This window comes from Poecilia mexicana, unplaced genomic scaffold, assembly GCF_051168715.1.
Source record: "Poecilia mexicana isolate PSO_F unplaced genomic scaffold, ASM5116871v1 scaffold_12, whole genome shotgun sequence".
Classification (NCBI taxonomy): Eukaryota; Metazoa; Chordata; class Actinopteri; order Cyprinodontiformes; family Poeciliidae; genus Poecilia; species Poecilia mexicana.
This window is the reverse complement of record NW_028263381.1, coordinates 3391065-3634857: the sequence shown is the minus strand read 5'-3', so window position 1 is coordinate 3634857 and position 243793 is coordinate 3391065. Positions and strand designations below refer to the sequence as shown.

At 38.8% G+C, this 243793-nt stretch overlaps 18 protein-coding genes across 32 annotated transcripts in view; 7 read left to right on the top strand and 11 right to left on the bottom strand.

The window, feature by feature from the left end:
• Window positions 1-217: 217 nt before the first annotated feature.
• Window positions 218-3201, bottom strand: cdk2ap1 (cyclin dependent kinase 2 associated protein 1). 2 transcript variants are annotated; one of them, XM_014999437.2, is made up of 4 exons: window positions 2996-3201; window positions 1435-1535; window positions 1046-1172; window positions 218-937 (listed from the first exon to the last, which is right to left on the bottom strand). In XM_014999437.2, exons 1-4 carry the CDS (start codon window positions 3021-3023, stop codon window positions 870-872), a joined length of 324 nt encoding a protein of 107 aa, XP_014854923.1. In that variant the 5' UTR covers window positions 3024-3201; the 3' UTR covers window positions 218-869. The 2 variants fall into 2 exon arrangements, with proteins under 2 accessions (XP_014854923.1, XP_014854922.1); XM_014999436.2 differs by lacking the exon at window positions 2996-3201 and adding an exon at window positions 2368-2539.
• A 780-nt stretch (window positions 3202-3981) lies between these two features.
• On the bottom strand, window positions 3982-25528 carry sbno1 (strawberry notch homolog 1 (Drosophila)). 2 transcript variants are annotated; one of them, XM_014999438.2, is made up of 33 exons: window positions 25202-25528; window positions 23034-23153; window positions 22823-22921; window positions 21957-22187; window positions 21723-21861; window positions 21387-21487; window positions 21216-21312; window positions 20766-20926; window positions 19756-19889; window positions 19476-19566; window positions 19217-19378; window positions 18953-19088; window positions 18749-18854; window positions 18512-18665; window positions 15547-15729; window positions 15311-15408; window positions 15062-15213; window positions 14060-14263; window positions 13674-13844; window positions 13418-13587; window positions 13195-13326; window positions 11327-11462; window positions 11107-11219; window positions 10947-11018; window positions 10772-10871; window positions 10585-10659; window positions 10349-10495; window positions 9561-9655; window positions 9387-9473; window positions 7791-7928; window positions 7630-7706; window positions 7339-7532; window positions 3982-6500 (listed from the first exon to the last, which is right to left on the bottom strand). In XM_014999438.2, the coding sequence occupies exons 2-33, from the start codon at window positions 23151-23153 to the stop codon at window positions 6358-6360; spliced, it is 4218 nt and encodes a 1405-aa protein (XP_014854924.2). In that variant the 5' UTR covers window positions 25202-25528; the 3' UTR covers window positions 3982-6357. The 2 variants fall into 2 exon arrangements, with proteins under 2 accessions (XP_014854924.2, XP_014854927.2); XM_014999441.2 differs by having other exon boundaries at window positions 21957-22184.
• Window positions 25529-27111: 1583 nt separating this feature from the next.
• kmt5aa (lysine methyltransferase 5Aa) lies at window positions 27112-35272 on the top strand. Its single transcript, XM_014999447.2, has 7 exons — window positions 27112-27135; window positions 29460-29613; window positions 30493-30775; window positions 31729-31816; window positions 32802-32861; window positions 33015-33205; window positions 33862-35272. Exons 1-7 carry the CDS (start codon window positions 27127-27129, stop codon window positions 34070-34072), a joined length of 996 nt encoding a protein of 331 aa, XP_014854933.1. The 5' UTR covers window positions 27112-27126; the 3' UTR covers window positions 34073-35272.
• A 4421-nt stretch (window positions 35273-39693) lies between these two features.
• rilpl1 (Rab interacting lysosomal protein-like 1) lies at window positions 39694-54748 on the bottom strand. 4 transcript variants are annotated; one of them, XM_014999442.2, is made up of 9 exons: window positions 54167-54490; window positions 50997-51144; window positions 49305-49423; window positions 48297-48545; window positions 47255-47425; window positions 45577-45627; window positions 45338-45492; window positions 44313-44417; window positions 39694-41853 (listed from the first exon to the last, which is right to left on the bottom strand). In XM_014999442.2, the coding sequence occupies exons 1-9, from the start codon at window positions 54455-54457 to the stop codon at window positions 41715-41717; spliced, it is 1428 nt and encodes a 475-aa protein (XP_014854928.2). In that variant the 5' UTR covers window positions 54458-54490; the 3' UTR covers window positions 39694-41714. The 4 variants fall into 4 exon arrangements, with proteins under 4 accessions (XP_014854928.2, XP_014854931.1, XP_087866886.1 ...); XM_088010760.1 differs by lacking the exons at window positions 45577-45627; window positions 47255-47425 and adding an exon at window positions 42936-43023 and having other exon boundaries at window positions 41726-41853; window positions 54167-54748; XM_014999445.2 differs by lacking the exons at window positions 45577-45627; window positions 47255-47425 and having other exon boundaries at window positions 54167-54745.
• A 2090-nt stretch (window positions 54749-56838) lies between these two features.
• LOC106925252 (uncharacterized) lies at window positions 56839-73069 on the top strand. 3 transcript variants are annotated; one of them, XM_088010758.1, is made up of 8 exons: window positions 56839-57002; window positions 58510-58695; window positions 62286-62318; window positions 65108-65197; window positions 66862-66942; window positions 68497-68577; window positions 70218-70299; window positions 70397-73069. In XM_088010758.1, exons 1-8 carry the CDS (start codon window positions 56933-56935, stop codon window positions 70452-70454), a joined length of 681 nt encoding a protein of 226 aa, XP_087866884.1. In that variant the 5' UTR covers window positions 56839-56932; the 3' UTR covers window positions 70455-73069. The 3 variants fall into 3 exon arrangements, with proteins under 3 accessions (XP_087866884.1, XP_014854937.2, XP_087866885.1); XM_014999451.2 differs by having other exon boundaries at window positions 56840-57002; window positions 70215-70299; XM_088010759.1 differs by lacking the exon at window positions 65108-65197 and having other exon boundaries at window positions 56841-57002; window positions 70215-70299.
• A 2819-nt stretch (window positions 73070-75888) lies between these two features.
• fbh1 (F-box DNA helicase 1) lies at window positions 75889-94389 on the bottom strand. The gene is made up of 21 exons (XM_014999448.2): window positions 94059-94389; window positions 92384-92542; window positions 90979-91556; window positions 90307-90443; window positions 90053-90200; window positions 89789-89970; window positions 89623-89697; window positions 89174-89265; window positions 87855-88023; window positions 87513-87732; window positions 87347-87434; window positions 87179-87274; window positions 86962-87098; window positions 85846-85942; window positions 84189-84355; window positions 84030-84111; window positions 83067-83261; window positions 82227-82352; window positions 81924-82030; window positions 76481-76615; window positions 75889-76349 (listed from the first exon to the last, which is right to left on the bottom strand). Exons 1-21 carry the CDS (start codon window positions 94075-94077, stop codon window positions 76185-76187), a joined length of 3174 nt encoding a protein of 1057 aa, XP_014854934.1. The 5' UTR covers window positions 94078-94389; the 3' UTR covers window positions 75889-76184.
• An 879-nt stretch (window positions 94390-95268) lies between these two features.
• hip1ra (huntingtin interacting protein 1 related a) lies at window positions 95269-113865 on the bottom strand. Its single transcript, XM_014999455.2, has 33 exons — window positions 113651-113865; window positions 112533-112596; window positions 111624-111766; window positions 111477-111533; window positions 111170-111250; window positions 110267-110343; window positions 109936-109997; window positions 109652-109792; window positions 109511-109568; window positions 109338-109413; window positions 108868-109005; window positions 108669-108794; window positions 108199-108382; window positions 108016-108104; window positions 107813-107929; window positions 107626-107727; window positions 106403-106597; window positions 105844-105954; window positions 105431-105625; window positions 105205-105352; window positions 104410-104496; window positions 104225-104332; window positions 104011-104147; window positions 102874-102984; window positions 102652-102710; window positions 102485-102515; window positions 102334-102396; window positions 99534-99634; window positions 99313-99418; window positions 98268-98391; window positions 98098-98159; window positions 96878-97441; window positions 95269-96066 (listed from the first exon to the last, which is right to left on the bottom strand). Exons 1-33 carry the CDS (start codon window positions 113729-113731, stop codon window positions 96031-96033), a joined length of 3834 nt encoding a protein of 1277 aa, XP_014854941.2. The 5' UTR covers window positions 113732-113865; the 3' UTR covers window positions 95269-96030.
• A 105-nt stretch (window positions 113866-113970) lies between these two features.
• Window positions 113971-124085, bottom strand: ccdc62 (coiled-coil domain containing 62). Of its 2 annotated transcripts, XM_014999457.2 has the most exons (13): window positions 123424-124085; window positions 123311-123351; window positions 123034-123165; window positions 121731-121923; window positions 120685-120851; window positions 119808-119909; window positions 119555-119726; window positions 117767-117868; window positions 117153-117241; window positions 116265-116365; window positions 115914-116049; window positions 114556-114735; window positions 113971-114466 (listed from the first exon to the last, which is right to left on the bottom strand). In XM_014999457.2, the coding sequence occupies exons 1-13, from the start codon at window positions 123479-123481 to the stop codon at window positions 114401-114403; spliced, it is 1539 nt and encodes a 512-aa protein (XP_014854943.2). In that variant the 5' UTR covers window positions 123482-124085; the 3' UTR covers window positions 113971-114400. The 2 variants fall into 2 exon arrangements, with proteins under 2 accessions (XP_014854943.2, XP_087866883.1); XM_088010757.1 differs by lacking the exon at window positions 123424-124085 and having other exon boundaries at window positions 123034-123161; window positions 123311-123416.
• A 1415-nt stretch (window positions 124086-125500) lies between these two features.
• Window positions 125501-160703, bottom strand: clip1b (CAP-GLY domain containing linker protein 1b). Of its 2 annotated transcripts, XM_014999460.2 has the most exons (22): window positions 160595-160703; window positions 157198-157390; window positions 156303-156683; window positions 155913-156046; window positions 155642-155766; window positions 154662-154863; window positions 153704-153901; window positions 152257-152360; window positions 151640-151700; window positions 150898-151002; window positions 149047-149304; window positions 147545-147602; window positions 147360-147442; window positions 144164-144238; window positions 138324-138430; window positions 132895-132940; window positions 132652-132695; window positions 131194-131290; window positions 130953-131118; window positions 130814-130866; window positions 130601-130713; window positions 125501-130338 (listed from the first exon to the last, which is right to left on the bottom strand). In XM_014999460.2, exons 2-22 carry the CDS (start codon window positions 157304-157306, stop codon window positions 130104-130106), a joined length of 2754 nt encoding a protein of 917 aa, XP_014854946.1. In that variant the 5' UTR covers window positions 157307-157390; window positions 160595-160703; the 3' UTR covers window positions 125501-130103. The 2 variants fall into 2 exon arrangements, with proteins under 2 accessions (XP_014854946.1, XP_087866882.1); XM_088010756.1 differs by lacking the exon at window positions 150898-151002.
• Window positions 160704-163212: 2509 nt separating this feature from the next.
• Window positions 163213-164597, bottom strand: LOC106925257 (hydroxycarboxylic acid receptor 3-like). Its single transcript, XM_014999463.2, has one exon. The coding sequence runs from the start codon at window positions 164301-164303 to the stop codon at window positions 163314-163316; it is 990 nt and encodes a 329-aa protein (XP_014854949.2). The 5' UTR covers window positions 164304-164597; the 3' UTR covers window positions 163213-163313.
• A 134-nt stretch (window positions 164598-164731) lies between these two features.
• Window positions 164732-169904, bottom strand: denr (density-regulated protein). 4 transcript variants are annotated; one of them, XM_088010754.1, is made up of 8 exons: window positions 169565-169904; window positions 168477-168589; window positions 168372-168391; window positions 168180-168263; window positions 166870-166969; window positions 166524-166640; window positions 166297-166436; window positions 164732-165067 (listed from the first exon to the last, which is right to left on the bottom strand). In XM_088010754.1, exons 2-8 carry the CDS (start codon window positions 168577-168579, stop codon window positions 165023-165025), a joined length of 609 nt encoding a protein of 202 aa, XP_087866880.1. In that variant the 5' UTR covers window positions 168580-168589; window positions 169565-169904; the 3' UTR covers window positions 164732-165022. The 4 variants fall into 4 exon arrangements, with proteins under 4 accessions (XP_087866880.1, XP_087866879.1, XP_014854953.1 ...); XM_088010753.1 differs by having other exon boundaries at window positions 169684-169903; XM_014999467.2 differs by having other exon boundaries at window positions 166870-166950; window positions 168179-168263; window positions 169684-169902.
• Window positions 169905-170426: 522 nt separating this feature from the next.
• bcl7a (BAF chromatin remodeling complex subunit BCL7A) lies at window positions 170427-179287 on the bottom strand. The gene is made up of 6 exons (XM_014999468.2): window positions 179124-179287; window positions 176849-176930; window positions 176661-176757; window positions 176429-176578; window positions 174186-174289; window positions 170427-172764 (listed from the first exon to the last, which is right to left on the bottom strand). Exons 1-6 carry the CDS (start codon window positions 179213-179215, stop codon window positions 172690-172692), a joined length of 600 nt encoding a protein of 199 aa, XP_014854954.1. The 5' UTR covers window positions 179216-179287; the 3' UTR covers window positions 170427-172689.
• A 1343-nt stretch (window positions 179288-180630) lies between these two features.
• eif2b1 (eukaryotic translation initiation factor 2B, subunit 1 alpha) lies at window positions 180631-187018 on the top strand. 2 transcript variants are annotated; one of them, XM_014999471.2, is made up of 9 exons: window positions 180640-180981; window positions 181069-181170; window positions 181990-182126; window positions 183581-183697; window positions 183773-183885; window positions 183968-184036; window positions 186407-186482; window positions 186606-186731; window positions 186822-187018. In XM_014999471.2, exons 1-9 carry the CDS (start codon window positions 180969-180971, stop codon window positions 186975-186977), a joined length of 909 nt encoding a protein of 302 aa, XP_014854957.1. In that variant the 5' UTR covers window positions 180640-180968; the 3' UTR covers window positions 186978-187018. The 2 variants fall into 2 exon arrangements, with proteins under 2 accessions (XP_014854956.1, XP_014854957.1); XM_014999470.2 differs by having other exon boundaries at window positions 180631-180981; window positions 186606-187018.
• On the bottom strand, window positions 184104-193922 carry ddx55 (DEAD (Asp-Glu-Ala-Asp) box polypeptide 55). Its single transcript, XM_014999469.2, has 14 exons — window positions 193684-193922; window positions 193543-193593; window positions 192161-192247; window positions 191941-192032; window positions 191735-191797; window positions 190792-190941; window positions 190022-190211; window positions 189857-189939; window positions 189094-189225; window positions 188924-189016; window positions 188634-188748; window positions 187915-188083; window positions 187541-187833; window positions 184104-187151 (listed from the first exon to the last, which is right to left on the bottom strand). Exons 1-14 carry the CDS (start codon window positions 193789-193791, stop codon window positions 187011-187013), a joined length of 1767 nt encoding a protein of 588 aa, XP_014854955.2. The 5' UTR covers window positions 193792-193922; the 3' UTR covers window positions 184104-187010.
• A 2832-nt stretch (window positions 193923-196754) lies between these two features.
• Window positions 196755-211199, top strand: LOC106912408 (cadherin-1-like). The gene is made up of 17 exons (XM_014979231.2): window positions 196755-196857; window positions 197274-197379; window positions 197726-197814; window positions 197996-198205; window positions 198867-199007; window positions 199330-199485; window positions 201104-201251; window positions 202680-202852; window positions 203263-203391; window positions 203660-203845; window positions 204009-204259; window positions 204488-204630; window positions 205763-205854; window positions 206058-206187; window positions 206500-206721; window positions 208212-208327; window positions 210176-211199. The coding sequence occupies exons 1-16, from the start codon at window positions 196807-196809 to the stop codon at window positions 208325-208327; spliced, it is 2343 nt and encodes a 780-aa protein (XP_014834717.2). The 5' UTR covers window positions 196755-196806; the 3' UTR covers window positions 210176-211199.
• Window positions 211200-216302: 5103 nt separating this feature from the next.
• Window positions 216303-219667, top strand: LOC148155948 (uncharacterized). Of its 2 annotated transcripts, XM_088010750.1 has the most exons (5): window positions 216303-216389; window positions 217043-217174; window positions 217328-217444; window positions 219018-219096; window positions 219256-219667. In XM_088010750.1, the coding sequence occupies exons 2-5, from the start codon at window positions 217086-217088 to the stop codon at window positions 219568-219570; spliced, it is 600 nt and encodes a 199-aa protein (XP_087866876.1). In that variant the 5' UTR covers window positions 216303-216389; window positions 217043-217085; the 3' UTR covers window positions 219571-219667. The 2 variants fall into 2 exon arrangements, with proteins under 2 accessions (XP_087866876.1, XP_087866877.1); XM_088010751.1 differs by lacking the exon at window positions 216303-216389 and having other exon boundaries at window positions 216849-217174.
• A 53-nt stretch (window positions 219668-219720) lies between these two features.
• LOC148155947 (NLR family CARD domain-containing protein 3-like) lies at window positions 219721-231236 on the top strand. Its single transcript, XM_088010749.1, has 6 exons — window positions 219721-221416; window positions 221878-222051; window positions 222248-222421; window positions 222661-222834; window positions 230081-230127; window positions 230273-231236. Exons 1-6 carry the CDS (start codon window positions 219819-219821, stop codon window positions 230797-230799), a joined length of 2694 nt encoding a protein of 897 aa, XP_087866875.1. The 5' UTR covers window positions 219721-219818; the 3' UTR covers window positions 230800-231236.
• An 8122-nt stretch (window positions 231237-239358) lies between these two features.
• LOC106913042 (cadherin-1-like) overlaps window positions 239359-243793 on the top strand; it is an 8727-nt gene continuing 4292 nt past the window's right edge. Inside the window, exons 1-6 of the mRNA XM_088010752.1 lie at window positions 239359-239546; window positions 240087-240192; window positions 240946-241034; window positions 241216-241425; window positions 242072-242212; window positions 242560-242715. Coding sequence (XP_087866878.1) covers window positions 239496-239546; window positions 240087-240192; window positions 240946-241034; window positions 241216-241425; window positions 242072-242212; window positions 242560-242715 — 753 coding nt within the window. The 5' untranslated portion in view covers window positions 239359-239495. The remainder of the gene's footprint in view (window positions 239547-240086; window positions 240193-240945; window positions 241035-241215; window positions 241426-242071; window positions 242213-242559; window positions 242716-243793) is intronic.

Below are 243793 nucleotides of genomic sequence, written 5' to 3'. Positions count from 1 at the left end.
GCATCCATGAAGGCCTCCCTTTCTACCCACTCTGGGATTTGGGGGACATAGTTCAGGTACTATTTAAGCTTCTGAGATGCCAGTCGGCTGGTCCCACTTGTAAAAACAATATTTTGTTGACAATGGTTACGCACCGTTACAACTGTTAGAAAGCAAAAACATAAAAAAAAAAAAATCAAAGCACAGTATCAAAATTGAAACACATTGAATCACAATATCCACTGTATTGAAAATACAATTTATTACACAGAGTAATAAATACATACAAAGATGCAAGTAGTAGCATTTTCCTTTTTGTTTTCGTCTTTTTAATACCAAAACCAATCTCATCACAGATGAACCAATGCGTCTGATAACATGTCCACCACTCAAGTCTTTTGTTACAAGGGTCTGAAACACAGACCCAATACTATAAAAAATAAAAACAAAGAAAGAGAGAAAAATCTATCTACTTCTGTACAAGCCATGCAGTGTCTACAGTTAACCCATGGGCCCGTTCGCATGCAAAAAACAAAAAGAAAACCTCCAAAAAACAATAAAAATATGAATGTATACCAATGTATTTATGTAACAAGTCAAAACTTAGATCCCCAACGGTGGAGCGTAAAAAAAAATCTTTTGATTCCCAAGAAAAAAAAAAAGGAAAGATAAAATCCCAATTGAAAGAATTCTTCAGAACTCCTTAGAGCCGTGAACTGCATTACTGTGTTTTTTTCTCTCTCTAAGAGCTTGCACTTCAATCCTTTGTTCATTTACTTCCTCCTTGCAACGTAAAGGCCATGCACGCTTCCCCCACCCCCAACTTCCCAAAAAAAAAAAAAAGAAAAAAAAAAGTAGTTCTTCTTGCAAGGAGGAATACGTGTTTATGGCTAGGACCTTGCGTTTCTTTCCGTCTCCGCCAGGCATTCACGTACCAGGCCTCTGGCGTGAATTATCCCTGTTACAGAGACAGAGTCGTATATTTCACATCAAACCGATGACACGACAGCACATATTAATGTAAATGCTCGCTTAAACTCTGCTTGTGAATCGTCCTCGACCATACCTCTTTTCAGTCTCTCCATTGCGCTCTTGCTCCCGGCGTATGTGGGCCTGATTTCCTTCCCTAGCTCTTCAATGATGGCCAGCAGCTCGGCATATTTGTTCTGAGGCACTTGGCTGCCGGTGGAGCCCTGGGCCGGAGCAGAAGCAGCAAGATTTAAACATTTCAACACAGAGATTTTTGTCCAGATGTTTTACCGCCGACTTCTATTTATTCAGATTAAAGTAGCTTTCATCAAGCCCAAATGACCATGACTCCTCCACCATGCCTGACAGTTTGAGGAATGTGTGCTGTTAGTTCATTAGATTTGTGTAAGACAAAACACAGACCACTTTTCTTCTAATCCCAAAACTGAATAAACTTTATAGAAATAGCGCTTCCCGAGAGCTCACCTGTGAGAATCCCAGAGATGGAGGTCCGTAGTCACTCAGAATGGGCCTGTAGGACTGCAATGTAGCCAGGTTAGCTGCTGAGGGGGAAGGAAGGTTTCCAGCTGTTGGTACAAAAAAAAAAAAAAAGAGAGAAAATGTCACAGCTCCTTACTGAGGTGCAACACTGATGTATGAGCTGTTTTTATGCTTTTTTATTTTCAATGTTGTTTGAATACAAGCATAATCAGTAGATTTTAAATGCAGGAAGTTCGGGTGTAACAACAGCGTCAGATTTGTAGGTTCATACAGAAAAAGTGTCCAAAAGTGTTGAAAATATGTATAAAAACAAGATTAATCATAAAAGTAAGATTAGTTGTAATTAATTAAATATATAATCAAATATTAACTGGCTATGTTGAGTGTATATATATAGAAGGTAACCCTACTAAAAAATGTGATCGCGAACCCTGTTAGCCCTTCACCCCGGTGCTTTGTCTGCTTGTAATATTCCCTCTCCACCACCAGATGTCCTCGAAGAGACATAAAATTTCTCAGAGGCAGATCAATCGGCAGCTCCGACCGAGGAGCATCATGGAGGAAACGGAACAAGGCTGGCTAAAGAAGACATAAGTGATACATTTTTGTCACCGTGGAACCGCAACCCCACGGCGGGACCGCGGCCCCGGACCACCGAGAACCACATTTTCGGAACCCCCGACGCCTCGTCTCGCCTCCCGACCGCGTTTTTCCGCCGTCTCGGCTCACGGATGGCGCTCTTTTACATTAGTAATAATGGCGGATATGAATTAGCCTAGCTCCCAGGATCTGACCCTATATATATAACTGGACAAAAACTACAGACACGGTCTTTCTCCAGGTATTCTCCGAGACCCCGAATTTAACACTCGATTTAACAAGCGGATACTTTGATTTTCTCCCACATTTTCTCCTTACCCTGGTTCCCAGAAGTTCCCGGAATGTGCTGATGGACATTGGGTTTGTAAGACATTCCCAAAGACATTGTAAATTAAAGAAATAAAAATGACCCGAAATTCAGTGAAGCGTCTGTCTCTCACTTTTTGTTTACAACAGCGGCACCGGCAAATATGGCCGTCACTTTATATTGACACCCACAGCGCTTTCTAACACTGCCGCCATCCAATGCGGCTTTATCAAGAAAACGACTTAAAAACGGGATTTCCACCATGAAGGCGAGAAATTCGCACGCAGCCGAGCACGCGTTTTTTTTTTTTTTCCTCCTTTCTGACATTTAACAACATTGATCAGAAAGTTAACTCCAGTCCCACACTTTTGGAGGACTTTAATCAGGATCTAGCTGTGGAGTAATTAAGACGGGAAAAATGTTTTTGAAACGTTACATTTGCATTTTTTACAACAGAAAAGCGCGCTTTCAACGCAAAACATGCGGCTTGATGTAAATATAACGAAATAGTTTAGACTTTAAATTCAAGCAACTATATATATATATATATATATATATATATATATATATATATATATATATATATATATATATACACACAAGTATGAAAGAAAAAAAAGGGAATGAAAGTAGTGATACCTGACTTTGTTTGTGGAGGAGTATCCATGGCTTCACCGATTCACTCATCAGTGGATTCAGGAGACATGTGGCCGTCTTCCATGTGAAATAATGGAGTCTTTACAGGGCTCTTTATTTCCCAGGAGTCCCTGGAGGCCACATGGTTGGTCACAATGTCTGACCCCTCGAGTCAGGACCCCAGAACCCAGACGGGATTCCTATTCTGCAAATCTATTTCAAACCAGTTTAAGAGTTTTTTTTTTTTTTGTTAAAGTATAGAAGTTGCCAAAAATAATAAACACCTAAATGTCACTGGAATTCATAAAGGAACTGAATGATATAAGCTTTGGCTTTCATTGTTCTCTATTAATTTAATTAATATGACATTCTGAGGTAAGACTAATTCACTAGTTCTGGAGTACATATAAAGATTTTAACTGAATGCAGCCATTCTCTACTTTGCAGGGCTTTGTTTATGTTTAGATTAAGTATTAAGATGATCCATTAAGTAATCTAGGACAGCAAATGCTCACAAAAATGCAACATTTGTAAAGGAAACTTAAGAAAACATACTTTTGTAAATTAAGCCTTAAACTATTCACACCCACAGATTTTTTCCCCCTGCTTTTTGCTTTGAGAAGGTCACAAAATTCAGATTCCTCTAGGATTTTATGTGGCAGACCAACACAAAGCAGTGAATGATAGAGGAGTAGGAGGACGGCGATGCAGGAGTTTAAGAACTTTTTGAAATTTGTTTTTAAATAGTACCTGATTAACCTTAAAATCAAAAGTAACCAATGACATTTATGGCTACTTGATCAACCTGTGTGATTTAATCTCCTAGCTAAATGCCAGCATACAGTAGAATTTTATTAAAATACAAATACTCTGGGGGGTTTTTAGTAAAAAAAAAAAACCCAGAGTGTGAATACTTTCATAGAACATTCAAACAAATGACAATAAAATATAAAAGCTAATATGTTGTGATCGTAAAAAATTAAACGAGATAGAAGTATACCAAGCTTTTATTGAAGATGCATGTACACGCAATGTTGAATTTCTGTATGTCAGTAGTGCAACTCGTGCAATGAACAGGAAGAAAAGAAAAAAAGTTCAAGGGTTTTAAAGTTAGAAGGATCTAGTGGCATTCAAACAAACAAATTACTCAGCCTCTTATATACACACACACACAACACCCCAGGAGTCAAAACATGGGGTGCTGGCTTACAAGGTGCACATTCAAGTTTAAACACAGAAGCAGTACCTTCCCTCGGTGTCCAAAGAGATGTGCTGCATGAAGGTTTCCAAACTGTACAAATAATACAAAGCATTTTCCGAACGTGTCGTCAGTCAGGAGAGGAGGCAGACTTTGTGAATGGAGCTGTGTCTAATCGAGAGGGTCAGGATGCATTCCTCCATTAACAAAAAAAACAAAAAAAACAAACACATCCTGGCTTTTTATTCTTCAGTTTCAGTAAAGCTCATGCACCCAGACAGTGTGTTCTGTCCCATTTAGTGCAGATAATGTAGAATATAATACAAAACCCAAAAGGTTCACAAGAGGCGCGCAAGTCCACAGAAACGGGATTAGATGTGAACCGGACTCGAGGGGATGGGTTTGGGAAGCGGAGAGGTGGGGGGGAAATATGCGCAACGAAAAGAGAAGCTTCAGATATTGTGACGCTGTGAGAGGGCCATTGTAGAAAAAAGAAGTACATTTCTGCAAAAAAAAAAAAAAAAAAACACTTAAATTTTGAGATTGATCTTAGAAATTTTCTAGGAAACCCCCCCAGAGATGTCTGAATTTCAAAGGTTGCAATTTTTCGACTTTTGAACATTTGCTGAGCTTCAAAAGTAAAAAAATTTGACTTCAAACTCAAATTTAAGGACTTTTTAAAACAGAAAAATTCTGAAAATCTAGCATTTTCTGAAATTTTCTATAAGAAACAAACCCCCAGTTTTTTTGTGGAAATGTATTTATTTTCATCTATAACAGTCCTAATACGGCGTCACAAAATCCAGTTAAAGATCACTGAAAAATGGTAAATAAAAAAATCTGGTCAGGCATTTCACATACACTATTTTTGAAACAGATAAACCCCTGAGCTGTTTATTTGCAAAAAGCAAAACAATGTTTAATGACTGGGTCTCTTCATATTTTTAAGAACCCCTTGGCTGACTATATTTACTTATTTCCTCACCTTTGCTTCACACAGCGTAGCAAAATATTTGGAACAGCAAATAAAGCAAAATAAATGACATTTAATAACTGATTAGAAGTAATGTAGAGATAGATGTTAAGTAACTTATTTGTCAAAGAATAGAAACTGCATTCTGGACCCCAGATATTACTATTATCTTTTAATAAATGAATGGCAATATTTAAAAAGAAAAATGCAGGGGAAGAAATGCCTTTTGAAAAAGTTACAAGTATACCACTTAACACTAAATGATATATATAGATCTGAAACCATTTATTTCACTTCTTCATACTGCTTACAAAAAATGAAGAATGAAACTCAGACACTGAATTCAACTAAAAACTCACTGAACTTCCTGTTTCAGTAACGACTTTATGATTTTCTCCCTTTGCTAAAGGAGGAAAAAGAACTAACACGAGGTTCATGTAAATACTAACGCTGTCCTTCCTAACGCAGTATGGATGTGTTCGACAGCTGACTTTGTTTTACTAAATGTGTTTTTTCTAGGAAAAAGTTATGAATTCCAAAATAAAAACAAATCTACAGAGCTTGCTGAAGTAGTTGAGACCCGTTTGCAGAAAACAGAAAAACAAATTGGTCTATGTGAAATGCAAGCTGACCCTCACCATAATGTAGTTTTGGTCTCCTTGTGATTGTGAGGATTATAGCAGGAAAGAAATGCGTCCCAATGAGATGACCTGAATCAAATGGCAAATAATGGTCAGAAATAATATCCCTCTACTTCTTTAAGGGGTTTTTGTTAACTATCCAGACGATGGTTGAGTATCAGGCGGCCGTAGAAACAAATCCTCTCACTTTCAGAGGTATAGTGGTTTGGTTTCATTCATCTTTAGCCTGGACCCAGGAAGTTTGGGTGTTTTTTGCCGAGTGCCCAATTTGAACAGAACAGACTGGAGTTTTCACGGCGTGTCTGGACCGGTTCACTAACCTCACTCTGAATATCAGAGTACAACACAACAGCGTCAACAGGTTGGGAGAACAACTGACTGCCGTTTTACGTCCCAACAGTCGGCACAGCCAGCCTCCGGGCCCTCAGGGGACAATGGTGGAGGAGTGAGAGGCGCAGCCCTGAAGCATGCAGCGCACCGAGACACGGCCGGAGCCGGAGGCCTCCTGAGTGGACCGTAGAGTCGGGGCGGAGTCTGGGCTCAAACCGCCTCATTATGTGTTGAGCACATGAGTAAGACTTTGAGGGTGGAGCAGCTGCCTCTTCTGCTGCTCCTGCACAGCCAGCTGCTGGCTCTGGTCTGAGGTCAAGAGCTTGTTGATCAATGGAGAGACGCAGTTCGCTGGAATGATCAACCCTAAGAGAGGAGGAGGAATTATTACTTATTAAAATAACTGACTAATCACAATTAATCAATTCTTAACATATCCAATGAATCGCAATTGATTCTTAATATAAAGATTACAAAAATGGTCAATTAATAGTGATTATTCGATTATTAAAATATCCGATTAATCGATTATTCAAACAATTGATTAATCGTTATTAATCAATGATTAAAATAAGAACAAAACAATTTAGTAATTGATTAATTGTTAACTGGAATACACAGACTAAAAAACACCATTGATTGAAAGAACAACATATTCAGAGCAGTAATTAATCAAAAACTGTACAAAAATATAAATTTTGTGTTTTAAAAAATAAACCCTTCCTTGTCTGTAAATGTTGAACCCAAATGTTGAACCCAAAACTCTTCAAGTGGCACTTTTAGCCTCCCCTGGTTTAAGTCCTGTAAAGAGTTATTAATCGGTTAATTAAGAAAATAAAACACTATACTGTATTGCTTTAAGCAGTGTAGTGTTGGTGTTTGCAGTATTTTTTTTTTTAAATCAAGCGTACACCAAGAGAATGCCATGTAATTAAATGTTTGTTTTCTTATTTAAAAAAGGAACTGAAGAATTTATTTCTAATGTTGTATAAAATAAGGTTACGTGGTTAAGTGTAAAATCTGCATGACGTGCCAATTTTTCTTTTATCCGATTAATTGGTTAATCGTCAGAATAATCGATTACTAAAATAATCGTTAGTTGCAGCTCTAAAATTTTTGTCATAATAAAAAACGTGGGTTTTCTGGGGAGAAAGCAAATTCTTCAGTCTTTCCCAATTGAAGTTGGGAAAGCAGGTCAGCTTACCAACTATCCTCTGACCGTCTTCGGTGCGCAGGCGGACAATCTGCACCTTCACGTTGCTTCCGCTGACTGGAGAAAGAACTTCTTCCAGTTCGTTCCACACGCTGAGCACAGAGCCACACAGAACGTAGTACGTTCTGCAGCGCAGCCCGATTTCACACAGCAGACCAACTGAGGCTTTCTTGCAGTTGCCACGCCTAAAGGCAGATTCAAACAGCAGATTAAGGAAGTCGTTTCTTAACTTGTGAGTTTGAGACGCTGCTAGTGAAAGATAAGTGTGTAAAGTGTACACACCAGTACGCATGAGAGCATATTTTTGCTGATGACTGGTACTGGTCAGTCCAGTGCTGTTTGGCATCTTCTGACAGAACCTAATAGAAGAGACAAAAATAAAAAACTGTTACCAGGATTCATAAAATATTTAATGTTTCCATGATTTCAAACAGAAGCCAAACCTTCTTAAACTTCTTTTTGATGTCGGCGTATGTTTCCAGTTTGACTTGTCTGCCAGTGTTTGGCCTGTAGACCAGGAACAGCCTCTTCTTAGTGTTCACTTCCTTCACCAGGATGGCTGTTTTCCTGTTATTTCTCATCTGAAATCATGCACAGAAAAAGAAGGGAATAATGGAATCCTGGCTTAGCAATATCACTCACAAATATGAAGAAAAAAAAAAGGTACAATCTTTGGGAGAAAATCTGGATTACATTATCATTGGACTTGAGTTAAACTGCAGGGGTTTTTTTTGTCATACCACACTGTCACTATGAATTTTATTCACCCAGTTGCCTTAAAGAGCTATAAGTGACTTAGGGTGGGAGTGTCTTGCCCAAGGGCACAATGATATTAATTAAGGAGGCTGGAATCTAACTCAACCCGTCAATTTCAAGTTGACTGATCTTCCCACTGAGCCACAGCTGAACTAAATGTGACAAAAGTACAACAAAAAAAGAATAATAAATGTGTCAAGCAAGCAATAAAAAAAACCCTAAAAGAATACCTCAGAAAAGTTGAAGTGACTCCAAAAAATGTCTTGATTCATATAAAGATTATTTTAGACTAGACAATGCTGATGTTTATTATTCACTTACGTAAAAAGTCCTTAAAACCAACCTCTAAATTCGAGCACAAACATGGAGCAGAATCAAGGATAAAATGTTTCAGATTATAAATGGAAAACTGTCAATAATTATGAAAAAGTCCAGTAATCCTGCAAGATTTCAAAAGCTGAATGTAAGCAAATCAGTTTATTCTTCATAAAAAAAAAAAAAAAAAACATTGGATTCATAATATAAGTAATGCAAAAAATAAATCTCATTTTCTACCATTCTCTATGTGAATTCTCATTTACGGTATTATTTACTCTACTTTATTTCAAGGACCTTTAGCACAGATTGTCTATTTACCAAACACACACTGTTGCTGCTGAGTGAGATACAGAGTTAGCTCTTCTGTCAGTATGCTGTGTGCGACAACTTTTGGCTCAAGAAAATACAAGTACACAACATAATCATCCTCCAGAAACAAAAAGTGCAAAACAGCTGAAACACCGAGTTCCTTTAAATCAAGGTAAAAACCCAGCCTGTTCAGAGCTGCTTTGGAACCATAATAAATGAACACTTACCAATATTTTGATGTCCATTAATGATGGCACTCATAACAATGTAATGATTGTTCCTGGTTTTCTTAGTTGTTCACCATGCCTTTTATGACTTTGTATTTTTGTGATGTACAGCAGTTTGAACTGATTGATAAAACAAGTGGAGTAGGCATGATGGAGTCTTCAAAACTTTGACAATTTCTAGATTAACTATGCATCATTTTTCCATTTTAACAATGCAATGTAGACTTTTAAATATTTCTGTAATCTTTAAAACATCTACAGTAAAAATAATTAGAAAGACTTGATAAATGTGACCCAAATGCAGTCAAGATAGTTTAATAATGCAGAAAAACTCACTTTCAAATCTTCCCTTTGAAACTTCTCATATAAGAGGATTCATATTTATAGCAATTTTTTTTTTAACTAACAGCCTGTCTCATAATTTCCTACCTGGACATAGAAGCCATCGTCTGGGCCGTTCTGCTCTGCCCAGGCGTGTGTCGCTTCTTCCCAAGACATTCCTCTTTCCACGCCGACCTGTGAGGTGAAACATGAACAGAACGTCAGCTGACGTTTCATCTCTCTGTGATCTGATTTTTATACCATAAATAGAGCAAGACTTACGGTGTAGAGTTCTACGTGTCCTGATGTAGTGTAGCCTGGCGTCAGAAACTTTCGACAGTCCGCCTTCTTCACCTTCTCGTCACCCGAGCCGAGATCTAACATACGCAGGGGAGAATGTTGGAGATATTTGAGATCAAACGGGTTGTGATCATCAAGGGAAAACATGCTATGTACACACACACACACACACGCGCGCACACACACGCACACACACACACACACACACACACAAGCCAAATGCAAGTAAAAATCCTCTGATTTGACATTTCTAATGCACTTCCTTGGGTTTGAACTTGGAGCAGATTTCTCCTAGTTTAAGATAATTGGACTTGGATTAGATGTTTTCATTTTAGAATGTTTTTAAAGTTGTTCATTTTGTTAATTAACTTAGAAAAAAAAAACTAACCTGTTCAAATTTGTGTCATTTAATTTGAATATTTTTTTTTCCACTGTTTGTTCAATGAAAGCATCAATAAATATCAATAAATTTTAAAATACAGTAACAGTGTGCAGCTTATTGATACAAATCATGCTTATTTATGCGACTAGTGTGCTTAAGAACCACATATCAAATGGGAATGTTTTTCAAAAGCAGCATTTCTGTTTATCTATAACATATAGTTACCTAAAGAAAATAAATTAAAAATGTGATAAATAGTTCCTACCACTTGTATTGTTATTGCGATACAAAACCCGTCATGATACAACTTAAATTCACTGTCCCACAGCAGCTTAGGGAACAAACTAGGTTGCCGTTACCAGGGTTACGAAACCATATGACCACTTACCCAGAATGCCCATGTCATATCTACCATTCTTCTTGGCTTCTTGGATCACTGCTGCCAGAGTGTCAGAGAAATACTGGAACAAGGCATTTTGCTGCTGGACCTCCATGCCCAATATCCGGTTCAGGAATTTCCCTATGTTGTTGTAGTCTGCAATGGAAAGTGTTTGTTTTCATTTTGCTCTTTTTTGTTGTTGGCATTGTTTTGGATGAGGGATTAATTTACAATTTCAAAATCACCTTTATCCAGTGTAAGCACTCCAGATCTGTCCTCCACATTTATGAGGCCCACACCTATCAACCCACTCTGAATCTCTACAGAACAGAGATGATATTATTATTGTTATTCAGTGAGGGAAGGGGAGGGGGAGGGAGACTAATGGTTTTTAAAGCGTGAAATAAAGAAAATCCAACTTGTGACTTGTACCTCTGAAGAAATCCCCTTTGAAGTCTGAGGGCGGCGGCACCAGCGGAGCGTCGAGCTTTACTATCGACTTCATCACGATTTCCAGAGCGTTTCTGCCGTACTGCAGCGAAAACGCGACGAGTCAGAGCGGCTCAAACAAAGCCCAAAACACCTCCTCTTATAACACCGCCGTTACCTTGTTGTCAAAGTTGAACCTGCTCAGATCTCTAGTTTCTGTCGCCCGTCGGTCTCCGTGAGTGAGAGCCCCCTGACAGAAAGAATCAAGTCATGTTGATTTTTATTTGCATACATTTTAACCACATTTATATAAGTTATAAACATATGAATGCGCCTACCAGGCTTTCCAGTCTTTTGGCAACAATGGATGCAAATCTTTGCTCTCCTGCCAGTTCTGATATGAGAAAGACATACTCTGGAGCCGTGACCTGGTTTGATCTGTGTGTTCGCCCTGCGGTAGAAAAACCATTTCAGTCAATTTTATGTATACCTTTTTTTATTAATGCAACAGAACTATCAGATGTTGTAGGTAAAAGAAAGGTTGAAATATGTAATCACCAAACTGCTGTATGGCTCTGTCTGCGCTCCACGGCAGCTCCAGGGTCATGTGGACTCTCCTCCTCTGGTTCTTCACACGCCGATCGGCTTGCAGGGAAATACCGGAGCTGGCCGCTTCTGAGATGATGGCTATGTTCTGGTGGACAACAAAATGGCCGACATGTTACTTCACTACTTTTACAACACATAATGAAGCCAAATGTTTTACATAACCTTCAAATAATGTCTTGAACTCATTTTCCCAAATGCCATGACCTTCTTCCAGTTGAAACTTTTTTTTTTTGTAACTTTATGCGTAGAAGACATTTGCAACTTTGTGTCGTTTTGTGAATCATGCATTTCTGTCAAGCTGTAAAAATGTTTTCTTCCATCTGTCACCAGAACCAATGTGGAGCAAGATGTTTTTTTAACACATATCTTCCACAAAGAAAAAAAAAAAAAACAAGGTACGAGGAATAGATTTGTATTACTGAAGACGTTTCTGCATTTGTCTCCGCTTTTACTCAAACGTTAAGCATCCAGACCAAATCAGAAAAACAGTCAACCCCAAAATGGCAGAAACTGTCGGCCTGGCTTATAAAGAAATGATGCAAAAAAATTTTTGTGTTTTTTTGTATCTACAATTATTTAAATTATTGCAGATGCGAAAATTATTTACAGTTTTGCTTTATTGTTGAGCAAATACAAAAGCTGCAAATTTGGTTTTTAAATATCTTTTGTGGCATCTCCAAATACTTTCAACTTAATGATTTTGGCCCTCATTACAAGAAGTTAGAAAATAAAAGTAACCAGAGCGGTGGTATTTATCTCAATTTGCTGAAGAATCTTGGTCATTATTAATCTCTTGGTCATTATTAACTGTATTAATATTGATTAAGGATAAAGTTCATAGCAGCTGGCATTTAACTGAGCTAGATGAACAGGTTTGTGAATCTTAAATTTGGCTATTTGGAACATAATACTTCAGACCTAAGTGCTATCGAAACAGAGCGCTGATATTTGTCTTTTCATCAATTCATCTGGTGAAAATGGAAACTCATTTTACTGTCCTGTTCTAATATATAACAACACAGAACAAAAGAGAACCAAGTTTGACCCAAAGTAACGGACCAGAGTCCTGTCCTCTACGTTTGTAAATGATCAGTCCAAGTAACAAACAGAGTTAATCCAAAACATCTCGTCTGGAGAGTGTTTGAATTAATGTCAAAAAATGTCATAAGTGGAAATTATTCAGTTGTTGAGACCACTGGTGTAAATGTACTTTCATCAGCTTTTTGGAAATAATGCTCTCTTGCAAAAGTGTATTCCTGTGAAAAGAAGATCCATAACATTTATATTCAAGATAATATAATGGATAATTATCCAGTTATGTGGAAAAAAAGTTCTTGTAAATTTCATAGAAACCTAGTAGGATTGAGATGAATTAAGAATATTTCATCCAGAAACATCTGGTAATCTGTTGCTCATTTAAAGCCTTTTTGGCCTCGTCTCTAAATAGATTAGCAATCGAGAATCATTTGGAACCGGAATCGAAATGGGGAATCAGAACTGGAATCGTTCAAATTCAAACGATTTGCAGCTCAAATGACTAAACATTATCCTTCCTAAGAAACAGCTTCACCCTGAAGCCAGTAGTTCAGTTTTAGTCATTTCCTTGAACAAAGAAAAGTTTACATCAATGCACAATGCTCAAATGAACCTCCAGCTTTAAGAGGAACAAAAAAGTCCTTAAATTGTTAGCATGTAAATATTGAGCAAATAAGACTCTTTGTTTGATAATTATATGAGCAGACAAGCTAAAAAATAATGTTTAAAAAGCCCACATCTGTAGGAAGCATCTGTAGGTTCCAGAATGACGACTGCCTCACCTTTTCTCCATCCATGAACCTCTGTTTCTCAGTCAGGTTGAGGATTTCTACGGGGACGTCCAGTTCAGAGCGGGACTCGTAGGTGATGCTGCCGTCGTCGTTACTGACCACGCGACCTTTCCGACCGGTCATCTGAAGCAGAGAACAATTATGTCGCTTTATGAACAACGGCTCAGTTAAAACAGCAGAACCAAAGCGGAGTGTGGCTGTAAAAGGCCGTTACCTCAGCCACGTTTTCCGGCCCTCCCAGCTCGTCGATCAGCTCATCCAGGGTGTTGGGAGGCAGATCTTCTGCCAACCCCTCCAGTTGTTCCAGCAGCTGTTTCTTCATTTTCTGGGCAAGTTCCACCGAGTCCTGACTCGTTAGGCAGCTTTCCTGGCTCTCTGTCTTGACTTGAAACGAATTCAGGAAAACGTTTATTTCCAGAAGACTTTTTCGCGGGATTAAGACTTTGCTGTGTATGAGGCAGCATGCTCACCGGCAGCAGGAGTGAGGGGGGGGTTCACTGAGGCGGTGAAACCGGGCCTGGTGGAGCCCAGCCCCGAGGCTAACAAGGCACTTTGAATCGAGTCCGGATCAATACTCTTCCTCCTTTTCTTCTTCTTCTCCTTCTTCCCTTTCTTTGGCTCTTTTCTGATTAGCCAAGGATCTGAAAAAATGGGGTGGCAGTCTTAGTTTAACTCAAGGTTTCATCAACTCAAATTTAAGACTTTTTAAGGCCATTATGAAAGGGATTTAAGACCCGTCTCACGACAAATATAAAGAAGAAAAGTAATCAAATAAATCGTATGGGCCGTCAGCAGAAGTAAGCCAACGCCGAAGACGATCGTCGTACTGATGTTCTTAAACTCTTCCTGAACTCACCGTCCTCCTCATCTTCATCAGACTCGTCTCTGAATGGATTGAAATCATCGTCTTCGTCTCCTGAGCTGACAGACTTGAAGCTGTCATCGCTGTCTTTCCCAGACTCTCGGTCCGATTCCTCGGACTCGCTCTCCTCTGAACTCGTACCGGACAGGCCCCCATGCTTGCGAGGCTTCTTTTTAGGCTGTTTTTTGGCCTCTGAACCTGGAGCGACAGTGAATGACAGTCAGTCATTCTGCAGTAATTCCCAAACAAGCAGCTTGCTGGTTTGGACACTTAGGACACGATCGGTACACAAAAAAACAAAGATGTACATCAAGGCTTTGTATTAGGGCCTATTTTGTTCATAATTTACATTACTGTGCTATGTAATAATCTGTCAACTGCTTTTACACAGATGATTGTATTATTTACTATGGTTCTCATTCAATTGTTCAGTTATGTAAATTTAAACAGGCTGTATTTGGTTCAGGTTCGTCTTGAGCAACAACCCGATTTTAAATGATGAAAAAATCAAAAAAAAAAAAAAAAAAATGCTTTTGTTCTCCAAATATTCCTGTTCCCTCTTAGACTACCCCTCTAGCCCTCTAGTAAGAACTGACTGCCCAAGGTAAAGTCTGAAAGGCTCACCAGTTACAAGTACCCGAGATTATTATTATTGATGAGCTTTCTTGTAAACTTCATGTGAAACATTTAATCTCCAAATTAAGGTTGAAGGTTGGTTTATACTACAGAAACAAATCATGTTTGTTTCTTTATGCATTTTTATATTTTTCTGACATCTACTTTTGTCATTCCTATGCATTTGTCACATCTCTTATGATGTGTGCTGCTGTCTTTCTTGGCCAGACCAAGTCGTGGACTCAAGAGTCTAAATGCTTGTCAAAGAGATCACAATGGATATTTATCTGGTTAAATAAAGGCTTTACAATAAATACAAATATGTAAGAATAAATTCTCATGTGTCCTATTCTTGGATTTATTGTATTTTATTTGTGCTACCTTTCCTCTTCTTTCCCTTTTGTTCCGGCTGTGCTGCATTCTCAGCAGGAGAGGGAGTTTTTTTTGCAGAGAGGTCGATGCCTAGCAGGCTGTAAAGCTTCTGTCTGTCTGGAGCTGGGAAGTGCTTCTCTATCAGGGACTGCAGCACACCTCTGCAATAATAATAATAATAATAATAAAGAAAAGTTAGGCATTGAAGCCACAATATTACATTAACATTTTTCTCAGAAAGTTTTCCTTTGTCCTCACTTTGCTGTTGACACAAAGTCGTTGAGCTCTCCTCCTCCCTCCTCCAAGGCTTCCAGTGTTCTCGCCTCACCAGTGGACTGCAGACCAATCACCACACACTGCAGAGAAAACAACAGCTCACATGCTTAAACACAGAGGATAACAATTCATTTTTAATGAAAACCAATTAATTTCTCCTATTTCCTTTAACGAAAAAAAATAACTGTCGAGGCTGCATGTTCCCCAGGTGATTTTACCTTTCCGTTCTGAACTTCCTCTCTGGCTAACTGGACCACCCGGCGGACTTTGGAGGCAATGCAGAGATATTTGAAGAACCTCTGATGGGCGGACCAGAACTGACCCCACATGGACTTCTTCATGCGCTGCTCTGCTTCCATCAGATTGGCGGCCTGTTGGAACTTCTCACGTGCGCTAACCCACTGTGATGCACGGAGAAAAGGATTCAGTTTGTACACCTTTGTTGCATGTGGCAAATTAATGCAAAGTGCTTCAAATTATGGATTCAAACAATTGGCTTAGTTAATTATAGATCAATGGTTTATTAAATTAAAATTAATTTCAATCGAAGGGTGAGTTTTTATTTGGATTCTTGTACTTAGACTCAAAAGTCTAAGTACAAAAAACACCAAAGCTTATTTGGTGTTTTAAGCTTAGCGGCCCGAATAGATAGCACAAATAAATGGTAAGGTATAAAGGTTCCATCTCTGGATGACTGGCACCAGATCATATGTGGTTTATATAGGATGGGAAGGATTACTTTATTAGGTAGATTGCACTTTGCAAAATTTGGAAAGATTTGGGTTAAATGGAAAAAAAAATTCTTGTGATACACTGTCCAGAATTTGGAACTCTGTAGAAATTTGTATTGTACTTTGAGTTATTTACATATTACGTCAACGCTCCTTTTTTATTTAATTGTAATTTTTGTTTATGTAAGTTTAGCTATGTTAAGGAAAACCAAATAAAAAAAAGGTAAAAAATTAGTTGCAAATGATTAATGATGTCTGCTTAGTCTGTCTTTTAGGGTTGTAGTTTGGCCTCCATCCAGTAGATGGGGTCACTGTTCGTGTTGGAGTGGAGCCAGTTGATATAGAAACAAAGGCCCGGCCCTGATGCTCAGTGCGCACCCTGCACCCCTCTGAAGTGTGGATTCAGTCAAAGTGCACATAGAGGTTTGAGTGCGTAGGGGTACAAGCGCGCAAAAATGTGAGAATTGGGACAGAACGCCCCCATGTCGTAACTTCGACATCCAAAATGGCGGCACTGGACACTGTTTAGTCAAGTACAACACAAAAATATTCTAAATGTATAGTTAAGGTATTTTTGCTTTCCTAAGTCATTGCTGGAGATATTTGGCTGAAATGTGTTTTATTATGACTTAATGGATACAGTAAATTCAATGTAATCACACATGTTCAGTAGAGTGAAACAAAAATTATTTCAATACTTTAATTTTGAAAACTGATTTTATTCTATTTTTTTGCAACAGCTTTTTCTGTGAACTTTGCCCTATTTCCAAGATGACAAAAAAATATACATTAAAATGTACTAACATTCAATTTAACAGTATGTGATTTGACATGATTCTTTTGCTCATAAAACCATCTCTTATGCAGTTATGCAGCTAAAGTTAGTTTGGCATAAAGGGGAACTAATAAAAAAAAGATCAAGTTAAGGACAAACGCATGTAAAAAAAAAAAAGAGTAAAAGGCCTGATGCTACACTGTGAAAAATAAAAAGGCTAACAGAATTAAAATGTCATTTTTAAAAGACACTATGAATGTTGTGACTTTATAGACCGAAAATGTTGCAAAAAAATTCATCAGGAACTTTGATATCAGTTTTCTTCCCCTCTAGTCTGAGAAGAAAACATTCGTTTAAAAATCATGATGACATCACTAAAGAAAATAAGGAATTCTATTCCACTCCCACAAAAACTTTAGATATTCATTTTGTAATTATATGTGAAGTTTTCCCTGTAATGACTTTCTGCAAAAGAAATTAAAAAATAAATATCAATTCCTGTGCGTTTTGTGACTGAGATTTTAAGACAATACATTTACAGTTTGTGACTATTTTTTATTTTTTTTTTTCTGCTCATTTTATCATATCAAACGTTTTATATTACTAAGGTGTGCCTTGTCATGCCATTTTCTTTGAATTTTCTACAAAGACGGGAAAAAAACAACAAAACATTGTCATAAATCGCCTTTTAACTCAAAACGTCACATGGAGCAATGAATTATGGGTAATACACTTGGCCAAAGTCCACCTGGATGCAGACTCGGTGTAAGGGTGGAAATAGGACCCAAAATAGTCGGGATGAAGGGCGCATGTGGAGAATGTGGGACACACTATGCACTCAAACCTGTCAACATGAACGCGCATATGAAGGACACGAGGGTGGAAATGAGGCCGGGAATACGAGTATTGGGACCGGGCCAAAGAAGGTGAAGCCATACCAGAAGGAGAAAGACAAACAAAACAGTCCAAACAGATATGCAAAATGCATTTTATCAGATTTTAATTTCAAATACAAACACTCTGCAAGCTCTTTAACTTAAAGAACTTAAGTTTCACCTAAATGGTGCTGATTCAGCAGAGCTACAAGATGAACGTCAACATCTCAGTAAAAGAACGACTGATTTGCTACGAAGGTGAGGATGTAATGACAGAAAAGTGGAGGAGATAACATGGAAAAATAAATAAAAATGATGATGAAAATAGGAACAGCTGATGGTTGTCATGAGTTAATGCACTTCATGGAGCCAAGTTTCAGCTGTCCTTCAAATGCAACTAGAGATGCTACTTAGGCATGAATATCTCCGTTTCACATATTTTATTCTTTTTATCTTTTATTTTTCTATTCAGCAACCAGATTCTTGTGTTACATTATTAAACTTAAACACATTTATAAATTATGAGAGCCGTGTTTTTCTGTTTATTTAATCAGTATTTGATACAGCTGACAAAATTATGTTAAAATCTAATTGTTTTATTTTTTTAATTCAACATATTATGAAAAATGTAGCCCTTTATGATATGGAAAGGCAGTCAATCTTCTTGATGGAAGAGAAAACAAAGGTTTTTATGGAAATGGAAGCTTGTTAATTGTTAGTCGATTGATTAGATCAATCAACTCTAGATTAACTCATTCATTGATAACTTGCATCCTCAATTCAAATGATTTGTTTTACTTACCAGCCTCACAGACTTGTTGTACATTTTGACGTACTGCTGAGTTAGAGGGACTTCTTCAATCTTGAAAGTCACGCCTGTAAAACTCAACTGTCTGGCAATGTACATCCCTCTGAGTTTCATGTCCATAGCAACTATTTCCATGGCACCAACACCTCTGGAAGTAAAGAAACAAAGTGCAGGTTTAGGCGTTTAGCAGACCTTTCAAATGGAAAACATCTTTAAATAAAAAACTCCTACCTGCGTTCAACTGCTTGGATAAAGTTGCCAAACTCTCTAAACGGCGTTTTATGACCCCATATTCCCAGCCGGTTCATGTACGCCATGTTTCGTGGCTCAGAGGCTCCTGGATGATGCGTGGAAATGAAAAATGGTGTGTTAGTATTTAATTTCTGCAGAAATTCACGAGTTTGGTTGGCAAACCATTTGATTTTGTCAACGAACCGGTAGCGCTGGCATACACAACCCGAGCTTTGGGAAGTTTGTTCTGCAGCTCCAAAACGGCGAGGCCGGTCTTAGTCGGCTTGGAGGAGCCGATGGGACAAACGTTTTTAGCTTTGTGACATTCATCAAACACAATCTACAGACAACCTGTTAAAGAAAGTCACCTTTTTTTAATGTTGATTTAAATACCCCAGTTATTCACATGGATATCCATATGTTTTAAACAGTATTTTCAAATGCTGTAATGAATGTGAGGAAGGATACGACTCCATCAAAGTCTTCCCCACACCAGTGGAGAAGTTGTTGGAATCTGGTCTTGTACTTCCCTCCTGACTGGCTCTCTCCTATCAAGGACGAGTAGGTGGCGAAGATCACCCCTTTCTTCACACTCCCATTGTGTTTGGAGGAGATTTTGCCGTATTTAAACTAAAAATTATAAAACCTTTAGTCTTTTTTTTATTTTTATTTATAAAAGTCAGCATTTCAAATTGCTACTGTTCAGGGTATAAATTTAAAATCTTACCTTGTTTAGTGAATGGACCTGGATATTCTTGGCGCCAATGTCCCTCAAATCCCTCTCAGCATCATATTTTAAATCATTAGAGACACTAAACCTAAACAGAGGACACAATATATGTTTAGGAAAGAAAATACACAAAATCATTAGGAGTTTTAAAATAAACTTTTTTTTTTCCAGGGAGGGAGTCCTTCAAGACAAAATTAAAATTCAATTCAAATCAAAAATACTTTATTGATCCCCCAAAGGGAAATTAATTAAAATAGGAATCTTTCAGGTTATTTACCAAAGTGATCTCTTTCTGCCCAGAAGGTAGTTCTCATAAATGATCCCTGCGATAGTCCGGCCTTTCCCCACACCGGCTCCGTCTCCAATCAAATAGGCAGCTCGGTCGCCGTTGGGTAGGAATGTTTCATGTTGCTGTAGCACAATCAGAAAACAAATGAGCAAATGAAAAAATGAGGAAGAGAAGTGGGAATTTTTCAGAATAGCAACAACCATTAGGAAGGGGATGATTTATGTAATAATTCTTATGAATGATTGCACAGTTTTATGAACTCTTTACATTTGCGTTGGGCGACTTTTCAGGAAGTGATTGATTATTAGTCAGACTTGAAATTGGGTCTGCAACTAAATCAATTGTTCTGGAGATTAATTGGATAAAAAAAACCTTCCACATTCTGCAGATTTTTCATTGAATTATGGCGCATCTCTCACATCAATGACATAAAAGTCGCTCTGACTGAAACGCTTTGAAAATAATCAGATTTAGTAGCACAGACTGGAATTTTTTTGAGTCAAAACATCGGAATCGGGCCGTCCAGACTGCGGTGAAAAAGTCAGATATAGGTCGCATATGGGGAGGGGGGGGAAAAAGAAGAAAAAACAAAAAAGCCAGGTTTGAGTCACATTTGCCTGCTGTGTGAAATCAAAGCTCTCTCCAACATCTGTGCAGTCTAAAAGTTGCACAGATGTTAGAGAGAGCTTTAACTGATTCAATATGCCTCATTGCCTATGATCCTTACTGTAGTGATAAGGACCGGATCTAATCTTTTGATCTAAATGTGCTATAGCATTGCTAGTTCCAGAGACAACAACATCGTAAGATCTATAAAATACAGGTTGGATCCAATGTTTGGTGTAACAGTCTCAGTAATGTATACATTGTCTGAGTTTGAGGAATTTAGAATATGGAAGCAGCTGTTGCTTTACATACTGTAAAATTTTTTATTATTATTTTTATAGGAGTCATAAACTCTTTTATGTGATCTGGCTGATGTAATGGACCCTGCTTACCTGAGCAGCATATGTGATCGCCTCTAGCTGCAGTGCCGACAAGCAGCCCCGATCAATGACTTCCTCTGGGATGGACAGTCTGTACCAAACATCTGGAGGGCTGACGCTGGACAAAGAGCTGGTTTCCACCACAGGATCCGGATGCCTCAGCCCGATCTTTACTGCGCGCACAAGGTCAAAGGGTCGTCAGTTCATGTTTCACAAAAAGTTAAATAAAATGTACCTTGACCTAAAATGTTTGGGAATTATGTTACATGATCTGGATATTTTGTCAAGTTTTTCTCATTAAAATTAGTGGCTGAGTCGTTCTGCTCATAGAGTTCAGGGTGCCTGGATAAATATGACAAGGCATTTTTTTATTAAATGATGGGACCATCTCATCTTTGTGTAACATGATGAATACTCATTTGAAGGGGAAGAAAAACATGACTTAACATTTTATATTCTTACATTTCATAGGCATGTACTCTGCATATGTCTCTGCGTGACCCAGCTCTTCTTCTTCTTCCTCCTCATGTTCATCCTCTTCTTTTAGGCCTGCAGCTTTCTGCACCACACACACACACGTTCAAATGCAAAAATCACTCTCGTTGAAATATTGAAGCACCTATTAAAACTTACCAGCGTATTTGAAAAGTTTTGCATTTTAATGTCATCTTTGATCCAGATCCTGGCAGCATCTTTGCCCAACACTTCTTTCTTGATTCCATTGTTTATTTCACCTGAAACACACAGAAAATACCTGAATATTACGACTGGATCAGTGAACCAGGGTAGAATTGATTCCTGTTATTTAATGATTCCTGTCATTCATTATGTGGCTTGAAATAAAGCAGCAATCAAATTATAGATTTTAGAAAGTATTGTCAACTTTTAACAATAAAAATGGCAATTTAAGACCCAGAAATTACAACTTAAATCCAGAGACTACTTCCCCTCCCCCTTCAAACAGAGTACCTGCGCCTGTTGCAGTAGCCGTTGCCACAGGTGGAGCAATGTCAGGTGGAGGTTTAAGTTTCATCAGCTCCATAAGACTGTTGCCCTTTAAAATGGTGGTTTTCACATTGTTGGGCCGAAGGAGGTCTTTCAGCTGAATCTGCTTGGACACAAAAACAAAGAAATACCTTATGAGCAACTTATTCAAATATGAAAATAGACATTGAAAACAAAGGTAGCATGTTGAAAACACACCTGATCTTTGTTGGAAGGCACTAGTGTGGACACTGAAGGAGGAACACTTGTGGGTGGGGGGGTTGCTGAAGCACGCAGTCCTGAACTGGCAACATGGACCACCTTGGTGACTGTTATGGTATGTTTGATTGGGTTGGTGACTGACTGCTTGGTAGCAGTGGCCCCTAGTGACGGCAACTGATTCAGTTGATTTAAGACAAATGTGGTTGTTGATGGCTGAGGTTTATGCTGCTTGGAAACAAAAAAAGCAGAGGGAATTATTTGTTATTTTTTTAGTGATTTGGCTACCACAGAACTTTGGAAAAAATGGCCGTGGAGTTTACAAAAAAATAAAAGAAAAAAAAAACAACAACAGAAAAATATTGTAAAGTGGGAAACAGAAATGTGGTATTTAATTCACAGAGACCTTTTGTCAAACAAAATGTCTACGTAGTTTTTACAGCAACAGTATGCAAGTATAATCAAATCTGTATAGTTAAAAAACAAAACAGAAAAATATTGTAATAATCATAACAAAATTATGTCAATATGACACCCAAATACTGGGAAAAATACAGTTTTTGTCAGTTGTTTTAGATAATACAAAACATAAAAGTCACTTTATGACTTCATGCTGTACTTTTTAAGTAGAACTCTGCTATGCAAAATTAACATTTCAGCTTTGTAGACCTAACCGATTGTTAATGTAATTCAGCTGCAATTTCAATCAGTGTATATTAATTTACATATTGTTTTTGCCGAGTTAATTACTTGACATATGTAATTTTTAAAGGAAAACTCTGGTAGCCACCACTGTCAGAGTTTTTCTGTAAAAACCCTTTTTTTAAATTTTCTAAGGTGAGAATTAAATGAGGAACTCAGCTTACTCTGATTGTAACAACTGGGACTGCAGTTTGAGGCTCAGATCGAACAACTTCCACCGATTCTGCTCCGACACCAACATCCAGAGCATTGATGGAAATGGACTGAAAGCAGATCAGAGGTTAAAACTGCCGTTCACTCCACAGAAATACCAGGAAACCAGGTATTTATTATCAAAAAACCAGTTTTTTGATAATAAACTGAGGGTCATCTCACCTGCTGGGCTGTAGAAGGCTGCATAACATCCTGAGAATCCACATCTAATAGCCCGAGATCATTTGGGCAAATTCCACTCTCACTTAAAGCAGCGAGGAGCAAATCCTGTCCAGGATCCATCTGCAAAGTAAAGTAGAACCTTAAACCAACGCTGACTTTTTCATTATCTAGAATAGAAACAAAAAATAAAGAAAATCCATAGAAATGAAAAATCTAACGTTTCCAATGATTGATCAGAAATATATAACAGATGCATGAAATCAACCAACGATGTGAATCAACCAAATTTCCCTTGACTGGCTCCGTTTGCTGCTACAGGTCAAACACTGAAGAAATATGCAACATGTCACAGTTCTCAATTTTCGGTGTACGAACACCACCAGAAACTAAATGTATGATGTACTTTGAGTTTAGTAAAAATCAAGAGGAAGGTCAAAGACATGAGGTGTCATTAGTGGGAACAAACTACTAGATTCAAACTACAACCAGAAAATAACTTGCAGGAAATTATGGCTATAAAAAAATCCCTGCAATATTACCAGCAATCAATGTTAAACAATAGACTAAGTAGGGTGGAATATAAACTTTGATTGCAACCTAGTCAGCATTTATTATAATATACACTGCAGATTCCTAAAGCACTGGGTTCACTTTTACTGTAAAACATTTGTTCAAAAATAAACATAAAAATAACCTGCTAATATCTACAACATTAATAATACAACCAAATTAGAATAAAATAAAAATTCAAACGTAATAATTAAATGTGTATTATTTATGGAAAAATTTAATAATTGGCTAATTATTGAATATAGTAAAATGAATGCATTTCATGATTAAACATCATAAAATGCCCACATATTTTTTAATGATTTATAGTGAACACCACAGACACACATGTGTAACATGTGGTGCCAAACAGGCAATAAATTTAATACAAAGTTATATTTATATCCGAAGATAGGGGCAGAATGCATTTAAAAGACACAAGTTAAAACAATGGTGCAGTTAATTACATATGTATTTACAGTGTGTAAGACTAATAACATGACTTTCTTAAAGGAGCCAGATCTCGGGCTGAAACAAAAATGAAGTGTTTAAACTGTAAACACAGCCCCCAGGATAGTTAAAATGTCCTGATTGGGATACAGTAAAGATATTTATAATCACAGTAATGTCTCGTTGGTCTGAGACACGAGTTGTTTCAAAGTGACCCAAAACAAGACACGTGTTTGCAATGCCCTGCCTACAACTTCCTGCACTCACCGACTCGACGTAGAATCTCCTTAACGCCTCTCCTGCTTGTACACTACCATACTGCAGTTTAAATCAATATATTCATATACTATGGGGTCTAACGATCAGTTTTAAGGACACAACTTAACATACTCTCGCGAACATTTCCCTTTCACTTTTGTATTGCCAGCTAACCTGGCCTGGGGAGAGTACGGTGACTTAGCTTTCCTATGCTAGGTTGCTTCTTATCCAGAAGCTAAATAAACATCCTCGATGCATTCATTCATTTTCACATCGATAAAACAGGCAACAGGGGGTCTAACTACCTGCCAGTAAAATAAGCGTACGTGATGCTTGGTCCTGCGCGGTTAAATGTTGACAGAGATCACACAATTACAGCTCAATGTTACTGACAGTGATCACCGATTCAGGTCCACATGTTAGAAACCCTTTATTTCCCCGTTTCTCAGTGTATATTAATTAGCAAACATTAGCATACTTGATGCAAGCTTACGTTGTAACAGAACAGCTCCTAAAGTTTACAGGTAGCTCGTTAAAGCGGCGCCGCTGAAGTTAATCAGTTGTTGATAAATGACGTTAGCAAAAATTAACAACCAGTCTGTTAAAAAGATAAACTCACTCAGTGGTCAGCCTTGTCCTTCCTAACCTGCTTCAGGAAAGCCAAGTGTGGAGGCTAAAGCAGCGAGCCGACGGCCCCTGTTGTTCTAGCGTTATTAACGGTTCTCGCACGCGCACTATACCTCTGTTAATGTTGCTTGCTAACGTTAGCAACCAGGATACGGAGACTAAAAGCCTGGAAACAAACCATGGTTAATCACTTGAATGTAAAAATGTGACAACAACTAAGACTTTGTTTTAAATTAACGTGTAGGTGAAAGAAACAGCAAATTCTCACGCTAAGACACACTTACGTTACTTTAATACGGGAGCTGCGGCTCACGGTCGGCAGCTCTCTGCAGCTCGGGTGCTTGTTTGTCCTCTCTGCTCGAGCTCACGCCATCTTTTTATCAAACGCTCCGTCGCATGCTGGTCACGTGACGTGCAGGCCAACGGCTGCTGTTTTCAGGGCAAAAGTGCTCGTCGGAGGTCGTTGAAAACGGGTGTTAAAGCGGCCGCGGGGCGTCCCTCGACGACAATACACCGATAAAAGCATGAAACGTCGCATATCTGAAACAGTGAAACAAACGAAAAACATAGCAGAGTCAGCGAGCTAATACCACGTCACGTGACCCTGACAGGTCCCGATAGGAAGTGACGATGGTGGATGCTTCTTCTTCGTTCTCTTCCTTTTTCGTTCCTTCCTTTTTTGATTTGCTGAATGTTAGGAGATATATATATATATATATATATATATATATATATATATATATATATATATATATATATATATATAAGATAGGTTGAAGATATAGTGAATGACTGAGTTCAAAGTTCATCAGTCAGTGTCATGTTTGCAGTGACTTCTTGAGAGATTTCCCCTTCTACAGTTAAGCTTTCAAGATGTGATGGTTAACTCTGTGGAGTGTTTTTTTTTCTGTAGCACAGTGGAAAAATTGCACAGGTCAAATTGCATTTTGTGCCCTTTGCCCCCCAAACCGTGAGTTTGGAAAAGAAGGTGTGGCGAGTTTTCCCCACTGACTTCAAAACAAAATTAAACATATTTTACATTGATTGAATTGCTATTATTGTACTGATTTATGAAATCACCACCAATGAACCTCTAGTCATGACTGAGGAATATATACATATATTCATGTTAATGTAACAATAAATAAATAAAAATCAATCTTAAAAGATTTACAGTCATATTATTTGTTACACTGGTACATTTCCAACATATTATACCACACAACGTAGAATATGTGAAATAAATTATCTAATTAAACAAGGAAATTGTTTTGTGATCTTAGAAAGCTGACTGCTGTAACTTAATTTGCCCCTAGATGGTGCTAAAGTACAGACCTGAGATTTCCCCTGTTAATTTAACAGGATTTCGCATTTCAGCATAATACACAAGAAATGAAAAGGTATTTTAGTCAAGTTTCACTTATTAATTATTGGTATTGCAGACAGAAAAACACATGAGATAGGATTAGAGTCACTGAAAAAAATTCTTACGTTATTTCTTAGAATTCAGATATAATCTCATCATAATTAGAACTGTTTTAAATGCCCGTTTTCTTAAAACAGGCATTGAGATTAAAGTCAGAATTCTTTTTTCTCCCATTGGCACTAATCATTTTCCATAATACTGGTGTGGTTGTGTGAATTGATATTTTTATTATATCTACATAGTAATTATAATACAGTATTAAATAAGTAACATTCCTCACATTATTTAATTTCACTTTAAATTTTTGTTTTTGTATTAATTATACTTTTCCAAATAACATACATTTTTAATTCCTGTATTTTATAGATGAATTAAAAAAATAAAATGTTAAAAAATATATATATATATTGTGTGCTTAAAAAAATAGCTATGACAAAAACTATGGTTCTGAAAATAGAACCACAGTTTTTGCACGTAGAAATGTAGTGTTTAGGTTGTAAACAAACTGTTTTCCAAGCACAAGGGCACTGGCACTGAAGACCGACAGGGGGCGCCAGCGTTCCAACTCTTCTCATTCATTTCCACACAAGAGGAACATGGCGGAGTGGGGCTGTGGAGGCTGCAGCGGTTGAGCTGTTGGCGATTCCCCGTCCAACAGAAGTGCAATAGGACATCGTGGATTTGTGTGGCCGTGTCAGGAGGACACGGCCTGTGGGAGTGGGCCGAGGCTAGCTTCTGAGTGGGTATCTTTTGGGAGCAGGGAGTCACAAAAACAACTCGGACATGAACGGGGTAAGTTTGCTTGTTTGGGCATCGCATAAAAGAGGTTACACAAAGCTAGCCAAAGTGGGGAAATATTGGTGAAAATATACCCAGAGTCGGGACAATAACCTGTTTGTATTCTAGAAGTGATACCAGATTGTGATCTTGTAGTTAACCGTCTTTTCTTATAATAAGTTTATGTAGTTGCTGTAGCTGCAGATGGGATCTTTTTTGTTAACTGTGCTAATGGCTAGTTAGTCAGCTAGTGAGTTACGACCGCTACATGCATGTCAGCTGGTGACAACCGCAATTTATTGCGTTTAACAGAACCAACATGACACGTATTTTCCTTTTCTCGGTGTTTCTCAGTTTAACGTCAAAGCACGCTTCAGTTTGAGTTGACTGAAGCATGAGTTAGGGATAAAGCAGGCCTGTTTGTAGCTGTGCTACTGATTTAAAGGGACTGGTCGGCTGAGAGGAGCAAGTGGGTAAGGATCCAGCGTGGTCCCGTCTTCGGGGCCCCTCCCACATCAGCTATTCAAACAGTACAGCCTTACAATAGAGGTATTGAAGAGATTTGTTTTAATATACACTTTATTTATTTATTAATAAATAAAATAAGCTCGCTCTCTCTTAAGATAGCAGTGACAATTCAGTGACATCTTAGACTCGGGTCTCGGCTGCTTGGCATCAGCTCACCAGTTGTGCCACTCATCTGTTGATAAAGCTCACAATATTTTTATCCTAAATCCCCCCAAAACGTGTTTCTTATAATCAATAACATTTTTAAGCCAAGGAAAAGAGTGCAGTCAAATATAGTAATACCTAAATCTACAACTAATATTTTTTTCATTCACAAAACTTTTTTTCTGTCTTTCGTTTGAGCAACTTTGCCTTTAAGTTTAACCCTTTAACTGCCTCAAAACATTTAAATGCAAGTCACTGGGTAAATGAAGACACTAGTGTCCTCATGACACTTAATGGGTTATAAACTATGTTTGCTCTTGTCAGTGATTATATTTTTTAACTGAAAACATTACACAAGTAAAATTAATATTTTTTGTTGTTGTCATTATTTATTATACTGTGAATTTGCTAATTTAGTCTTAAGAATCCCTGATATGGGTTAGGAACATATCCACTCATGAATTAAAGGAGATTGGGGAATAAATGGGAAATTATTCCTTCATTATCTGTTTGTGTAGACATCTCCAATAGCTGTGTTTGTAGTTGGTAGGATAAAAACAATAGATCTGTAGGTCAAATAAAATCTGGAATTGGCCTAGAAAAGCATGATTTTATTTTGATGAATAGCAATTTATCATCAGACGAAACATCCTCATATTGGATTTGCTACGCAGGACAAATAATAAAATGCTAACACTTGGCGCATGTCAATTTCTGACTTTATATTATAAAGTAGCCCAATGATTTTCTTGAATAGTGCTGAATAAAAAGTGACTCATTCCGTCAGGATTGTTACCTCAGTTTTGTTTTCACTTGAGGCCGTTTGCATTTTAGTTTCATTTTGACAGTAGATCCGACTGTAAACAGAAAGTTAAGACTATTCAGTGAACGTCGCCTCTCGGTTTAAGAATCTTGACTTCCTTGTTCGAGCTTCACTGTCTTGATTGTTTGTGGATCTTTCTGTCTGTGTTTTTTTGTTTTGTTTTGGCAGATTGAAATGCAGGCCGACAGGGTTCAGATGGGGTGATTGTTTCTTAACATGTCTTTGCTTTAGTGGTTTCTCTGTCGCTATGGCGCCCCCTGGGTAGTAGAGCTGTATCCAGGCAGATTTGTAGCTCGCATTCAAATCCTCCATTTACCACTACTTTTTTTTTTTTTTCCTTTTGGACAAAATTAAGAAATTTACTAAACACATACGTAAATCTCAATAGACCAAATAAACAACATTTTCTTATTTTCTGAAGTTAAATCAGACCAAACTTTTTTTTGGTCTGATTTTTTTCTTCCACAAGATTTTTTACAACAGTTTGCTGTAGTTTTGGTTGCCTCGTTCGCACTCACATATTCAGATCTGCTGATAAATTCTCCGTAGATTTGAGATCAGGGTTTTGTGACTGCCACAACAAAACATTTACTTTGTTTAAGCCACTCTGGAAACACTTTGGCTGTATGTTCAGGGGTTATATTCCATTTGGAAGACCAACTTGTGCTTAAATCTCAACTTCCTGACTGACATCTTTGGATTTTGCCACAAAATTTCCACATAATATTCTTTCCTACTTTGTGAAGTGCACCAGTTGCTCCTGCAGCAATACAGCCCCATACTTTACAGCTGGGATTCTTTAGAGAGGACAGTTACTAATTGTTTTTTTTTCTTTTCTTTACAGGAAGTAGTGTGCAGTCCTCACCCAGTGATGGCGTTAGCCTGCGCCAAGTCCAAGCCAGCAGCTCACGACGAGAAGACGAGCATCAGGTTGACGCAGGAGGGGCGGGGCTCTCCCGTCTGCGTCCCGCAGCTCGACGTTCCCAGTCAGCCTGAGGGTCGGCATCTTCCTCTCTGTAGTCTTACGGGTCACTACATGTTTGAACTTTCCACATACAGAACCCATAAAGTTAATTGTAAAGAAACTAATGCTTCTTATAATTAGATATTTTTGACAGGAATGGAAAAAAAGTGGAAAACATATCAACAAAAATTATTAAAAGTAAATAACTGCATAAATATTCACCCACCTTTGAAAGGACCGACCTAATTCAACAGAGGTCCAGCTGAGTGGCGCCATGAAACGGAGATTACCCAAGAGCTTTTGATGTGTGACCTGTTGTTTTGAAGGTCTGGTCTCTGGATCATCAGTAGCTTTGTTGTCAAATTACGGAGCAAAATTTGACATTTTGAAAATAAATTTGCTTAATGGAATCACGCTAATTTATTTTTGGAAAGAAATTTGCATCATTTCCAAAAATAACTTTTATCAAAATAAATACGAAAAAAATCAATTTTTGAAGAACCTCACTAAGAAAAAGTCAGGAGATGGTTGCCAAAGATTTCACCGTACTGCATACCTCGTTGATTTTACATTTATCCCATCATTAATAAGTGGAAGAAATATGGCACACGTCAAATTTGGGAGTTGAAGGGAAGTGGCAAAAGCAAAGGAGGCGGATTAGCAGTGTTTACTAGCAACAGACTGTCACCAGCTGCATTTCCATTAGAAATGTGTGCAAAACTTTGTCAGTATCGCTAATTTCAAAATTATGTTGTTCTTATTCTTAACCTAAGAATGGCAACTAAGATTATGTCAATAAATGTGCTACTTTTTACATTTATTCGAGTAAAAATATGTTGAAGTAGCGCAACTTTTACTTGAGTCCATTTTTTGGCTACTCTGCCCACCTCTAATATTTCTCTCTCTCTCCCAGCCAGAACAACAGACCCCATCGGTGCCACGCTCAGAGACCCAAAGCCAGATCTGACGGCGACCGGTAGCGCCTACGGCCAGCGTCCGCCCTGCTGGCCCACCGACCAGCCAACCCTCCCGCAGCTCTTGTGTCATCGCCCCCCTCACGAACTCCCTATGCCCCTTGGCAACAGCTTATCTCACGCTTCTCTCCACGGCAATCACAACAATGGCGGCGCACTCCACGGAAACCAGAGGAGAGGGACCCGGGCCAAAGTCATGGGGAAGAAATCCACCAGGAGAACGTATGCATGCCCTGATTATGATGCAGTGGAATGGGACATCATTATAGTATTAATAAAATATCTTAGTAATACTGGTGCCAGTGGGTGCCTTGGGGGGGATTAGTGGGAAATTCAGAGTTGCAGTGACTGGAGAATGAGCTGAAGTGAAAATGGAAATGTTCAATAGCTATTCCCTGAACTAAAGATACATTTTTTGACAATAACGTTGCGGATAAAAAATACAAAAAAAAAAAAAAACTTAAAATACAATTTAATTTTAACTATAAATATATAATTGCATGCAACAGGGTCCTCCCAAAATCAAATACTGGGCTAAAAGTAAAAATCACCTATTATCAAATAAGTACAACAGTTGCATGTAGTAAATGTAGCGGGTTTGATATTGGCTGAATATGGCTCACCGCCCAGGGGGTTATTTTATTAGGGGTTGGCATGAGAAGTTAAGCGAAGTAAAATTTGTCATTCAGGCTCAAGTTGGATATTTTTGCTTATTTTAAAATTAGATTCTGAATTGTAAGAAAATATGGATGTGCAATATGGCTTTTCCCCCCCAAATAAATCAAACGAAATAATCAAACCTCACAATAAATGGACAAAAAGAGTTCAGGAAAACCTTTTTTTCTTTTGAAAAATGATCAATACGTCACTAATCTGAAAAGGTGTTAAAAGTCAATACTGTAGATTGATTGACTCAAATACACGCCCCGTTAATCAGTTGGAGGTCCTTAATCCCATCATGGTTGTGTACTTAAGTTCTCCAGTTGTGAGCTGACGTTTTCAGCTGCTCTGTTCAGTTCAGTTTTATGTCCATGTCAGGAATAATGAGGTGCGAGCAAAGGTAATGTCTTTTCTCATGCCAACAATGAGTATAAATTGTAAACAGTGTGATAGTGGATGTTAAATTATTTACCATTTTGTAATTTTTTTTCTCTTCCCCCCCCCCCCCCCTTAAGGGAAGGAGGCAAAAACTCTCAGAACCGAAAAGTTACCGACTTCTATCCAATCAGACGGAGCTCAAGAAAAAGTAAAACAGAACTCAAGGTAAGAAGATGTTGCTTTGACTCTAAACTAAAACAGGGATTTAATCAACTCCTGAGCAGCTTGGTAGGAGAAACTTAGCTCAGGTTGTTTTGAAAGTGAGTCATTCCAGTGTGTGTAAAATGTTTGTGTGTGAGCGAAAAGTCTTGTCCTGGTCAGTGATGTTGTGTGCCTTTTAGTCACCAGTTTAGATCTTATTCAACAGCTGATAGACCGAATCGGTCTATCAGCTTTAAAAAGCATTGACAGCATAAAGTGCTTTCTATCTAAACAGGTAAAATGTCTCCATCCTTTCATTTTCAGTAGATTTGATTATTGTAATGTTGGACCTCCAAGTCTCAAAACCACCACAAAAAAATCAGGCAGCTTTTAGTTTATCCATGGTTATACTCTCCAATAGAAGGAAAACTGATCACATTCTAGTTTTCCTTGGAAACTGACAGAATATCAGTTGCTGTTTGTAGAGGAGTAGATTTTGTGGCGCTACTTTACAAATATTTGCAAGGAGTTTTGTGATATTTCAGCCTGATTAAAGCTACGTTTATAGTTGACACATTGTATTAGGCGCGAGGAGGCTAGCGCTAAACGCGCCCTGCTAACTGCTGCATGTTGGCCTCGCGTGCTGTCGTGGCGTTTGGTCTTGCTAATCGCGCTCGCTACCTTTTACTCAAACCAAGCGTTTTGGAAGGTGTTGAAACTTTGTAGTAAATTCACAATTATACTTTAATGCGAAACCTGCGTGGACTTGTTAATTTTTTTTTTTTTTTTTTTTTGGCGTGAATCTCCTCAATTGCGGATTCCTGTAAAACTGGTGGTACTGATAGGTCAACAGTTCAATTAGCATTTTAATATTTCTTCCTTTGATGTGGTACTTTACTTCCCATTATTGTTCTTTTGATGTACTTTATGTTTTTAATGTTATATCTCTGAATTTGTCCGACCCTGTGTCTGAATGTTCACATGAAATAAAGTTGTTTTGCCTCACCAGTGGGAACAAAAGAAGCTCATCGATGATCTCATCACCAAAGGAATCGAGGAGGGAATGGAGGTAATGTGGGTCTTTCTGGACATTTCACTCACCTGTAATGCGGATAAACTCCTAATACTGGAGTATTCATTGCTGGCGGCTTGTTGAAACATAATTTGCTTGATGTTTGAATCAGCATGCCATGTGTCACCATAGACACCCTCCCGTTTGCAGGTTCAGCATATAGAAGGAAAGGGGAGGGCGGTGTTTGCCACTCGGTGTTTCCAGAAAGGTGATTACATCGTGGAGTACCACGGCGACCTGCTGCAGATCACCGACGCTAAGAAAAGGGAGGCGGAGTACGCTCAGAACCCTGCCACCGGCTGCTACATGTACTACTTTCAGTACCTCTGCAAAACGTACTGGTAGGAAAATGTTTCATCCATCCTCTTGTTTTGACTTGATATGGTATATTAAGAGGGTAAAAATACCAAAAATGTCCGCACTGCACTGAACAGATCACTCCAAGTGTGTAACATTCTACTACTTTACTAGCTTACCTTAAAAAAGTTATTTGGATTTTGAAATGCAGAGTGGTATTTAAGTGTGCCACATTATTTTAACTATTTGAAAGTAATATCAATAAACGGTTAACAAGTTTAACCAACAGAAACAACAGCAGCAGCAGGAAGAGATTAACCCATTATATGTACGCCAACTATAAAAATAATGTAGAAATTGTTTAATTGTTTTTCCATGTGTAATAGCATTTAGTTTTTACTATTCAATGTTGTTAAAAATTTATGTTGTATGTTTTTTTTTATCAACAGCTTTTTGCTCTTCGGGGCCCCCTAGTGGTGTTAGAGCCCTATCCTGCTGCTTAACACATATGACTTAAAAGTAGTCATATCTAATCAAAACTTTTAAATCAAAAATGTCAAGCCCAGTTAATCTCAAAATGCATTTGTTCTTTCTGGACGTAACTGAAACAATATCCAAACTAATCCAGGCCAGACTTGAAAACCAATGTCTTCTTATTTTTTTTTGCGTTCCCCACCACACCCCTCTCTGCCCCCCACAGTGTGGACGCCACCAAAGAGACGGATCGGATGGGCCGGCTGATAAACCACAGCAAAAACGGGAACTGCCAAACCAAACTCCACGACATCAACGGCGTGCCGCACCTCATCCTGGTCGCCTCCCGAGACATCGACAAGGGCGAGGAGCTGCTGTACGACTATGGGGATCGCAGCAAAGCCTCCATCGCCGCTCACCCCTGGCTCAAGTACTGACGGGAGGCGGTCAGCAACACTTGTGTTTCTCATAGCTAGCGGACATGTTGCCTTAGAAACAGAATGTGTACCCCTTTTGTTTCCGTTCAGAGAACGCTGGGTGGTAGATAACGGGGTGGGTTTGGAGTGGGGGGTTTAATGGGTACCTATTTACATTTCGATTGAGGTCCGTCTGCTCCGTCAGACGGACCTACGTACTTTTATTTATATGTGTCTCTGAAACATTCTGGTTGTTTTGCAGCACATTTCTTTTGTACATTTTGTACTTCCTGAAGACCAATGCCTCTACAGCATGCAGGTGGTAGTTAATGCTCAGCATTTTTTATACTGCTTTTTTTTTTTTTTTTTTTTGTAATTTATCCTTAGATACTTAGCAATACTTCCCCGAACGGCTTCTCAGCCTCCTCCTCCATTTTGGATCAACAAGCACTATGAGATCCAAGTTCAACGGGAAAAAAAAACACAAAAAAAACAAGGCTTTTTAGGAAAAATATTCTGCTCCAGTGAACTTCAGCTACGGATACGACAGCATATTAGGGCCATTGCAGATAGAAGAAAAAAGTTAAAAGGAGTAAATTTCCAAGAAAAAAAAAAATCTGGGATTGATGTCAGAAATTATATTGACATCAATTTTTAGGTTTGGAAAACCTAAAAATTCAGGGTTTGAAGAGTCAAAAAATTTGCAAGAAAATAAACTCACATTCTGAGTTCTTTCATGGAAATTCACTTTTCTTTTCTCTTTTTCTGCCTACGATGGCTCCAACACGCCGTCCCACATGGAAACCATCTGCCGCGGCTGGTGGCCATGTGACCGTTAGCTACACTCCAGACTCGGCTGCCATCTTGGAGGCTTTCGATCATGTTTTGACCCTTGGTGAAAAGTCGAAATGTGATGCAAGCTTGTGCAACTCTGAAATAACCAGTGTGATATACATATATATAGATATTATTTTTTTGTTGCTTTTTTGTTTTTAGATTATAATGTATTTTTTAATATTAAACACGACGGTTACATTTGAATTTAAAAAATGTTAAAATAATATAAAAGTTTCTGCGATTCCTTTGCAGAATTTTCTGCTGTAACTGCTTGAATGAAAGTGTATGTTAAGATTTGTTTGATTAAATGTCAACTGATCTTTAGCCGATAGGCTGTTCTCCCACTTCCTCCACCTGTCGGCCATTAAAGGAGTTATTACCAAATGCTGAGCCAGACAGTGGCAAAGTGTCTAAAGTTAAGGTATTCTAAACACACCTTTTCACATTAAAAAAACATTAAAGTATTTCAGAATACAACATAGAATAATACAATGACATTTAAAGGGAACTCCCTCCCTCCTTTTTTTAAATAAGTAAAATTCTGAAAAGTGTGGCATACATCCGTTTTCAGGTGCTTTGACTTCAGCAGCAAGTATTTGGGGGCAAGTCTCTAACAAACTTGCAAATATTCTTGTAAGATTATAATTTTAGTCTTGTTTAAAAAAAAATCCTAGCCTGACCTGAATTCAGTCCAAATAAACAGCAGCTGTAAAACACGCTTGTCAAACAAGATGGCCGCCCTTGATGTGTCACTTTGAATTATAGAAACTCAAGGAAATCACCCTCTTCCTCCCCGCAAAATTGATTAGCCAGCCCTAACTAGAGAACTTGTCTGCAAATATTTTTAAGTTTTTAACTTTCATATCTTTACTCAGAACAGCTCCTCTGGTTAATGAGCTGGAGTTTATTTAGGGGCAACAGAATTAAGGAAGCTAAAGACAAATCCACATCCTACTTTTCAGAATATATCTAAACAATTCATTCATTCAATATGAATCACATGAAATCCCAATGAAAGGTAATAAGTTTGGTCTTATAATGTGACAAGATGTGATCAGAGGTCCCTTGTTTGCATAAAGAGGGAGTCGTTAACTAGAAACTGGTTTTGATTTGGGCGACAGACACAATTGGGGTTAATGACCAGAAGTCATTGGCTCATCGGGTATTGAAGGTACTGATGGACACTTTGAGTAAATCTCTTCTTTGAAGAGAGGACTGGCGATATCGAAGCGTCTAAAGCCAAACTGAAAACACTCCCAGGTCATTCGATGCTTCTTCCACAAGAGCAGGAGGGTTTTATACGCTGCGTTTCCACTGACCATATAATTACGCAACTTGACATTTCGAAAATAAATTCGCTTAAGCGAAACACCAATTTTGAAGGAAAAAAGTATTTTTTTGGTGAAAAGTGCCACTTTTTTTCTTTCATTGTATCAAAATTGGTGTATTTGACAAAACTCCAATGGAAACACTTTTTTTTCTTGATCAACAACGGGACGTTGCTGCCGGCACAAATCATGAAGAAGACAACAGGACGATAGAGGACGATGACACAGCAGTATGTCTTTCAATGACTTATCATGTGAACAAACTTTGTTGTATGATTTTGTCTTATTTAATGGAAACGCCACAATTGCAAAATTGTGTTTTTGTTGTTTTTTTTTTTTTTACATTAGCAGAATATTAACAGCTCTGTGCACATCTGTAATGGAAACGAAGCTACTAATGACTTTACAAAAAGCATGTTGGAAAACCTCTCAGATCAAAAGAGGATTAGGAAATCTGTTGAGTTTATGTGAATAAAACCAGATCATTTTCAATTGTACCGCATTAGTATCAAAAAGTAAATAAGGCACAACAACATGACAGCATGAATTTATATGGAGAAAGGCGGGGCATCCTGATCTGACCATTCTAAACATAGATCTGACTTTTTTTCAAAAATTTTCCCATTATTTTAGCATTAATTTCAGACATACTGTACTGTGCCAGTGCACCATTTACCCCAACGGTTACCAACGTTACCGTTGGTCTTGATTTCACTTCTAGAAGGTAAATTCATTGATGAGCTATCAGCTTCTTTGCTAAATGTTGTTTTTAACTTCAGACATAGAATTGGTATTATGGTACATCGTTTGTTGGTATGCTAACTAAAAATAATATACTTTTCAGAATATGTGTGTGTGTGTGTTTCCCCCATAAATAAAGTTTGAATCATTGATATTTCAATCAATGATTTGTATTGGTTGATGGCTGACTGCGATAGGAAGTATTCATCTGAATAATAAGCAAGTTTTAAACTTTTAACTTTGTCTCCATCAACTCTAAGACAAAGACCAGAAACTAGTTTTTAACCAAACGGTCTTTATTTTATGGGCAAATTAAATCAGGGGGAAATGTTGCGTGTGTTGGAGTTCCAAGACATTTAGCAACAGATTAACTCATGTTCGTTGAGCGTACCAATACAGAAAACGGTGGGTTTATACATTACGTTCAGTTAGTTGGGCAACAAAGTAGTTTAGAAAGTTGCTGACAAGCTTATTGGTGAATAAAAATGAAAATTAGTTTTGTTTTTACAAGATTGCACAGTTTTCTTAGCTGTCCCTTCTAACTCGTTGATTACTGCCCTATTATTATTATTATTATTATTATTATTATATTGTGGATTTTTAATATGGGTAAACCTCTGGAATCCTTCTTAGAGGTGACTTTTGTAAAATTAAGTTATTCAGGGGTTTTTGTTCCCCCTCTATTAAGATAAGTAGTTCTTTTTAACCCAAGCTACTGCTGCAGGTACACAGCATAACCATAACACAGCTGAAATGGAGGGAAACTGATTTTAGAAGTTGCCTGCGTATGTTGTCTTTCGTTGCCAAATGAAAACAAAAGTTAACCTTTATGCAACATAATTCAACTATATAACTAGAAGAATCAGCTAGCCTCTGAAGCCACCAAAAGTAACCGAATTTTGGAGGAATTTTACCTAGTTAGCTTAAAAAATGAAATGAGCTTTACCATTATCTGAAACTAAGTAGGAAATATTTGGTCAGAGAGTTTCTGTTCTTTAACAAGTCAGGTTTCAAGGCTGTGTTTTCAATATGTAATTTAAGATTCAACTTTTGCATCATTGGTTATTTCTGTCACAAAAAGTTTAACTTTACATTTAAATTTTAGCTAAAGAGCCAGTTGGAAAAATACTCAAGTTTGGCATTTATCTACTCATCTTTAACTAACTAGTTGTAGTTTGTTGGCTTGTACAGGAAGCCATTTTTGTATTAACAATAACTTTATTCTAATATTTTCTCTGCCAAGACGCATTCATTTATTTTGTTAATGTATACTTATAAATATTTTAAGTCTTTTTCTGCTCAGTCGGCATTTCTTTTTTTGAATTCATGATTAATTTTCACAGAAGCAAGCGATGTCTACACGGAGAGGCCAGTCGAGAAATTTCAAGCTACTGTCATTTCCTGTCTTAACATAACTTCTATTTAGTAGGAATACTTGTGTAAAATGTTTTAATATAAATATTTCTAAGTACATTACATTGTAATTTCTAAAAAAAAAAAAAAACAATATGGAACAGATGCAATAAATATTTAAGTGGGTAAAACTGACTTTTTCCACAGTTTAGGACAGAAAATGCTTGTTGTAGCGCTGAAGAAATCTTAATGCTGGTGTTCAAGCATTCATGAATAAAGATTTAATATGCAAATAAAAGGATTGGTGCATCTGGTTTGTTTTTATGGGAAGATGAGCGTTTTCTGTAGGGGTTTTTAGCTTTGGGATTCAAGCATAAAGTTGTCTTAACCGAGAAAACTGAATTTAGTACAACTACAGGGCTTCACCAATCAGACATGCTCAAAATTTAAAGTTTTTGTCAAATGCTTCTCATCTTTTTGAGATTTCTGAAAAGGTTGATTCCCTCTATACCCAATTTTGATCCACTTGTACAGGAAGAACAAAGATGGGCTTCAAAGAGGTGCCGAGAGCAACTTTCTAGACCACGTAGCCATAATTTGGTGACATTATATCTGCGTTATTTCTGGCATAATGGAGCAAAACACCACAAGGGAAATATAGCTTCTTAAGAAAAAAAAAAACTTACACTGGCCTTTTTGATCGTTTTGCTGCGGCAAAATAAACGACAAAAACCACACCGCTAGTTCCCGCGTTAGTTAAATCCCTCGAGCAGGGATTTAACTTCTCGAGGGAGTTAAATCCCTCGAGCAGTAGTGTTTCCCCGATAGTAAGACACCCCCGATTGTAAGACGTATCGGGGGTTTCAGGGGGGGTCGGCTAATATAAGCCGTACCCCGAAAGTAAGACATATGTCTTACTTTTTGGGGAAACACCTCTCATCTAGCTGCGCGCCGCCTCCTGCCCATGTCCGCACCGTCCCCCTCTCCATACGTTCATTCGACATTCGACAATTTTTTTCCAATATAAGACATACCCCGAAAGTAAGACATAGTGGGGCTTTTGGGGATAAAAAGAAAGTAAGACACTGTCTTACTTTCGGGAAACACGGTATGTGGACACTCGCAGTACCGTGGTGTCGTGAATACTTCCTGGTAGTCCAGCGTCCCTTCCCATCAACCACACCTGCCGTCTCTCCAACGGCTGGGACGCCCCTTTGTCCACCTGCTTCGCTTTTCCCCGAGTGTCGAGCTAGAACTGTAAAGCTGTGATGAGTTGGATGTCCTGCCCTCTGGTGGCCAAAAAGGGTTTACTTTTTCACTTTACGTGGATGAAAAGAATTAAAAAAATCAGCATGAAGAATCAAATGAAGACACACAACACCCTTTTCATGTTAATGACTTTAATTACTAAAGAAACAGGTTTGAACTGGAGCCATGATGCTTTTGTTACATCTGCCTGTCAGAGTGCAGACATGATAGAAGAGAAATATTGAGCTGCTTTGTCTGGACTTCCCTTTAATTCTGTGTTATTGTCCTTCCAGGCTTAATTATGTGAGAGAAAAAGAGAGAAATTGCTTAATTGCACACACACACAAACACACTTGCCTTTATCATCGTATTCTTGCTATATATCATTCTTGTCCTTTTACAATAATTTATTCCGGCTCTCTGAGGAGCGTAAATAAGGATAAAGTGCTGTCACTATTAAAACACACAGCTTATCTCACTGCAGCGAATGAAGCACAAACTGTAAAAACATAAAAAGAAATATAAAACGAAATAAAAACTGCATCCTTCTCATCCAAAATATTTTCTCCTGTGTGACTTTCCTGATGTCTACACTGCCAAGCTGAAAATGATCCATTCAGAGGACAGCAACATGGTGTTTGCTCTGTATTACGTGGTCTACAACTTTGTAAATTTGAGCTTTCATTAAACACACCTTTCCATATATTTTTTCCCATGACTTGTATAAACGTAGTGTAACACGGAGAAACATCTGCATGAAATCATGAAATAAAGCGGATGTAAAACAAAATGTTTTGGTTAAGTCGGCGAAATTAAAGCCAACTTTAGTTTCGGTTTTCAAAGTTTGGAACCAAACACCGGGGCTGATTTGGCATCGTTAGAGTTGCAGAAGTATATAAGTGGAGGATTATTTTATACATTCAGATACAACTGGTAGAAAAGTATTGCTAATTGATGGAGAAAATGGTTAATTTCATAATGAGTCAAAACAAAAAGAACGAATAACATTTTCTATGGAATCCCATTTCTGCCAAGAAAATCCGACGTCACAAAATTTTTATGTTAAATATCGCATAGAAGCTACATAAGCGATCTCAAAATTATTTATTATTATACTGTAATTCTATGACGAAGCTACAGTGGTTGATTTGAAAGCTATATTTTTTAGGGAGAAACCCAAATCCACTCTTATTACTGAGAATAGACGAGAAAATAGAAATCACTCCCATAAAAGTGTCAACCTTATGTGTTTGTTTTTAATAGGGCACACAAACCCTATTAATGTTTTTGGCTCTACAATGATTTGAAAACCCTTGTCCTCTTTGTTTTACTAAAATATTATTACCATTATGTATAAATGACAAGATTTTAATGTAAAATATCTGCTGACTCAGGGATACGGCATGTATTTAGGCCTTATAATAAGAACTAGGGAGGTTGCTTAACGTAACTTAATGAGATAAGATCTCCTGAATTTAATTTCTTATGCTAAAAAAAAGTTGAAGACGTCCAAGGTATAATATTGTAATTATCTCAATCATGGCATAAAGCTAAAGTTAGCCATTTTTGTCATTTGTTTGAGTTTCAGTTTACTGTTTTGGCATGGCCTCAACTTTACTCATTCACGCTGTTTTCTTTGAAGAAATGGCCTCCAGTATTTAAATCATGATTAGACGCAGAGTTGATCCGTGGAGCCGCTCAGAAGTCCCTAAATGCTGGTGGTGATCACATGTCGGGACCAAAGTGGCTGGAAACGTTAAAATACTGTAAAACGAAACGTGTCAAATTTTCCCTCGCAGCTTCACCTTCTACTGATAAAAAATAAAAATGTGGAGAACTTCCTTTTTTCAGTCGAAATAAATTTGCTTGACGCTCCCGTCTCGTCTTCTCGTCAACATCCAGCCTCTCCATCCTTCAACGTGGGTCTACCACCTCCTGTGGAAACGATTCCTGGAAAACTAAAACACTTTCTGGCGTTTCAAAGCTGCACAGTCTCTAAACTGACAACGTATCGTCTCTTATTTAAATAAACCTTTTGATGCATTTCTCCGAAAAGATCCTCTTGTTTCTTGCGAGGCCCCTCAGGTTGAAGCACAGAATGAGTCCGTAGCGGTAGTTTGATGTGCGTGGGGAGGAGTGGAGTGTATTCTTGCATCCTACAGATGCTGCAGAGCCTCCTGGGCTTGTTCTGTGTACACGTCATCTTTTTGCATCCAGGACCTGAAGCCGCCTCCGGCGTCGATTGGCGCTCCCCGCTGCGCGCCGCGCTGCTTGTCACGTGAAAAGAAGCTAAACCTGAAGAGACGACACAGAGAGGTTTGAAACACAGTCATGTCTGTGAGGTCAGGAACTGAACAAAACATGAAAAGCGGTGTTAGGAGTTAGGGTAACAGTGCTGTTAATGTCGCCCCCTTCAGGGCTCTTTGGGGATAGAGTTTAGTTGTGGTTTTAGATCTTGTTTAAATTTCATAGCAAAAAAACAAAAAACTAGGAGAAAGAAAATATTGTGCTTAGGGGAAATTCATTAGGAAAAATGTTGCAAATGATGTAAAAGATCTGATATAAATGTTTTTATTGCTCTCCAACTACTGACAGACCCAGAAGCAGCTGCAGAATTTATACTTTATACTTCGTACATTTTGTCAGCAACTCTTAATATCAGTGATACTTCCAGTTTCCACACAACTGCTTTTGGGTTTCATCAGTCTAGCAGCCAGACTCTAGCTGCTGCTTCAAGATGTTTTTCCATTATTCCATCCACAATGGAGGATATCGTAGTGAAACAATCCCACGGCATTATGCTACCATCACCAGCATCATCATCATCATCATCTCTTGATTTAGAGACGATGGCTCCTCAGTCCCAGTGAAAGGAACTTTTGGACAATCCCAACCATGTTGGACCAGTTTCAACGTAACAGTGGATGAGGACATGAGTGAGAGAGTCCAACATCAGTGTCCGACCTCACAAATGCTCTTTTGCGAGATTCTTTGATTCATTGACACTTAAAACGATTTAATTTTAAATATCCTACAGTGATCTTGTCTGTTAGATCTCTCAGAGGTCTAAATGATTTGAAAGTTATAGAATTTATTTTAAATTAATCTCTGCAGATTTTACTGTGAACCCTATAAATTGATCAGTGCAAACATTAGAAAGTGATTCACTAAAGAACATAAAGGCCAAAGTGATTGAGTGAAACAAAACTAACGTCTATTCTGACTGGCTGATTTATTTAGTTTTTTAATGATCCACCACAACAATCAGACAGCCCCACAATCAGCCAATCAGAATACTACAAAGGTGAGGCACATGCAGCGGGGTGGAGGCTGTTAGCAGGAACCGTGACGGGCTGAAAGCCAAAATAAAGTCATACAAGCGACATGAGGCGTCTGATTGGCTGTAAAGTGGGGTCATCTGGGATCAAACCAGCCGCCACCATCGGCATTATGGCTGTGAAGATCCTGTTGCACAGAGAGGAAGAGGAGGAAGAGGAAGAGGAGGAGGAGGAGGAAGAGGAGGGTGGGGGCGGGGGATGTAACAAAAGTCATGTCAGAGTTCATTCACACACACACACAATGAAACACTAGCTGCGTTTCCATCCACCATAAAACTGTGAAATTTGGAATTATGAAAATAAATTTGCTGAATGGAAACAAGGCAATTCCGGAAAAAAACCCTCAAGTTTCTCGATAAAAATGTTTTTTCTGCCATATCGAAATTAGCGTTTTTCGCAAAACTACAACGGAAATACTTTTTTCGCAGTTCAAGAGTCAACAACTGGATGTTACTGCTAGCGGAAATGATGAAGAAGACGACAGGAAGTGGTAGGAGGATGTTTCGTAATGACTTACGACATGAACAAACTTATTCACGTGTGATTTTAATTGCGTTTCTAATTTAACGGAAACAGCGTAATTGTGAAATTGTAGTTTGTTTGCTTGTTTTTTTAACATTAGCGGAATATCAACAGTTTTGCGCACATTTGTAGTGGAAACGGAGCTACTGTATTCCTGACTTTAAATACATAGTGCTGTTCTTAAAACTTTTCGTAGTTATTATTAGTTCTCCTAAACTACAATAAAGCAAGCATGAAGAGACAATAATGGTCTCAAGCACCAAAAAAGCCAACATGTGAGGAGAAGCTGTTTTAAACTGCACATAAAGGCCTTCATTAACAACTATTTAAAAAGACAATCATGTTTGTAGAGTGTAGGTGGAGAGTGTTAGTGACAAACACAGAAAAGGCAACAACAAAAGCGGGAAAAGAATTTCCCGGATCGTCAGATTTCTACCTAGTGGCTACTTATGGTAGATCACTGGGTTTGTGTTTGGTAGCGAAAGTTTTCAGAGAACATACATTTTCCCATGCAGCCACAAAGAGCACATATTTAGAGTTCAGCAAGTTTCACTGTGTAACCTCTAGCTTATTTTCACAGCCAGACAAACGCAGGAAGAGACTGTCGCAATGTGCTGTTTTCCTCAGATGACCAATAACAGAATTTTTTTTGGATGTGTGTATGTGTGTGTGTAAGGTTGTGATGTGCTGCTACAAGCTTGAAATAAAGTTATGATCCTGCAGATCCGCTTCTCTGGGAGATAAACGGCTGAAGCAAGAAAGCAAAACGACACCCTTTGATTTGCACATGCAAACTAATCATTTCCCTTAACGCAGAGCAGGGAGGGAGACTGTGACAGGCTGCTGCCAACCCTACAGGTCAGGTGTGATTGTGGGCGTGAAGCTGTGACTTACAGTCGCTTGATTCCCGATTCGGGCTGGGCGGACGACCGAGAGCGGGTCCTCAGCTCAGGGGAGGGAGACGGAGAAGGAGTTGCGATGTCATCGTCTACTTCATCACTGTGAAAAGAAACGATTACAGTCGTCAAGCACATATGTGTGGAAAATGCAGGATGAAAGTGTTTCCTCTGAATATGCTAATAAATTAAGAAAAACACATTTTACACAAGAACATGTTGGCAATGAACAAAAGAATGTGGCAATATGTTTGTTTTATTGTGAAATGAGTGCAGAAAACTAAGTGAGAAAGAGCCATATTGTACCAAGTGGAGAATTGAATGAAACTTGGACTAGCACCATAGAAATACATTGAAGTATACATGAGTTGAGGCTCATGAAGAAAATATTTGGACAAATGCTTGTTTTTCCAAATATTGTTGGATTATAAAGCTTTACTAAATAAATAGTTTTTATTGAAGTCTTCAAGCAGGACTCTCATATTTTTCTTTTGTTGGGTTTATTTAGGCTCTTACAAGTATCTGAAAAATAAAGATCCTGGACGAGCCCCCAATTTATTTACAGCAACAACCATTCCAAGACGGACACAGACAATTTAATAGTAGATAGATTTTTGCACTCACTGTACACTTTCAGTAAAAAAAAATACCATTATGATTGGGTGACTGTATTGTACTCATTGTTATAACTTTTGACAATATTATCGATATCTATTCTTTTGTTTATTTATAACGTGGAATGTTTATATAATGAATATAATGGGTACAGATAGAAGAATGACACTGTGGAAAATTATCACTATTTGTTGTTTAAAAAGATATAGACAGATGAGGATGACTCAAAGGTACGATGCAACAAGAGAAACCACAGTATGCAAAGTGATCTTTTTTCGTTCCAAATAGCATCACATCAACAGGAAATCAGCCCAGCATGAAGGCCAGAAGAAGAACGATTGAAAGGAAGCAGCTCTGTTATTGTTAGTCCAGTCATAAGCTAGGAAGAATCCACTCCACTCCATCTACCTCTTGTAGTACGTCAGCTCTTCCTGCAGTAGGAACACTTTGGCCTTCAGCTCATTCCTCTCGTGCAAGACGTCCCTCAGCTCCTGCAGCGTGAAGCGGGGCCGGTTGGGGTCTTTCGGGTCCACTCCGCCCGACTCCTCCTCGCACATCGCCTCCTGCCGAGACAGTGGTGCATCACATAGAGTGAACTAAACCGGCCAGCATGGAAGGAGGAGGAAGCGGGTACGAGGTGAGGATACCTTGGTGAAATATTGGAACACACCAGGCATGTCCTCGTCACACATCGCCTCCTGGTGGCAGATGTTGGACTTCAAGTCAGATATGAGCGTTTTTTTTTTTTTGTTTAAAACATGTAATTAGTTTGTCTGTGTCTCTTTTGTCTTAAAGATGTGACGTGTTTCTCACTTTTAACTCAGCAAACCAGAAACAATCGCATTCGGTTAAAGAAAAACACCCCAAACACATGCAGCTCACTAAGCCACGCAGGGAATTTACTCTTATGGATACAAGTTTTAAAGGAACAACGTCTGACATCATACATTTAATTACAATTTTTTCCAAATTCAATCAGTTTTCCAATTTTTAAATGGACACCACTTTCTCATTTATGACAAAATAAGTGAACACTCAACTGAGGCCACAGAACAGAAGAAATAAGGAAAAATGTTTTCTGCTGAAGCTGCTGACCTCCGGGGTTCCCACAAACACCAAAAGAGTGACGCGCTTTTCAGCAGGCGGCCTCTGCGGATAATGACGCTGCAATTTACAGGAGTTATTAGCCATTTGACAGTATGGTTATTACTACAAAAGTTATTTATGTACAAATGTACATCATTTCTCACTGCATCAGATAAATGTTCTTAAAAAGGTATTCATGTCGCCTTCTGGTATGAACAGTAGAAGAGGGCTTGTTGGAGAGAAATATCAACAGAGCTGTCCGAGAGCATTTCTGCATAAAACACGGCGACAAACTTCTGATCAATCACATGACACTTCGACTGGGCCTGGCGTCAAGTTCGGGAGGCGGATGCTTCTCTGTGAACAAAATGATGTGATTTCTGTCGCGCGTCTACGTCAGTCAGAGTCGATCGCGGCTCTTCAGATGAAGTATGTGGGGAGTTCACAGAACTACACACCTGTCTTGTACTGGTCCGTTTTTACGTTCTTAATCATCAATATGTCCCAGAGAACCTGGAAAAGTGTTCAATTTTCTTATTTTAGGAACACTTCTGCTAACATTGTAGCAGTCATATAGTATAGTTTTAATGACTAATATGTTGAAAATGGCTGATTTTAAGTGTTGTGTATGTTTTGGTGGGTGGGCTTGTCGGTGTCTATTATTGTCTATTATTTTCAACAGGGAAACATGTTTTCATATTCAGACACTCAATATATAAATGATCTATTCCAACCAATTTCATTTGAGGTTCAGAGTTTCCACTGAATATTTTACTGATGTGACATTTCTATCTCCACATGAGATCCTTTGATCTTTTTGTTGCACGTTGGGAGTTTCCAACGGACACACAGATGATTAAATATAACCTCTAAAAATAAATCGTCTAATATTTCTAAGTCTATTGCTGCCTAAAACACCTGCTAAAAAATCCCCCACTTGTTTCATGTTGGTTGGAAGATGAACCAGCCTTTCAGGGTTTGTTGATCACTGAAACAACAACTTCAAGTGCCGCTTGAGGTTGAGTCGTCATGCTGATCTATATTTAGAGGCATCGTCAGTGCAGTCATCTAAAAGTTCTCACCCACTTGGCTGGAGAGGAAAAAACAAATCCCCCGCTGACACGTGTTAGTTTTCAGACTGCCATGCAGAGCCACTCCGCCCGCATCACGCCGTTAGACCGGCAGCTTTTTGAAGCCGTCGTCGTGGAGAAAACTAAACATCACGCCAGCCTGCATTACCCAAAGCCACGCAGCTTCGTCCTCTGCCTCCTCATCTTCATTTCCTTCTGAGCTGAGGAAGGAAGTATGGGTCTGCGGAGGCGGCTCGAAGCCCCCCGCCGTCAGCCGGCAGGCGCCCGGTCTGTCTGACCAACCCTCAGTGCTCAAAACCACTGCGGCGCTCTTATCCCGCTGGCGAAGTGAAAAACACTTTATTATTCCCCAAACAGTCTCTGAGGTAAATGTGACGGAAGATCTTCAGCAGAATGTTTCTGCGCAACAACTTGCAGGATTTCACTTTAATTTTTAAAAAACGTGTTTCATTTAAATTTTTTTAAACCATCACTGTGTCGAGACAATGCAGGATGAAGCACATAAACTGGGTCCCAATGCTTACTGCAGAAATCCATTGCTCAGTCAAAAACAACCAATTAGAGCCAAGAGGAGGGTCTTAGCACTGTCAATCACTTTCATGGATGCAACGCTCACACCCTTGCCGTTGCTCTTTGCTAGGCTACAGCTTGTTCTGCCATGAATGCTAAGGCTAGTTAGCCTGGTGGTGGATATAAAGTTTTCCTGGAATGATGTCTTGGTTTTCCGCCATTAGCACATTTAGCAGCGCGTATGCAAGCTTAACTGACAGCGCTAAGATCCTCCTCCTGGCTGTGACTGGTTGCTTTAGACCAGGAGCAATGCATTTATGGGAGGAGTTTTATTTTTTCACTATTTCACATACTAGCATGACATAGTGACAGTTTTAAGAAACATGTAAAAAAATAAAATGAAATAGTGTTTATAAAAATTGCATAAGGCAGCTTGAAAGAGAAATTGAGGTTATATTATGGAAACATAAAAAACAACAAAGCTACAGAGAAAAACCTTGAGGAGTCCATGGAGGAAACACATCTATCACAGCTGAATGAAGTCACTTCTTTTGTCTCGTTAAACCGCCGACATTTTGCTCGACCACGAGCAAATATTTAAATTCCAAGCGTCTCAGAGTTGTCCCTGATATATTTAAAAGCAGCTGTCAGCCTGAACTTGATCTCTGTGCGTCTCTCACCTCTGCCGGTGACGGCGGCTGAGGCACCAGGAGCTCCTCGGGCCTCTGCGCCGTCGGCTCTCCGTGGAGACGCTCCCGTAGGCGCGTCACTTCCTGCCGCAGGGCGCAGACTTCCTGCGCCTGTGCCTGGGCGCCGGCCTCCAGCTCCACCTTCTGCCCGATCAGCGCTTTGCCCTGAGCCTCCACCACGGAGATCTTGTGCCGCAGGTCGTGGTTGATTTTCATGAGGCGAGACTGCTGCTGCTGGAGCTGCAGGAGGAAAAGACGGAGTTGTTTTAAACATACAAAATAAACAAATAAAACAAGAGAAATAACAAGCAAAATGATTTATGAAGTTTCTGTAAATGCAATTGTCCTTCAAAAAAAGGGGATAGTTACAATCAGGAGGACAATCCAGAACAAATTCGCTGGTTAAGATCATCTACACTGCAGTGTTGAATGCATGAGGCCATAACAGAAGGTTAACTTTAACGGCCAATCAAACGTAAGGCAGATATGCAACAATGTGGAGGGAGTATTAAAAAAAAAAAAAAAAGAAATTTGATGCCAACATTGTAAAAACACAAAATCTTACCATGTATATCTGACGTAGTCTTTGGTGCAATTATCTTAATTCATTTGAAATAAGAAAATATAATTTACAAGTTATTTTTCAGTAAGATTTAGGAGCTTGTTTTAAATCAATAATTCCTTAATATTGATGAAGAAGTACTAGTTCAGCTGGCAGATTTTTCACTAATAATAGATTTTATTCCATGTTACAAGTGAAATAATCTGCTAGTGGAACTTGCACTTTTTCATCAATATTCAGGAATTATTAACTTAAAACAAGCTCCTGTATCTTTCTAAAAAAGTTACTTGTAAGTTATTTCAGTCTTTTACCCCAAGTATTCTAAGATATTCTCGCTAGAAACTAGACAAAACCACTTGGTAAGATGTTGTGTTTTTGCGGTGTAAGTTTCTCCTGCCATTCTCTTTGACGCCCCTTTGCAGAGGAAGTGGCCTTACTGCTTCTACGTCCTCGTTTTTCAACGTTAGCTCGCGGTCCTTCGCTCGAATCTCATCCCTCTGCTTGTCCACCACCTCCTTCAGCTTCATCATCACCTGCTTCTCCCTCTCCGTCATCCCTGGAAGAGAGCAGCTGAGTGTTGGACTGCAAACTGAGAAGATTTATTTCTGACATTTTTTTTTTAATCCCCAGTGTTTATTAGCAGAGAGAGAGGGGGGAGAAGCCACGGTGGCCGATTTGTGTGCGAGTCTGGCAGGTGTTGACCAGTACTGAGGCTGGTCTGTCCGGCGGGGCGGCGGGATCACTGCGGCCTCTGTGTGGGACGACACAGAGGCTGAGACGAGGCGGACACAGAGAAGGCTTTCTTTGTGTGCGCCTCTGTGCGAGGCCGTTGAGCGAAGAACTGAGAGACATGTAGCGGACTTTTTTCGTTTTGTTTTGTTTTTGAAGAGAAAATGTCAAATTCCACAACGTGAAAATACAAAATTGACCTTTCCGGGTCGTAACCTCAAGCAACAGAAGAACAAAGCATTTCTCCCAAATATGTTTAAAGCAACTTCTGCAGAGAAATGAAAGAGAATTGGGTTTATTCCTGGTATTAACTTTAAAACAGGAAACGACAACATCTGTATTCTCATTAACAAGATTAATATGCTATATTGGCATGGATTAGCTAACATTATAACCTTAGACGGTTTTGGTTAGAAGAAAATGCTGAAAAATCTTTCACCTTTTGTCTTTGGGTGACACTTCAGTCACTGAAGCTTTGAGTCCAATTTTCATCTCATTGTGTTTTAATAAATCATTAAAATGTTATTCATCTCCATTATGATGGAACGTGAACTATCGTTTCCCACTTGGATGAACAGGTGTAAACATTTCCACTGTCCAAAGGAAGAAAAAAAATCAATTACTTAGCGCATTGAAGTAGTGTGAAGTAATAATAAGATCAAGTAAGTAAATCAAACATGAGCTCCAAATGTCTCTACATATATTATGTCATAAAGAGGATTCTAATAGTTTTGGGTTTTTCATTGTAGTTTAGTTTTATTTCTTTGTGACGTTTTGTTTGTTAGTCTTAGTTTTTAGAATGCGTTTGTGAGTTTTTGTTAGTTCCTATTAGTTCAGTGTTGTTTAGTTTTAATTTAGTCGTCTCAGTTTTTTCAGACTTTGGTTCATTTTTTGGTTCAGAATTCAAAGTGTTGCATTGTGATTATGAACACATCAATTTGGTCAGTAAATACTCAGCAGAAGATCCCATTTTCTAAAAATGTATTCAGTTATTACAAAGCAAATGACAGATTCTGGTGTTTTCTCCCAACTTTTGCTGAAGCCATTTTGCGTCAAGCAGAATATTGAGCTTCGTAATTTGCAGGCGTCCGACATGAACTGTTTGTGTGTGGGAAATGAATCTAGTCGAAAGGCCAATAAATAGATTCACAAACACGAAAACAAAGAACATTTATGATTTCAGTATGTTTTAGTTTTATAAACGCATGATATAGTTCCAGTTTTTCTCCACTAATTACCGTTTCTATTTACTTTAGTTAACGAAAACGTTTCCTCAATTTCAGTTTTCGCCATTTCGTTACGTTTTAGTTTTAACCGTGACGACCTTTGGTGAGAAGAACACGTGACCTCCGGGTCTCTAAGGCGTGCAGGCGTCGGGTTGTCAGAAGCGCCGGCCTCACCCTCGTGCCTCTGCAGGTCCTCCTCGTTCACAGAGTCTTTGAGGGACATGTTGGACAGGAGGTTCTTGTTCTCCTCCTGCAGCTGAGCGATCTGGGACAGGAGGTCCTGGGCCTCTCCCCGCCACACGTCCTCCACCCGCTCCAACTCCTGAACACACACATTTTTAAACAACTCATTATTACACGACTTAAATCTCAAAGTGAAGCTCCATAATCTGCTGATCTGACCCAGATCCAGAGATGTAGCGGTGCTGTCTCACTTTAAATGAGAACTAATAACGAACGAGTTTTCATTTTACGACAGCGTGAACATCCTGGCTAACACAGGGTCTGTACCTGAGTCATGTCTTTACATTTTACACCACAGTAAAGTCTGATTCACAGCAAATCAGAATTCAGTTATTGTCACTGCGCAAGAAAGCACAACATTTCAAAAGATAGAACAAAAAACACAAACATCATAAGACATGGGTAGACAGGTGCCTGAAGCTGCAGTGAATAGCATTTTTTTTTGGAAAGTTGCTAAATATGGCGACAAAGTTGCTAAATTAACAACGGCAGAGACGTGACCTGGTGGGCGGTTTCACGTTAACATCGGCCGATCACTTATGTCCCAAAATAAAGGATTTCTGGGCCTACTTATCGGAGCAATCCCATTGTGGAGGGTAAAGTCAGAACAATGTGACGGCCCCTCTCCAACTTGTTGCTGTGCACTGCTTGTCAGCTGGCTGAAAGTATGCTAGTACATCTAGAAGCAATAGTCATGGGCTGTTATTAAGGTAACCAGCTAACCCCAAATAACTGTGATACACAGCAACACACCGTCTTCAGTCAGAGGCTTTTCATACTGCTGCTGTGACACAAACTGCTGCAGTATTCTGCTTGGCTCTACCTCTGAATGTAGGAAGGTTTCTATACATTTTTCAGAATTATATCAAAAATTCCAAGTAACGATGAATAAAGGCTTTTCATGAGCTGCATTAGAAACAGCTGGTTCTGGTTCTGCAGCTGAGGAAGAGCTACTATTAACTCTGTGTTTAGACCCGACTGACGTAAAGAAAGGATCTCTCAAATTTTCCACTTGGTTAAACTGCTCTGCTCAGGATAATCTCTCACTCTGAGAGATTTTGACTCATCTAAGCAAATGAACCCTTGAGATGCCATCCAGGTCAACTCCATCAACAAGACGGGAGATGAATCATCTGGAAGAACCGCTGAAATGAAACCGACCAGGATAATTAATGTATTGTTAGCAACTCTCTGTGCGCTGCAGCACCGAGACAGAAGGAAATGAGTCAGTTCATCTGTTTGTTTTTTAGGTTTGTCTGTTCATTTAGACAGCACACCTCTTTTTTTCTTTAATATTATAATATCTACTGACTGATCTGATATTATTGAAGCCAGAAGTTTACAGTCACCTCTCCTCTCACGTTAAATCAGACCAAGCTTTTCTTATTTTAGGCCGGTTATACGACATTAACAAATAAATCTCTGACATATTCACTCATCGTCGGGGCATTTAGCAAATAGAAATAATTGTTGTAATTTTAACTAACCTAAAACAAGAGAAGTTTGGTTTGTTTCAACTTCAGAGAGTGAGGGGAAAAAAACCATATGTATCTTTATATTTCTGGTTTCAAGTTTAAATAGTGTGTGAAATGTCCGTTTCAGTTGTGTTGCAGTTATTCTTATTTTCCAATAATGTTTAAAATAAACTAAAAAGAAAAAGAAAAAAGAAACTAAACCCAGAGAGTTTAAATCATCTGATGACCTTTGTTCAAAAGCAAGCGCACCTCAAGAGAAGGTCAGCTAATGTTCCTGGAGTTACAGAAAAAAACATTTCAGCTTCTTATTGTGTGTTAGAAAGAGAGAGAGAGAGAGAAAAAAAGCAAAGTGCCCTCATTAGTTTTGTAGGGATAAAACTACCACAAAAACCTTAACCTGCTATCTGTCCTACTCACATTTCTCCCACGAGAGCATTTGAGGTATTCTGCGCGTGAAACTCAACGCAGCTCGGTCGCACTTTACCCAGCCACGGCGTCCACTATCTCACAGTCATGAGACCCAGTTAATCAGTCTGCTACCGACTCAGTCACTGTCACGAGAAGCTGACCTGGAAACTGTTTTACGGCACGCAGCAGACCGACTGCTACCGCTAAATAAAAATCACAGCATGCCCATGTTTTCCTTTATCAGCTGCAGCTGTAAAATGTGAAGCAGAATGTTACGTTATGTTTACATATCGAGATTTTTACTCGTAGTTTTTGTTATTATACTGTTTAGCTGTTTATTTCAATGTATTCTCAGATTAAATCATTTCATTTTGTTCTCTAAAGTCTGGTTTCGTACTTTGCAACTGCATATATTTAGTAATTTTATTGAGAGTTTATGCAAAAAACTCAAAGAACTTAAGTTTGTATCATAATTTTTTTTTTTTTTTTGAAAAATTGAATGGGCATGAATATTTTTACAAGTTACTGTATATCAGGGGTGTCAAAGGTGAGGCTCGGGCTGTTTGCAGTCCTTTGAATAATTTTGTGCAGCCTTAGTTCAACAGCGGAGCTCAAGTCTAGTAAATGTGGGACACTTTATTTTATCTTTTAGGGTGATAATTTCAGATAAATAAAATATTCTTCAAATAAAAAGAAAATATTAGGTACTTGATTGACCCCTTTTCTGCTTCATCTTCATTTCAATGCAACTACAATACCCTGTAAATACAACTAAATTTTATTCTTTTGAATAAGATTTTAGAGCACAAAACAACCTATCACCTCAGGCATATTGTTAGCCCTTTATAACAATAAAGAAATATGAAAGCTGTCTGGAGGTTTCCTTGTAAGTGCTGCTGATACGCAGATTTAATGTCAGTATTTAGTAAAAATACTTTATTATTTTTAAACTACGTCCAGATTTATTGCATTTGAAATTTGCTCTTAATTCATTAGTCAAATATTTTCAGCCCTTTCATGACTTTAACTTGTATCCTTAAAAGATTCACTTACATATTTATTTTTATACTTCAATAATATTTTAATGAAGTAATTTCTCTTGGGTTAAATTTTCAGTAAGCACACTGTAGTGAGACCGGCGCAGTGAGTCGGTAGAACCAGACCAACATGGCTCTCCCTCGGTCAGTCAGTCTGCCGTGCTGCCCCGCTCTGTCACACCTGTCTGTGCTTCTTCTCCTTCTCCAGCCGGTCTATCCGCTCCAGCCGCAGCCTGTCCAGCTCCAGCCGCAGCTCCTCGATGTCCGGGCTCATGCTGCTGCGGCTCACCATCACCTCCAGGATCTCAAGCACCCGCACCACTTTGGGCATCAGCCGGGACAGAGCCTCGCAGCCGTACTGGTCTATGATCCGCTCGAACTCCTGGCCCACCACCGCCGCGATGTCGTAGACGTCCATCACCGTGAGGTCGGCGACGTTCTTCTCCAGAGCCGAGCCGAAGTCCTCCATCATGACGGGATGTTTCGGCCCTCCCGGTTTCCTACGCTTCCTTCGCCACAACAAACTTCCTTCCCCGAGACGAACAAGTCAGCCAAGTTCCACCCCGGACGATTTCGCTTCACAACCAGGGCCAAAATAAACCATAAAGGAATTTAAAACACTAAAACCACCAATTATTCAGCGTTTGACGCTCATTCCAAGCTTCGAATCGATTTGTTTGGAATGAAAATCGCAGTCGTCCCATTGCTGCCCGGCCGGAGCGGATGTCCCCTGGAAGCTAGCGGGTAACATTGTCAATGAGCACAATGATAGCAGCGGTGAAGGAGCAGAACTTCCGGCGAGGCGACTCAAAATAAAACTCAAAAAATTAAGTCTGCTTCTAATAAAAAAAATTCTTAATTTTATTTAGGAGTACGGTGTGCATGTGTTTTGTTTTTATGTGTTGATACGTACATTTTTATTTAAGTTTCTCCGCTGCTGTTATTTATCCCCTGTTAGTTAATTGTCCCACTGTTTAAACTAAATCTAGATGTTGGTGTAGCAATAAAAAAAGTTATTCTAATGGAAGTCAATTTTCGCCACTCTGATGAAAAAAACCCCTTAAATGTCATAAGTATGACTCAACTATTTTATGAGATAATAATGAGATAGGTACAAAAATCTCATTAGTATCATATAATAATGAGGTAGCTAGTCATTATTGAGAGTATCTCATTATGAAATAGCTAAGTCATAATTAGCATTAGATATCATGAGATGCTATCTCCTTGCAGCATTTCATAATAATGAGACGCTAGTAGGAGATAGGAGAAATTAGCTGATGAGCTAATTTCAGATTAGCATCTCATAATATTGAGATGTTTTTCTTCAACACATCTTTATCTTCTGAGATGCTATCTCCTTAGCATCTCAAACTATTGAGATGCTAAGGAGATAGCATCTTATTATACTATCAAGATCTCATTATTATGAGACGCTATCTCATAATAATTATGACACAAGTTTTCTTTCTCCTCATGTGTGGCGGAAATGGGCTTCCGTGATTCTACAAGTAGTTTTTCTGCACCATAATTTTTACTTGAATAATGTAATTTGAAGTAATCTTATTCTTACTTGATTACAATTACTGACTGCTCTACCCACCTTTAGTTACTTCACTAAATGAAAAAAAGCTTAGCTAAAATTACACCAGATGCAAATAGTTTAAACAAGTGAAATGTCTTGTTCGTACACAAACTGCTGAGCCCAGGTCACAATAAATATTGTTACCAGAAGCACTATGTTCTAAGTTATATGCAATACCTACTGTACGTGTTGGTTTCAAAGGTTTACCGTCCAGATAGATAAATATGGAATATTTTGGGATAAAATTTCGCATTTTAAACATGTTATTATTTCTGTTATTGCAACGTCTTGTCACAAGAGGGCGGTGTGACACAACTAATATCTGCAGTCATTCAATCGTGCTGAAATGGAGCTGATGAAGAAGGTGAGAAGTAAATATTTTTTGACTGTTTTTTGACGTTATGTAATAATGTGTGACGTAGTAATTGATTTGAACTGGATACTTATGTTTGGACAAAAAGAACTAAGCAGACTGTGCTGGATTGTCCTGCTTTTACTATCATCTTCCACCTGAATACTAATGAGAACCACTCCAATAACCTAGTCATTAGATAAAACAATTTTTCAGCTCTATCACTTTTTTGAGTTTCAAATTCTATTTTTAAGTGCATAAAGTAAGAAAAAAACAACAATAACAAAAAAAGAAAACTTGGCGGTGCTTTTCAACCTGCTGCTGCTTCTGCGCTGCTGCCTTTTGTGATAATTGATTGATTTTTTTTAAGACTGATGGTCCACATAAACACAATAAATCAAAGACACATAATACATAATGCACAACAATAAAAACATAAACGACATGCACAGCTATGCACATTTTTAGACTTGCTTTTTGCAAATTAGACACAAAATGCCAGTTTTAATGGCAACTTCAATTTTATGCCATTGCTCTTTTTGAGATTCCAGATTAAAAAAAAAAAAAAAGTACTTTCATCAGAAAAGCATGTTATCAGACCACTGTGCACTTTGGTCTTTTCTAGAGTGACTTAAAACAATAAAAGCAATAATTGTATATGTTTGTTTTTCTTCCACACAACCTTATCTTATGTTTACACCATATGCATATCATTATATATATATATATATATATATATATATATATATTATATATATATAGTATATATATATGGTGCCATATAATGGTATATGGCACCATATACCATTACCATTATATATGGTAATGGTAATCTCATTTACTGAGAAGCACTTCGAAAGCTTTTTGAACTACAAATATGGCAGAGTGGTTTTTAAAGGCGGGCCTTCGCAGCGAGTGAAAGTAAAAGTAATGCCTCCACAGCAGGCTGTCGTGGAGGCATGAAGATTGTTCACTGATCATGATCGTACAAGAATCATCCCAGCTGGAAGATGGATCCTCATCGAATTGTCTGGGCCGTGATGGTGTGTCTCCTCGGAGCAACGCGTCTCTCCAGCGGTGGTAAAAATTTAACCCTCATATTTACCTACCTTTTTTTTTTTGTTTGTTTAGAACAAAGGTCACCCATACAGAACATACATGCATACACATTTAAATATAATCAATTCTAAATGTTATATTTTTTATAATTAAGACTTACACTTTGTCAATTGCGTCATTAAAGGTAGTAATGGTTTCATCTGTCCATAATGTTGGCTTAATGTTAAGCCAAGATTACATGCTGGCTTAACATGTAATGTAAAAAGAAAGAAAAAACAAAAACATAGATGCCTAGATAACATTCCACGTACTCTGAAAACATTTAATCTTCAATATGAAACTAGATCACAGGTTTGATATGAACTATGGTATAGAGGAAGTTTAAAGGAAGAACTGCCAGTTTCAGTTGCAAAAAAAAAAAAAAAAAGGTCGATAAAGTTTCTGTGTCCAGATTGGTTTTTACTGAGTCATAAAATGTTTTATTTCTCATCTCAAGCGTACAACAACACATATGAACTTCTGCTGTCACACACACACACACACACACACACACACACACACACACACACACACACACACACACACACACACACACACACACACACACACACGCACACACACAAAACAAAAATGTGTACAAACTAAGAGCTTATGATTCGGCAGCTTGTAGAGGCACCTGCTTAAGATGAAGCTTGAAAACAGTTGGTTTCTCTTTTATTTTATCAGTCAGAGTCTGACTTTATTTGACTCTTTGTTGTTTCAAACATCCTGTAGTCTGGCATCATTTCGATGATTTTCAGGTCTGAAGTGTTACTTCATTCAGTCTTTGACACACTACATTTTCCCCTCAGACATTTTGTTATAGATTTTGCTGCTGTGTTTTGAGTCACTGTCCTGCCGATGGCCCAGATTGTGAGATAGATGGCATCAAATTCGATTTCAGGATATTTTTGGTTTCACTGATTGAGTAAACAAAAAATAAGCCAAAGATTTTCCAAAGATAACAACTATGACTTGCAAGATGTTTCAGTCTTGCCACTGTAAAACAATGCAACTTTATTTATGTTGCTTTTAACCTTCAGTTAAAAACAACTCAAAATACATATACAAAAAAAAGTTAGAAACGACATACATCAAGAAAAATCACATCAATAAAAGGGTAAGTTATGATCATTTCCACCGCTGCACACTGAAAAAAAAAGTTTCTTTCAACTTAAAAAATTGCTCTAATTTATTACAGCTAATAATTCTGTTTTTAATAAGTCTGAAATCAGAACTGTAGCTTGAGCAAAACTAATAGAAATAGCCATAAGAAATTTGAGTAATTTTTTAAAGTTGATTCAAAAAAACCTTTTTTTCAGTGAGCTTATCACTTCCTGTGAGTCGCTGTACTCACAGGAACAACGCCTCACTGGAATGTTGCTTAAGAACAACATTCCAGGAATTTCAGAGCTCCATTCATTAGCTTTGAGCACCTTTTAATAGTGTTTTTGTAGTGTTTTTAATGTGTTTTGTTTTTTTTTTTCAGCCAACTGCACATGTCTAAAGATTCCCCCAAAAATCTTTACTGTACAAGAAGACGGATGCTTCGAGGTCAAGTATCGCTACAAGTGTATTCCAGGCTATACGAGAAAATCCGGAATGTCAGCCCTCATCAAGTGTGAGGAGAAGAATGGTGTTTCACAGTGGGGCGAATCTAACTTTGAGTGTATAAGTAAGATCCTTTTATTTCTCTTTCATTTCTTTAAGAGAAACCTCTATCGTGTTATCCCCGAGAGCTTGATTTCCAAAGTCAGAGAGATGAGTTGATTCTGAAAGCTTTGGGTGGTAACTGAATGTCTGAGTCATTTTTTGTGAGAAGAAACCAAAATCAGCTGATGCGAAAAACAACAGAAACAAAATCAAGTGAGATGAAAAGCAAAAAAAACAAAAAAAAAAAAAAAACATTGTTATGGAAATTTCATTTATCAAAGAATGAGAATCTGTTTCAATAATAAAAGAAAGATTAATCTTTGTCTTTAAGTTTTTTGGGGGTTTTTTGTCTTTAAGTTTCTTTATTCAAAGGCAAAAGCGTTCGAAGACCCGTCTCACTGAACGTAGTCACTTCACATCGTTACATAGTCACAGAAAGGAAAAGACCCACGCAGAGCCTGATCTCTATTGCCAGATGGACCACAGAGACGATTCTTTCCCCCTCCTCATGAACTGTCCCTCACCTCTTGGAGGGAAATTTTATGGCAGGAAAGAGAGCCCATAAGGATTTCAGGACAAACATCTAATGCTTCTTTGTCAGAATGGGTTCAGGGTCAAATAACCCATGTCAGTCCTTTAAGACAATTGCCAAGTTAAGCAAGATGTCTTCAGGTCTCTTAAGTTATCACAGCTGTGGAAACATCTAAATATTATCTGGAAACTTCTTTAATAGAAAAACACATCTTGCAGAAATACAAAAACACAGCAGATATAATCAGTAAATAAATGGTAAGAAAAAAATAAATAAATAAAAGTATCACCAGTTCCATCAAAGATGAATTAAGGCTAAAAACGACATTTCTATTATACTTGCATTGGGGGTTTATTTACACAGAAGTTGATGTTTATCTATAAGGGAATCTTGAGTTGGTGCATCACAAATGATTTTAATGTGTGAAAAATATAATGAGGACAGAAACGGGCTGAAAGAAATATCAGAAATGTAGGGACATTGCTGCATCACTGTTTCATGACGCATGCAGGTTTTAGAAAGTAAGAGGCAACATTTTCACTAAGACCCTGCTGTTGACGTGGAAATTATTATTATTATTATTTTTTCTGTAGCTGGATAAATAACTGACTACTGGGGATCTGTTCTCTACAAACCCCAAAGCAAAAAAATAGAACAATTTTTTAACCATTTGTTGATGTATTATGCGCCATATTGCAACATTCACCAATATTATTCTATGTCGCTTGCTTTTCAAATAGCATGCTGCCCTCAGGAATGTCTTCTTCTTTTCCTTTCGGCTTTTTCCCTTTAGGGGTTGTCGAGAAAAGTCGAGCTCATCCCACTTCCCCATGCTGGAGATTTTAGTTTAATAATAACAATGAATAAAGTTACCTTTAAAATTGAGTACACAGGTGACATCAAGCCCCAACAGTAGAGTCAGACTGTAATCAAATTAATCTGGTTGTGTGTGTTGTTATTGTGTCCTGCAAACTTTGCCTTAATTTTACTTTTTCTATTTAATCATAAAAAATAATAGTCAGGCAGAAAGAGAGTCATGGAACAGGAAGAGCAGATTTCCTGAAGAAAGAGGAAGAAAGCTTCCAGCCTGCATGTGGATAAAAATAGTTCAGATTACTCATTTCAGAGCATTAAAGGTTTAAAGAATAAAATCTAAACATTTTGAGTAATTGGATAAAACCCAGAGTAAAATACTTAAATGAATAATGATAACTTATGATTAAACCAATAATTAATATTGGTTTAACCAATGGTTGATATTGGTTTGATTGTAAAAATATTTACACTTACTCTTATACTTATGGAAGTACTTACAGGTGGAAAAAGTAATGTCTGTGATAACTCACATCATGATTATAATAAGAGTAACTAATAACTAATGGTTATTATAAAATTATAAATGAATGCTAAATCAGATAAACTAAAAGGTTATAAATGTGATTTTGACATTGAACTTGAAATGCAGTAAAATGTGTAACTGTAATTAAAGGTCACTGATGATGTGTTGGAGGTAGATGGTAGGTGAAAGGTCAGGGGAAAAGAGGAACTGATAGGAGAGCAGAGGTGACCAAGGCCTTATTGCTGAACTGTAACTTTCCTAAGAAAAGGTTAGATGCAAGATGACTGTTGAGCAACCCTGGGACATTAGAACAGACATCAGGTCTCCAAAACGGTGATGGATATGAGATCATTGGTCCAAGTAGTCGGCCAATGAGACAGGTACAGCAACAAAGCTAGCCAATGGAAATGCACCAAAAGGGTGAGTGCAAAAGAGGAATCTTTGGTTGGATCCTTCAGGCAGCTTCGAGCCAAGATCGAGATGGACAAAGAACTCTGCAGCTGAAGAAGAGCTGGGGCTACAGAGCCGAAGACTGTTCTGCACATGGGGACCAACCTGTTAGCTCCGCAACATGTGGCTTCAAATTGCACTTCTCTCACCAGCTGGGTTCGAGACCCCAAAGACAAAGACCAAGGCAAAGATGATTCTGGGAGGAGAAAGTGGAAAATGTTTTATAGATTGCTTTTAGCCAAAACAACACCCTTGGGACTCGCCCGAGTCACTAAAACCTACCTGGTTCAGTAATAAGTGCAAGTTGTAATAAAGAGAAAGAGCGACCGTTAACAGGTGTGCTCTGTGAAACTAGCTGATTGCGGGCTGCTCAATCTGGCTAATTCACAGGGTGAAAAAGGAGGGACATCTGGAGGCAAAGGCCATTAGAAACCAGGCTAGTCTTTCTCGCGCCCAGCTTAAACAGAATGTCCTCTATGTTCTCATCTGTAGTAATACTCAGGAGTTAGAGGCTTCTCGGACCTGTTAGACGGAGAGCTGAAGAGCACATCTCCCTCCTCTCAGAAGGGGAAGTAGAGAGAAAGAGAAGAGGGGAGGGGGAGGTTGCGCAACAACAGGGTCGCCACAGCGAGTCATCCGTCTCCATGTAACCCTATCTTCTGCATCTTCTTCTCTCACACCAACTACCTTCATATCCTCTTTCACGCCATCCATAAATCTCCTCTTTGTTCTTACTAATACAGCCACAAAGGGGGCCATTTTGTGTCTTTTGTGCGGGTCCCAAGCCCGTCAGGAAGGGCATCCGGCGTAAAACATTTGACAAATCTGACATGCGAGTCAAGAATATGATCTCCTCAGGAATGTATATAGTGTTAAATTAAGAAACATTCACTTAAGCCACTAAAACATTTACTTTTTACATTTCTTCACTATCAGATCCAACAACTGGAAATGATTTACATGTATTTCACACAATATGTTTCATACAGAATGTTCCTTTTCGAAGTAATTGCAAATGTCTGCGTTAACGTGCATCATGTCAATAATTTATTCTTTAAAGGTCCTTAAAATGCTGTGATGGTTTTTTATGTAAATGAGAGTTGTTTCAGGGTCTCATTTGTCTTGGGCTAAGATTAGATTCACCTAATCTGGATTTATTCTAAGCAGAGAATCATTTTACTGAGGGCAAATTGTGAACTGCTTCTAATAAAGTCTTATTTTGAAAACTCAAAACCATCTCTTTTATTTTTTATATCGATTAACCCTATGTGCTCTTTTTTTTATCTTTCAGTTCACCCAAACTATTGGACAACCACCAACAGGGGTAGGAAACTGCTTTTCTTTAAGTCTGCATGATTTCTGTCTGTCGCTGTCAGTGTGCAAGAACTTTGATTTGAGGGCACAAACAAGCATACAGATTCCTAAATGGAGCCTAGTTCTGTTTGCTAAGTCACTGTAAATGAAGATATTCTCATTAGTCAAGAATGAAACTAGAAAGCATTCTGGATCCAAACACTGGTTGCTGCCTGTGCACACACTATTCACACAAAACTTTGGATATTTGGCTTCTGGGTGGAATTTCAGGATGAACCTAAAATCCGCTGTAGCCGTTCCAGATTGACTTAATGTGACCTTCTTTAAACTTGTTTTTTCCCTAAAGATTGTATTGGCGCTAATGGCCTTTATTTGAGAGTGGTTAGACAGGAAAGTATGTAATGAGAGAGGGGGGGAAGACATGCAGAAAAGGTCACCAGGCTGAAACTTTGACGTCTTCATTGATTACTATATCAGTTGCCTCTATATGTGGGTTATGTTTTGCCCCTTTGCCACCACAGCAGCCCAGACCTTCTTTAAACTTTTGACTCCACATGTCCAACTGTTTGGCGTTTCAGTACTTTTTACACAGCTTGATGTTATAACAAGGAGCTTTAACAGCAATATTCACCAACAGGTATCTCATCCACAAATTGACCAATGCATTTCCCGGTTCAATCAGAATTGGTATTTAAGCCATCGTCCTGATCATGTTGTTCTGATTTTGATATTATGTGACCAAGAGAACACCTAACAACTGATGAAGAACTGCCATCATGAGGTTTCAAACAGGATGTTCTTAGAGTGTCAGAGTGTTATCAGCAGGCTGAAACCGAGATACAGAGAGACCGGAGGAGTCAGAGAAACTCATAGAAGGTGTCGTCCTTTGGCCACATCCAACTCTGATGACCGCTTCACTGTGATGAGAGTCACCCGAGTGTCAAGTCGTAGAAAACCAGTTACATCTTCATGATCTGAGTGGTAGATGACCTGTGATTGTTTCTGACCACACCACCAGCTATCTGCGTCAGTCTTTCCACCAAAGGGTGGAACGTTTACGATAAACAAGGGAGGGGCTGGTGGATTTCAGGGCTGTTGTCTGGTAAAAGTCGGTTCACACTGAGTGGAAATGATGGCCGCCAATGATGTTGGGAGGCTTCAAGGAAAGCACTATGCGTCAGCCACTGTTGTCACCCAATGAGCCATTGGTGGTGGTGTTACAATCTGGGCTGGTGTGTTTAGTCCAGTGTTTCCCAACCTTGGTGCTCAAGGCACAAAGCCCTGCATGTTTTCAATGTCTCTCTGCTCTAACATACCTGAGTTACATGATTGTGGTTCAGTAAAAGGCTGTTAATCATAAATGAACTGAAACACTGTGGACACTGTGGCTTGAGGAATAGGGTGGGCCTAGTGAATATAGAACTGGTCTAAACTTTGTGAATGGTATAATGTCCAGCCTGTAATATCTGAATAACTCCATTAATTCAGTTGTTGTACTTCTGAATAAACAACACAGGCCTAATATCATCCTTGTGGACAACAGTATCCCAGCTCTTTGAGGTCGCATCATTAGGGAATGTTTGCTGGAGAGTGCGGTACTCCGGATGGAGTGATCTGAACTCTCTCCAGACCTGAATCCCTTAGAAAATCCCTCAGCTGCTTCACCATGTACTGTAGAGGGTTTGCACCAGCGAGCCTCTAAGACCTGAACGCCGACCTTCAAGAAGAGTAGGACGCCATGCCTCGGCAGATCAAAAGTCGACTTTTGAAAAGCATGAAACAGAGTCGTGAAGTTGGTATTGATTCTCAAGGCCAATGGAGACATTGAGGATTTTTATGTTTTCCATAAATTTCACTCAAATGCCAAATATTCCTAACTTTTTGTTCACAGTTTATGTTTCACACAGGAACATTGGTGGCCCAATCCCTCCTACCTCTTTTTGCTTTTGTAAATAACAGCAAATGTCTGAGTTAATGTGCAAAGATGCCAATTATTTAAGATTTAAAGTTGTTTTTTTTTTTTAAATAATATGAGCATAAACCACTTCAATGGTTTTGAGATTAGAGTTGTTGTTTTTTTATGGTATTTGTCTTGGGCCTTCTTAGACTAATCGTTCGCTTCTTGAACGTCACTTGGAACATTTAAAACTTTCAAGTTGATGAACACACTGCACTTCCTTCTGTTTCAACTCACCCAGAATATCAGCCGCACCCAACGATTAGCATGGATAAGAAACACATTTTCTTTTTTTATGTACTAAGGAAGCAACGTGATTTACTGAAGTTAGAATGAAGATTTATATCTAATAAGATGCGATCACTTTGCTTTGGGGACAAACAGCTTTATCCTATTTCTGGTTGCTAAGTTACCGTGAGTGAATTATATATTTGGAAAGTGTTCTGAATTGCCTACGCACAATACTCACAGAAAGTTAGGAATATCTGGCCTTATGGTAAAATTACAGGATGACTCTAAACTGTAATGTAACATTTTACAGACCAGCTTAATGTGACGTTCTTTAAATTTTTTAATGCTTGTGTCTAACTGTTCATTGTTTCACTACATTTTGGACACCTTGCTGCTGCTTCAGTACATTATTTGAGAATCGACATAGCATGCTTCCACTTTAATGCCCCACTATAATTGAATGTTATCATTGTAGTGAGCATAAATTTGCATAAACGTCACCCGAAAGCCAAATATCCATAACTTTTTGGGAGTAGTGTATATTTTATTGATAATACACACCTCTTAATAAGTATCCGTCTTAATTTTTTGGGCACACATGTTTCTTAAAGTCCCATCAGAACCTTCTTCCACCCTGCAGAGTGTCAGAACCTCCACCTATGAGTCTTCAGCATCTCCCAACACAGAGCAAAGCACTCTGGGTAAGAACAATGAAATGCAATCAGAAAAACCACAACAAAGGTCAAGCTGGCACATCAATTCCCTAAAGGCTCTAAGAAATAACATGAGCACTACTGAAGAAAAGAAAGAAAGTCATTTGAAGTCTGAGTGTCTGTGGTCTGAAGCAAACTTAGCTTATCTAAATAGCTAAGTTTCAGTTAATTTTTTAGATGTTTCTAAATGGAATATGTCTGGGATTTTATCATTAGCTGCGAGGAACAGAGAAAAAAAGTTGGTCTCAAAACCAAGATTGAAGCTTACAGCTACACAACATGTACCTTTTGCAACATTTCTTTAAAGCAAAGACATAAAAAAGACAAAGTAGTCACACAGTGACAAACACTAATTATGAAACTGAGCTTCTAATGAAAGAGGACTGAATGATTTCTCAATAGTTAGACTTTAATCTAAAAGAGGTTTTGATTGCCTGACATATTCACATAGCACCTCTATGTGAATATGTCAGGCAAATTCCTTTTCCTTTGCAGTTAAAAGGAAATAAAATTATTATTTCCTTTTAACTGCAAAATGTGTTTGTAACAGCCAAGCAGCTGAAGTTGCACATGAAAGAAATGTGACAAGAAGGTGGTCTGTGTTTTTTTTCTGTCTGTGACATCATATGTGAACAGAAAAAGGTGCTGAATGACTCATGAACCACTGGAACACAACAAAACGATCCGTTATCTCTGAAAAGAGTTTTTGTCTGGTTTTACCTGGCTAAGCAGAGTGTTGATGTGTTAAAAAGGCTTTTTGGTGTCTGTACTTTTTTTTTTACACACATAGCAATGGATGATCAGCATACAGTGAAATTTAGTACTTTGTGTTTATCCTGCTGTCGTCATTGGTTCTGCTGGTTTGTTTAGCTGATTTTCCATGACATTTGTTTGACCTGATAAGCTGTGAAGTTGATAGATGAAGTGTTTTTCTATTATTGCTTTTCATGTGGTCGAGATATAACAGCTCAGGCCCCAAATTGACCAAACCAGAATCTGCCTGCACAATGAAAAAAAAATAAAATGTCTCAAATTTTCTGCAACATATTCAAAGAGGAATGTTTTTCAAATGCAACATTTGTTTTAGTACTTATATAGAAAAAACAAATGTTTGAGAACTCTTCTAGAACTGAATTGTTTTTTAATGTAGTTCTAGAAACTGAAAGTTGTGTCCAGTGTGTGTTTAATGATGATCTGATCACCAGATGGTTGCTGTTGCTGTACAACGTGGCACAAGCCATGTTCTGGTGGGACAATTATTTTTTCACTGCTGGTTCCTTTGGATCGATTTTCACTTTTAATAAAAGGAAAATCAATTTGTTTTTGCAGCATTTACTCAGGTTAAATTGATCTGACATCAAAATTAGTCCGATGATCTGAATCTTAAAAAAAAAAAAAAAAAAAAAAAAAAGTGAAACACCCAAATGCTTTAAGAGGGCAGACACTTTTTTTAAAACGCCAATTTTCCATACTGTGTCAGGTTTTTATATGTTGCAATAATATGTGGAACAAATGAGTGAAGATGTTTTTACTAAAATGTACTTTAAGAATAAATAAGCAAAAGGCTGATGACAGAAATAATTATAGCAGATAAACAGATATAACAGCTAAAAACAGCAGCAACTGATGCTATCTTGTTTTCCTGTTTGCAGGACCTTCCTCCACCCTGCAGAGTGTCAGTACCTCCACCTCTGGGCCTTCAACATCTACCAACACGGAACGAAGCACTTTGGGTAAGAACAATGAAATGCAAAAGAAAAAGAAAGAAAGTCATTTGAAGTCTGAGTGTCTGTGGTCTGAAGCAAACTTAGCTTATCTAAATAGCTAAGTTTCAGTTAATTTTTTAGATGTTTCTAAATGGAATATGTCTGGGATTTTATCATTAGCTGCGAGGAACAGAGAAAAAAAGTTGGTCTCAAAACCAAGATTGAAGCTTACAGCTACACAACATGTACCTTTTGCAACATTTCTTTAAAGCAAAGACATAAAAAAGACAAAGTAGTCACACAGTGACAAACACTAATTATGAAACTGAGCTTCTAATGAAAGAGGACTGAATGATTTCTCAATAGTTAGACTTTAATCTAAAAGAGGTTTTGATTGCCTGACATATTCACATAGCACCTCTTTGGATTTCAGATGTTAAAATTATTATTTCCTTTTAACTGCAAAATGTGTTTGTAACAGCCAAGCAGCTGAAATTGCACATGAAAGAAATGTGACAAGAAGGTGGTCTGTGTTTTTTTTTCTGTCTGTGACATCATATGTGAACAGAAAAAGGTGCTGAATGACTCATGAACCACTGGACACAACAAAACGATCCGTTATCTCTGAAAAGAGTTTTTGTCTGGTTTTACCTGGCTAAGCAGAGTGTTGATGTGTTAAAAAGGCTTTTTGGTGTCTGTACTTTTTTATTTTTTTACACAAATAGCAATGGATGATCAGCATACAGTGAAATTTAGTACTTTGTGTTTATCCTGCTGTCGTCATTGGTTCTGCTGGTTTGTTTAGCTGATTTTCCATGACATTTGTTTGACCTGATAAGCTGTGAAGTTGATGGATGAAGTGTTTTTCTATTATTGCTTTTCATGTGGTCGAGATATAACAGCTCAGGCCCCAAATTGACCAAACCAGAATCTGCCTGCACAATGAAAAACAAATAAAATGTCTCAAATTTTCTGCAACATATTCAAAGAGGAATGTTTTTCAAATGCAACATTTGTTTTAGTACTTATATAGAAAAAACAAATGTTTGAGAACTCTTCTAGAACTGAATTGTTTTTTAATGTAGTTCTAGAAACTGAAAGTTGTGTCCAGTGTGTGTTTAATGATGATCTGATCACCAGATGGTTGCTGTTGCTGTACAACGTGGCACAAGCCATGTTCTGGTGGGACAATTATTTTTTCACTGCTGGTTCCTTTGGATCGATTTTCACTTTTAATAAAAGGAAAATCAATTTGTTTTTGCAGCATTTACTCAGGTTAAATTGATCTGACATCAAAATTAGTCCGATGATCTGAATCTTAAAAAAAAAAAGAAAAAAAAGTGAAACACCCAAATGCTTTAAGAGGGCAGACACTTTTTTTAAAACGCCAATTTTCCATACTGTGTCAGGTTTTTATATGTTGCAATAATATGTGGAACAAATGAGTGAAGATGTTTTTATTAAAATGTACTTTAAGAATAAATAAGCAAAAGGCTGATGACAGAAATAATTATAGCAGATAAACAGATATAACAGCTAAAAACAGCAGCAACTGATGCTATCTTGTTTTCCTGTTTGCAGGACCTTCCTCCACCCTGCAGAGTGTCAGTACCTCCACCTCTGGGCCTTCAACATCTACCAACACGGAACGAAGCACTTTGGGTAAGAACAATGAAATGCAAAAGAAAAAGAAAGAAAGTCATTTGAAGTCTGAGTGTCTGTGGTCTGAAGCAAACTTAGCTTATCTATAAAGCTAAGTTTTAGATGTTTCTAAATGAATATCTCTGGGATTTTATCATCAGCTGCAAGGAACAGAGAAAAAAAGTCGGTGTCAAAACCAAGATTAAAGCTTACAGCTAAACAGCGCGTACCTTTTGTAACGTTTCTTTAAAGTAAAAATAAATTAATAAAAAATAAGAAAGTCAAAGTAGTCACACAGTGACTAAAAATAATTATGAAACTTGTATTTGAAATAAATTGGTTAATGAATTAAATCTTGCATTTCTCTGTTGCTAAGGCAAATTGGGAAGTATTTAGGTAAATAAAATGGTTGCTTGGTTGTGTTATATACATATCCTGTTGAATCACTGGATATATTTAGCCATCTATTGATAGCACATGTGTTGCAAATAAAATAAAATGCAAACGATAGTGAGTTGCGGAAGGAGGTGTTATAAGGTCGACCCTCTTCATAACTCCTATTGCGAGATAGAAGGAATTGAAAACAACAACAAAGAACTGGTCAAATCAGCAAATGAAACCCAAAATTCAAACATTCAAAGACTGTAACATAATTCTATGCATGTATATAAATCTACTGGTGATTCCTGGTGGTGCAACTTTTAACAACCCTCTTTTAGCCAATAGGACAATAGAGGGCTCTCTGGACGTTCCTCTCTCTGTAATCTCCCTGTGTCGTCCAGACTCCTCTGTAATGCTTTCTTCTGTTCAGCTCACATCGAAGGTTTTCTATCAGATTAATGTCTGAAGAATGACAGAACCATGGAAGTAGATACATTTTGTGTCTGGTCATGTTTTGGATCAATAGCCTGCTGACGGATCCAATGATGAGCTCCAGGTTGAACTTTGACAGGTTCGTCATGGGAGTTTTAGAAAAGACAACAGGCCCACAGCGACGCGGATCACTTGCTGTGATAAACAATACGCATGTGTTCTTCCAACACACTTTGTTTTTGTTTTAAACCAAACCCGCATGGAGTGCTTGTCGTTGAAAAGTTTTCTCCCGTCACGGGGCTTCACCACTTGTGGCCAATCCTCGCCACAAATGCTGACCTTTTAAAGAACCTGTTTTAAGTTTGTCTGAGGGAATTTTCCAGGACACGGAGTCAAGCTGTGTCCTGGAAGAATGTAAGTCGCTTTTGATACACTCCCGATCTGAACAGAGTAATTATGCTGGGATTAAGGATGTGGAAAAAAGGACGTGTCCAAAAAATTTTTTGGCTTGTATTTAAATGATATACTGCATGTTACAGTGTTAAGTACTCATTAAGGCGATCCTGGAGCATCAAATCTAGTTTGCTGTTGAAATGAAAGGCGGGTCCACAATAGTGTCTTCTGACCAAAATACACAGTTCACCAGAGGCACCAATAAATCGAGCCCAGTCTGTAAAAATTGGCACAAAACGACAACATAGTCTTTGAGTGCACACTTTTTGAACTGCACTGCAGAATCCATTCCATCATTAGCAGATTTGTAATTTTACAGGACAATGTCTCATGGGGAGGGATTGATGCTAGAGAAATAGTTTTAGTTTATTGTGTTTTCATTTCCCCGTTAGGAGGAGGAGGCACAGCAGTTTGCATCAGTTTAATTGGACTGATTCTATTCCTCGCCGTGGGCAGTGTCATCTTCTTATATCGACGGTAAGTTGGTCAATAGAACTTTCTCGTCCTTTTTCGATAAAGTTTTAATGCTTGTACTCACCAAAAAAAAAAACTCATTTCTGATCTTATATCTTAGGAGGAAGAACTCGATTCCCCCAAGAGATCTACAGGAACTGGAAATTATGAAATGCTGACTGTGATCTAGAACGTTTGTCAGAGGAAGTGCAGGGTGGAAGGAAGTGATGATGAGTAACTTGTACTTAATATAAATGTACCCACTGTCATGCCATCATCTGGTATAAGAAATGTGGTTTTGAAGACTAGTTTGGAATTTGCCATCTTGTTTTTTTGTTTGCTTTCTTATGACTAACTTGAACAAAATGAATTTTCTGGATCAATTTCATGTATTTTTCATGCAGTATTACAATGCATGACAATTATGTTTTCATTGATTAATCTGCAGTTACAGTGTGCATGAAATTAGATTTCAGTACAAACACAGGCAGCTTCCCCTTCAGCATTATGCTGCCATCGCCTTTTTTTAACCATTAGCAAATAGAAAAACATTCACCAGAGTCTGATGATAGACTCTAATATGGCAAAATAACAGAAGATGACGACAACAGCCTTTTTGTAAAACGACAATTTTTTTTGCATTGACATTTTGCCTGACTTGTGCATTTTACTGTGGATGGATGGATGAATGGAATTTAAAAAAAAAGTTTTAAATTATTTAACCATTAAAAAGTAAGCACTTTTTTCATGAATGTAACTTTGCCTTAAAGATTTTAAGTGTGTATTCTGTATGGGAAGTTGAGAATTCTTGTGCGCCCCCTGCTGGTTGGGAGCAGCCGTTCTGTTTATTTATGTCTTGTCTGTGCCCAAAAAAGGTGCTACGTCACTTTTTTAAAATCTTATTTGATACTGTTTTGATTTCTAGATTTGTTATTGACCTAAATCCTAGTAGCTGAGTAAAATAAATTGAGAAACGTTAGAAAGGCAGGAGCAAGTACTCCTCTGTTAGCATATCTTAACTGGGATCTTCTGTTTATATTATGCTGATTGTTGCTTGTTTTAGAATTTGACCACTGATAAAAAAGAACAATCTGGACAAATCACTACTGCAGAATTACAGGCTGATCTCCAACCTCCCATTCATCAGCAAAGTTATTGAAAAAGCAGTTTTTAAACAGTTAAATAACTTCCTAACAATAATGAATCGCTTTGACTCCTTCCAGTCTGGTTTTCGTGCTCACCACAGCACGGAGACGGCCCTTGTAAAAGTGTTCAATGACATCCATATAAATACAGACAGTGGGAGAACCACAGTGCTGGTTCTGTTGGACCTCAGTGCAGCTTTTGACACTGTTGACCACGACATTTTACTGAATCGACTGGAGAGTTGGGTCGGACTCTCTGGTCCAGTGCTCCACTGGTTTGAATCTTACATAAAGAACAGGGATTTCTTTGTTTCAATCGGAAACTTCTCATCAGAGGTCAAAGGTCACATGTGGGGTATCCCAAGGCTCAATCCTAGGACCCCTTCTTTTCAATATTTATATGCTCCCGCTGGCTTAGGCTATAGCAGGATATAGGATTAGCTACCATAACTACGCGGATGATACACAGCTCTACATCACAATGTCACCAGGTGACTCTGAACCCATCCAATCACTGAATAGATGCTTAGAACAGATCAATGTGTGGATGTGCCAAAACTTTCTCCAGCTGAACAGAAACAAAACTGAAGTTATTATTTTTGGACCTAAAGAGGAGCGAACTAGAATCAATGCGCAGCTTCAGTTATTAGAACTGAAAACCAGCGATCAGCCCAAAACCTGGGAGTAGTGATGAACTCTGACCTGAACCTTCAGAGCCACATTAAGACAGTCACAAAGTCGGCCTTCTATCACCTGAAGAACATCTCCAGGATTAGAGGACTAATGTCTCAGCGAGATCTAGAGAAACTCATCCATGCGTTTATCTTTAGCCGCATTGATTACTGCAACAGCGTCTTCACAGGTCTGACTAATAAATCAATCAAACAGCTGCAGCTGATCCAGAACGCTGCTGCTCACGTTCTCACTAAAACCAGGAAGATAGAGCACATAACACCAGTTTTAAAGTCCCTACACTGGCTCCCTGTAGCTCAGAGAATAGACTTTAAAATACTGTTAGTTTATAAATCACTGAACGGTTTAGCACCACAATACATTAAAGATCTGTTATTGCTGTACCAACCGTCTAGACCCCTCAGATCTTCTGGTTCTGGTTCTGCTCTGCATCCCCAGAACCAGAACCAAACGAGGAGAAGCAGCTTTCAGTTTCTATGCACCACAGATTTGGAACAAACTTCTAGAAAACTGTAAAACAGCTGAAACACAGAGAGCCTTTAAATCTCAACTTAAAACCCACCTGTTTAGAGTTGCTTATGGCTAAATTAGGATTAGAGTGTGGGTTTTGATGTCTTCAATGTATTTGATGTTTTTAATGTTTTTATCTTTTCTTTTTATCACTTTCTTTTTATTTCTCTTTCTCACTGTTTCCGAGAGGTTAAAGTCCTTGTCAAACAACGTTTTGACTAAACTCAAAAGGGTTGGAGACAGCTTTCTTATTTCTCTTTCTCACTGTTTACATTTTACGTTTTAATGATGTTTTTTTAAATCTCTTTCTGTTTTTATTTTAATTATGTAAAGCACTTTGAAATGCCTTGCTGCTGAAATGTGCTATACAAATAAAATTTGATTGATTGACCATTGTATACTAGATTAACTGGAGTTAATAAATTGAATTAAAATATTCAAATTTATTCAACTGAGTCATTCGTTGTTATTGTATGTTCATGTCAGACAGCTAACAGCTCGCAGCTAGCTAGTCAAAGAGATACTTGCTGTTCAATGTTTAAACCAGTCAACAACTACTGTTCTTAACCCTTTAGCTCACTTTTGTACATATTGAAAGATTACAGCTACAAACTTTTAAATGAACATTACATATGAACACAAACATTTCTATGTTTATGGTTATAGTTTTTCTGGAAGGTTAATTTCTGCCCCCGTCTTTTGCGGTTTCTAATAGAATCTTCTAGAATCGCCCTGTATTTAACGCCATTCATCTTCTCTCTAACTCACAATAATGCACCAGTTTGTAACCTAAAATCTCAAATAAAACAATTTGCAGTCTGTCGTTTTAACATGACCGAATGTTAAAAGGTTCACGGGTAACGAATACTTTTTCAGCAAAGCATGGTACCAGCCTTTTTTCTGCCATCAGCACAATACTAAAATGTAATCATACCTTGTTATTTAACTCAATATAAGTGGCAGTAAATAGCCAAAAACTAAGTCATTTAAGACACCTGACTTCCTCAATAGCTCAGCCAGGTTAAGTTAAAAAAAGCATAAAAAAAAAATAAAAGGGAAGAATCTGAAGCCATCTCCAGAAATCATTTTCTATCTGAAATTAATCAGTGGTGTAAACAGACACTGTAAAAAAACGTTTGAAACACAAACCGATGCATTTGTGTTACGACCAGACCTGATTAGAAGGCACAGCAAGGAAATCAGCTCGCTTCCTCAGAGCATCTGATGTGTGGCATTGCTGTGGTTGGACCACTTTCAGCAGAGTTCATGCAGATGATGAGGCATGAGACAGAGCTTCAAAGTGGAAAAGAGATGCCTATTTCTTACAGTCATTTGCAACTTGTGTACTTCAGTTAGCGAAAGGCTCCACATAAATGCAACCGAGTGAGTTGACAGGTGTAGTGGAACGACTGGCTCTTTACAGAGACGAGCTCCAACCCCGTGGTGAACGTCTGCTCTAAATCAGCATCTGAAGGAATTTAAAAAGCAGCTGCAAACACATTCTGTGAATTAACCATGTATTCAATAACATCAGAGGTTGACACTTGGATGAAAGTTTTAATATCTTTTTCAGTCCATCGAAATGAAGATCCGACACAAAATCAGTAATGTTTCTATTGGATATTGTCAGTAAGAGTTATAAAAGCTTTTCCTGCATTAGTCATAAAAATCTTTGTTTAGCTAAAGCATTGTTCCATTTAGGTTCCTGTTGGTGTGAAATTCTAGTTCCTCTTCCTCTGACCCTTTCAACGCCTAAGTTGTAATTATGTTTTTACTCAGAAATCAGAACTAAAAACTTCTTTGTTTGGGAAAAAAAAATAAATCAACTAGAACCTCCCCTGAAGTTCAACATGGCTGTCATGCATAATAAATGTAGTGTTAGTTGCTGTAACAAAATTTTGTATGGCATTTGAATACATAAAATTCAAAAATGCTAAATGAAATCATATAATTTAGCTTTACTAAGCTAAAGCAAGGAGCATTTTTTGTCTATTTCCTCTGAGAAATTTGTCGCTGAAATTGAATTTGAACTTTCATGTACCAAGCTCACGCTTCAAAGATTAGCTTGGATTTTTTGAAGAGAGGTTCAGCAAAAGGCAACGTCGGTGACGGTTCACTTTGCTGTAGTAGAAAAATACATCGCTGTGAGCTTGTTGGGAAAGTAAATAAATAAGGTGGAGGAAGCTAACGAGGGAGCTTTGCTAGCTTCTATTGGCTAAAACAGCTCGGTAAACTAGAGCAGTAGCCTGCCACAACTGTTTTAGCTTTAACTAGATGAATCACCCTAATCTTTAGCTTTCTAAAAAGATTCTGTATCAGAATCAACATTTTTTTTGTCTGTTGAACTATTTCTAATTGAGCAACTGATATAAAATTCATTGCAGATGTTAGCAAGAAGCAAAAATAATACAAAGACATACAATTGGTCCATATAAAGTTATGGGTAAAAAAAAAAAAAAAGTATGACAACTAATAAAGATTAAACGAGAAAAAGATTTGCAAACAAACATCTATAGAAAGCCAAGAGAGCAACTGGAATCTTTCAGTATCTAGAAACTTTTCTGCTGTTATTTGCCAATCAGCATCAGCTGGTTTAATATTAACCGATTGGCTTTAAACATCTGAACATGCCAACGATGTTTATGGGATAGACTACAGCTGTTTTAAGTTTAGAATTTTCACTAGCTGCAAGACAAGAGGAACAAAACATTTTAAATAAATCACTGAGGGTGTACTGACGGGGCTGACTAATTCTACAGCTCTTCTCTTCTCTTCTTGCTGGCCAGTCAAAAAATATTTGCCATTTCCTGTATCATGGAATTTTCTTCCACATTGCGAGTCAAGCTGCCAGAACCTTTACAAAAAAACAAACACAGCCACAGAAACCAAAAGTCTTTAAATGACTTATGAGTTCTTGTGAATTTCAAACTTAGGATTTTCATCGAGTCCTGGAATATCCAAAACCTTTCCTGACACCCGTTAGTCATTATTGACATTATATTCCCATTTGTCCACCAATGTTAGAAGCCAAAATAAAATTGGCAGACTTTATCACTTGCGAAACCAACAACAGTCTCGCTATACTCCTGCGTGTCTCTTCTGCAGAATCGTAGTCACATATGGAACCAATTTGTGAGCTGGAAGACTTTTGTGCAACTTTGCCAAATTCGTGAGATTTACTGGAAGCAGGTTTTTCCTGTCAAAGATGAAGTAGTGGAAAAAATGTGCTTATTTAGGTGAAAAGAAACACAACCCACCCTGGAAATTGAGAGAAAATGAAAATTTAATTTTCAAGTATATGTTACAAAACACACAACACTATTAACTTGACAGAATTGTAGGAAGAAGGTAAAATCTCCTTTGCAGAAATGTGCAAATGTTAAAAAAAATTAAGTTTTTTTTTTTTCTTTTTTTGGGAAAGTTAAAACTTACCATTAGTTCTGTGTCTCTGGTGAAACAAACGTGAATCTTGCTCACACACTCATCACAGTCATCCAATTCTGGTTTTTCAAGCGTATTGCATAGAAGTTTGTTTTTAATATCTGCTCCTGGGAGACAAAATCAAAAAAATAGCTCCAGGAAAAACGGATGGTGGATGGGAACGTGGAGCTGCTGTGGGATTTCCGCCATGGAGAGGACGTCGTCGGTCATGAGGAAGGCCGTGGGCCCGATGCGGGTCCACACGCACCTCTCACACAGCGGGCCCTCGTTAGTCACGCATTCGGTCTGAATGAAAGTAAGAAGAAAAAAAAATTACAATAAAAAAAAACAAAAAAAAAAACTGTTTTTACGTTTTTACCCTGAATTTTCCTACCACAAAAATAAATAAATAAAAAAAGATTTTTAAGTCGTCTTACACACTGCATCTTTTGTCTGGCCATGACGAACGCTGAGCCAGGTGTGACGCAGTTGGGACATTCTGAGATAGAGCACGGCAGAGGACCGCCGCCCGCCGCCAGAGAGCTGGGCATCTTCGACTTGAGGAAGTATTCCTAACAATTAAAGAGATGATGGGGACACGGGTTATCGATTAATATAATGTAAGGTTGATTGATCTGATTGATCAACAAACAATTATAAACAGCCATTTCCCTGAAAACCAAAGTTTTCTCTTGTTCCAAGAGGCTCGACCGTCTTTCCATAACATGAAGGGTTACGTTTTTCATTTTGTGTCAGATGTATTACCGTATTTTCGGTAATGCATAATAAGGCGCACCTAAATACCTTACATTTCCTCAAAAGCCGCCTTATAATCCGGTGCGCCTTATACATGGACCAATATTGAGCCACAACAAGTCTAGCAACTACGGTAAACAGCCGCCGACTTCATTTTCGCCCGTAGAAGAAGAAGCGCGCAGTGCATGCTGGGATAGTTGTCAGAACGCTGGTTTGTAATCTATTAATAAAGTTTGACTGACCTATCCACCTACCGGCCGTCTAGAATCAGGTCGTCTGCAGCTCGTTTAGCACCACGTTCTCCACGAACATGCTGTGCGCAAACGGAGAAGGGTGAGCCTTCCAGCCCAGTCGCGGAAGGCTTTCCTCGCCAACCGGAGGTGACTGTTTTGTTGAAATTCGTTTTGTTGCAGCTCCATCTAGTGGATGCATAACGTAACTCCAGCCTCTACTGTAGCGTCTATTCTATGCGCCATATAATGCGGTGCGCCTTATATATGAAAAAAGTTTTGAAATAGGCCATTCATTGAAGGTGCGCCTTATAATTCGGTGCGCATTATAGTGCGGAAAATACGATAAATACGGACTAAATAAACAGGAACCTTTTAAATTGACACTTTGGGAGCTTGTCGAGTGTTTATATTTTATAAAAGAACAGCTTAAAGTGCACTTTGCATCCCAAACCCCGCCGTGGTTGGACCATTTCTCTTTTCTGTTCCAATACGGCTGCGCCATTTTGTATACCTATCAACTGGCTCTGCTTCAGGATGACTAGCGGGTCCCTCTGCTGGATGGCGGGCAAACTACAACACTGAAGGCGGTCTAAGCGGACGAAATTAGTTAATCGATTGGAACTAATTTTAATCTCATAAACTATTAATAGACAATTAATTGTAATAAGATTGTTTGCATCCACAACCTACTTTTCTTTTAAACAAAGTAAAGCCTGGACATTTCCCACTAGAAGAAGGAGTCTACTGATTAAAGACGGACATGAGGTAATCTCATGTGATTCTGCTCAAGTCATATTTCTACAGAAATCATTTATTGCCTCAGCTTCCAGTTATTCCGAACAACTCCAGTAAATACTCTCTCTTTTCCACAGGAAAAAAGTCTGACCCTCTTACTGACTGGAAAATTCCACTGGATGGATTTGGTGGGGATTCCTTCCTCCAAGTTTTCATTTCATCACCTTACAAACACAAAGTTCAGTTTCTTATTGGGATTTTAGAAGATTGATCAGCAAAAAGTGTTTAATTAGGAAGTGAAGAAACATTAGATATGGTTTTTAACTTTTTTTCTTTTCTTCTTTTAACCAACACCAATCTGAAAAGTGTGGTGGGCACCCTAAAACTGCAACTTTACCAATACCCAACCTTGTGCATCACCCTGCTCTTCATAATAAGAGGCAGAGATTCACCTCCCGGTGGAACAATAAACAGTCAGAGTTGGAGTGAAATATTTTAGATAAAAGCATACTGATGCTGGAGTGTCCTAGTCAAAGTCCAGAGGCAAATGCCACAAGACACTGTGGCTAAACTAACAAACTGGTGTCAACAGACTACCAAACAAGACTGTTTGGTGAACTTGAGTTATTTTGCAAAGAACAAGCAAAATGTCACACTCTACATGCACAAGACTGAGAGACATACCCCTAAAGGCCTGAGCTGGAATTGCTAAATAAGCATTGGAAACTATGAATCCATGAATTGTTTGATTTTCATTTCTCAATTATGGATTTTATGTCTTCCACAAATAAATCCCAACAAAATACAGTTTGTGGCTGTAAAATCAACTAAAAACACCATCCACACTGAAACAGGTTGACTCTGAAGGTTATAAGATCACAGTTGCACTTTACATTGCTGTCTTCCTGCACCAGTGCAGCAGGCCACCACCCACCCACGCACGCACAGCTGAGAGCATGAAGAGCTTAACCAATGAAAACATGGCACAGTTCCCACACCTGCAGTCGAGTTCATCAGAACAAGATGGAGGGTCGAAACTTCAGAAGCTTTCATGTTGTACTTCTGCTGTGGTCTGAGCCGTGTTTGTTCTTTTAAAAGGAACAAAGGTGTCCAGTTGCGTAGTGAGGTATTTTCCATACAGTTTTATAAGGAAGCAGTTGGTTTGAGGAGCTGAATTAAAAACAGATCTGGCTCCTGCTGACTCAGATGTTGTGGCCCAGAACCTGATATCATCTGTGATTTCCCTGTTTTTTACTGTTTAAAAGCACAGTAAGAAAAATCTCCAAACATTCTCTCCCTGTTATACTGCAACATGGTAAATACTAATCACAAAATCAATAGTTTGCTTTTAATTTCAGATAGCTAGCTGCATAGATAGGGAGGTAAATATATAGAGCTAGATAGATAGCTAGCTGGAGACATAGAGAGCTAAATAAATAGAGAGCTAAACAGAGTTAGATAGCTCGCTCGCCATATAGGCAGATACTCAGAGCTAGACAAATAGAGAGCTAGAAAGCTAGCTGGAATGTTAGAACTAGAAAGCTATCTACATAGAGAGCTAGATATTGAAGAGTGCTAGTTAGTTAGATAGAGAAGTAGATAAATAGATAGCTAGAGCGCTAGAAAGAAAGCTATATAGATAGACAGTGTTAGGAAAATAAAATTAAAATATGCTAGTTTTTAAACTTAACCACTTGTACAATATCATATAAAATCATCAGCGTTTTAAAATAAGGACATTGGGTTCCAAATTGCCTATATGTTACTTTAGGTTTAATGCAGGAATCTGTTTTTTGATGAATCGCTCAGAAAAGGAAACGGATGCTAGGCAGTTCAGATGAAACAGGATGGAAAAGACAAGTTCTGTCTGTTCACATAAGTCAAATTCTTTGGTGATTTTCTAGGGGAAAGGAAGACACTTAAAACCTGGAGAGAAACAAAACAAGGTCTAGGTGAAAAATAAATTTATTTCTGACAACTAGGATCTTTGTTCAAATGTTTAGAAAGGGAGAAACAGGACAGATTCCAGATGTAACCAACATGAGAAAATCCTGTTTGAGTATGACCTTCACTCTCTCTGACTTTTACTCACTCTGGACCTTTGCTCTCTCTCTCTCCATCTTTGGTTTTGAATAGGTCTCAAAGAAGGTGACAAAATCATTCAGACCATCCCATCTAGGTAATTTGAATCTGCTTAGAGGTTTAAAAGGAGAGAACACACCTTCAATGCATATATTAAAATGAGGAACACACCTCTCAAATAAAATGTCATTTTATAGCAGCAAGCCAAGTTGGTTTATTTTTCGGCCGCAGCTCCCAAAGGCACCTTTGTTTTCCTCCTGCCTTTGCTTTTCTCCTACTTGTGTTTGTCTCCTATTTTTACATGTTTGTTCATTTTTCTACTTTTCTCAGGTAATTAATGTCTGTTTGATGGTTTGGACTTCAAGATGGTTTGGGTGTGAGGCTGATCTGCTTTTCTATGCATTTAATTGTCTGAATAAAACTCTAGATATGTCTGAAGTTGACTGGCAACTGGTTGTTATCTGTGTGTTTTCCACCGTGTACATTACGGAACCCTGAATTCGGGACACTAGAGGAAAACAACGAGCAAAGAAGTTTAACATTTTATTCCTCTAATTAAACAACAGCAAGATAGAGAACTATCCAGCTAGCTGTATAGCTAAGTATCTAGTGAGCTAACTAGCTGGACAGCTAGCTAGCTAGATTTTTTTTTTCAACAAGATACTATGGATCATGTCCATCATACATCTGGGTTTCTTCTCAGCTATGTTCAGAGATCAAAACTCCTCATTATTTTTAAACTGAAACATTGATGGCTGCTTAGCAAAATGTCCAGAAGCAGATGCCTAATGATGCTTTGTGAAAACTTCATATTTTACTAGTTTAGAACCATCATGATATGATGAACGTTGAGTATCAGAGTAACAGGAAGAAATGAGGATGTAAAAGTGGATGTGTGAACCAGAGGTCGCGCTAGACTTTTTTTGTTCTCTGTCATCTTGACCGACATTTTTAAAAATCGGTCATGTTCTATTTTTACCTGTCAAATTGTAATCATATTGACATTGGCTATTTAGCCGCATTTTTATGCGGTTTATTTAATATTCACCCAGTTGAACCGTGAATCCAGATTTCATCACACATAAAGGAGATAAATGCATCTAAATTTTTCTCTGTAGTGACACAAATCACTGTCTGAGGCCCCAATAACTTAATGAATTAAATTCAACGACTCCACTTAAATTACAAGCATTTCACCTGCTGTGGTCTGAACACACAGCTTCACAAATTCCTCCTGGTCGCATCTGCAGAGAAATCTGCACTGGTTCATCAGTCAGCTGGATCGGTCTGATCCAAACTGATCAAGTGAACTCTACGAGTAAAGTGTGCGCTTTTACCGGGATTTTTTTTTTTGTGTGTGTAGTTTTGCTTCTCTGAAACGGACAGATGTTACATCTTCTGTGCTCCAGAACGCCGCTCTGCTGGGTGCGGGAGGGTAACATGCACCTAGAAGGCTCCATTTGTTAAAACCACAGGATTAGTTAAGTTTAATTCTTTGCAGCGGCGGAGCCGCATCCGAATTGATTGTGCAACGGACTGTGAATGCTACGGTCTAATTAACTTCTGCAACGTCATGCATTTCCTCAAGACAAACTCCCGGGTCCTCTGATGAGACTATAAATGGATTAACACAACTTTATATTCTCTTTAGTTTTATCTGGTCTGTAATAGAGACTTGAATTAAAGGCACCATTTCTACCAAAGGTTTGTAATGTGCTTCTTAACCAGATGCTCCAAAGCGCTGCCAGCTCCCGGTCAGAAAGACGCATTTAGTTCAGAGTCCATGAGATGATAGGCAGAAAGGATTTTTTTATTAATTGATTTTAGTTGCCTCTGCGATGAACTCTTTGCGTAAAGTCTGTACTATCTGTCCATGTGCACCAATCAGGGGTGTTAATTATAACCTGTCAAATGACAGATGGGATTTAAATTTTCCGGTCGTTTAACAAAATAATCGGTCAAATACGGAAAATATTCTGTTAACGCAACCTCTGGTTTGAACAGGCTGTGCTACTTTGCGAGGACTGTGAGCAGACAGTGGGTGTAATGAATGTGCTGTGTGATCATATCCCACCCCAGCCACAGTGAGAATCCGGAGGATGTTTTTAGTTATAACCAGGGAGGACATGGCACGAGTCACCGCCACATACAGCAGGTTCCACTCGTCATCTGGAATCTTAGCTGCGGAGATAAGTGACACGAGCGCAATCAGCAGGACAGCTCATAATCATCATAAAATGTTAATTTTTTCCGAAAGAGAGAGAGAGAGAGTGTGTGAGTGAGAGAGAGAGAAAGAGAGAGAGAGAGAGAGAGAGAGAGAGGGGGGGGGGGGAGGAAACGTACAAAGAGAGAGAGAGAGAGGGGGAAGGAAACGTACAAAAAGAGAAGTCTTGAATGCGGCACAAGTTGTGGCCAGAAGCGGGGACGGTGACGAAATCATCGGTGACGATCACAGTGTCGAACTCCAGACCTTTGGCCTTGTGGACAGTTCCAACAATAAAGTCTGAGTGCAGAGAAAATAAGGCTTAAGACAATTAATCAGATTAATCGATTATTGAAATAATCGTCAACTAATTTAGTAATCGATTAGTCGCTTACTGGAGTATACAGACTCTAAAACATGCCATTTGTTGAAAGAACACCACATACTATTACTGCATTCTAGACAATTAAATGTTTATTTTCTTACTTAAAGGAATCAAGTAATTTATTTTCTTAGATTTTCTTTTTTATTATTTTAATATTGTATAAAATAAGCTTAAGTGGTTAAAAGAAACATTTGCAGTGTACCTTTTAAAAAAAAACCTGATTAATCGTCAGAATAACCGATTACTAAAATAGTTGTTAGTTGCAGAATTAAAATATTTGCTAAAACAATGAAGGAAAAATGGACAGATGCAAGTTCTGCACATTTTCAATAGTTTGTTTTTAATTTCCATAAGGCTGAATGGAAAAACAGAAACAGCACGTCGTCCTTCAAATGATACGCCGTGACAATAAAAACCTCCTACAGGAGTTCCACATCACAAAAGACGCTTGGATCAGCCAACCATCTAAAACCCTCCGCTTCCTTCGTCCAGACCATGACCTTTTATCATCTGGCATCAGCTTTACTCTAATCACAACTTAAGTAAATCAAGCTGCAGGGTCGCAAAGTGGCTACTTTTCTGGAAAAAACAGCCGTCGCCGTCTTCTCCGGGTTGGAGTCGGCGTATACCTGCTTGGTGGAAGTCGGTCTCTGCGCACGCCTTCAGTCGGGCCACCAGCTCTGGGATGCGCTCTCTGTATTTCTCCACGATGCTGAGCTTCCCGTCCAGCTCCTTGTCTTCGGTTTGGATGATGTACTCCTTAAAGGTCAAGTATGGGTCCCTCTTGCTTGAGAAAAACGTCCGGATGAGGGGGTCTTTGATGGCTGACAGGACATCAGAAGGTAAACATTTACTCTCACATCGCCTTGTAAAAGCATTCATACCTACAAGTCATTTTTTTGTTTTCTTTTGTAAACCCACAAACTTCAAAGTATTTAACAGATATTGTCTGTAATCTAAAGTACTGAGAAAGAAACTGAGAAAGAAAACCATTTATGGTTTCCTTATCTGTCGTGTCAAGCAATGAGTCATTCAATTGTATCATAACTTAAAATTAGTTTGGTTATTTCCATTCTGATGAGTCATATTTATTAAAGGGCAATTTTGTTTTCAGAGACATCATTTATTTCATCTGTAGTTCAGGTTGTGTGTGGTTTCTAGTTCCATTTTATTTATGGTTTTTGACTGTTGTGTTTTATTTTAGATTTTTCAAAATGTCTTCCAGTTCCAGTGTTAAGTGTCAAAATTAAAGTTCACTTTCAGAGGGCAAACGTATCAATACGTTGCTTGAAAATGGTCTCAAAATGGCAATATTGTCATTTATCGCAATCATTAGTGGGACAATTTATCACCCGGCAAAAGTCTTCAGTCTGGTGCTTTAGTCTCAACAGGTCCTTTGTGTGAGGGATAATTTTAATGTTTGGATGCTGCGCCCTCCGGTTTATTTTCTCTCTACTACAGTACGAATCAGTGTTTTTGAAATGTTCTTCGACATTATTTGCTGTTTTTTAAAATTATAATACCCAAGTAAATCAAACTTATTCATCAGCTTGAAAAGATTTGTTCATTTTTTTGTAGGACTGGACACTCACCTCTTCTTTTGGATTCCTGCCCCCCATGAGTCATCAGATGGTAGATGTCCATGATCTTCTCCAGCCCAATGTTTTTCACTCCCTGTCAGACGGAAGTGAAAGTTTACACTGACCACTTTTCTTTTCGATTTTAAATCCTCTGTGGGTGTAAACACTCACGCCGATGAAGTGGATCCGGCACTGCTGGTTGGCGTCCGTAAGCTGGACGGCGCCCTTAAAGACGCCCAGGTTACACCGAGACAGGACGCCGATTTTCCCCCGGTTGCAGCTCTCGCCTTTCTTCATGGCCTCCAGGGCTTTTTCTGCCGTCTCATCACACACACCACCTGGAAAATTAACAGTAGAATCTGATCAAAACACCCATCTTTAAAGGTACACTGTGTAGACTAAGGGTGCGTTCACACTGCAGCCTGAAGTGACTCAATTCTGATTTTTTTGCCGGGGCCGTTCACACTGCCAGTAAATGCGACCTGTATGCGTTCTGCAGTGTGAACAGGCAAACGACCTGAAGTGTCCCGCATGCGCAGTAGAGGGCGCAATAGCGTCAGCGTTCTAAGTGTTCTGCCAACTGCCATAAAAAGAAGAAGTGCTCAGTGTTTGCGTAAGTAAACATGGAGGCTAACGGTGGAGCTTAGCTTACATATTTCAAGTTGTTGTCCGGCCGGAGCAACATATTAACAACTTAATCCTCATATAATCCCGTCATGGTTGTTTTTCTTCCCACTTGCGCTTATCAGGACGCATAATAGTGAGATTTGTTGAGAATCAGTGACGTTCAGTTCGGATGAAGACGACCTGAACGTTAGGTCGCATTTGAATCGGATACGTATCGGATATGGGTCAGATTCGAAAAAGAATCCGACCTGTGCTGTTCACACTGCCATGAAAAGATCGGATACAGGTCGCATTACGTCAAAAAAATCGGAATTGAGTCACTTCAGGCTGCAGTGTGAACGCACCCTAATTAATCCATCCATCCTTTTTATAATTGATAAAATGACAGATGAAAATTCTGGCAGAACCTTTGAATTTAAACAGCAAAATAGGCTGAATATGGACAAGAAAATGTGCTAATTTATGTCTGGAAAGTATGAAGTTTGGTAATAAAAAATGTAAACCGGTTGCCAACTAAAATCTGTTCAAATATAGAATAATGTTGGTTTTTGTAACCCTTTGCATTAAGAAAACCATAAAATATGCAAAAAACAAAAACAAAACAATATGATGCATTGAGGGATTTTTTTCTATTATAGTATGTATCACACATTTCCAAGTTTCCCTTTTAATGAAAAAATTAAAAAAATTGAAGGGTTTCAAACTATGTACAATACTGACCAAAAGTCTGTTTTCAGGAAAATTTAGTAAAAAATAAGGTTTGTAACGATTAATCGTGATTAATCATGTTGCAGCATAATTAATCATATTTAATCATGATGCAACGCGATTAATCATGATTAACATTTTTAAATCTCCTCTTAAGCACCTTTTGCTATCATATTATTAATCAGTAAGGCTGAAAAATAGTTAACAGATTAGTCCTATACTGTCAGTCATTTTAGGAAATAAAATGTTTATCTTCTTACTTCATAAAGGACTTGAAGTATTTGATTATTTTCGTCTCTTGACATATTTCTAATATTGCATCAACTAAGCATAAGTGATTATAAATGCAAAATCTGCAGAATGTGGCAATTTTCTTTATCCAATTAACAGATTAATCGTCAGAATCGTCGATCACTAAAATAACTGTTAGTTGCAGTTTTAAGTAAAAGCCTAAAACAAACTTCTGTTAAAGACGACCCTCTGCCGCTCTTACTTTTCTGCATTCCTCCAACCAGAATCTTCTTGACCCCCTTGCAGACTTTCAGGATGGCTGCGCCCACGAAGGCGATCTCTGCTCCGAACCGAAAGCTCTGGACCAAAAACACACAGCGTGATTTGACGCTTTTCAGCTGCAAAACGCTAAAGATGAGTAAACTTTTTTAAAAAGTGTGTGAGTTATCTTTAATTAGAAAACCAGTTAACATGGCCGCTCATCAGATTCACATGTTTTCTAAATAAACAAGTTAAAGTCAGTCTTATTAACACTTCATCCTCAGGGGTTGAAGATAAAACTTTCTAAATAGTCAGACTAATTTGTGATCTACACACTTATCCTACACCTGAATTTTTATATTAGGCAAAAAAAATCTGAGTAAATATAAAAGCAGTTTGTAAATATAATGGCCACCATTTTTATAAACTTGCTTTCGAGATATTCACACCCATTGAATCACAAACCTTGCAGCAATTATCATCATCATTGTTTAAAGAATAAAATTGTACACATGGGACTGGAATCAGAAAAGTTTTCATCCATTGGAATCAGTGCAAATCCTGCCAAACCCATAGGGGGCAGTGTAGCACAAAGATAAAATATAGGTCAGCCAATCAGATTGCTTCAAAAACAACAACTACTTCCTGTTAAGAATTAAAATGGCAACAAGGTTCAATTATATAAGCTGAGCTACTTTTAGATAGCACATTTGAATATAAAGCTAATAAAATACAAGGCGATGTCGACTGGGAATCGTGTAAGTATGTGAATTATATTGGGGCATTATTTGTCAGACTGTAATGCGTAGGACCTCAAATATCCATTTTGGTCAGAATTCTTCTAAATAACTTTTTATGTGGATGAATGACCAAATGTAGAAAAACGTTTTGTTTTCCCAGATATCCGGCTACAGCAGAGTACATCTAAATAAACAGATGATTTAGATAATTTCTGAAGACAACTGGTTGCAATCTAAAGTGAACAAAGTACTAGCTACACGATTAAAAGTTTTACTCTAAGAAAACAAAAAGAAGACACAGTTTCCCCTCCACCATTATGCTCTAGTCTGAGTCAATCTGAGTGTATGATCAGAAGAGCCAGACTGTTAGCTTGTACCTGAGTGAGGTAGAAGATGTGTGTGTGGTGAACCGCACGCAGGGCGTTGACTGCTCCTTTGAAGGTGTAGATCTGCTGGTGGGGGTCTCCCACCAGGATCTTCCCGCAGTGCTGGGCCAGCAGCACATCCATGATGGCTGACCGGAGGAACAGAGCTCTTAAAAACACGGGCCAAACCGGGCGACCATGAGGCCATGTGCCATTGAATCCACAGTACCTGGTGTGCAGTCCTGAGCCTCGTCGATAAAAATGGCGTCATATCGTTCCGTCAGGCAGGGCTTCGGGTCTCTGAGCTGCCACAGCTTCAGGTAACCTAGGCAACAAAGAGTCCAGTTTTAACCTGAGCTGTTTTAGCTTCCACACATTTCCGCTGTGGACGCCGTACCGTCGTGAGGCATGTAGTAGGCCTGCTTTGATTTCTCTCTGACGTCCTTCATTTTGTTCCAGATGCCCTTTGCCTCGGCGATAAAAAACTAGAAGTACAAAAGAAAATGTTAACACTTTGTCACGGATGTATTCACCAGGAGAGCGAAAGCGGTGGAAGCGTCTACCTGTTGCTCGTCGGGCTCTATGATCTTCCTGCGGCCCTTGCAGATTGCGTAGTCGTAGGGGACGTGCTGGGGCCCGATGGTTTGGTCCGCCGAGGCCATGAAGGTGTTCAGAATGGTGGCCACCACTTTGGCCCTGCTGTAGCCTCCAGCTCCAGGAGTCAGGGCGAGGTTGATGGAGAACGGCTTCACGTTGAAGGTAAGCTTCTCGTGATTTTTATATCTGCGACGAAGAGCGCGACAGTGGAGTCAGAAAGTGACGCCTTTCTACACAAGACCAAGACAACCGAATCCGGTTAACGAACGTGCAGCAGCAACCTGCCGCCTCCTGAACAGGTTCCTCACCTCCTCCCGACTTCGCTGTAGGCCAAGGAGTGGGCCGTCTTGCAGTCCACGTTGGGAGGGAAGCGCCGTCGGGCCTCGGAGGCCACCGAGTTGTTAAACGCCACGTAGAGGAAGCGGAGGTGCGGACGCTGAGCGGCGTATCTCACCAACGTGGTCGTCTTCCCCGTGCCTGTGTCACACAGAGAAAAGACAAAAACAGTATTGAGACTAGGAGAGGACTACAGACTGGGCTGAAAACTTTTTGTTTTTAAGTCTTGATTCTATTCTGATTTAGCAAACTTATTTTAAGAGTTAATATTTAGGTTTAGCTTGAACACTAGTGTGTAGGATGATATTTCAACAGTGAATCAAGCTTCATTATAATAGTTCTGCTGCTCTAAGGACAACATACTGTAGGACTGAACCAAAAGAGAAAGGTCGCCCCCTGGTGTCAAAGTGCCAAACAAATCAAAGGGCAAAAACTGCAGCAGTGTTGGAACAATGTTCTTAACTTGTGGTATTAAAAAGCCAAACCTTTTTAAATTATTATTTTCTTCTGGCTTATTTGTCACCAATTACTTTCCTGACTGGATTAACATAATATATGAACCAAATGGTCTAAACCAGGGGCGCCCAAAGTCAGTCCTCGAGGTCCGGCATCCTGCATGTTTTAGTTCTCTCCCTGGTGGTAGAAACACCCTGTTCAGTATGTCTATGTTCTTCTTAGGCCCTCTAACGAGCCATCATTTCAACCAGGTGTGTTAAACCTGGGAGAGAACTAAAACATGCAGGATGCCGACCCTGGAGGACCGACATCCCTGGTCTAAACTAACGCAACGCGCAATTCCATTGTAAATGTGTGGAAAAAACTTTGTCAATGGTCTCGCAAATGTCAAAAAGGCAAAATTTTGCACTCGCAGCGTTTCCATTAAATAAGAAATGAAATTAAAATCACATGTGAATAAGTTTGTTCAGGCTATAAGCCCAGTTTGTGCCAGTGGCAACATCCGGTTGTTGATCATGTGACTTGTGTGAGGCGAAAAAAATGTTTCCCTTGGAGTTTTATGAAATAAACCCCACCTCATCCTAGAACCAACATTTTTTTTTATTGGAAAATATATATATACTTTTTTCTAAACTGCCATGTTTCCATTAAGCAAATTTATTTTTGAAAATGTCAAATTGCATAGTCATATCATCAGGAAACTCAGCTACCAACCAACTGTTGAAAAGCGGTGCTCTGTCATGATTGTCACATTACTGACATCTTTACTTCAGATGCCTGCAGCTAAGATTGAAAAAGTCAAACAGCAGAGGTCTGCAACGCTCAGAAACGATACCTGCAAACGCTACTATCTTGACCACGTGGTCGTCCTGGATGTCGTGGCTCAGGATCTCCTGCTGTTCTCTCGTGAGATGAATCTGAGGGAGTCTATCGCCAACACACAAAGACAAGACGGAAACTCTTAAAACCCTCTTGAGATTTCACAGAAACAAGTTAGGACAGAGTTTGAATTTCATTAATAGGTTCCTTTGTGCATGTTTGGAGATTCTTTTGCAAATTTCACTGTAGTAAACATTAAAAAAGAGAAGACTGTCAGGGACTATTTATTGGTGCTGATTGGATAGGCAGTTTAACTTATTGGACCGATACTCATGCTAAAATAAATCACTAAAACCAGCCGACACAGATGTTGATGCCCATATATTGTGCAACAACAGTTAGAATTATTATTATTATATATTTCATATTTAAGTGCTAATTAAAGCCAGTGTCCTTTGGACTCACCCGTTCTGGTTAGAATTGGTAGAAAATGGACCGTTTTCCAGCAAGTAAAGAACGTAGTAGATGTTGTAGTGTAACCTGAGAAGGGGAGAGAAAAAAAACAAAAAAAACATTGTGAGGCTGAGCAGAACCACATCTGAACATCAACATCACCACCTGCTAGTCTCACCTGTAGCTAATCTTGATTTTGTTCCTCTCCAAAGCGAGCAGCATCATGGCCATGTGGCTCAGATACTCTGTGATGGTGGTCAGCGACATGCAGCGGGAGAGCAGAGACACCAAGGCCTGCACGTCGCCCACGCTCTCACTCAGGACCAATATGACCGCCATGGCTGCGTACGGGTTGGGACCCTGGAGGTCAGACAGAAACCCTGCCGTCGGGTTCACAGCGTAAAGATCTAAACCGGCTCCTGAACCTGCGACGGAGTCGTACCTCAATGCCAAGGGGGAGAAACTTCTGGATGTCAGGAATCCGAAGCCTGATGGTGGCTTCGGCCTGAGGGAAGAGCCTGTGTTTCTTCACGCAGCTCAGGACGTCGTCTGGCTTCACACGCTCGCCGACTTTATGCTGAGCCATTAGCCTGAACAACAACAACAAAAAAAAAAAAAAAAACATAAAAAATACTGGAACACCTGTGTAAGACCTGCCACAGTTGATCCCAAACGACACTGAAGGGGGAGACTTACACCACGAGGTTTCGGATGCTGTGCTCTGAAGGTGCAGGGCAGGTGATGTTGCTGTTTTTCAGAGTGGAGCAGACCTCCAGCACCGTCTCCTTCTCTTTCATCATGTAGCGGAAGTATTGCTTCTTGAAAGGCACAAACTGAGAAACGGAGCGGCGGAACGTTTAGAAAGTTTTTTGGGAGTAGAATCTATAAAACATGCTAGTAAGTTTAAAGGACGGCATTGGTGTGTTTTCCAGGCACATGGTGCCATTTTATAGCACAATAAAGTAAGAATGTTACGTTCAGTTGTAATAAAATGCTCTATATATCTAATATGACTTAAAAGAAATTTTGCTTTGTAATTTAACACTTTGAAATTGGGCCTCTGTCTCTTAAAGAAACTCGACCTTCAGGAAGTCATCACAACATGGCTCCTCATTTAACCCTGTAACGTTTTTACCAGCAGTTGATGAGCACAGCATGAGCTCAGTGCCACCAGGTGTTGCTAATTGCTGCTGGCTAGTCTGAAGGAGTTGAGTGGGGGAGTCATGGGGAAGGGCTGGTCTGTGAGGTGAAAGGTGAGAAGCTACAGCCCAGAGGAGGAGCTTAAACTGCCTTGCTGCTGAAATGTGACTTGACAATAAGAGAACCTGGTGCTGCCGGTTCAGGTTCGGGTCGGTCGGTCGGTCTCACCTTCGGGTCCAGAACGATGTTCCTCCAGCGATGGCACACCAGGCAGACGTTGCGATAAAGGTCGGCTGCGGGAACCAGACACAGCACCTCCCTCAGCACCTCCTCCGGGAGGTCGTCCACGCAGCCCTGCGGGCGCAGCAGAACCTTGTCGCTGCTCAGGAGTCCAAAGTGGACGTCAGGAAGAGGCTCCACCTCCCCTTCCTCCTCCTCAAAGTCGTCAAAGTCCTCGTCGTCTCCGAACATCTCCGCCGTCATTCCCTCCAGATAGTCCGCCTCTAGCAGTCGGGCCTCGGCGGAGGAAACCTTCTCTGGCAACATTTCAGCAGCTAAGAGACTGTCGTCGTCAATCTCGTCCTCGGCGATGACCTCGGCTGCAGTCGGGTTGGCCAACAAGCTAACGTCATCATCGTCCTCCTCCTCCTCGTCATCCTCGAATACGACCCCTGGCCCCGCTCTGTGCGTTGATGTGGAGGGCATGGCGGAGGATTTGTGCGGACTGGAGCTGATAACTTTTGTTACGGAGAAAAAGTCATGAATAGCCTTCTGCTGCCCAGATGGACTTCCTAAAACAAACGGACCTAAAAAATGATAGAAAAGAGTAGAGAACTTCAATTTTTTTATTTTTTTTGTGAGAGTCACATAATTAGGTGAAATAAAAATATACGGCTCAATACAAGGGTCAGTATTTATGTGTAGTTTTGCAAACAGTCTCTCTTAGAGGTGGGGCTGGGTGACAAATCTTAAAAAAAATAAAATCTCAAACGTTTCATGCTAGATCCAATTTTAATCTTTTATTTTCTCGTTTTCTTTTACTAAAAGTAAACGTTACACATGACCAAAATTATTTTGAAAAAGCAGCTTTTATTTCAATCACCTCTTGCTTTAGTTGTGCGACAGAGTATAAGGGCCAGGCTATGAGAATCTCTGGTTAATTACTAGAATATAGTCATAATGTTATCAGAACAAAGACACTGATTCACCAGAAACGTCTTGAAATTATATCAAAGGCCAGCAACAAAGAAACAAGATGGCCGTCCTGGCATCACTCTGAGCTATAGAAACACACTGGCAAAATAAATAAATAAAAAAATCCAAAAATTTTATTGTCCAAAACGCAAAAATTTGATTAATCCCAAAAATCAATTTATTGTCCCTCTTTACTTACTGGATATTTGTGCTATTTTGTCAATGTTTGAAACCTCAGCAGTTTATTTATACAGTTTGAAGACAATAAAGTTAAATTCACAAACAGGAAAGGCAAGAACAGATTTGGTTCAATCAAAAGATTTTCCTAAAAGGAACTTGACTGTAGCAATTCATTAATTTTTTTTCCCTTTTTTTTTTACCACCACTGTTTATTGATCCCCATATCTGTTCCACATGGTCATAGTTTGGAGTGCATTACCTTTCCGCCGTTGCTTTGTGGGGGTTCTGGGGTAAAGGCCCCAGTTGGGGTCTCGCCTGCCCCGCGCTGCGTTGTGTCTGGTCAGAGCGTCTGTGCCGTCTTCGCTGCGCTGCAGTTCGTCACATTCCTGCGCATTCAGGTGCTTCCTTTTGGCTCTCCCTGGAAACACAAATGCGGTAATTAAGAAGTAAACAGAACACTTTCCAACACAAAAGTTCAGATGTATTCTGTGACGTCTTACTGGTCAGTCAGGAATTTTATAAATTGGTTCAACAAGGGAGACAGTTTCCTTAGATACAACAGGGCATTAGGGACATTCTAGAGTAAATGGAGGAGTACATTTTTGACAAAAAAGCGAGAAATTCTGAGATTAATTTAAAATATTTACAAAAATAACATTATAGGAAAATGTATAATTTTGATACAGTCGTGTTGCGACTTCTTCCTCTCAGTCACAGGCGTTTATTCCGGATCCTTTACACAGTCAGATGTTGTTCTGACCCTGGATCTACACTTACTTTTCCAGATTCCTATTTCTTAAATTTATCCCTTCAGTCTAAGAGGATTTCCAAGATTTGGTTGCAAATGTCTGACTTTATAACCTCAGTAAATGTTAAAGTTGACTGTACAATGTCTGGAAATTTTGTTTCAAATGTATGCCTTTAATCATGGAAAACTAGTTTTATTGTCATAACTTTGCAGCTTTTAGACATCAGAGAGTATCCATGTTTTTTTTTTTTGTAAATATGTGATATTAATCTAAAAATTATTTTTCCACCTCCCACTCATGGTCAATTTTTGTTATTTAATTGTTTTCTCTTTTAATCTATAAAGGTCTTAATTACTCCATTCTACTTAAATATTCTTGTCAAGAGCTTCAGTTCTTTTTTTTATTATTTTACTTCCACAGAACAGGTTTAAACATCTCTATTGTTGCTCTCAAAAGTGTGCAAACTGCTGTTTTAAATTTGGGGACTTAAAAAAATGAAACCATGACGGATTATGTTGACAGTTGTTTTAACTTTAACAAAGCAAACCCTGTGTTTTTTTATCATTCAAAAACTGGTTTATTAAGGAGTAAATGTAACCTGGTTGCAACAGTGGGCATAGTATTAAATTAATTCTTTGTTGAAGCAACTTTTCCATCAGTTTCAGCATTCACCATACGCTCCCTCTGTTTCTGTCACTCATAGAAACCATCTTTTGATAACAGCATCTGCCTTCATTAAAAGCACCAGATCATAATGCTGCCATCACCATGTTTCAGAGTTACTACGGTTTTCTTTCTGCTTCTGTTCCAAACCTTTCATCCAGTTTTTGTCAGGATAACAGGTCCGAGAAAGGAAACCAGACAGATTTTTCCAAGTAAACTTTGCAGTGTATTCTGGTGGATCCCAAACCAGAAGAGACTCTAGAGAAAGTTCTGTCTGTCCCAGGGGTCTCATCAGAACCACCTCAACTGGGCCTTTGGATCCAGAGGGGTAGGTAACTTTTTCTCTCTCTAACCAGTCTGTGTCAGCGAAATGCTGAGACCAATGTTACTTGTAGCGCTTAAAACAAGAACATAGACTGTTGTCCAGCCCACAACAGATGGACAGAAAACTTTCCAGCCTTAAAGAAACATGTAAGACAATATTTTGAAACAATCTCTTTTAATTTTCTTAGTGAAACTCACCTTTAACAGCCACCTCCATCTTGATAGCCAATACATGCGTCGCTTCGTAACAAAAGCAACAACACTCAAACCGTCTGGTACTCGGTTAACTTCTACGGTTGCTAAATAAAAATGCTAGTTTATTTCTCTTCCTGCTGTGACATTTTCTCTCCCTGCTTTTATACTGCTTAGAGAAACCAGTTTTAAAAAGTAAAAAATGGCGTCTTCGTTGCTGTTGAAACGGAAAGCTAAAGATTTACATCTAGTTTTAAGAAGCGTCCTGCTTTCAAACATTCTGCAAAATCCAAGCAAACGTTCGGTGGCGTCACTGCCACATGATTGGTCAGTTTGTTCTTCCTTGAATTCTATTGTTATGTGGAAAAAGCGTCCCACTTGTTCAGAATCGCCACCTGCTGGAAGGTTGGGATTTGGAACTGGAGTGTCTTTTTTTTTTTAAACTGATGTAGTCTTTTAAGTATTCTGAAAACAATTACACGTAACCTCACTGAGGTGTTAAAAAACATTCTTATTTATTAGGCCATAAATACATTTATAAATACATAGAAAAGTGTTGTGTGAAAAACTCATTTGCCATGGAAATAGCTCAAAATAGTTGCTTTCTTTATGAATTTATTAGAGTTTTACATCGTAATTGAGTAATTTGGACTCACTCTTCTTTACAATGTGACTTTAATTCAGGTTTGCACGGACTCAGCATTTCAATCAGGTTGAGGTATAACTGCCTCCACCAAAACTAGCTTAGATAAAACACACTTCCACCACCACTCACCACTTTGATAGCTGGGATGCTGTGTTTGGTTTCTGGGAAAACATGGCGCTGTGCATAATATATGTGAGGGGTAATTTTCTACATTTACAAGGAAATATAGTCTTATGCTTTTATTCTGAAAACAAAAATGTTTACTTCCGCGTGTATCCTTTTGAACTTGACACGCCTTCTCGATGGTCCAAGAGTCTATTTCTATTTAAGTGATACTGTAGGCTGTACTGCGCATGATCGAGATAACAGGCGAATGAGGTCGCTGTCATAATATAGCACATGGAAAACTTGATATTTTTAGTGAACTGTTCCATAATAGAAAAAAAAATTTACGGTAGATAATAAGAGAGGCAAGATTATTTCTCTGACTTTTCCTTTCAAACTCTGGCAAAAGTAATACTACTGCGATGTTTTCATGCACACACATTACAATTAGGAATAATGAGACAATTTACACTCAATAGTCACTTTATTGGGTACACCTGTTCAATCGCTTAAACACTAATAGTGAATCAGCCAATCACATGACAGCAACCCAAATCATTTAAGATCTATCACAATCCACGTCTTCACCGTCAAGTACAAGGAAATTGCATCCCGGTATAAATGATCTACCCATGCTATGATTTAAAACAGTCACTAAATAACAAAATACACAAAAACTGATAAATATTATATAAATACAACTGATATATTTTGATTCATGATTGTTCATAGTGCAATTAATCACTATAATTAGAATTGCACAGATTAGTAAGAAAAGGCACTAAAGGCTCATAGATGGGTGATTATTGCAATGGCTTTTGGCATTCATGGCGTCTTTTCCCACTCTAGTTGTTTGCACTTTTTTAATATTAGGAAAAATATTTCTTATTTACAGGGGCTTTAAAAAAAATATTGACGTCATCCTGTAAGCAACTGTTAAAAGCAAACTGGACAAGATCAAAGAAAACTGTAAAAAGTAAACAGTCAGTCTTGACAGCAAAGTCCAACAAAAATGAGCTGAAGTTGTACTGAAGTGTTGAAACAAGACAAATCAAAACAGATTTTAAAGCATTTCTGCTTTTTAGGAAATCAAGAAATTAGCGCAAGTAGTCTCAAAATGTTTACAAAAATTTTCAATTATCATCCGTTTTCAAACTGTAACACGTGAATCCAAAATTCTCCAGCGAAGGCTAACGTCACAAAGTCTGAATCGTCGTCTTCAGTAGATTAAGACTCTCCAGTTCCAGTTTCACCTCGTTTAAACTGTAAATAACAGAGAAAAGCAGGTTTACATGTGCAGCATCAACTCACACAATTCTCTCTGTAAGCAATTACAGTAAGAACTTACATTACCAAGGAACTAAGCATCTGCCCCATTCCTGTTTTTGCTTTTTTTGTGATAACTTCAGTGATGACCAAGCAAATAAACAATAAATGTTCCTCAAAGTTCCGATGTTTTTGTTAAACGTGAACAGGGCCTTTGTGATCTCTCTGGCTGGAGGAGGTTTTCACCTTGGGGCTTTCTCATGGATGCCATTCCATTCAGTCGGTTTCGTTGCTGAATCATGAACTCTGACCTTAACTGAGACATGTAAGGTCTGAGGTGTTTTAGATGTTGTTCAGCATTTTGTTGGAACCTCCTGGATGAGTTGTTGACATGCTCCAGGAGTAATCTTTGGCTCCTGGGAAGGTTCACCACTGTTCCATGTTTTCTCCCTTAGCGGACGATGGCTCTCCCTACCTCTGTAATCCTTTTGAGATGATAGACTTTGTTTCTTATCTTTCTTTGGACTGGGGGCTTTTTAATGTCTTTGGATTTATTACATGTGGTCAGATGTATTCTTGATTCTAAAAAACCTAGTTGTGAAAGGTAGAAGAAGGTTCAACACAAGTCCAAGTTGAACCTTTAACCTCAATAAGTGAAATCATTATTTGAATTTTTTTTGTATTTCCTCAGTTAATTTTGATATTAAAATGTGTTTGATGACCTCAAACCCTGAAGAAACTTTTGAGGGCAGATACTTTTTTTTTTCACAACACTGTAAGACTTCAATCAAGAAGAGTTGGAACTTACCGCATTTTTCAGCAGGTTTCCGGATTTAACAAAGATGCTTGGTTTCTTGAAGGCCAGTTTGTGTGACTCGGTGTTGCTCTGCAGCTGAGACGCCGGTTTGGTCTGGGCGGCGGCCGATGGGAGCGACGACGGCTGTGACAGCGAATGGGACTGGGGCTGTAGGTTGCTCTGGCTTGGGGTGTAAGGCATTGATGAAGTGTAAGGCTGGGTTGGGATGTAGGGCTGTGAGGGTGTGTACGTTTGGGAGGGGGTGAAGCTTTGAGGTGGGGTGTAGGCTTGGGAGGGAGTGTAGGGTTGAGAAGATGTGAACGGCTGAGATGGAGTGTAAGTTTGAGACGGTGTGTAAGACTGAGGCAGTGAGAAGCTCGGCGTGCTTGTGAAGGGCTGCGTGTGTGAAAAAGACGAAGACGGTGAGGTGGGGTCCAGCAGGGTAGGCGGTGGAGGGGGAGGGAAGCTATCATCGTCGGGGGACCCCGGGCCTCCGAGCTCGTAGTGCCTCTTCCTGAGCTCCCCAAGGCGGACTCGCTCCTGATCCAGCTGGTTCTCAAGCTGCAGCACTTTGACCTGACAGGTTCAGACAGAACAAAGTTCTCAATCATCCACTTAAGCTCTGCAGCTCTGACAATTAATCCACAGGCTGCAAAAACACAAAATGTTACCAAGTGTTTTTGGTCTAGTTTCTAGTTCTTAGGATAGTTGAAATAAGACAAAACTAACTTACTTTTCAGCAAGTTATAATAAGTCACTTTAAGCAGATAATTCCTTAATATCGATAGAAAACGTACTACTTCCACTTGCAGATTATTTCACTTGTAACATGGGAACAATGTCTCATTATAAGTGAATAAATCTGCCATTAGTTTGGCTCGTATAAAAAGTTTTTATTTCTTTACAGCTATTCATCTGTTGCTGAATTTATTGTTTTTCAGTAAATGATTTTTGTCATTTAAGCTTCAGCTGTGAACTCTCAAACTTAAAGAAGGATTTTTAAAAAACATTCTTATATGTGTTTTCAGCCACTAAGGTCTGGTGTCCTTTATGTTTTAGATGAAGAACAATATAAGTCATCACTAAACCTCTTGACAACTTTAATGACAAGCATAGGAGCTTATTCCACTATTTCATTCAGGCATGTCAGGGACAGCACTATGTGTTGACAGAAGGTTCTCCTTCCATTAAGCATCTGCAAGAAAAACTGTATTTTTCCTCAGATGTCTAACCTGAGCTTCCATTTCCTCTTTCTTGAGTTTGATTACAGACATGCCAGAGAAGTCCATCACACCTGCAAAGACAAAAAAAGTTAAAGGTGAACGTGTCAGACTAAACTGGATCAACAAATAGACTGAGGTTACGAAGCCATTGTTTTTTTTCCCTAAGCTGTTTCTCTGACCGTGGTCAGAGATCTGCTGCTGTCCGTGCTTGGTGGAGGTGACGACTACGGCGGCCATGTCATTCACATGGCGAGAGGCCTGCTGCAGCGTGTACAGCTTCTTGTTGTTGCGATCAGCCTTCACCTGGAACGACAGCAACATTTAGTGCTAAATCCTCAGAAAACATGCTACGACTTTCATTTTAGTCCCTGCTGATGTGGTCTTCAACTACAGATGTGCACAAAGAACTAGGCTGATTGTCGGAACCTTGTGGGTCAAAAACGCAAAGATCCGATCTCTTTCTGATCAGTCAACGCAGCATATCCGAGTGCTGCCGGGCTGAGCTGACAACAATCTTCTGTGTGGAAGCTGTTACTGTGTGATGAAGACTGAAATGTAAGCTGGATTTTTTGGGTCTAGTGGTCTTTATTTGAAAGTTGCTCAGACAGGAAGATAGGTAACGAAAGGAGGGGGAAGACATGTGGCAAAGATCTCCAGGCCGGGAATTGAACCTGCAACGGCCGTGTCAAGGACTAAGGCCTCTCTGTGTGTGGGCTGTGCTTAACCCCTGTACCACCTCAGGACCCCAAATAAGCTGTTTTCAGTGTTTGTTAGGTTTGAAAATGAAGTTAGAGCCAGGCAAAGAAGTAAGACGCAAAGGAGTCTGCTTTGACGTCTATGCATCATGCAGGCTGCCAGGGAGCGAGAGAGAGCAAGACAGAAAACCTATCCAGAGTACACACTGGCTGCTCTCTTTTATTCCCTTCAGCTTTCAGCCTCTGTCTGTCATGGAATGAGCCGAGTTCAGAAAAGATGTTTTAGTTTCAGTAGCAACACTGAAGTTTCTGGAAACAGTTTGAGTCGTCTCACCTCCAAATATAAATAAATAATGACCGTTAATGGCAAATATACTGGAAAAAAGTGTTTAATGTGTGTTTTTAAATCTACATTTATCTTTATTTTATGTTATCTTACAGATCTCAGCGTCTCTATTTAAATTTAAAAGCGTATCTTTCAGAGATGGATGTTTTTTAAAATGTCAAAACTTTTAACTCGTGTTTGTACCTTGGACGCAGCAACCAGCTGTGCGGTGCTTGCGGCGATCTCATGGGACGAGGCAATGAGCTCCTCATAAAATCCTTTTTCTCCCACAACCCGGTCAGCCGAGTCTCTGGAAGCAAACAGGTGACCGCGGGAAACCGAGTCAGCAGAGAATTCTTCACACGTTTCTGTAACCTTTAATGCTCATTTCTGAATCGGCAGATTCAGGTTTAGCTCATCCTCACAGCAGCTGAGTGGCTCCCCAGCCCACAGCTTTGGACGCTGAGATGAGTCCTTCAGTCCACCGAGAGTTTTTGGCGTAGAACTCAGTGACAGTCGCCGCCCCCTGCAGGCGAAGTGAGAACATAGCCGTTTAAACGTTTCAGGTGGAAAAGCATCACTTTATATTTCATACAGCATCAAATTACATCAAATCAAATGTGAGAAATATTTAGTAAAAAAACTAAAATTAAAGATTTTTTGTTGTCATAAATTTATAAAAGAAGTTAAGATCTAAGGTTATTTGTAAGATTAGAAATCAGATGCCACAGATTAAACATTTTAAAGATTAAAGATTTTATTTGCCAATGATTTTCGTTATGAAGAACCAAAACAGACAGGAGATGTTTGAAGATAAGAAAACTTCATTTCATTTTCAAAAGTTACAACAAAATGAGAAAAATACATTAAAACAACAAAATAAAACAAACCTTAACTTTTGAAATACTAAAAATAATTAAATGCTAAACTTAAGGAGATCTGTTTCTCCGCAGAGAAATTGATTTATTGTAAAATTAAAAATTTTCAAATAAGTTGTGTAAATTTTATCTATTGTTTAATCTATTGTTTGCATTTATTGTGATTGTCACAATAAAATAAGATTTTATCGAGCTCTTTGGGGTAATGTACGGTCTTTTAACCTTGAGCAACTTTTTAGCTTAATTCAAGTTTTATATTTATTTAGTTTTTTCAACTTTTGTCTATATTAAGGAGTAAATTATTCTGAAGAAAGTTAATAAATGAAACAACAAATACACTTTTTTTTTTTTACCTTAAATAAGCTATCTTGAAAAAACTGATTAAAACAAAGAAGAAAATAAATGTAGAGTAAAGTTTTATATGAATCTTCTCACAAGTAACAGGTGAAATAAACTAATTACATTTATTTAGTCAGTACATTGTCGTGACACCTGGTTGGACTAGTTGAGATCTTTCCAGAACACACAGAAAACAGGTCACAAAAGCCTGGAGCTACTAGTAATCTTGTATTATGACTTAATGTTGATTGAAAAACATGTAATCTTTGTTTTTAAATGCAAAATGAATTTATTATGTTTTAAAGATGAGTAAAATACAGAAAATCATTTCTTTAACTACTGTATGAGGTTGAAGAGTGAAGAGTAAAAAGTGTCTGAAACTGTGTCACAAATATAGACTGCAGGGGTGAAAGAATTTTAAGCACAGAAGAAAGAGGAAGTGAGATTTTGAGACTATATCTTCACCAGAGGTTTTGAGTTGTTGATCTTTGAGTTTTAAAGAAAAAGGAAGGTTAAAAGTTGAGTGGAAGAAAGGTTAAGGCTAAATGAAGGCACTTGACGTCAAGGAAAGTACGCACCGGACGTGCAGAATATGCAGTATAAAAATATATGCAAACGCAGAATCGAGGTTCTTTGTTCCGCAGCGTTCGAGTTGAGCAAACGGAGATGCAGAATCAATGGAGGGCTGCGTGGTGATACCCCGGGACGACTGCTCGCTGCACAAGGATGGAACAAGATCCGTTTACCCACAACCCGGGATTCTGATCTGACTGCGGCCCCACACTCAACCCAAAGGATTACAACGATGCTGCAGTGGACATGGGGAATAGACAAAGATCTTTTGTGGATTAAGAACTGAGTTCGTTGAGGATTCTCACCAGTTCAACTTTGGATCTATTCTGAAAGGATTCTGCCAAGACAAAGACAGGACTCCATCCATGGACGTTAAAGTTTTCTGCTGCCAAGGAACGTCTCTGCATCTGGGTTCGAGTAATACTGCCTCCCCCAAAGCCTCTATTTAGATTAAGACACAGTGTGGGGTTAGAAGTAGGAGTAATTTCTAAAAATTCTTAAAAGTATTAATTTCTTAATTTTTATTGATAAGCTGTATGTCTTTTCCCCTGCTAAAGCTTGCTAATAAAATACTAAAGTCTAATTTGACGTTGTGGACAGTTAAATTAATTGAGTCAACTAGATTTAATTCTGCTGATTAATGTAAAATCAATGTTAATGGTCTTAGTAAATTAGGGTGGCTTCGTACGTTTTTTAGTTCAGATGAATAATGACCCTGGGACTTATTCCTAGTTGCTAAAATTATCTAAGCCGGTAACAAGTGCACGTTAATGACAGGGAAAGAGCTACCGTGAACAGACGTGGTTTATGAGCTCGGACATCGGCGGGGCTACTCCGATGTCTGAATCATGAACTGAAGTGGGTCATAACGTCTTGGATGAAGGTAGTTAGAGCTTAGACGAATCTTTCTCGCTCCCAGCTTAAACAAAAGTTCTCTATATTCTTATTTGCGGTAATACCCAGGAATTAGAGGCTTTTCGGACCCGTGAGACGGAGAGCTGGTCAGTAGTCAGTCCGCTGGAGTTTAGGAGGAGTTAGGGGCGTGGCTGAATACTGTGCATTAACAACATGAAATACTTTTTTTTTTCTTTAAGCTTTTCTATTCCAATCAGTGATGTTTGATTTAATCTGAATAATAATTATCTCCAGGTTACAATACAGAAAAATGAGGCAGTGAGGGGAGCTTGAAGAACCAGATTTGGTCTATTTGTTGAAAAAACGAAAAAGAAAAAAAACCCATCATATCTAGCCTGTTTTCTTACATTTCAGACCATTTCTTACTAAACTTTCATGAGGCGAGAAGCCTTTCTCATATTTTTCTCTCAAAATGAACCGGCCTCCTTTCAGTTAAAAAAATAAAGACATAAAAGAAGAGAGAAATGTGTTCAGTAGGTATCTATAGAAAGTCTGGCTTTAAGGTTTCTCTCCAACTCACCCTGCCTCCTTCCACGATGTCTTTCTGTAAGTCGGTAGCAGCCGTGACCAGGATGTGAACGGCCTGAACGTGATAAAAAAAACAACATCCTGTTGGCGTGTTTTCGTTAAACTGAGTTTCCAACGAGCAGCTGGAGTCAGAGACTCGTTACCTTCATCAGATCTGAACAGGATCCCAGGATGCTGGGAGAAAAACAGACAGGTGACATTTTTTTATACATTTACAACTTCAACTGATTTTATTCTTTCCTGATTGATTTTTTATTTGCTTAAAAATTATGATTATTATGAAGGAGGAAAACTTGTTTTTCTTTCTTACCTCTGGTTGACTTCCAGCTTCAGACCGGTGGTGTCTTTCTTTGCTTGGGACAGAATCTCCTAAAAGACACAAATGGAAACAGACGACTGATACATTTCCATAATCCATATTAAGATGTTGGAGTCCCATCAGATTCTACCAACTGATTTAACACTTAATCTTCTGATTAAATACTGAATACTCTGAATATGCTTTATTTCACGCTATAATCATTGTCCATACGTCCATCCGCAGCACAGCCTCCTCGATGGCGGTTGACGTAGCAACCATTTCTTTATCCACCATGCTTCCCAGCTCCTCCTTCAGCACATCCTGTCCTTTGGGCCGCAGCTCCTGAACAACAAATGTATGGGTAAAGCCTTCAGCAGAGCTGCAGCAGCTCAATAGGAAAACAACAGAGATAAAAAAAAGCTACGCTAATTTAATATGATGTTATATATTGAGTGCACAAGGATCGTCTTATCCATAAAAATCATCAATAATTTCATGCTTACAAGGTAGTTTTCTTTAAATTTTAGTTTCAACTGCAGTAAAAGTCCCTCCTTTCACCTGTTACATGATCTAGTTACAAAAATAAAAACTTATCAAACTGATTGGAACGTGATGTTTTCTGTCCTTTTTCTGGTCAAAATCTTAAATGTATCACCTCGACTAGTTTAGCTGTGTTATAGTTCGTCATGGTTCTGGTATGAAGGTGTAGCAAGGGTTTTAAAAAAAGTGACAGTTTTATATCTGCAATTCTGATCAGATTTTGTGATTTCATTTGGCAGAAAGTTTTAACGTTTCGTCAAATTCTCCGATTTTCTCATTCTAAAATGAATTATGTGTACAAATAAATAACCCAATTACAAAAATTACAGATTCAGACAGAAGAAACATTTAGAAATACATATATATTTTGCAATATAAAACTTGTGAGCCTAATTGTTGCAGTAAAAGTACCTCCAGTGACAATATGGAGGGTTTACTGCGCATTCAGCTGAACTCCACATGGTGCAACAGGCTCAGCAGATATAAAATAACATGAAAACAACAAAACTGGTGTTCTAACAAGAAGTCTCACTTTAAGTTAAACTGTATCTGTCTGTTTTTGGTAGATGTTTGGCTGAAGCTGGGTGAAGTTACTCACATCTGAAATATGATATCCAATGAAACGTTACATCCAAGCTGTCCTTCCTCATCGTGACTTAGAAAAAACTGATGTAGTGATAACAACTGCGATTCAATATATCGCGCATCTCCACTAAGACCAATAAGACCAATTCAGATTTGTCATTGTGTCTAACACTACAGTTGTTACCACAGCCTCATCAGAGCTGCACTAGTTTTGTTAATGTGATGAATCTCGTTGCCTCTCACCTGACCCATGGCGAGGATGCGCTGGACGGTGTAGCGGATGGCAGACGGGTTTGCTCGCTGTAAGTTGGCCTGAGATTTCAGGTCATTCAGGTACTGCAGGCAGTGGTTGGCACATTCCCGGCAGCTGTCCGTTAAACCTGGACGAGGGCAGAGAACGGCTGAGTGCACAGGAAGCAGCCTCAGAGAGGACCGCGGCGTCTGTAGAGCGTCTTACCGTTAGCGTGGTCGACGGGAGCCGAGTGCGACGTTGCCGAGCCGTTGACGATGGTGTCAGCGGCCAGGTGGGAAAACTGGGTGACGGCTCTCAGCAGGCCACTGGCGTCTGGAAAGCATCGGGAAAACGAGTCAGGCTCAACGTCCGAGGTCGACATGGAGGCTAACTGCGTGTGTCTGACTCACCGTTCCTGTTTCCCAGGTAGAACATGTGGCTCTGCTGCATTTTATCAATAGAACCCAGAGTGATTTCAGCTCGATTTATCAAATAATCTGGAAAGACAGGAGGGCAGGTGATTTATAGTGGTTCAAAAACACAAATGGACCTTTAAAGGTTTGAAGAAAGGGAGCATTTTATGTCTCTGTGATTTTAAATAGGGGTGTTACGATACCAATGCGATACAAATATGATGCAGATATGATACTGATACGATGCCGATAATGACCTGATACGATATCAGCAAGAATCATACACACTTTTATTACTTATTATTGCAGTGCAGAAAGTTAGAAAAGCTTGATCTAGTGATAATACTCAAACTGAATACAATAATTATGAGAACAACCAATGCATTTATTATTAATCAGTTGGTCTGCATGCCGGATGCAGGTGGATAAAAATGCTGGAGTGGATTAAATTCTGGTGTGAACTAAATAACAAAAAAGTGATTATGAGAAAGTTTTACAGTAAATATAGACCTCATTTCAATGGGGTTTACTCCTTTACTCTTGATTTTACCTGGTGAATCTGTTAATGCTGCATCAAACAACCAAACTCACCAAATATATTCCAGGCTGAGGCCTTGACTATGCAGTCAAGGCCTCAGCCTGTACATAAATAATTAGCCAGCATCTATTGCTACCAGGCAGCTCTTCACGATAAGCATATTGGATTTTGTGATTACGTGATATTGATAAGCTTGCAGCCCTATTATCGGATGTGTTTTAGTTTTTGTCCATGGTTATTTTTGTTTTTGCTACCTGGAGAACTGATGCAGCGGACATGTATGGGGTCGTCCAGTTTGGCCACGGCGTCCAGTATGATGCCCTCGGCCTCCACCACGGCACACTGCAGCAGACAGAACTGCTCGTCCTGCAGCTTCTGGGCCAGTTCGCCCTCCCGACAGGCCTGGGTCACAAAACACAAGCCTTACAGTCGCCAACCGAGTCAGAGCCACGGAGCGCAGCGAGGCGGACGCTGCGTCACCTGCTGCTGCATCTGAGAGCGTAGGCTTCCCAGCTCCATGCTGCTGCGCCGCCTCTCCTGCTCCAGGGTGCTTTGGTGGAGCAGAGCCTGCTGCCTCAGAGAGCTCAGCTCCGCCTCCTGGTCCCGGACCGAACGCAGCAGCGCATCCTTCTCCGCCTGCAGGCCGGCCAGCGTGCTGCTCAGCTGCGTGCCGCTCTAAAGACGGGAGGGAAGAAAAAAAAAACACACACACACGCACGCACGCACGCACGCACGCACGCACGCACGCACGCACGCACGCACGCACGCACGCACGCACGCACGCGCACACACACACACACACACACACACACACACACACACACACACACACACACACGTGTATAAACTGCAAACAAGAGATCATTTGAAGGAGTTTCCAGAAATCATCTCACCATCTCTTTGCTTTGCAGGAGAGTGTTGGCTCGAGTCAGCTCCGCTCTGGTGGAGTCCAGCTCTCGCTTCAGCCGGTCGATCTCCAGCTTCTGCTCTGCGTTGATGGCGAGCTAAACGGAGCAAAAACAGGAAATCTGACGCGAAAGAGTGGAGAAAAATAGTTTCTGATTTTTCTCTCTGCTGAAGCATCTGCAGAGCGTCAGATCAGACTTCATACTCAGAGTTTTCTCCGAGTTTCAGAAACAGCGGAGAGCACTGGCATGAATTTATGGAGCCGTTTCTAGAAACAGACAGGAAGGAAGGAATTAAAGATGGAAAGAAGGAAGGAAGGAAAGAAAAGAGTTCAAAAGAAAATTAGAAAGTTCAAAAGAATTTTTGAAAGAAGGTTCAAATTAATCAAAGTTTGAAAGAATTTTCAAAATAAAGTTCAAAATAAAGAAAGAAAAATAGAGGTAGGATATTTTTCATTTTCTTTTTCAACACTTTGGCGAACAAAAACAAACTCCGGCCGTTCTCAGAAGCTCCCGGATGCGTCTGTGTGACGCCGGCGGCTGGTACCTGCTGCTGCAGCTGGGCTCTCAGGGCCTCCAGCTCCCGTCTCAGCTGCTCCTTCTCCAGATCCACGGCGCTCTGCTGCTGCTGGGCCAGCTGCCTCAGAGACGACAGCTCTGCGTCTTTCTCCACGGCGGAGCGCAGCAGCAGGTCCCGCTCTGCCTGGAGCGCCGTCAGGCTGCTGCTCACCTGAGTCCCCTCCTGGAGAGAATTCATGAGGAAGATAAAAAGCCACGATTAAAGAAAATCACTCCTTAAGTGTTTGATTTCTTCCAAAACTCCCAGATCTAAACGATTAAACAGGAAACAGATTCACACATTTTACAAATTTGTTGCTTTTGACGAAAGATGTAGAGATGCAAGGAGATGCATCTCTACATCTCTGTCCTTTATTCTGCATTATTGTCACGAGAGAGAAACAGAAAATGCTTTATTATTTAGTGAATAATTGTAAAATATATATAAATGCACCAAAACTAAAATAAATATCTGTTGTTAATATCATCAGATCTGTTAAAAAATGACTGATATCATCTGATACTGATGTTAGTGCCGATAAATCTTTCATCACTAGTTGCTACATTTTGAGGAAGTTTCTGTGATTAAGAAATAAAAAAAAATGTCAAAAAGGCAAAACTTTATGCATGAAAATATAATGTTTCAATTATTTTTGAAGAATCATTTTCCCAAAAAAACTTTGGTTTGAGTGTGATACATACGACGGCATTTTAAGGCCATTATAGACGGAAAAAAACAACAACAAAAAAACAGTAAATTTCCTCCCCAAAAAACTTTTCTGGAAAAAAAAAATGAAAATTTTCTGAGTTCCTAAGTTGGAAATTTTCAAATTTTGAACATTTTCTGAGTTTCAAACATTGAAATCTTCTGACTTTTCGAGCTCAAAAGTTTCTTCTCAGACTGAACTCAATATGTTTGAGATTTTTCTCACAAATTTTCGACTTTTTGAGCTTTGAGAATCTCTACGTATTTCTAGAAAATGTCTAAGATTAATCTTAAAATTTCTCAGCTGTTTTTTCTCACGTTAGACTTTTGAAGCTCAGAGAATTTCCACATTTTTTTCCAAGAAAACTTCTGAGATTCAGCTCAAAATTTTTAAGATTTTTGGCAGAAATTTACTCCGTTTTATGGTTTTTTAATCTACTGTGGCTCTGGCACGCCGTCAGAGATGCAGGAAGGTTTCGTGAAAAAAGGAAACGTTTCGGTGTTACCTGCTCTTTACTCTCCAGAGTGCTGCGGAGCATGGCCATCTCCGCTCTCTGCTCCAGCAGCTCTTTATTCAGGCGGTCGACTTCCTGCTGCTGATGACTCGTCTGTTAGAGAATAAAGTCTTCAGTCCAAATCAACAGTTTTTTTGTGATCAATAATCTCAGCAGCAGCAGTCAGAGACGTTCTCACCGCGTTTCTTTTCTCCAGTCTCAGGTTCTCCACTTCGCTCTCCAGCTGCTGCTTTGCTCTCAGCAAGTCGTCCTGCACGACCTTTGTACTCGACAGCATCTTAACTGTTTCTGCGTTCTGCAGCAGGACATAAAGAGATCCTGGGTCAGAACCGAAACACCAACAGCTGTGAGAGTAAAACCAAACGACGCCTTCAGTTCGACCTTCTTCATTAGGTCGGCGTGGCTCGTAACCAGCTCTGCGTGTCTCTCTTTGAGCTGCGTGAAGCGAACCTCAGCAGCCTGAGCTCTGCCTGTTCACAGATAAAAAGAAAAAGAAGAATTTTACTGACGTCCGACTGATTCCGTTTACAGTCTCAACACTAAAAGAAAAATCCGTCCACTCACTGTCCGCCTCTTTGTATCCGATCTGAGCTCCAACGTTGGCCACGTTAGCGCTGCGCAGAGCCTCCACTTCCATCCGCAGGTGTTCGTTTTCGACCAGGGCGACCTGTCTGTGGGAGCGCTGCTCCTGAAGCTCCGCCTCCAGACGGTTCACCTGAGACTTTAACTCTATCATGGATTTCTGAGCCTGAAGAAAACGGGGAAAAAAAATCCTATTAAGCACCAGAAATGCATGTAAGGTGCAAAGTATTCACACACGTCATGCTACCGCCACACGTTTCTTTTTGTTTTACAAGAAGAGGAGGAGCAAGTTTGAGGAAATAAACATAGAAGTTTTGAAATTAATCTTAGATATTTTCTAGAAAAACACAAGGGACATTCAGACTTTGAAAAGTCATAAATTGGCTTGAAAAAAAAAGCTTGATTTTGACTCTGGGTTCTGGACTCCCAGTGCATGATGGGCCTCATCTCACCTCACTCTTGATGAGCTCTATCTCCGGTTTCAGCGCCTCCAGCTCCCTCTTGTAGCCGTTGCTGTCGGTGTCTCTGTAGTCCAGAGACGCCTCCGGTCCTCCCATCTGGCTGACCAAATAGTACTGCTGGAAAAAGAGACACATTTTAGCGCGGGTTACGGGAAAACGTGTTCTTTCAACTCGCACCGAAGCGTCAAACCTGTGACGTCTGAGGCGTTTCTCTGAGCTCTGGCTGCGTTTCCACTTCGTCCTCCTCTGGACGATCCTCGCCAGGCATCAGCACCACCGGCTTTTTGTACTCAGCCAGGGCAGCGGCTCGCAGGAAGTTTGGAGGACCCTGTAGAGAGGGGATCAACAGGTTACTGACCGAAAACCTGATAAATGAAACAGTTATGCACCGATGAATCAGCCCTGATTTCCTTAGTTTTGGATGTTGGCTATCGAACAAGACTCACCTGTGAAACCAGTCTTATCTACATATGCAAAGGTAAGACCACCAGGTCACTATTGCTCGGCTAGCAACAGTCACCCCATTGGTACCGACTTAGCAACTTTTCAGACAAAAATAGTTGGTACAGGCCAAAATTGGAACTAGGATGTCAGGTTTCTTAAATATCGGTGATCGTCCAGAAAACTTCAATCGGTGCAACGCTGTTCATCTCCACTTACATCTGGGAGGTCTGGGATCTGGATGATGCTCTTAAAGAACTCAATTTCTCTGGCTCTGTTGAAGAACTGGGTGAGGCTGCAAAATCAAACAAGAAAACAAGTAAATACAAAAAACAGTCCTGCCTGTTTCATTATATAATGATTAATGAACAGATGTAGCCGTCCTGACCGACCTCGTGAAAAGGTCACGGAATCTCTCTCTGTGTCCGAGGAGCACATCCGCAGAGATGCCTGGGAATATTTTTGGATACGGTTAGAGCTGAACGTGATTCTGCAGAGGTCGCCAAGGTAACAACGAAAGGCGGACCACTCACGGCTGTGCAGCTTGAACAGCAGCCGGACAGAGAAGTGGTAGAGGTAGCTGCAGTCCAGGATGAGCGGGATGAGGGGCGTCAGCCTGCACTGACCGGCCGGGGTCGTGGATTTGGCCCCGTTGGCGTCCATCTGACGGAGAACTTTAAACGCAACATGTCAGTTTCAGTGACATAAAGTGAACCTGTGTTTTAGGTTCTTATGGACACATGATAGATCCTTCGCTTTATCTAACCAATACGTGCCACGTTTTCTCATATGAACGGACTGAATGTGGAAATCTCACCCGTCTCGGCCATCTTCAGTCCAGCATCCAAGTAATCCAGCAGCTCCTGAGTCATATCCAGCCTACAACGCCATAAATACATAAAGACATGATGATGGCAGGAATTCAAAGTGCTTTTATAGAAATAAAAGAAGAACACATAACAAAATATTAGGCAGGCTCTATTGTCATTCAGTTGCACATATTGAGCAAAACTTTGTTGCAATAATGGCAAATAAATTAAATAAAAAAAAAACTATAAAGACTGAGGAAAAAAATATCCTCCAAAAACAATAAAATAGTTGTGACACAAGTTGACCCCACAGCAGAGGACAGGAAGAAGGAAACTTACACTTTGGTCATGTCGGTTCCTGCTTCTCTCTCCAGGGTGTCGTCAGAGGCCTCCAGGTTACCTGGAATCACCTTGTGCTGTTGAAGAACGTCACATGTCACACGGCATGCTTCGTAATCCGTTTTTAATTTGTTAAAGGGACGGTTCATATTCCAGGCACATAGTATACTTTTATACCAGAATCAAGTAACTATGTTGCTATAAAAATGATGTATATTTGTCAAATATGACTTAAAAGAAATTAGATTTTGTAATTTGACGCCTTGAAATTCTGTTTTTTTAAGAAACTCTTATTCTTTCCGACACTCGGCCTTCAGGAAGTCATCACAACATTCCCCCATTAAGCCTTTAACAACGTTCTTAGAAGCATTTCACTGAGACGGAGCTTGTACAATAAGCTCAGCAGACTCCCAGTTCCACCAGCTGCTGCAGCTAGTCTGAAGGAGCCGAGTGGCGGAGGAGCCTGGAAAGGGGCTTTCTCTGGACTTTTAATCTAGCAGAATAAGATCATTCACATTGTGGAGTAATATATGATCTATACTGACATGACATGTCATAAACATTACATTTGGAGACGGTGTAGCAATCTAAGGATCATCAGCTCCAGGATAAAATATTATTTCCGGCTCAGTTTACCGTCAGGATCCGATAAAGACATTGTGCTAAGTGTAAGGTGTTTATTCTTCTGCTCAATTGTGTAAAACACAAAACTCCAGACACATTTAATTTAATTTCCCTCTGTAATTAATAATAAAATATTTGATTTTGTCTTAAGAGTACTTTATGTTTAGGTTTTGTCCTTTCACACTGCTGTCTTCTCTTTTCAAGCATAAACACATGATAAGCACAAACAAACACTCTCACTGTGAATAGCAGATCGTCGACAGAATCAATATATATCACCTTTGCATGAAACTCCATTTTGAGGTGGAGATATTTAGCAGACAAGGCAACAATGTGACCATATCGATCGTGCAGGTTTCCCTGGGAAAACACAGACAGTGGGTTACAAGTTTAGCAGCTTATTTGAACCTGGTAGTTTTTCTTAAAAACAATCCACTGATTAACTTTTCATTAAGCGCATGTTGGGATTTTGTTAAACTTGCTGACTGCGCTGCATTTCAAAGGGTCTTTTGAATTTTCTGTCTGATTAAACGTGCAGATTAAATGCATCAGACTATAAGCTTGTATCTTATATCCACTGACTCACCCACAGGACTCCCATGTCTCTTATGCTGCGGCTGTGTCTGTGAGAATCTGTAATGACCTGCAGGTCGGGGAATAAAAAGACAAACGAGGTTAAATGTAATGAATGTAAACAGGAAGTTACGCTGAGCAAATGTAGAGATTAACTCACATTTCTGTGTCCCTCTCTGAGCACTTTGTGCAGCAGGTAGCAGACCTTCCAGCTGACCAGGGATTGGCTGGACAGAGGCAGGTTGGGGACATACGACCAGAAGGTGGTGGCTCCGCCCTCTTTGTGAGTTCCCAGAATTATATCTGTACAGATGTTAGGGAAACTCCCAGTGCACAAGATGCCTATGATATTCATATCAGAGCATATCTATTACTTTTAGATCTACGTAAACAAAGCCACATAGATCTGCAAACCTTTTACAGGCTTTCAAGGTTATAAGTCGTAATAATTTAGGTGATTTCCCTTTAAGTATCCCCACAAAGTGACATTTTTTTGTCATCACTTTGTACCGTCTCAGCAGCAGTGAAGCTTAGAATGTCTGATATTGCAAAACAGAGACGTGTTTTTAAAAACTGAACTGTTTTAGAAATATAATTTACAAGGAGTTTGTATTTATGAGTTTTAAATGCACAATATACTCAAATTTGCACATTCAGCTCTGATATTAGAAATTAAAGCTATTACTCCAATTGAACAAGTTTAAAAAGACTGATATTCATATTCACAATGACATTATGTAAGCATCTAATAAAAACTGTTTAAGCACTGTGCTGTAACAAAAAATATATTTTTCCTCCTAACAAACTGAAGGTTTTAACACCTTGCCAGACATAAAAAGAAAGTTTAAACTTTGACCGCAGAAAATCCTAGAATCCAGAAAGCAAAACTCAAATTTCTGCTTTCCAGCAAGAAGCCATCATTTTACACCAAAAAGCTGCTAGCTTTATGTTAGCATGCTAGAAGTACAGTGCTAAACTGTTTACAGCTTTCCTTATTAAAGAAATGTCCCATTTACTAGATTAAAAGTCAGCATATTATTATTTTTTTAAGTATAGTTTTAAAGGATACTGCGAACATATTTCTCTTTAGGTGGAACTTCAGCTGTGTTGGCAATTTTGCTGAGGCTCTGGAGCTGAAAGAAATGAAAACAGAGAAGCACTTAAAGCCTGAAAAGTTAAACTGATCAGAACAATATTACAAAAGATCTCAGTTATCTTCTGTTCTTTACTCAGTGTAACCTTTGAAAAATATTCTGAATTATTTTTACATGCTGAAGACTATTGGTGCATCAGTTCTGGATGACAGCTAGTTCTTTTTCACAGAGATGAAGCTAACGGCTAATCAAAGGGGGCTAAGATAAAAGTGGACATTAGGAAAACTAAGTTGTTATATTTCACAGTGGTCCATGAAAATGCTATTTTAGAAACCTTTAAAGCACCATCACATTTGTTTTTGTCATTTATTTTTTATTAAAGTTGTGGTTATTTAAATAGAAGGCTGTGTTAGTCCATGACTGGAAACAATAACCTTCCAATGTGAAACACCAATTGAAAAAACCCCAGCTATGTTATGTTTAACTGACTGGAATGACTGTGAGGGAAATGTATGTAAAAGAACAAAAACAATAAAATATGTTATTTTATATTAAGATTTAGTCAGTATAGCTTCATTCACTCAATTAGTTTTCAATGTGAAGGTCAATGATGGACACAATGGACCAACTTCGTTATCTAATCGAAATAATCACATTTCCATTTAAATTACAATCTAACACTTGATGGTTTATTTAAAAAGTACTGATATGAACAACTAAGACATTTTAAAAGCTGTACTTTTTAGCATGGCATAAGTTTGCTTTTATTCTGACTAGCTGTTAGCTTTAGCCTGCAAAAAAAACAAGTCTATTTTTATAAAATGTAAGATATGTAACATATTAAAGCTAAAATGTTAATAACCACTCAATAGAATCCAATTAAAAAATACCTGAACCAGCTTATAATGAATCAAAGTGAGACATTTCATGTTTGAAGTTATGTTAAAGTTTAGCTGTAGGACATACATTCTGATTGAACATTACTTTTCAACCAAAGAATATTGTGGCACCAGCTGAAGTCAAACCATATTTTGGGAAAATAAAATTAAACAAAGAGAAAATTCCTCTTTTGAGAAGCAATTTTAATTCTCACCTGCTGTTTGCCAAACTGTTGTTTCTCAGCAGCCAGGGCCTTCTCCGTTTTGTCGTCATTTTTGTTCTTCGTTTTACTCATTTTGTCAGATGAATAAACCCAAGGCGACTACACTTCTACGTCCAGAGATCCTCGCAGACAGAAAACAACTGAAGGTACGTCAGGTCACCAGATCATTCCTGTTGGACTTGATTTTTACTTGTTCCAAATGACATGGGAAGATTTCAAAATAAAACCTTAAAAGTGGAGAAAAAATTTCTTCAGAGCAAACAACCACACATTAAAAGTAGATAAGTTAAATAAGAACAGGGGACATGGAATGTAAAAGATAAATCTTTATATATATATATAAAAAGCAAAAAGCAGTGTGAGATCATCCAGGTAACGAGACGTAAAAGCAAGAAAGAGCGTTAGATATTTCCTGTGAGTCACCATGTGAAGGCAGTGGAACTGGAAAGACTCATCAGCCCTGCAGGACTGGTTTCAGTTCATCTCCACTTCACACAACACATTATGTAAAAACGACTCATGGTTAAAAGAAACGCTAAGTAAATCAGATTTACAATAGATTATAAAAATGTACAAAATACTCAATAAGATAACAAAAAAAACACTGAGGCCATTTAATTTATTTTTTCCTGAGGTAAAAACAGAGTCTGTTCTTTATCAGAAACAATAACACTGTTTTATTCGCTGCTCTGATTGCAGAGGTTGAAAGTTCATGATTTATAGAGGAAACCCAGTCTTTGGTCAAACCCAGCCATCTCGCTGGCTGACATTGTGCTTCAGGCAGGCTTTGGGTGAAGCGTCACTCGCCTGGAGGGGAAAACAAAGCGGCTTCATCTTTACACACCCAGACTTAGAGGAGCTTTTACGCCATCCAGGTTGCCACGCCCTCTCTGTACCTTGGGTATCGTGGTGTTCGGGTGGTGGTGGGCTGTGTGTGGCTGAGCGGTCTCACAGTTGGAATTACAACCTGTGGAGGCGTGACATCTCAAGCTGCTGCTGCTTTCAGGAGCTCCTGGAAGCAACCTGGAGATGCCCAGCGGCTGCTGTAGAGAACATGCCGACAGCTGATCAGCAACCTGATGAGGCGCGGACAGGAGACTCGGTCATTAGAACGCATAAAGCTCCAGAGAAGTGCTTTGTATGTTATATGTTCAGTTTAAATCCCCTGAACATTTTGATCTTTCACCAGCTTCTCAGTCCCTGTTGAAGAAAAGAATGATACTGCCACCACCATGTCTCTCAGTGAGGATGGTTTGGTTGCAATGATAGTTTCCCATAAGAAAGTATCGATATGATGATCTGATATAAATATCACCACTTTGGCCATTTACTGTTATTTACCAATATTATATATTTCCGTATATTTTTCACTATCCTTTTGACTAGTGGTGCACCGACTGCAGTTTTCTTGCAGATCGCTGATTACCAATCTTTAAAAAGCCTGACCTGCCGATACTGAAATGACAAATATTCCTGACAGAAGTATCAGTAATAATCGTTTTCCTCGTCGTTGCATTGGAAATTAACAGCTTTTTTTCTTTACATAGTTTTCCACAAATAAGCATCCCATAGATGAAAATGTATGTTTGATTTTTGTAAAAGTTTTGTTCTTCTCTATTAAAATCATTACTGTTTAAACTTTACCTTTAATAACATAAAGTTACCTCATTTTTAAAGTGCAATCAGTAATACTTTTATAACAAATTTATATCAGTAATGATTTCTTGGTTAATGTAAAGTTGTCATAACAACGACATCTTGAATAATGTCAACTTTGTATTAAAAGTGTCATAATTTACGCTTTATGACAACAGTCATAAATATTCATGAAGGCTTATTCATGTTCATGACAGGTGTTATGTCATGTTTATGACAGTGTCATGTCAGTCTTATTCAACCCCCTTCAAATAAAGTGTTACCAATTTTTTTTTTTAAACAAAGGTTATGTAAGTTTGCAATTCTAGACCAGCGTTTTGAAAGCAAAAACGGTTCTCTAGTTTTAAAAAAGTTAATGACCCCTGCGTCTTAAAGGTGGAGCTATGTCCACCCAGGCGTTTTTACCACCTGAATGGTTGCCATGGGAGATTAAGGGATTTATCAAACAGGCATGAAAGAATCAAAGCAACATTCCGGGTGTGTTTTTGATGAGGGAATAACATGAGATAATGCAAAACTGAAAAAATAAATAAATAAATAAATAAATAAATTTTACACCATGCTGTCCCTTTAAAACAGTTTTTATAAAATATCTTACATCCGTCATGTTTGCTAGAAAGCCTTCAGGTTTGGTGTCGGAGTCGTGAACACCAGCTACCGGTGAGGCTTCATGATCAGGTCTCAGGTTCTTCAGGGACTGAATGTCGGCATAGTTACAGGCCGATTCGTCCTGCCTGGGACACAAAGACGTTCAGCTCGTTAAGGCCGGTCACACCTGCAGGACTCAACGCTCCACCACATCCACTCTGATGTCTCTGACTTTGAGATACGTTCAGCAATGATTGTTGTCGTTTCCTAGCAGATCAAAACATTCTCTCAAAAAATTTCTAATTTCAGATTTTTTGTTGGTCCTGGGGGTATGAGGTAAGAAAAAAAATTTTCTTGTCACCTGCTAGGTAATCGCTGATGGTGTGTTTCCCTCTGAGCTCTCTGCGTGCTTTCTTGGTTCAGCCGCAGCAGCTGCAGGTCACTCCTCTGGTTCTCACACACCTGGAAAACACACACCAGCAGAAATACCATTGCTGCTGCTGCTGCTTGTTGTGGCGTTCACGATGAAAAGTGCAACACATTTCTCCAGTCAGAGTTAAACTTCTACACTTCTCCAGGCTCAAATTTGAGTTTTCAATGTATGCTTAGACACTGATGGAACATTCATATAAATATGTTAAATTAAATGTTAGGTGTTTCTTAAAGTATAAAATTTGCATCTGGCAGACAAACAGGTAGATGGATTGTTTTCAAAGGGATTCAGAATAAAGTTAAGAACTACAACTCTTGTCCATACTCTATTTTTTCCTACATATTCAGACCTGAAAATGACTCAAATCAAGAATTTGCAAATCAAGAATCAGGAATTTGAGGAAAAATCCCCAAAACAATCACAAACTCCTGGAGGGACTGAAAAGATGTTTAATATAATTTAATTTTAAGAATTTGTTTATATTTTAACAGATGGTTAAAGGGTTTTAGAAATGGATTCTGGCACAACTGGCCCTTTAAGAACATTCATGATCTTGATTTGGCCCAAAATGAAATGAGTTAAACACCCCTGATGTAGAGGACAAGACAGGATTTTATCTGTGTTTGTACATTTAACGTCATGCCTGCAGTCGCAGCTTTTATGTGAACCGGAACCACGTTGTGAGAGTGAGAGCGCTGCAGAAACACAGCGAGGCATGCAGACCAACAGGAAAATCACCTCCAGACGGAGCAGGAGGAACAAGGAAAAGACATGAGAGCGCTTCAGTAACGTTTAGCAGCAGCTGCTCTGTTGTACCTGCTGCAGGCAGAGCAGCTCCGACATGATGCGCTCCTGCTTGGAGCGAGACAGCTCCAGCAGCTCGTCCTTCCAGCTCTCGCCCTCTCCTGTTAACAGCAAAGATCAGCAGGTTGGACTTTATCTGACAATCGGAGGTTCCTGACACGCCTGCTAGAGATGGAAATCACACACCGATAAGACAGACCTGCTGAGAACTGAAGCGACAGAACAAGAGAGAGTTTTATTTTAGCTTTAAAAAGACTAAATTAGAGCATGCTGAACTTTTTCAACATTACAACTGCAAACCGCAACATATTTTTTGTGGATTTCATGCGATTGCCCAATGAAGAGTAGTGCAGAATTCTGAATTGGAAGAAAAATAATACATGGTTTTCAAAATGTTTGAAAATAAAACAAAGATTTTTAATACAATGTGAAATGGCTGTAAGAATCCAGCTACATGAGGAAGGTAACACATACAAGTACTTAGGATCGTACCCACTCCATCCAAAAAACAAACTCTGAGACCATTTTCAGGTAATATATTGATGAATTGAAATCTCTCAGATGAGAAATATTAATCTGCCTCAGCCTGAGGGTTTACAGAGAAAGAAGCTGATCATGTGACGTACCAGTCAGGGCCAGATCCGTGTGGAGCAGCTGCAGCTCCTGCTTCAGACGGATGATCTCCTCTCTCTGCCTGCTGCTCTGACTCACCTGCTGCTGCAGCTCCGCTACAAACACAGCGACACGCAGATTAAACACCAACGTCTCAGTCAAGAAAATACTGAGATACAACTGATCTGCCCAAACTTTTTGAGAGCAAGATCTACTTTTTCTCTCACCAGCTGCTTGAGATCTACCTCATGACACAAAGACAAAAAATTGCAAATTAAACTCTATTGACTTATTTTGTATGAGAATATGCATCAGTTATAGCAGAAATAATAAAGTGACAGAAAACCTAACGCAGTTTCTTCCTCAGTGAGATTCTGACACTGGGAGCAGCTTACTGGTTTCTCAGTCAGAAGCTGGTTGCAAACCAGCAGGTGTCGGTCAGTCATGGTAGATCTGAACTTTGGTTTGATGACCTCAATATGAGAAACTAACCAAAGGGTAAAGGCAAATCTTCGGAAGTCGGGATATAATTAATTTAATTTCACATAATTATCGATGTAGAATTAGTTAAAACTTAATGAAATATATTTGTCCTATTTGATGTTTGTTGTGACGTATGCTCACAAACGAACGAGGTAATTAGTCCAAGTTTGTCGTTTATTGAACTTTCAGAAACTACAGCAGGTGTGATGAGCCACAGCAACGTTAGACAAAGGTAAAACAACCCGAACAGGTGATCAACTGTTCGGGTTGATCACCACTCCTACCTTTTTACTCTCTGTCTCTTTGTCGTTTAGCACACCTGTTGCCGTGGTAAACGCCTGCGCCTCACAAGCCGAGCAGAGATTATGTTAAAAACACAACATTCAGTCCGTTACAATATCAGGTTTCCAGGCTTGATATTTATTCCTCGATTATTAATAAGCCTCTCATGAACACAGCGGTGGTTGAGTAGCTCATTTAAACTCCTGCTCTGCTCGTCAGTCGGTCTTTGAGTCGCCTTTTTTTTTCTTTTTTTTTTTGTTAATGGGACCGAAACGCACTGAATTGCGCAACACCTTGTTCAAACAATAATTACTGAGATTATTCATTTTAACACGTTTCGTAGATTTTTTTTTATAATTATTCTTTTTTAATGAAGCTACAAACATTTAGGATCTTTGTGAATATTTTTTATAAGCCCGTCAGAAGAGGACGTGCTGCTCTCAGCGTCCTGGTGGCGTTCATTGTCACCTGCTGACATCGACTCAAAACCTTCCGCGATCGACGTATTGGGCACCCTGCTCTAGATTCATCCTTCTAAAGACAAAGACTTTCAGTAACTCTTATACATGTTGGATAACAAGATCAAGAAACTAAAACTTGTTTTAAAAAAAGACATTTATCTGAATCAAAATTTTTAAAACCTTCTTGAACAATAGTTCAACTTTTCAAAAGGAAAATTTGTATTCATTAAATGCATTTCCACACATTTTTACTTAACTCAAAGAATAAAAACTATGTCCACACATATTTGATAATTTAGCCAAGAAACATTGTTTTCATGTTATTTTCTTCAACATGAGCCAGCTGCAAAGTTACAATTTGTTCTTTAATAATCAGAAAACTTCACGTCAGTAACGTCGCATCATCACAGATGAGGCTGTGAAAGTGTCCACACACTGACCAACATGCTTAAAATCCTTGTTTTCTTATTTTTTCTAAGTGGTGATCAGCTCGTCAAATACTGGAAAATCTGATTTATTTCTCCAATAAAAACTAGCAGCTTTCCCAGTTTTCTGAATGAAGCCGTAGTTTGTTACCTCTTAGCTGGGAGACCTCGTGCTTAGCTTCTCTGTAACGCCGCTTCGTTTCCTCCAAGTCTCTCAGCAGCTTGTTCTCCTGAGAGCGACTCTCTGCCAGCGACGTCTCCAGGTCCTGGAGCCTCGCCGACAGCTCCAGGTTACGACCCGAGGCTTCGACCACGTCTTTGTCCTGACAGAGACACACACGGAGCAGTAATAAGGTCACATGTGTGACGAATGTTGGATTAAGTTATGAGTCTGAGGGATTTACTTTTAGCTTGAGCATTGAACTCAGTTCTTCCTCTCGGACCTGCAGGGAACCAACTTGTGTGGACAGAGCCATGACAGCGGAGCTGAGGCTCTGGTTCTTTGCCTGGAAAATATCACAAACCACTTCATTTTTCCAGCCTCTCTTTTTCTTTGGCTGCCTTCAAAAAAATTTTAATATTAGTTTGACTGGGACTGAGGTTGGATCAGGGAGGGAACTGGAAGAAAAAAAAAATCGCAGCATAGGTCACAATTTTTCCAAACTCTTGTAAAATTGTGAAGGCAATTAATTGCATATAAATGTTTTCACATACAAACAGTCTGGCCAGAGTCTATGTATTTGAGCATTTCTACATTCGCTAATCTAACGCACAAGCAATATCCACAAACAGCAGCAATGGATGAAAAACCCGCTCCCATTGGCCCACAGAGGGTTAATTTTTTGCTTCAAAACACAATCTGATTGGATGTTGGAAAAGACTATTGTCATGTTCAAGCTCTGCTAAAAGGAGTTAGCCTATCAGAGAAATTATTCAATTACTCAATGCTACACATGTAGCAGTAGCACAGACACTTCTAATGCTAATGTTAGCTTCCACAGGCCACATTTCCAAATAAGTATAATACTCATTTTTCTGATGGTTGAATAACATGAATAACAAATTAAAATAACAAATATATTTGTTCTTGAGCTCATTTGTCTATTTATTCAACAGTTATGCAGAATAAAGGGGCTTCTGAATTGAACATGTTTATTATTTTGTAGATATACATTTTTCATTGAACCACAGACGTTGTAATTAACTCTATTAAAAGTTTTAATGGAGTCCCGCCACTACTGCGAATACAAGCAGCTGTACAAGTCGGCAGACAGTCGTTACCTCGTAGTCCTGACACTTTTGGCTGACTTGCTGCTGCTGCTTTTCCAGCTCACACAGCAGCTGCTTAGCGTTGCCTAGCTGCGTCTGCGCCTCTTTCTCTCTGCTTTCCACAACCCACACGTGTTTAGTCAGGACACTGATCACCTCGTTGGACCTCTGCAACTCATCTGTGAGAAAACACACACACACACACACACACACACACACACACACACACACACACACACACACACACACACACACACACACACACACACACACACACACACACACACACACACACACGCACACACACGCAAACACAAGAGGCATTTGCTAAATGGTATCAGGTGAGATGAAAAGCTTTGTATGAAAACAGATTATAATAGTGACTCGTCTCAGAAGATTAACACTTGCACAATTTCTCATTCTGCTGTGTGTTGGTGTAATTCAGTTCATGCATTTTTTGTCAATCCAGTAAAAAGACGGGACGGGTTGGTGCTACATCAGTTAAAGGGGCAGTCTTGTGTATTTTATAGCACAAACAAGTAACTATGTTGCCTTCAGTTCTTATAAAAATGTATATAAACCAAATAACTTATAAGAAACTGAACTTCGTAGTCTAATGCCTTGAAATTGGATCTCTGTCTTGTGAAGAAACTCCTGCTCTTTCCAAAACCGCCTTCAGGAAGTCATCCCAACATGGCTCCTTTATTAATCCTTTAGCAACATTTTTACCAGCATTGCACTGAGCAGTAGCTTGTATTATGAGTTCAGCAGATGCACAGTTCCATCAGGTGTTTGCTAATTGCTGCTGGCTAGTCTGAAGGAGCTCAGTGAGGAAGTTGTGGGAGAGAGCTGCTCTGTGTGGCGGAAGCTTGGAATCTGTTGAAGGAGGAGTCGCGTCTTGAAGGCGGAGCTAGGTCCACCCAGGCGTTTTGCACAGCTGAATGGTTGCAACACTCTGATCCTCCAATCAGATTGCTTCATAATAACATGATGTAAAGAAAGTATTATGTAAAAAGTCGATTTTTACATAATACTTTAACAGCATTCTGTGCTCTCACCATCCAAACGAGAACACCTCCGCTCCAGCACCAGCGCAGTCTGACGGTCTTGTTCCCAGGCCTGATGCTGTCTCTGATGGGAAGCCGACATGGCGTTCAGCTCTCGCTCCCTGTCCTTCAGCTCGGCCATCAGGAGCTGGAGCTCCCTCCTCTGCCTCTGGATGGTGGAGCTACTCAGGTCTTTCACAGGAAGCTTCATGGAAGCAGCACAAGAGGAAGGAAACAGTCAGGTTTATTAATTTATAAACCAACACCGTCTGGATTTCTGAGCAGTCTGGAAAAGAATTGAGCTTGGTTTACTGTATGTGTGTTAAAGGTACGGGTGAGTATGGAAATATATTTTTATTTCCAGATGTTGTACTCTACCCCATCGTCTGAAAGTTTATTAACCATCCATCTATTCATTCATCTGCCAATAATCCCACCTTCTGTCCATCCATCCATCCATCCATCCATCCATCCATCCATCCATCCATCCATCCATCCATCCATCCATCCTCTCTTCCTTCTCTACACTCTGTATAAAACTGTGTCAGATATTTACAGAAACAGATCATTGTCCCAGAAGTTATTGTGATAAATGATAATGTTGTTTTTAGATCATTTCGTAATGACATCACAAAGATTAAATAAACTTTAAATTCTAGTGAACTTTTAACACTGGAACTGGAGGACATTTAAATATCCAAAATAAATAAAACAACAGAAACAACAAACAAAATGAATTATGAAGTCTCTGTAAACAAAACTGTCCTTCAAAAAAAAAAAAAAGAAAAAGAAAAAAAAAGGCGCTAGTTGGGACCAAAGCACCAGACTGAAGACTTTTATCATCCAGAGAGGAACAATAAAACATTCAGATGGAAATTGTTGAGTTCAATTTAACTTATCACGCAATTAATTGATTTATTATTTATTGCAACAGGCCTAAAAAGGCCTAAAAATAGATATGTAAAATTATATAAAATATTCAATTTCTCTTTGTTGCCACTTATACATACTCCATTACTTTATTCGGAAGCTAAAATCTAAATGGAATACATTTGAAAATATAATTTTACAAACTGTGTGTAGCGTACTCACTACCATCATTCCCTATTGAACCTTATAACATTAGCTTTTAGCTCTCCATTATGTTTTTTTAAATTCCTCCCATATTTGGTAGAGATGCATCATTAACGTTTTAGTCTGAGTATATGTTCTATTTAAATAATCAAAAATGTAAAAACAAAACAAACAAACAAAAAAAATCTTTATTATTCACATCTTGCACATAGTCGTGGTGATAACTAAGTTTTGACCTCACCTCAGCACCTTGTACATTGTGACCACAGCAGGAATCTGTTGGGACTCCAGCAGAACTCTGGACCCACTGTGTTGGCGAACCTCTGTCTGGACCACATGGCTGTTTGCCATCAAGTGGAGAACCACTACCTTTCTGGAAAACAAAGACACTCCTTAAAGTTATCATTACGAAACACAACCCAAACATACAATTATTTGGACCTCTGAAGAAATTGTGTACAATTTGAATATGCAGACCGGAAATTGCACAAATTGACGGACAACAATAAAAGCCAGACCTCTTTAACTGGAGTGCTGTGCCACAGTGTAGCCGAGCCGTCTGAAACAAACAATGAAAGTTACATGGCTGAGAACTGACATGGACAGGGGCGGTGACGTGTCAGCTGGTTACCGTCTGCTCGCAGAAAGGAGCTGTGGCCGGAGGTAAACAGTTTTCTTCTGCCGTCCATGATGTCACAGCTGTTTCCCGCTCCTTACGTCACATCCACATTCAGCCCGTGTTTATTTTCCTGCGGCGTCATTTTCGTTGTTGAGCTTCAGCTGATGGCATAGCGGGGAGGAAAAGCTGACAGCTGGCTTTAAAATACTGCAGTTAACGTATCGCAGCCGCTACTGACGCAAAGTTAACTGTGAAATAGTCTAGATTAAACCAAGGCAGCAGCTTAACAGTAAGAAGGTGATTTAACATAAATATTGTAAATTAAAACTTAGTAGTAGAAATAATACGACAAATTATGTTGCTGCCATAAGTTTCACGAAGCTTCTCACCAACTTTTGAGAAAAATGACATACAGATGAGAAGACCCGACGTCATAAGCGCTCGTCCAGCCCGGCTTTTCAGATTAATACAGGATAAATTTCAAAATAAAAGAGAGAACATTTTCTCTTTGACTCGTCAATATATTCACTAAAAAAATGACCAAAAGCGATTTTGGCAAAAATAAATAAATAGAAAAATAATAATAATAAATAAATAAATAAAAATGTTGAGCATAATAACATTTTAACAACATACAAAGACGTAAATTCATAAATGTATCAAGTAATACGGGATATTTACGGGGAAATAATACGGGAGCATGGCGGAATAGACTTGACAGATATGAAAAGATAATATTTTTAAAAAGAAAACACTATAATGGATTTATTTTTTATTAATGTTTTGCTTTGAAAAACACATTGAGAATGATTTATGTGTGAAAACATGTTCATTGTCATTACAGCAATCAATTTTTCCAAATCAAAATTTTTTATGATTACTGACCAGTTTGTTGCATTTTTCCCGCTGGTATTTTAAACAATTACTACACCAAGCTAAGTACTGTAAATGAACTGCGTGTCTCAAATATTACTTTACGAAAGATTTGCTTAAGTCAAATTCGATTGTTTTTAAAATTATTTTGTCTGAGCTGTTTTCATTGAACAGAAGGGGGCGCCATTTAGAACAAAATCATCCATAGAAACTCTGGGGAGAGCTGATCTGTGTTTTGTAAATTCTACATTAAATAAATGTCTTCAAGTTTTATTCTTGGCTTTATTCTTTCTTTATTTATGTATAAGCATATGTTCACGTCACAATCTACATTTTGTACCTGCTTCACATTTTCATTCTAATTTCTGTTGGGAATTTGCTAAAACTCAGATGGGACCACAGAGCATGACGCTTTGGGATTATTGTTTCTGCCATGAAGTTCTCAATATATTTATTTGAGAAAAGAGCATCTATGAGTGCCTCCATACCATGCTGCACGCACTGTGAATTTTTAATGGAAAGGGTTACCATTTTAAATGCTAGTAAACATTGTAGTCCACAACTTTTATTGGCGAACATGGTCATTTAGTGTTTGGACACAAAATGGAGAGAAATACCCTATAAGCTGGAACTGCCACTCGCCTTTTAATGTGGGGGGTGGGGGGGAAACAAGCTCATTATTCGTATCCACTTAAAGTGTGAAAGTGTGTTTGATTCAAAATATCTTTTTTTTTTTTAATTCATTTGATCTAATGAGGTCAGGAAAAACAGTTTACAGACACGTCCAATGATAAGTGTGATCAAGAATCTAAAGATTAGAGTGACTACAAAGAATCACCAGAATAGCCATAGAAACATAAAAAAACAACAGTTCAGCAGGTATGAGAATTACTTTAACGTTAAAAGAAAAATAATTTTGATCTTTGAAAAAATGAGAGTGAAAGTTGTTGCTTGAAATACAAAAATAAACTGTGTTGCTACTTTTGTATTACATTTGTGTTGATTAAAAGGAAAATGCCAAACTAAACCGTTATTGGTGTATGCCAAATATTTAACTGTGTAGAATGTATATTATGTGAGACTTAAAAGAATTACCCATGTTTAAATTTTCTTTTTAATTCAGACTCTAGTTTAAAAGCTAATCTTGTTCCTGCCGACTAAAAGATGCTAATGGACACGGTCGGAAAAACTAAGAAGAAATCAGGACACCAGAAAACCCCGTCGTAGAATTTCTATTGGACCGTTCAGGAATATACAGTACATAGAAAACAGTGACATTTTACATCATATCCACGTCTGTAAAATACTTGTTTGTGCAGATGTTACATATATAAAACATTACACCAACAATTAGAGTCATCACTTGAAAAGTACACAACGCATAGTTTTCTACAAACCGTTTTTTCCCACTGGGAGTGTAAACCTCTATACTTTCAGTCTTCTTAACTGGCAGAAAAATAAAAATGCAGCACACGTTAAAAGCTATATTTCTGTTTTATGGCACCGTGTACACATGCGTCAGAAGGAAACCTCTGCTTAGTATTTACAGAGACTAGTGCCAACAGTTTGTTGCATCACTTTTACACGGGAAGATTCAATATGATCCAAAAATTGTGCTTTAGAACAAAACATGTCCAAAGGTGGTTGCTACAGGAGTTTAATTTAAGGAAATTAAATTCCACTTTAGAAAATCTGTGTATTCACGTTTAGCCTTCAACAAAAAGCTCAAGCTAGCATCTTGTTAGCTTAGCTCAGCTAGAGCACAGAGTGAATATTGAGCTCCAAAGCTAAAGCTTGTTTATGACACCAGAACTGCAAAATAAATAAAAACATGGCATAAAGCAAAATAAAAAAGACAAAAGTATGTTTAGAAAAAACAAAGGCTAACTGTTCCACTTTTGATACTTTCTTTTTCTTTTATGTTCATAAAAAGAAACTATTTTTGTCAATTTGAGATCTGTATGTTGAGCATTTGTGGTAAATATGACAGATTTCCACATTTCTGCTGTACTGGGAGCAACACACACTTTTATCTGGAATGTCAAAGTGAACAGAAGATGCTTTCTGGGTTTGTTTTAATGGAAGGAAAATACCCGCAGCTCCTCATCAACCTTCATCTCCAACCAGAACCACAAAGTCTCAAACAGCCCCTCTGCGATCAAGCTGCTCATAAACCTATCATGATTTGGATTTTTTTTTAAAAAAGGACATTTTACAGTGACGACAAAACTATGAGCAGTACACATAGACAATCGTACTATTTGCATTTGCGCATTTGTGTAGCTCATGTTTAAAAGTTTTTTTGCTTGTTAATCTAGGCTTAAACAAATTTACATTTAGACTCCTAATAAATATTGAAAAACCGAAATCAGACATAAAAAATGTTCAATTCTAGATCAAATACCGATTTTAGTCTACATATGTATGGGCCATTTAGACATTGCCTAGGTGCAATTTTAACTAAATAAATGCTTGTTGGGTATTAGTCCCACTATATATTAGCCAAATTATGTACTACTTCATTAAAAAACGTTACAATTTCAGTTCCAACATACACACACCGTCTCTAACCATCATGTTCATGGAGTATTATTTCAATTAAATCATCATAGGTGTCTGTGATTAACTGAGACAAGATAGAAAGCATTAAAGCTACAATATGTGAATTGTATAAAAAAATACACATTTTACATATTTGTTAAAACTATCACTATTTTGTGTCAGTATAGTATAAGACAGATAATCTGTAAAATAAAATAAAAAAATTGAACACTTCCGCCTTCTAGTATTAACTACAGAAACAACCAATCAGGGCTGGGGGGAGGGTTTTAGCGCTGTCAATCAGGCTCGCATATGCACCATGTACACTTCCTTCCTTACCCTTTGCTACACTACAGTGTCTGCCTGACAGTTGAGTCTGCCATGAATGCTAAGGCTAGTTAACATGGCCGCCGAAGACGGCCGTTAAAACGTTTTCCTGTAACGGTGAGCCGTTTCTCTACCATTGTGGTGCGTTCACATCAAACGCGTTTTGAGCATCAGGCTTGTCTGGTTCACATTCAAAGTCTACGTGAAGGTGTCATTTGAACAGCTTGGAGCGTTTGACACGTCGAGCGAGCCCTATACGTCCGACGCTCCACAGAGACTTTGAATGTAAACCAGACACACCTGACGCTCAAAACGCGTTTGATGTGAACGCACCAAAAGTGCACGTGTCAAACTTGAAGCATCAGATGTGTTTTTGACGCGCATAACTCATTGGGTTTGAATGCATCATTAGCGCATTTAGCAGCGAGCACATGAATATGATTGACAGCGCTAAGACACTCCTCCTGGCTCTGATTGGTTGTTTTTGACCGCAAGCTGTGCGTTTTTACAGATCGCTATAATAGCTTAGAAAGAAGTTGGAGGAGATCACAGATTATCTGTCTCATCCCATACAGTCAGGACATAGTGACAGTTTGACCAAACATGTAAAAAACTGATTTTAAATATAAATTTGCATACTGTAGCTTCAAGGACAAGGTCGAAATAAGGAAATGTACTAATCACAATAGGAAGAACAGAATGTCTTGAATTTTCTTCCAGTTCTGAAAGTGAATAAGCGTTACAACCAAAATGTCAACTCTTAGGCTTTGGAGAGCAGTATTCCCAAAAGCAAAAACAAAAAAAGTTACAACTGCAGACCACAAGGCCTGCTTAAACACCAAATCTTTAAAGTGGAGAGTGCAATACCAGGCTGGACGCCACGTCAGTCTCCTGTACTACAGTAGTCCTATTCCAGGCGTTAAACTTCATCAGTGCTAGCTTATTTCCCTGTAAGATCGGTCGCTGGCTTTTAAAACATCAAGAGACAAATAACAAAATGTAACTTCATCAAACCTCCCGTCGCTTTCACCAGCAACAAACAGGAAGGTGAAAACGCAGATATGTTCATCCCTGACCTAGAAGCTGAGGAAACGCGTGTCGGACTAAAGGGTTGAAATCTTAACCTTAAAGCAAGCTCCGACACAAAGCTCCCCTTAAAGCTCTCGCAAAAATGTAAAACATTAAAAAAAATTTTATGACCGGAACAGCTGTCAACCCCACGATACAATGAAGGAAAATAGCCAAACACAAGCTTCATATTTTCAATTTGGATCCCTTTCCCGATTTTTTATTTTTTGTCACATCATCTTTTAGTTTGTTTTCCCACCCAAATGCGTTCTGCATCTACTTTCTACAGGCCAAGAGTAGAACGTCACCCGTCGCTTCCATCAGGTACCATCGGTGCCGATGTCAGTCAAACTATGAGGGTTTGAAAAATTATGTTTTCAGAAACACGGTGTAACATTGCGAAAAAAATATGCAACCGTTAATAAAAAATATATAATTTAAATCATAATAAGACTAGCTTCAAAAATAAAAACGGTTAAATAATAACTCTGTGCTCAGAGGATACATAGAGGATCACTGATATTTTGATCAAAAAATGTGCTATGAAGGTACATTTAGTGGATAAAGTTGTAATATTTCCAGAATAAGAAAATGTTTCAAGATAAGCATCATTACAAAGCACGATTTGTAAAATGATGCTTGCAAATGAACTCATATTCCTCACATGTTCTAACGTTAAAACCACAAATCTTATCATGTTTTATTGGGATTTTATGAGATGGAGCAAAAAAAAAAGACCCAGAACGAAAACCGACATTTCTTATTAACAAGTAGAAATCTATATTGTTATTCAAATCTCTTCACTTTAATGCCCCAGAATAAAATTTGGTGCAGCAAACTGTCTTTAGATGTAAAAAGGCCAATTTTTACAAATAGTTTCGTATTCAGTCTCGATTGCTCCGATGCCCCAAAATAAAATCCAGTCCAAGAGATTCTGATACGAAAATAGAGCCCAGCTGTGTGTTATTGAGCCTCAGCGTAAATAAAGCTCCTCAGTCCCCGAGGTTTGCTAGAGAACATTAAAGTTTGTGGTAATAACGTAACAAAATGCGGAAAAGACGTAAGAATATTCTTCCAAATTGACAACAGCTTATGAATTTATGAATCTGGTTTCCTCTTTTCCATAAGTGTTTCCTTTCCCTTTTTGTTCCAATTATTGTCTTCCTGTATGCAAAATTGGATATTCCTATTTAAGATTTTCACACTGAATTATTGCTGCTCTCTTGAAACAAAATATCCACATTTCAACTTTATAATATCGTTGTTACATTTGTTAGATTTTTTTTTTAATAAGTTTTTCCTCACGTGTTTTAAGGACTGTTTTATACGCTCTTATGTATCGTGTTTATTACAGATGAGAAAAAATAGGTTTGATTCCGCCTCGTTTAAACCGGACCAGGATGTTAACTAATAAAACTGAGCATAAATCATTTATTTTATGCGTCATGCGGCAGTGCTGCTGATTAGTTAACGAAAACAGTGCAGATCTTTGTTTCCCTTCAGTTGTAACTGTGCTTCATTAAGTTGCATCACTTTGTTGCCGAAAACAAAAGCCTAGAAACGACACGTGAAAATCACTTTCACTTAGTAAAAAAACCCCAAAAACGTCAAAACATGTAAAAAAAAAAAAGAGTGCGGAAAGCAAATTTCATTTGATAAAAACATCAATATTGCACCGACGAAGCGAATTTTGACGGGCGTTCTGCACCGCAATCAGAACCCCGTCTCTCAGAGGAACAAAAGGGTTAGGAGAGTCGATCGCAGCTCGACGCATCAACAACACGGTATAAAAATACATTATGGAAATAATCTGAGGGATTTATTGGAGCAGGAGTGTAAGAAATGCATCAGGCGACGGAGTGGGAGGGCGGCGGCGGAGCGCCTCAGAAGGTCTGGTCGTCGTTACACGACTCGGTGGTGTGGCCGAACACCTCGCAGATGTCGCAGTAGGGCCGCTCTTCAGACGGGTTGCCGTGGTAGGTGGTGTGAGGTATGGAGTCGGGGCTCTGCGCCTGCGTGGGACAGTCCTCCGTGTCGTGGAGGTCGAAGCAGTCGCAGATGTCGCAGAAAAGACGAGGAGCCGACTTCTTTTTACGCTTTGGTACCGCTTCCTCAAACCTGTTGGAGAGAACAACGAGAGAACCGACTCACCGTTTGATACATTTATCACTGAAGATGCCGAACGGAGTGATGCTTGCTTCATATTGTTTTTTTTTGGTTTTTTTTTGAGTTAGCGGTGACTTCATAGAGGATGATGGACTGGTTTAAACGTTTACCTCCGTCATTTATAAAAGCCTGGATAACAGTGAAACGGTAAGCTGGTTTTCCTTGTTGCATCTCTGCATTAGGAGAACATTTAGACTTTGTGTGTTTTCTTTACCCGTCTGTGCCGTCGTTTCCGTTGAACTCTGACAAGACCAGCTTCTTCAACTTGATCTTCAGCTCCTCGTTCTTCCTCTGCAGGTCCACGATCACGCTGTTCAGGAAGTTGATCTGACCGAAACAAACATATAGATAATTATTTAAATCACTCATAATAACATGGCACAAGATGAAACGAATCTCTTTGGATCTATTGAAGTGTCTGCCTCACCTGGCCCTCAGCGAACTCTTTCTCTTCTCTCAGCTGCTGCAGGACAGGATTGCCTGCGGGAGCATCCGGACAAAAACAGAATGGATTTTTGATCTGCTCTCAAACTACAATCCAAAACCTATTAGAAATATTTGCCCACCTGATGGGGGAGCCTCTGTGCCCTCGGAGTCTGAGGTTTGGCTTCCCATCAGCCTTTGCTCTAGAGCGCAAACTCGACTCTGCAGCTGAGCTTTGTCCTTCTCCAGCGTCTCCACAGCCGACTGCAGCGTCTTGGCCATAGCGTTCTCTCTGCGCAGCATGACAATCTGCCAAAGACGGAAAAGACTTTTCCACACCTGCCACTGAGAAACGACTGAGAGGTGGGATTCTGATGGGAGTACCTCATTCCTCAGAGTTTCCAGTTCTCTGTCTTTGTCTGAGATTAAAGCTCCCGTGGATTTCTGAAGATCCGCATCTCCATTCTTCTCTTGAGTATGTCTCAAGAGAAGAAGCAAAGCAAAATCACTAGTCCATTCCTGATCCAATATGTTGTCCATTAAAAGGTGTAAGAAGTGAAACGTTTCTGGTAAATAATTAGCTGCTGTAAGTTTGTCTCACCATCAGATCACCACATTTTCATCTTTTTTTTGTTGTTGTTTGAATAAGTTCAAGTTTGGTGACAGGAAAGTTGGACTGTGACATTATGAGACTTGCAAGAATCCAAATTAAACTGCAAAGTGTGAAGCATAGAACATTATTAACCCAAAATATGCTGATTTAATAATGCTGATTTTTTTCCAAAAGAAACTCTCAACCTAAATTTATGAACATTAAATAATACCAAAAGAAATGAATTGCATGTATAGGTTTCTGTCCTCAGCTTAATGTTTAGTTTGGAGAGTCGGCTTCAAATCTGATTTTATATCAAAATGAAGGATAATTTATTTATTTTTAACTAACTGCTTAACTCTTTTGCTTTCCTTTCTTTAGGCGAAAATATGAATTTGAACATGAAGTATAATCAGCTTACAGCTGTGTTGCATTTGTAAAGTAAACTACAAAAAACAAAGATTACGTCTGAATTCCAGCAGACATGAGGCAAGCTGCCTCCAGCTAGCTCTCCACAAACATCTCTGCTCCAGTCATCCAAACAAGTCGAAGTGAAAGCAGGAAAGTCGTCTCACTGAATCACATCCACCTTTTTCAAGTCTTCTTGAACACACTCTCTGCCTCGCCGTCTGTTATTTCTGCTCCGACTGTAGCTTGGTCGTTTCCCTCTGGCTGATACAAACGCTTGTCTTCACCCTCTTCACTCAGATCTTAAACTACGTACTCACTTCCTGTCGTCACCCATTCTAAAATATTCACTTTAAGTATGAGGTTCTGAGTAGAAGCTTCAGAAACAGTTTAAATATTTGGATTACGGAGCAGAAGTTTCTCTTTCTGGCTGATGCAGAACCAATGTTCACAGCTGCTCTGTTTTTCAGTTTTTGTTGTGGCTTAAACAGAAACCAAAATCCAGCCCATGAAAAGAGAACGAAAAAAAAATCACATTTAAAACTGAAAATTTTACTCTTTAATAATAAAGATCTTATTCGAATTCACAATTCCTCAAACCTTAAGATGATAATATTATACGCAAACCCACAGTAGATGTTCCCTCAGCAAAGACAAAAAGCTTCAAAATGTGCAGAACATGTAAAAGAAAACCGCATAAACAGATTAAATCAACTATTTGCTGTGCATCACAACATTAAGACAGACAGACAGACAAAAGTGTTGTTAAAGTCAGCTCTACCGATGCTCAACTAGTGAATAAATCAATAAGCAAACACGAACAACATATATTTGTTGCTCACCTGGTCTTCATGCCTGGCTGTTGACCGTTGTGGTCCACATTGCGCTGCAAGTCAAACACACAAACATAGATGTATTTAAATAGATGCTAAATCCGCCTCGGCTTGAGCAGTTTATTTGCAGCAGGAGCTCAGGCCAAAGCCCATTCATCAAATCTCCATTTCAGGATAAACAAACCCCCTCGGATCCATAACAGGATAGAGGGAGCCGCTTACGTAAGGTGGAGTTTAGGAAAAGTTCGGTACCTCGTCCAGACGCTGAGACTTCTGGGAGGCCAGCTTCAGCTCCTTGCTGAGGGGGAACAGACAGGAAACAGAAAGGAGGCGACACGTTCAGGCGCCGCGTCAGAGAAACAGGACAGCCAGGTTTATGTGGCATCTGTGTCAGTGTTACTGGGAGACAGATGCTCACATGTGTTCAAATATTTAACACACACGCACGCAGTGCATAAGCAAATAAATACCTTCACAGGTTCTGTTACGTGAACAGTTAGCTGACCCATTACGTTTTCTGTTCACAATAAACGCTCATCAATCGATGTTGAATGATTTTTTTATTGATCTGTTAGGAAAAAAATATTTACCTGAACTCACCAAAAATAACTTTGTCTTGCAACAGATAATAAAAATTTGTTTTCCATCTATCAAAAAAGTCAGGGCACTCTGTGGTTTTTATTTAGTTTTTGGTTGTTGTGTTTTATTTTGGATATCTAAAATATTTTCCAGTTCCAGTGTGAAGTGTCCTTTACAAAATTAAAATGCTGTGGTCTGTCAGCGGGTGAGCTGGCACTGCTATGACTTTATCACTTGAATGTTCCGATAAATGACACCAATATTATCATTTATCGCAATAATTACTGGGACAATTTAGAGTCTAGTAAAATTTGTTATCATGAAAGGCCTAAGTGAATTTTTCCTTACATTTTTTTCCTTTAATACCTCCTACTAACCTTTCCACTGATTTTTATTTATTTATTTATTTTTATACAATTCTGCTCAGACATTTCTTTAGGTCTCACATGGTGTTCGCTCTCACTTCAACAGTCAGGAGCACCAAACCACATGAGGTTTCAGCAGGAAAAACCTCCTTCAAACTACTGAATTATGATGTGGACCTCATTAATCTGACTTTGTGCTATTTTAGCCATTTTAAGTGGGAGTAAAGTAAGATTTCTACTTTGCATCTCACAGACAAATTTAAAATGTTTCTGGACTGTTTTGAACACTTGAATCTTCCAGTATTGTTGGAATTATTATTAAATATTCATAAATCTAAATGTGTTAACTGTGCAGACATTCATCAGAGGCACCATGTGGAGAGTCTGGATTGTTAACTACTAGGGTACCATAAGGACAGTGGTAGTTTTCATGGTGGCAACGTAACGCAAACATTAACATAGGAGAATGACAGAGATGCAATTTCATAGAACTGATTAGAACAAATGATTGTAATTATTTTTTAATTATGATTTTAAAAGCAGAATTACCCTCAACAAGAAGGCAATGCTGTACATGCATTTGTAAAAACTAAATACTGCACAACAAAAGAAACGAGAAAAAAAAAATCCAATCAGAAAATGTAAAGCACTCGCTATATTCACATGGTGTAATCTGCTTTAGACTGAGACGCAGCATGAAGGGGCTGTTTTGTCTGCGAGCGTAAATACCCAGATATTTTTAGATACCGGAACCAAACGATTTCCTGTGCAAATTGAGATTTGTTCCCAAGTGGGTCGCTCTATGGATTTGTGTCAGAGGCAGATCACTGGAGCTACGTGAGACTAATAACATGTTCTGAGTGCCATCTGGGTGAAGTATCTGGCTGCATAACGTTTAATCACATCCATCATGGCTCTCCACAATCCCAGCGCTGCACCACAGCAGGCAGCAGGCACAACTTGGAAGGGAGATGTGCGCTGTGCTAAATATGCTTTTCCAGTCTCTGTACTGTGCTACCCGCCCTGCATACCAACTGGGACGGATGAACAAAATTCAACCTAGTTTCTGTTGCACATCAATAATTGTGATGTCTTAAAGCCTGTATTTATCCTTTTGAGGCTGCGTGAACGGCAGACAGATTCTTATGGAACAGCATTTAAAGCAAAGACAACCATCAAAATGAGGCTGTTGTGATCAATAACCAAACACATGAAAACTCAGCTGCCTCTCCTTGTTCCTGAAAGCACCAATCAGTTTGAGATCAGATCATTTTAAGCTTGTCCGATGAAGTTCCCTTTCAAAAAGCCTTTTCGTGTCAATTCTTGAACACATCAACACACATGCTGTCACAGCCAGACACTTGCCTACAAAAAGACAACGAACAAGTTATAAATACTTTTTTTATCTACACTTTTATTATTATCTCTACAAACAGTGTGAGATTTTGTTAGGCCTACATCACCTGTCCTCTCGATGTTCATTAATGTGCCTCTATTGATAAAAACAGCCAAAACATCCAGTAAAACCAAAATGTGGATGTTACCTGCCGCGTTTCATTGTGTAGACATTTATACTTTTTAACTACAGCAGAACTAGTCACACACAAACACAAAGCCCACATGTGAGCTGCGGTGCACACCGCCGTTTTTTCAGAAAGATGAAAGCCTCATTGTTTCAACACCAACAAACAAATGCATAGTAACACTCTCTCTCTCTCTCTCTCTCTCTCTCACTCACTCACTCACTCACACACACACACACACACACACACACACACACACACACACACACACACACACACACACACACACACACACACACACACACACACTCTGATGCCACGGCGGGAGAAGCGGGTATGCCGGAGCCAGGCGGTCCTAGGAGGAGAAGAGCGGTTACGTAACATTAAAGAGAGGAAGGATGTGGAAAGGATGGAGGAGCACATTGTTGGGACAAGTCAAGATGGAGGAAGAGAAGGATGGAGAGATTCAACACGATCTGTCCATTTAAACATTTTACTTCATCTGAAATATTTAGACCTACTAGAAGCTGACTAGACGACCCCACCTTGTTACTGGGCTGGTTTTGTCGAATTACTGTGTTTGTTTCAAAATTGATAGCTTTGAGTGAGCCAGTTGCACCAATCTGACGTCACAAGCTCGGGTTACTGATGACTAAGAGAGGGGGGACTAGAGAGGGGAGTGTGGCAGAATGGGGCATATGAGCACAAATTCACACACACACACACGCACACACACACGCATACACACACACACACCCACATGCAAGCACACACACACACACACACACACCCACATGCAAGCACACACACACGTGGGGCACATGACGGATTCACACGAGCAGAAAAATCTAAAAATAAACCTCTGCGTCAGGCTGGAGATCAACATAAACATGAAGCAGAGTAAAAATAAACGCAGTCCAAGGACACTTCATAAGTGCTGTCAAATGATGACTTTTAAGGTTTTCTCTTATTTATCCACAGTTGGATAAATAAGGTTATGATTTAGTTTAGTTTATAAAATGTAATTGTGTGAACGGATACTTTTAGCAGATAACAGGAAGGCTGAATGGTTCTGGGGAAAACGAATACAGAATAATTCTTATATTTTAGCCCATAAACAGATCATAGAGGAGAAAAACTCGATGCTGACAGCATAAAATAAAACAGAATTCAGCTAAAATTCAGATTGTTGAATTTCCAAATGAGAGGACAACAAGACCTAAACATTACAGGTGATGTCGATAAGACAAAACCTTTTTAAAATATAAAAATAATAATAATAATGAAGCTTTTTATTAGTGATTTTAGTGAACATTTTTTACTTTCTTCCACTCTGGTTGAAGCTAGGCCTGTCACGAAAACTAATTTTGCTGAGCGATTAATTGTCTAAAAAATTATTGCGATAAACGATAATATTGTTTCAAGACCTTTTGACACTGATTTAATGGAAATGACTAATAATGCATGTGATTTCCTGCCATAGATAGATGCACTTTATTTTCAAAAGAACACATAACACTGGAACTGATAAACTAAATAAATAAAACAACCAAAAACAAAAATAAAATGGATTCTCAGTCTCCATTAACAAAAAATGTACTTGAATGAAAACTAAACAACATAAAACCAAAGTGGAAATAAATACTGTATTCAACCAAAAGAGTGCAGATATGAAGTCTGTGTACTAGATTGCCCTTCAGTAATCACTAGATTTAAACAGAGAAGATGGGCACATCCGACTACCTGATGCAGTAGTTACATCTACACGATTTTTTGCCCCTATTTTCCCTTTATGACAATCTTAGAAAGTTGGCCAATCTAAGATCGTCGCTGGTGATTTCGTAACAGATCATCCTGCAGTGTGTGGTGGGTTACAGTGGATCGTCGTGGACGCTCCGATCTAAATCAGGGGTTTTCCCCGACTGGAAGCGTCAATGCAGCCCGTTGAATGTGACAGGTAGCCAATCAGAAAGCGCGGATTCACCTCCGTGCTTTCTGAGGGGAAATTATGAAGGGAATCCCAAACAGCTGACACGGCGCAACATGAAGTCCAGCGGACTTTGGAGATGATATGAGGAAACAACATTAATATTTATTCAACATTTCGTGCAAAGAATATAGAAATGACAAGGAGAGGAACTGGAGCCAAATTGCTACCGTAGTTGATAAACCCGGTAAGTTTTCAGCTGTTCTTCGTTAACGTGACATAAGCAGGTTATAATGATTTTCAGTCAGTCAGAACTTTACATGCATCACAGGTAGATTCTAGTAAAGCATTGATTAATGCCTGATTTTGAAATTAGTTAACTGGACTTGTAGCCATTATTTTGTGCCCATGTGGCTGGACACCACAGGGCACGACAAACCCGATCGAACCGTTATACCTAGGATTTCTGTCAGGTTTTGAAAATGGGCCGACAGTCCGCCAACAACTCGTGTAGTGTGCGCTGGACATTACACTAAGGAAGAGCACGGGAGTTGAGCCTTTTTCCTTCAGTGTCATCAACAGAAAGAAAAAAAGACAGGAAGAGACGATAAAGCCAATAATTAAAATGAAGTCGATAGGTTTAATTTATCGTGCGATTAATTGATTTATTGTTTATCGCGACAGGCCTAGTTGAAGCGTCTGTTTTTAAACAGAAATACATAATCAAAATGCATTTTTGACCAACTTTAACAGGTCTGGATGACCTAATATAATCATTGCTACAAAACTTAAGAAATGTAACTTAGACATGAACTAATCGAGACACACACACGTGAAGGGTGCCTGTAATTTCAGTCAGTTTCAGTGACAACACAGACTGGCAGTTAATAAAATTAAATGTAAAGGTAGGAGAGCTACGCTTTATTATACTTCATTGCATTTATAATCACCTAATTGTGTGCTCTAGCTTATTTTATAGCATATTTTCAAGATGGATAATCTCCCCAGAGACTTACAGCTACAGCTTGGGCTGCTTTATAAAACATTTGGCATTAGTAGAGCTAATAAAGTTTTTTTATTTTCTATTTTTAAGTCCTAAAGTAGTTTGGTTGCATTACATTAGCTGAATTCTTGGCGTAACATCAGTGAGCTTGAAAATCCAGATAGTGTTTTAATCGGCAGTTTAGACCCTGGAGGTAAATTTAACAGCTCCAGCATAATGAACTCGCAGGCATGGGGTCACCGACACAGAGGCAGGAAAAAACATCAGCTATGCTGGGAACTCACATTTCCTTGCAGAGGATGCCGATCCGCAGGCTCTCGGCGCCGCTGCGCTCCTTCGACAGGCTCAGCTCCTCCTGGTATTTGGAGTTCTGCTGTTTCAAAGTGTCGAGCTGAAGAGGAGACACCAAAGTAGAGGGAGAGAGAATTCGTTAACCTCGGTGCCATCATCCCCGCTGACTTAGATTGCTTTCTATGGTGGGGAGGTGCATGATGCAACCGTTACACTTATGGGACAAAGAAAGTTTCTACGACTGTTAATACCGCTGTGGAAGTAATGGACCGACTCGCCTGCTTAGAGAAAAGAGCAGCAAGTTAGTGAGAAGCAAACACATTTATCCAGTGTTGGCACACTTTATTCACGCACTTTAACAATTTTCAAGGTAAGTTTTCAAACGTTTTCAGCACATTGCTTTGGAGAAAAAACAACACAAATGAGCTAAAGATGAGTTTCAGTTAACTATTTTATCATTTATTACGGTCATCCATAATGTCTTCAATGGGATTTGACATTCAACAGCAGGAACAAGGTCAACTAAAATATATCAAAATTTTATGTTTTGAAGTGACAAAAAATCCCTCAATTTAAATAATGTTTAACTAATAAAACACGAGCCACCCTGATTTCAGCTATACAGATCAATAAACCATTGAGTTATTAGAGATAATAAGTATTAATCACACTGAAACAATCCCAAATAACTGTGTTAAGATAAACAGCCTTTGTGATCAAATTAAACATTTAAACACAATATACAAAGAAAGTTACAAAAGAATCTGGGAGAAATCTGGATGTAGTGATGAACCTGAACCTTCAGACCCACATAAAGATGGTTACAAATACAACCTTCTATCATCTGAAGAACATCTCTGATATTAAAGGACTAATGTCCCAGCAAGAGAAAATCATCCATGTGTTTATCTTTAGTCACACTGATGTAAGTGTCTTCACAGGTCGGCCTAAAAAAAAAAAGAAGAAGAAAAGATATCAATCCTCCAGCTGCAGTTGATCCAGAACGCTGCTGCTGATGCTCTGACTAAAACCAGGAAGATAGAGAACATCACCCCAGTTATAAAGTCCTAATGTTGCTGAAATGTGCAATATAAATAAACCCATAATGACTTCAAAAGAGATGCTCTTCAGACACTCTGACTGAGCTTTAGACATTTTACAATGAAAATTGGTTAGTTGCAGCTGTAACTTCAGCGAAAGGTGATTTTTACAAAGTATAAACAACGAAGGTGAAAACGGTTTTCATTCACATTTTCCGACACATTTGTAATGACTTTATGTTTTATTTTATTTTAATCTTGCAGCATTTTTGTGTTTGCTCACCAGTAAAAGTGAGTTGAAACAGCACGGAAATAAAATAAAAGCACCAGCAATATCCTCTCTTTTTAAACTTTTTCTTTCTAAAGGAAAACATTCTGCTTCTCAACTGAGGCTCCAAACACATTAGGAGTCACTCCTGACGAGACACGTGCGGCGCAGCATCATCCACAGCGCTACGAGGGCATCAATAATTAATTAAAAGCTTTAAAAATCAATGCTTCAATTGTACAAAAAACAAAACAAAACAAAACAAAAAACACACCAGACTTCTACTGTGTGTTGCACTTCATCACATCATTAAGTGTGACATCAACTGTGCAGGGGGAGTTTCATGCTGCTCATTGCTTCGGTGTTTATCTGCATATTCAACCTGACGTCTGCTCAACACGCCGAGCTCCTGAACATAAACGATTACATGCAAACTTAGGGACAAGTATGCAGTAAAAGCAGTCAGAGTTTGTGTTTGAAAATGAGGAGTTTGAAGCAACAACAACTCGTCCTACCTGGTAATGATTTGAGTAGATATTGCTGGAGAAGCCCTGATGCAGAGCAGCAATGTCCATACCCAGGCTGCTGGATTTTTAATTTTTAATTTATTTTTTCCCAGCCAAGTCCGCCTGCTAAGTAGTGGCTTGTTTTTTGTCACCGGGTCACCTCTGCTCTTGTTCTGCCCGTTTCACGCGCCGGCGAACAGAAGCTGAGCATCAACAAAGCATCGGTTCTCGTCTCCCCGCCGTGTGCGGCTGGAGGAGGGAAACGGAGAGTGTGTGTTGCCTGCTCTGCCTCTCTCTCTCACTCTGGTCGAACAAGCAGATCACTTACATAATGTAAGCCTGCAGAAGCTCCTCCCACTTCTCCGCCTCCTGGCAGCTCACTTTTAGATGCTCTTATCGTTCGTACGTACACACACACACACACACACACACACACACACACGCACACACACACACTTCTTCAGAAAGCTTTGCTCACCATTCACAGGGCATTGCAGTACCTAATGTCTGCATTTTCTGTGTACGCCTCTGTTTTCAAAAAAGGTGCTTTTGATTCATGACTTTTCAGCATTTTTTCAATCTTTTTGTCTTCCAGAAAAAGTATGATAACAAATATGTAGTTTGAGGTCAGGCCACAAACCCAGAGCAGTGGGTAAACATGGGGTTGATGTTGATGCTTCGGTAAGGACATCACAGAAGCTTCATGTTAGCCTGCTCTCGTTTTATAACCGTTTTAACATGAGCAGTTCATTAGCAGGTCGTGGACTGACTGTGCGGCCTCAAACTGGAATTCACCTGCGCTGAACAGATTTGGTTCAGCGCAGCTGGTTGATACAAATGAAGATTTAGGAAAAAGTGAAAATGTTGTCACAATAATTTCAAAGTAAATGAGATCCAATATCTTGTAGACTTTGGTGCGTTCAACTTTATTTTTAACTAAGGGATTGGACTTGGCTAAATACAGCGGAAGAAAGTGTGACCCGAAGCCCTTTGCTATTGCTAAGAGTAGAAAACAGTCTTCCAAAAAAAAAAAAAAAGCCAGTCGAGCACAAAGAAAGTGGAAACCTTTGTTTTAATTTTCATAACTCTTTCATTTGGATCTACAATGATTTACAGTGTCTCTTTCCAACATAAAAAATCTTACCAATTTAATTAATTAGTTAAAATATTGCATGCTTTGTTTACTGTTGAGCAAGTCAAATTTATTATTTATAATAATATCTTCATGTTTTGTGATATTAGTCATTATTTTTTCAAATAAATTGTATGTTTTTGGTCTGCCAAAACTTTTGACCTGATCATTTTTGCCCTTACATAAGAAAATTGCATAAACGGTGGTGGTGGTATCATGCTGTGGGACTGGTTTTGTTGCAACTTCTACTGGTCCAGTAAACTTAACGGGTGAAAAAAAATAAAAAGTTCAAGACTACCTCCACTTTCTTCCACTTCACCTCAGATCTACAGCTAACTGGTTGAAACTCTGAACCAATTGAGTTTTCCTACAGGATCCCAAACACATCACAGCTTATTTTAGAATTGACAAAACAGGAACAGTAGAAACCTGGAGCCTGATATGAACTAAAAACACAGCTAAACTGACACTTCCTTCAAAAATAAACCAGCTTATCGGTTTAGGGGAAACGTTATTCATCAGATGGATCCTTCTCAGTCCAACATGACAGGTCAACCTCAAGTCAGCTGCCATTAACTACAGCAGTGTTGTGCCCAGCACCACAACCCACACACACACGCACACACACATAGCGCCGCTCACAGTGACATGTGCAGGATTACATCACAGCCTCATCAGGGCAGAGCAGAGCGAAGAGGCAGATGTAGAAGCATCCCTGCTGAATAATTGCTTGACAACACGCGCTTTTAGCTTCCCTCCATAACTTCAAAGTTTCTGCTCTCCCCTGCAGCACAATCAAAACACTTCCATTTTAATCTTCTGCTTTGCCTCTCTGATTCCTCTATGGATGGAAAAAAACACAGTCTTGCTCTATTTTGTTATTTAGTTTCCTGATCTACAACCTCAACAGATTTGTAGATCTGTCTACGTTGTTTCCAATTTTTTTTGTCTCATTTAAATGTTTCAGATTGTTAAATAAAATGAAATATCACACAAAATCCCTAAAATGGCAGCTTTATTCTTTGGTTCACTGCATACAGGCATTTAGAGAAAATAAATTAAAAAAACCTCCTCTAAATAATAAGTGACTGTCCCAGCCTGGGTGGCAACAACTATCATCAACTACCAAACAGTCTTTCAGTTCGCTGTGGCAAATTTTGGACCACAGAATTAATCAGCCACACTGGATTTTCTGTCACATACTATTAACTTATAAAACATTAATTTATAAACCTCTGGCAACAAAAGTAAATACACGGCACGCCCATGTGAAAATGTTCCAATTGTGTCTAAAACATACATTTAGTATGTATGTTTTAGATGCAGCAGATCAACCTTGCAGACCACTCCAGTCTTTCTGTTCTGGTTCTGCTCTGCATCCAGATCCAGAACCAAACACAGAGAAGCAGCATTCAGCTTCTATGCACCACGAATCTGGAAGAAACTTCCAGAAAGCTGCAAAAACACAGAGTTCCTTTAAATCAGGGATAAGACCCACGTTTGGAGCTGCCTTTAATTAATAATATGTGGATGCACATTAAAATATCAACATTGTGATGATGTTGATGGTGGCATTTGACAAAATGTAAACTTTTGCTGTTTCATAATTAGTTATTGTATTATGTTTTTATGGTGTAAAGCACTTTGAACCACCTTGCTGCTGAAATGAGCTACACAAATGAACTTGACTTAAAATCAAAATCATTACTAAAATGTGTAATATTAACATAATAAAGAACAACTCCAACTCTCATATTTGGTTATTAGGGTCAAATATTAAAAGATATTCTGCACATCAATATATTTGGTAAGTGGGAAAAGTCTTATTTCAAATAGTCTAGAAATTAAACATATAAAGCGAGTTGTTATGATTGGCTTAGTAAAGAGTGAATATGAATGCCCAGTAAGAAGGAAGCAAGAGGGCGCCAGAGAGCTGCAGACAGACTGAGCAGCAGCACTCAGTTAAAAAAAAAAGATGGTGATGAAAGAGGATGATAAAAATATAAAGTCAGAGATAGCAGAGGGAGTCAGGAGAGGCTGCAGGGTTTCATTCATGGTTAATTAAATGCGAAGGCAGCGGCTGATTTTCCCCCAACAAGAGCAGCTTGTGTAGCGATCCAGTCAGCGTGAATGTACAACAGAAACCCTGCAGGCTGCAGATGCTGAGCTCATGCAAGTACATGTGCAAAACCTTTCAGAGTGCCGTGGAACACACTATGTGAAACACATGCAGACAAGCGGAAAAGGTCTCTTGAAAATGTTGCAGAGTTGCAATGAAAAAAAAAACTCAGCAGGGGAAGAATGATGAGGATTTAAAGTGAGCTGTGATTGGCTGAGCTGCTTTAAAGCCATGCAAAATTTCAAAGCGCACCTAGAGCCAACTTCGCTTTAGCTAAAGTTATGATAAAGGCTATCATTAGCACTGTGTCCAATAGTAACATATTCTACTCAACATGCAAAAAGCATTAAACACAAAAAAGATGAGCTAAAATCCTCAGTTTTGATAAAATGCTAAATTTAGCATAAAGGCTATCATTAGCATGGTGACCAACAGTAACATGCTTTATTCAGCATGCAAAAAGCATTAAAAACGCAACCAAAATTAGCTAAAATGCTAATGTTAGCATAAACGTAAGTTTTAATTGATAATAGTAGGAAGTTGGCTCACAATGACTTACTCCATGTTTTATTTTTTAAAAAGTATTTACCCATCACCTGCAAAAATCAGATATTGAAAAGTTGTTCTTGATGAAGAACAGGGATTGTTTTCTCCTGTCAGTTAGAGTGATGCACCATTATTAAGAAGCACATGGATGTGAATGGAAATGAGGAGGAATAAAGCCAATAAAGTCCTGCCTGCAGGATTTCTCCATCAGCCTCTCCTTACCTGCGACTCCAGAGCTTTCTTCTCTATAGTCATCTGCACTAAGGACACGTTCATTCTGTCCAGCTTCTCCGTTGCCTGCAACACACAATGAGGAAACTTTAAAGAATTCACACCCGACTACAACTACAATGTTCAATGTATTCTATTGAGACTTTGTGCAATAATCAGCCAATAAATAGTGGAAAATTTTGAAGAAGAATAATTATACGACGGAGCTTGAATTTGTTTCCAGAACTTCAAAGAACCACTTTTTTTTCTGCACCCACAGAACTACACATCTAGAGACTGAAAGTTCTTCCCATTGTTCTTTGCAAAATTTCTCAATCTCATGCAAATTCAATGGAAAGCATAAGTATATATATTTTTAAAGTATTTTAAAGAAGCATGCGTCATTTTCCTTCTACTGCCTAATTCTAATTACTTTATGTTGATCCAAACCATAAAAATCCCAACAAAACATAATGCAATGTGTGGTTGTAGTGTGACGTAGAAAAACGTAAGGCACTATAAATACTGTGAAACATACAGGAGGATAAAATCTTCCATTAAAAGTGATTGATATGTGTTCAAAACATTTTTTTTACCCAGACTGTATTTTTTTTATAACAATCCAAAGAGAAGTTTTCATCTACCTGCACACATGTCTGCACTTATATAACTGTTTTTTTTTTTCTTTACTTTAAAAAAAAAAAAAACTTAAGTGGACATAGAAAACAATTAGATGATAATATTGATGAAACCATAGTTAGATAATGTGTTATGCAACAAAAAAAGTAAGAAAAAAAGCCACTCGGTTCTTAAATCATCACTCAGCAGAGTATATGTGTGTTTTTATACACACTGAAAAAACTATAACGTGCTCATGTAAATATGTATAAAAGTGCTTATTTGCACAGCAAACAGACACGTCCCTACATTTGCATCCTTGTGAAGACAACAGTACTTCTTCTTGGGCTTTACAGTAAACTCACATGTGGCAGCCGTCATAAAAAGTACATAAAATATTGTAAAGAACCTGCACAACACAGACAACTAAACAAAGCAGAATTTGAATATGGAAGCTGAATTCGATTCCTCATATGTAAATCCTCGTTCTCCTCTTTGGGTTTTGGTCCTCACCAATATCAATATCTGACTTTTAAAAACTCTTTCCCACTTCCACCTGTGGTTGTTCTCACATGTATGTGCTGACCTGTAGAAACAAAGTCATGTAGACTCTAGAAAGATATTTCTGCAGCTTGCATCAAGAGTTGAACAGGGATTTTGCTTCAGGAAAAAAATATAAGTTCTTGTACAACAAGCTACAAAACGTAAAGCCTCGGCCTTGTTCTGATTAAGGGACAGAGCAGACGTTATTTCACTTCATCATCCAATTGGAATGAGTTTCATAAAGCGAAAGCCGGAGCATAAAAGCTCTGGCTTTAGGGAACAAGAACGCCTCGCTCTTTAATGCAACATTTTCTATGTAGAAATCGTAAAAGCAGAAACTTCACGTCTGCATGGCAACGGCAGCTCAGTGCCTCCACTTTCAGCTTGAACTGCTTTTGTTTATCGACTCTCTCTCTCTGCACCTGCAGCAAGAATGTCTGCCATCTGCAGAAAGCCATGATAAAAGTCAAGATATAAATAGTAAATGAGCCAAACAAGAGTGCTCTGATAGTTTAGAGTTTATGTTGATCGAAATGCTCGCTACAGCTGATCTGAGTCTCTGTGCAGAAACGTTCGAGGCAAACGCAAATTCTCTCTTCTTCATTCTGGTTTTAGATGTCGTGGAATACAGAACAAGTTTTGCTTTTAGGACCTTTACGCCAATTGTTTTCATCTGACCTTTTGACCTGAAATCAGCATAAAAAGATGTCAAGTGATTGGATGATTAGGTTCCTTCTGTCACATGTTGGTATACTGCTCTGACTGTGACGTGACGCAAACTGAACTGAATTCAGAGCTGATTCTAAAACATCATTTTCCCACAGTGCCTTTTCATAAACCAGAAACAGACTGCCTTTGCAAACAGGAACAGAAATGATAGCAATGTGTGCATGTGTGTGTCAGTAATGTTTTAATAACATCATAACAGCCTGGGGTTATCGTTAGCTTTAACATGGTAGCGCTTTAATGCTGCTAAATGCGCATAACTAGAAATTAGTATGAACGTAATATGGCTAAAGGCTACTGGAACATCCAAATGAATTTAGTTCTGCCAATTTATATAAAGTATTATTTTTCCTAGTTAAGTTGTTTTTCTAACATGTTTGGTGAAACTGCCTTTATGAAGGTTTTTTTTGTTCAGACTGGATTTTTACTTCTTGTGCATTTGGATCTGCAAAGGTTCAGCAAATAAAATTTAACTTTCAGCAACAGCACAAACCACATTTGTTATCACCCCTAGTATAAATGTAGCTTTTATTGCATTGACATGATCTCACAATTAACAAATCTAACTTTAAATTAAAACACATATTTATTCAGAGTGAAGTAAAGAAATAAAAATCTGCAAACAATTCCTATAAACCAACTGGAGCATTTCTCAGGTTTATACTCAAACTCTTAAATTGACCAGAGTCTATAGGAAACTTTATTTGTGGTGTATAAAACAGCAAAGGCCCATTTTTCAAATCAGGAATGCATGAGAACTAGGAATGACCCAATTCACTTTTTTCACTTCCGATACCAATACAGATATCTGAGGTTTAGTATCGATCGATACCAATCCGATACAGGAAATCAGTGCTGAATTGACTTAAAATGTTTCTTTCTTCTTTTTTTTAACATAGACATAAATGTACTGAATTACAAATGTAATTGATAACTCTGCACCAGTAAAGAAACAGAAACTGACAAAAACAATATGTTGACTATCTTGGTCAAACTTGTGAAAATAAACTGGATCAAACCTTCTTTGAAGTGGTTCAAAAAGGGCAATTAGTAATTCTAAATACGTCAAATAAATAATATAATTCTGAACACAAAGCATAGAATTAGACATGGATATGAGAACATGCCATTCAAGTCATGTATTGTCTCTATAAACACCAGAACCAAAAAGGATATTTTTCTCTTAAAGTGGCTCATAAATTAATAGCAAACAAGTCAAACCCAGATAAAATCACTTAAATGTTTTTGTTTCTTTTAAATCCAGGATGTTGAGGAAAAGTAATCAATTTAATTTTTTCATCAAGTTCATGTGCGGTGCTACCTTTGTCAGCTGGGACTTCAGCTCCATCTCTCTGCGCTGGGTTTGGAAGTCCTTCTTTGACTGCTCCACGGTATTCTCCAGCTCTGTCAAGGAACAAAATCCGCCGTCAGTCAAATGAGACAAAGAAGAAAATCAACAATTAATCGCATACTACAACCAGCAAACAATACAAGTGGTATCGTTACCTTTCATGGTCTTTGCTATGGCCCTGTTCTCCTCCTCAGCAATCTCCAGCTTGCATCTCTGAAACGCAGAACCATCAGCAGTGATTACATGCTAATCACTTACACAGCAGCATTCCTGTACCTTGAGCTAACTGGGGGGAAATAATGACAAAAACAAGCAAGATTGTGGATAAAATACCTCTGTTAATGAGGCTACTTTCACAATGCCCACAAGCAAAACACCTTATAGTAATAAACATAGGTGTGGGCAAAGACTCAATTTTTCGGCACAAAACAAAAAGGCAGTTCATTAACGTTTGCTTGCTAACTAATCAAAGCAGAAAAACTAGAGTCATACTAAGTTTGTGGATCAGTTCTTATTTACTTTAAACATATGTTCAACATGTTCTGGCTTCTAATAGATTAAAATGTCAAACTAAATGTTAAAGCTGACTGGAAGGTGCGCAGATGACTACAAAAGAGGGCTGCATATTTTTAGGAAGCATCGAGAAGTCCAGCCCAACATTAAAGAGTCTCAGAGCAGACACCAAACTTTTTTTTTTTTTTTTAACTTTGCAAACTGTTTGTGTTTTTCTTCCACGGCTCAGTGGGGAGCACGCCTCATAATTGCTTGGTATGGAAACTGTTCAGCAGCAGCTGTCGAGGGAATCCAGAGAACCATCCACACGGAAAGTCCAGTAAGACAAAAGGATTACTGAGAAATGGAGACCACAGCATTGTTGAGCACTCCCATCTCCCCAATGTAATCCAAATATTGGGATAAGAGAAACTCAGAGGATTCAGTAACATCAAATAGGTTTAAAGGGGCAGTGTTCTGTGTTTTCCAGGTACATAGTTCCATTTTATAGCACAATCAAGTAACTATGTTACCTTCAGTTGTTACAATAATTCTGTATATCAAATATAACTTAAAATGAATTTTACTTTGTAATGTAACACCTTGAAATTGGGTCTCTGTCTCTTTAAAAAACTCCTGCTCTTTCTGAAACTCCGCCTTCAGGAAGTCATCACAACATCATTCCTCTATTAACCCTTTAACAACATTTTTACCAGTGTTGTACTGAGAAGCAGCTCCTACAATGAGATCAGCTGATGTGCAGTCCCACCAGGTGTTTGCTAATTGCTACTGGCTAGTCTGAAGGAGCTGAGTGGAGGAGTCATGAAGGAGGGGCACTCTGTGAGGCAGAACCTTGGAGGCGGGGCTAGGTCCACCCAGGCTTTTTGCACATCTGAATGGTTGCTATGGGAGATTAAAGGATTTCTCAAACATGCATGAAAGAATCAAGGCAAGACTCCAGGTATGTTTTCGATGAGGAAATTACATCATAACATGATGTAAAGCTTAAAAAATTCTAATTTGCACATCAACATGGACAAGTCTGAGTTACATCTGGGAGAGGCTGCTGTAAACTCTCCTTTTCATGAAAATAATCACACCAGTTTTCAACAATCATCAACATCTCCAGAGGTTCTTCACTACTTCTTCCTCTTCTTCTTCTTACCAGACTGGACAGCTGCTGCTGTAAAGACGTCCTGTCTTGCAGTGCAGACTGAAGCTCCTTCTGTTTGCGCTCCAGGTCGACGCTCAGCTCACTGATCTGCTTCTCCTGGCACTTAACCTGGGTGTTAAGACTGCCAACCTGCTGCTGCGACAGAGACACAGCGTCCTCCTTCTGCTGGGACGCCCGCAGTCTGAGCTTGAAGTCCGCCACCTCCCTCTCCAGCTCCATGATCCTGGAGCGCTCAGACACCGTGGCAACCTGGGTGGAGGTCGCACAGGATGCACCACTGAAGAGATTAAAAGCACTACTGCCTCTTGACTCATGTACGTCTAAATGCTCGAGTCTTTTTGGGTTTTGCCGTTTTGTTTTTCAATGAATTCAAAGATTTCGGTGTATTGGAACAGTCCTCATTAAACCATGAGGTTAAAAGCAGGAGGCGATTAAAAACGTTCCCGTCTAAAAAACTGAAAATCGGATCATACCTTCATTGAAGCTGCAGTATGTAACTTTCATTAAAAAATATATTTTTGCATATTGGTTTAAACTGTCACTATACGGTGACAGTACGGCATGAGATTGGTGAAAAAATTTAGCTCCTCTGATTTTAATGTGAAATAGAAATTTCTGAAGTTTTAAATATATACAAGATGAACAGTACCAAAGAAAACTTGACAAATACAAATCTGAGTTACTTGTTTTCCAGAATTAAATACCACCTCGATCAGAGAACCAATCAGTAAGTAGCAACAGGTCAAAGATTTCAAAGCATAAAAGATGTCGTCTACATTTGTCTTAAAGCCACCAAGTCCCACATAATTGTTTTGGAGATCTCTAGTGACCATTACAGCGTCATTGGAAAAACTTGATCTGACCAGTAGCCAGATAGATACAAACTTCCATCAGGCATTTGCTAATTGCCGCTGGCTAGTCTGAAGGAGCTGAGTGGGAAAGTTTGGAAACTGCAGCTCTGAGGAGGAGCTGTGTCCATCCAGGTGTTTTACACAGCTGAATGGTTGCCACGGGAGATTAAAGGATTTCTCAAACATGCATGAAAGAATTAGAGCAACACTCCAGATATGTCTTTGATGAGGGAATAACATCATAGCATCATATAACACTCAAAAAAGTCGATTTTACATAATACTGTCCCTTTAAAGTTTCTGAATTGCAGGTTAGAAAAATATTCTTTTTTTTCTATTTCTTTCTTTTTCATGGTCATATATGATTCTATTATTTATTTAATTTTGTTACATCAAAGCAATTTCCTGGCCTGTGAACTTGTTTACTGGAAATAGCAATAAAGTGATTCTGATTCCTATTTTATCTTCTTTTATTATAGTCCCTAAAATGAATTCAGAATCCGTCAAAATTATTATCAGCAGATCAAAGTTTCTCCGAAAGCTGGAGATCAGAAATCAGATAAAATTCTCGCCCGTACATCTCTCCGTATACACTCTGGAGCTTTCTTGTGAATTTAGTTCAAACGCAGGCAATTATTTAACAGAAAATGGAGATAATTAATCATTTGTGAAGGACTTAAGTTCTTATGTGGGATTTGCAGGCAAGAAGAAAATGCCACCAGCCGTATTTCTTGGCTGATCTTGCGCAGGTCATCTCCAAACAATATCAGTTCAGACTCATGCACGCATGCATATTGTTCAGATAAACCTGGGTTATAAAGAGAAGCTACATGCAGATGAGTTGTTAATGTTTCTCTGCAACAGCAGTGGACAAAATCCACAGGGCCTCGACGCTGCAGCTCTCCTAGCATACGCTGTGTATCATTAATAAACCTGGTGGGGAAAGGGCCGTGACTCAGCCCTGGTGCGGGACTGCGGGTGCCAGTATTACCCTAGTGTCCTCTAAATCCCTCTGGAGTTTTTCAGCTTTGGTCTTTTCAAAGAGCAGGCTCTGCTCAAGCTCCTTTATGTGGGCATGCTCCAGCCTGGTCTGCGTCTGTTAGTAAGAGAGAGCAGGAAGAGAAGGAGAACAAACACCAATGCAGCGCTGACATGCCAGCTTTGTGCGACACAGAGAAAAGTACGCTTTCAGAACAAAGAGCAGAAAGTGAAAATGAAGATTCTCTTGCAGCATTTTAAGGTTTTATGTTCTTGATTAGAGTCACTTATCTGCTCAATTTTATTCATTCAGCATAGGAACCCAACTCAGTTAGGCACTAATTTATCTCTAGTGTTAAAACAAAAAGAACGCAAACAGCACAAGCACAGCTGAGGATGAATGCAAACAGGAGTGGTGAAGGTAAAAACTTCTATGAACAGGCATGAGGATGAACAGATGGCAGAAGGACGACAACATCAGTGAAAGATGGCAGAGACATCTGAGAAGACGAGTAACCCAACTCCAGGATGAATAAATAAAGAGGATGGTGAGTCTGAACAGGACAGAAAGTGTAGGATTCAAAGAGTGTAGGAAAAGGAGAAAAACTTCAGTCTTACTCTTTTTTTTTAAGGAAAGTGAAACTTCAGGTGGAGATCCGTTAAAATAATGTTTAAAGCAGAGCTAAATGACACGGGCTTCTTAAAAGCTCTGACATATTGTCCCACTCTGCCATGTGAAGAAGTATATCGTATACCTCGAGGTCTCCTTTGGTGATGCATGCCTCCTCTACACGAAACTGCAGGTCCTCCACTTTCCTGTTACAAATTACAATATTGTAAAAAAAAAAAAAAAAAAAAAAGACAACAGGCAATTTGAATTATTAGTTTAACAACCTTAAACTGAAACATAATTCCTATCTAAGATGTGTTTTAAGGAGTGACTAACATTCTCATCATTGTTTCCTTGTTTAATTTACATTATGCTTTTCTTTTGTGCCAATGTTCTCCTCAAACTCAGATTACATCGGAATAGACAATGAGTTGTGACTGAGCTATACTAAATGTGGACTGAATTTTATTTAGGTTTTATATTTTTTTTGTACAGTAAAACTTCCAGGGCTGACATTTCTCATTAAGTTGTATTTATTACATAAACTAAAATGTGACTGAACTCTAAATCCAATCACTGACTAACTGCAGCACAGTTATCAAGCTAAAGAGTTAAAACATTTTAATCACAGGATAACAAACACTGAGAAAAGACCTTTGCTTTGAAGTGTTTGGCAAACTGAATACTTGTTGCTGCTGCCTCTGTGGATTTAACATCGCACATAAACAGATATAATAAAGTGACGAAGAAGGAAGGACCCACCTCTTCTCCTCCTCTAGTTGGTTGAGTAGCTCCACCTTGTCTCGATCAGCGGCCTCCACCATAGAACGCAACTGATCCAGCTTGGCCTCCATCTCCAGTGCGTACTGTAAAATACACAATAAGCTGGAAGAATGCCAGATATTGAACAGAGCACACTGAGAGACCACAGACAGCACACAGTGTGAAAAAAAGAGCCAGCTCTCCTTGAGGAGAACTGGGATTCCTCAAGGTCATGTACTCAGCCCATTGCTGTTCACCTGGTTAAAATATGACTGTAAATCCAAAGAAGTTAGAAAAATCTGATTCTTACATGAATCAGATGCCACAGTAGTGGGATTCATTCACTGTGATTTGAAATGAGTGTGTTGTGAGGAAGTCAAACACGAATCAGGTGCAGAGGCAACGACCCGGTGCTTAATAACATGAAGAAAACTAAGAAAATGATCATCAAATTCAAGCGAATCGGGTTTCAGAGACGCACTGGTTGGTGTCTACAGTTAGAGCCAGATAACAGATAGTAACTTTAAAGGCAACCATGACTGGATTCTAAAATGCACAAGACAAACATGGCTTAGTCAGGACTGAAGAACATGAGGTTTTATATTTAAAGCTGCTATAAGATGGTGAGTATTTGTGGTCTACTTTGAGTCAAAGAATTAAATACTGAAGACATTTTTATTTTAAACCAAAGAGTTTCACTTAAGGATTTTGACAGATAAAATATTTATTGTAGTTTGCCTTAAAGTAACAAATAATTTGGAGTTATTATGGCAATTTATCTATTTAGGGATAAAGAGGGATGATTACATATGAACATCTCACAAAAAAAGTCCCAGTACAAACCAATGAAGTTAGAGGTTTTCAATATGAAAAAAATTAAGGCACTAGAAAACTTGGACAAAAACTGTTTATTACTTGAGATATTAAAATATCCTTATTTTTACTGCCAGGTAAACAATTTCAGTATTTATATTGGGCTCAATATGTTTTTCTAATAAAATCTACAATTAATTTTCTTTAATATTTGTTCTTTAGTAAGAGTGCTCAGAATTTTTTTTTCTAGGGAAAAAAATTCCCCAGAATTTCCCCAGAAATTTTCTTTAAAATAAAGAAAAAATATTTTCTTTATTTTAAAGAAAATATTAATTTTCTTTAATATTTATTCTTTAGTAAGAGTGCACAGAATTTTTATTTCCCTGGAAAAAATTTTTCCCCAGAAAAAAAATTGTGGGAAAAAAGCCCATCTTTGCTCCGTGCTCACTCATTACATGTAACACCTCAGGAAATAAACATAATGGATGCTGCTTGCTTTGATAACTCCCCAATTCAAGCCTGTAATACCAAGCATAGTAAACAGGCAAGAAAAGCATTGAAGCTATTTGTTTAAGTCATGCGTTTATTTTTCAGGTTTTCTGAAAATTATTTTGATCAAGTGCAGAGAGCTCACCTGATCCCGCCCTTTCCTCAGCATAGTCAGCTCCTGCACAACCTCTCCGGCACGGCTGGTTGCCTTGGCGACCTCGCACCTCTCCAGGTCCCTCTCTGCCAGCAGCTGTTCAATGTGCTGCTGCTTTTCCTTTAGCGCCTCCTGCAGCGCCGTGGTGCTCGAAATCTTCCGAGCGTACCGCACAGATGTTTCTGTCAGCTGGAAGACAACCCAAATGCGCTTCATTTTGTGAGTTGGTAAACATTTGCAAAGTGAATAAAGTTTTTGCTTTTTTTTTTTTTTTTTTTTTTGGTAAATATTACAATTTAAAGTCATAAAGGGAAATAACTGTTGCACAGGCCCAATTAAAACCATTTCTCAGTGCATATTTTTGGAAACTTTAACAAGAAACTGGTATCTATTAATGTTTTAGTTAGACAGATAACTCCTTTACACCTTTTACTTTTAATACCAGACATTTAAACTGCATTCCATTTAACATTCAGCTACAACTCATGGTTGACATGAAGTTCTACATTACTCTGCAAAAACATAAAAATCTTACAAAGTATTTTTGGTCCAGTTTATAATGAAAATATCTTAAGCTTGAAATAAGACAAAACTAACTTACAAGAAACTTTTCAGATGAATATAGGAGCTTGTTTTAAGTCAATAGTACCTTAATATTGATGAAAACGTGCTAGTCCTATTGGCAGATTATTTAACTTATAACATGGGAAAAAATGTTTTGCTATGAATGAAATAACCTGCCAATAGTTTCTAGTTGCCTCCGACAACTAGAACATCGATATTAAGAAATTATTGACTTAAAATAAGCTCTTATTTCTTGCTGAAAAGTTACTTGTAAGTCCAGTGCAAAGACATTTGCACTGGAATCTACACCAAAAATACTCAGTAAGATTTTTTGTTTTTGCAGCGTAGGTTTGTAATTCTGCTTTAATATCTGCGTGAATATTACCAGTCCCGCCCGGCTGGGTTTGCCGCTGATGGAGGAGGTTGCCGAGCTGAGGGAGCTGACAGAGGACGCGCTCGGACTTCTCTTGAAAGTGGAACTCCTGAGTGAGTTCTTCGCCTTGGTGGGCGTGGTGCAGGGGAAGCCAATCCGTGTCACTTTGTGGACGGGAGCAAACAGGCCGTACCTGGGCAAGCACTGAAAATACCTGGGAGGAAAACAAGTAGCGCCTTGGCGTCAGTTTGGCTACGCTGGACGAGTTTGTTGTGCGTCGCTGGATTTTGTTTTATGTTTTCTTTGTGGGTAGATAGAAGCAAATAGAAGCATTTTGTTGGCTGGTAAAGATGTGTGTGAAGTCCTTCTGTAGAAATGTGGCTGCTGACATTAGCGTTGCTGCTGTAAAATGTTTAGCACTGAGATGCTATTTTAGGCTCGAATAGTCTTGCTGACAGACTAACTCCTGTTAGCACAACTCGAACATGACAGCAGTCTTTTCCAATGTCCGATCAGGTTGTTTTTTTAAGCAAAAATTAACTCTGAGTGGGCCAAGAGAAGCTGCTTAATCATCCATTGTTGTTTCCATGTGTCACTTGTGCGTCAGACTAACAGGTGTACCAGAAATGAGTGAATTAAAAAATACATTCATTTCATTTAAATAATTGTTTTAAAGTCCCGGTCCTACTTTAAATATAATTATATTTCAATGCAGCACTGAAAATGTAAGAAAATTCCGACCTATTTAAATACTGGGGTTGAAGAATACTAAAAATATCTAAATACTAAAATCAATGCACATATTTGCACAATAATTTTTTCCTAATTGTACTAATTTGTAAGAAAAATATTTTAGAACATTTGACAGTGCTAAAAGAAATATTTTTTTCATTTTATAAAATCAAATGGACTTTTCATACCTCCTCACTGAATGACTCATCAAACACACCAGTCATAAGCAGACAGAGTTTCCATGCATCCGTGCTCCTCACCTAGTCCCAGCTACAGCTCCGTCATTCTTGCCCAGAGGTTCGTCCAGCTCCACGCCACACCACTCTCCCTTCGCAAAGTCTGTTTCTCCTAGAAACCGCACCACCCCCGCCTTTGTTCCACCGACCTGCGCACGGAAGTTGTAATAACCAAAGTTTCTTTTAGAATGAAATTATACAAAAACAGACATCTTTGTGTCAGGTTAGCTTAAGCAGCACATCGAAAGGAACGTCCATGCTGCTTGCGGTCAGATCCGTTCAGTGTCTTTCTTACCAAAACGCGGTCTCCCAGCCTCAGCTCCTGTCTGATCTTCTTCAGGGAGTCGGGGTCAGACAGGTTGGACACAGATTCGGTGGAATTAACCGTACGGTTCAGGACGCCACTGGCCTTTACACTGGTGACTGGAGCTGAAGTAGAGGAAATACTTTTCACTGGCAAAGTACTAGAGGTGGGATCTTATTAGCTAAATTTGGCTCTACATTTCCAGAAACTCTACAGCTACAACTAAAATGGAATGGTTTATGTCAAAGTTTATTCAAAGTCAAGTTTAAAATCTAATTATGGGCAAGGCTGTAAAATAAATGTTCAAAGAAGCTTGTTGTAGTTGCAGCTTGACAAAATGTGGCAAAAAAACAAACAAAAAAAAAACATTCAGTCTGTTACCACTAGGGGCAGCGACAGCCGGTGCAGCCTTGCTTGTTGCATGGGCTGCTTGTACCGGGCTGGCCTGCCCTCCGTTGGCCTCCTTCTCCGGCAGCGGCGTCCTGGATAGCTTGGACGATCGTGTGAAAATGCCCCGTCCATCCTCACACTGGAAGTAGCGCACGCCTGCTACCGACCCGTCGTTCTTCCCGATGGACTCGTCCAGGACGATGCCCGCCCACAGTCCGGGAGCAAACTGGGTGCCTCCGACAAACTGAACATAGCCGGGCTTGCTGCCGTTCACCCAGACCCTGTCGCCGATCTTAAAGTCCGTGTGCACATCTTGTGTTGGAGAGGTCACACCTGACAAGGACTTTTCAGGAGGAACTGGCTTTGGAGCACCTGGAAGGAAAAAATGTAAGAAGGTTATAATTAAAACAGATGTTTTCCTCTTTTAAAGCATGTTGAATAAACTTGTTGCATGACAACTAAAGCTTCAAAATGTGGATTTTTTGGTTGATACCCAATCACAATCTGGCAGCAATGACCCAATAATAAGATCTCATGCAACATCACGCAAATGCTTTGTCTGCACTGATGAAGATTCACCCACCACCTGATGCATACATGTAGAAGTGAAACTGATGGCTTTTTGATTCATTTGACCAAGAAGTATCTAACTGCTTGGAAGCACTCGCCAAGCATTAAAATATCATTTTCAGGTGAAAATTATTCCAATTAAATATGGAAAAAAACACAGAGTACAAGACTGTAACAGCAGGACGAAAAGTCATTTGATCATCTCTAAATGTCTTCTAAACTTGGTATTGTGCTAACATACTTCTGAGCCTTTATGGTTGGAGAATTATTTGAATGTAATTTGATCAGCATCACTGATATTCTGAAAAGCTCTTACCAGATGACGGGGATGTCCTAGATGGTACTGCGGATGGACGGGCTATTTTACTGGGAGGCTTTAGCCCACTTGATTTGCCTGGTGTAGTGACGGGGCCCTGTTTGTCCATGGTTGGGGGACTTGATTAGGATGGGGGGACACGGCCTTCCCCCACCACCCCGGTCACCCTGTGTCTCAATGCGACTGAAGAAAGCTGGGAAAACACACAAACCCGAGCATGAAAATCAACCCAAAAAGTGAATAACAGCTTTTAATGCAACCCACTAAAAGTAATTATAGCAACAGCAAAAGCAATAATAACATCACTTTAATGATATTTGAAGTGTAAGTTTTTAATGTGCACATTATGAATTAAGGTTACCATGAATTTGGTTTTAAACTTGGCTAAAATACTATAAGGATGCAACTGACAATTATTTTAGTAATCAAATATTTTTCCGATTAATCGTATTAATAAATGACACTGTCTGCCATTTAACTACTTATGCCTTTTTACACAATATTAGAAATAAATTAAATGTTGCAAATAAGCAAATCAAATACATTTTTGAATAAGAAAACTAAAATTCTGTTGCCTGAAATGCAATCACATAGTTGATTATTCTTTGTATTAATAAATGGATACATAAATGTGCGTAATAGAATTTTTATTTAGTTTTTGTTTTGTTTTTTACAGAATTTGAACCAGATGAAGCTAAAACTATGCCACTTGACAAGTTCTGGGCAGAACATATTTACAGACAAAGAAGTTTCTACATTGTAAATGCAAAAATGAATATTTTTGTACAGTTTTGACTTAATTACTGTGTTGATATTTCAGTAAATGGCCTTTTTTAGAGTCTATGGACTCCAATCAACAATGAATCAATCACTAAAATAATCAACTAATTTAGTGTTTGATTAATCATAATTAATTTGATTAATCGTATGAGCCCTAAAATATTTACAGTACTCTGCCCGATGAACACTGAGCAAATATCTTTATCTCGTCAATTTTACCCTTTTGAAACAACCTTATTGCATGAAGATGACATCAGCAGGTAAATGTTCACATTTTCCGAATTAAGATTTTACTGAACCAATTAAAAACTATTTCTGACAGTGATGTGTTACTTTAAGTGCGGTAAACCAGATACGCTTTCGACTGACCTCAAAAGGTTTTATTGAATCTATTTGTATTTATTGCTAACAGATGATAATAAAACCTCTTTTACTATCCTCTCTTCACAGAGCGATAAATCATCCCAGTGTTTCGATGGCAGCTGCTATACAACCCATAAATACTGTATGAAAAAGTCTATTTGCAATAACCAGGGTAATAAATGTGAGGTCCTTCAGGGCTCGTGCTCAGTGTTCAGCTTGTTGTTTTTTTTTTTGTTTTTTTTGCATACAGTAGGTGGTGAACAGAAGCCTTACCACACAGATGACTCACGCTGGCTGGAACAACACACACTCTGTTTCACACACAAATGGATTCAGCACTTAAATGGATTACATTTAAGTTCAAGGAAAATTCGACACTTTTTCACATACAAGAGCTCTAAAGCCTTTAAATATGGAGAGATCGCAAAATATAAATGCCAAAGACATAATCAAGGACAAATGGGAGTTTTAGTTTGTACACCACTGTAGCACGCTTATTTTCCAAGTGTGAAAATGTTTTACTTGGCAGACTTCTGAATCATAGTCATTGTATTTTAATGCCCAGGGAAATGCGTCACTGATTGTTTTCATTTACATTTGTTCATAACTTGTCAGAAATCTTCCGCAAGCAACAACAGAAGTCTTGAAGGCATGAGCATTTCTTCCTTTAACTTCTTTACTGCGTTACCAACTTTCACTTCAGTGTGAATGTGTGTCTTCTGCCTATCTTTAGCTTTGTCATCAGAAAGTGAAATGAAACACCATTCAGTTGACACCAGCAGACTGAAATGCTTAACTTCTCAAATGCCAAAAGTTCTTGAATTGATCCATCTTTAAGGTATAGTTTGGATTACATTTGCCTCTTGAAAAGCTGTCCTGAAAAGCTGTCCAATTTTGTGGCAAATGTCTGAATTTGAGAGTACATACATATGTATGAGACATAATGAGACATGGTGGTGGCAGTGTCATTGTGCAGTTGGGGTGCTTTTCTTCAGCAGCAACAGGAAAGCCTAGTCAAAGTTTATTTTTGGCAAGCTCAATGAAGCTTAATACAGGACAGTGCAGAAGCGGGAAGGAAGTCTACATAGAGGTGGCAAAATGCATGCAGATGTTCACCTTGCAAAAGTAAAACAACTGTAAATATACAGCAAGTGCTACAATAAAATGTTTCCGATAAATGCATGCGTTAGAGTCGCTAAGAGAGCAGAGTTAGCAGATCTGTAGCTGTAACTGCAAGGATACCACACATTTTTATTTTGTTTTGTTTCAATTTTTTAAAAACAATATACCTTTAAACAATATACCTTTACTATTCCATTCCTCATTTATGCTCAACTTTTTTGTTTGTTTATCACATAAAACCTCAGTAAAAATTAAATACCATAAAGCCCACGTTGTGATGTGAAGTCTACATCCTTTTTATTTGGGTTTCTCAGTCACCCATCACGTCAAATACTCAGTATTTTCATGTTTCTCTTACAGGAAGACAGCTAGCTTTTTCATCGATTTATAGAAATTTTAGCAAGATTTATGCAACACATTTTGTGGATTAAAATCTTATTTTGAGTGGTACATCTGATTTTTGACTGAAGATGAACACCCAGTCCAGTCTGAAAGAAAGGAATGATTCAGTCACACACACAAAACTAAACTCTATGCAATGAAAAGGGGCGATCCTCGGATGTAAACATCACCAAGGCGGGTCTGTCTCCCCACCCAGCCAGCCGGTGCGGCCAGACCAAAACAACAAGCATACCTGCAGCTGTCAAACATCAGCACGAGACTTCCAGGTCTCACACACCCACGCTCTTCTGTCTCCATCTTCACATTTGTACCCTCAAATGAGAGCATAAAGCGTTAGCCAGTGGACACATAACGAGGCTGGCCCGTGTTGCTGTTGGTTACATCTGGGTTGGGCTCTGTCATTAAAAGAGCTCCAGCGGGATAACTTTGATGTAAAGCGCTGCATCACTTCCAATAAACTCTCCACGTATTCACTGAAACGTTACCAGCGTACAGCGGTTTAAATAAGTCTTTTGTCAGTTAACCCACGGCGCAAACTGTAGCGTTGTTGTTATGTTTTGTGTCCTGTAGCTAAAGCCTGAATTCCAGCCTGCTGGAATGCCAAAGCTAGCAGCTAGCTTCAAATGAAGCGCCGACTACTAGTTAATGTGAGACAACTAACCGCCCAGTGATGGGATGTTCCAGAAAATTCAAGCAGACAACGGCAGAAAAAGTTGCTCTGCAGACTTACTTGGTCTGTTTTTTGTGAATTGAGTCTCTGTTAGGGCTGTGGAGGGAAGGTGCGGCGTACCTTGCACCGTTACATGTTTTTCCAGCGGCTCCCGTTTCCCTGCCCAGCCCCGACTGTCACAGTCTGACGTCACCCTGAGAGATGATGCTGAGTTTGAGGACACACACACAAAGCTCGGACACCTCAGTTTCTGACCATTTTCCAAGTAATAAATGACCAATGAAGTCAGCATGAAGGATTTTTGGAATAAATTTATTAAAGTAAAAAGGATTCACTTCTGTCAACCCCTGTTATCATTCAATTTTAGTCCACTCCACTTTTGTGTGTTTTGCAAACAATCATGTACTTTATATAAAACCGATATAACAGTGAGTTTTACTGATATTTTGGAATTTTTAATAAAAAAAATGTAAGTTTTGGAAACATGGGAAGTTATAGACATTTTCTTTGGGAACAACATGTAGTTATTGAGAAGGGGACGTAACCCAACTCTGAATGAGTTAATACTTGCTGGTGTATCCTGTGAAGTTTGCCTGAAAGAAAACAGATGTTAAGGGAATGAATGAATGAATGAATGAATGAATGAATGAATGAATGAATAAATAAATAAATAAATAAATTAAAAAACTCTGTTTCATAGGCATACACACTTTCAGTGCCTGTCACCATCCCATATCTCATCTTGGCAATAGTTTTCCAAATTTATCAGCTCTCTTGACCAAACCTTCCAGATTTTCTGTCAGACTCAGTTCTTGACTTCCAAAAGTCTATTTCCAACTTAAATTTTCCTCTCTTTTGCACCTCCTGGAATCAAAATATAGTATAAAGTAGCTGCACATCACATATGAGAAAAAAGATTTGATGGTGGATCAAATTGTCATTTTTTAACTTCACAAAATCCTGTCATTTTAACATAGGCAGATTCATTTAAGAACTTAATTGTTTTTGTTGTACCTCAATTAAGGATTCCACAATTTCATTATATTTATTTTGTGAACATTTTATTCATGTTGGTAGTATTCCCTGCAGGGAAAGTTACAATTAGGACAGTTACATTGGTCTTCATCCGCCAGGGATATTGCTTTCTTCAACAAAACTATAATAATATAAAATAATAATTACAATGAATACAATGATTCACTACATCTCTAAGTTTCTGTATTTTCTGTATTTCAGCACAATTAAAAATTAGGATGGAAAAGTGAAACCTTTATTTCCTTCTCACATTTAAAATAAGTATCGGGTACAGCAGGCAGGGAAGGGGAACAATTCACACTTCAAAATATAAAACTATGGATCTATTTCTTTAAAAATTAAGAAACCTAGGGTTAGTGAAATAAATGGTAAAATTTAAAGCAGTGTAAAAATGAATACCGTTTATTTTTGGAACTGAAATGAGGGAGAACGTGGAAAAAAAATAACTTGTCAACAATTACTTTACTAACCCTAACCCAGCAGCCATAATGAATCTCGATGTTTTCTTATTAAACTTACAATATGACAGAAAAACAATCATTTTTAGCACAAATGTCATATTTTACTCCCTCATTCCACTTTCCTTTCAAAAGGGATGTATCCCAGGGCAATGAGCCATATTGTTTATATTTTTTAAATGACACTGACAGTCATTAAGTCACTGTTGATTCGTTTCTCATGTTTGCTTTACATTTATTTTTCACTGATTATACATACATTATATATATATATATACACACACACACACACACCAATACAGCACTTAACCTAAAAGCAAGGCAGACAAAATTGTCAACATGAAGCCTTCATTTTTCCAGCTATAGTGACTGAGTTTTAAAAGGCAGAGGTTGGAGATAATGCTTATTGTTGGATGAAATCATAGGTTTTTAACCTTTAGCAGATTTTTTAAAAAATCAAATTGAAAAAAAGTAGTCAATTTATTAAAAGTCAAAGTAGGAGACTTAATGAAAAAAAACTTTTATAATGAGAATATACATATTCCGATTAAGTTTTTAGTTTTGTTGCAGCATAATGACACCTAACCTCAGTCAAATGTATAAATATACACACACACATATATATATATATATATATGCTAGTGGCATATAAAAATCAATAAGACATATTTTGAAGACTTGATTTAGAAAATGTGTATTTGAGACCTAAGGCATGTTATTAAAATTAAGAGACTTAATTTTTAGAAAGCCTAGCACAAAAGCTGAATAAAATGTTGAAGTTCAGGAGGACATTTGATTCTTAATTTATCCATGATTCACGCAAAAGAAAAGCTACACTTCTAATGAGGTCAGTTGTAATTTATCGAGCACGTCTCACTTAAGCTTCACTCATGCTGAATGGAGTCAATTGCTTTCACCAAACGGAACCCATCAGCATTTACTTCGGATCTTATTGTAAAACGCTCTATGAATTGCTTCATATTTCCATTTGCTATTAACGCTGCTTATCGATTATTTAAACTCCCACAGTCCCAGCTCCACGGGTGTCCCGTCAGCTCCCGAAACCATAATAATTAAAAAAAAGCTCAAAATCGCACGCGGGGTCAGGACAGCGCGTAGGCAAGAAAGCTCGCGCGGCGTCCGCTTAACGCCGCCTAAGGAGAAAAAAAAAAGATCACAAGTCTGTTATGAAGTGCGCTACTTTGTTCATCTTTCCTACCTTTTATTACAGCTATAAACTTATAAAACACGTTTTTACTCATTGCTGTTTCACCCATCAAGTGGTTTTAGATGCCGTCACCATAAACGGTGGAAATGTTGTCGGACGACTGCGTCGGCTCCTTGTCGTCGCTCCTTCCTAGCAGTTTGTTTAGCACCTTTCTGAAGGAGCCGCTGAACGCCGGACTGGAGAAGTAGTACACGACGGGGTTGAGGACGCTGTTGAAGTAGGTGAAACACACTGACGTGTAGAACGCCAGGTTGGCCTTTTCGAAATGTCCGCATTCGTCATACCACACCTTTAGAATCCACACGGCGATGCGAGATATGGTGCTGGGGAAGAAGCAGGTGATGAAGATGAGAGCCACGGCCGCGACGAACTGAACGGCGCGCTTGATCTTCCCCTGTTTGTCCAAAGTCCTGTTTCTCAGCTGCCAGGTGATTCTGATTGTGCAGAACGCCACGATGGCGGTCGGCAGGAAAAACTGGATGACGTAGAAGGCATTGTGCCAGGTGGAGAGAGGCGTGAAGCCCATGCAGATGTTGAAACTCTCACACTGTGTGCGGTTGCTGTTGTAGAAAAAGTGCTCGTTGGCGAGAAGATACCCGGTGGCCAGAAAAATCAACCCCCACAGGCCGAGGGAGACCCACAAAGCGTAGCCCAAGCCCAGGCGGTTTATGGGGTTTCGCGGGTGGACGATCTTGAAGTATCGGTCGACGGCCACCGCCGTGAGGAAGAAGATCCCCGCTGCACGGTTGGCGGCCAGCAGGAAGAGCAGGATGCGGCACGGGATGTTACCGTAGATCCAGTCCTTCCCACGCCGGTAGTAGTCCGCTCTGAAGGGAAGGCAGAACAGTACGATGGAGTCCGCAACCGCTAGATGAGTGAGGTAGACGGAGTTGGGCTTCCACGTGTCCATGTAGAAGATAAACATCCCCAGAGCCAAGAAATTCCCCATTAATCCAAACATGAACTCCAGAATCAGAACTGGAGGCAGAACCCGGTCCAGGATGGGTGACTCAAAGGCACAGCAGACCTCTGAACGGGAACTATTCATCTTCTGACCCACCAGTGATGAGCAACAACCAGCTCTGAGTGATTAGAGACGTGGTGCACCAGGTGTCTTTAGTTGAACAGCGAATCATGTTTGCACTTATGCAAAGGGCTCACGGACAAACATGCTAATTCCAAAGTGGTGCACCGGCCTTATCTGTGGGGAAGTGGTGTTGACCCAAAGGAGCATTATAACAACTGTAAATGTTATCTGTCTGGGGATGGGAGCTTCATTAGAAAACTATTATACCTGGGAATAGGTTTACTCATGGGTGAGCAGTAGGTCGCAGGAAAAACAAGTAACCCTCGGCCATCTATGGGACTCATAAAGCAGGCGATGACGACAAAGCCCACTCTGGAAAAGAAAACACTTAACGTGTCAAAAACATTAATGGAAAACCAACCTGGAATGAAGAGCGGAACAGCAGAACGGACAGAGGAGAATGAAATTTATTAGCCTACAGATTTGCTTGAGTGAAGAACATTTGTGAAGGACTTAATTCATATCACACTTTGGCAAACAAGAGAAAGCAGCTATTGACTAAAAAAAAAAATTAAACAAAAAAAAAAAAAAAAAAACTGCCGCCAAGTGAGTGGCCAAGTCCGCACCATTTTATGTACAGTAAATAAAATAGGTATAAAATGACTTGATGTGTACATTTGGCCAGGTTGTTGTTGATGTTACAGGTCACATCCATCCCAGTGAAAGTGCATATTTGGTCTTTACTTCTTGACTTCACCCAGATCGTCGATGCTGTCATCATCCACCTACAGAAGGAGAAAGAGGCTGAACTCAGAAACGGTGTGTTGCGTTTGCAGATTTGTACAGCAACAGTTTTCTGAAATTGGAGTTTTGTTGTGTGAAAGTTTTTGCCTGAGCAAATCCTGCCTCTGGAGCTACAAACTAATCAAAGGCTTAAGTTTTCCAGAATTCTAATAGGAAGCCATCGATTTTATCAAACACTAACAAAACAAAACAAACCACACACTTTGGCTAGGCCATGAATATGCTTTGATCTAAACTATTCAGTTGTGGCTCTGGATGTATTTAATGATCATTGTTCTGCAAAAAACTAAACTTCAGTCTCTCAAGTCTTTTCCAAAGCCTTATTGTTATTATTCATTAATCTTTTTTTAGCTTATTTAAGCCCCGCCCACACAGAGGATTTTAGGTGCATCAGCAAAGAGATTGTTTTTTGTCGTTTAGTCTGAGATCTACACAGATGTGGTGTTTTGGGAGACTAGAAATGATCATTCTTTGAAACTGGGTTCCACCATCTTGGTTAAATTTCAAAATGGCGGCTTTATGTATCCGTGTAGCCAAGTGAGCTGCATCCTTTTTGAAACGATGACGTAGCTCCAGCTCTCTCCCACAAGCGTTTCACACTCACATGGCGCCGATAACGGCGTTTTCTGTGGAGCTGTGTCCCGTCATCCTTTGTTTACCGTTTACAGAAACGTACCGCGTTCATTTCAGTTTGGACGGGGTCCAAAGTTGAAGGCAATTTGTTTCACTGGCCATTTTCAAATCAATTTATTGTTTCTCTTCCAATGCAGAACTGTACACTACGATGTGTTTATCAAATATAATACATCAAATGTAATGTAAAGTAAGTTTTTGTAAAACGGCATGTTTTACACAAACAATGTTTTACATTAAATTTTATATTTGCTTTAAGTCCTACCTTTTTGTAACTGTTCAAATCTAATATTCTAAAATACTATTTTTAATGGTTTACAATTTATTATTCAAGTATGTATGTTGGGTTCATTCCTGTATGTCCACACACATTTATTATTTAAAATGCTAAGTTCAAAGAAATCTCAACACCAAACCAGCCAATAATGAATTTTGTTGTTCGAAATTGCAGTGCTATAAGGTTTAAATTAACCAAATGTGTTTGAGTTTACAGGTAAAGATGGAAAAAAGTACATTTCACCAAACTTAACAGGTATAAAAACTCATGAAACTTTTTTCCATGAAGACCGTTTTTTACCTCAGGCCACTTTTCTTGAATGACGTCAATTATGTCATCTGTAAAATCTCCCTGAATGATTATTTCATCCTCGGCTGTAACTGAGGCACCACAAGAGAACTTCTGAGCAAAGAATCGCTGAGCCTCTTTAAGATCAATGTCTGCAACAAAGAGATCGACATTTAGACAAACATGCAAAAAACTGAACATCGCCAAGCGTAGATGGAGGGGAACGGCACAAGCCTCACCAAATGTTGCCAGGCCACACACTCGTGTGACATATTTCTTCTTTGCTCTTGGAATTTTGGCTATTGTGACTTTCTGAGGCACCGTCTTCTTTTTCTGTTTAATTTGGCCTCTCCCACCTGAAAAGAAAAGGAGAATAAAGCAAGATTTGAGTCATTGGCAACAGCAATGGTGCTGAGAGATGAGAATCTTCAGGAAAGATGAACCCACAGGTACATCATATCCAAAAACAGAATCAGCTTTATTGGGAAAGACTGTGCACACAAACAATAAATTTGACTTCGTTGCAAGTGCTCACAGCGTACAAACATTAAATATGACTATATAGACTTATATGTGAAGTCATACCTCGTTTTTGCTTCTTCTTCTCCTCCTCTTCGCCTGTAGGGGGAGCTTCTCCAGTGCCGGATTCCTGTTTGGGAGCATTTCCTGCCGGACCAGAGGGACCAAAGAAGCAAAAAGAAGAATTACAACCAGTTTTGCAAAAATTACATTTGTTTACTAGAGTAAATATTATCTTACTTACAAACAAGGTTTTTTACTTTTCTACTCCAATTGCTGTGGAATAATAATGAATATTTGTTTTTTTTATTATCAGGGGTGCACAAATAGCCTTAAAGGGGACCTTAATGCAAAATTGACATATTTTTGTACTTCCACTCAGGTCTCAAAAGAACAACAAAATCATTTCTAACTGTTTTTTGGCAAGAAGTTAAAGTTTTTGGTGTCTGGAAAATTAGCAGTTTCAAAAACCTGAATGTTAGGTCAAAAATTGACATGCACCGTTACCTAGTAACCCAAATGGAGCTCCAGCATGTTTGGTCAGCTGGTTTTACCACTGTATGTGCTGTACAATGGCTGCTGGAAAAGACAAATGGTTTGTTGTTGACTTACCCTCCTGAAATCACTTGCTGCATGCTTGTTGGTTGTGCAAAAGGCTCCACTAATGCTTTTCAAAAATGTATAGTTGCGCATCTGTTAGCAGCCATTTTCATATACGAGTGTAAACATTGAGTTGTGGGGGACGTGGCCAGCAGCAGTTTTTTTGGATTTAAAGTGACAAGAGGCCCTAAAAAAAGCTCAACATAGGCAGAACTGAGCAGACTAAAATATCATCTAAAAGTGATTTTGTGCAAAAAATGTAATCGGCTTGTTTTGCATAGCCAACAGACATATCCCAACTTATCCAGAGAAACATAATAGGTCATTTGGAGTGACCAGCCAATACAAGAAACAAATCGTATCTACCTCCACAAAAGCCTGACAAATCAGCCACTGTCCAGTTTTGCTCTGCTGTGGGAGAGCTCTGACTGACAGACTCACCCACCAGGGCACGTCTGCATGTGCATACTTCAACTAGGAATTAGATTTGCCATCCAGCTGTATCTAAAAACACCATCTTGCTCTGTATGCATTGGCTCTGTAGCCCAAAAAGTATCCAATGACAGAACGCCATTCCTATCATTGCCATCCTTTACTGTAGTGCAGCCTATAAAGACAAGAGATCCTATACGGAACAAGCCAATAATTTAGCTTTTAAAGCTACTGAAAACTGGTATTTACACAGACTTCTAATCTATCTAGCCACTATTAATTAAGCTCTTTAAATTGTAGGGGAGTGAAGCAAAAATCCTCTGAAAACCTCGAAGGTACTCACCTACAGTCATCTTGGCAAACACATCTGGAAAGTTCTTCTCAAGCCACTGCCTACATTTGGCTGGCTCGGGCATGTACTCGCAGTACTGTGGAGACATCACCAGTTTTTACAACTCTCGAAAGAAATAATCTGCAGGCGCTTGTTTATAGTCCAAATAATGGGAGTGCATTGTCTGTCTAATGACGAAACTCACCTCTGTAGGTAGGGAGCACACTGTAGGAAGACAAAAAAAAAACTTGGGTTAGAGGTCATCGAAACGCACCGCGATTGCGCGACAGATTGAGTTTATCAATTATACCTCCGCAGTAAAGAACTTTGAGTGGGTATTTCGAATCGGGGTCCAACGATCCTTGCTCAGACCTGGTTTCTGTAGACCCAGATTCCATTTCAGTAGTAGCCATCACAAATGATCTGGGGAAGGTGAAGAGAAGCAATAAGAAAGTTTAAGAAACAGGAAAACAAAGTAGTGTTGGCATGGCAGCTGATGTTTTACGTTGTTTTTTTTGTCCACCCTACCCCTTCACCATGTCCTTTTTCTTTCCCTGACGTCACAACTTTGTCATTTTGTTTGAGTGTAAAGTTTCCATGTATGAGAAGACTACAATAAGGCTGTTGAAATAGTATCACCGTTTCACTGATTGAAATGAAGCGTGAAATTAGCTAAAAAATTTAACCTTTACTGGTCAGTGAACGCACCATAGTTTCATAGTAAGAAATGAAAGTAAATGTAAATGGTAGTGATTTTATGAGATTTTAGGTCATTCCTTCGATATAAATTGAGAATCTGCCACAAGGTTTAGAGAGCCTTCCTTCATTTTTAAACCATAATCTTTTTAAACCATAACATAATCTTAGGATTATATCAAAGTTCATTTTAGACAATATCAGGCTGAAATGGAAAAACAACTCTTGAATATGTTGCTAAAATACCCACTTTTACATGCAGGCATGATAATGTTACGTGTGTAAGGTCATGTGTCCCTTATTTAAATGTTACAGCTCGTAAAAAACAGGTGAGAAGAAATATCCGATTTCCTCCCTAGACCGGTCTGAATGAAGTCTATACATCATTTAACCAAACAGTTCAACTTTTTTCTTCCTGACACTGCTGCTTTATGTGGAGATTTTTTTAATTATATTTATTTAGTTCTCAATTTAATCTAATTTGCTACACAGCTGAAGTAGCCTTAGCCGGCTAACACATGCGGCTGTTTTATAGGCTGAAAGCGCTGCTCAACAGAGCAGTGTGCTAACATATTCAACATCAAATTGTACAATTAAAGTCATAAATATTGCTGCCACTCCTGTCAACTGCATAAATCGAGCTAAAACGAAACGCTACATTTCGCTTTGAGTGCTTTCATTCATCAGGTTACGTGGACTCACCAGCTGTCACCGTTAGCACCTCGATTGAGTTTAGCAAGCTAGCTAAGCTAATGCAGCACAACGACTCACTGCAGCTGAAAAAAGTGAATTAAAACGCGGAAAACGGGGCCGTTCCCTACCTCGCACAGTAAACTCTTAAAACTGCTGGTTCAGTAGAACATCCGCTCGCATTATTAGGGTCAGTTCCACTTCTAGAATATCATTTTCACTGAATAAGGTTTAGTTGGCATACTTCGAGCACGCCTTGTTACGCCTCTTGTGAGAGGAGTCTAGCCAATAATATATAGCTGCAGCTTTTCGCACCACTCTCAGACCCAAAACCGCTCCCAGGCTCCGGTAGCCGAAAACCCTTCCTGGTTCATGGGAGAATTTGCTTCCGGTTGGCGCATGCGCAAAAGCCAATTGGCGTTAAGGTTCACGATTGCTAACACAATGACAAACCATTATTCACCGAATGTGTCAGAGTAGTTTTGTTTAAACTGGGATTTAAAATATGTAGGATAAAAGTTGGGTTTATATAGCAGCGTGTTAAGTTCATGCGAGAATTTGCGTCCGGTTGGCGCATGCGTAAAACCCCACTGGTGTTTATTATGCTTCACAATTACAGACACGATATCAAACAATACTTTATTAACCGAATGTGTCCGTGCAGTTCCAAGGTGGAAATTTAAAAGATGTAGGATAAAGGTTAGGTCTATGTGGTAGGAAGTTAAGAGCAAACATAATCAAATCCAAGGACATCAACTTGTAGCATTCAAAAGCATGTAGATAAAATGTGACATTTAGCTAAAAAGTAAAATCCCAAATTTGTTCTAGAAATGGAGGACTTTTCAAAAGTTTCGAACAGACTGACACAGACAAAGCATTTGTATGACTTTTATTAAGAAAACAAAACCATTGGACATGATAAAAACAAAACCAAGCACTACTGATGGAATAAATAAGTCAAACCAAACCATAAATCTGTACACGATCTAAAGAAAAAAATGGTCCCAAGAAAAAAAAAGTTTTTTTTTTCATCTCACAGCTCTTTTTTTTCTCATTTTTGTTTTTACACACAGTTATGAGGAAACTATAAATCAATTGGCTCAATCAAGTGAACGCTACAACATAAGTGAGAATTTGTTTTTCTTAAACTGAGTGTATATGTAATGCTGTTTATAACTGTTAATGTCAATACAATAGCATTTTTAAAGTTCCAGCTCTGCTGGACTGGGAATGAGGTATATGCTAATCCACCCTCTGAACCGAGACACTGTTTTAAAACTCCTTCCTCTCCATCCGTGTGAATGCTGATTTGCTGAAAATCTGATTCTGGGTTGTAAAATGCATCGTAGCCCCGTCCTGTCACGGTTTGCAGTGATTCAGTTATCTAAATTCATTCAGGATTGATTAATGAAAGAAATCTTAACATGAGTGAGGTTTTTTTTTTTCTTTCTTTTTTTACATTAGAGGTCGTAGGTCTGAATCCGTACTTTAAAGTTCAAGTAAATTGCACTAATTAGCACACAGTCAGGGGGCACTATGCCACGTGTGTATGGATTCAGCCGACAGACAGCACCTTGAAGGAGGATTAGAACCAAATCTTTGAACAAAAAAACAAAAAACAAAAAAAAAAAAACAGAGAGAGAGAGACTGGACCTTTAGTGGCGAACGGCACCAGCATGTGTAGGTCATAGACGGGTAGTGACACGTAACCAGTACAGGGAAATGAGACGATTAGATGCGAGTCGACGGTGATGTGGAAAGAAACCGGAAGTTCTGATGGATGAGGTTTGCAGGTGCTTAAAGGAATGAACATGATCAACTTCTGGGTAGTGTTAAAACCTAATTGTGATGCGTTTTATAGGAGTAGTACGCGTTTACTTCCTTGCTGGGAGGAAAGCGAGCGGGCGGATGCTAACACGTAATGCTACCTTGCTGCTCAAATAACTGCCTGGATTTACGTACAGCCGACTTGGTGTCGCTCTAAATTACATTGTTACATGTTTTTTTTTTACTCGAAGCAAGGAAGCAAATATCTCCCAAATCTTTTTCCTCAGAGAAAACATCCTATCAGGAGGAGTTAAATATAAATAATTGGAAAAACTAATTAGTGACAGTTATAAGGCAAAAACAAAAACAAAACAAACCGAAACAAAGCATGGCACCAAAACTTAAGTCCAAACCAGCTTGAACTAAAACTTGTATTAGTCGTAACAACTCAAGGCACACACCTCCGGGACGCGCTCTAACCATGTCTGTCCTCACTACTTATCCAATAGTCCGTCTCGGCGTGTACCGTTGCCCTCTTCCTCTACGAACCACGAGCTAATTCACTTTAGGAGAAAAATAAAAACACAAACATGGAGAACTTTTCATGGATAGAGATAAAAGACATCCACTACAGCAGCAAATCTATCTGTGATTGATTGTGACATACCATAACAGTGCATTGACCCTCCTGAGGGAGAAAAAAAAAGAAAGATATAACTAAACATTCCCTAAACAAAAGAGAACATTAGTCTAGCAGGAGGCGAATCGGGTAATTGAAAGCGAGACGTGGCCTTCGGGGTTGGTGGGGGGATGGGGGCTGCCACAGCCACTGATCTGAGACCAGGTTAGCCCCTTGACTTATCCTGAGCTAAACCGTTAGCAGTGAAACAAAAGAGTGATCTCAGAGCAGCGTCTGCGATCGGCCTCGTCCTAATCTCAGAGCTCTTTAAGTCACAGAAGCGGGTCGGGGTTTGTGTTCTGGTCTGGTGGTGGCTGGGCTGAGCTGCCGGCGCTGTCCCGAAGCTTGGGTCTGGCGCTTCTCTTGGCAAAACAAAATGTGGAGGACTGGAAGGAAGCACGGAGGGGGAACCACTGAACAAGAGGTAATATCCATCCTCCCTCGGTGGCAGGGGGGAGTGTTTGGGTAAAGATGGCGAAACGGGAAGTGGGAAACAGCGATAAGGAAGAGAGACGTCCGTTCTCCCCTTGGTTTTGAAGAGCAGGGAGGGGAAATAAAAAAAAAAAAATAAAAACAATCTAAGAGGAGAGCCGGTGTGTCCATTAGCCCTAAATCATCTAGAGTTAATGGGAGGAGGTACAGAGGAAGGGAGACAGGAAGGTGAAGGAGAGAATGACTCAGCCCGAAACATTTAGCTCTCCTCAAAGTCCTGAGATGAGGACTCCAGTTTGCTTTTCTTGCTGGGCGGGGTCTCCTCCTGTAGATCCTGTAAGCAAGAAACAAACAAACAAAATAAAAAATACAAAGCATGATTACATCTAATAAGCAAAGATGCACCAAGAAGATAGGATCAGGCAGGCAGTTTTCACCTTGTTCTGCCCCGACCAGTGACTAGCTGTGTTTCCATTATCACTGTGTGCAAAACTCTAATGTCAAAAAACTACTTTGCAATTGCAGTGCTTCCATTAAATAGGAAAGGCAATCAAAAACACACGTGAATAAGCCTGTTCATTAACAAACACGACTCCTCCGGCTACTTCCTGTCGTCTTCTTCCGGCTGCTGATCACGTGACTTGTGTGATGCAAAAAGAGTGTTTCCATTGGAATTTTGCAAAATAGGCCAAATTTGATAATAAAAAATAAATAAAATCACTTCATACTAGTGTCAAACCATTTTATTTAAAAAAAAAGTGTTTTTCAAAATTGGCGTGTTTCTAATAAGCAAATTTATTTTCAAAATATCAAATTGTGCAATTATATGATAAAAAGAAACAAAACTAGTGAAAATTGCAGAAGCATTTGCAGTCAACTGCAGAAGACATAAAATTGGGTGCAAGCAGCATTGTGTAAGCTAAAATGCAACAGCTCGCTAAAATACTAATGATAGCATGTAGAGTACCAGTAGCAGGTTGACCTATGCTCCATTCACTATGACAAAAACCCATTAAAAACTAAAATTAGTTAAACTCCTAATGATAGCTAAAATGTTCTCAATATCATGTGGGCTATCACAATGCTTTTTTTCAGCTGTTTTTTTTTCAGTTAAAAAAAAACAAACAAAAAAAACAACTGAAAATGCCGTTTGTTTTTTAACTCACTCCATTCAGTCTATTAGATTTAGTTTTTAAATCAAAATGAGCTATAATGCTAGCTAGGATTAGCATTTTAGCTAATTCTAGTTAGCATTTACCAGCAGCTGCTGGAGGTCAAAACCCCCACAGGGAACCTTTAATGACTGAGTGAGAATGTTACAGATGGACTTCTAAAGGGACGCACATGTCTCAAGGGCAGCATGTCCACACTAGAGGTCTTTAAATATTCAGTAACCATTCAGGAAAGCCAGTCAATAACACACGTGAATAAGCCTGTTCATTAACAAACTGGAAGAAGACGACGAAGGAAATCACTGTTCAGGACTGTGATCTGAAACATGAGTGAAACAGAAAATGTTGTTTCTGGTTTTTTAGGCTTTTTATGAAACAAGTCATGTTTTCAAGTCACACAACAACAAAAGGTAAAATCTCTCATTCTTCCAGTGATTTATTCTTAAAGAACCTTTGCTTTATTAGCCATGTTGTTCCTAGAAAGCAGGTAGAAGGGAGATCCGGACCAGCATGTGAAAACTTAAACACTTTGTTTCCTGCTCCTCTGAGAGGTTTGCAGACAGATGTGCGGACGTGTTCATACCTGAGTGGCTTTGCTGTCTGAGGAATCCTTCTCCCCTGAGGACAGACTGTCTCTCTTGGCACTTTGTGCTCGCTCTGAGGTCTCTGATGTAGGGATGCTCTTCCCTGAAATCACAACACAGTAGAAAATAAATAAAAAATCTCAGGCAAACCTCTCACTTCTTCATCAGGCAGCAAATACAGACAAGAACTCTTCAGTGTGCATTTGGCTCTTTTCATGGCCCCTTTTTCGACACTCTAGTGACCCCAAGTGGTTCTTTGGGGTAACTGCAAACAACCCAAAGAGCTGAAATTATATTAAAGTCGACCCCCACCCCCATCCCCGTTGTTTATTAAGTTTGAACAAAGACAGCAGAGATGTAGATGCTCTGATAAAAAGGGAAAAAATACATTCTGCAGTGCTAGATTTCTTGCACAGACTGCAAAAGTTTGCACTTAAATTTGTACTGCAGCCCTTTTTTGGATCTGGTTCTTATTCTATGTCATTCTTTTATTCTACTTTTTACATTATTTTATCCTTTATCCAGCTGCTTTCTGTTTGAAACAAATAATCAAATCAATTACACTTTATTTCCCCTAAAAGGAAAATTAAAGGATTTCTGGTAGCAGTCAGTTTTGCAACAAATCTGAAGCGGCCTCTGACTGGAGACGGATGCCGTCTGTCATGACATGAAAACAGCTCAATTTCAGGGGAGCGAACATATTTCACAGTAATGGTGCGTTCACACTAAACGCATCATTATGCGCGTCAAAAACATCTCCAACGCTTCAAGTTCGACACGTGTGGAAATTGAATACAGATGCTTGACATTTTGCTCTACACCTAGCGTTTCGAGCATTTGGTTTACATTCAAAGACTATGTGGAGGCGCGCCAAAAATCGTGAAAAACAACGGCAATGGATTTGTCCTCGAATCGGTTGCTGATTTGAAGCGTCTCATGCTTCAAGTCGCCTTTGAAGCATGAGACGCTTCAAATCGCGCTAGACGCGCGAAATGTGTCACAATGAGCGTTCAATGCGCCTCTATGTAGCCTTCAAATGTATACCAGACGTACAAAACGCGTTTGGTGTGAATGCACCATTACACTTCAAGGATGACATCATCAGTTGTTGGTCATTTGCTGCTGCTCTTTGGTCCTGCTCTGCATCCATAAAGTCTCCTTTTCAAATCCTCTGGAATTTGGGGTCAGAGTTCATGTGTTATTTTAGTTTTTGAGTTGCAAAAACAATAATAAGTTGTTGCCACGGTTATGCATCATAAATGTCTTAAAGCTAAAAAAGCAAAAATCCTTCCAGCTTCGCGGCATCCAAAACCAGAGTGAATAATTGTCCAAACGAGGAACGCCTCAAGCAAAAAATGATAAACATAAATCAGAACTGCTCAACCATTTTCTATGAATATATATTTAGAAATGATAAATGTATATATCTTTCAGGAGATTTGTTCTCAGAGTCTTGAAATGACTTTCTTAAAGGGGTAGTATAATGTAATTTTTTATTTATAATAATAGCGTTCCATGATGGAACGCTATTATTATGCTCTTCCCACATCAAAGACATACCTAAAGTGTTGCTTTGATTCTTTTATGCATGTTTGAGAAATCCTTTCATCTCCATAGCAACCATTTAGCTGTGCAAAACGCCTAGGTGGACCTAGCTCCGCCTTCGAGGACAAAGCGCCTCATCAGAACTGCAGATTCTAAACTTCCAAGATTTCACCTCACAGACCAGGCCTCCCTCACAACATGCCCACTCAGCTCCTTCAGACTAGCCAGCTGTGATTAGCAAACACCTGGTGGAACTGAACATGGCAAAAACGTTAAAAATTTTAACGTTTTTACCAGCGTAAAAACAGAGCGATGGTGTGATGACATCCCAGTCATATTTGATATAACATTTTTATAACAACTGAAAGTTAGCATAGTTATTTGATTGCGCAATAAAATGGCACTATGTGCCTGGAAAAACAGTACTGCCCGTTTAACCTGGTTATTTAGAGCGACAGATTAAATAAGGCTAACAAGCTGAAACTATTTGTCTGTTTTTGTTGAGATCCACGAAGTGAGACATAAAAGTCGACGGTTAAATTCCCGGGAGGTTGGATCGGGGCAACACAGGTGTGCAGTGGTTTTATCAAAGGGGAAGTGGTTGTTTTAAATTGAGGATGAAGACAAAAACAGCAGATGGCATATACTGGTACATACTGGTGTATACTGGTATTCATTGTGTCTGTGACGGTCTGACCTCTCTTGCTGTCTGGGCTCTGGTCAGTCTTGGCCTCGCCGTTGTCGCGGAGAGACGCGGTGTTGGACTCCGGGGCGGGGCTGGTGCTACAGCTGTTTTCCTGCTTCACTGGGGACGAGTCGGCGATGGAGCTCTGGTTACTGTTGTCATCTGGAACAGGGCAGACCGAGAGAGTCAGAAAACACACGACCAACAAGCACAAGACAAAAAAAAACGAGTGTAGGAACCCCACCATGCATGTCCATCATCCCTGGAGAGGAGCTGTTCTCCGGAGTCGTCACCTCGGAGCCGTATTTATCATCCTTACCCTTCTTCTTATTTTTGTTCTTCTGCACCACAGGAGACACAGTGAGCTACAGTCTGCGCTTCACTTATATGTGACATTTTCAGCGAACAATCTGCTAATAATCATGAACTCACGTCGTCTGATTTCGGCTCCGTCACCGGGACCCACTTGTAGATGCGAAGGGACGTGTCTCCGACCGTCACCCATTTCTTCTCCCTGATTGGACAAACAAGTCAATTTAAAGTGACCTCTGGTGGAAAGATGCTCTGAAAAGTGGCAACCTAACCACTCCCTATAGTATAAGTATACTTATACTAGTATAAGTATACTAAGTTATACTAAGTTAGTATACAAACTTATACTAGAAAAAGTAATAAAACTATTAACAAGGTGATTTATTATGAATGTCCTGTGAATATTTTGACCTTTGCATTGAGAGTTTTCTGAGGTTCTCTGACATGATATTGCATGTTAAGTGGAAAAATCCAGAATGTTTTCATTTATTGCTGCTATCTGAAACAGCTAAAAAGTACTTTAGCTATTTAGGTTACTTTTAGAAATCAAAATGAGATTTTTATTAGTGTGTATTAAAGATTTTCTTTATTTTAGTCACACAAAGTCAGTTAAGTCATTATTAAAATATTTTAATATCAATCACACTTATTCTAATCATTGTAACTCACCTAAAACCCTTAAACATTAATTCAGTGACTTATTAGTAAATCTAGATTTTAAAATGATAGTAATTGACCACTGGAAAAAATTATATTATTATATAAATGTCTATATTATGTGGATGTGCTTTCTGAATTGAATCAACACTACCATGAAGTAAAATCTGCATAAAAGTTGTCAAGACAACAACACAAACAATAATCCAGTGGACACGCATTATTTTATTATTATATATGGTACTATATAACTAATGTACAGGTTACTATTTATGTAAACCTAAAAAAAATTAAATAAAACGTCTCTGAAGGTTTCATCTGTTTAGAATAATTTTGATTAAACATGTCACTGGTTTACCACAAAAATGTAAAAGAAAGAAAAATGTTAAGAAAGAAAGAAAGAAAGAAAGAAAGAAAGAAAGAAAGAAAAGAGGGGAGAAAAGAAAGACAAATTATAAGCACCTTCATCATTTGGTTATAGTTTATTTTTCTAGCAACCTTCTGCTGTTCAATCAAAAAATAAGTTCAACATGCCAATATTGGTTGAGTAACTAGTCGATCTAAGCTTTTAAACCAGTGTCAGCTAAAAAAAAAGTTTCCCTTTAGTGTTCATCTTTATAGCAAAATTACATATTTAGAGTCAAATTTCTTTAAAGTAAGGGAAAAGTGTAGAAACCTTAATATTCTGGTTTAATATTCATGTAACTAGAAATAGATAATGAGAAAACATTGTTAAAGAAAAACCTGATATAAAAACCGAATTTAATAAAGTAAATAATAATAAAAAAAATCCTTGTATTTCCAACTTATTCAATCTTCTGAGGTTACCTGGCTGATTCAAAATAAGTTTTTACAAAACTGTAAAAGGACATAAAAATGAACAATATCCTAAAATATAAACGTCTTTATATTTATTTTACATTACACCATCATATTTTATGTTGCTTTTATTCTGTGAAACAAAAATGCTAAAGTTACAACAAAACCAAACTTCTGCCTTTGACCCGGGGACGTTTGATTAATCCGCCTGAATAAATAAAAATGTGATTAAATTCTGACACCGAGCGGAGTTGAACAGCTACATCCATAAATGTCATGTCCTCCGAACAAACATGTGCTTCTGCGCTGTTTAAAGAGAACAGAATGTGATTTTCTGGTGTAAAAAGATAAGACTGAGTCACTACGTGTTCAGCCATGCACTACAGTAGCCTACTTCCCTCTCCCAACCCCCACCGTGTCTTATTCTCCGGCAGACCTAAAGGGCGACTCAAAGCGCTTAATTTAAAACTCCACACGGACTAAAGTGCTCCGACTCAAGAGCGCCGTCGTCAAAATTTGTCTCAGCGTCCAGACTTATCGGCTGTTTCGCCGCTAAAAGCCCGCCGCCTGCGCTCGCAGCTCGGCAGCGGGCAGCAATGGCTTCATGTGACTACATCGAAATGGCTTCTGGGTTCAACCCTTTTTTTTGCCGTTAAAAATCAACGGAAAAACACCGGCTATATGTTGTGTGTTTCCCCCGCGAGCAGCTTCGCGAAAGCCGGGAAAGGCGCTCTTCGCTGGAGCGCCCCGGTCGCACCTGAGCCGCAAGTACATCTGCTGAGAACGCCGTTCAAAAAGCTGCCCTTTATCTTTCTATTTCATCCCTCTCTCCGTCTCGCTCCTTCCCTCTCCTCCCCCAACAAGCAAGCCTTTCTCGTGTTAGATAACGAAGCCTGCTTTTTTATCTTGTTCCTCTTACCATTTTCGTACTTTCTCAATAGCGGCCATAACCCTCTTGATGTCATCTTTCGCCCTGCTCCGGGTCTCAGCTCGGACCGACCTGCCCGACATTGCCGCGGTTGGTATAATATTTTTAAAGCTCGCCGGCAGTTCAGACACAATGCAAACAGTAGAGCGCACAGAAGAGCCAATGCGCCTGCGCGGCCTGTTGGAGCAGCAGGGGGAGGAGGAGGAGGACGAGCGGGGCCTGCCGGCTGCAGCTGCACACTGAACAGAGATGTGTTTGCCTGCTGAGCTGAGAGAGCAGCAGAACAAAGAGTACAGCCCGAAAACTCCGTGCTGGAGAGCCCACTGAGGGGGAGAGGAGGAGAATTAAACTTTACTGTGTTTTCTGAGGGAATCTGTAGATTTAGAAAATAATATTCGCAATTATAAGTCGTTAGAAGATCGTAAGATATGATTTTAGGTCAGTAATTTGTTTGTATAAGCGTGGTTAACACCTCACAACCAGGCTGAGACAGGCAAAGAATAAGCAAAATAAAACAATTTTTACTCTGTCTGCTGACCTGTTTTTCTTCTTTCCATTTGTTTATGATGTTTTTCTTTCCTCTTAGATATTTTGAAGTTACTCTGTAACTCTTTGTTGCTATTTTAGAGTTTTGCTACAACGCAGACTGACTTAAATTTTACATCTTTTTTCCTCCTTTCTCTTTCTTCACGTGTATACTTGTAGTTATTTCATGATTGTATGTGATAGATAGGTGCCTTTTAGAAGTCATATAATTTGTTAACATTGGTGAAAAACCAGAATCAAAAAGACCAAGAAGCCAAATACACGGCGATCCTGAAAGAAAACTTGTTAGAGGCTGTGGAAGACATGAGGACAGGGTGGAGGTTCACTGTTTCAGCAGGACACCAACCCTAAACATACATGAAAAGTGATTAAGGAAAGCATTGATTTAGGAAGGTTTAATATAAATCCAAAACACTCCTTTAATGTTTTATCCTGTCCTGTCTAATTTTATTTTGTGTCACTGCTAAAGTAGAAATGGTACTATTTAAGAATACAGGAAAAAAAAAACAACCTGAAGGAAACTAAAAACGGAAAACATCGCCCTCTGGTGATGGAAAAATAGAACTGGAGGATGTACCTGCTTTGTGAGAAACCTTCGAAAGAATCGCAATGTATTTACATTAAACTCAGAAAATAATCCTAAAAACATTCAAGAACGCATCTTAAAGGCTATTCTGTGTATCTAAGATAATAAAGTCTTTTTAAAATTCCGATTCCCAATTGATGTTCCTCTCCGTTGTGCTGTTTTTTAAACGTTTTTCTTTAGATAGCTTTTCACCGTTGTCAAGTGAGATTAACGTATTTTTTTATGTTACTGAGGCGCTCCGCGTATCTTTGTTGCTCTAAACTAGGCAGCTTTCTAAGTCCAAATTTTATTTCCCCAGTTTCCCACCACCTACATTAAAATGTGTCTTCCTTTAACTTCCGAGTTTTATTTTTCTGAGCAGTCCGTGAAGCTGACAGGAGGTTTACGTCATTACTCTGCGACACGTCAACAGGCAGAACTTTGCATGAGCTAACAGTGTGTAATTCAGCAGAAAGCGACTGGCACGTATTTCTAGACAAAATTTGGCCATTTTTAACTATTGCTGATATTATTAAACGCTTAAAATATATACATTCAAAATATTTATAGGTAATTTGAATCAGTAACGTCGCGGTGGGTTTGGCAGGTGTCAGACATCTGCGAACTGACTGCTCCTGTAAAACAATATCTACAGTAAATAGTGATAAAAGTTTCGGAGTTTGTTTTGACCTTAAAGAGTTTTTGGCTCCATTTAGGATTTCAAAATGAATGAAGAAGGTGAGTTTCTCCTGGAGTTCCGTCCCCTGCTCCGTGTGATTCTCGGTGATGCTGAATCTGTCTGTCCGTTTTGTGGTCTCTGGTCAGAACTGGTGGAGTACTTCAGGGCTCAGATGAGGAAAGACCCGGACATGGCCTCTGCCGTGGCAGCCATCCGCACCCTGCTAGAGTTCCTCAAGAGAGACAAAGGTGGGTTTTTCAGATGATCACTGGAAAAGTACATTTAATAATCACTTTACAAACCAAAGGAAAGAGGGTTTGCTCTCTGGTTTGGTTTATTGTTTTGTTTGTATTTCCTTTTAATTCATGTAAAGCACTTTGAATTGCATTGTCGCTGAAAATGTGCTCTAGAAATAAAATTACCTTACCTTATGTAATCATAAAAAACTTAATGAAATCAACATCTTCAGGTTAGTTTGTCAGTTTGTTTCACTTTAACAACAGTGATTATTATTTTAATGGGGAACTATTGTGCAAAATTCACTCTTTGCATGTTTTTATACTTCCATTTTAGGTTTCTAAAAAACAAGTTAAGTTCTTAAAAAATCCACCCAGCCGTTTTCTGGCAGTAAGTTAATGTATTTTGATGTCTGGAAAATGAGCCGTTCCAAAAACCTTCAGATAATGAAGTCATAATCTGAGGGTACTGCAATGTTATCTAGCAACCTCAGCAATTTTAGCTTCTCTTGGCTTAAAGTCTGTTAAAGAAGATATTAAGCACCCTTTGTTAACCATTTATTAATCCCCCCAAAATAATGAACAGAAGACAGTGTTCTTTTTTTAGCTGCAGATGCAACCTTTGGTACAAATGATCAAGCTTTCATGCTAAGTTATTGCAATTTATTATTTTTTTTACTTAAAACTTTTGACTTATATTGAATTGTTTTTTTGTGCGTATTTTGTTGTATTTCTGTCCGATTAATCAATGGTCAAAATCACAGTTAGCTGCAGCTCTAATCGTGATGTGAATGTGTTTGGCTCAGTCTGAATGTCCGTCCGTCCGTCCAGGTGAAACCATCCTGGGTCTGAGAGAGAGCCTGACGTGGGCCACAGCCTGCCTGATGGGAGAGGACTCCTCTGTGGCCGTGTCCTCTGGAGGAGAGCTGTTCCTGCGCTTCATAAGCCTCACATCCCTGGAGCATCAGGTGACGCTTGTTTCACGTTTTTTTTTTTTTTGCATCACCAACAAATCTGATCCACCTGCCACCAGATTGCTGTAGAAATAAATCCAAGTCAAAAATTTTACAGCGATGTAAATTGACTTGCTTGCCGATTTCTCTTGTTTTTGCTCTTAATGTTGATGCTCTTAATTCAGTTTCCATAAAAGATAATCCCAGTTAATACAAACCTTAGTTTGAGAGTGATGATTTTACTCAAGGCATAAATATAACTAGGCAGTAACGTCGGCCATTAAGTGTCTGTGATAACTGACAGCGTGAAGCAGGTTTTTACGTCACTGTGGAGTCATTATGAGCTACGTTTTTGAGCATGCCCACTTAAGTATCTGAACTGGAAACAAATTCAGACTTTGATTAGGCCACTTCAAAACCTTTACATTAGTTGTGGGACTAAATTTAAATTTTTAATGGAATTAATTGCAGGATCTGTAATTAATCACATTTTAATCTAAAACCATGTTTACAAAATAAGCAACACTTTAAATTCAAAACCCCACTTTGCTGCTAAATTATTAAATATATAGACATATGAGCTCAACAGAAATATTTATTGTTTTTAATCTATTATTTGGATTATTCAACCACTATACTGGTGCAAAGTGTTATTATACCCATTCAGCTGTCAGAATAATCATTTATGGAACTTCTTTGAAAAAAATCCTTTAGAAAATGTTGGCTGTGGACGCTGATATTAGCGTTGGGGACGTCTGTGCTGCTGCTACATGTTTAGCATTAAGATGCTATTTTAGGCTTGAGTAGCTTCACTGACATGCTAACTACTTTTAGCACATCAAGTGTTTTCCAGCGTCCAATCAGATCATTTTGAAGCAGAAATAACCCCCCAAGTGAGCCGGGAGAAGCAGCTGTTTCGTCCATCTCTGTTACTTGCGGCTGTGCGTCAGATATATGGGCGTTCCAGAAACATGAAAAATATAAAGATTCCAGATAGAATATTTGTATGTTTAATATTTTTAAGACATTATAATCTATGTCATTAAATAATCCAAATTTATGAGTTAAAGTCCCAGACCAACTTCATGATTTTTTTGTTTGATTTTTAGCCACTTGATCATGCTATACTCTAGGAATAACAGAAGGTTGTGACTACCTCCACCACGTCTGCTTATTTTTTCTAAAATACTGTTATTTTATCATCTCATCTAATTGGAGGACATCTTCCAAAAAGCTTTGCCTTTTACTCATCAAGATGTTTTATAGAAAATGTGAGATGGGTTTTGGTCTTGCTAATTTCCAAGAAAGGTCATATTTGCCAGTTGCCATTTTATTCCATATTGTTTTGGTGTGATTTTAAAAGGCCAATAATTCCTCATACCGGTCACCGCTGATTCATGTTTTTCTAAAATAAAAACTCTTAACCCAGATCAGTCTCTGCGCTCCGTAACAGGCGTTTCTGTCTCCAGGATTTGTCTCGCTGTAAGAAGGTGATGGAGGAAAGAGGAGAACTATTTCTAGAGAAGATCTCCATGTCCAGGAACAAAGTCGCTAAGCTCTGTCACACCTTCATCAAAGATGGAGCTGTAAGTATCGGTCCGGTCTCGTCTCCTTGCTCTTTGCTTCATCTCATGCCTTTTTCCCGCTGCAAATCTTCTCAGAAAATCCTGACTCACTCGTACTCCAGAGTGGTCCTGCGGGTGCTGGAGAAAGCTGCGGCGGAGAAAAAGCGCTTCTCTGTCTACGTTACCGAATCGCAGCCTGACGCCGCAGGGTGAGCGAGTGGAGCGGAGCGAGAACTAGTTTCTTTCTCAGAGGACACTAAATGATTCTGTGTTTTTCTCCTTTTTTTAAAGACGGCAGATGGCAGAGGCCCTGAAGAAACTCAACGTTCCAGTAACAGTAGTGCTGGATGCAGCTGTAGGGTAGGCTACTCTGGGGCTCTGAGCTGGAGGGGGAAACACAAATGGTTTATTTAGTCATCCTTACATCTGTGGTTGAAGTTTTTTATTGGAAATATCCAAGTGGAAAATACATTTCTAAGATAAAATAAACTACTTCAGTTCCATTATGGAAAAAAAAGAAAATAAAGCTGTTAAAAAATCAGCAATTGTTGCTGGTCAGTTGAGTTGGTAACATTGTGGTGATGTCCAGATATGGGTAGGTCAGTCAGTCAGGACAGTGGCCGAGTTTCAGAACTTTGCAGAGAGATAAAATCGGTTTTCCAAGTAATTATTGGCCCTTTGGCCAAAAAGAAGAAAATCTGAGCCGATTTATTGATGCATCACTAGATAATAAACTTTGTTTCCGTATTTAATATTGTAAGTTCAGCAGTGTTGTAGATCGGTCTTGGTCTCGAGACCATTTTTTGATGGTCTCGGACTCGACCACATTTGGTCTCAGTCTTGTCTCGGTCTCGGGTGCTGAGGACTCGGCATTTTATTAAAAGACCAGTCGAGACCGCAACTGTGAAAATATCACTAAACGTACAGCATACTGTCCAGTTTATTTGTTAACATTGTTGTTTTCAGTGGATGCAAAACGCACCACTTAAAATCCAAGCAATAGCGTGACTTTCTGTTACTCCCTTTCCCACCTTTCACTCGCACACAGCGCTCTGAGACATGCGCGGTTGTTTTCTCTGAGCGGCAGAAGATGTCTGTCTAATCGTCAGTAATAGAATAATGCTGCATAAATCATAAGAAATCCGATGGCCACAGCTAACTCAGCAGCGCTTTGCTTTCACAGATGGTGGGGACAATGTCTAACTTTTTTCGTCACTTAGAAAAGTAGCTCAAAGAAGGTAAGATCCGTTAACGTGATGTTAGCAAAGCTAGCTGTATAGAGACACATTTGTGATGAAAAAGTCACTCACTGTGCTGAATTATTGTGCGGAGGTGTTGACTGACTTGTCGCATATATGGGACAACGGTGCTGTGTCCAAAAGTCTGCAATATAGTGATGTGACATTCAGGAACAGTCCGATTCTTCTTACTTATTAGATAGGCTTTTTACTTATTAGATAGGACTGGAGTGTCACCGAGAGCCGTTGTTCTATCAGATTACCATAGGCTGTCAGAATAGCATACATGCAGTGAGTACCATGCCTAGATATGCATTAGTAAGTCCAACCGCCAGAGGAGTTGTCAGTTCACCATACGCAAACAAGTTATGACGAAAATAAGTCATTAAATTGTTTTCAATGATAACTATATGGATATACATGTGTTGCCATGGTTTCAAAGTGTATTTAAGGCAGGGTCTAGCTGCAGCTGCAGTCAACTACAACACATGGCCGTGTAAAACTCATTAATCAACTTAACTGCTAAGTCAGGATCCCATACAACTGTTAATAACAAAGTGTATGATGATCTACGTCATGATTTTATTCATAAATAAAATTACATGGTAATGACTTGTCTGACAGATATTGCCATGAGTTCATGCTAAGCGTATGACAATCTGACAGCGTATGCTGACCTGACAGAACACTCTTCTTTGTTCTTGTAATGGTCTGCGTACACTGCAGTAGCTATGATTATTTTATTTAATTATGTACATTGATATTTTTTAATTAAAACACAAGAACGAAAGAGCACACAGAGCATGTACATTGCTCTTTGCTCTCAAAGTGGCAGCTGTAATGGTAGTCTGCCATGGTGTCAGACTACCTGGCTTCATGTAGCGGGAGAGAGGGTGAGAACAGTCACAGTGAGCGTCTTGTGATTGGTTACTTCTTGCTTGTTGCTCCTTGGTCAGTGTTCATAGTTGACCGTCAGGGCATTACCTCAATTGCTATGTTTAATGGTGCAGACAGTGGTAGTTTCTGACATGAGCAATATGGGCAAATGCCCAGGGCGTTATCTTTTTAGGGATGCCACAAGACCACCGCGCATTTGTTGCACAGAGATGGAAGCAAAGCAGAACAAAGAGTTTGTTCTGCTTTTAATGTTGGTAAAATCCATTAAGTATTTAATATCTAGGTGTTTTTATGAAATAGGGATCTTTCAGATCAATTTGAGAAGTAATTTTGATCATATTTCACATTTTATTGTGTCATGTAGCGCGGGGCGCTGGTATTGGTCTTGACTTGGTCTCGGACCCTAAAAGTCTTGGTCTTGTCTCGGTCTCGATAAACTCTTGTCTTGGTCTCGGGTTAGTTGGTCTTGACCACAACACTGAGGTTCAGAAAGAGAAAGAGCAAAAGTTGAGGAAAAATGCTTAATATTTATGTTCACACTGTTTTAATGAACCTGTTTTTAAAAGCTGCTTAGTTTAAATTTTCCGTCTTCCAGGTATGTGTTGGAGAAGGTGGACCTGGTCATTGTTGGAGCAGAGGGAGTCGTCGAGAGCGGAGGCATCATCAACAAGGTGCGTTCCCTTCATGGCCCCGGATAAAACTGAAACTCGAGGGAGCTGAACGCACAGATCAGATCAGATCAGATCTGTGTATGTTTCCAACAGAATCTAGAGTCTGTGTGTGTTTTTCCCCAGATCGGCACCTATCAGATGGCTATGTGCTCCAAGGCTCACAACAAGCCCTTCTACGTCGTTGCAGAAAGTTTTAAATTTGTTCGTCTGTATCCGCTGAACCAACAGGACGTCCCCGATAAGTTTAAGGTGCGGCTTACTTATTTTGTGTGTTTTTATTTTAATGATTTTCCATCCCTTTATCCAGATTTATTGACTTGTGCTTCCTGTCCCGCCCAGTACAAAGCCGACACCCTGAAGAGCATCCGGAACCTGTCGGAGGAACACCCGGTCATCGACTACACGCCCCCCTCCCTCATCACCCTGCTCTTCACAGACCTGGGGGTCCTCACCCCGTCGGCCGTCAGCGACGAACTCATCAAACTGTATTTATAACCGCGTCCCTTTGCTAAACAATAAAACAGACATTTACGGTCCACCTGCTTCCTGCTTTGAGTTTGTGAGCTGCTGCTCGAAGTCTTCCTCGCTGATTTGGCCTTTTTTTAGTTTCTTAAGGAGGCGAGTGTCTTCTAAAAGCTCCTTCATGTATTCTTCGTCCATGTCGGAGTCCTGCAGAGGTAGAATAGAAGCCATGAGAACGTCCCATCTTAAAGCTGCAGTACGTAACTTTTATGAAGAGTATGTTTTTTTTACATATTTGCTAAAACTGTCACTATGAGGTAAGATCGATCTCTTCCACCTCCTCCCTGCTGTTATGGCCGTCTGAAGAAATGCAACCAATCAGAGCCAGGAGGAGGGTCTTAGCGCTGTCAATAAAGCACGTGACCCCGCTGTTAAATAAGCTAGTGGTGGAGAAACAACTTAGTGTTGTCATGACAGACTATGCTAGCTGCAGATTAGTCGTTTCAACAAATATGTAAAAGAAATGTATATCTATTTTTTTAAAATAAAACTTGCACACTGCAGCTTTAATGCTTCATTTATCCCCCAGAGTTTACCTCATCGTGTTTCCTTTTGGCGGCGCGTTTTTTCCGGCGCTCCTTCTTGGTCTTCTGCTTGGACCAGGCCTTGTTCTTGACGAAGTTCTTCTTGGGGAGCTCCGTCTTCTCCTTGTCTTTCAGCTCAGCCAGCATCTTCTGCCTCTGCTTCTGTCTGTTTTTGTCCTTGTAGCGGATGCTGTCTGTGTCCACCGTCGTCTCCACGAAGTCTGGAAACGTTTTCCCCTTCAGCTCGGGCATCTTCGGCAGGCGGAGCAGCGCGAAGCCGTTGGCCAGGGACACAAAATTCAGATCTAAACCAAAAAACAATATGAGAAGATTTCATGTTTGGGGGGATAATAAAAAAAATACAGTCAGCTTTGAGGAATTCTGACCTTTTACTCTGAAGATGAGGCTGCATTCGTGTTTGGCGTAAGCCTGGACGTACGACACAAAGGCCCTCATGCCTTTGTCGAACATGGCGCGGTCGGCCAGCGCCATGGCCTTCACCTTGGGCAGCACGTCCACCACGTCCTTTATAGGAGACATCTTCTGCAGCGGGCACTGGTCACAAAAAAATACTGTTAGCCCAATCACATCCTGACCAACATCCTGTGGAGATGCACCGATTATAACTAGTTCTGGTTTCTTTTAAAGAACTTCAATGTCACAAAATACAACAGGAATAAAACATCTTTGCTCGCTTTCAGTTGCAATTTTAAATAGAGTGAATTTGCTAATTTATTGCAAAGGAATGCAATACTTTTTTGAGGTAATGCAAAAGAAAAAAAATTACCCATGACCGCCTCTGTAAAAAAAAAAAAAACCCTGCTTAAATCTCACTCAGAATTTGAATGGATGCCATTTTCTGAGGATTTCATATCACTGTAGCTCTGATCCTCCTTTGGGTGACTTTATGCTGAGTCAAATAATCTTTGAGTGAGACAATTATTTTAAACCATCAATTATCAGATTAAGTGCAAAATGTCTCCAATCAGCGTATTAACTCCTGCATGGCTGATCCAGAAAGTCTTGTTGCCGACGGCTACGACAACTGCTGAAGGATCCCAGTACAACTGATACTGTCACTTACTCAAAACAACTTTACACTCACTTTCTGGTTGATGGACAAGAAGTTGACATACGGTTCCTCCATTGGCAGCAGGAAGACGAGGGCGTTGCCGTGGTTACCGATACGTGCCGTTCTCCCGCATCGATGCACAAAAGCTCTGATGGAAAAAAAGAAAAAACGGTTGGAGCCTCGTAGTTAGAAAACTAATAGTGTTTTAATGTTTAAGCTAACAGGACAATTAATTTCTGCAATGCATTAATCCGCCAAAATAAATAGTCCCTAACCTTAAAGAGCAACTTTTGTTCGAATTTTTTTAAACTAATTGCACCAACCTGGCGCTGCTGGGGGGATCGTACTGTAGAACCCAGTTCACGTCGGGGATGTCGATGCCTCTGGCCATGACGTCGGTGCAGACCAAGATCCCGCTGCAATGTCACAACACTTTTAAAAACAAACGTGATGGTACAGATTTACTATGGGATGGGGAGGAGGGGGGTTCTACCTCTTTAAGGCCCTGAAGTCTGAAAAAATACTGCTGCGTTTATTTTTCATCTTGCCGTGGATGCAGTGAATCGTGACCTTCTTTACCAGTGACTCCAGGGCTCGGCCGAAGAACTCCACACAGGCACAGGTGCTTTAAAAAAACAAAGAAAACAAGAGAAAATATGTGCAAACATAACCAGGAACAAAACAATTATATTACCACTACTTTACTGTTGAATAAGGGTGAAAAGAAGTGAAGCCTTATTGAACCTACTGCTTATCTCAGTTATATGTCACTTGCAGACGCGGTAATTATCAGAAATTGGTCATTAAAAACATGGTATTATACTATTCTAAAAAACCTACAAATAATAATAATAATAATAATAAAGACTATAAATAATAACCGGACATACAGCATTGGAATAATTACCAACACCGTGACATTGTAGACCATATAGTATACTTCATAATCTGTGTTATATAACAAATAAAAAACTAATGATGACAATAATGATAGTAAAATAACAATAATAATCTACTAACAATGGTAATAGTAAAACAGATGGAAGGAAGAAGACTACTGCTAAGTATTGCATTAATATCAAGTGGTTTCTCAAGGTTTCTTATAATTCAAAAACTGATAAAACTGTATCTGTACGATGGCTGCAACTAACAGTTGTTTTAGTAACCGATTGAACATACAAAATAAAACATTACTACCAAAGAAAAATAAATTAAACGGAAACAAAAACCACAAATAACTATAAACTCAATCAAACCTGAAGAAGACCAGCTGCTTCTCATGCTTGTGTTGCCTTAGAAACGCCACCAGGTTGTTGAACTTGTCCTCTGCTCTGCAAATCTGAAAGGACAGCACACGCATGTCTTTTGTCATCATCTTCGCTTTGTCGGCTGAACGACGGGCTGTTCGCTCCGTCACTCACAGTGTAGTAGTTGGAGAGACGGGCCGGGGTCTTCTGGGTGGCCGAGGCAGCCTGACCCTTCTCTTTGACGGTGATGCGGACGGGGTTCCTGAGGCCGGCCCTCACCAGCTTCTCCAGCTCCTGAGTCTGGGTGGCTGAGAACAGGCCCGTCCGTCTCTGTTTGGGCAGGTAGCTCAGGATGCTGTTCAGGCTGCACACATGGGAGGGAGTGAGGTGAAACGCAGAACATCTAAACCTGGAGAAGCCTGATGGGCTACGAGCAGATTTAGTCCAAAACCAAGAGAAAATGATCAACAAAACCACATCCACGATGTATTTGAAAATAAAGGGTTACTGAAGGTTTCACCAACTCAAATTTTAAACTTTTTAAGACCATTCTAAATTAAAGACCTGCATCGTGACAGAAATCTAAAAAAAAAGACTATAAATTTTCAATAATTTTGCCATTGATGGGCGTAAAAAAGTATTAGCAACTAATTACTGGTAGCCTCAACCATCTCGAGTCACAGAACACAATGAAAATGTGTTGATGCAACTCAAACTTAACCTGACAGAAAATTAGAGTAAGAATATATAGGATTAAATAGTCCTGCCACGATACGAAACCTGTGTTTAAAATATTTAAGGACAACTTGCATTATTTAAATTAATTTAAGACATTTTAAGGTCTCACTTTAAAATAAATGTAAGACTTTTTAAGGGTGCACGGACATCCTGTAATAGGATGTTTCCTCCATATTGACTGTAAAATGTTTCCTGCCGATTCGTACCTGGCCTCAAAGCCCATGTCAAGCAGCCTGTCGGCCTCATCCAGAACCAGAACATCCAGGCTTCGGACCGCGCTGGCCAGTTCCAGCCCCTCTGATTTCCTCCTGAACATGTCCTCTAGGCGGCCGGGCGTCGCAATCACAATGTTGCCACTGAAAAGAAACGCAAAACGGACGTTATACTAGCACGATAACCACTTTCTAACATGTTCCCACCCAATACTGAGGACTAATGCTAATCATAAGCATTAGTTCTGCTAACACTAAAGAGCTATAACAAGATGGTACTTAGCAAAGGCTAATGCTAAAGTGGTATAACAGGATGATATTTAGCAGAAGCTATTGCTAAAGATGTATAACAAAATTTAGCAAAAGCTAATGCTGAAGCAGTATAACAAGATGATATTTAGCACAAGCTAATGTTAAAGAGGTACAAGATGGTATCTAGCAGAAGCTAGTGCTATGACAGCATGGTATTTAGAAGAAGCTAATGGTAAAGCACTGCAATAAGATGGTATTTAGTGGAAGCTAAGGCAGTAAATGCTGCTACAACACAAACTATTGCTCTCAACAATGTCAGCAGGTACAGGTATGTGTGTATCATGACACACCTACCTGTACGGTTGCTGTTGAGACACTGATTCTTTTGAACAAATGTGTTGAATGTTAGCAAAAAACTCTAAAGAGCTGAACAAAAAATGAGCTTGCTATTAGTGGATTACTGGTGTTGCCACCCCTGGGATACAGCTTTCATTTTTTATAAAAATAAAAAATATTTGCCCTCGGTTATTTATTAAAATGAAAACTTTACTCAGATGCATTTTGTTCAAATGATGAAGTCTAACAGAAGAAAGTAATACACTTGTTCAACCCCTTAAAAACAGAGGAAGTCTATTTACTGCCAGCTTTTCATCCTGTTAAAGTAGGACTGAAATCCGTCACATACCCATGCTCTTTAAACTTCTCCACGTCTTCTGCTGGGTTGCTGCCACCAATCAGCAAAATCTGCCTGAGAATCAAAAGGTGAAATTGACTACTGAGTGTAAATTGAAAAAATAAATAAATAAAATTCTTCTTGTTAAGTCTGCCTGCTCAGTTTGAAACAATTGCAATCTACAGCATTTAACTCTGTGAAGTATTTTTTATACTCACGTGAACTCTGGAAACTTTTGAATAAACATTCCCATCACCTCACTGATCTGCAGGGCCAGTTCTCGTGTGGGAGTGATCACCAGAGCACCGACCTACACAAAACACCTGAATGTTTCAGCAGATACTCCACGACAGCAAATCTCTCAGCATCCCAAAAATAATTATAATAATACTGCAGAGACTAAAGCAGCCATGTTTTTTGCTTTGGTGTCATGGTTACCTGCTTCTTCTTGAGTTTCTCCTCGCGCTTCAGCAGCAGCTCTATAATAGGAATGACAAAAGCCAAAGTCTTCCCACTGCCGGTGACCTGAAGCAAAACAGCAAACACCTTAAGAAACGACCGGTTGTCATGACAGCACAACTTCCTGATCTTTTCCGAATAACTCTCTTTGCATAATTTTGTTAATTACCACCTCTCTATATCCTCGGTTTTGATCATCTATCATATTTAATATCTACTGTTGGATCCAAGTTGTATATTAATTCAGCCGCCAGCAGAGGGAGCCAAATAAATATGTTAAATATAGCTCTTGAACAAGCGGCAGCAGATGCTGCCGTCATGTTAATGGCGCCCCCTATGTGGCTTGTTTTAAACTACACACAAAACTTTTATCCGTTTCATTCAGAAGTGACTTTCTCATTGCTACTCTTTCACAAAAGCTAAAATTGTGCACAAACTAATATTTTATGTGATGAAAGTTTCTCCCACCCGAGCTATAAATATTTGCAGTTCTTCCAGAGTTACCCTTTAGATCTGAGGTATTTAAACAACAGAATTTATTTATTACTGTAATTACTGCTGAACGCTATCCAATACATTACTTGCTATCACTGTAAATGTGTGAGTAAAACCTACAATAAATAAAAACACTTATTTATTGTAGGTTGTGCCTGGTGGGACACAAGTAAAGCCTGGTGGCCTGCCAGGTTTATGATCCACGGGAGAGGGGTGGGGGGGGGGGAAATGTAATGGTAATTTTGTCCAGAACAACCAAAGGGGATGGAAGCTGTTGTTGCATAATGGAAACTCTGTGTATAAAGAATTTTTAAAATAAGATGGTACCCTAAAAATATTAATTGGTAAAGTCTGATGGATGGAAAACCAACACTTTTACCACTATGCCATAAAAAACACCTCTCACGTTTTTTCATCCTATATAAAACATTTTACTCTTTGTCCTGTTTGGATACCACAAACCATTTCCCTCACACTGACTTTTTTCATTCAGATTTCATTTGTAGAAAGAAATAATCTTCATCACATGCTTGTTCCAACTTTTTGTTCTAATGAAAATTTGATTAAAATGAACTCTACTGCTGTAATCATTATCATCACAGTGCTCCCATCATCAGATGTATTTCTATTCATGAAAGCGCATGACAGATATCGCAGATTGTCTTGTACCTTGTACTTATTCTTTTGTCATTTTTATATTTAGTTCAACTCAAGATAAACACATTTGACCGTTCAACGTTTCCTGGATCACATTAGTCTGGATTTCTTCGTGACCCAGAATCAATTTGTCAGCAAATCCTACTAGTTCAGAGTTCTACGTCTTGCTCCGTTTCAGCCTCTTTGAAGAACTTGTTGCAGACACTCACCGCCTCAGCAGCCACGTCTTTATTGTTCATGAACAGTGGAATACAAGCAGACTATAATGAGAAAAGATCCATCAGTCAGATAGGTGGAGTTTTAAAGCAGCATGGGTTGAAACAGGGATTCAAGGCTAAAAAAAATGTTACCTGTACAGGTGTCATGTAAGTAAATTTCATTTCCTCAAGTGTTTGTAAAATCTTCTCGTTTAGTTGAACAGGTAAGCTGTCCCATGTCCCGTCTGTAATGTTTTCCATGTTGAAAAGTAAACGAAGAAGACGTAGCAGCAGAACGCTAACGCTGTTAGCACATGGTCAGCCTTTCTGCACGATGGACCTTCTTCCGCTGCGTTCCGTAGTTGTTTACACGCCGGGGGGAAACTGAAGCCGACTCGCATGTTTTGGTTCCGCTTTCCATTGCATTTGTTCTTTCTTCTTCTTTTATGTTTTATTGGCGAATGACAACCAACTTAAAGTGCATTTACCGCCACCTACCGGACTGGAGTGTGGTCATCAATGATACTCAGAGGGAATTTAACAATACGCACCTCAATGGTGTGTATGAGTGTGCAAATTCACACACACGCACACAGACACTCATAAACACACATATATGTATGCACATGCATACACACATACCCACACACATACTTTTAAAAACGATTAAATAATTTAGTAGTTCTTAAAAATCTAATTAATTGATTTCAGATAGATGCTGATTCATTTCTAAAAAGATTTATCAGAAAATCCCTTTTCCTCTCTGTTTTGTATTGACTTTAAATGCTGACATTCCTCTGAATACTTATTGCATTCTAATAAGACATGTTCCACTGTTTCCATCTGATTGCAATAACTACAAGTCCCCATTTCATATTTGCCTTTATGGTAAAGAGAACTATTAAGTCCTGTCTGGCCAATTCTAAGTTGTGAAATGATTACTTCTTCTTTCTGGCTTCCCCATTTGTTCTTCACTTGCATTCTAACTTTTATTTGGGTTTTACACAAACATTTATCTTCTACATCTAGTCTGCTCTAAAAGCCAAACTACTTCCTGTTGATACAGGGATGTTGATAGAACCGACTCCATGATCCTGGGCTGTTTTTGTTTGATTAAAGTTATTGGGATTATGTTGTTATGGATAAAATTATTCTGTGTCTTTCTATGCTGTGTCTTTGCTGCATGCTTACTTAACCAAATCACATCAGACTGACGACAGTGTCACATAAACAAAATGCAACTGATTAGGATGAAGACCCTTCAGGACGGGTACAGAATGAGGCGAAGAATAAAAGCAGAACTCGTGCTACAATCTTTGCTTCACGTCTTTAAGACCATGATAGATCGTGCTTTTTTGCTTAAAGTTGCAAAAGATGAAAGATAAGGTTCTATCAGGTTTAGACAAAACCTTATCGGTCTAGCAGTTGTTATCTTGATGTGGACTATCTGGCAATGCAGATTGTATCTCAACTACATGTTTCCAGCTAAATTACATAAAGAAATCCAGAAATCTAAAAATAAATGTACAGCTTTGAAGTCACAGGTACAATTATAAAATGTTTTAGCTTTGCTTGAGAGAGTCATAAAGCTAAAACAACAAACTGGTAACCAGAAACTACGATAGTTAAAGTTTTCCATTGAACCTTTGAGATACATTAAGAGTTGCACAACTCCGGACATTAACTGGAGCTCGTACAAATACAATGTTTTGCTGATCGGTGTTGATAATAATTCCACAACATAAAAGTGCAACAACTTGCTGTTTTTGACGGCTGTAATGAAGATCTTCATTACTTGGCGGCACAACACTTGAAATGTGTTAAATGATAAAAGAAATGCATGATGAATGAAATGAAACGGATACAAACAGATTGAAATGTTTTATTGATTGTGTGTTTTGTTCAGTTGCATCTCAGCTGGAACTGATGGTGTCCTGTTAAAATACAAACAAAAGGATAATATAAGTATTGCGATTGTTTGAAGGCTTTGTGTGGGTGTGGCTTACCTCTCTCTTCCTCTTCAGGGTGTTCAGGCTAAAAGATTCCCTGGGGGCCAGAGCACCTTTTAAATGTTCCAGAAGAGACCAAAGCAGATGAAAGAGGGGGAGCAGTAGAGCTAGGCATTTTATAAATTTAATGTTGGATTTATATTGATAAAAATGTGTTTTAGAGATGCTTAAAATTAATAGTATTTGGCAATATATATTATTCTGAGGATTTAGTTAATTAGTTTGTCAAACTAAGTTTACCCTGTTTCTTGGTGGGTTTGTGAATTGGAACAGCCAGCGACTATAAAAGGCTGCATGTTGGCCACAGTGGGGGTTGCTGCTAAGACCCTAGGCTACTGTAAGCAGGGTTGTTTGTCTGTTAAATGTTGGTGAATAAACACCCAGTGGGTTTGCACAGTTTCTCTGCCTCAAGTCTCCTACTTCCTCCAGCCACTAAGGGCCATCCTAATAACGGCTTTATGACAGCAGTGGAACTCAGTGGAGAAGGAGACTATATCTGACTTAAGGGCAAACACCTGGTGATGCATAATGTTTTGGAGTTTCAGTCTGATCCAGATGTTACCTGACCACCTCAGATGAGTTTGTTCCGTCATTTTTGTCACTTGTTAATTTTACTCTTGAGCCAGGTGCATTAAACCACAGGGTGCAGGATGCAGGTTGCTGGCCCTTGAAGACCCATTTTGGGCCCCTCTGCTCTAGTATTAGTATTATTTCCTGTTCCCCTGTTCTCTCTCTCTTCCTCTCCTGTGTCACTTTCTCTTCCTCTCTCCTCAGCCTGGCTCCTTCTCCAACTACTCTGTAATCAATTAGCTCATCAGTCCAGGTCTTTTGTCAAACTCACAACCTTCCCAGTATTGAAGCTCCTCTATCTCAGTCACAATTTGTTGGTTTTTCTCATCACTTCCTTCATGTTCCTCACTGATTTCCTCATGTCTTCTCGTTGCATCATTTTTGTGCTCCCCTCGATGTTCCGTTTGTAAATTGGACTCTGGTTTTTGTCTCAATACATTTTCACAACTATACACTTTTTTTGCCTGCTGCGTTTGGGTTCCGCCTGTCATGTTAGGCAATCTGTGGGTGTTGCCTGGTTTAAGATAAGTGATATCGCATCTTTGGTTAAGTGTACGTGTACATGTGGTGGTTTATATGAACATTTAGTGGCTTTGTGCATGCTGCAGACTCAGAAGATAGTCTGTAGCAGAATCTTCATATACTGACTTTCTCTCATTGATGAATAAAAATAAATCACAAGAACTTTTACACAGAAATGGGGACCACTTGGCTTGTAATTTGGAGTCTTTGGATCTTCTTATGTCAGGTAAGAATGTTTATCTCTTCACACAAACTCTTTTGATTCACCTCAGAATTTGAATATTGCACGATACTTCAGTATTCTCTGTTGAAAATGTTAACAAATGAATAAATCTACAAACTAAAATCTACAAAAGAATATTTATTGAAAAATGTTAAAATCCAACAATGTATGAAACTTAACTATTGAGCCCACTGTTTTTCTTTGTTAATACAGATTAAGCTTATCATTAAGTGACTCATTTTCTAAACATAAGCTATGAAAACAACATAGTTTATGTGTGTGTGTGTGTGTGTGTGTGTGTGTGTGTGTATATATATGGCCCTGGTGACTCCATTGCAGGTTATGAGTTACTGTTCTAATTTAGCTGCAATGCAGAATATAAATTAGCTGTTAATATAAATGTATCTCTTCTCTTCTAGACTGCAGCTGCAGAGGAATCACCATGTCAGCCTGGATTTGAGTCAGAGATATTAATATTAAAAGTGAGCAACAAAGCCCTGAAGCAAGGCACAAGACTCGGCAAAGGTTTGGGCATTGAGTAAAATCTAGAAAAGCTGAACTGCCTGACATGGAGGGAAGGAGGGGATATTAAAACTTTTTGCTTTATGTTCTATTTTTTTAACCAAATGTAAGAAAACCTCTTTCCTTACATTATAAGAAGCATTATGTGACACATTTATTGTTAAAAAGTAATTTCATGTTTGAAACTAATATTGAAGTTTTCACCTAGCGTTGAACAAATATTATTAATTCAACATTTAAGTTGCTTTTGAATATTAAACAAGTACTTTTTCACTTTGAGTTTCAGCAAGAATTTAATATGTTTGTTTTAATTTAACAAGTTATGATGGATGTATTTATTTATTTCCAGTTGTCTTCACTGACTGCACGGGCCGCACACAGTTTCTCTTCAGCACAGATGACAGCCATTTTGTTGTAGAGCCTGATGGAATAATAACTGTGAGTAACGATGAGAACATGAATGAATTACATTTCTCTGAAAATTGTTTACAGGTTATTTCTGCCCTTCTCTCTGAGATGTTAGCAGCTGTTCCATGAATTTTCTCTATACCTGCTCATCAACGGGGGCTTGGACCATCTCCAGAGTTAAAGGCTAATGACCTTTGTTATCCTGGTCCAGGTAAATAGACAGGCTGTCCTTCATGAGGGGAACCAGAACTTCTCGGTCCATGTGTGGGATTCACAAGGTCAGAAAATGACTCTTCCTGTCAGGTTGCTGTATCAGGATCATCACTATATGAACAACCATCTGGATGCTGAATTTCATCATGAGGCTCATAAACTCAACACCCAGCTTCATGATCAGCTGGACTCTGATAGGAATCAGCAGGTAAGTTAAGACCTGATATTAAGTGGGACGTAAAGAAAGTTGTTCTAGGAAATAAACACACACACACTCACACACATACCGGATGTAGCAAAGCACGTAAAATAAACTTCCTGCTTGAAGATTTAGTTGTTACTCAACACTCAGCTGGCAATGAGAGAAGTATTTAGCTCAAATAAAGTGATAAATTCAGATGATTAGGACAGCACCATACTGTCTCCTTCATTTCTATGTGTGTGTTATCTTTTAGAAAAAAAAGTAGTCACTATAATACTTAGATCGACTGATTCTCCTCTAAGTTACATTTATTGCAGGTACATCCAGAGGGAGCTGTGAAAAAGAACATTTTGTTTTCATGATGTCTCAGTTCTGGTCATTAGGAAACCTAAAAGCTTTTTTTCTTTTCTTTTTTTTTTTTTTTTTTTTCCACATCATTTGAACACCTTGAATGTAATAAACTTAAATATTAATCAATCAAACCCATATATAGTGGACTAAAAAGCACCCTGGTAGCCTGTTTGTCATCATAGTATCAGGATTATGAGATTATTTTGATTCTCGTCCTCTGAGGCCCATTGCAGCCAGATTCCACCAAGGCTGCATCGTTCATCAGACCTTCACAGGTCAGTTCAGTCATTTACAGACAGAATATTTGTTTCCTTAGGATCCAGCTGATCCTCAGATCCCCGTCCTGGATTTCATCAAATCCAGTCCAGGGCTGAAGAGGAGGAAGAGAAATTGGGTTATCCCTCCCATGAATATTGCTGAAAATCATAGAGGACCTTTTCCCATGTTTATTGCTCAGGTAATAGGAACAAAATATCCTACAGTTTTTGATGTTAGAAAAATGTCATCCAGTGTATTTTCCTCTTTATTTATATCATGTGTTTGCAACATGCATTTACATCGGCCACAAACTTTCTACATTTCTTGTTGTGTTTAGGAAAACTGAATTCTGGCTCAAAATGGAAAAATATTTGTTTCTGGCCTGCATGTCTCTTATAACATAGAATAAAACATCTATTAGGTTAAGCTAATCAAAAGACATTTGTTACCCACCATAATTTTATCTTCCCTGAATTGTTTTTGCTGATTGTCTCTATTCAACCCTGATCTATGTTGTCCAGATCTGCTCTGATAGAGATAAGGTGAAGAAGATCTTTTACAGCATCACTGGTCCTGGAGCAGATCAGCCTCCTTTTAATCGTTTCATCATGGACAGAGACAGTGGTGATCTGTATGTCACAGAGGGACTGGACAGAGAGAAACAGGACAAGTACAGGGTCAGTGTTTTCTCTACTATCCGTAAGGTGCCTCATTCACACCAGTCCTGTTTCGCTGCTTTAATATAACTAAAAAGTCCAGTTGGTTTGGGGAAGTGTGAATGTGTAATCAAACTCTGATGGAGACCAAAACAGAGAAATCTAGAGCCCAAAAACCTCAGACTCAGTTCTGATGAAGTGAACTCTGGTATAGTTTGAATGCATATGTGAATGCCAAGCAGACTGGAGACCTCTCAAAAAGCAGGAAGTAGAGTGTAGTGCAGAGCATTCTGGGTAAACACAACTAAAATAGTTGAAACTAGTAAAAGTTAGTTTCATTAAATCATCATGAAACGGTTTCATTATTTGATTCATGTCTAGTGTTAGAGGGTCTTTTGCCAAAAACAAAAGAGAAATACCCCAACTGTGAAGAAGGAAGTTGAGCTCAGCTTCTTCTTCTGAGGTTTTTATTTTGCTTCCTTCAATGGTTCTTGGTGCAGCGCCACCACAGGTAAGGAGGTAAATAGATATTTTGAATGCTTAAGTTTGTTTGACAGTGTCATGTGAAAAAGAACCACAGCAGCTGAAAACGTAACAAATGTTGCAACTTTGGTCTGGAGTCAAACTGAGTCTACTGGACTATCAGGTGTGATTGTCAGGACTCTGGGTTCTTGGGTCGAGTTTTGTCTATTTCTGTGATTTTCTGTTTGTCATCAAGTTTTATCAGTTTTGTTCTAATTCACTTTAGTTCAGCCTTTCATGGTGATCCTAGTTTCATTATTTGATGTTATTTTGGTTAGATCTGTCTTGTTTTCCTATTTGTCGGTCCCTTGTTGGGTTTTAGTCATGTTTATTTCTTATTTCATTACTCTAGATCTAGTTGTTTTTTTAGTGTCAGTCATTTTCTGTTTTTCAGGTTTCTTTACTGTTACTTTTATTTCCTGCTCTCCTTTGTCCTCCTGTGTATCTTCCCGGCTTCCTGTGCCACGTTCTCTCTCCTCTCAGCCTGGTTCCTGCTCCAATCCCTCACACCTGCAAACTATTAGCTCATCAGCTCAGATCTTTGGCTCTCAGCCTCTCCAGTATTTAAGCCTCTCATTCTCCCCCATAATTTGCCGGATCCTCAGTTCTACTCTTTTCAGTCAGTTGTGCCTCCCTGTATTTTCCTCATGTTTTTTTGGACTTCTTTTTTGTTGTTTCCCTGGTTCATGTATTTTTGTATTTCTTCATCCTCTTTCCATTAAATCACCAAACTCAGCTGCTGCCTCCACCTCTCTGCATTTGGGCCCAACACTTTACCAACATCATGACAGTGATAACAGCCTTAAACTTGATGCTTTTCTGTCTAATTTATTTTGTTACATCTGCGATATAACATGTTAATCTTTAAATCCTCAGACGATTGCACTGATTTGATCAGAACATTAACATGTCTTCACTTGACTCTAAAAAGCATTCAGTAACTCAGTCTGTTACAGAATACTTAATTGTAATTATTGAAAACTATTAATACTAAGTAACTTATAATACCTGCACAAAAAACTACACAGTAAAAATAAAATGAGTTTTCATCAATATGAAATAAAAATAGGAACACAATATAATTGTTCTGGTGATGAAAATTTGCATCATTTTACAGCTTACAGCCCATGCTGTTACAGCAGGATCCACTACAAGTGCAGATGAGCCTATGGATATCATAATCAATGTCATTGACCAGAATGACAACAGACCTGTTTTCAACCAGTCTACCTATAAGGGAGAAGTTCCAGAGGCCTCAGAAAAAGGTAAAGTCACACAAATTAATAATGTCTTACTTTACATATGTAGATATGGGTGCAAAAGTATAATCATTTTAAAAGTCACAAATATTTGCAACTTTTATCATTTGCGACCTGAACTAGCTGCATACTGAGGAGAAAACTGAGGCTGAATTACATCCTCAGCCTGCAGTTAAGTTCATCGTCTTTGTTTTGCTGATGAACTCATTGTGACTCAGTCACAAGGAGACCATTTCAGATGCTTCCGTAAGAGTTTTTTGTTATGTTTGTCCACATGGATCCGGCTTTTTGAGAGACCAGAGGTGATCTTTTCTGAACAAGGGTCCCAGAGGATACATTTCAAAACTTCAGTTTCATGTTTCAATTTATACATGTAAGACGAGTTTTTTTTGTTTTTTAAACTATGACTGCTGTAGCTCTCTTTGGATCCTACATTCACCTCACTTTTATAATTAACATGGTGACGTTCAGTTCTTTTTTTGTTGTTCTGTGACAGTGTTAGAGCGCCACCAATTGACTGGGCATACCCTCTACGGTGTTTTCAGTGGTGCTACACATTTTTTCTAAATTTTTTATTATTTTTTTACAAATATTCACACTCTGATGGTGGCAAACAACTAGATAGTTGGCAGAACCCTGTGGCTGTCAGACATAGGTTCTGGTTCTGCTCTGCATACTCAGAACCAAACATGGAGAGGCAGCATTCAGCTTCTATGCGCCACAAATCTGGAACAAACGTCCAGAAAACTGCAAAACAGCTCAAACACTGAGTTCCTTTATATCAGGGGTGTCAAACTCCAGTCCTCAAGGACCGCTGTCCTGCAACTTTTAGATGTGCCCCTGCTGCACCACACCTGAATAGGATAATTAGGTCATTAGCAGGACTATGGAGAACTGATCTACTCAAGGAGGAGGTAATTAAGCCATTTCATTCCAGTGTTTTGTACGTGTGGCACATCTAAAAACGATAGGACAGCAGTCCTTGAGGACTGGAGTTTGAGAACTGTGCTTTAAATCAAGGACAAGATAAATATTCATTAAATGTTTAAGTTTAGTCTAACTTTTCTTTGCTTTCTTACAATACACCACTGCAATTTATTTTTATTTAAACCATGTGAAGCTCTTTGAATTGTCTTGTAGCTGAATTGTGATATAAATCTAATCTTGCCTCACCCATCAAACTCAGCGACAATTCAAATACAAATTAAAAATCTCCCACAGATTGCAGAGTCTCAGTTATCGACATAGAAAGGTCACTGTGATGACTTTTAGTGATTTGTCAAGATGTAGAAAACCCTTGACCTGAATGACCTGTCTAAAGGAACCTGGAATCATCAGCTGGACATGAAGAGGTTCTCAGTTCAGCTCAGCCTCTCTGTTGATAAACTGATGTCTCTGCTCTCACTGACCTGCTTCATGTTTCCTCTTGATTAGGTTCTGAGGTGATTCAGGTTGTGGCCACAGATGCTGATGAGCCAAATACTGATAACTCTGATATCTGGTACCGTATAATGAGTCAGAGGCCACAGCAGCCCAGTCCCAACATGTTTACCATCAACCCAAGAACTGGAGTCATCAGAGTTAATGAAACTGGACTGGAAAGAGAGGTGATGATTCCAACAATAGTTAATCAATGAATCAATCGACTTTATTTCTTTAGCACATTTCAAAGACTGTTAGGGTCAAAGTGTCTCACTAAATCCTCATGGTCAGATTTCCTGTTTAACATGTAGCTTTACATTTTGGCCAGAATTCAGCCTTCATGTATTCTTGAAGGTTGAATTATAACTATAGAGCCTGAGAATAACTTAATTATTATTATTAATTATTTATTAATAACTTAATTTACTAAATAAGTTTGAGGCAAGTTTTATAAAACTCAGTTCAGATTATTTTTCCAACATATGATGCAGTGATCAGGAATCGATCCATCAGTGTAAAGTTTTACACTGCAGTTAACAATTTGTAGCCATCAGTAGACAAAGTTGTTGATTCAAGTTCATGTTTGTTGCAACAGAAAATCCCTCAGTATGAACTGCAAGTACAAGCAGCTGACATGCAGGGAGAAGGTTTGACTGCACTTACCAGAGTGATCATCAACGTGACTGACGGCAACGATAACGCTCCGGTCTTTACTGAACCTTCTGTAAGTAGAACACATGACTGCTTTTATTAATCTGCCCCTCTTTTAGTAGCTGGTGGTCAGATTCTACAGTCTGATAGTAATTACTTAGAATGTTTTATTCAATTTTGTTCATCCCAGTTGATTTGTGCAGCAGCTGGTCAGTAAAGCAGTAGATCACTCTGAATGCTATTAGTAGTCCATGAAATATAAAACAAATCATAAACTGATGATGGATGATTCAGTAATAACCATGTGGAACTTTTTCTTATGTGTACATCTTCTGTCTCAGTATTCGGCCAAAGTTGAAGAGAATAAAGTCGACGCTCTGGTTGTTAAGATGGAGGTGACAGACAGTGATGATCCTCATACTGCAGCCTGGAATGCAAAGTTCAGCATTATTGATGGAGATCCAGGAAATCTGTTTACTGTGAAAACAGGAACAAACAAACAAGAAGGAATCATCACTACTGCTAAGGTAGGAGGAACAGCAGGTTCTTACTACTAGAGCATAAATGTTAAATATGATTCTTTATTACACTGTTTCAAATAAAGGGACATTTTCTAAACCTGGTATAGGTAAGTGATTGTACTGTTAATGTCTGATCAGTTGATCTATGATCTTTCTTCCATTAAACCAGGGTCTGGACTTTGAGAGGACCAGTAAGCACACTCTACTGGTTACAGTGGAGAATGAGGCTCCTTTTGCTCCTTCTGTTTCATTGGTCACTTCCACTGCTACAGTGGTGGTGACTGTGTTGGATGTCGATGAACCTCCCATCTTTGAATCAGAAGAGAAGCTTGTGTCTAAAAGTGAGGCCCTTGCTGTGAGCAGCTCTGTGGTGCAGTACACAGCTTCTGATCCAGACACTGCAGCCAAACAGAAAGTCATGTAAGGAACCTGAAAATCCTCCAACCTGAAGAGACACAGCATACACCTTTAAATTAGATTTCATTTGTGTTGTACATCTGAACAAGTCTTGTTTTCCAGTGGTAATTAATCAGGCAGGAAACGTTACTATAGCAACACTGATGGATGGATGTTTTTTTTTCTGATCATACTGCTTATAAAGTCTTGCTTTGTCTTGTCATTTATATCATTTTTGTCCTTGATGTCCAGGTATAAAATAATCAGTGACCCAGCCGGCTGGCTTGGCATTAATAAGGAGACTGGTGAGATAACAGTGAGAAACCAGATGGACAGAGAATCCAGTTTTGTGAAGGAGGACAAATACACAGCCCTGATTGGTGCATATGATGATGGTGGGTGTGAGGGTTAACTGTCTTAATGGTTTTGGGGGAACTCTTTATAAATCATGGTTTAATTTAAAAGAAATTTAATGATTTGAGCTAAATTTCAATTCAGTTCAAATTCAAAAATTAGATGGATGTTGGAGTTGGGGATATGACCCTGCAGCCATGTCTCAGTAAAACACATTACACTGTATTACCTACACCCTTGCTGAGTCCTTGTCGGGGCTTGAAGCTCATCCACCTTTAAGCTAATGATCTCATGTTGTCCACAGTGGCGCAACTGCACATTATTCAGGTGGATGCGAAAACATAAATCGGCGCCCCGCTCCCCCCCCCCGCGCCCCCGAGGGAAGGAACTTCAGGGTGAAGGTCCGACGCTCAACACCCCCCCCCCCCGCCCGCCCCCCGAGGCGACGCTACGTGGAGTGTAAAACTCGCTACATGTACCTCGTTATGCGCGCGAGAGGTGAAGGAGCGTGAGGCGCGCTGAACTGTATGGGAAAACATAATCGGCGCGTCGCCCCCTCCAGACGGGGTTTTGGCGCCCCCTCTGGTGCTGCGCCCCTATGCGTTGCATACGCTGCATACCCACTTTTTGCGCCTCTGGTTGTCCATTGCGATGGATGGCAGAGATGGTTTGAAATTCCTCCTTCTGTCTCTCCTCTTCACTCCTCTGAATCAACGTCTCCTTTTCAACTCCTCTGGGATTTCTGGCTTCAGTTATGGTATTATTTCAGCTTTTCAGATGTTAATCACTCGCTCCCTGTTGTAAACCCTATTATGGTTGCGCATTATAACAAAATAGCAAAGTATAAAAAATTCTGCCAAAAATCAGTTCAACTACGCAGCAACCAAAACAAAGATGGAACAGTTTCCTAAAAAAAAAGCTATTTTCCCCCAAACGGCAGGTTTGAAAGTTTGAAAAGGGGAAAAAATCTCAATGAAAGTACAAAACTACTTTCAAAGCTACAATTCTAGGATTTACTCAAAATTCAATTCTAGAATTGACTTGTCTTGAAAGGAGTTCTTTAGAATATTATCTCTTTTCTTGAAGAGATTTTTAACTCCTTCCTCTGAGGATCGTTGAAGGTGTCAACAGGATTGCTCATTCTTCACTGCTGTTTGCCTTTCATGTCTCCAGATCAGATCTCAGCTACAGGAACTGGAACTCTGATCATTAAACTTGAGGATGTCAACGACAACGCACCCATTATTGAAGAACAATCTATTACAGTATGTAACTCCCACCTGTAGGGAGATGAACATTTCTTAGGCCTGGTTGTTTTGTCGAGTTGTGTTTGTTTGAAAATATTATTAGTATCAAACTGAATTTTTATGTTAAATTAGTTAACATAAAAATTAAGATGACAAAAGCGAAAACTACAAATATAATGTAACATAATCATTAGTGTTTTAAATCCATTTGGTTTGTTCAGATGTGTAGCAAGAAACCAGCTCCTCAGCTGCTGACTGTAACAGATAAAGATGGACCAGGCTTTACTTCTCCATACAGAGTGAGCTCACGTGACTCTAAGGCCAACTGGATGGCTAGAATGAATGACGCCGGTATGTATGCCAGATAAACCCAATAGATTATGAATCAGTCTGCAAGCAACACCAACGAATGAATCAATCACAGTTCCTTTGACAAAGTAAAACTAAGTGGAAGGAATCTGCACTAGAGACGAACCACTATATATTTGCACTATCTAAGCTGAAAAGGATGATTAAACATTTTCGTTTATGATCTCTCATCCTTGGATGTTACCCAGTTTGCTGCTGTTCTTGTCAGAACTTGAAGAGTCACCTAAGTTGTTCAAGTGAAGAAGAATGAAAAATCTAAAACTGATAAATTATTGTTTGTTCTCTTGCTGGCAGGAACAGCGATTATCCTGACTTTGAACCGTGAGTTGGAGAACGGAAATTACACTGTAGCCATGACTGTTTCAGACAACCAGGGTCTGTCTCAGGTCAGCACAGTCACAGCTTCAGTGTGTGACTGCACTGGAGAACAAGTAACCTGCCAGGAGAAAAATGTTGGTGGCTCCAACCCGTCAGTCACCCTGGGGATACTGAAGGGCTTCCTAATGCTGCTGTTCAGTAAGTTTGAATCTTAAGCTTTGAGATGAATAGAGCCTTCTTCAATTTGAAGATACAGCTTTGAATTCAAGAGACCAAGAAGCATTTTGAACTCAATCTAAGCTTTGTAGTAGTATATTACATTATTATCATGGAAATACGAGACAAACACTGAGGCCCATGAAGTTGGACATTTAATAATTTACAATCAACAAAGTTCACAAAACTATTGTGTATACTTCAGATAAAACTAATATTACAATGATTTTATTCATATTCAACACTAAATTTGACCGTCGATGACTCCAGCAGCCTCTAAATTATCCAACCTCTAAGATATAATTCTTCATTAGAGCACACATTAGTCTGGTGTGGAATAAAAGAATGAAAAATGTGACAAAAACAGCACCAGTCACAACCAGCTGCCTACCTTACTTTGCTGTTTGTCCGTTTCTTGTTTCCTGTTGGCTCAATGTCTCTGCTTTGCTCATTTCCAATGTAAGGGATTCCTTCTATAAATACCAACACTTTGTTCACATCTGACCAATGGGGCTGTCTGTCCCACAGAGACTCAAGGAAAACAGAGATGTGCTTGAGAAAATCGAGGTTTGCGTCAGGCTGACCTGCTGGTCTTGAGGTGTGTGATTCACAAATCAGTGGCAGTCTTCTTTCAGAACGTCTTCTTGTGTTGGCTGAGATTCCTGTCCCAAGTTTCTGGGAATAAAAGCAGATTCTCCGTGCACTGCAGGTGACTGATCTGTGCTGCTTGCAGTTAAGCTCTCACACTGTGTTACATCTACTTCATGACATTCTACCTGTTGTTGTTCCTAACAACCAAATGCACCACATCACCATATTGGCCCTGGTTAAATGAAATATGTTGCTCTCAAGCCAGAGTTCAGATGTACAGAGAGAAAATGGAATAAAGGAGGTGCACCAAAACACATGAAGACTGTTAAAAATGACATCAGCACATGACAGAAGTATGTGACAATGAATATAAAAACACTGAGAAAACTCACATTGAACTAGGATTGAAAAGCACAAAGAACTGTTTTTCTGTGTTTGGTGGCAGAAATTTGACCCTTTTTAACAAGATTAATATGAGGAACTTGTGTGACCATAGGATGTGACTTTAGATGAGAAGCTGCTTGCTCCATTATTTAGGCTATAGAATTTATCAGCATAGGGCTGCACAGTGGTGCAGTTGGTAGAGCTGTTGTCTTGCAGCAAGAAGGTTCTGGGTTCAATTCCTGGCCCTGGTCTTTCTGCATGGAGTTTGCATGTTCTCCCTGTGCATGGTGGGTTTCCTCCCAGGTTAATTGTCTATAAGTGTGAGTGTGTGTGCATGGTTGTTTGTCCTGTGTGTCCTCTGTCCTCTGTGTTGCAGACAAAGAGGGTACACCCTGGACTGGTGACCTGTCAAGGGTGACCCCGCCTCTTGCCCAGAACGTTAGCTGGAGATCATCATCCACGCAGTTATTAATGATTGAAGTCTTCTCTTTATTTAGTGCTGGGGCTGCCATTCTTTCTGTTTGTGAGGAAAAGGAGAGCAGCGGAGAAACCAACAATCTTAACGTCAGACAAGTTTGAGGAAGAGAAGATGGACGACGGAGAGAACGTTTAGGTGAACAGGGACGAAGGCTGATTCTGCTCATTCATACATTTCGCCTAAACTTCAGACAATATAGTGTTATTTTTTACTGAAATGTAACGTTCTAGTGAAAAAATATATTGAATATCTAATTCTAAAGCACACTGAACAGAAATGGGTACATTAATTAACCCAGGGATGTTAAGAGGGGCAAGTCGCGGTAACTAGGTACCTTGTATGGGATGCAAGGTAGAGAGGGGCCGACTGGGGCCTCACTAATAAATAATTTAGGTAACACTTTATTTGAAGGGGGTTGAATAAGACTGACATGACACTGTCATAAACACCTGTCATGAACATGAATAAGCCTTCATGAATATTTATGACTGTTGTCATAAAGCGTCATTTGGTAAATTATGACACTTTTAATACAAAGTTGACATTATTCAAAATGTCGTTATGACAACTTGACATTAACCAAGAAATCATTACTGATATAAATTTGTTATAACAGTATTACTGATTGCACTTTAAAAATCAGGTAACTTTATGTTATTAAAGGTAAAGTTTAAACAGTAATGATTTATTGGTTAATGTCAAGTTGTCATAACAAAGACATTTTGAATAATGTCAACTTTGTATTAAAAGTGTCATAATTTACCGAATGACGCTTTGACAACAGTCATAAATATTCATGAAGGCTCATTCATGTTCATGACAGGTGTTATGTCATGTTTATGACAGTGTCATGTCAGTCTTATTCAACCCCCTTCAAATAAAGTGTTACCATAATTTATTTTCAATGTAACTCAAAGTATAAAATTTGTGGTCAAAGAGCTATTGACCCTTTGCAACTATGTCACTTAATCATTCGAAGCACCATGATGGATGTCAAAAGTGAGGATCGGGAGTATTGAACTGAGCAACTGAAATAGTTTTTGCCAGTTTATTCTTGGCTTCTACTTGTTCGAGTTGAGCTAATTTTTCTTTTTTAGCGTAACAGACCTGATTAGGGTTCAGACGGAGGCATTTACTGAATCTTGAAATGGCTAGCTTAGAAACTGACCCATACCCTTTCCCTCCTGACAGGTTGATCAAAGTACCGACTTTGCCTGAATTCACGCCACATTTTTTGTGTCACTATGTCATAAACAGAGTTTCCTCTTAAACCAGAGCAACCTAAAAAACGAACAGAAGACGAGATGCTAATCACTTTTTTTCTGTAGATGCTAGGCTACATGACGGTGGAGTATTGTTCCATGTTTACTGATGGTTAGTACCTTTGCCATCATACAATATTTCATATCTTCCTAATCACACTTGTTTATAAAGTATAAGGTCGTTAATCTTCTTACTTTGTAAAAAATGTTCGCTGGCGGTTACACCGAGGACTGACAGTCGCTGCCATATCTGTCCTGTTAAAAGTTATAAAATAAGTTTGGTTTCTATGCTGTCTGCTTGTGCTGCCGATCGCTCAGCATCCTGTGATAATTTTACTGCGAAATCAACTAATTAAAAGCGACCTTAGGGCACCAGATGTAGTTTCGTGACAGGCTTTACAGGAGCGCTTCGGTTGTTTTGACGTCCATCATGGCGGAGCGGGCCGAGTTTCGAAGAGATTAACGTCACGTGCAAAAGGTCAATAAGTGTTCTGGACTTGTGAAAGCACAACTGAATATGTTCTATAGATATTTTTTCTATAAATTCAATTTCACAATTACAATCAACAAATACAATTTTAATAATGCCACAAAAATAAGGTGCATAAATGCTTTGAATGCTTTAATAAATAACACGTAAATTTTTCTTGTACTAATTTTTCCCTTCTTTTCTTCCTAACTACGCCCCGCCTGAAACATCCTGCTGGTGTTTGGCTGAAAGGGAGGCGGTTCGCAAGACCCGGAATATGACTATCTGAATGAAGAGGTTCCCCTCTAAGAAACTGCCTGGTAATAAAGGAGGAGAACAGGATGAAGACATGTTCTACATGCTTGGTGCCTCTTTTTTTTTTTTTAAATGATTGCTTTTAGTTTAGTCACATTAGTTATACATTAGCTGTTGCTGAAATATATATATATATATATATTTTTTGCCTTTTGGACAGAGAGCCGTGTTTTGCAGCCATTTTAAAGATAACATTTATATTTCTGTTTTTCAATACAGAACTTACTGTAATTTACTGAACACACAGCCTCATTGACATCTAGATTCATTGGTAAAGTCTGTGCAAAACTTTAAAACTTTGTGTACAATTCTGCCCAAAATTATTTATTCATCTGTCGGATTTAGCTTGAGAAATCTTGAAAATTCACTAAGATGTTTTGTTTGTTTTGTTTTGTAAATATTACTTAACATTTTATCATATTGTCATTTTAAGATGAATCCGAGAGAATTTTGTGAACAAGGCAAAAATTAGGGTGATGGTAAGGAGGCCTTTCAACCTGGGAGGCTTGGAGTTCATTACAATAAAAGAACAAAATACAGTAAAAAAAAATGCAAAAGCTGATCAGTAATATAAGGGTTTGATTGCTGTAATCACGATAAGGATTTTATTAATTCATTACTAAAGAAAGTAAACTTTTGACACCAACTTGCAGAAAAAATAATTCTACTTTCCACTGTTGATAAATACATATTACATTGTTTTATTTTCTGAGAGGTGGCGTTCTCATTTACGATCAGAAACGATATTTTTTGTTGAATGATAATTATAAACATTCTGAATCAGCCAGAAATATGAATAATTATGGGCTTAACTGTTGCTGGACCTTGGTTTCTAGCTTAAGATGCATCTCCCTAAGTCTGAAGAACTGACAGTAAATGTCTGTAAGATGTTGAACATTGAGATGTTTTACTGCTTTGCTAAATTGTAATGCAATAATTTCTATAAATATGCTAAAAATCCTTTTGGTGTCGTTTCGCATATTTTTTCATACTTTTTCCTTTAACTCTGGTTTGAGCTCACAGCAGCAACAGAATGTGTTTTATTCCAAGGACGGCTTTTTAATGCTGTGAGCTCAGAAAGCAAAATATATCAGTATATCACTTTATTATTGTCCCCTTGGGGCATTTTCCTTGAAGAAAGGTGGGACAAAAAGATAATTTTAACACAGAAACAATCACACAACAACACTGCAAAATAAAAAGTCTAAGAGACATCAGTACAAATATAAATAAAACAGGCTAAATAAGAAAACCAATTCAGATGACATTTAGAGTTTCTCTGAATAATGAGCCTGGCCAATAAATTATATGGAAAGTGGACAATATCTTCTACTTTCTGTAGCATTCTCCTTAATTTTTTGTTGTTGTTTTAGTCAGGTAATGTAACTCCTTTAATTTTGCTGCCTACTTTTACAATTTGCTTAATCCTGTTCTTGTCTCCTATAGATGGACTGACATACCAGTCAGGTGATAAAAACAAAAATGAGGACAGGTTCAATCAGAGTTCTAGGAAATGGTCATCAACTTTTTACACACTTCAAACTTATTTAATTTGTACTTATTTAATCTCATCCTCTGTTAACCTCATCCAAATGTTCAGTAAATGGCAGCTTTTAGTCAAAAACTCCCAGATATCTAAAGGAGAGAAGACTCTCCACAGTTCTTCCTTTAAATATGTACTTCTTAAATGAAGAAGTACATATTGTTTGTGTGTGTGTGCGCGCGCACACACACACACACACACACACACACACACACACACACACACACACACACACACACACACACACACACACACACACACACTAAGTCTACTAAACGCCACTTGCAGCACCTGAGAAAAGTTTAAAAACTGACACACAGCCTGTTTAAAATGATCAACCTGATGAAAGACAAGCAGAACTGGTGAATTTTTAGTGCTGCCACTTCTTTGGTTTTGCTTTTAGTTTTTGTGTTTGTGTACATGTAGTGGTTTGTGTGCACAGTGCATCTGCAGCTCAGTCTTCTTCTGATCACATTCACATACCAATGTTTGTGTTTCTCCAAAACATTTTAATTGTGAAAATAAACCATAAGAACATTTACACAAAAATGGAGACAACATGGTTTGTAGTTTGGAGTGTTGAGATCATCTTATGTCAGGTCAGAACTTTATAACTTTCTTTTCAGCCTTATTTGTTTGTTTAGTTTTCGTTTTATTGTAGTACTAAATAGTAGCAGTACTAAGCCACAGTGAGGCTGCCATTCACCGCCACCACCTGGCCCTCTGACCACCTCTGGTGAATGACTGACCACCAACAGCAGGCAAGGTATCTTGACCAACACCTCAACAATGACGGAGGTGGACAGAGCAGGGATTGAACCAGCAGTCTCGGTTCAATCCCTGGATCGATTACTGGGACGAACTCCTGCCACCATCGCCACTGTCAAAATATGGTGACAAAATATTTTACTCCAAAACTTGAGCACTGAATGATACTCATTTCTGCTTTGTTGAAAATTTCATAAACTATTCTAAATATATCTATATGTAAATAAATTCAGCAGCAGTATCTCGTTTAAACAAGAACCTTCTCATTAGAAAGGGAATGCAAAAATTTGTTAAAATGAGAAAACTTTAGTTTGAATGAGATTTGTAGTTCATTAAACCCAAAATATCTTCTTATACGGAGGACCGGAACTGACATAATTCAAGATAACAGCAGAAATATATAAATGGCCTAATAAATTAATACATTTTAAATGCACCAATTAATTTTTGAAAATTAGAATCTTGCCTTATGTACTATAATTTAATTGACATTCATTTTTATTTTTCCAGCTTAGTCCCAGCAAGTTATATTTTTATGGCCATAATTTAATTTGTACTGTTAAGAAAAATATTTTTTGCTTTTCCTTGTGCAGACAGACCCAACCTTGGTCCCAATTATCTACGGAGAAATTAACATGGGATTACAGATTAGGTGGACTACGACTACCCAGTTTTAAGAAGTACTATCTAGCAGCCCAAATGAGATTTATTGGATCTCTTTTTGAATCAAAGGACGCCTGCTCCTGGATACAACTTGCATTACACCTGTTAAAAGAAGTACATATCGACTTCCTATACAAATATAATCCTAGGTCCATAAACATCAAGACACATAATCCTATATTAACAGGATCAAAACCTGGTACGAGGGGCATCAACATCAGGGTTTAAAAATGGGACTTCACAACACTCCCCCCCCCCCCAAAAAAAACAAACAAACTTGAGCTTATTTTAAAACGCATTCACAACTTCATGCAGTAAGGATTTTGAGTTTTCTCAACGATTTGCCATCTGATTGTCCTAAGTATAATTTCATTGTTGAGCCTATTACATTGTTTGTTTAATTTGCTCAACTCTTGTGCTAATCAGAATTTTATTACTAACTGAATGGGGCCAGTCACAAAACTACAAAAAGCTAATGTACCACATGTGACATTTTAAACGTTGATAATTAATTTAATCTGACAAAATTACAGAATGTAATAAATTCACACTTCGTCATGCATTTTTGTTCCTTTATTGAATTGTTATCAAAAATAAATTTCACCATCAATAAAGATACAAAATCTTCTTTTCACGCTAATATTTAATTTACTCTTCAATGGTTTGGAAGTCATTACTGCAGCACAGTCCTCTAGAACAGTGGTCCCTATTTCATTTCCAAAGAAAGAATTTAAAATGTTTCAGAAGCTTTGAGTTTGATTGTTTTGTTTTTTTAAGTACAGAGGAAGGAATGGAATCTAAAGCAAATATAAACTTTTGCTTTGGTTTTCTTAAAAGTGCTATGTCATTATGAAAAGTGATTTCTACAAATAAATCCCTTATTATTCTACAAAGTAAAGAAAATGTGTAAAAACCATTGAAACTGCTTTATTAACCTTTAATATGTAAATACTAACAATAAAAATTTCATGCTCAATTATTATACAAACATCCATTCATTCTAGCAGCATGGCAGGTTTTTTCTTTCTTCCTAAACTCTCTGTGAAACTCAAAGGGAGGGGTGATAACGTTGAGTGTTGCTATGGAAAAAGGCGGGAACAAATCCAGAAGGTGGGAGGAGCCAGGAGGTGTCAGTCTCCGACAGTTCAAAGGTCGACTGTCGGCAGTCCTACTTCCTAATTACACTGTTGGAATTAACAGAGCAAAATATAATTTTGGTTGTCAAAGTATCAAAAATAAAAATTACCATCCTGAAGACAAACTAAGATCTCAGATCATCTCACACAATATTCCTTTGGAAACTTAAGTTCAATCAAAAAACTAATTTCAGTTTAGTAAACATTTATCAAGCACAAAACACACAAACATTCACTCCAACATGAAACAAATAGTCAGAATTTGAAATTAGTCAAAATTTCATCAGTCAGTAATTTCCAGTCAGTCCTCATTTTGTATATTTACTGAAGCTTCAAGAATTTTTTTTCTTTTTAACAACATATTTTAATGTTTGAACTGAACTCTAATCTACAGGATCCTGTTTTAAGTTATGTGTTCAGTCAAACCAGATTTCTCTGGTATAATTTATAATTTAGGATCACAGCAACAAATTGATCAAGTTTCTGCTGAAGCTTCACTTATTTTAGGTTTTGTTAGAACAAATAGTTCCAGGAAAACAAAAGGTCTTTTTAACATCTTAGTTTAAATGTATCACAGTTGCATTTTATAAGAATTTTCTTCTATTCAATTTCAATGCAACAAATACTATATGGCAAACCAAAATTTTGTAAACTTTGCAGTATTAATGATCTCTAATTCTTAACACTGAAAGATGTTTTGTTTATTCCCATATTAATATGTAACTACAGCATAAATCTTCAAAAAGGAGAACAAAAATAAATCTCAGCCATCTGAGTGTCAGGCGTTTTCAAGACGTTTAAAACATCTGACACTTTGACTTCATTCCCATTCAATATTATCTTTGTCTAAAACTATTCAGTTTTTTTTTTATCTATTTATTTTTTAAAACATTTATTTCACAACCATTTTTTCCTTAGAATGTTCTCTATCAGTTTTATTTGCTATAATTCAATGGCATCATTTTGTTAGTTCATTGCAGAACTAAAGTGATTGCAGTTTCCCTTCACAGTTTCTCAGTCTGTGGTTCATGGACCCTCAGAGGATCATTAGTCCTTCTCTATTTAAGTCATTCTTTTCATGCTAAAGAATTTCTAAATATGAACAAGGTTAGTAAGCTGAGACATTTTCTGAATAAATCCCAGTCAGTGAATCTGCAGACCTGATCAGATCCAAACATCCATTTTCCAGGAGTTGCTGGTTTCATCTGTGTCGTTGTTCCAGCTGCTGAGGTCAGAATCCAGCTGTAAAACCTGGAGGTTGAATGTTCAGGTTCTCTCCTCCAAACATCCCCCCTCCCTCCCTCCAGCTGTGGAGAACAGCAGGAAAACAGCTGCATGTGTAAATAATGAGTCTGGAACAAGCTGTCACCTTCTGCTGCTGGATCTGACTGACTTTAAATTCAGATTGATGATTGAAGTGAAATCAGGGTTTGAACCTGGATCAGCAGAACCTGCTCAGCTGATCCTGGTTTTAAACAGAGACTGTCCTCACTCTGCTCACCACACTAACATAATTATCAATGATTATATAGGAGCTTTAGTCATAATCTACATTAGAACAATGTGTGGTTTTAGTTGCAGTAGTGTGGTAATGTTCAACTACAGTTTAGTTTGTTTAATTTTTATGTTTATTTTCTGTTTGTATTTATAGTCTGATCAGTTACTGCAGCAGGAAGCAACCAACTTTTCTTTTCTCTGGGCTCATTTCTCCTCATGACTCCATCATGAAACATTTTCATCAAACTTCTCTCTTTCCTCGTGAAGACTTTATAAACCTGCCTCTGATTTCACTGCAGACCTTTTACTTCCTGGTTCTGCTGCTCTGAAAGAAGAAACTACAAACCAGCTGAGCTGTCACATAATCAGTTATGCAACATTTATCACACCTTGACTTTGAACTCTTGTTGTTCAGGTCAGTTAAAAGTCCAGTTCTGTTGTGTCTCTGTACGGATGTGGCAGAAGTCTGGTTCTCCTGTGGTTCTGTTGGGTCTGAGTCTGTTTAGATATTCTTCATCAACTCTTTGGATCGTTTGAACGAACTGTAAGTTTACTTTGTTTTCAATTTGAAGTTTGTCTTCAGGAACTTTTCTGTTTGTTTCTAATCTCTGATGGTTGGAGAACAGGTTCACTTCTGATGTCAGCTCAAAGTTTCATCTCTCTGCTGTTTGAAAATTAATCTGCTGGGTTATTAAATTATTGATAATGTGGAATAAAACAACATGACAGATGATGTTTCTTTATTTACGTCTCTGAAAAAATGGCTTAATGATTTTATTTCCAGGAACTAAACTCTAGACTTAAACATTAAAGTCTAACACAAGAGTTTCCTGCTGCTTTCTTTCAAAATGAAATATTACTCTTAAAATGCCTTTGATTTACTCAGATTAATAAATAGGTGCAACAGATGACACACTTGTAGAGTTTAATAATTGTGAAATAAAATAGTTCCTGATAGTCACAATAAATCAGTAAATGTTGCTCCATGTCTCCACCTAGTGGACTGATAGTGGAAGTGCAGCAGCTGATGGCAGCTTGTTCTGCCTCTCTGCTGTCTGACTCCATTTACCTGACACTGATATGAAGCAGGGAAGAAGAGCCAATCAGAGGAGGAGCAGCTGATCTTTTTCCAGCACTAATGATGTAAAGGATGATCAGAGTTGATGTGCAGATGAATGATGTGTGTTTCCTTGGCAGGTGAAGCTAGAAAGTGTGCGTGAGCTGATGTGAATTCAGCAGCATGGATCAGTGTGAGGACAGAGAGGAGGGAGTCCCTCCCTCTAAAACCACTCTGTGTGGGGAAGATGAGAGCCAGAGCAAAGGTCAGAGGTGAGGTCACCATCTTTAACTGTCCACAGCCCTTTTCACACAGCGTTCACCATATCAGGCCAAAACAGACGTGGTGATGAAGCTGCTGCAGTTCCTCTTTGCTGCTTCATCCAGACTGAACAGATTCAGTTTTAATCATCATGTTTCTGTCAGGATCCATCAGAGACTCAAACCAGAACCAGAACCCGAACCCAGCTGTGTGTCCTTTAAGAGTGACGGGTCAAAGGGTAAACCCATTAACTTTAAATCTGGAGCTCCACCATCAGAGAGGTGAGCTGTTTTTAATTGCTGTAACTATTCATTGTGGCCATGTGACGATACCAAGTTCTGTTGGGTTTTGTTGTCATGGAAACATTAAACTGAATTCATTTTTATTTTCAATTTATATGCATCACATTTATGACATTTATGTATCAATGTATTGATGATGGACAATAAAGTTCAACTAGATCTTTGGTACTGCAAATGTTTAATGAAAGATTTTCAGTGAATAAAGTCTCTACCCAGAACATCTCCAGATCAATGTAGTAAAAAGATCTCAAAATCTGATCTGATGTTTCACTGAGATCCTTTTTATCATTTATGTCGGTGTTTCTCAACCCTGGTCCTCACCGCCCACCTGTCCTGCATGTTTTAAGTATTTCCCTTTTGCCACACACCTGAATTGTATCTCTGGTGATTAACAGGCCTCTGCAGTACTTGATGGTCATGCAATCATTTGAATCAGCTGTTCTGGAATAGAGGCACATCTAAAACATGCAGAGCAGGGGGACGGTGAGGACCAGGGCTGAGAAACACTGATTTATGTAGTGATACTGCCCCCTGCTGGGCAGTTATTGACACCTTACATAAACATTGATTGCTGATGAATAACAGGAAACAAAAATTTAACCAGAATCAACTCGCATTTATCCTATAACCTCTAGAAGATAATATGTAAAGAACAAACAAAATCCTCATAAAGGACATAAATTTATATTAGCTATTATATCGACATGACCTTTGAACCACAAACATTTCACTTTGTTTTATTCTGTTTTGCATCAACTTAATTTTTCTAAATGAATCAGACTCATTTATTTCACCCTGCATTAGTACACTGCATTAGTACACACACAACTAAGGTAGAAGTGAATTTTATTACTAGGGTTATATTAGGATCGATCTCCAAATCTCAGTAAACACAGATAAATGCTGAAAATAAAATTTCAATGAATTAATTTTGTAATTCCAGTTTCATCTCTGAGGTTCAAACATCACACAACATGGTGGATTATCAACCATTTCTACAGTAAAACTAGATAAAATATCTGGTTCAGCAGTGGGCTTCATGTCTCTAACTCACCATCTGGTTCTGAATGAATCTCCATCAGATCCTCCTTGGACGGTCAGAGTAGAAAGGACTCCTGGTTCTTCTCCATGTCAAAGCTCAACACTAATATTATCAGAGCAACTATTCAATGGATCATTTGATTGACTTTAAATGTCCACGACCTATGGAAAAGGCATATGGAGGTCCTCATGTCCGCATGGAGGAGGACATGAAGACCTGTGTAGACAGAGCTTTCACTTCCACTGTCCCCAAGCTCTGGGACACTGTCTCCATCAGTATCAGATCTGCTGACAGTGACACTTTTTAAAATGTCTACTGGGTGATTCTGGTGTTACTGATTGTCAACCTTGTAGTTCATCTTCCTTTTTCTAACTTCTCTCAATTGTGTTCATCTGATGTTCTGTTTTTCTGCTTCAAGGACTTTTAATTTGAAACTCTTGTTGATTTTATCTGTGAGTACTGCTAGATGAATATTTCCTGGCTTCCTAAATGATCCTGGTTCCTTCCCAGAGTGGACCAGCAGAGCTCAGAGGTTCCCAGTGGTCCGTCTGCCCAACAGCATCAAACACAGCGGGACTCCATATTTATGGTCTGTACATTATCAGAAAATACTTTCCATGGCTCTGTTCACAGTCATCTCCATGCTGCACTTTGTAGACCAGAGGACTGTCAGTCTGTCCAACATCCATCTGGTGTTTGGCTCCACGATTTCAGTCTGATGTTTCCTTCATTTATTTTTCTGTTCCAGCTGCTGGAGGAAAACATTGTCACTTTTGTGAAGAACGAGCTGAAGAAGATCCAGAAGGTTCTGAGTCCAGATTACTTAACATGTTCAGAGAGTCAGACAAATGATGATGAGGTGTTGAAAGACGAGGATGAAGAGCAGAGGAGCAGCAGCAGAGAGGCAGTGATGAAGATCACTCTGAACTTCCTGAGGAGGATGAAGGAGGAGGAGCTGGCTGACCGTCTGCTGAGTAAGAGGATTTCTACAAAGATTTGGCCTGATGGAGAAATCACACATTTACTAATGTCTGAAGAAATGGAATCACATTCATTCAAATAATCTTCAGAAGATGATTTAGTTTAGTTCATGAATTTAATTTTTGTCTTATTTTAGAAATTTTTACTGGAGTTTGTCAACATCAACTTAAATCTAGTCTGAAGAAGAAGTTCCAATTGGTGTTTGAGGGGATTGCTAAAACAGGAAGTCTAACTCTTCTGAACCAGATCTACACAGAGCTCTACATCACTGAGGGAGGAAGTGGAGGAGTCAATGATGAACATGAGATCAGACAGATTGAAACAGCGTCCATGAAACCACACAGACCAGAAACAACAATCAGACAAGAAGACATCTTTAAAGTCCCACCTGGAAGAGATCAATCGATCAGAACAGTGATGACAAAGGGAGTGGCTGGCATTGGGAAAACAGTCTTAACACAGAAGTTCACTCTGGACTGGGCTGAAGACAAAGCCCACCAGAACATCCAGTTCATATTTCCATTCACCTTCAGAGAGCTGAATGTGCTGAGAGAGAAAAAGTTCAGCTTGGTGGGACTAATTCATCACTTCTTTACTGAAACCAAAGAAATCTGCAGCTTTGAACACTTCCAGGTTCTGTTCATCTTTGATGGCTTGGATGAGAGTCGACTTCCGCTGGACTTCCACAACAATGAGATACTGACTGATGCTACAGAGTCCAGCTCAGTGGATGTTCTGCTGACAAACCTCATCAGGGGGAAACTGCTTCCCTCTGCTCTCCTCTGGATAACCACACGACCTGCTGCAGCCAATCTGATCCCTCCTCACTGTGTTGGCATGGTGACAGAGGTCAGAGGATTCAATGACCCCCAGAAGGAGGAGTACTTCAGGAAGAGATTCAGAGATAAGAAACGGGCCAGCAGGATCATCTCCCACATGAAGATGTCACGTAGCCTCCACATCATGTGCCACATCCCAGTCTTCTGCTGGATCACTGCTACAGTTCTGGAGGATGTGTTGGAGACCAGAGAGGGAGGAGAGCTGCCCAGAACCCTGACTGAGATGTACATCCACTTCCTGGTGGTTCAGACCAAAGTGAAGAAGGTCAAGTATGATGGAGGAGCTGAAACAGATCCACACTGGAGTCCAGAGAGCAGGAAGATGATCGAGTCTCTGGGAAAACTGGCTTTTGATCAGCTGCAGAAAGGAAACCTGATCTTCTATGAATCAGACCTGACAGAGTGTGGCATCGATATCAGAGCAGCCTCAGTGTACTCAGGAGTGTTCACACAGATCTTTAGAGAGGAGAGAGGGCTGTACCAGGACAAGGTGCTCTGCTTCGTCCATCTGAGTGTTCAGGAGTTTCTGGCTGCACTTCATGTTCATCTTACATTCATCAACTCTGGAGTCAACCTGATGGAAGAAACACAAACATCTAAGAAGTCTTCATTATTTAATAAACCTAAACTAAATGATCTTCACCAGAGAGCTGTTGACCAGGCCTTACAGAGTCCAAATGGACACCTGGACTTGTTCCTCCGTTTCCTCCTGGGACTTTCACTGCAGACCAATCAGAGTCTCCTACAAGGTCTGCTGACACAGACAGGAAGTAGCTCAGAAACCGATCAGGAAACACTTCAGTACATCAAGGAGAAGATTAGTGAGAATGTGTCTGCAGAGAAAAGCATCAATCTGTTCCACTGTCTGAATGAACTGAATGATTGTTCTCTAGTGGAGGAGATCCAATGGTCTGTGAGATTAGGAAGTCTCTCCACAGATAAACTGTCTCATGTTCAGTGGTCAGCTCTGGTCTTCATCTTAGTGTCATCAGGAAAAGATCTGGATGTGTTTGACCTGAAGAAATACTCTGCTTCAGAGGAGGTTCTTCTGAGGCTGCTGCCAGTGGTTAAAGCCTCCAACAAAGCTCTGTAAGGACACACATTGTTGCTACAAATATTTTTGATGGATATAAATCTGCCATTGACAAGGTAAATATGTATTCATGTTTCAGTTTATGATGCTCTCTTCAAAGTGTCCCACTTGGGGGGACGCGCAAAAGAGAAACAGACTTCCTTCAGCAGCTGGACATAATATTACATAATGAAGCAGAAAAATTCCTCCTGTATATGTTAAAATTGAAAGTGGATTAATTTAGTTCATTCTGAAATCTTAAAAATCTCTCCAACCTCCTTGTTGCCTGTAGTTTTGCCCTTTAAGGCTGGAGGACTACCGTAACTATAGAATGAACCAGTTCACAACAAAAGGCAACATACATATGTGAAAAATAAGAAAGTTCCTTCTCTGTCCTAGAAAAACAATGTTGATTGGAAAAAAATGTATAATTTTTGAAGAATTGTTTAATAACAAATTGTTCTCCCTGTCTCCTCAGACTGAGTTACTGTAACCTCTCAGAGAGAAGCTGTGAAGCTCTGTCCTCAGTTCTCAGCTCCCAGTCCTCCAGTCTCAGAGAACTGGACCTGAGTAACAACAACCTGCAGGATTCAGGAGTGAAGCTTCTCTCTGCTGGACTGAAGAGTCTAAACTGCAACATGGAAACTCTCAGGTACAATGTTTTCAGTCCTGGTGAAATCAGATTTCTGTCCATTATATGCTATCAGAGATTATGTAAATGTTATTTTTAATAGCAGATTTAGTTACAGATTTCTTCAATCTTTTGAAGAAGAACATAATTGACTGGGAAGAAAAATGTAAATCTCGATGAACAGTTTAATAACAAATTGTTCTCCCTGTCTCCTCAGACTGAGTTACTGTAACCTCTCAGAGAGAAGCTGTGAAGCTCTGTCCTCAGTTCTCAGCTCCCAGTCCTCCAGTCTCAGAGAACTGGACCTGAGTAACAACAACCTGCAGGATTCAGGAGTGAAGCTTCTCTCTGCTGGACTGAAGAGTCCAAACTGCAACCTGGAGACTCTCAGGTAAAATGTTCTACATCCTGATGAAACCATATTTATGTTCACTAGCTGCTAACAGAGATGCACTATACTGCCAAATGACCACCCCACCCAAATGATCAGAATCAGGTAACATGTCATCTTATTGACATGTTAAGCACAATTTAACTACTTTTTTCTTCTTGTGAAAATAACCAGTTCAGACCTGATTAAAATGAAAATGTTCTCATCTTCTCATCATGTGATGAATTGTGTGTCTGCAGCTTATCAGGCTGTTTGGTCTCAGAGGAAGGCTGTGTTTCTCTGGCCTCAGCTCTGACCTTTAACCCTTCCCATCTGAAAGAGTTGGACCTGAGCTACAATCATCCAGGAGACTCAGGAGTGAAGCTGCTGTCGGCTGGACTAAAGGATCCAGACTGGAGATTGGAGGTTCTCAGGTATGGAGGAACCTGCTGCAGGAGCAGAGAAGGTCTGATAGAGGAGGAAGAGGGAGGAATGTCTTTAGTCAGTCTGCTGGAAAACATTTAGTTTGAAGTTAAATATTTAGTTTGCACCATGGCTTTTATAAATGAACGGATAACATTTTGAACCCCCTTGTCTCTTATGTCAAACTAAATAATTCATGTTATTTCTGGTAATTTTGGCTTTGTAACTTTGCAAACAGGAGTCCATTTAAACAATAGGAATCTTTCACATGGTGCTGAATGAACCTGGGAGACTAACCCATCTACTGGTACCACAATGACATGGTAGTCATTGAGTCCAGGTGGCCAAAAATTGCTTTATGTGGAACCAAGAGGTCAAATTATCATATCATATTGGCAGCTGCCTCCCATCAGAGATTAGAAATCGTTTTAGGAAATCAGTTCTTAAACTTAAAAAAAAAAAATATATAGAAAAATTATTAATATAACAATTTTTTTGACTCTAGCGGTTGTTTTTTTTTTTGTCTAAATTTTATATACGTTTATTGAATGTAAAAATGTTTTTTGTTGTTTTAGTTCTTAAAAATTCTAATGTTTAATATTTTAAATGGGAATGACCCCTGCCTCGTCCTGGTGGCGTATGTGACAAATTACAGGCTTTAGCTCTGTCTCCATAGTAACGAACTCATGAGCCGGTGTTATGCCCAGAAACGCATGCCTGCCCAAAATTGCATCCCCTCTCGCGGCAGCGCGCATCGCTCTAACGTCTCGCTTATTGACGAGAAACCGGACTGAAATATGACCGAAGAGGAAATTTTAAAGATATTTGTAACATTATCACGTTTCTTAACCATGTAATTCCTAAAATGGTTGATTTTATTTCGCAAATTACTTGAAATAAATACGGTTTTTACACCTTTATTGACACATATGAGTCGAACTTTTTTTCAGTACGTCTCTGTTGAAAACGTTCTCCGCAAATGGTTTGAAATTCTCTGCTTTGTTTTTAGATACCATAACAGCTTAAAAGCATTACAAAACAGAGGTCCAATATGTAGAACATTTTACATCATGCTTAACTTTCTAGTCTGTTAATGTAGGAGGAAATGCATTTTAATTCATCAGCCTGAAAATATTTGCATCCATCCTGTTGATATAAAAATTATAGCATTAGCTCAGAGAACAAGTGTCATTACGTAGAAAAGGTGAAATCCTTTCAGCTCTTTATTTCTCCTAGTTAGCACAGGGATGCATTTTTTTTTGGCAATTTGCTTTTCCAACCTGCCAAAATATGCATCCCCTCTCTATCCTCCCCAAATATTATCCTATCGATATAAAACTTATACCAGTAGTTCATGGAACTATTCTGGTTATGTAGAAAAAGTTATTTGACTCTTAACTTTTTAATTCTCCAAGTTAGAACAGGGATGCATTTTTTGGCAATATGGATTTCCAGCCTGCCAAAATATGCATCCCCTCTTTATTTTCCTCAAATATTATCCTATTGATTTAAAACTTATACCAGTAGTTCATGGAACTACTCTGATTATGTAGAAAAAGTTATTTCACTCTTAACTCTTTCATTTTTCAATTTATCACAGGGATGCATTTTTGGGCAATATGGATTTCCAGCCTGCCAAAATATGCATCCCCTCTCTATTTTCCCCAAATATTATCCTATTGATATAAAACTCATACCAGTAGTTTACAGAACTACTCTGATTATGTAGAAAAAGTTATTTCACTCTTAACTCTTTCATTTTTCAATTTAGCACAGGGATGCATTTTTGGGCAATATGGATTTTCAGCCTGCCAAAATATGCATCCCCTCTATTCTCCTCAAATATTATCCTACTAATATAAAACTTATACCAGTAGTTCATGGAACTATTCTGGTTATGTAGAAAAAGTTATTTGACTCTTAACTTTTTAATTCTCCAAGTTAGAACAGGGATGCATTTTTGGGCAATATGGATTTCCAGCCTGCCAAAATATGCATCCCCTCTCTATTTTCCCCAAATATTATCCTATTGATATAAAACTCATACCAGTAGTTTACAGAACTACTCTGATTATGTAGAAAAATATATTTCACACTTAACTTTTTTTTTCTTAAAGTTAGCACAGGGATGCATTTTTTGGCAACATACATGCCTTATTTATTGTCCCCCATACATGAAACTTATGTATTACATATGATTTTCTTGTAGGATGTTCAGTTATGATATTTTTTATATCGGTACAAAAGTCATGTTTATTATCACTGTTGCTAAGATAGTGAAGGAAAATTATCTGACATTCAAAATTGCTAAATGTAAAGCATATACAAATTTTTTTATTTTGGTTTAACATAAAAATGAAAAAAAAAAAAATTAACTTCAATGAAATGGTATTCATAACAATAACTTTTGGAAAAGCCTTGCTGCTGAAATGTGCTATACAAATAAAATTTGAGTGATTGATTGAAATACATGCATTACGAATGAGAAGTACACTGGTAATATAGACAAGTATGAATTTTAAGTGCATACAACACAATGTGTTGAACAGTCAATTCAAATACATTCATATTTAAATGATGCTCTCAATAAATAAAAATAAAATGAAAAACTGTAATAAGGGGAACCATTTACAATCACAATACAGACAATTTTGTCAACATTATAAAGTGTGATTTATTATGACAACAATAAATAAAAATGTTCAACATGACTTTTGTACCGATATAAAAAAATATCATAACTGACCATCCTACATGAAAATTATATGTAATACATAAGTTTCATGTATGAGGGACAATAAATAAGGCATGTATGTTGAGAAAAATGCATCCCTGTGCTAACTTTAAGAAAAAAAAAGTTAAGTGTGACATATATTTTTCTACATAATCAGAATAGTTCTGTAAACTACTGGTATGAGTTTTATATCAATAGGATAATATTTGGGGAAAATAGAGAGGGGATGCATATTTTGGCAGAGTCAAAATCTATATTGCCAAAAAATGCATCCCTGTGCTAACTTTAAGAAATAAAGAGTTAAGAGTGAAATAACTTTTTCTACATAACCAGAGTAGTTCTATAAACTTCCTGTATGGGTTTTATATCAATAGGATAATATTTGAGGAGAATAGAAGGGATGCATATTGTGGCAGGCTGGAAATCCGTATTACCAAAAAATTAATCCCTGTTCTAACTTTGAGAAATAAAATGTTAAGGGTAAAATAAGTTTTTCTACATAATCAGAGTAGTTCCATGAACTACTAGTATAAGTTTTAAATCACTAGAATAATATTTGAGGAGAATAGAGGGGATGCATATTTTGGCAGGCTGGAAATCCATATTGCCCAAAAATGCATCCCTGTGCTAAATTGAAAAATGAAAGAGTTAAGAGTGAAATAACTTTTTCTACATAATCAGAGTAGTTCTGTAAACTACTAGTATGATGTTTATATCAATAGGATAATATTTGGGGAAAATAGAGAGGGGATGCATATTTTGGCAGGCTGGAAATCCATATTGCCAAAAAATGCGTCCCTGTGTTAAATTGAAGAATTAAAGAGTTAAGAGTGAAATAACTTTTTCTACATAATCAGAGTAGTTCTAAGAACTATTGGTACATGCTATGCATTTAGCAAGGTTGCATATCAAATTTACTTCCTTCAGTATCTTTGAAATAGTGATAATAAAGAAATAACTTTTTCCACATAATCAGAGTAGTTCCATGAACTACTAGTATAAGTTTTAAATCACTAGAATAATATTTGAGGAGAATAGAGGGGGGATGCATATTTTGGCAGGCTGGAAATGCATATTGCCCAAAAATGCATCCCTGTGCTAACTTGGAGAAATAAAGAGTTAAGAGTGAACTAACTTTTTCTACATGATTAGAGTAGTTCTGTAAACTACTGGTATGAGTTTTATATCAATATGATAATATTTGGGGAGAATATAAGGGGGATGCATATCGTGGCAGGCTGGAAATGCATATTGCCCAAAAATGCATCCCTGTGCTAACTTGGAGAAATAAAGAGTTAAGAGTGAAATAACTTTTTCTACATGATTAGAGTAGTTCTGTAAACTACTGCTATGAGTTTTATATCAATATGATAATATTTGGGGAGAATAGAGAGGGGATGCATATTTTGGCAGGCTGGAAAAGCAAATTGCCAAAAAATGCATCCCTGTGTTAACCTGGAGAAATAAAGAGTTAAGAGTGAAATAACTTTTTCTACATGATTAGAGTAGTTCCATGAACAGCTGGCATAAGTTTTAAATCACTAGAATAATATTTGAGGAAAATAAAGAGGGGATGCATATTTTGGCAGGCTGGAAAAGCAAATTGCCAAAAAATGCATCCTTGTTCTAACTTGGAGAAATAAAGAGTTAAGAGTGAAATAACTTTTTCTACATGATTAGAGTAGGATTTCACCATTTCTACGTAATGACACTTGTTCTCTGAGCTAATGCTATAATTTTTATATCAACAGGATGGATGCAAATATTTTCAGGCTCATTAATTAAAATGCATTCCCTCCTACATTAACAGACTAGAAAGTTATGCATGATGTAAAATGTTCTACATAATGGGCCTCTGTTTTGTAATGCTTTTAAGCTGTTATGGTATCAAAAGAAAAAAACAGAGAATTTCAAACCATTTGCGGAGAACGTTTTCAACAGACACGGGCTGAAAAAAAGTTCGACTCATATGTGTCAATAAAGGTGTAAAAACCGTATTTATTTCAAGTAATTTGCGAAATAAAACCCACCATTTTAGGGATTACATGGTTAAGAAACGTGATAATGTTACAAATATCTTTAAAATTTCCTCTTCGGTCATATTTCAGTCCGTTTTCTCGTCAATATGCGAGAGAACAGAGCGATGCGCGCTCCCGCGAGAGGGGATGCAATTTTGGGCAGGCATGCGTTTCTGGGCATAACACCTGTAGCTCCTTGAGCGTCTGGTGGAACGTCGAACTGAACTCAGTCCATATGTTTTTCATATCTGTCTTCTTTGGTTTGTTTTTTAGCCAAAATAAATTGTTCATTTTAATCTATTCATAGCTATGTTTTCCCCACCACCTGTAAGTGTTATTTATTCAACAACGGTTGTAAATATTTTATTTACAATGTCTTTCATTATGCTGTTGAAAATTTTAGCTAACCATAATTTGCACGGCACAGTTTTTAGTTTATTGTCATTAATAATTTTTATATCAATTAAATATTTTCACTGATATTGTTTGACTGCTGTTGTATGTTTACAGCTTTTAAAATATCCCTTTTAACTGTTATACACGATTTAGCATTAAAGGTAAATTAACCGTTAGCCTTTGGCTGTTGGCCAGATTGATTCCAGATGTTCCACATTGTTCAGGTTGAAATAACATTTTTGACAGAGGGGATTGATACGGATTTATTTTCTTTATTTAAATGCGGTGAAGTAAGCACAGAGGGGAATTTTATTGAACAGCTGCCATGACATACGGTGGACATCGGAAATGGAAACACAGGGCCGGCCCAAGCCTCCATGGGGCCCTGAGTGAAGTTTGGTTTTGGGGCCCTCTAGTTCTGCTAACAATGTGGACTGGCTGCAATCAGCAGTCCGATCATTAGATCATTCACACACCTGCTATAAACTTATTGCATCTCTGGCAGTGCTGTTTACATTATATACATGTACATTTATTGGCCAACTGATTTATCGACCAGTTGACCAATAAATGAACAGCTGGTAGACCAAATTAAGGAAATCGGGACACTGGAAATTTCCAGGACACTGGAAATTAAATTTCCTGATTTCCTTAATTTTGGGGGATCACTTACATGTGAAGCCCATCTTATCTCCTAATCTTATCTTCATCAGCAAAGGTTTATAAATCAGCCTCTGTCCTCTTCTGCTCTGCAGTGAGGGGTTTGACTGACAGACAGACCCACCAGGTCAGGTCTGCATGTTTACAGTTAACAATATTCACCCTACTGTTCCTAACTCAATGACTTTCTTGCTATATTTGGTGTCATTTCAGACACAAAAATATTCATATCAGCCATAATCAAAATAGGCAGGTCAGGCTTTTTAAAGATCGGTAACCAGGGATTGACCAGAAAATTGCAATCGGTGGAGCCCTACACATATTCTCGACATTCTTTGATTAAATAAATTTCTCTTAAGCAGTACTCCAATAGCTAAAAAGTTCACTTATACCAGGTAAGTCTTTCTCTCCTGAGAATTTTGATTGATACTGGACTGATTCTGCTTTCAAATGATAGCAGAAGTGTCACATAAGAAGTTGTTGTAAAAATAATGTTTGTTTTAGCCACAAAATGACTATGCTTAGCCGCAAACAACATATCCCCAACTACAGCATAGAGCAGTTTGTCGATGTAGCAGCTATGCAGCCTGACGTAAAAACATTTTGCTAGACAATGTCAAACATTGAGAAGTTTTAATTGTTATCAAACGTTATCAAACACAGCATAAGAATTGTGTCAATATACATTGTGTGTGTTTTTTTTTAAAACAAACGTTAAGTTCTCTGGGACAAAAATGGCATTTACATCTGGCCCAGATGCCTCAATGAATGACGAGCTACCAGTGGTCCAAATTTGATTAGCCAGAGGTGAAACAGTATATGAGCCAGCTGTGGGCCAGTTTGTGTGTCCTCAACTGGTGCACACCTGGCCCAGTTCTGGCCGCACATGAGCCACATCTGGCAAACCAGCACTGGGCCATGGGGGGGCCATCATTTACATCTGGCCATGTGGGCCAAATGTAAGTGCCAGATGTGGGCCACATCTGGTTCAGATCTTTTTAATGTTTGTATTCCTGGATATTAGAATGAGATCACAGATTTTCAGCAGCAGGGCTGTTTAGTGTTTCCTTCATCTGTATGTGGGAGTGTGGATGGAACAGGTATCCAGGTGTTGTGTCAGAGTTTAGATTGATTGTATTTTAATGGTTATTATTAAATCAGGTTGAGCTTCCAGAAATGTTTCCTTAGTTTCCTGATGTCCTTTTAGGCTTCAGTGAGTCTCTTCAGGTTGTTACTGAGGGATTTCTTTTCTCCTCTCTGTTGGAGCTTTTAATGTGTTTGGAGAAATGAGTTGTGCTGCAGCAGCACCAACTGTCCTTCCTATATCCACTGCAGTTTGCAATCCAAATGTTCCCGTCTCAGTGGAGGACAATGTGTGTCTGAGACACATGTAATGTCCATGTTTGCTGCTGAAAGAGACTGATAGTCTGACCCCCCTCCTCCTTTCAGGGTGGAGCCTGCTGGAGGCCGATTCTTGACACCAGGTCTGAGGAAGTGTAAGTGTGTTTTTCATCTGATTCATGACAACAAAGCAGCTCACATTCAACCATCTTCAAACTGTCACATCACTCATTCAGGATCATCATCAAAGTGTCAATAAATGATCAATAACTGCTGGATTGTGTTTGTTCTCTCCATCAGATTCCTGTCAACTCACCATCGACACAAACACAGTGAGCAGAGAGCTCAAACTGTCTGAAGACAACAGGAAGGTGATACGTGTGAAGGAACTTCAGTCATATCCTGATCATCCAGACAGATTTGATGATCCTCAGCTGCTGTGCAGAACTGGTCTGACTGGTCGCTGTTACTGGGAGGTTGAGAGGAGAGGAGAAGTAGATATATCAGTGAGTTACAGAAGGATCAGGAGAAAAGGAGACAGTACAGACTGTGTGTTTGGGTTGAATGATTATTCCTGGAGTCTGAGATGCTCTGATGTTGGTTTCTCTGTCTGGCACAATAACAGAGAAACTCGTCTCTCCTCCTCCTCCGTCTCTAACAGAGTATCAGTGTATGTGGACTGTCCTGCTGGGATTCTGTCCTTCTACAGAGTCTCCTCTGACTCACTGATCCTCCTCCACACCTTCAACACAAGATTCACTGAACCTCTGATTCCTGGATTTAGGCTCTGGATGTCCTGGTTTGGTTCCTCAATGTTTCTGAGCTGAGTTGAGTCTAAAGAGTCTAAAGATTTTCCTCCTGTTAGAGAAACCCTCTCACTGTTGAACAGCTAGTTCATCTCTACAATCTATTTCTTGGTGAATCAATTCTGATTTAGTCTTTGGAAACTTTTTCTTCTACCAATCCTTTAAAAATGGACGCTAGGATTATTCCAGGATTATTCCAGGATCCACTTGTTTTTCTGTTTGTTTCCATAGAGCTTCACACTGAATATCAAGATGTTATTTCTGTTATTTTTTCCCTTTCATTCATCGGATTTCATTGAAATGTTGGTCAGTTTTTCTCAATCACTGAACATTTTCTGTTTCTTTTGGCTCCTATTTTTCCTTTCAGGGTCAGATTTGAATGTTAAATCTTTCTTTTGTATATTTGCTGCAGTTATTCATGTGTTTTAGAGCAATAAAAACATTTTTCTTCTTCTGTATTTGGTTCATTTGCTGCTCTTTCTGTTCTTTTTCTGTTAAAATTTAAATATTGCATTAAAAATATTTTTTCAGCAACTCTGCCTTTCAGAAAGTCCTAATTTAACATAAAACATTCCCTTCCCATGAAGGTTCTGACCTTCATCAATGCTTTGAAGCATGAAGTAAGAAAATCTTAATATTTTCTGTTTCATTTAGAACTTTTACCTGAAATTCAGAACCTGCAGAACATTTTTCTCTCTGGAGAAAAAAATCCCAGGAACTGGAAGATCAGAGCAGAATGAAAACTGGAAATCAGTGTTGGACAGAAAAGCTCTGATTGCTGCATCTCTGCAATATTTTAAAATTAAATTTGATAACAAAAAGTAAACCTATTTTGAGTTGAGAAGAAATCAACATGGATATGACCCGCCATAGCGCCAACATGGGCCACACCTGATTCAACCCATATACAAATATGTTGTCCACAATGAAACGAGCGTCTTCTCCTCTCACAGCTCTGAAGCATGTTTATTTTTTCTTTCTCTACGCTGATACTGGACAGCAGAACAGTGGATGTTGTTAAAGCTCAGTCACACACAGTTTCAGTCCAAAAGTCCAACAGGAGTCCTGACAGTCGTCCCCTGAATGGAAATGTTTCATAAGTTCTCTGGTGTCAAAACAATTTAGGATCAGACACTTCAGTGCCTGGAGGTGACGAAGGTTTTCTTCATCTTCCTGATCTTCTTGATCCATTGGATCTACTGGATCACTTTCATCAGCTGGTGGTGTGAGAGGCACATCGTCTGGTCCATGGGAGGACAGAGTTGAAGAGTCGAGGTCAGAAGTCAGATGCATCACAGGGAGGCTCAGACAGAGGGAAAAAGAAGCAAATAGAAATCTATTAAGGTTTGTTTTGTTGTTTTTCTTGTTTTTTTTTAATATATGCATCTTATTTTTCTTCCACATGATCATATTGTTTTAGTCACTTATTATCCATCCTTTTAAGAAATAATATCATTTGCTTATTCAAACACAAAAACATGAAACATATTAAGGCCTGTAGTTTATCGACAAAAGATTTATGTTCAGAAATAGAAGCACTGTCATTTGTTTAGCATTTTTTGTCTTTCTCTACATTCTCTCTCTTTCATCCAACCGTCCAAACATTCCTTGTTTCTCAATTTCAACTAGACTCTTCATTTCTGATTTCTCTGCCTGAGTTCACTTCCTCTGCTTTTAGTTCTCTTTCCCTTCCTTTCAAAACAGTCAGCTTCAATGAACCACCCACAGGAAAAAATGACACTTTTCATCCATTCATCCACACCATGCATACTTTTTTCTCGATATTTCAATAATATACAGTGAAACAATTCATCCTGAGGATGATAAAAGACCCAGGAACCACTCAGACCCATTTCTTCTGAATAGGTGGAATTTCCTCTTGACTGCAAACGTCTTCACAGAATCCAACCAATCAGCTTTGTGGTCGCTCTGCCTCTTAATCCTCTAAGAGGGTCTTTAGGATTCTCTAAAGGTTTAGTTCCCTGAATTCAAAAAACAAAACAAAAAACTCTAGTAAATACCTGCCTTATTCTTCACTAGGACTCATCCTAGAACCTGTGGTTCCATCCAAAACTCTACAAAGATTTTTTTCAACTTTCCAAGCCAAAGAAAATTAACTCTAAAAGTACTCAATTTCTTTGACAGACACCATTGCAGGCATCTTCAAGAAAATAATCTTACATTTTAAGAAAGATTTGTATTCTCTTATTTTTCAAATTATTTTCTGTCTTTTTCATTTTTTTTCCCCAATTATTTTTTTTGTCTTTGTAATCTTTATTAATCTGGTCAATCTCAACCTCAGGCAGAAAGGTTTATTTGATCCTTTACTATGTTAAATTTTATAATTTAAAAATTTCAAAGTTGATTTATTAGCCTCAGCGAGAGTCTCACTGAGGCTAATAAATATCAGATATCAGTGGATTGAGTTAGTTGATCTCAGCTCTGGAGCCGTGGAGCCGACCAACAGACCTCGTCTCTCTTAAATCCTAATCCAGGTTTGAGGCTGGAGCCGAGTGTCCAGGTTGGCACCAAACTGTTGTGGAAAAAATGTGCTTCCAAGCTGTTAGATGAAATCACTCAATCAGGTTTATTTGTATATTGTGCACAATATACAGAGTGTTTGTAAGAATCAATAATGAATCAGGTCAGAATGAAAAGCTCCAACAGGCAGAATCAACATGTAGATTTTATATCCAGGAACCAAAACATGGCAGAGAGTCTAGTTCCCAAGCAGATGCAGGAAAACAACTTTCAACCTTGTGTGTGTTTAACCCAAACAGGTTCTTCTGGTCAGAGTTCACAAGCATTAATATAACATGATCAGCTGATGTTAACTTATAATTTTCCCACCACACAGACACCGTCATGTCGGCATTTAGTTTTCGAACCCACATGCAAGAACACAATCAGGAGAGACACATAAATGAATAATGGGTTTATTGATTCCAGGAGGGAAAAAGGAAAAGGGCGAGTATACCGGAACGGCCGACCGGGTCGTCTTATTGGTTTGAAGGTGAGTATGAATAAACAGAGCGCTTGATGAGAGGGCTTCGTTGGAGGGCGGACAGATTTGTTTGAGGCGGAAAGAGCGGAGTCCGACTTGGTCCAATTGTAACAAAACTCCAGATGGGTTCGGGCTCGGACCGGTTGATCCTCTGGCGTCCCAAAGGGGAATCCACTGGAGACGGACTAACGATGGGGGAAGGCGAGCACACGAGGAGTGGCGTCCAGCTGGTAACACCAGCGACGTCGAGGGAAGACATACGAGGAAGGTTACTCTTAACATGAGTCATAAGCTCACTCAGAACCTCGGGGCAGACGGCACACTCGAGGACGACGAGGAAACTGCACGTTCACCAAGGTAAGCAAACACTCGGTCCTTCAACCGCTGCTTATATCCTCAGTCCACGCCCTCCAAACGAGCTGCAGGTGTGTCTACGGGGTCACCCCCGCAGCATCCCAGGGGCTCTGATACCTGGCGGCATCTAGTGGATGCCATGGGAAATGGCAGGTACTTCGAAAAACAATAACTAAAACCAACGAAAAGAAAACAAAAAAACAAAGACAAAAACGGAAAAAACCCAGACCCTGACAGATACACTTAGTTTGTCATTTTATATTATTTCCTTAGTGTGGCCCTAAAACTCTGTCGTACCAATAAAACTGGACATAAATATAATTTTCTAAATATTTTTAATCTAAAAATTACAATCTTAAATATGTGAAATACAAGATGTTAGCGTTGTTAGCTTATGTGGTTATGGTGCCAACTATGATATGAATGATGATTATCTTGACTGAGGCATGTTTGTTCCTCCATATGTCAGAGCCCAGCTTAACGTCAGCTGATAGCCCCGGGTTCTCAGACAAGGAGGGAAACAGTAACACCAAGGGAGGACAATTCAGTTAGTTAACTTTTCTTTTTTATTCCCCAACGGAATAAAAGGCTCAGTTTTCTTTTTGTGCAAAAATAATAAAAATATTAAAATGTCCAAATCAGGATAAACTAAAATCGTCCAAGAGGGCCAACATCCATAAAATCCAGTTAGGACGGCGAATCCTGCGCTCCGTCCAGCCTGTAGTCACGGCCCCAGCGCCACCGCCTCCTGTGGTCGTTCCAGTCCACTCTAGTTGCTCCGCGTAAAGCGCCGCCCGCTGGCGTCCTGTTACGACAAAAACACCTGGCCAGGAGAGCGATCGCTGAACAGCGGATGTTTTATCTGTCCCAGCAAGGATCCCTGCAGACAATCAGTGGAAACGATACTTACTGACCAGGGCAGAGTTCCCCTCTGCCCGCTGACGGTCCGACACGTAGTTCCCACTGATTGTATCCTCTGCTGCCAACCACTGGCTCGTTCGGGGTCGCAGTCCTCCGTCACGAACCTTCCTGGATTCTCCCTTTTCTTCTTCCCAATGCGAAGTCTTCTGCCTTTTAAAAGCCACTGCCAGCGTCTTGCAGGTTCCAGGTATGCTGCCTACGGGCACGCCCACCCCACGCAGGTGACTGGAATCAGCCATTAGTTCTCGGAGTCCACAGTGAATAAAAAACAAAACATGCAGCGAAAACACTCGACAATATAAACCACACTTAAAAAGTAAAAACAAATTTCCACTGTGTGACACATACATCAGTTTTACTTTATATTAGTTTGCCAATAACATAATTAATTAATTAAACTAATGGTTGTTGCTTCAAAGTAATAAGTCTAATCTGATGTAAGGGGCAACTATTTTTAAAATAACGATTTTAAGATGAACAAATCATAGCATTATGAAGCTTCTTTTCTAAATGTGACAGATTTCCACATCTCAACTCTCTTAATCCCAGTTTGTGACATTTGGTCTCCAAGCATCAGATAAGTGGAAATTAATCTGCATGGCAGGAAAACAGGGATGATGAATGGATGAATGCAGCTCTGCCACTAAATAAATACAACTCATCGGCTCTCATCCAGTCTCTACCCACTATCCTAATGTTTGAAAAGCGTTGCCATGGCGACTCCAGTTGAAACGTGGAAATTTGGTTTCCTGCAGGAGATTAAAGCCGAACACAGACTGGAGGAAACGCTCACAGTTCTTAGTGGAAACAGACTTTACTCAATTAACAGTAGAAGTGTTTGATTTTATTATTACTACTTTTAATGGACCAAATTCCTAATGATTCCAATCGATTTTAGTTTTAAAGTTCAGAACCTGAACATCACTGAATGGGAGGAGTGAAGATTTCCCAGCATTCAGTCTGAAGAAGCTCAGCTCTTCTCAGCTCTGAGACATTTTCTGAATAAATCCCAGTCAGTGAATCTGCAGACCTGATCAGATCCAAACATCCATTTTCCAGGAGTTGCTGGTTTCATCTGTGTCGTTGTTCCAGCTGCTGAGGTCAGAATCCAGCTGTAAAACCTGGAGGTTGAATGTTCAGGTTCTCTCCTCCAAACATCCCCCCTCCCTGAGAACAGCAGGAAAACAGCTGCATGTGTAAATAATGAGTCTGGAACAAGCTGTCACCTTCTGCTGCTGGATCTGACTGACTTTAAATTCAGATTGATGATTGAAGTGAAATCAGGGTTTGAACCTGGATCAGCAGAACCTGCTCAGCTGATCCTGGTTTTAAACAGAGACTGTCCTCACTCTGCTCACCACACTAACATAATTATCAATGATTATATAGGAGCTATATTAATAATTTACTTTATTAAAATTCTGTTATGTCTCTGTACAGGTGTGGCATTAGACTGGTTCTACAGTGGTTCTGTTAGGTTTCAGTCTGTTGTTCAGATGTTCTTCAACTCTTTGGATCGTTTGAACAAACTGTAAGTTTGCTTTGTTTTGTACTTGAAGTTTGTCTACAGAAGCTTTCCTACTTGTTTCTGTTTTCTGATGTTTGGAAAAAATTTTCACTTCTAAATTCAGCTCAACGTTTCATCTCCCTGCTGTTTGAAAGCTAATCAACAGGATTATTAAATTATTAATAAAGTGGAAGAAAGCTGATGTTTCTTTATTTTCTTATCTAAACAAACTGCTTCATGATTTTATTCCCAGGAATCAAACTCCAGTCTCAGCCATTAGCATCAAACAGAACAGTTTCTTTCTGCTTTGTTTCAAAATGAAATATTATTTTTAAAATGTCTTTGATTCAGTCAGATTATTAAATAATTAGCATTTGATGGAGCAGATGATCCACTTATAGAGATTAATAATTAACTAAACTACTTCAGGTTGAGTCATTGTGCGTCAGTGAATGGAAATGTTGCTCTCCATGTCTCCATCTAGTGAAATGATAGAAGAAGAGCAGCAGCTGATGGCAGCTTCCTCTGCCTCTCTGCTGTCTGATCAGCAACGGCTCCACAACAGTTTATTGGGGGTGGGGGGGCACACGAAACAAGCTTTTACTTTAATATAAAGACATAAACAAATCTTTATGTAATATTTCAAATAACATAACCATGTTTATTTACACAGAAAATAAGGACACAAACAGTGACATGTTTAATGTTGAGTAATTATGCTCAGATTTGCATAAACAGCTCATATGTTACAGAAATCTAAGGCTTACAAATTCTTAAATCTATTTCTTTAAATGCAAAATTAATCTACTCAAGTAAAAGAAAAATGTACAGTACAGTAAAACAACTCTAATAAGTACATTTCCCCCCAAAAAGTTATTCAAGTAAATGTTGCCAGTACAACCCACTTTTGAACATAGATAACAATATTAGTAGGCTATTCTTGTTAACAAGCTTAACGTGATTTATTGCCATTAGTTAGTCATTATTTAGCTCACATTACCAGCATATAAACATTACTCAACTCATTTTGTTAGCTTGGAGGAAAAAACTGTGCAAAGGTCTTTGCTTTCTGCTGGTTTGCTGCCATGATTATAACACACACCAGTGTACCAGTCAGCACAGCAGCAGCAGGTATTCGTTGCTGCTGCACAGGTAAAACACCAGCACCAGGATCTTAGCGCTCATGTTTTGTTTTAAGGTAGCTCTGAAAAACACGTTATCGTTATGTTACGACATGTTATGAATGGATTAAGCAGCTGTAATGAATGAAAAAAGTGCAGGAGTCAGAGGGCACTGATACGGAAGTGTGGGAGCCAGCTCCTATTGTATCAAATCGAGATAGGAATAATAGAAAGTTGACCACTCTGAGGTAAAATTGAAAGAACTAGCTTGCAGTAAAGGCGGGCATGGGTGACTCTGTGGACAGACAACGTCCCCCCTAATGGCCACCCAAGCCGCCGGGCCTGCATCTGACTGCATTCACCTGACACTGATATGAAGCAGAGAAAAAGAGCCAATCAGAGGAGGAGCAGCCGATCTTTTTCCAGCACTAATGATGTAAAGGATGATCAGAGTTGATGTGCAGATGAATGATGTGTGTTTCCTTGGCAGGTGAAGGTATTTGGATTAAACAGAAGTGCAAATAATTGATATTCTGTCAGAGGCTGTGGTGAGAGGCAGTGAGGGAGATGCCGTCGACACAGGTTGAGAGATGAAAATGATGATTTTAATGATAATAATCCACAACAGTTCCAAACCAGGCAGCACAGTAGAGCGGAAGGATAAAGCTCACAAACTGGTATCACTGGCAAACGAGGAACATTAGAGACCTGGACAAGACAGACTGGTACTAATGTAAGACAAGGACTAGTTGTGGGTTTAGATAGCATTTCACTGGAGATGTTTTCCTGTAACATATAATTACCCAGTAATAATTGTACATTTCCTGTCAACTTAACATCTTTTAATACAAAATCACGGTGGACCGCCTCGGCGCCTTGACCACCTGGTTTAGCAAGTTTTCTGGGGGAAACACTGAGTAAGGTTTGCTTACGAACAAAACCACTGAAACAAAGACCATACCAAACCAGACACTGAAAAATAAGTTAAAGACAAAACAGGAAGTGTAAAAAGTACAATTTAGAGAAACCAATTAACCTGGTCTGTTTCTGAACTGTAGGAAGAAGTCGGAGAACCCAGAGAGAACCCACGCATGCAGCAACAGTTCTACCAACTACACCATTGTGCAGCTCCTGCAAAGAATTAATTTTCATAAAATCAAGGAAATTATGAACAACCTTGACCATCCTCTTCATCAGTCTGTCATCAAAAAACGGTTTCTTTAGTTAGAGGCTTCTTCAGTGTTGCTGTAATACAGACTGCTACAGGAGGCAGGTCTTTCCTGGCCATACCCATCACCATCTACAATAACTCTTTGAAGAAAATTGTTTTATATGAATTAACTGAATTGAATTTAGCCATGTTTACTCATTCCCTCTTTTTCCCCCAGGTCTCCAATTGCCACACTATTCATCCCCCCCCTCCTCCCCCCCACTTGGACTGAACATATTGTGTGAAGCTTTATGATAAAGCACTATCCAAGTACGGGTCATTTACCATTTACAAACACACACACAGGTGTTTCTCGGGTGCTGCCTCTTGCAGCACCTGAGAAAAGTTTAAAAACTGACACAAAAGAAAGAAAAATTAAGTCTGTTTAAAATGATCAATCTGGTGAAAAACAAACAGAACTTGTGACCTTAAAGTGCTTACGCAAGCTTGGTGTTGTGTACGTGCCATGCTCTGCATGAACGTGTCCACACTGCAGACTCAGAGGATAACAGTCTGCAGTAGAGTTGTGACATACTAAATTTTCTGTCTCTCCAAAATATTTGATTCATAAAAATAAAACACAGGAGCTTTTACACACAAATGGGGACCATTTGGTTTGTAGTTTGGAGTGTTTGGATCTTCTTGAGTCAGGTAAGAATGTTTCTTTCTTCACACTCTCAGCAAACTCCTTTGATTTTAACACTTCCCCATATCTTGTTTTTTTTTTTGTTTTTAAAGTTTCTTTGTTTCATTTTGTCTTTTATTAGTAGCTGACAGATAAAAGTATTAATGGTGAATATTAAATTGAAAGGAAACGTGTGAAATGCACAAAACAATATTATTTATTGTTGTTTTGTTATTGAAAAATGTTACATTTCCAAAAATATATGAAACCTAACTATTGGGACATCACAGCTCAGACAGTTTCTCTACACCTGGGTCTCAAACTGCATTCCTCCAGGCCGGTTTCCTGCACCTCTGCTTCAGCACAACTGGCTCAAATATTAACTCATTAGCAGAGCTGAATGCTAGTGAGGCAGTTTGACCATTTAATTGAATATACATATACATATATATACATATATATATGGCCTTCGTGACTCCTCTGTGGGTTATGAGTTACTGTTCTAATTTAGCTGCAATGCAGAATATAAATTAGCTGTTAATATAAATGTATCTCTTCTCTTCTAGACTGCAGCTGCAGAGGAATCACCATGTCAGCCTGGATTTGAGTCAGAGATATTAATATTAAAAGTGAGCAACAAAGCCCTGAAGCAAGGCACAAGACTCGGCAAAGGTTTGGGCATTGAGTAAAATCTGGAAAAGCTGAACTGCCTGACATGGAGGGAAGGAGGGGATATTAAAACTTAAGCTTTATGTTCTTTTGTTAAAAATAAAAAGCAAATAGAAGAAGACCTCTTTTATTATGACTTCAGTAAAGATCTCATGGCTTCTTTCTGTCTCAGATCATTTTGGGCCTCATCTACAAAGATCCCATATTGTTAAATTGTGTGAGCAAAAAAATGTATGTGCATACAGTCTACAGATATTATGACTTCAATTAATTGCATGTGAAAAAGTGTCCGCCCTCTTTAAATGAGGTTTCATGCTCCCCCTCCTTCTCTCTCATATACATTGCAAAGTTTATATTAGTTACATTGTTCATTGGCTGTTTATGTTGCCGTCTGAGATTATCATCCGTGACATTAGCGAGTAGTTTATCATTTACTTTACTAACAATAAAACCAATCAGGTTGAATAATTTTGTAATTATTTTACTTCCAATGAACTGTGGTTGCTGCCATGTTAAACTGGGAAAATATTTCTCTCTTGGGCAGCATTATGTGACGCATTCATTGTTAAACAGTAATTTCATGTTTGAAACTAATATGGAAGTTTTCACAGTGTTGAAGAACAAATATTAATTCAACATTTAAGTTGCTTTTGAATATTAAACAAGTACTTTTTCACTTTGAGTTTCAGCAAGAATTTAATATGTTTGTTTTAATTTAACAAGTTATGATGGATGTATTTATTTATTTATTTCCAGTTGTCTTCACTGACTGCACGGGCCGCACACAGTTTCTCTTCAGCACAGATGACAGCCATTTTGTTGTAGAGCCTGATGGAATAATAACTGTGAGTAACGATGAGAACATGAATGAATTACATTTCTCTGAAAATTGTTTACAGGTTATTTCTGCCCTTCTCTCTGAGATGTTAGCAGCTGTTCCATGAATTTTCTCTATACCTGCTCATCAACGGGGGCTTGGACCATCTCCAGAGTTAAAGGCTAATGACCTTTGTTATCCTGGTCCAGGTAAATAGACAGGCTGTCCTTCATGAGGGGAACCAGAACTTCTCGGTCCATGTGTGGGATTCACAAGGTCAGAAAATGACTCTTCCTGTCAGGTTGCTGTATCAGGATCATCACTATATGAACAACCATCTGGATGCTGAATCTCATCATGAGGCTCATAAACTCAACACCCAGCTTCATGATCAGCTGGACTCTGATAGGAATCAGCAGGTAAGTTAAGACCTGATATTAAGTGGGACGTAAAGAAAGTTGTTCTAGGAAATAAACACACACACACTCACACACATACCGGATGTAGCAAAGCACGTAAAATAAACTTCCTGCTTGAAGATTTAGTTGTTACTCAACACTCAGCTGGCAATGAGAGAAGTATTTAGCTCAAATAAAGTGATACATTCAGATGATTAGGACAGCACCATACTGTCTCCTTCATTTCTATGTGTGTGTTATCTTTTAGAAAAAAAAGTAGTCACTATAATACTTAGATCGACTGATTCTCCTCTAAGTTACATTTATTGCAGGTGCATCCAGACTGATCTGTGAAAAAGAACATTTTGTTTTCATGATGTCTCGGTTCTGGTCATTAGGAAACCTAAAAGCTTTTTTTTTTTTTTTTTTTTTTTACATCATATGAACACTTTGAATGTAATAAACTTGAATATTAATCAAACAAACCCACTATATAGTGGACTAAAAAGCATCCTGGTAACCTGTTTGTCATCATAGTATCAGGATTATGAGATTATTTTGATTCTCATCTTCTGAGGCCCATTGCAGCCAGATTCCACCCAGGCTGCATCGTTCATCAGACCTTCACAGGTTCAGTCATTTACAGACAGAATATTTGTTTCCTTAGGATCCAGCTGATCCTCAGATCCCCGTCCTGGATTTCATCAAATCCAGTCCAGGGCTGAAGAGGAGGAAGAGAAATTGGGTTATCCCTCCCATGAATATTGCTGAAAATTATAGAGGACCTTTTCCTGAGTTTATTGTTCAGGTAATAGGAACAAAAATATCCTACAGTTTTTGATGCCAGAAAAATGTCATCCAGTGTATTTTCCTCTTTATTTATATCATGTGTTTGTAACGTGTATTTACATCGGCCACAAACTTTCTACATTTCTTGTTGTGTTTAGGAAAACTGAATTCTGGCTCAAAATGGAAAAAATATATTTGTTTCTGGCCTGCATGTCTCTTATACCTATAATAACATAGAATAAATGCTTTAACTAAAACATCTCTTAGTCTTAATCAAAAGACATTTGTTACCCACAACAATTTTCTCTTCACTGAATTGTTTTTGCTGATTGTTGTCTCTATTCAACCCTGATCTATGTTGTCCAGATCCGCTCTGATGGAGATAAGACGAAGAAGATCTTATACAGCATCACTGGTCCTGGAGCAGATCAGCCTCCTGTTGGTCTTTTCATCATGGACAGAGACACTGGTTATCTGTATGTCACACAGGGACTGGACAGAGAGAAACAGGACAAGTACAGGGTCAGTGTTTTCTCTACTATCCGTAAGGTGCCTCATTCACACCAGTCCTGTTTCGCTGCTTTAATATAACTAAAAGGTCCAGTTGGTTTGGGGAAGTGTGAATGTGTAATCAAACTCTGATGGAGACCAAAACAGAGAAATCTAGAGCCCAAAAACCTCAGACTCATTTCTGATGAAGTGAACTCTGGTACAGTTTGAATGCATATGTGAATGCCAAGCAGACCGGAGACCTCTCAAAAAGCAGGAAGTAGAGTGTAGTGCAGAGCATTCTGGGTAAACACAACTAAAATAGTTGAAACTAGTAAAAGTTAGTTTCATTAAATCATGAAACAGTTTCATTATTTGATTCATGTCTAGTGTTAGAGGGTCTTTTGCCAAAAACAAAAGAGAAATCCCCCAACTGTGAAGAAGGAAGTTGAGCTCAGCTTCTTCTTCTGAGGTTTTTATTTTGCTTCCTTCAATGGTTCTTGGTGCAGCGCCACCACAGGTAAGGAGGTAAATAGATATTTTGAATGCTTAAGTTTGTTTGACAGTGTCATGTGAAAAAGAACCACAGCAGCTGAAAACGTAACAAATGTTGCAACTTTGGTCTGGAGTCAAACTGAGTCTACTGGACTATCAGGTGTGATTGTCAGGACTCTGGGTTCTTGGGTCGAGTTTTGTCTATTTCTGTGATTTTCTGTTTGTCATCAAGTTTTATCAGTTTTGTTCTAATTCACTTTAGTTCAGGCTTTCATGGTGATCCTAGTTTCATTATTTGATGTTATTTTGGTTAGATCTGTCTTATTTTCCTATTTGTCGGTCCCTTGTTGTGTTTTAGTCGTGTTTATTTCTTAGTTATTTCGTTACTCTAGATCCAGTTGTTTTTTAGTGTCTGCTTTTCAGGTTTCTTCACTGTTACTATTATTTCCTGCTCTCCTTTGTCCTCCTGTGTATCTTCCCGGCTTCCTGTGCCACGTTCTCTCTCCTCTCAGCCTGGTTCCTGCTCCAATCCCTCACACCTGCAAACTATTAGCTCATCAGCTCAGATCTTTGGCTCTCAGCCTCTCCAGTATTTAAGCCTCTCATTCTCCCCCAT

Excerpts from the sequence above, each read along its gene's own strand:
- eif2b1 (XM_014999470.2), top strand. Across the intron at positions 183,698-183,772 it reads CCTTCATCAAAGATGGAGCT|AAAATCCTGACTCACTCGTA; the intron begins GTAAGTATCGGT and ends AAATCTTCTCAG. Across the intron at positions 186,483-186,605 it reads GCGGAGGCATCATCAACAAG|ATCGGCACCTATCAGATGGC; the intron begins GTGCGTTCCCTT and ends GTTTTTCCCCAG.
- bcl7a (XM_014999468.2), bottom strand. The coding sequence starts at position 179,215 with ATGTCGGGCAGGTCGGTCCGAGCTGAGACCCGGAGCAGGGCGAAAGAT. Across the intron at positions 176,579-176,660 it reads AGGGATGATGGACATGCATG|ATGACAACAGTAACCAGAGC; the intron begins GTGGGGTTCCTA and ends GCCCTGTTCCAG. Across the intron at positions 174,290-176,428 it reads GAGCCCAGACAGCAAGAGAG|GGAAGAGCATCCCTACATCA; the intron begins GTCAGACCGTCA and ends TTGTGATTTCAG.
- kmt5aa (XM_014999447.2), top strand. Across the intron at positions 30,776-31,728 it reads AAGAAATCCACCAGGAGAAC|GGAAGGAGGCAAAAACTCTC; the intron begins GTATGCATGCCC and ends CCCCCCCTTAAG. Across the intron at positions 31,817-32,801 it reads AAAGTAAAACAGAACTCAAG|TGGGAACAAAAGAAGCTCAT; the intron begins GTAAGAAGATGT and ends TTGCCTCACCAG.
- fbh1 (XM_014999448.2), bottom strand. Across the intron at positions 90,201-90,306 it reads AGCATCCGAAACCTCGTGGT|GCTAATGGCTCAGCATAAAG; the intron begins GTAAGTCTCCCC and ends GTTGTTGTTCAG. Across the intron at positions 87,099-87,178 it reads GGCTCAGGACTGCACACCAG|CCATCATGGATGTGCTGCTG; the intron begins GTACTGTGGATT and ends TCCTCCGGTCAG.
- LOC106925252 (XM_014999451.2), top strand. The coding sequence starts at position 56,933 with ATGGATCCTCATCGAATTGTCTGGGCCGTGATGGTGTGTCTCCTCGGA. Across the intron at positions 57,003-58,509 it reads AACGCGTCTCTCCAGCGGTG|CCAACTGCACATGTCTAAAG; the intron begins GTAAAAATTTAA and ends TTTTTTTTTCAG. Across the intron at positions 68,578-70,214 it reads CACGGAACGAAGCACTTTGG|GAGGAGGAGGCACAGCAGTT; the intron begins GTAAGAACAATG and ends TTTCCCCGTTAG.
- ccdc62 (XM_014999457.2), bottom strand. The coding sequence starts at position 123,481 with ATGGACGGCAGAAGAAAACTGTTTACCTCCGGCCACAGCTCCTTTCTG. Across the intron at positions 114,736-115,913 it reads TTCTAGCAAACATGACGGAT|GTTGCTGATCAGCTGTCGGC; the intron begins GTAAGATATTTT and ends GCGCCTCATCAG. Across the intron at positions 114,467-114,555 it reads CGAACACCACGATACCCAAG|GCGAGTGACGCTTCACCCAA; the intron begins GTACAGAGAGGG and ends TTTCCCCTCCAG.
- LOC148155948 (XM_088010750.1), top strand. The coding sequence starts at position 217,086 with ATGGATCAGTGTGAGGACAGAGAGGAGGGAGTCCCTCCCTCTAAAACC. Across the intron at positions 217,445-219,017 it reads GGAGCTCCACCATCAGAGAG|AGTGGACCAGCAGAGCTCAG; the intron begins GTGAGCTGTTTT and ends GTTCCTTCCCAG. Across the intron at positions 219,097-219,255 it reads AGCGGGACTCCATATTTATG|CTGCTGGAGGAAAACATTGT; the intron begins GTCTGTACATTA and ends TTTCTGTTCCAG.
- cdk2ap1 (XM_014999436.2), bottom strand. The coding sequence starts at position 2,434 with ATGTCTTTGGGAATGTCTTACAAACCCAATGTCCATCAGCACATTCCG. Across the intron at positions 1,536-2,367 it reads GGGAACTTCTGGGAACCAGG|CTGGAAACCTTCCTTCCCCC; the intron begins GTAAGGAGAAAA and ends TTGTACCAACAG. Across the intron at positions 1,173-1,434 it reads CATCTCTGGGATTCTCACAG|GGCTCCACCGGCAGCCAAGT; the intron begins GTGAGCTCTCGG and ends GCTCCGGCCCAG.
- sbno1 (XM_014999438.2), bottom strand. The coding sequence starts at position 23,153 with ATGGATCCTGGACAGGATTTGCTCCTCGCTGCTTTAAGTGAGAGTGGA. Across the intron at positions 13,845-14,059 it reads TGATGAAGATGAGGAGGACG|ATCCTTGGCTAATCAGAAAA; the intron begins GTGAGTTCAGGA and ends CCATTTTTTCAG. Across the intron at positions 10,872-10,946 it reads GGTTCAACTTTGACAACAAG|TACGGCAGAAACGCTCTGGA; the intron begins GTAACGGCGGTG and ends TTTTCGCTGCAG.
- LOC106912408 (XM_014979231.2), top strand. The coding sequence starts at position 196,807 with ATGGGGACCACTTGGCTTGTAATTTGGAGTCTTTGGATCTTCTTATGT. Across the intron at positions 203,846-204,008 it reads GAATCATCACTACTGCTAAG|GGTCTGGACTTTGAGAGGAC; the intron begins GTAGGAGGAACA and ends CCATTAAACCAG. Across the intron at positions 206,188-206,499 it reads GGCTAGAATGAATGACGCCG|GAACAGCGATTATCCTGACT; the intron begins GTATGTATGCCA and ends TCTTGCTGGCAG.
- ddx55 (XM_014999469.2), bottom strand. The coding sequence starts at position 193,791 with ATGGAAAACATTACAGACGGGACATGGGACAGCTTACCTGTTCAACTA. Across the intron at positions 191,798-191,940 it reads CAAAAGTTTCCAGAGTTCAC|GCAGATTTTGCTGATTGGTG; the intron begins GTGAGTATAAAA and ends TTTGATTCTCAG. Across the intron at positions 187,834-187,914 it reads CCTCATCTTCAGAGTAAAAG|ATCTGAATTTTGTGTCCCTG; the intron begins GTCAGAATTCCT and ends TTTTTGGTTTAG.
- clip1b (XM_014999460.2), bottom strand. The coding sequence starts at position 157,306 with ATGGACAAACAGGGCCCCGTCACTACACCAGGCAAATCAAGTGGGCTA. Across the intron at positions 130,867-130,952 it reads CACAGAGGCTCCCCCATCAG|GCAATCCTGTCCTGCAGCAG; the intron begins GTGGGCAAATAT and ends ATGCTCCCGCAG. Across the intron at positions 130,714-130,813 it reads AAGAGTTCGCTGAGGGCCAG|ATCAACTTCCTGAACAGCGT; the intron begins GTGAGGCAGACA and ends TGTTTCGGTCAG.
- LOC106925257 (XM_014999463.2), bottom strand. The coding sequence starts at position 164,303 with ATGAATAGTTCCCGTTCAGAGGTCTGCTGTGCCTTTGAGTCACCCATC.
- rilpl1 (XM_014999442.2), bottom strand. The coding sequence starts at position 54,457 with ATGATGGAGGACTTCGGCTCGGCTCTGGAGAAGAACGTCGCCGACCTC. Across the intron at positions 44,418-45,337 it reads GAGCTGACGTACTACAAGAG|TGATGAAGTAGACGATGACA; the intron begins GTAGATGGAGTG and ends TTCTTTTCACAG. Across the intron at positions 41,854-44,312 it reads GAATCGGGAATCAAGCGACT|GTTTAGCTTCTTTTCACGTG; the intron begins GTAAGTCACAGC and ends TCGTCTCTTCAG.
- hip1ra (XM_014999455.2), bottom strand. The coding sequence starts at position 113,731 with ATGAGTAAAACGAAGAACAAAAATGACGACAAAACGGAGAAGGCCCTG. Across the intron at positions 106,598-107,625 it reads CTCTGGAGAGTAAAGAGCAG|GAGGGGACTCAGGTGAGCAG; the intron begins GTAACACCGAAA and ends AATTCTCTCCAG. Across the intron at positions 104,333-104,409 it reads CTACCTGGGAAACAGGAACG|ACGCCAGTGGCCTGCTGAGA; the intron begins GTGAGTCAGACA and ends GATGCTTTCCAG.
- LOC148155947 (XM_088010749.1), top strand. The coding sequence starts at position 219,819 with ATGAAACCACACAGACCAGAAACAACAATCAGACAAGAAGACATCTTT. Across the intron at positions 222,422-222,660 it reads TGCAACCTGGAGACTCTCAG|CTTATCAGGCTGTTTGGTCT; the intron begins GTAAAATGTTCT and ends GTGTGTCTGCAG. Across the intron at positions 222,835-230,080 it reads TGGAGATTGGAGGTTCTCAG|GGTGGAGCCTGCTGGAGGCC; the intron begins GTATGGAGGAAC and ends TCCTCCTTTCAG.
- denr (XM_088010754.1), bottom strand. The coding sequence starts at position 168,579 with ATGGCTACTACTGAAATGGAATCTGGGTCTACAGAAACCAGGTCTGAG. Across the intron at positions 168,392-168,476 it reads CAAAGTTCTTTACTGCGGAG|TGTGCTCCCTACCTACAGAG; the intron begins GTATAATTGATA and ends GTCTTCCTACAG. Across the intron at positions 166,970-168,179 it reads TGTTTGCCAAGATGACTGTA|GGTCCCTCTGGTCCGGCAGG; the intron begins GGTGAGTACCTT and ends TTTTGCTTCTTT.